At 41.8% G+C, this 245000-nt stretch overlaps 10 protein-coding genes, 1 long non-coding RNA gene and 1 other non-coding gene across 24 annotated transcripts in view; 8 read left to right on the forward strand and 4 right to left on the reverse strand.

Moving 5' to 3' along the window:
• The window catches only part of pkn1a (protein kinase N1a), a 40068-nt gene extending 33548 nt beyond the window's left edge, over positions 1 to 6520 (forward strand). For 2 of the 3 annotated variants that reach the window (XM_035636004.2, XM_035636003.1), the window contains exons 13-23: positions 99 to 225; positions 739 to 818; positions 1248 to 1323; positions 1838 to 1929; positions 2299 to 2475; positions 3058 to 3120; positions 3430 to 3506; positions 3593 to 3735; positions 4174 to 4281; positions 4422 to 4502; positions 4683 to 6520. In XM_035636004.2, the coding sequence (XP_035491897.1) occupies positions 99 to 225; positions 739 to 818; positions 1248 to 1323; positions 1838 to 1929; positions 2299 to 2475; positions 3058 to 3120; positions 3430 to 3506; positions 3593 to 3735; positions 4174 to 4281; positions 4422 to 4502; positions 4683 to 4886 (1228 nt within the window). In that variant the 3' untranslated portion in view covers positions 4887 to 6520. The remainder of the gene's footprint in view (positions 1 to 98; positions 226 to 738; positions 819 to 1247; positions 1324 to 1837; positions 1930 to 2298; positions 2476 to 3057; positions 3121 to 3429; positions 3507 to 3592; positions 3736 to 4173; positions 4282 to 4421; positions 4503 to 4682) is intronic. The other variant, XM_035636005.1, reaches the window with a different exon arrangement.
• A 1419-nt stretch (positions 6521 to 7939) lies between these two features.
• Positions 7940 to 26031, forward strand: map2k7 (mitogen-activated protein kinase kinase 7). 2 transcript variants are annotated; one of them, XM_035636113.2, is made up of 12 exons: positions 7940 to 8135; positions 9903 to 9950; positions 12967 to 13111; positions 13813 to 13879; positions 15357 to 15470; positions 16542 to 16661; positions 16877 to 16984; positions 17359 to 17538; positions 17735 to 17815; positions 18959 to 19101; positions 19184 to 19229; positions 19329 to 26031. In XM_035636113.2, exons 1-12 carry the CDS (start codon positions 8012 to 8014, stop codon positions 19470 to 19472), a joined length of 1320 nt encoding a protein of 439 aa, XP_035492006.1. In that variant the 5' UTR covers positions 7940 to 8011; the 3' UTR covers positions 19473 to 26031. The 2 variants fall into 2 exon arrangements, with proteins under 2 accessions (XP_035492006.1, XP_035492007.1); XM_035636114.2 differs by lacking the exon at positions 9903 to 9950 and having other exon boundaries at positions 7941 to 8135.
• A 3531-nt stretch (positions 26032 to 29562) lies between these two features.
• myh9a (myosin, heavy chain 9a, non-muscle) lies at positions 29563 to 52881 on the forward strand. 2 transcript variants are annotated; one of them, XM_047334043.1, is made up of 43 exons: positions 29563 to 29764; positions 33657 to 33847; positions 34039 to 34179; positions 34308 to 34464; positions 34930 to 34957; positions 35418 to 35511; positions 35852 to 35872; positions 36953 to 37045; positions 37291 to 37354; positions 37577 to 37675; positions 38001 to 38144; positions 38474 to 38569; positions 38718 to 38794; positions 39006 to 39200; positions 39658 to 39831; positions 40077 to 40250; positions 40989 to 41103; positions 41266 to 41456; positions 41683 to 41804; positions 41941 to 42010; positions 42120 to 42280; positions 42458 to 42566; positions 42765 to 42896; positions 43117 to 43323; positions 43436 to 43573; positions 43722 to 43845; positions 43982 to 44153; positions 44398 to 44610; positions 44954 to 45098; positions 45184 to 45390; positions 45527 to 45631; positions 46096 to 46248; positions 46371 to 46619; positions 46887 to 47099; positions 47193 to 47405; positions 47531 to 47692; positions 48507 to 48635; positions 49578 to 49666; positions 50362 to 50485; positions 50689 to 50897; positions 51036 to 51144; positions 51240 to 51412; positions 51855 to 52881. In XM_047334043.1, the coding sequence occupies exons 2-43, from the start codon at positions 33662 to 33664 to the stop codon at positions 51961 to 51963; spliced, it is 5886 nt and encodes a 1961-aa protein (XP_047189999.1). In that variant the 5' UTR covers positions 29563 to 29764; positions 33657 to 33661; the 3' UTR covers positions 51964 to 52881. The 2 variants fall into 2 exon arrangements, with proteins under 2 accessions (XP_047189999.1, XP_047190000.1); XM_047334044.1 differs by lacking the exon at positions 29563 to 29764 and adding an exon at positions 31183 to 31200.
• Positions 52882 to 54092: 1211 nt separating this feature from the next.
• Positions 54093 to 62558, forward strand: LOC118312758 (mitochondrial glycine transporter B-like). 4 transcript variants are annotated; one of them, XM_035637617.2, is made up of 8 exons: positions 54093 to 54235; positions 54976 to 55070; positions 57267 to 57391; positions 57985 to 58069; positions 58491 to 58670; positions 59474 to 59642; positions 59832 to 59995; positions 60138 to 62558. In XM_035637617.2, exons 2-8 carry the CDS (start codon positions 55056 to 55058, stop codon positions 60258 to 60260), a joined length of 861 nt encoding a protein of 286 aa, XP_035493510.2. In that variant the 5' UTR covers positions 54093 to 54235; positions 54976 to 55055; the 3' UTR covers positions 60261 to 62558. The 4 variants fall into 4 exon arrangements, with proteins under 4 accessions (XP_035493510.2, XP_035493509.2, XP_035493508.2 ...); XM_035637616.2 differs by lacking the exon at positions 54093 to 54235 and adding an exon at positions 54281 to 54664; XM_035637615.2 differs by lacking the exon at positions 54093 to 54235 and adding an exon at positions 54281 to 54619.
• Positions 62559 to 63304: 746 nt separating this feature from the next.
• trnar-ccu lies at positions 63305 to 63377 on the reverse strand. Its single transcript has one exon. It is a non-coding gene; the product is annotated as a tRNA-Arg (tRNA).
• Positions 63378 to 63803: 426 nt separating this feature from the next.
• Positions 63804 to 73815, forward strand: ttc26 (tetratricopeptide repeat domain 26). Of its 2 annotated transcripts, none has more exons than XM_035636956.2 (18): positions 63804 to 64153; positions 64296 to 64436; positions 64920 to 65012; positions 65177 to 65291; positions 66052 to 66101; positions 67048 to 67190; positions 67993 to 68164; positions 68596 to 68670; positions 68785 to 68887; positions 69270 to 69325; positions 69743 to 69796; positions 69882 to 69945; positions 70033 to 70121; positions 70335 to 70418; positions 70526 to 70595; positions 71432 to 71538; positions 71878 to 72011; positions 73418 to 73815. In XM_035636956.2, exons 1-18 carry the CDS (start codon positions 64151 to 64153, stop codon positions 73542 to 73544), a joined length of 1680 nt encoding a protein of 559 aa, XP_035492849.1. In that variant the 5' UTR covers positions 63804 to 64150; the 3' UTR covers positions 73545 to 73815. The 2 variants fall into 2 exon arrangements, with proteins under 2 accessions (XP_035492849.1, XP_035492850.1); XM_035636957.2 differs by lacking the exon at positions 73418 to 73815 and adding an exon at positions 72244 to 72856 and having other exon boundaries at positions 63811 to 64153.
• On the reverse strand, positions 72394 to 73595 carry LOC118312396. Its single transcript, XR_004794218.1, has 2 exons — positions 73462 to 73595; positions 72394 to 72498 (listed from the first exon to the last, which is right to left on the reverse strand). It is a non-coding gene; the product is annotated as an uncharacterized LOC118312396 (long non-coding RNA).
• A 1018-nt stretch (positions 73816 to 74833) lies between the features above and the next one.
• On the forward strand, positions 74834 to 93509 carry ubn2a (ubinuclein 2a). Of its 3 annotated transcripts, none has more exons than XM_035636953.2 (17): positions 74835 to 75402; positions 76334 to 76450; positions 77052 to 77153; positions 77959 to 78069; positions 79241 to 79344; positions 80089 to 80668; positions 82134 to 82204; positions 82530 to 82686; positions 83233 to 83339; positions 83849 to 83959; positions 84619 to 84762; positions 85575 to 85625; positions 85744 to 85786; positions 86606 to 88123; positions 88219 to 88423; positions 89407 to 89475; positions 90789 to 93509. In XM_035636953.2, the coding sequence occupies exons 1-17, from the start codon at positions 75109 to 75111 to the stop codon at positions 90833 to 90835; spliced, it is 3831 nt and encodes a 1276-aa protein (XP_035492846.2). In that variant the 5' UTR covers positions 74835 to 75108; the 3' UTR covers positions 90836 to 93509. The 3 variants fall into 3 exon arrangements, with proteins under 3 accessions (XP_035492848.2, XP_035492846.2, XP_035492847.2); XM_035636954.2 differs by having other exon boundaries at positions 82530 to 82659; XM_035636955.2 differs by lacking the exon at positions 89407 to 89475 and having other exon boundaries at positions 74834 to 75402.
• Positions 93510 to 94685: 1176 nt separating this feature from the next.
• Positions 94686 to 145632, reverse strand: LOC118312579 (myosin-10-like). Of its 2 annotated transcripts, XM_035637295.2 has the most exons (45): positions 145436 to 145632; positions 141941 to 142322; positions 137449 to 137605; positions 126967 to 126994; positions 124985 to 125087; positions 124558 to 124587; positions 123257 to 123274; positions 120491 to 120583; positions 119357 to 119420; positions 118997 to 119095; positions 118699 to 118842; positions 118269 to 118364; positions 117191 to 117309; positions 116042 to 116194; positions 115688 to 115861; positions 115281 to 115454; positions 113972 to 114086; positions 111454 to 111647; positions 110995 to 111116; positions 110837 to 110906; positions 110304 to 110464; positions 109776 to 109884; positions 109200 to 109331; positions 108902 to 109108; positions 108291 to 108428; positions 107549 to 107672; positions 106918 to 107089; positions 104748 to 104960; positions 104423 to 104567; positions 103857 to 104063; positions 103520 to 103624; positions 102915 to 103067; positions 102048 to 102296; positions 101751 to 101963; positions 101387 to 101599; positions 101096 to 101257; positions 100768 to 100896; positions 100426 to 100514; positions 100162 to 100285; positions 99442 to 99531; positions 98890 to 99008; positions 98603 to 98711; positions 98341 to 98513; positions 97679 to 97822; positions 94686 to 97070 (listed from the first exon to the last, which is right to left on the reverse strand). In XM_035637295.2, the coding sequence occupies exons 2-45, from the start codon at positions 142283 to 142285 to the stop codon at positions 96995 to 96997; spliced, it is 6054 nt and encodes a 2017-aa protein (XP_035493188.1). In that variant the 5' UTR covers positions 142286 to 142322; positions 145436 to 145632; the 3' UTR covers positions 94686 to 96994. The 2 variants fall into 2 exon arrangements, with proteins under 2 accessions (XP_035493188.1, XP_035493189.1); XM_035637296.2 differs by lacking the exon at positions 123257 to 123274.
• A 5223-nt stretch (positions 145633 to 150855) lies between these two features.
• cygb2 (cytoglobin 2) lies at positions 150856 to 166802 on the forward strand. The gene is made up of 3 exons (XM_035637297.2): positions 150856 to 151515; positions 159324 to 159555; positions 161892 to 166802. Exons 1-3 carry the CDS (start codon positions 151346 to 151348, stop codon positions 162054 to 162056), a joined length of 567 nt encoding a protein of 188 aa, XP_035493190.1. The 5' UTR covers positions 150856 to 151345; the 3' UTR covers positions 162057 to 166802.
• Positions 166803 to 187862: 21060 nt separating this feature from the next.
• Positions 187863 to 217193, forward strand: LOC118312185 (sphingosine kinase 1-like). The gene is made up of 5 exons (XM_035636574.2): positions 187863 to 188697; positions 201023 to 201172; positions 208867 to 208961; positions 209624 to 209739; positions 213576 to 217193. Exons 1-5 carry the CDS (start codon positions 188274 to 188276, stop codon positions 214462 to 214464), a joined length of 1674 nt encoding a protein of 557 aa, XP_035492467.2. The 5' UTR covers positions 187863 to 188273; the 3' UTR covers positions 214465 to 217193.
• A 2545-nt stretch (positions 217194 to 219738) lies between these two features.
• Positions 219739 to 245000, reverse strand: part of ube2o (ubiquitin-conjugating enzyme E2O) — a 26607-nt gene continuing 1345 nt past the window's right edge. The window contains exons 2-23 of one of the 2 annotated variants that reach the window (XM_035636573.2): positions 234003 to 234062; positions 233459 to 233569; positions 232129 to 232226; positions 231933 to 231996; positions 231197 to 231340; positions 230669 to 230778; positions 230226 to 230376; positions 229934 to 229991; positions 229324 to 229480; positions 228357 to 228512; positions 227412 to 227566; positions 226944 to 227056; positions 226655 to 226783; positions 226177 to 226266; positions 225656 to 225980; positions 224716 to 225083; positions 224389 to 224569; positions 223842 to 223978; positions 223107 to 223310; positions 222401 to 222458; positions 220955 to 221780; positions 219739 to 220571 (exon numbers count right to left, since the gene is read on the reverse strand). In XM_035636573.2, coding sequence (XP_035492466.2) covers positions 220544 to 220571; positions 220955 to 221780; positions 222401 to 222458; positions 223107 to 223310; positions 223842 to 223978; positions 224389 to 224569; positions 224716 to 225083; positions 225656 to 225980; positions 226177 to 226266; positions 226655 to 226783; positions 226944 to 227056; positions 227412 to 227566; positions 228357 to 228512; positions 229324 to 229480; positions 229934 to 229991; positions 230226 to 230376; positions 230669 to 230778; positions 231197 to 231340; positions 231933 to 231996; positions 232129 to 232226; positions 233459 to 233569; positions 234003 to 234062 — 3723 coding nt within the window. In that variant the 3' untranslated portion in view covers positions 219739 to 220543. Of the gene's footprint in view, positions 221781 to 222400; positions 222459 to 223106; positions 223311 to 223841; positions 223979 to 224388; positions 224570 to 224715; positions 225084 to 225655; positions 225981 to 226176; positions 226267 to 226654; positions 226784 to 226943; positions 227057 to 227411; positions 227567 to 228356; positions 228513 to 229323; positions 229481 to 229933; positions 229992 to 230225; positions 230377 to 230668; positions 230779 to 231196; positions 231341 to 231932; positions 231997 to 232128; positions 232227 to 233458; positions 233570 to 234002; positions 234063 to 245000 lie in introns of both variants that reach the window. The other variant, XM_047333822.1, reaches the window with a different exon arrangement.

A 245000-nucleotide genomic window follows, 5' to 3' on the forward strand; every position in this document is an offset into this window, starting at 1 on the left:
AACAGCCCTTCTGTGCTCTGTTTGTGTCTGTTCATTGGTCTGTCTGCATCACTGTGTTCGTCTGTCCTTTGTGTGTCTGTGTGAAAAAAAATTTCCAGGGAGATCTCAGTGGAGAAGTTGAGTCTGGACAGCGACTCTCCGATAAGAGGCGATTACAAGAGAGACACGGACACACACACTCCGGTGAGACAGACAGAGACAGAGGAGGCCCAGGAGATGGGGGAGGTGTGTGTGAAGGGGGTTGGGTCTTGTAGTAAATCTACTCCGTTTGCTATGGTACAACGAAAATACTTCTTTTGAAATGAAATGAAAGGCCCAAGCCTTGACCAACAAGCAAAGAAACAAGTAACTATTTGTTTTTAACTTATTGATCAGTGATGAACATAATAATCTATAATCCAGGCCATAATATTAACAACTGTTAAGTATAGGCAGCAGACGTGTTGTGGATTGTTACACTCAATTTCCTCTGTGAGACGCTTGTATAACAGAGCAGGTGTGGTCGTCTGTGACCAGTGCACTTGACCACAGTGTCCTCAGACACTGTGCTGCACTTGGGTCCAAACAGTCAGGTTATAAATGCAGAGCGGTGACAAAGAGTGAAACGGTGAATGTGCTGTCTGTCTGTCACATCCGAGCTTTTGTCGTAAAAACCGTGTCCCTCTTCTTCCATCTTGTGTCCTTTCATCTCTCTGTGTCCTTTCCTTTATGTCTCTTTCCTGGCATGTCCCCCACCAGGACCGACTGCCAGTCATTGAGCCCTTCTCCCCACCAGACCTCACCCCTGAGTGCCCTGTCCGAACCCCGCCTGCTGGCAGGTACACACTCACACACAGTCACAATGTGCCCACATGATGTGTATGTACTATGTGTATTCTATTTTTCTTACATGGCACATGTAAGAAAAATAAACAATGTCTGACCTCCTTGCAGTAGATGCTCCAGTTTCAGGGTCCTGGTATTGTTCATATTCAAACGGTCCCACTGACATGGTTTTACTAAGACACTTAATAGAACAGAGCCATTCTTGATGTTATTAGCAACACCTCTGCTTTTCATACACATAAATTGTTCTTCTCTCTATCCTTTTGCATGAGATTGTTAGATTTAAACACTTCAGTATTTATTCTGGAGTACTCCATCCACACTCAGTTCCCATTCCTCCCATGACAAATGGGTCAGTCAATATGATTTGATTTTAATAATCGTAAAAAAAAATCCTGTTTACTATTATTGTCTGTCCCCAGTAAGCAGAGGAAAGGTCCTCTGTCTCTACAGGACTTCAGGCTGATCGCAGTGTTGGGCAGAGGACATTTTGGGAAGGTAAGGTTACATAATAGGGCTTTAAAAAAAAAAAAATTCTGAGTCGGTATAGAGGCAAAGAAAAAAGCAAGAGAGTTGTTCAATTTAAGATCCTAAGTATGTGCACAAATGTATTTACCTAATGTCACAAAACACAAAAAGATTTTAACTGGCAGCTGAGATATATCTAAAACATGAGGAAATATCAGAAAGTGACCTGTTAATTGGGTCATAATTAAAAAAGAATGCTCATAAGAAAGTGTGTAAGAAGCTTTTGTTCTTCATGCCATTGTGCCTTAATTGAGCATATTTTCCTGCATTTAATGGCTTCCTTCCTTTTTGGTGTGAAACTTTAACTTCACATGGAAAGTGACACGACTGCAGGTGCTTGAAAATCTGAATATACTGAAAGAAAGTTAGGGTGTAAATTATGTAATTCAGACCTTTTTGAAACATCTTGATATATTTAAAAAGCCTTATCATTAAACCCGTAATCAATTTTGTTTTTGCTGCTTGTGTATGTGTGTTTCTCTAGGTGTTGTTGTCAGAGTACAAGAAGACAGGCACGATGTACGCCATCAAAGCCCTGAAGAAAGGCGATATCGTAGCCCGGGATGAGGTGGAAAGGTTTGTGTTGCTACGTTTATTACTCTGCGTGTTCCTGTTCCTCTACTGTATTTCACTGTAATAAATCTGTGTTGCCGTGTCTTGAATCACCATGATTACAGTTAATCTGTGGGCTGAGTGTGGGTGTCATTGACCAGTTAACAATTTCTGAATATATGTAAATGTGTCTCATTTTTACCTCTGCTCCTTTTCCTCTCCTCTCTTCATTCTCTCTGCTCCCATTTCATTCTACTTTCCTCCCTGCACCTCCTGTTTCTATCTCTGCCCTCCATCTCTACTCCCCTCCTTCTCTTGTTCACTCTCTTTTGCCTCTTCATCCCCCTCCTCCCCCTTTCCCCCTTTCCGTCTTTCTTCTCCTCAACCCTCCAGTCTGATGTGCGAGAAGCGCATCTTCGAGGTCGTGAACTTGTCGCACCACCCCTTCCTGGTCAACCTGTTTGCGTGTTTCCAGACCTCAGAGCATGTGTGTTTTGTAATGGAGTACACAGCAGGAGGCGACCTAATGATGCACATCCACACTGACGTCTTCACGGAGCCACGAGCCGTGTACGTAACTGACTTGATCATCGGAGGTTTTTTAGATTTATTTGTAAGTTACTGTTTGTTTGCATATTCCAAAAATAAAGGCTCCTACTCACGTCTCATATTAGGAAAAATAGTACACAAACTCACACCCTGAAAATGACTCACAGTAAAAATTGATTGTTGGTGAAATGGTTGTTTTGAATAAATACATATTTTATATACAGTCCCAAAATATCTACTTTTTCCTTCACTTTGAGGGTCATATTTAAAAGTTATGTTGTCTTGGACTGCAGAACATCACACTGCAAACCTTTGCATTTTTATAATTTGTCTGTTGTATCTTGTACATTCAATACATTTAATAAGCTCTTGACTATAGCAGCAGTTCTAGTAGTGTGTCGGTTATTGTTCTACAACCAGGGAGGCAGTGCCCCTCAGCTGTGGAGCAGCTGGCACGCAGCTGTTTGTCCGCCCTCACACAGTAGTTCTGCTTGTGGTCGCCAGTGGTCTGGAAGCAGAGTTATTGTTATTTGTTATGTGGCTCGAATTTTTTCCTCTCCTTTAGAGCAGCTGTATGATAATGTTTCTTTGGTTTGATCTCAGGTTTTATGCAGCCTGCGTGGTTCTCGGACTTCAGTTCCTTCATGACCATAAGATTGTGTACAGGTGAGTAGTATACACACAACTACATCTACAAGAAGGAGACACCGACCCACTCAAATGTTAAATTGTGTCCAGCTCCATCAAGCTCCGCATTTCTTTTCATTTTAAAAGTCTAAAAAAAATCAAAAGAGTTCATCTGAAAAGGAAGTTTCCATTAATAATCTGTGAAAGAAAAGTATGCCTTGAGCAACATTTGCATTCTCACATTCAGCCCCTCTGTCAAAGTGTAGGAACATGTCAGGACTTCAGTGTGTGTGTGTCTGAAAGCAGCTTGATTCTCACCCACATCTTTTCTCCTTCTGTCTCTTCCAGAGACCTCAAGCTTGACAACCTGCTGCTTGACACAGATGGCTATGTGAAGATCGCAGACTTCGGACTGTGTAAAGAAGGTGGATATGGGTGACACTGATGGACAAACTGTCTGAGTTCAGTTTGTGTCTGCCACAATTTCACCTTTATCTGCCTCTGTCTGCAGGAATGGGTTACGGGGACCGAACCAGCACCTTCTGTGGGACTCCAGAGTTTTTGGCCCCAGAGGTCCTAACGGATACGTCCTACACCAGAGCAGTAGACTGGTGGGGCCTGGGGGTCCTCATCTATGAAATGTTGGTTGGGGAGGTGAGAACTAATTCACAAACAGTGACCATTCGGCCAATTGCTAACCAAATGTTCACAAACTTGTGAGGATGACATCACCTTTATCTGATATTGCGCTGTGCTTTCATAGCAGAGACTGTAGCTGAGACAGTGAAGGATGTGTTAGATCATGTATAGATTTTTCCTATAACTGTAAATTTATGTTGACCCAGTGATCTAAGAGTTAGGTCATCAGTAGTAATCAAACGTGCTGAATTTCTTTGTATTCCCACACACCAAAGAGTACAAAGAAGATCGGAATTGTTTTCCATGCTGGAGTGTATCTAAGAATGGTCGAGTCTCTAAACGCCACGAGATGTTCACTGTGGTTTACACACTGGTTTGTGACTTTAAAAACTCTACAGTGGATTTGATTGAGTTAAGTGTACTTTTTGTGCATCCTCTTGCACGCGTGTGTAGTCTCCGTTCCCAGGAGATGATGAGGAGGAGGTGTTTGACAGCATTGTGAATGATGAAGTCCGTTACCCGCGCTTCCTCTCCACTGAGGCTATCGGCATCATGAGGAGGGTGAGAATACACACATAACTACACAGCACAGTCGTGGCAAAACACTTACTCACTAGTTGTAGTTGACAAACAGACAAATCTGTAACATCCCTCAATCATTTTTTTATTATTTATTCTTACACTTGTGATTTCATGAGCAGCTGTTAAGGAGGAACCCAGAGAGAAGACTGGGCTCTGGTGAGAAGGATGCAGAGGAGGTGAAGAAGCAACCATTTTTCAGAGTAAGTACAGTTATATTGCTGTTTTTTATATAGATGAGGAAGAGCAATTGTGAACATTCAAACTGTGCAAGAAATACCTTTTAAAAAGCACTTATATATGGAAATATATGCAGAACTAAGAAAGATCAGTAGATTCTGAATCCAGCATCTCCCGTCTGGTTTTTCTCCATCTCCCTCCAGAATGTGGATTGGGAGGCATTGCTGCAAAGAAAGGCGCCCCCTCCCTTCGTCCCCTCCATCGGCGGCAAAGAAGACGTCAGTAACTTTGATGAGGAGTTCACCGCTGAACCTCCGACCCTCACGCCTCCACGCGAGCCCCGCGTGCTCTCCCGCAAAGACCAGGACAGCTTCCGGGACTTCGACTATGTCTCCGACCTCTGCTAGTGGACTGTCGACTCACAGACCTTGAGGAATGTTCGATTTTTGGGGGGGTGGAGGGTGGTGGGGGTGGTCAGTCGGAGCGGAGCGACGGTCACCAGTGACTGTCCATTGACTGTTTGGCTGCCATTAATTACACTGTGAATGAATGTGGCGTAGACCGAAAGAATTCGGTCTGTGTTTTGTGAATCTGAAGGGTTTTAATGCTGGGACCGATAGTTGATGGGGTTAAATGTTCTGTCACAAACGAAGGAAGAACAAAGACCCCCCTCTACAATCATTGTACAACACACCAGTGACTTGTGTATCTTGCAAATATTATCCTAAAACCTGCCTCCTCCCACCCTCGTGCGTGTCAGTGTCGTCACCTGTGCAGCTGCGAGAGGACGAGCTCTTTGTACTGTTGACTGTTTGGAGGTCGCCCGGTGGCCTCTCATTACAATGCCTTACATTTGTACTTGTGTTTTATCCACAGAGAAGCGTTTCGTTTTAATTTGTGGAAGAGTGATAACGACGTGCTGAAGAAAAATACGCTCAACTAAAAGAGGATTCACTTGTCATAGTGGAATTAGAGACTTTTAGAATAAATTTTTACTTGAGCTTTTCCAGCAGTCGTATGATGATGATCGTCAGTCGTGCTGACTGATACTTGCCGTATTATGAGTTAATTATGGGGTAAAGAACCACTCACTGTGTTACAGTGGACTCATCATGGGGCATCATATATGATGACTGTCAATGCATTGTTCAATACCCTGCATTTACTCAATGTGTGTTTTTCTTTTTGGATATTTGGGTATTATACATAATTTGATATAAACATGTGTAGCAAACACAAACACACACACGACCATCAGCATAAAAGCTAAGTGGCAAGCATGTTGTTTAATGTTTTTTAATTGAAAAAAAATAACTGAACACTAAGATTTGATGAAAAAGTGAGAGATTGTCCATTTATGGGTTTGAGACATGTTCATCCTGTCATCTAGATGCTTTACGAGTTTTATGAATATGAAGTAATTTCCTTCCAAGACATTAACATCAGACTTTAAGCTCATGTAACACTGGCTTTTGATTTTAATGTCTGTTTTTAAGAATTCAAGCCAGCCACAGGTTGAAATCTACCCACTGTGGTGACTGCAGGGTTTGGTTTTCATCATGGTGATTAAATCATCTTTCTTTTAACCGAAAAGGATTTAGATGTTAGCACTGTTTGAAAATCTGGGAGGTGTCACAAGCAAAAGAAACCTCACCAGCCACTTTTCCACAGCAGAATGAATGAGAGGGCTCGCTGCTCGGCAATACATTTCTCAATGAACTCTATCATTAGATGGAAACGGGCTGATAAGTGTTGGAAACATATGAGCCAGTGGTATATACACATTTTACCATTTCTGAGTACAGGAGATGTTTGTTACCAAGCTGGTATAGTGGTGTAGATGCTACCAATCGTGTGTATGACAATACAAAAACATGTGAGAGTATGAGAGGACTTATTTTATAAAGAAAACATGGAGTGAAACCTGTTAATTGTTGTTCTGTCCATGCAAGTGTGCATTCAAGTACAGAAACTGGAAACAGAAGTAAAGAAGATTGCAATAACACCTCGAATGCATTTCAGTAAATCATAAAAAAAACTACATAAAGTGTCCATTTGTGTGTCTTTACAAATACATTTTACTGCATCATTTTGAATGAATGGATCTGGATCCAGTTTGGTAACTGACCTGCTTTTGTTTTCAATTGTGGATTTTCAAAAAATTGCTTGGTGCATAAAATAATGAAAAATGTTCATCAAAACTTGCTGGAGCCAGCCGAGGGTGGCATCTATTCTAAGTGCTTTGGTCCAGATTTATAATTTATAATTATAGATTTATAATTATATAAAACAGCAAAAATATAGAAACATTGAAGGTCAAATCATCAAGTATCTGGCAATCATGTTTATTGAACAATTATTAAAACTGACACTTACTAATTTTCTACCGATTGACTAAAAGTTTCATTTCTGTGATCATGAAAAATCATAACAGCTATAGCTTTCAAACCTGCGTGACACCAGGGGATACTGTGTTGGATACACACTCAATGTCATACTTATGTGTGTGACATTTGTACACAGTCAAATGACACAGTGCTTCAGTAATCATCTAAATCTCCTATTTCCTCTTAATACATTTCATTTGTATTGAAGCTGTGTTTTATTAGTGAACAGATCAAATGTCCCTCTTGTTCAGGTTTAATATAATAAATGTGTCTTGCATCTTTTTAATTGGAGCCTGAGAACATGTTAAATGCAAGTACTTTTGTTCAAGAAGAAGACTTTTTTTTTCACAGCTGATTTTCAGAAAACACCATCGTAAATCTAAAAAACATTTGCAAATTTGAAAACACAACAACAAATCACAAAAAAGAGTTTTGTGGTGGTGTTTTCTTTGATTTCTTGTTTTGCAGTTCAGGCCCACTGTATAAATCAATGGGTTTAGGTCCACATTTCCTGCAGCCATTTTCCATTGTTGGGGTCTTTCTGATGAATTGAAGAGCAAAATAAAGTGTTGTGCTGGAGGGGGATTCTTCTCAACATGGCAACCCAAAAGTTAGTCCTATGAATGCTTTATACATTTTATCAGTAATACAGCTTATAAAGCTTTATTAATGGCGCCTTACCAGAAAGTGGACCCACTCTTAGGATGAGGACACTGAGATTATTTAGTGACGGTCAAGAATAGCTTTTTTTTTTCAATTTCCCCTTTCCCAATTTCTTCCTCGACCGGTCAAATGACTGTTGGCTGTTATGAGGGGATGATTCTGTACTGTGGTGTAATATAGGTGCATGAGGACGGAGGTGTGACATGAGTGGTCACATTACTGCAGTGTGTGTGTGTGTGTGTGTTGTATTTATATATATATATATATATATATATATATATATATATATATATATGTATATGTATGTATATGTGTATATGTGTATATGTGTATATGTGTGTATATATATATATATATGTGCGCGCGTGTGCGCGTATGCGCGTGCGTGTGCGCGTGTGCGCGTATGTGTGTGTGTCTGCCTGCCTGCCAGAGAGGGGAGTCGAGAGCTCTGCTGGGAGCTACATGGTGCTCAATTTTTCAAGATGTCGTCGCTGGAGCAGAGGCTGTCGCGAATCGAGGAGAAGCTAAAGCAGGAGAACGAGGAAGCCCGCCGGAGAATCGACCTCAGCATCGACATGAGTCCGCAGCGATCACGCCCGAGGCCCAGTGAGTGTCCACCGGGGAGCACCGGGGAGTCGGTAACGGCCAGAATCGCCGGGGGAAAGATCGCGGAGAGGCGGAGGGAGGGAGGGAAGGAGTGGGGGAGTCAGCGCTGCGCCTAGCTACCACCTGCTAACAGGCTAGCTACATAAACAAACACCGACTCGGCTTCGGTCGGCGGCTTTTGTGTGAGTCCATCGACGTCGCTGGCCGGCGGGACACTTCCTGCAGTGGCTGAAACAGAATTCGACCGAGCCGACGCGCTGTCATGACACATGTCGCGGGCGGTCGCGTCCCGAAATCCGGTGTGATTCGGTGCTGTCAAACATGCTAGGCTAACGGGCTAGCTCCGTGAGTGATGGTCGGCGGCAGGGCCCCGCGTCAGTCCGATCGTTTGACGTGGTCCCCGGACAGTTCGTGCTGGTGTCACAGACGCGCCACGACACCAGGCGGCTGTGCAGCTTCGCAGGATCATGAAACCGTGTTATTTGCTCACGACCCTCGCGTCGGAGGCAGTTTTACCTGCCGTTATTTTGACCCTTGACGAACCAACCAGACGCTAATTTGAGCCAGCTACCGGGTCTGACGATAAGCTAACGTCCGACATGCGTGAAGTGTCCTCGGCCGGTGTGTGTCGCACACACGCGGTTGGTTTGTTTTTACCTCTCAAAGAGAAGTGAAGTCATGTCGATCAGGTGCAGAGCCGCTGAATAAAACAATAAAAAAAAAAGCCCCACACAGTTTTCGGTGAGTGTGTAGAGAAGTGGCGAGGCAGCAACCGGGGCCCCTGAACGTCTCTCGGGAGGAAACTGGAGAGAAGGTGGTTCCTCGGGGAAACACTGCGATGAACGCAACATCTTCAACGTTTCATCAGACCTGCACATGAACCGATGCACCTCAGATTCCCTCCTGCAGATCACCTCTCACCCAAACCTCAGTCATGTGAGGTTTGAGAGACGTTCAAAGAGACAATGCTTCATTTCCCCCCTTTATGTTCTTTCAAAGAGCCGTATGGTGAGGTCTCATTCACTGTGCGTGAGGATGGAAGTGGAATGGAAGGCTGGTGTTACTCTCTCTTTCCACGAATGCCATGAAAAGACCGACACCCACAATGATCTGACCCTGAGAAGAAGAACCAACTGTCTGTGTATCCACAGCCTGACTAGACCCCTCGAGTGTTTGTGGATATAAGTTAAGATCTTACATCACTTATACGATATAAGTGATGTAAGATCGCAGTCGCCACTGTCACACTCCACAGTAAATGCAATTTCTATCCTGTCATACAAAAAAGTTTTGCCGTGAACACTCAACCACAGCACCAAAGGTGTATCAACCTGCAGTCCTCAAGAAATATTCTCCACTGTTTCAGTAAAAAACAACAACACAGTGCCCAGCTGTGTACAGGACTTTACTGAGGCTTGTAAGATTGGTGGCTTCAGTAGGAACCAGTGAGTTCGGGGCTGAGTGCGACAGGCAGGTAGCAGAGTTGGAGAAGCACTGAGAGACCCACTGAAGGCTTTGTCGCTTTTGGTCTTTCCAAAGGATTTGCAAACAATAAGAAAAAGAGAGTAACGCCAGAATTATACTTTATGTACTGCTCCGATTTGTGTGTCTTGTTTTATGTGACCAGTGGACAAGTGATTTGTAGAAGTCTGGAAGCCTGTTATTTGTTATATGATGGAGTGTGTGTGTGTGCGCGCGCATGTGATCGTCTGTGTAGTACAGTGCAGTAATGTGCGTGTGTGTGTATATTTTCTTTCCTCCGTCTAGTCATCGTGATCCAGCTCAGTCCTGCTCCAGCCCCTTCCCAGCGCGCAGGTATCATTCAATCCATCGCTCTCTCTGCCACTGCACCCCCCCCCCAACACCTGTGTTCCCCTTTTCACCTCTGATACCCTCCTCCCTCATCTTCCCTCCTGATTTTTTTTCTCATTAATTTAGTTTCAGTTGTCTTTCCCCAATATAGTCTACTAGGCTCTATATTCTACCACTCCAGTCACTGTGATTATAACAACATTGTGAACATTTCTTACATTCAGTTTGTAATTTTACAAACTATTAATAACATTTCATAATTAAGGTCAGTTTCCTCTCTTCACCAAACAAAAATGCATACTGAGTTTCACCCAGACCAACTAGATGGTATTTTAGTAACATACAAGATGCAAGTAGCCACAACTTTAAAGCATGTTGACTTTGTGTTTCAGACCACGTCACATTCTGCCACACTCACACACTTAATTTCCTACTGTGCACCTCACACCAGTGCCCGGGAGTTTTGTGTCTGAAAGGGAATCTCTGCTGAGGTGAACAAGTTTAATCCGTGTTTGTGAAACCAGTACCCGACTTGAGCAGTTATTTACACCTCCTCCCAAATCACATCCTCTCTCCATCTTTCCATCCCTACTCCTCCTTCCGACTGTGTGTCTGTGCCAGTGGCAGGGCAGTGTTGGTGTGTGTGTGTGTGTGTGTGTGTGTGTGTGTGTGTGTGTGTGTGTGTGTGTGTGTGTGTGTGTGTGTGTGTGTGTGTGTGTGTGTGTGTGTGTGTGTGTGTGTGTGTGTGTGTGTGTGTGTGTGTGTGTGTGTGTGTGTGTGTGTCAGATGATTAACCTTTGTTTTGCTGGAGGCGGACAATCACAGTGCATGTGGCTTTTCTGCACGGCACAATGTTTTGGGTTGTGTTTTGTTTGACACAGTCTCTAATTCAGCATCCCCACTGGTCTGTCTGCAGGACTGCCGTGAACGCTCTGGCTCTTCTTTTCTCTCCATTTTCTCTTGTGTGGCCAGTGAAGGTTTTCCTTCCTGTCCGAGTCTTGACTGTCTGAGTCTGACTTCCAACTTAGTCTGTGCTCTGTAGTTTTGACTGATTTTTTTCTCTCTCACATCAGACGTTTTGATGTTATTTGTCTGCTATTCATCTTCTGGCATCCCCTCCTTCCTTTTTGCAGCAGCACTCTGTGAGCAGGAGGCGGTGCAACATTGCCTGCGAATATCTGTGTTTATTCTTCCCCTCTCCCCACGTTTCCCCCTCTGTCTGCCCGTCTATTCTCCCATCCTTCCATCTGGAGCCAGCTGAACTGTGGAGATGTGCTCTTTGCCAAAGACTGCCTGAGTCCTCATTCCTCTCCTCACTAACCCCTCCTCCCCTTCACTAACTGATTCTCCATTTACAGGCTGGCCCGTCCACAGGTGACTCATGGATCCAAACACCCGCTGGCAGTCTTAGTGAAGTCGCCAACCCGCTACTACAAAAACAATCATAATTGTGATATTGAATACAAATACCTTGGTTCTAGAAAACACTTTTCAAGCTGTGTTTGAGCAATTTTTTTTTTAATTGCCGGTGTGACATTAACAAAACGTAGGGAGTTAAACTCTTCAGGTCAGGAAGTAAGTCTGAAGCCTTATTTACGTAGCGTTAGTAGTCAGTCATCATAGCTGCTAACTTTCTGTGTGAGTATTCTAGTATCTAGTATCGGCTGTGCTGATACTACTCTGGATTTCTCTCTTTAACATTTTCATTTGAAAATGAGGCGGGGCTTACACGCACACCTGATATCACAAGGCTGTCAGAGTTTCAACATGTCCGCTCAGGCATGTGTTTACAAGGGGCCAGAAGCATGTTGCATGGATTTCAGTGCCAGTCAGTTGTGAACTGTCAATTTGGCATACAGCGTTATACAGTCCTTCATGTGTAAGGTTTGGCTTTGTGTGGAATATATTGGCTTCATGGCCAAGTACAGGTTAAGTTTGGGTTGGGTTTTATTTATTTTTTTGAGTTGTTCTGATAACATTGTTTTGACCAAAATAATCACTGAGATATGAGGATATTGTCACATCATTAAAAAAAAAGTCCATTGGGGCAACGAAGGCGAGCGGTTACAGGTTGTTAAAACAACAAAAACTAAATATTCGGAAGATAAAACAAAGATGAACAGTGAAATTATTGACTAAACTGTCAACCCTAAGGAATGGACTTCTTGATTCAACTCTTATCCACTGTACTTGCCATAGTTGTGTTCACTCACAGTTTTCTTGTGCACTGAGGGATTACAACATCATGTTAGCTCACATTTTGTTTTAATTCCAAATAAATTATGTTTTTTCCCTGTTGGTCACATTTTTAGTAATGCTGCCATTCCCTGAGATCCCCCAGTCTCTTTCAATGTGATCATAACTTAAAATAACCAAGGCAGGATTTGGCAAAAAATAAAAGAAAGAAGCCACATAAACTGTAGTTTGTCTATATAAACAACCTGTGGACGTCCAGGTCCCAAAACTATACCCCACCCTCCCACCCCCAACTTGCCTGTGCTGTCTGAGAATGGTGTCGCTTTTGCTCTGAGATAACCTCCTATTTGTTTTAACGTTGGGTTGGGACATCAGCGAAACAAAACAAAGCTTTAACTTTGAGTGGGGAAGAACAAAACGTTCATGTGCTGCTTAACTATAGTACGCAGGGCCTAAATAGCAGTGGTGCAGTGAAAGAACTCTTTGACCTCGCCAAGGCCAGTTTCTCTTGAGCCCATGGGAAATCATTTTGAGTCGATATGACGTAGGATATAATAGATCGAGTTCATTCTCTCTTGTGCGAAGGGTTGAAGCTGAATCGAAGAAAAAACAAATGTGTTAAAGCAGATAATTGTCAAGTAATAACACATTATCACCTCTATTTGTGCACAACAGCACAGAGTCACTAAAATAATGGCATGAACGAACATGGCCGACTTACACCCTCTGGCATGCCGGCCTCTGGTGTAAAACACACCTCTCTGCCCTCTGGTCTCCTTTCTGTGACTAATGTGTCTCATTTCCCCCCCTGCCCCCCACCCAGCGCTCCAGCTGCCCCTGGCCAACGATGGAGGCAGTCGTTCGTCATCTTCAGAGAGCTCGCCCCAGCACCACCCCTACCCCAGCCGCCCGCGACACATGCTCACCCTGCCCACACCTCCGTATGGCCTACAGAAGAGTCTAGAGAAGTATGTCAACTTTTAGGACACGTCAGCAACATTTACTGAGAAACTGCATTTTCTGTAATGAAGGAACAGCCTTAAGGATCTTAGCTGTTTGAAATCAGTACAGTAGCATAGAATTGAATGACTTCTTACTATTCTAAGAGGCTGGTGAAAGATTTTTGATATATAAATATATATATATATATATCTCTAATTGAAATTAATGAATAAGCTTTCTGGGAACATCAGCTAAATGACAAGTACCATTAAGGCTTTTAGTTTTAAAACGCATCACTGCTTCTACGTTTACGCCTGCAGTCCATGCTACTCTGAAGTTTTCAAGCACCTAAAACTTGAGAACTCCAGGGCTGTGTTTGGAGTCTTGGACGGGCAAGGATGTAGATGTTTGGAAAAGATGAGTCAGTCACCTGCACCCGGGTACTGATCCGGTATTATCAATCACGACTCGACTCAAAGGTAAAACATTGTAGACACTGACTGTCGGTAACAGTTCCTCCTCAACGTCTGTCCAAGAAAAGAAACCAATCGTCATACCTTTCACCATTCTTTTGTTGTATTTTCTGAAAACAAGCAACCAACTGCATAGAAGACAATCTGCTTCCTGTTTACACTGGCATGCGTTCGCCCAGTGTGTCTCTCACTGAAACATACTTTTCATGAAGCATTTGCGCCCCGTGACATTGTGCATCCTTGTGTCCTCACAGTGCAGAGATTGACCAGAAATTGCAGGAGATCATGAAACAGACGGGATATCTGAAGATTGACGGTCAGGTGAGATGTGCACACAGAAACACGTTCACTTTCTCTTGTTTGGAATTATGAATCCCACTACATATCCTAAATGTCCTCATACATATGATGATGTTCTTTATTTTCCTTATTGTCAAATCGCATGAAAAGACTAAAACCAACAATTCACTCATCATACTAAGTGTTGTCTGTCAAACCCTGAAAAAACAACTATAAATATGTTTTATATATAACAATAAAGGAGTTTTTAACTCTTGTTTGATCTCCTCAATACAGAAGTGTTAGGGCCAGACATGAGAAAAACAGAGAAAAGGAAGATGTTTTTTATTTTGCATATCGAGAATAAAGTAGAAATGTTGAGGATAAACTTGAAATTTCTAGATTTAAGTTGGAGAATCAAACTACCAAGATCAGTGCATATAACTGCCTCCACAAAATATATGAATAGGTGAAATTGTTCTCCAGAATCAGTTTTAGTAACAAGAAAATTCTCTTTAAGCCCATAAACAGTGTGATAGTCAGTGTTGGGTTCGAAGAGATTGTGCCATAAACATCTTTTCAGAAGGAGAAACCTCACAAGCTTAGAAAGATGGAACATCATTTCAACTTAATTCTCGACATTTCTTCTTTATTCATGAAATACCCCCCTGAAAACATACAACTTTATTCTCGTACGTAGGAAATGAAAATAAATCTTTCTCCTCATTTTTTTCCCCTCATGCCTGACCCTGATATTCTTCCGTACCCCAGTTTTCTGAAAGAGAAAAGATACAAAAAAAAGAAAAGCAGTTTTAGGTTTGAGAGGACGTGACCGCTTGTCAGCTGCTGGTGTTTCTGGCAAGTGTATTTATGCTGTGCTAGAGAATTTATGGTGTAGCACAGAGACCATCATTAAACAAGGCCACGGTCAAAACACAGCAAACAAACAGTTTGTTGTGTCTGTGAGCAAAGCACAGAATCTGTCAGAAAAACAGCAGCTCATCCTGGCATTTTCATTTTCACCAAGATAAAATTAAGGAGACTGACCTTGTGATGGCCTCATTTAAGTAGTTTTGTTTTTTCTCCCGTTCTTTCAGCCGGCAGGTCCAGGATCATAGTCAGAGCCAGTCAGGGTTTCAAGAAGCCTGACAAAATGAACTGACTCATCGCTGCACTGCAGATTGTTTTTACTTCCTCTCATTAGCCCTGCGGGCGTTCTGCATCGTGTACGCAATGAGATGTCACTCACAGAATCTGACTCACCAGTGATTTAATATTCGTAAAGCATGTAAATTATGCTTCTTCCCACTGTGTGCTGGTATTATTAGTCATGGCCCATAAGGGAGCAGCTTAATTAAACATCAAAACATTTGTCACGAAGTTCCCCAGAGGGGCTTACTGAGAGTCAGAACTGGTCTCTCTCTTGTTGACGAGACAATATTCAGTCAACTCTGTTACCTGTTAAAGATATATTGAGGAGGTTCTTTAATCTCGTTTTGTCGTGTTTGTGTCTTCACAGCGGTATCCAGCAGAGGTGACAGACCTGATCAGTGAGGGCGAGATCGGCAGTGGCACCTGTGGACAGGTCTTCAAAGTACGATTCAAGAAGACGGGCCATGTCATCGCTGTCAAAGTAAGACCCTCCTGCACTCACATGTTTTCCCTGTTCACGAGCCACCTTCATCTTGTCAAATATTACCCCCCGTGTCCACAGGATCCAGCTTCACACCTTCATAAACTCATGACAGCCAATAGATGCAATGCGCTGTTACAAATCCACATAAAGATGTTGCTAAATTTGAGTCAACCTCCTTTCTGTTAAATTAAGTCTCCACACTCCAGGGAAATGTTTTAGTGTCCCTCGATGTACATGTATAACGACCACCATGTTTTAACCCCAATGCCAAAAGATTATTATTAATTTTCTACAGAATCCCCATCAGCTTCAGGTGAAGCCAGAAGAAATAATAAATACACACAAATGGGACAAAATGTCGACATTGACATTTACTGACATTGTATTATAACCCTGAGGTTTGTGAAATGCAGCAACAATTCAATTTTTCATAACATAACCAAAAAATTATGAAATTGTATATCACTTGCATTTGGAAACTCTTTCTCATAGTAATATGTTTGGTAACGGGTTTTGATCAGAACTGTGTCTGTGCAGAAACGTGCAGATCATTTGTTTAGGTTTGGGAGATTTTTCCTTGTCAGCTGCTGGTGTTTCCGCCTAGTGCGTTAAAGCTGTGCTCGAGAGTGTTGAAGAAGATGGGTTTCCTGTTGAACAACAGCATACTACACTGATGTGAAGCCTGGTTTTTAAAGGGAGCCAGGAGCATTTCGAATGCCATCAGAATTAGTTTTGTGTGTGCTGTTAATATCTGGTCGGCTTATTTTTCCAGAAAAAATTCAAACAAAACTATTACGATAAAGACACAATCTGAACATGATCAGAGCACAGCAGGTGCTTGATGCTCACTCTGGCTTAGTCACACACTCTCACTTCCTGTTGTGCTCTAATTGTGACTGGTTTACCAACACAGTGGCATTAATAACCCCACACACCAACCCTCCTATTAAAGAGTCGACTTAATTGTTACCATCCAGGCTGTTCAAAAATGAGGCAGTCAGCCAGCTCAGTGGAGGGGTCCTTGTTTTGTGGTTTTACTAATGTGTACATGTATGTATGTGTCACCAGCAAATGCGTCGTACAGGAAACAAGGATGAGAACAAGAGGATTCTGATGGACCTGGACGTGGTGCTAAAAAGTCACGACTGCCCTTACATCATCCAGTGCTACGGCGCCATAGTTACCAGCGTGGGTGTCGCCAAATACATCACTGTCTGTATTCCTAACAACAAAACAGTCGACAGGAGACATCAGAGTATTCTCACAGCTAAAGAGAAATAAACTGCAACTTATTTTGTATCTGCACCCAACGTGACAGCTTTTACACATACATCTCATTTAACTCCGCTCCTGAACTGGTAAAAGCTGACTATTTGTCTGTGTCTTTGTGTGAATATGTACAGACGGATGTATTCATCGCCATGGAGCTAATGGGAACTTGTGCAGAGAAGCTGAAGAAGAGAATCCAGGGCCCCATCCCAGAGCGAATCCTCGGAAAGATGACAGTTGCAGTAAGTGGAGGGAACACGCACAGAGATGGAGAAAGTGTCACACTGCTGACTCGATTGTTTCACTCGATTGTCCTTCTGTTCAGTAGACGAGATCCAGTTTGAAGGAGGCAGGGGGAGGAGAGGAGTTGAAGTATTATATGGGATGAGGAAAAAGAGGAGGGCAGTGTCTTGACCTGTGATCTCCAAGCTACGATGTTGTGAAACAGATGTAAAGTGTGTGTGTGTGTGTGTGTGTGTGTGTGTGTGTGTGTGTGTGTGTGTGTGTGTGTGTGTGTGTGTGTGTGTGTGTGTGTGTGTGTGTGTGTGTGTGTGTGTGTGTGTGTGTGTGTGTGTGTGTGTGTGTGTGTGTGTGTGTGTGTGTGTTTTCGCTGCAGATAGTGAAAGCGTTGCTGTACTTAAAAGAGAAACACGGTGTCATCCACCGCGACGTCAAACCTTCTAACATCCTTCTGGATGCCAAAGGTCAGATCAAACTGTGTGATTTCGGCATCAGTGGGCGCCTCGTCGACTCCAAGGCCAAGACCCGCAGTGCTGGCTGTGCCGCCTACATGGCAGTGAGTGAAAACACAAAACACACTGTACAGTCAAATAAAACACTCCTACAAGGTAGTCACACAGGGTGACACAGGAAGTCACTTCCCATCAGTCCTCTAAAGACATGCAATCAATCTTACATATGTATCTTTATATTTATAGTTTGATACGTACACTGAATTATTCCTGTATGTCATTTTGTTTTAATTCCTGCAGCCTGAGAGAATAGACCCTCCAGATCCCACCAAACCTGACTATGACATCCGAGCAGATGTGTGGAGCCTTGGCATCTCTCTGGTAAATCTGGCATAATTTTTTAACAAAACAAGTTTCAGCCTGAGGTGTCATCATAAGGAGTCATAGTTTCCACAAGATTTGTGGAGTTTTTTTGGGAGGGGGGTTTGTGACTGTACTAAAATATTATTATGTATTATTTCAAATAAAACTAGATTTTGACATGTTTATTAAATGAGCTGGATTGTGAGATGCATTTACTATCTCATTAAATTATCAGATCTGATCTCTCCTCAGTATGCTGGTCCTCTCTCCATTAAAAAAATAATATATGTTGTTTGTAATGAATCCATGCGCAGTTTTTTTTCTCTAACAAGACTCTCTTGTATTAGCATAATTATGGTGTCCGCGTTCACCAGAGCATTGCAGAAACTACCCTGCGATCTGATCAATTCCTCTGATAATCAGATCATATGCCAAATTAAGATCGATTTTGATATAAGATCATCGACCCATCCCTAATTTAATATACTGCCCTCAGACCAGTGTTTACAACTGGGCCCTCCCTCTTGCTTAGCCCTGTCTGAAAGTCTTTCTGCCAGTTTTATTTATGTGAGACCAGAGACGTTTCCCCTCTGTAGCCCCATCCATTATGCTACAGCAGGTTACCTGATATGATGCTTGAGAGTTGACAACAATTATTTTCATTGCTGGTTAATCTAAAAATCACCTTTTCTTTCTGGCTATCAAAAATAAGAAAATAGTCAAAAATGCAATAATTATCCATAAACCAAGGTGGTGTTTTTATCCCAAAAGATATTTAGTTAACTATAAGTTAAACAATGAATTGTTCAAATGCATTTTGGTTGTGTATATAGACTACATTACAAAAATTGTGTCACTGTCCAATTACTTTTGGACCTGACTGTAGGATATGGTGCTGCAGCATAAGAGCTGGCAAGAGCTTGAATGTGAAAATTGATTATTGACCTTGGGAATTTTGAGAACATTTTTGAATAAATAGTTTTAGGAACTATAGGACCTCAGGAACTAAACTTGAATATATCATTACCTTCACACGTCAAGTTGTAGACAACTTTTAAGTATCTATTTTGTGTTCATTCCTTAAAACTTTACAAAGAAGCCAAGCTCTTTTCTTTTTTTTGTCAGCGACAGTGTTTGTTAATGGTTCCTTGTGTCCTGTAGGTGGAGCTTGCAACGGGACAGTTTCCATACAAGAACTGCAAGACAGACTTTGAGGTTCTGACCAAAGTGCTGCAAGAAGATCCTCCTCTGCTGCCTCTCGGCATGGGCTTCTCCCTCGACTTCCAGTCCTTCGTCAAAGACTGGTGAGTTCAAAACTCTCGTTAAAACTGATTGTTATGAAATGAATTTATTGCTGCTTCGCTTCATGTGCCTGTCCTTCCACAGCCTCACAAAGGATCACAGAAAAAGGCCAAAATATGACCGGCTGCTGGTAAGTCTTAATGAGCAACTGCCAGAATAACCAGAATAGCCCAAAGCTCAAATGTAACTAAACTGTCCGTGTGTCTCTTTGTCCGTCTCCCTCATCCAGGAGCATAATTTCATCCGGCGTTACGAGGTGCTGGAGGTGGACGTTGCCGGTTGGTTTCAGACGGTGATGGATCGCACCGAGTCGCCTCGCAGCAGCCAGTGTTACAGCCATCAACACCAGCTCCACTCGCTCTTCAGTAGGTAGCCTAGCCCAGCCCGACGTTAGCTTAGCTATACGCTAGTCTAGCCTAGTTTAGCTAGGCTAGACCCAGACTGGGTCTGTCCTAGTCTAGTTCAGCGTCAGCAGCTAAGCCTAGCGTTAGACCCAGCCCACCTGTCCATGTGTCCACCGGAGAAACCCGAAGAGGGGGAGGAAGCAACGGAGCCTCGAGGGAGGACCGATGGATGGACAGATGGAATGATGGACGGAGAGATGGACTGATGGATGGATGGACGGCACAGGTGGTTCTCTTCATAATAACATCCTATCTGGACAGGCAGACGTGGGGGAGGAAGGAGCAGAAAAGGGTTGACACTGTAGTTAGCTTCTTTTGTTTACCCACCGTTACATCTTGTTACACTATCATCGCCTCACATCAGTGTGTGTACACACACACACACACACACTTCAATACAAACACACACTTCAATACAAACACGTGTGTCTTCCTTGCGTTAACACGTTTCCTCCACTTGTCATTAGTTTTTCACCTACACGTCTGTGTCCCGCATTGATCCAAGCCATTGGATTAGTCAACAGAGTAGTCACTACACACTGGAACAAAGCATGTGCTACATTAGCAGTCATGAGTCGCTCTTGTACATAAACGTTATGGAAGAGTGTGCGTGTGCGCGTCTCTTTTAGTCATTTATTCATGTTCACACTACAGCTTTAACACAAACGAGAACAAATTAATGTAAAAACAGTTAACTCTCACTAACACTTCTGTGAAATATGTTTAGAATCATCATCATTGTATTCAGCTGCATAATTGGAAAAACCTAATGAAAAATGAATTACAAAAAAATTAGTGTTGCATCCTAGTTATGTAGAGTAGGAGTCGATTTTGCTTTGAGTTTGTGTTGGAAGATTGTGGAGGGTTACGGAGGGAGACTAAAAAGACGGAAGATGAGTTAGAGAAGAGTCAAGGAGAAGAAGAAGAGGGTGGGAGTTGTGCGGTCGTTGACCATTTGGAAAGACTGAATTGCTGTTACTGGTGCGAGAAAGCAACGAGAGATTGGAGGTAGAAATGGGAGCTGAGGAGGCTGAGAATGAGAGCTCGTCTTGTAGAAAGGATAAACATGGAGTAAATCTTATTACCTGTGGAGTATTTCTTTACTTCACTCTCTGTTTGTCTACCTCTTCTTCTTCTTTGTCCAGCTCTGTCTGCCTATGCTGTGTAGTGCGATGTCCGACTCCACAGTGTTTCCAGACCAAAGGATGCGCGTAGGTTGTTGCTGGTGGAGGCCAAGAGACGTAGACCTGCTCCTGGGAAATTTTAGACATTACACAGACACACTTGAAAAAGCATATCTTGGTGTTTTAAGAGCTGAGAGCAGGAGTTTCAGTTAACTAGCCCAGGGCCCACCCACCTTAAATATTGATTGTTAAAAAAAAGATTGTGTCAAGGACAAGCCATCCAAAACCTAATTATCGAAATTGTTGTGGTTATCTTTTCTATCGATCAGCTTATTCCATTGATCAAGAAATGGTTATAGGCCTACTATTAGCTGCTTTGGCTAGTGTTCAGATTTCATGTAGCCTACCAGACTCTAGTGCGGACGGAGTGTGTCACACCTGAACTGGTCAGCAAACTTTATGAGCACAGGTCTACAGAGGCTGACTGACTAGAGTCCTACTGCCTCCCCTGTTACAGCCAAAGCCTGCTAGATGTGCAGACTCAAACCTCCCACACCCCCATCACGCATCCAAACCAAATCACTGCTAGACACAGGGACCCGAGGAGTGGCGTCGACCAAGACAGGAAACCGTAAAGTGTCAAGAGAGAGTGGGTGAGAGATCCAGGAATGTTGCCAAGATGGCAGGAAAGAGGATTTGAAAGGAAATGACGGGAGAGAGAAAAAAAAAGAGCGGAGAGGACAGAGTGAGGTGAGAAGGAAGACGGGGAGTGTTGAGAAAGTGGGATGGGAAGTTAAAGAAAAGTCGGAGACAGACTGGAGTTGGACGACAGGAAGTAAGAGTTTGAAAAGGGAGACGGGGAAACAGAGAAGTGAAAACACCAGGCAGAGTTTCACAGGACTGCCGAGCTCTGAGGCCAGCTGGTTACTGTAAAAAGCTTTCATGGTGGTATACCAACCCACCAGTTATTGATTTTAGCTTGTTAGTTACAGTGTTGTGTTTATGATGTTGATGTTCTGTTCAAACACTTTTATTTATTACATTGCTACTGCTGCTAAGTTTTTATTGCTTTAGACACTGCTGTCACTTCTTCTCCCCAAAGGATAAATACTTTATTCATTTTCTTTTTAAAGCCAAATAAATGAAATAATGCAAAGTACTACACGTTTTACCAAATACCGAAGAGCAAGTGTGAAGAGAGCAGAAGCAAGTGAGAGGTGGGCGAGATGGATTAGAGGAGAAGGTGCAGGGAGGTTAGGTTCACAAAAAGCACTAACTCACACAATATGAACACACGCCACGCCTCAAAAGTAGCTGTATGTAATAGAAGTAGTTAATCATGTGTATCCCATTGTCTCACTACATCTCTGTACAGCATACTGTAAATACGATGAGAGGGGGATGTCTGTCTGTCCAGATGCTCCGTGACACGTCCGCCCTCCCCTCCGTCCGTCCGTCCGTCCACGGGTCGCCTGCGAGCTTGACAACCTTGACAGTTCACACCAAAGGTGTCCACAACTCAACAAAAGAATACGAGAGCGTTGTTGTTGTTGTTATCGTTATGACTATTGTTATTGACATTATAATTGATTACTCTCAGCTATGATATATATGAAATCTCTCTAGAGCTAGTGGGAGAGGGGGGGAGTGCTGTAGTATAGCAGTGCCGTGTGTGTGTCATGTACTGTGCAGGGGGAGACTGGTGATCTAACACATGACGAGGGCCGAAGCAATAACGCCAGCTATCATCTTTCTGCTCAGTTGAACTCGCCACTGGCCTGTATCAGGAAGTTACTTCAACTCAGTCCGACTCTCTCTGTGTGTTTACTCTGGGTTCACTAACCCAGCTAATACACAGAGAGGCAGATGCTTAATTACAAGCTACGTGAATGTCGTCGAAGATGCAATGTCATCACAACTTGAATAAGGTTGATAATAACTACAGACAGTAGGTCATTATAGAGGGTAACTCCAGTAATTTAATACTGCATGTGAAAACATTTGGGGTAAGACAGGTTTTTTTAAGCATTAGAAGCTTTAGAGGCAGAGATATCCCGACTGTAGATCCTACATTTGCCATATTTTTAAATTGGAGTGATGTTAACCAGCTCAGATGGCTCTCTATGTTACCAAGGAGATTTATCCCATGAAAAAATGTGCCCACAGATAGCTCACGTCGCTTCACGATACAGGCCCCTGAGCAGACGATAGCGAGAGTCGGCACAACTCTGTTAGCTCGGCCCTTGTGACCTGGACCTGATTTAAAGCCACGGTTTACCTTCAACCATGAGCGGGGGGGTTTGTCCTGCTCAGCCTCCCTGCTCAAACTTGTTGTATATAAACCTGGATCTGGTGCTTAGCATCCATCAGCTGTACTGCGCTGCCAGCACAGCCTGAGGTGCATCATTGGTGCAGTTTCTAGGAGACGGTGCAACTGCAGCGTCACTACAGCGCTCACTGTTCAAACTCTATGTTTGTGTGTCTTGGCTAACTCGTGTCCAAACACAAACGTGGACCCAGTCTCCCACTGTTCCTGTTCTCTGTTATAAAGCTGATGTTGTATTTTACAAATGCACACGCGTGCACGCACACAAACACACACGTGTGCTCGACTGCGCGGTTGCCGTGCATTTCCATCCAAACACCTGACTGGGAGACGGTGCCATGCTGCACGTCTGTGAAACCAATCAGTCCGTTCAGGCTACGTGTGCGTCTGACTGTGTGCGTGTGTGTGAGGAAACAAACTGTCTGTTTACCAGTTTGCACACACACACCAAATGTATAAAGTTGTCCCGTTCTACACAGCAATGCTGGCTACTGCCAACAGTGGCTTTATGTGTATATTAGCTCACTGGGTGGGAGGCCAGCGGTTTGTAAATACAGCTAGTTCATAGCGCGTATACCTACGCTATGCCTTGGCACCAAGTGAGAGTGTGCGTGCGTGCGTGCGTGCGTGCGTGCGTGCGTGCGTGTGTCGTCACCCCATCTGTAAGTAAACCAAATATCATTTTCACTATGCAGTCGTTCAAACCATGTCAGCTTGCTTGGATGGGAAAAATACAAGCCTCCTGTAGATACACAGATAAAGTGGAGTTAGCGACGGTGTGTTTTTGTTTCGGAGTCCCTCCGCCCACAGCTAGTTCACAGAGAAGAGAGCGAGAGCAAGACATATGTTTTGAATGAGCTGACAAATTATTTATGGATTGTATTTGGGTCGGGGAGGGACGTGGGTTAGATTTGGGCTTTGTAGTACGGGGGGAGATGCAGATCAATGCTGTAAAGTATATCAATTGCATGTTATTGTCACCGCTGTAACTGCCATTGTTTTTGTTTGTTATTGTTGTTGTTTTTGTTTGTTTGTTTTTTCTTCCAAGACACAAACAGTCGGTTGGGGCGGGGATGCACAAAAACGTTATCCTTATTTATGATTTTTACACATAGTCTGTTTTTTTGTTGTTGTTGTTTTTTTCTGGGGCGAAAATGTTGAATTTATTGTGTTCTTAGGAAAAGACACACTTTATTTGCCTTTTTTTTTTTTTTTTAGTTCTCTGTCAAATTTGCAATATATGGACCCATAACTAGATGACGAGGAGGAGGAGCAGGAGGAAGAGGAGGTGCTGTATCTTTATTTGCAGACAGTGTTTGTTTGACAAATGTCCTGTTTCCCCTCATTCACGTGCCGTGTGTCTCTTTTTCATTTAGCTGTGAGGGAGCGAGCCGAGAGAGTGTGATGTTTATTCGTCTACCAAAAGTCTTTATCAATGGTGATTATTATTATTATTAGCTTTTATTTTTGTTAATTGTTTTGTTTTATTACTATTATTACTGTTATTATTATTATTATTTGTGTTGTTGTTATTATTATTATTATTCAGGGCAAAGACGACACCAAATTGAACAAAGAAATAAATGGGTGATCCCAGACAGACAGAGCTGAGAGCGTCTCTCTCAGGGTTTCTTTTTCTGGCGAGGTGGAAGAATCCTTATCTCACCACTACGCTGTAGTGTCTGTCCACCTTATGTAAACCGCCACATAAAGATGACCTCTGAACTGAAAGACAAATAGTATTTTTTTATTATCATTATTATTATTATTATTATTATTATTATTATATATTGTTTTCCTTTGATCAGATATCATGATCGATTTATTTCTTGTTACCCCGGTTAGGGTCATAAATTGTTTGCTGTTATTTTATGCATCCCACTCCGTTTGTCCCTGCCCACAGCTTTTGGATTTTTTTTATTTTATTTTATGATTATTATTTGTTTCATTCTTTCTGGTTTGTCTGATGCTGTAGTATTGAGCTGATTGGTCCCATACCAGAGCTTTTATTTTTTCCGTAATGCTGAGACTGTCGTGACTGATGTTGCACTTGTGATGGGTTTTTATTTTGTTTTGTTACGTTTTGTGTTGCAGATTTTGGATTGTTGTGCGGAGAGGAGAATATTGGGTGTTTTCCTTATTTTCTTAGTCACAGCAGTTATTCTATCAATCATATAGATCTGTGACACAGAACAAGAAAATGATTCTACAGTGTATTTTTTTCACTGATATTTATTTATTGGTCATTTGTATGTTTATTTTTTGTTTGTTTGTTTATTTTTATGCGTATTGCTATTTTTTAATGTGGAGGGCAAACAGGACTCATGTGGAGGAGTAGTCTCTCGTTGTCATTTTACCATTGTGTACAGAAAACAAAATGTTGTATTCAACCATCACACTAACATAAAGTAACACATTGACAGGTGAAACTAGAAACCGTGTCATTCATCACACTGAGACGCTCTGACAGAAACACATGGTGGATTTTAACTTGTGCTCTGCGAATAACTCACAATTAAAACTTGTTTTTGAAACTTGGATGGTTTAATCGGTAAAAGTACTGAACGCCGTCTACAAAGCAGACAACATTTTTGTTTTTAAGATATTTGAGCTGATGATAACTACTATGATAGTGGACTGATTGGCTTGTTATTAATCTGCTCTCCCTGTTGGCCATATTGGGAAACACCTGCTTTGAAGTGTCATTGAGGATTGTTGCTTGGATTTGGCTGTAGATTGCATGAGTTTGCTAGTTTGCAGGGGGGGAGGGGGGAGTAGCGGATTGACTTCATTCACCGCCCTTCGCAGTTCAAAGGCTCCATGTACCGAACGTCACCACAGATATGTTGTCCTGACAGTCGTATCCGTGGACACAGCTTTACTTCCTGTTTCTTTGAATTTTTGTTTTTGTTTGCTTGTTTTATTTTATTTTTGGCTGTATTTTATCCCCCCCCGTGTCATTTCAAACAGATTAAATGCCATTATATTGTGAATACCTCAGGATTTTTTGGAGAAAAAAAATCAATAAAACACTTAAAAATAAATAAATAAATAAACAAAAACTCATAAAAATAAAAAGTTGGTCATGGTCTTCTTTTCCAGCAACGTAGCCCTAACCCTTCAGAGAACTGATATTTCACAATATATCGTTTCATTTTTATCACAGATAGCAGTATTATATTTATTCACTCTGATAGTAAATAATAGTATATATATATTTTTTTTTTTTACCCACAACATGCAACACTTATTTATTTTAACAGCCCTGGGTAATGCTGTCCTCCACCAATCTGAGAGCGCTGTAAAATAAAATCATGTAAAACCTGAATGACTAAAAACCTCTGAAAAGTGAAGTTGACAGTGGCCTAGATGAGTGTGCTGTCTAAATCAGATCCTCCAGGAATATTAAAGTGAAAAGTGTGGAAATTGCACTTGAAGAAATGTCTTTCATTCATATCAAGTATGTAATTAAGGCTTTTTTTAAAGTCTCACGCCCAAACTGAGGTAAACCTGAGGACATCATCGTGGTTACTTGAGGAAGGCTCTTTCAAACCTCCTGCGGAGCCACAGACGACACTACACAACAGTTTTTACTCTTTGAAACAAGTGACCTGCGCTTCATGTGTAAAAATCGGAGACTGTTGTCAATATTTTGAACTCGGTCCCATCATTTTTTTTGTTTTCCACAGGTTTACATACAGTAAAATGGTTGACAAAACTAAAAATGGAAAATTGCAATTCAGAAGTGGGCGCACTTCAGCTTGAAATTCCCAGCGCTGTCCGCGGCAGGGAGCACGACTCTCTCACTGTTCGTCTTTGTTGCCCCGAGGTCAATGACTTCAGGTTCACGTTTTACATCTGACATTTCCAAACTGATTTTTTCTTCATGACGGATAATAAAATGAAGTCTCTTCCAGTGTGGGCAACATTTGTTTGTTAGAGTAAGTCACTGAGCTTCTACCTGCATCATTCGTCTGAAACAACGCTGAGGCTTAAAAATGTACAAATCTGCCCTCTGTCTGTTCAACACGGGCAGGTGATGTGCTCAAACACGTCTGCACTGACAACAGTCCCCTCACTCTTCTTCTGCTGTGGCCTCTGCACTTTCCCCCTCAGTGAAATTTACCACAATTACCTGCATGTGGTGACTTGACATGACTCTGCTTTAGCTCCTCCAGATTTTAACTAACGTGAAAAAACACGGTTGGTCTATGCAGATGAAATAGACTGATCGGCTTTCACTCAGGCCATTATGAGCGGGGTGTGTGTCCTGAAGTGTGCTGCAGGAAGCTGCTTCATACGCGAAGTGGTGTAATAACAGACTCGTGCCCTGTGGCTGCAAAAATGAACCAACAGGATGTCAGAACCAAGGAGTGAGCGCTGGATAGTAACTGATGATGTTTATTATTATTCACTTTTTAATGATTTTGAAATTTAGAAAGAAAGAGGGAGCAGGTGTAAACCTGTAAAGGTTTGAAGAATTTTCAACTTGAGCTTTCTGTATTTCTTCATATATACACACTGATCAGAAATAAGAGAAGTGGGCGGCTTGAAGGAGGATTTGTTTCAAGTTCACTGAGCTGTTGAAAGAACTTTTAAGGAAATTCAAACTTTAACTTTATTTATGTTGCACCTTTCAAGAACCAGTTACAAAGTACTTTGCAAAGACATATCATACCAGATCAAAGTGTAATTATATTATCAGATAAGATGGTAACAAATGAGGTTAAATGCAGACCCAAAACTGAAAACATTCTGCTGTTTCTTGAAACAGCAATTCAAGAAATGACAAATAATACAATAATGCATTTTATTTGAAAATTTGTCTAAAATGTTGTACTTAATGTGTATACTGACTGAGATACAGAGAAGCAGTTGGATCAAAAGTGGTAAACAAGTTTAGTGAGGCCGTGTTTCAGGGCAGCGATGGCAGAGGCTGAATCAAGGTTTTTACATATTAGGCTTTTGTGTCTGGAGAAATTAAACACGAGCTGCTAAGTGTCATCAACATAAAACCTAGTGTATTTATGCACTCTTTAATGCTTACTGTATGTGTGTGTCTGTGTGTGTGTGTGTGTGTCCATGTTCTATTTCATTCATGCTGCAACATGCCGCCCCTACATTTCTATTAGCCAATGTTTTGGTGTGTAACAGACCAACAGGAGAACCTGGGCTCGGGGTAATGACAGGGTTTGAAAAGAAACTTTACACCGCGGCAACAAAAAAAAAAAATCAATAGTCCACGCCTCCTCCACCTCTCCGTTTTCTCTGTAGTGGAGATCTTTCTTTCTGCTCTCTGACCATATATGGTAGGAAATTAAACTCAAGGCTCATTGGTGGATAGGTGCAGGTATTCATGTCTCCTTGTTTGGGATATGATGTTGTTTTAACACTCTTACTTCATGTCTCCTTTGCTCCTGTAAATATAAGTTCGTATTTGGTTTGTTTGTACATGGTGAATACAACACAAGAGTCCAAGAAGAACTGTGGGAGGCTTTACTGAACTGTACTTTAGCAGTAATTGAACTCATCGACTAGTAACATTGCACAATTAAAACCTGACCATAAACACACATTTTCCAGACAGCAGTCTTACATGTTGATTTATCCTCTTTACATTTGGTTCCCGGCTCCCCCACACAGTTTTTCCTCAGATTTCCACTGTGGGCACATCAGCAGTGCCATACCTCTGCTACTGTTGCAGCAACAATGAACATATCTCAACATTTTCCTTCCGTATATAGCAGGCGAAGCTGTTGATCACAAGTTTACATTTGATTAGGTTTTAGCAGGTTTTTCAATGTGGGATTCTCTTTAAACAGAGTGAAGAATGTTAAGGGACTGTACACGAGGCTTCAAGGTGTTCCTAAGAGTAAAATATGTAATTTACCACCACTGTGAACTATGTGTAGATATTAAAAGTATCACTGCCACAGATGACTATTAAAATGATCTCAATTAGCTTATCATTTTTATTAATCCTTTGTGTTTAGGCTGTGAAATGTCCGAACCTGACCAAAAGTTCAGTGAGTGCACCTTCATTAGGACACATTTTGCTTGATAAGTGACTCAAGTGACTGATTGATAATCAATATGGTTGCTGACTGTTGATTGATTTAATCAACGAGTCCACACAGAGTAAAGTCACATCACCATCAGTGATTACAGTGACTGGAACGCTGCCTTCGCTACACAACACGACACAGACACAGACACGACACAGACACAGACACAGACACGACACAGAAAAGTGGTGAGAACGTTTTCTGAACGATTACTCGATATAAAATGTGCATTTGTCATCAGCTGATTATTGACGTTTTGTACCCACATTAATGAACTGAAATCGGTGATAATGGCAGAATGCACCGCCCTCGACTTGGTTCTACGTGTATTAGTGCCATTTGAATTGTTTAACGACACCGGACCAACACAATAAATAAAGCTACTGATATTTGAAAGACGCGGCTGCAGCGACGAGTTCTTAAATCCATTTATTTTTTTTCGTGGTGCGCCTGAACGCAGCACGCGTTGCGCCGCGCCACGGGGGGGCGGGGCGGGCGGCGAGGGGGGGCGGGGCGTTCAACTTACCTGCGAAAAAAATAAAACAGGGCGGATCAAAGGCGCCGGCTCGTCCATCCTGACAGAGCCGCGACGGAGCAGCTGGGCCGCAGAACGGAGCCGAGACGCCGCAGAAACCCCCCAGAACTCTGAGCCGCCTCTCGTCCAGTGAAGCCGAGCGGCGCCGAGCAGGACGCGGACACAGGAAGTCGACCCGCCTCACCTCCAAGTGCCTGCAGCTGAAAACCAGGTGAACGTGGCTCCCTCTCCTCTCCTCTCCTCTCCCTCTCTCTCGGGCCGGTGTCGTCTGTGTGTTTCATCCAGATGGGAAGTGATGATCCGTCGAGTCGAACCAGCTTTAGTTGAAGAGAATATTGGTGGAAATCATCTGATGTGTCGCACCTGACCAGATGTTCTCATCAGACTGGGGGGGGGGGGGGGCTTTAAACCTGCGCATGCCCAATCATCCCCGGGGTGTCTGGGAATATTCCATATCCTACATTATATAAGTTGATTAACCTTTCACCCCGCCTGTTTGACAGAGACAAGTGCAGCTGATGGCACATTCATCCCTGATGCTCACAAGACTAAACACCCTCCAGTGTAACCTTAGAAAGAATCTAGGATACATTGAGGCTGAAGAGCCTGATTAAAAATCTGTTCTCTACATTAAACCTTGACTTAATCCCGTGACTGTTTAGTTATCCTGCAGGGACTCAGTGTGTACTGTATTGACGAGGACGTACAGTAACAACATGCTCGGGGGTACAACAGCTGAGCAGGACAGGAAAAACAGGCCCGTCCTGTGCTATGAAAATTCAGGTTTTCCTCTCAAGTATTCGCTATTTAGACTTAAGCTTATGTCTGTTTGACTAGTTTGGCTCCTGCTGTGCACATTGTGGTATTGTTTGTGAGGTGGTTTGTGTGACATGAGTTTTTTTTTTTTTTTTTAAACTAACTGGACACACCCTGCCGCTGGCCTGTGTGTATGTACCCTTAGGATACAGAATTGTTGTGCATTCACTGAAGAGGATTTGTCTCTGCGGTTTTGATGAGGGTTTGCGTTTGACGTGAATTCACAAAGACACCGTTCTGCTCATGACTTGTGAAAATAGTTTGCCTATATGATCAAAGTCAGCTCGGAAATCCGAACAGCCCCGCTGCTACACAATGACACATGGTAAAGTAACACGCCCTCGTCACTTCTGATACATGGAGTGAAAGGAATCTTATTGCACGAAAGATGTCGACTTTTCTCCCATTTTTTCCTACTCATTTCCAATATTCCGCTAACTGTATCAACCTGCCCCACCCTGAAACCTCAACGTTTCAGAAAGCCAACATCTTCTCACTCGCTGCTCAGTTTGGCTAATCCCCGATTGCCGGTGGCACAACAATGTCCATCTCTTTATCAGTCCCTCACCCCAGCGGCCCCCCGTATCAGCAGCACACAGCCCGCAGATGGCACAGCTTGTGCTCCCTGCGTTAGGTAAGAGCTAAGGAAGCCCGGATAAAGCTGGGATTGACTTGCAGCCAAGAAGAGGAGAAGATAGGAGAGGAGGGCACGTGCTGCTGAAAACGTGCACGATAAGACAGAAGACGAAGGACTAGATAGGTGCAGTCGGGAGGAACGGATCTGCAGCGATAACTAAATCTAGGAGGTGGAAGGTGGATGAGGTTAACAAGGTAAGGAGATCTGGGATGATTCTGTCTCCAGACGTGGTTATACTAGTCTTCACATGTTGGTTGGAATCCGCATGGAAAACCCAGTCGAGTCAGACGCTAAAGATTTTATTCTCCAGGGAGTTCACTGGAGGTGATGGATATTCTACTGTTCATTGTTGGTGTGTTTGGTCTGGACTCAAACGACATGAAGAGTGGACGGGAAGGTTGAAGTAGTCTCTGTGTCATTGTGAACCGCAGTGTGAAAATGTGCCGAGGTCCAGTTTTGTGTAACTTCCTGAGGAAGTTAGCACATGGATAGCGTTTAACAGTGAAGCTCCATACATGTGAATGTCACAAGTTGTCTGTGTAGGCTGAGTGTGTAATTGTTGTTGTTTAAGCTCATGGATGTTGCGTTCAGGCCCCTCGTATTTTTACTGGAAAAGCACGATGCTCTTAGTCTTCCGTGACGTGTGGAGATGCAGCAGTTTTGCAAACTTTGCAGGATTTCAGTGCCACATGATAAAACCAGAAGAGGCGTCGGCGCGTTCGTCCTCCTCCCCCACTGATCTCCAAGAGTCTGAGCACATAATGAACTTAGGAGAGACCCAGATGACACCTTGTGCACGGATCCCTTTTATCCCTCGCTCTATAAACACAACACTCTTATGTGTCTTTTATCTCCCTCTCCATGTACACACACAACACACACACACACACACACACAGGTACACGTACACTTACATATGCTCTACTGTTTTTCATCATCCATCCTCCACCTGATAGGAGGAAGCTGCTGAGTAAAATCTACTGTACAAACACTCGTACAAATTATTATATGTAATATATTATTATATATTCCCCCTCTGTAAAAAAAAGAAAAAAAAATTACAAAAAAAGCATCTGGGAGTTTTTCCTTATCTGAACAGCAAATGTAAGGATAATAACTTCCTGGTCACACATTTAATCCATAACCTCTAAGATATTATTCGTAACGAGCCTTCTAACTGTTGTGTAATGGTTTGCCAGATTATCCTGTAAGTAGTATATTTTTTAAGATGCTGTTGAAAGAAGAAACTGGCTGGCGGATTTTATCTATTTAAGGGTATTTTATTTTTTTTCCTTATGTGGCATTCGGTGAGTCTTTCTCCAGGGTGTGGTTGGGGAATAATGACATTTCTCTCTCTGCCCAGACTTGCCCCCAACATTCCTCCCTGCCTCTCTGACTGCAAGGAATCCCTCCACCGAGCTTTACCAGGACACTCGCCTAACTTAAAACAACTAGAGGCTCTAATTGCACAGAGCACGCCTCCTTTTATCCTAAAGTAGAATATGTAATGGCTGCACATTTATTAACTTTGCCGGAAATTGCGGATGTTACAGGAAGATTGTGGATAATGAGCAGTGGGAGAAGGAGTCTGGAATTTGTGGAATTCTGTGTAATGAGTTTGTGAGGAAGGAATGTGGCCCGCACGGGGAATAAAGGATGGACAGGTAGAAGAGGAGAGGGGAGTCGTACTGTAGAGCTCAGGTGAAAAGACACTTAATTGTTTCGTCTGCCTGTGTCGAGCCTCAGGTAATAAGGGCACAGGCGAGGACTGAAATTGAAAATGTGTGCTGTTACAGGTTTTATTCAGCAATCAGGAAGTAACACACTTACATGTTGCTGCTGCAGTGAGTTTGAAGAGCTTTGGTGCACAGTTAGATTTATAGGTCATCGGAAAAGAATTTGCATGAAGCTCCTTATAATACGGTGGAACATGAAGCGACATCTGTTGCAGAGGTAATGTGCCCAAACTTGTGCTTTTCCTCCCGTTAACTCCTGACTGTACAGTGCATTTTATTGCCACGACATTTCCTTGTTGGACTGTGTGGTAGTGTGAGTCAACGCACACACCAGTCAAATATCAACGTGAAATTGCTCTTCAGTTGCACGTCAGGCCTGAAACAAGCTCACTGTTGCACGAGCAGTGTAGAGTTTGTCGTCTCTTCTGTTTGTAAATGGAGGTTGGACAAAATCTCCTTAATATAATGCAGAGCAAAGCACTATAGATAATCGTGCAGTCGAAGTAACAGCTCAAAAACTGGAGTTAATGCTGATAAGTCCACCAAGGCCACACAGTCCTTTACATAGTACTGCACACATTTGTGTGTTTTTGCCTCCTAAATTTTTGTTATCAGCATTGGTGAATTGGGATGGGAGAACTGAAATTTTCATGTTTTCATGGACTAATACCTATTAGTCCATGAAAACAAATAAAGGAATTTATTTATTTATTTATTTATTTATTTATCATCAAATAAACAATGGTGAAAATGTTAATTAGAAATGGGCATGGCATATACTGATGGCCTGTAATGAAACATGTTTCTCCCGTTCACACCAATATATAGAGTGATTTTTCAAAACATTTTTGAAATCCTGCCAGATAGTTGAGATTTCTCTGTCGGACTCATATTTGTTTTAAATTGTCCTATAGCTACCATGACGGACGCAGACAAATTCCTGTACGGGGACCGCGGCGGGGTAAACAACCCGCTGGCCCAGGCCGACTGGTCCTCCAAGAAGCTGGTGTGGGTCCCCTCTGAGAAGCTGGGCTTCGAGGCCGGCTCCGTTAAAGAGGAGAATGGAGACGAGTGTGTGGTGGAGCTCACGGACTCTGGCAAGAAGGTGAAAAAGAAGAATTTGTCTTTAATCTGTTTAATGTGTTTAACGTTACGAATTGACATATTGATTTTGGTTGGAACAGCCCACCTAACAGCCAACCAACCAGCATTTTAATTTGATGCATCAATAATTATCTGAGAATAACATTGGTAAGTGGAATGTTAACATTCTGCTCTTGTCTCTGTAAATCTCAGGTGAAGGTAAACAAGGATGACATCCAGAAGATGAACCCCCCCAAGTTCAACAAGGTGGAGGACATGGCGGAGCTCACCTGCCTAAACGAGGCGTCTGTGTTGCACAACCTCAAGGAGAGATACTACTCTGGACTCATCTACGTGAGTTTGGGTGGATGCAAGTGTTTGTGTAGCCGAACATTGAACATGTATCTGCACACAACATAAAAATTATGCCACGAAAAGACACCTGTCACACTCCCACCGTAACTGTCCTCTGTCGTACGCAGACGTACTCTGGTCTCTTCTGTGTGGTGGTCAACCCATACAAGTACCTGCCCATCTACACCGAGGACATAGTGAACATGTACAAGGGCAAGAAGAGACACGAAATGCCCCCTCACATCTACGCCATCACAGACAATGCTTACCGGAGCATGATGCAGGGTAAGACAGTCTTTAGAATATGTTTGACAGTGTTACAGTAGCAAGCTACTGCACATACAATTTACATACTCATACAGTCGACTTGGAGGATTTGTACATCAAAATGTACATGATTTTAGGGCCGCAACTGATTATTTACACTGTTAATTAATAAATGTATAATCAAGTTGACTTTTCAAATGGAATTATTTTTGTCTGACCAACAGTCCACAATGTTGGAAACAAATGAAAACAACATGAGTTATTGTTTAAGCAACTGCATCCAGAGAGTGTTTAGCATTTCCTCGTTGACTTTATTGATTGTCCCAATACTTTCTGCCACAGAACCTGCAGTCAGTCACTTGTCATATTACTCTACTAATTATTGAGCTTCACATGAGCTGCCATAGTTGTTGTTTTTGAACATTCTGTCGAGCTTTGTTCTTGATCAAGACTTTTCTTGTTTTCTTTCTCTTCCTCCAACAGATCGTGAGGATCAATCGATCCTTTGCACGTAGGTCTTTTTTATTTATGTATTTATTTTTCCAAATTCATATATTCCTTTACAATAAGTCATCTATTGGTTGTCAAGCCTGGATTATTTTTATCCTATAAACATAATTCAAATTTAATTGTGCAACTGAGACCCATTTTTCTTCCCAAAATAATCCAACTTTGCTTTCTTGCATTTTTTTCATCACCTGGTCTTTATGGGCACATAAAATGTGCCCAGTGTTTGTTGAATTCTAGATTATTTTAAAGGGCCTTTTGTTTTCTGAAAACTTGCAGGATTTTTAATCAATTTAACATTGACCATGTAAACCTTGTATTTTGTGCTGAATTAAAAGTTCCTTTTATGCCCAATTAGGATCAATTTTGCCCCTGCCCCAACATTAAACATCATGTCTTTTTTGATCAAATTTGTATATAAATACTGTTAAAATCATTTGTATGTATTATCTTTTTCCACACAGTGGGGAGTCTGGAGCAGGGAAAACAGAAAACACAAAGAAGGTCATTCAGTATCTTGCCCATGTTGCCTCTTCTGTCAAATCCAAGAAAGACCAGGTGAGTGTGCTGTTTTTCATTCCCTTCTTACTTCCTGAGTCTTCGTCCACAGATGCCCATTCCTGCCTCCCCATTTTCCCCCCGTTAGGCAGTTACTGAACATTCCTCTTTCAGGCCTCGACGTGCCTCCCTCACCTCCTAACTTGTGACATGAAGTGAAGCAGAGCGTGTTTTTATTCTTTCTTTACATGTTGTTTCACAAGAAGGTAGATTAAGAGTTTCATTATTATGTTCTGATTAATCAGGGGACACCATGTTTCCTCTGCAGTTGTGTAAAATTGTGGCCTGAAGTTTGTATCAAATGTGTTGACAATTTTTCCTTTTTTCACCTCTTCTCCAGGGTAACGCAGTGTTGTCACACGTGAGTTCATCTCTCTGACTCCATAAGCATGGTGTCTCGACTCTACTAACAGAAAACCTTTGATTGTCTTTGTCTGGGCATCGGAGGAAATGCATCAAATTTCTTACATATTCCTTTCCTTCAAACAAACTATTAATCTTGCTTATTCTCTATGTTGCTGGGATTTGGATGAGAAGATTGAAACCACCCTTATGTTTGCACAGTACATGACACTACCGCTAGCTGGCGGCTGACTTCAGCTTCAAATTTACTGTAAAAATGTGAGAGTGGTATCGATCGTGTTGCCTCTTGGCCAGAGAGTGAATAAGTAAATTTCCACGAATGTCAAATCTCTCTTTAAAAACCAAGAGGAAAAAAAACACAGTAGGAAGATTTTTCTTTTCTTTTAGATAAGAGTTGGATACAATATTTTCAAAATGCAATACATGAATGATAAAGAATCTCAAGTGGCTTTAAAGACTAAAGAGATGCATTTGCTTAATAAATATTTTCTTTGTGGCAGTGATCTGCTCCGCAAAACAGTATAGTGCAAATCAGCAGTAACCTTACCTGAGGCTTGACTTGTGAAGGCAATCCATTCAGCCAGCAGCTATGTGGCATGCTTGATTTTTGACACTGTTATGTTGGAGTATCATTTGTTTGGAGTGTTAAAGTGCTCTCCTGTGCTTCCTCTGGGGAACTTGGCTAACCTTCCTGTGTGCTTATTGTGTCTTCTTGTTTGTGCGTGCACGGACAGGGATGGTCTTTCAGGGTTTTGTGCCTGATTAGGCATGCTGTGCTGCGGGAATGTGTTGGAATGTGCAGGATGCTTTCAAAGTGTGTTTGTGTATGTGTGGCTGATTGGGAAACGATAGCATCTCCCGAGGTGGTTCTTTTGAATCCACAGCCGGAATTGCTTTTAATAAGCTCAAACAGTCACTGCTCTAAGCGTATGTTTGTATTCGCCATTGAAAGATGTGCAGCACTGCAAGAAAGTGCATGATTTGAAAGTTGTGCTTGCTTGGCAATATCCAGCATAAAGTCGTGAAAGAGGATTATTGGAGTCTGTGCTTTGCTCATATACCGTCTCCTCTCCATCAGGGTGAACTGGAGAAACAGCTGCTGCAAGCAAACCCCATCCTGGAGGCCTTCGGCAACGCAAAGACCGTGAAGAACGACAACTCCTCAAGATTTGTAAGACAGACTTAAAGCCCCTGATAGCTTTGTTGCAAGTCTTGCATTTTTTTACCTAACTCTTTTTAAATATGAGTTTAACGAACCTACCCACTTCAAATTAGTGATGTGAGCGAACACAAATACATTTGTCTTTAATATTCAATTATAAAAGTTATCTGACTTCAAAATTTTTTTTTATCATTTAGGATTTCAGGGCCTTTTTAAATGTGTGCTGAAATGTTTTGATGTATTTTCTGTTTTAGGGAAAATTTGTCAGGATCAACTTTGATGTCAATGGGTACATCGTTGGAGCCAACATTGAAACTTGTATCCTTAAAAAGTTTCCTCTTTACTTTTTCATCTCTTCTGAAGGTTTACTGTCAGTCAGTTTGTGATAATTTGACTCTTTGAATACAAAAAACTAACGTATTAAAATAGTGTCTGACACAAGGCTGTTCTCTGAGCGGTGGGCTGCAGGCAGGTGTAAGTTTGTGGGCCTCAGATGCCGTTGCAGTTGTGTGTGTGTGTCCTTGACTAAAATGTTGTCAGACCTACTGGAGAAGTCTCGAGCCATCAGACAAGCTAAAGAGGAGAGGAGCTTCCATGTCTTCTACTACATGCTGTCAGGAGCTGGGGACAAGCTGCGCTGTGAGCACTGAAACCATTTCTATTACAACGAAAATGTATTTACAATAGGCTTTGTGAAAGAGAGCTGTATTGGTGGCTCAGTTCAAGAGCCAAGACTCTTATGAAACAGGAATCCTTGAGAAACTTGTATAAGCCCATGTGAAATAGCTGATTTGGGCCAATATGACTGAGGTTCCCATTTTCTCAGTTCAGTCATTATAGCAGAGCACTGCCACACTTCACTGTTTAACCTCATGTGAATACAAGACCAAAGTGTCCTTCCCTTTGCAGAAATATTGTTAAAATTCTCAATAGATAATAATCAAATCTCTTTTTCACCATCTAGCCGAGTTGTGTCTGGAGGATTACAGCAAGTACCGTTTCATGTCCAATGGAAATGTGACGATTCCCGGCCAGCAGGACAAGGACATGTACACTGAGACCATGGATGCCTTTCAGATCATGGGCGTCCCAGAGGAGGAAAGAATTGGTATAACTGTCATCTTATTTTTTTTTAAACTTGTTTATGAGACTGGAAGTAGCAGTTTATTTTCATGAAATATCCCTGTGGAGTTTCAGACCTAGTCGCACAGAAGCACTTTTGACTTCTTTTTTTCTGTGATTTAGTCCCTGTTTTGTTAATCTCCTGTATGTGCATGAGGATAGATGCACACCCATGTATGACACGATAGACTTTTCTGCCACTCGGTAGAGTAGTTTCACACTACTCCACTCCATTGATCAACATGTAAAGATGCATCGTCTTGGGTCCACAAAAATCAGGGAAGACCACATTGACCTATTCTGTTTGCTGGTCAGGTCTGTTGAAGGTGGTGTCTGCTGTGCTGCAGTTGGGGAACATGTCCTTCAAGAAGGAGCGTCACTCTGACCAGGCCTCAATGCCTGACGACACTGGTAAACTCATTTACACAGACAAACGCTCATCATCATCATCATTATCATTATCACTTCCTCTCTATATGCTCTACGTCTCCCTCCATTTGCTTAAACCTTCCTAATTCATCCTCCATCCACCTTTACATCCCCATGTTTCACCCCTCAGCTGCCCAGAAAGTGTGTCACCTGCTGGGCGTCAATGTGACCGACTTTACACGAGCGATCCTCTCCCCCAGAATCAAGGTCTGCATAGCAATCAATACATGAAGGTTCAACAAGGTCTTGTCCTGACATCGAAAGATATTTTTAAATATTCTTTTTTTCAACCTGGTGATTGTTGTTTTATTTTTTTGTTTTATCCAAAATAAATGATGTGCATTTAGTCAGTTAAACAGTTTCCATATTATGATAAATTTAGTATCACAGTTTGACATTGGCACATTTCTTTTTCCAGGTTGGCAGGGACTTTGTCCAGAAGGCCCAGACTCAGGAGCAGGCTGAGTTTGCAGTCGAGGCTCTGGCCAAAGCCTCTTATGAGAGGATGTTCCGCTGGTTGGTGTTAAGAATCAATAAAGCTCTGGACAAGACAAAGAGACAGGGAGCCTCCTTCATTGGCATCCTAGACATCGCTGGGTTTGAGATCTTTGAGGTAGAGTGTTCACGGTGTGACACTGACGGTTATGAATCGTAACAGTTGTTGTATGATCACTGATAGACCTGGCTGGAGTCTGTTTAATTCTACTGTCACAATCTCCCACATTTATTTTCCAGCCATGTTGATCCTCTGTTTCCCTTCGGCATTCCATTGTTGTGGAATAGTGTCCATCAATAATATGCTCTGCATTAGTTCTTCTTTAGTTTGTTTTGTCACTTTCATGTGTATGCATGCTGTATACAAAAACCCCTGATTATAATTAACTGTGCTATTTTATACATTGTCAAATTCAGCAACTCTATTATTATCATGCTTACTTGTTTGGTCTATACACACTAATCAGAAATAGTCAAAAATGCCCATCGCATAAAACGTTGGCACATTGACATTCCTTGTTCGATTTGACCGTCAGTCCAAAACTTAATTTGTATCTTCTCATTCTCTCCTACAGTTGAACTCGTTCGAGCAGCTGTGCATCAACTACACCAATGAGAAGCTGCAGCAGCTCTTCAACCACACCATGTTCATCCTGGAGCAGGAGGAGTACCAGAGGGAGGGCATCGAGTGGAGCTTCATTGACTTCGGCCTGGACCTGCAGCCCTGCATCGACCTCATTGAAAAACATGTAAGATGTCTTATTATTCCTCCTCAAGCCTGATGGAGATAACATATCTGTCTCGACCTGTCGATACTCTTCAGACCAAGTAGGTTTTCAGTTACAAGCTTTCTGCAGAACTTGCCTCTTGTATTTTCTACAGAAAACAGTTGCGGGATTAAAGCTGATGCATGAAACTGCACATGGACTATTTAACCATTCATGGTTTAACTACAAGCTGACGTGTGTCCTCCTGTTTGGGTTTTTTTCAAAAGGCCGGTCCACCAGGCATCCTGGCTCTGCTAGATGAAGAGTGCTGGTTTCCCAAAGCCACAGACAAGACCTTTGTAGAGAAGGTGGTTCAGGAGCAGGGCACGCACCCCAAGTTCCAGAAACCCAAGAAACTCAAGAACGATGTGGATTTCTGCATCATGCACTATGCTGGAAAGGTAATTTTTTTGTTTAAATCTTAACACGTTGAACATGTACATTTACTGTTAAAAGGCAAACATCCCTTTACCCAAAGGAAAACAAAAAAAGTCATTGATCAATGAGTGACGGTCCCTGTGATGATGTAAGTAGTTGTCAGATTTTTTTACTGAAGTAAAAGTAGTTATGAAAAAATGTAAATAATACACCGGTTAAGCCAGTACAAAAAAATTAGAAAGTACAAAAGTGCTATCAGCAAGGTGCACTTTAAGTATTTAGTGGATTACTGTTATTGACCCATTAATATCAATATAGTGTTTTGATTTTGTAGCTGGTGAAGGGTAGCTTTTTTAGCAGCGTCCTATACTTCTAGGTAGTTTGATCTGTAAGAATCAATTTCTTAGCTGATTATTTGAACTTATTCACTTTAACTAGTATCAATGTCATAAATTAAGGGTATTTTCTCTCAAATCCTTTGGAGTAGAAGTATAAATTACATTAATTTTATCATTAATAATGCACATTACCTAAGTGAATGTACTGTGTTACTTTCCACTCCTGGATGACTGCAAAGTAATGACATACTCTTCTATTTAAACAAGTGAACATGAAGGGGAACTTCTTTACCAACTACATGGCTCATACATTGACTCTGAAGCACATTGTGTGTCAGTGTCTGAAAATCAAATGTGACACAATAATGGTTTGGTGGAAAACTTGCAGTTCTTCTTTATAAATGTTGCTCTCCTCTGGTGCAGGTGGACTACAAAGCAGATGAGTGGCTGATGAAAAACATGGATCCTCTGAATGAATGTGTTGCCACGTTGCTCAACCAGTCGACAGACAAATTCACTGCTGATCTGTGGAGAGACAGTAAGTGGTTTAGCTGACTTTATCAACACTACAGTTAACATACTCTTTGTATGTTCTACATATGATACACGCAAATATATTTTTATTTTGAGTAATTAAGATAGATTTTGCCATGAAACACAATTAGATGATTGTTTTTCTTCCTTCTTCGCGTCGTCACAGTGGACCGTATTGTGGGCCTGGATAAAGTGGCAGGAATGTCTGACTCCTTGCACGGTGCGTTCAAAACCCGTAAGGGCATGTTCCGCACCGTGGGCCAACTGTACAAGGAGCAGCTGAGTAACCTCATGACCACCCTCAGAAACACCAACCCGAACTTTGTCCGCTGCATCATCCCAAACCATGAGAAGAAGGTACTGAACATTGGACGACACTCTGCATAGCAGCTGTTTCAGAAATTGATAGTAGTGTTTTTATTGCTAATAATGTGCCTAAATGAACTGTATAAAAGAAGATACGTGAAGCCTTAAGTGGTGAAACAACAACCCATTTTATACTTATCGCTGAATGTATGTTATAAAAGAGAGAGTGCATTAACACATTTTAAATTGTAGTTTTTGTATTTGTTTCTTCCTTTAGGCTGGTAAACTGGAGTCTCACCTTGTTCTGGACCAGCTCAGGTGTAATGGAGTTCTGGAGGGGATCCGCATCTGCAGACAGGGCTTCCCTAATCGCATTGTCTTCCAGGAGTTCAGACAGAGGTAACAAGTGGTAGATGCTGCCTGCAAACTTGTGCTTAAAGTTTTTCAATATTTTATTTAATTTTTTTTTCAATATAAGAAAACAACATTACTCCTTACTCCTTCAGTAATTTACTTCTGCTTGTCTGTCTCTTAGGTACGAGATTCTCACTCCAAACTCTATTCCAAAGGGCTTCATGGACGGCAAGCAAGCCTGTGAGCTAATGGTAATAACAATGACTAATTTTTAGAAGTAAGCAGTTCATCATATGAAGGAGAAATGGCTCTTCTTTACCTTGGTTCTGGACACTGAGTCACTTCTCTTCTCCGTGTCAGATCAAAGCTTTGGAGCTGGACCCCAATCTGTACCGCATCGGTCAAAGCAAAGTGTTCTTCAGAGCCGGAGTCCTGGCTCACCTGGAGGAGGAGCGAGACATGAAGATTACTGATGTGATCATCAGCTTCCAGGCCTGGTGCAGAGGATATTTGGCCCGCAAGTATGAAGAATCAAGTCATTTAACTCATAACACTTAAGATATTTTGGATCAGCCAACATCTGTACATATTGGCAACACATTTTTCATGCTGCATTTTTTCCCCTTAGCTCTTATGATGTTACAAATCTTGACAAAATTTTATGTTGTTTCTTTTTCTTTTCTTTTATTTCACTGCAGAGCCTTTGCTAAGAGACAGCAGCAGCTGACAGCAATGAAAGTTATCCAGAGAAACTGTGTAGCTTACCTCAAACTCAGGAACTGGCAGTGGTGGAGACTTTTCACCAAGGTAACACATTAACAAAGGCAGTGAAAGTTGATTTTTATCGTTTACACAACCCAATAACGGGAAAGCAGTAGAATTACCCATGTTGTTGTCATCTTCCCAGCTATTACAATTAAAATATTGTAATTAATTAATGAGATTTTTTTAAATCAACAGATTTTTGGCCCTAAACCTTTGGGAACTTTTATTTTTTTCCTGTAGGTGAAGCCGCTGCTGCAAGTGACTCGGCAGGAGGAGGAGATGGTGGCCAAAGAAGAGGAGCTGGTCAAGGTGAAGGAGAGACAACTGCAGACCGAGGAGCAGCTCAAAGATTTTGAAACCAAGCAGCAACAGGTACGAGTGTCTGTAACAAAGAGTGAGCTTAATCCAGCCTTGTCATCTAGTTTTTGTGGTACATCTGTGAAAGAAGACCCGTTTATTTGTAGATTTTCTTTTGAGTTCTCCTGTGGGATCGTGGCAGCATTCAAGTCTGTCAATAGCTCATGCGTCATTATGACAAGTTAAGCAGATGTATTCATCCAGTCTCTCTCTGACATTGACTCCCGTCTGCTAGCTGAATGCTGAGAAGTTAGCTCTTCAAGAGCAGCTCCAGGCAGAGACAGAGCTGTGTGCGGAGGCCGAAGAGATGAGAGCCCGTCTGGCCACCAGGAAGCAGGAGCTGGAGGAGATCCTGCACGACCTGGAGTCTCGCCTGGAGGAGGAGGAGGAGAGGGTCACCCAGATGCACACCGAGAGAAAAAAGATGCAGCAGAATATCACGGTCAGTTAAATCCTGTGGGATGCAGAATGTAAGAATGTAAAAAATGAATATCAGTGTTGCTTTTTGTTTTCTCTTAAATGCATTACAAATGCAAATTGTGTTGTTCATCCAGGATCTGGAGCAGCAGCTGGACGAGGAGGAGGCAGCCAGGCAGAAGCTTCAGATCGAGAAGGTTACCATGGACGCCAAGATGAAGAAGATTGAGGAGGACGTCATGGTGCTGGACGACCAGAACTTCAAGCTCAACAAGGTCTCATACAATATGTTGAACTACAGTACTGATCCATTCAGAATCCAAAGAATATTTGTGTAACTCCAAAATGGTCAGTGAAGCATAAACAAAATATTTGCACCATAGAAAACAAGTAAAATTTTTGCTTGATTTTATTTAACCTCAGGAGAAGAAACTGCTGGAGGACAGGATCTCAGAGTTCACCAGCAACTTGGCTGAGGAGGAGGAGAAGTCTAAAAGTTTGCAGAAACTCAAAAATAAACATGAAGCCATGATTACCGATTTGGAAGGCAAGTATCTGTTTTTTATACTGTTTGTTTGATTGTCTTTTTGGAAACACTGAATACATGTCTTTGTAAGTCTTGTCTTACCATTTTTAAGCATTTTAATGTATTCTCTGTATTGTATGTGTCTTCTCTCATACAGATCGTCTCAGGAAAGAGGAGAAAGTACGTCAGGAGTTGGAGAAGAACCGTCGTAAACTTGAGGGAGACTCCACAGAGCTCCATGACCAGATTGCAGACCTGCAGGCCCAGATCGCCGAACTCAGAGCTCAACTGGCCAAGAAGGAGGAGGAACTCCATGCTGCACTGGCCAGGTTAGGGTTATATAGTTTTAATTGTAGGACAACATTTCAATGGAAAAATCAACTCTCCATTGCAGAATGCAAAGGTTGTATTTAGAACCGGCAAAAATGACAAAAAGCACTGATCACTGACAACTTTTCCCCTTTTCCCCACTGTGATGACAAATTCCCCTTTTGATTATTTTCACTTCCAAGAACATTCACGCACAGATTTACCCGTTGGTCTCATTCCTCCTCTCCCCCTCCTATCCTGCAGGATAGAAGAGGAGGCTGCTGCCAAGAACATGGCCCAGAAGCAGATCAGAGAGCTTGAGGCCCAGATCTCTGAGTTACAGGAGGATCTGGAGCTTGAGAGGCAGGCACGTGCCAAGGCCGAGAAACAGCGCCGGGACCTGGGAGAGGAGCTGGAGGCCCTCAAGACCGAGCTGGAGGACACTTTGGACTCCACTGCAGCACAACAGGAGCTGAGGTTACAGTCAAGCTTGTGTTGACTATTGCAAGAAATGTGAATCATACAACAACTATTGGAAAAACCTGCAAATTAAGCTCAATAATCATTTGACAGTCTATAAATCAGTTCTAAATCTCAAAGCATTTGATGGCTTTTTATCAGCTGGACATACTGTATGGCAATATACTAATACACAAAGTGTTAGATGGACAAACTGATTGTAATAGTGCAATTATGTAGCAGAATTTCTTTTAAATATAATATTAAAATAATATAAAAGAAAATATATAGACTGGGGGCAACATGCCACATAGATTGAGTTGCTCTCCTGTCCTTGCATTCATTTACGTTATCTTTCCAGGTCAAAGCGTGAGACGGAGGTCACCCAGCTGAAGAAGACGCTGGAGGAAGAGGCCAAGATCCACGAGCAGCAGATGGCTGACATGAGACAAAAACACAATCAGGCATTTGACGAGCTCAACGAACAGCTGGAACAGGCCAAAAGGGTAACTGGTGTTGTGGTCAGAACAGAAAGATGTTTGTGCTTCCAATCTGAACAACAGCAGTGACATGTCTCATGTGTCCCTGCAGAACAAGGTGTCGGTGGAGAAAGCCAAGCAGGCGCTGGAGAGCGAGTGGAACGAGCTGCAGATCGAGCTACAGACTCTGACACAAGGCAAAGGAGACTCTGAGCACCGTCGCAAGAAGGCCGAGGCCCAGGTTCAAGAACTGCAGGTCAAATATGGAGAAAGTGAGCGACAGAGGCAGGAAGTCGCCACTAAGATGACAAAGATGCAGGTATGGACGGGCTGGTCTCTGAGGCTGTGTGAGCACTTATACAGTGTTGAGGAATTCATGCTGTTTGAAATGATATTTCTGTTAGGCAGCATGGAGTGGCTGATTGTGTCTGTGCTTCCTTCTGTCTGGTGTCTAGTCCGAGCTTGACAATGTGAACAGCCTCCTGAGTGAAGCAGAGGGCAAGAACAGCAAATACAGCAAAGACCTTTCTTCTACAGAGTCTCACCTGCAGGATGCACAGGTACAGACACTACTTACTACTATTGCTTCTTGTTTCTTTTGATATCCAACATATTCTTGTATATATTAAAATATCAAATAGAGTCCATGAGACCAACAGTGTTAAAGATTCACTTGTTCCAGCTTCTCCAATGTCCAATGTTGTTGTTTCTCTCAGTAACATTGGAAATGAGCAGCACAATATCTGTGACACAGCTTGGCGACCACGTTAAAATCGAATACTCAAAATCGTCAATTCTGTGTTGATTCAAATATGAATACATAGACATACAATGCATTTCTAACAATGTTATCTTCAATATATTCAATTTCCATTACAGAGAAAGCCCTAAGAGGCTCCTTATAACTTTAGATGTTGCCTGATGAAGATCACTTTGAACATTTTCTGCAGCATTAAAGTAACCCAGTGATAGTCTCTGTGCAGCCATGTCGTGACTCTTGTTTTTTCCCCTCTCTAAACTCCAGGAGTTGCTCCAAGAGGAGACCCGGCAGAAGCTCTCCCTCTCCACCCAACTGAGGCAGCTGGAGAAGGAGCAGACCAGCCTGCGGGACATGCTGGAGGAAGAGGAGGAGAGCAAGAGGAACGTGGAGAAGCAGGTTTCCACGCTGCAGGCCCAGGTCGGTCCACAGTGGTCATCCTTTTGAAGTCTTTTGTCTTTGGATATGTGTAGAACTCCTCCCTATTGCACTGTAACATTTGACTTTCACATGTTTCATGTTTGCCTCTTTCATGTGTTTAGCTGGCAGAGATGAAGAAGAAGCTGGAGCAGGAGGTCTTGTCCCTGGAGGGGGCAGAGGAGGGCCGCAAGCGAGTCCAGAGGGAAGTGGACACTACCATGCAACAGCTGGAGGAGAAGACGGCAGCGTACGACAAACTGGACAAGACAAAAACCCGTTTGCAGCAGGAGCTGGATGACCTCTTGGTGGACCAGGACCACCTGAGGCAGATTGTCTCCAACTTGGAGAAGAAGCAAAAGAAGTTTGACCAGGTATTGTGTCAACAGTGTATTTTGGAGTTGATGTCACTGTATTTTCTTTATTTATTTTTTTCTCTATTTTTTTCTCTATTTCTTTATTTCTTATGGTGAGCACCATATGAGGTTATGAACAACAGGGGGGTCTTGATCCACAGAAGCAATTTTTAAGGATTCATTTTAAAGATCGGTTGTTGATTATTTATTTATTTATTTGGTCAGAAATGTAAAAATAATCAATTCTTTACTCCCCTTCCCAATCTGATCCTCTCCTTTCCTTAGATGCTAGCAGACGAGAAAAACATTTCTACTCAGTACGCTGAGGAGCGCGACAAAGCCGAGGCTGAGGCCAGGGAGAAGGAAACACGAGCACTGACGCTGTCCAGTGAGCTGGAGACCATGACGGACCTGAAGAGTGAGTTGGACCGGGCCAATAAGATGCTCAAAGCTGAGATGGAAGATTTGGTCTCCTCCAAGGATGATGTCGGCAAGAGCGTAAGAAAAAACACTGGCATTTTGTGGTGCATGCAGAGCTGCGATGAGGTGAATCATGTCTGAATATGAACAATGCAACCTTCGTGTCCACAGGTTCATGAGCTTGAGAGGTCAAAGCGTGCCATGGATCAGCAGCTGGAGGAGATGAGAGTTCAGCTGGAGGAGCTGGAGGATGAGCTGCAGACCACAGAAGATGCCAAACTGCGTCTGGAGGTCAACATGCAGGCAATGAAGGCCCAGTTTGACCGAGACCTGCAGGCCAGAGATGAGCAGGGAGAAGAGAAGAGGAAACAGCTGGTCAAACAGGTACGAGAGGGGGAACTAAAATGTCTAGTATACACAATTAGTTATACATAATTCTTTTTTATTTACCACAAACATTTACAGAGTTGCAAATCAAATTTTGCGTTGTTTGCTGAACTCTCCTTCAGGTGCGCGAGATGGAGGTGGAGCTGGAAGAAGAACGTAGGCAGCGTTCTCAGGCCCTCTCATCCAAGAAGAAACTGGAGCTGGACTTGTCAGAACTTGAATTCCAGATCGATGCTGCCAACAAGGGCCGCGACGAGGCCCTCAAACAGCTGAAGAAACTCCAGGTAAAATAAACATGCATGCACATACGTACGCAAAGTAAGTCCGAGATGGATCATCCAGAAGTGAAGCACAAGTGTCCTGGGAACGCGATAGGAGTGGAAACTACAATGGCACATAGTAGAGCGCAGACCTCTGCCAAGGCCAAGCTTTTTCCTACACCAGATCTGAATTATTGGATGACCATGTAGATTTGCACCAAATTATACAAACCCTGATATCAGCACCACAAATGTCAGATTATTTTTGACATCAAGATTCATACAAAACATCCTGACAAAATGATGAGAATGTCAAAAAATATTGTAATGTAAAGGAATGGGATTTAAACATTTAGATCTGCTCCTTTTTAGCGGATCTATACCGAAATTGAATGGGTTTTCTTTTGCCCGTTTCCCATCCGTCTGCCGAGTTTGATGCAAGTGGGTTCCGTACTGTTTGCATAATGCTGCTGACAAATAGGCAAAAAAAACAAACCCCTGACAAACAAGATTGAAAATGTGACCTCCTTGGCGGAAGTAACAAAGCTTCTTATCACTTCTAAGTTAGTTGACAATTCTTATAATACACAGACTAACACTGGTAACCACACAATACAAATTAGTAATGTTTTCTGATGCTTTTGACGTATTTATAAAAACAGGAGCTGGCGTGTATCTTAAGGTATGAGACACAAAATAAATTGGTTGTATATGGTAACATGCCGGTAATTAAATGACCAGATTACTAAACTTGTCACAGTGCGTGGTTGGACACGTTGGCCATCACTTACATTGATTGAAACATGTCAGTGCTGCTGTGTGCACGTCCTCTCTCCAGGCCCTGTTGAAAGAGAACATGAGAGAGGTGGAGGAACTCCGATTGTCCCGAGACGAAGCCATCAATGGGGCCAAAGAGACTGAGAAGAAGCTCAAGGCCATGGAGGCAGACTCCCTGCACTTCCAGGAGGTATGAAAGTGACAATGGAAAAAAGTGACTGTATAACAGGATTTGTACTGGGTCTGGACAATTTCATTTTGTTATAGAGGTATATAACATGAAATATTATGGGACTAATCTATTTAATTATCTATCTTATAAAACAAGTGCTATGGTGCTGTAGCCCCACAACGTAATGTTTATGGGTAATTATTATTTAGTTATAATGTATGTTTTCAATATAAGGGGTAGTAACGATAGATAGCTCTCCATTAGGTTAAATATGCACCTTTTCAATGGTAGTGAAATACCTTCCTGTAAGTATTTGTGACGTCACACACCACAACACTCTGTAGAGCATTCCCCACCAGTGTGAGTGTGGAAGATAATTATTCACGGCATCATGACCAGTTACAATCTGCAACATTAGCCTGATTTACCTTTTGGCTGTCTAACGTGACGATCCTCCCGGTCCTCCTTTAGATGGTCATTCTTCTTCATTCACTTTCCTCAGACTTGGAGAGTCATCGAAGAAGGTGTCCTATCACAATCAGTCATAAATCCTTAACTGACCAGTGAACATGCATTAGCAGAATGGAACCTTGATTAAGGCAAAACCCCTTCCCTGTAAGAAAAGCTTTAAAAATATTGTATCATTCAATGCCATGTGCCACAAACATGCACTCCCATCTGGGGTCAAGCTTCAAGATTGCTTTCATTGTCTTGGATTGAATGAAGTGGTGCATTAAAATCAGACATGTGACAAACAAACATAACTAGATAAATCATTGGTTACATATTTAAAGATATTAGTGTATGTAATGGCATTGGAACAGGGCTCCATTTGAAAATTGTTGTTCAACTTTGCCCGAATGCCACTTTTTTTTTTTTTTTTTTCTTTTTTTTTTTTACAGGTAAATGTCCCAACAACCTCCTTTATCTTAAAATACTTGTTCCCTTTGCTTCTTCCAGGAACTGGCCACTGCAGAGAGACTCAAAAGACAGGTCCAGACCGAAAGGGACGAGCTCCAGGAGGAGGTTAATGGCAGCACTGCCAAAAAGTATGAGCCCGACAATAATGACATCCATAGATGTAATTTAACAAACAATCTAAAGATGCAATCACACAGTGAATTCATGCTGCTAAATGGGATGGATATAGCCTGGGACCCAGACGAATTCTCGGAGCTCATTTAAATTTGCTCTGCCAGAATACCTTCTGGATCTCCTCCATTGGGAAGTGATTTCCTCTGGCAGAAAACTTGTTGGTCCAAACACAACCGATTATCTGATAATTGGCGGGGTATATACCATGACGATGACCATGAGGGAAGCTACTTTTTTTTTACCAACCAAGGTTGCCGCTGATGAACCAGCATTTGACTAAAAGTACCAGATATTTTCAAATTTCTCCCACAAAAAAACGGCAACACTCGTTCACAGACATTGTGGAATCATCATCACAGGCATCTCCTCTCTGCTCTCGTCTGTTGACATTTTCACGTCGGTCAACGGACATCACATGATTCGTCTGCGTCCGTTGGTAACGCCTCTTGGAAATCGAAAATTAACTGAGAGGTCCAGGCTAGTATGGATACTCTCATTTTGGCAACAAAATTGTAATTACAAAATTAGGAAATCTTTACTTAATCTTACATGCATGGTCATTTAATGCACTTAAAAGAAAACTACAGGTTTGTCTTCATACATAAACCATAACCTCTCCTCTTCCTCGTTTCCTCCTTGTTGTTGCCAGTTCTGTGCTGGCTGACGAGAAGAGGAGGCTGGAGGCTCGTATCACCCAGCTGGAGGAGGAGATGGAGGAAGAGCAGCTCAACACAGAGATGGTCAACGACCGTTACAAGAGAACCGCACTCCAGGTAAGGGCGCATAATATTTTGATATGTCGTAAAACTTCATACAGTTGGGTATCTCTATCTTTTTTCTTTATCTGTTGAAGACAACACCCTAAGAAAACAGACTTTTGAGATTTGCAGTGGAGAAACAACACCACAATGAGCTGAAATCACTACTTGAGCTGACACTTAAACAGCACCTCTGTCCTGTGTGTCTGTGGTATTAGACTGAGCAGTTGACCACAGAACTGGCTGGGGAGCGCAGCAGCTCTCAGCGGCTGGAGGGGGCTCGCTCCCAGCTGGACCGCCAGAATAAGGAGCTGAAGCTGAAGCTGCAGGAGCTTGAGGGAACCATCAAGTCCAAGTATAAATCCTCCATCACCGTCCTGGAGGCCAAGATCGCTCATCTGGAAGATCAGCTCGACACAGAGTCTAAGTGAGTGTCCAAGGAAATACATGTGGAACTTTTATTTTCTGTTTGCCATGACTGCTCCATTTTTGAATTAAGCTCTTTAATTTTTTCTAAATTCTAGAGATCCTAACAGGAATTTGGTTTTTTTTCCTCTAATTTCAGGGAGCGTCAGCAGGCCTCCCGGCTGGCCAGGCGGACGGAGAAGAAGCTGAAAGAGGTCTTGCTCCAGGTGGACGATGAGAGGCGCAACACAGACCAGTACAAAGACCAGGTAAGCCTCAACATAAATTCCTCTCAAACTTCTTAATTTAGAGACTGCTGAAAGAAGAAGAGGAGTCTGATTGTCTGTGAACCCTCTCTCTGCAGGCGGAGAAGACTAACAGCCGGATGCGTCAACTGAAGCGTCAGCTGGAGGAGGCCGAGGAGGAGGTGACACGGACCAACGCCTACCGCAGGAAGCTGCAGAGGGAGCTGGACGATGCCACGGAGTCAGCTGACGTTATGAATCGTGAAGTCAGCACTTTAAAGAGCAAGCTCAGGTAGCGTCTTTATACCCACTATCTAAAAAGATATACACTGTTTTTACCAGTCCAAAATTTGCCTGTTGGTGAGTGGCATTGTTACCAAAGAATAGCCTGATAGGAATAATGGGTCCTATTTACAAACTCGTAAAGCAAAATTCTAAAAACTTGAGTCAACGCTGCACTTCCTCAATTCCTCAGCAACACACCTGTCAAGTTTGATGCTGCTCTGATGAGCTGTTGATGAGAAAATCCAACAGGCAGACAGAGAGATTTCTTGAATCATCCATTGGATATTGATTAATATATTTGAATGTATAATTAAAATCTTGCTGTGAGTTTGTAAATAGAACACATTTAGCCCACAGTGACTCTTTGTCATTCACACTGAATGTCTCCTTGTTTCTACTCGGTATTTGTGCAGCACCTGATTGTGTTTACACCATTCTGTATTTTAAAGACGTGGCGACGGGACCTTCAATGTGCGGCGTCTCCTGAATCGCTCCGGCCTGGAAAGTGACGAGGAAGTGGACGTGCAGCCTGAGACATCTGAGACTGCAGCTGAGTGAGCAGAGGAGCACAAAGAGGGAAATATTACAATGACCACAGTCAACATGCAGATCTAGTACACATTAGCCATGCCAGTTATCAAGCAAGACTTTTTTCTGAAAGGTTCTAGCCTTTTATTCCCTTTGACAATCTTCTTTTAGCCTTACTCTCACTTCCCATATAATGCATTTATATTTGGCCAAATAATCGTGTTCCTCTCAATAAATATGAGCAATGTTTTTCTACACAGGTTTTATAAATCATTTTCTAGGTCTATTTTTCTACTTAACGGGTATATTATAAAATAGTTCTATACGACAAGCCATTGTAATTTCATGAGGTTAATTTGATGTTACTTGACTGTTTTGGGGAGAAACACTGGCAATTTTATGCTTATTTTGCACACGAATATGGGTCTTTTTAAAAATACAAAAAGTTTAATGCTGTTTCCAACTGTGGGTCACGTTTGCTAGCGTCGGTATCAATCTGTATCTGTACTGTATGCTCTTACTCTCACTCTCACTGTTGTTACCTCAACCAAAACTGCACAATGCCAACACAGACAAACCAGACATGAGATTGTAAAGGTATTGTTGAATTTTAACAATGTTGGTACGTGTTTTTTTTTCTACCAGAATCTATCATAGCTTGGTTGATGTATCCATTGTCACTGTTTTTTACACTTAATTGATTATTGGTGGTGGGTCATCATACAGTAGATCTCACTGTACTATTTTCTGTGCTGTGCTTCACACAGTAGAGGGATCGGCACATTCGCCTGTGAATGTTGAATTCTGCAAAGTTTTGGTAAAAAAAAAATGATATCCTAATACTGTATTATCAAAGAAATTACATGACATATTGATGCCAATATTTTAAGGCTATTCTGTATTTTATCAAATGCCTTAATGCAATAAATTGACAAATTACCAGATGCATTTAATCTCATCTCTTTTGTGAATAATCTCAATTTCAAAAGTTCTAGGCTTGAATTATAGTTGAGTTTTTTTCCAAGTCTGTCTTAAATCAATACTCACATGTCCATTTATTCATTTAAATCGTTACTGTGGTAACTTGCCATTTTTATTGGTATAAAAAATAAATCTGAGGATGGTACAGCCTTGGAGAATGTGAGTTTTCCTGTTCTGGCATTTTAATCAAATAGTAAATATATCTTTAATATAAATAAATGTTACATTTTTATCATTTAGATTGTGTGCCAAACACCGCCTGGAATAAAAGTATAAACTTGGATGAAATCTCTAATCTTCACCAAAGGTCTGAGTCAAATCTATATTTCTTCAAGAAGATTTCATCTTATGGAAAAATCTGGTGATGCAGTACTAACGTTTTACCACTGGAGGGTGGTATTTCTCTGATATGTGACAGGTCAAAGCTGCAGTAAAACAAACTGTACTCACCAACTGATATTACTTGAGCGCCCGCCTACGCCTGCAACCATGCACCGATTGGACGGTACCAGCTGTCAATCACACTGTAGCCGCGCGTCAATGCATACGTGCTTTATCGTCTTAATTTACTCTAAATGTGGCCATAATTTACAAAATGAACATGTTGTATTGAAGAACACTTAAAACTAGTCAGGAAAATGTTTATTGACTTTAGAAATCTTGTACAGTCTCCTGGGCTTTTATCGAAACCGACATCTTTTTTGCAACCAGTGGTGTCGCCCTCTGCCGGTCATTTTAGAGAATAAAGGCTTCAGGCACTTCTGCATTGGTTTGGGACTATACGTTCATTCTTATACACAGACTGTCTATGGGTGAGAGTAAATATCCCACCCAATTTCATCAACATCAAAGGATCTGTATCCCAACATGACCATGGTGTACCTGTCAGGTCTGAAATGTTATGCTTAAAAGAAGCAAAGGTGGCAAGAACGAAAGTCGAAGGCTCGAATGTGTCCAGAGTCATTTTTATTACTCCATTATTCAGAAAATATTATCAACAGTATTAAAAAAAAAATATATATCATCCAACTCACCTCTCTGTTAAAACCTCCAGAATAAAATGAGAGTAGATGAGTGCTACTGATGAGAAGGTGTCTGGCTCAGAATCAAGGTTTCCATTTTCAGTAGCTCACTCATTTATGAATGTATTGACATCAAACCACCTCTCGTGTGTCTGGGACATCCTCTCACAACTTTCACAGCTGTTAGTTTGTGAAAAAGAAATCCCTTAGCATCCTTATCAGTTGGCATTTTGCTATAATATGCATCATTTCAAGGTGATCATCCACAGGGATGGGGAGAGAGGACTTGGAAAATTAAGGTAAAAGAGGAATAAAGGAACAAGATACATGTATAAGTGTGTGCGCGCGCGCGTGACCACTGCTGGAGGTGAACTCTTGCTAGGCAGATGCTAACAGCAGCAGCGTCAGTCACACTTATTTAACATAGTGTTTTACGACTTTACTGCGGTAGGAAAGAGAACATGACCACGTCACGTCGCTGTTTGTCCTCGCGTGTTTCTGTAGAACAGAGTCTGACTGAAGTTGTCACGTAACTGCCGCTGACGGTATATAGCTAGCTAGCTTTAGCTGAAGGAGTAGTGTGCTCCGCCGGGCGGGGGAAGTGTTGACTGGCGCTCGACTGATACGAGACGTTCGCAGATGGTCACAGTGGATATACAACATGGTGTCTCTGGAGACAGCAGGTGTGTCCGTCTCCTCCATCGGTCCGTGACACGCTTCGCTGGCGGGTAAGAGGAGCGAACATGCTAAGTTAGCTTGCTAGCTTGAAAAGTGAAGTGGGTCTGACGCCTCAGACCTCAGCTTCCTTTCCTGAAACAGACCACCGGAGCAGAGACTGGCTTCACATCGGTCGTGTTTGTTTCAGCCGGACAAGGGGCTGCTGGTGTGTCAGTCCGTCCCGAGGAGCTGGTGTCCTGCTGCCTTCACCTCATATATTTTGACAGCTAGCCACAACTAGCATGCTGCTGCTACCGGCTTCCGCGGGACTGACTCTGTTAAACGTGACTCGCGTGTGACTCGTGACTTTCTCCTCTTTAAGCAACGGAATCAACCGACTCCAAGACGGCAGCAGCAGCGGGGGAGAACCTGGACCCACCCGGGTCCACAGCCAGGACGAAGATGGAGTTAGCAGCGGTTAGTACATCTGCTGGCATTCGTTTTGTGTGTGTGTGTGTGTGTGTGTTTGTGTGTGTGTGTGTGTCGTGTCCCCACAACTTGGGGTTGGGGTTTAGAGTAAGGGTTAAGGGAATGCATTATGTCGATGAGTGTCCTCACAAATATAGAAATACCTGTGTGTGTGCCTGTGTGTGCGTGTGTGTGTGTGTGCGCCTGTGTGTGTGTGTCCTCATAATAGAGCCATGTAGCACTTCTCCTCATTGCCCACATTAACCTGATGCACTCAGATATATTTAAATTTTAGCCGACATGGTATAAGCAGTAATATAAAAGTTACATTGGTTGAGACTTGCCAATCCAGAGCAGCACTGAAGGACAAAAGTGCCTCATGCATCACAAACGTTGTCCATGACCCGCTGTCAGTGGAAATGAAAGAGCTGATCCTGTGAAAGTGTCTGGAAACGCTGATAAACAATATGAAAACGTTTCAGCCTCACGGCCGTTTGATCTTTATCACAGATGAGACAGAAAAGATGCAGAGGCCACGGTGGAAGCGTGGGATAGATTTTTCTGAATTGTTGACCCAGCCATATTTGCTTGAAGCCAGTGTCTACAATGACCACGACAATCACTTTTCAGATTTTGATTTTGGTTGTTTTCATAGGATATTTCCAAATTTGGATGATGATGTTAGATTGTGAGGGAATTGATCCCTCTGGTCACCTGACAGAGATACACGATTGCAAGCAGATTTGTACATAGCTCGTTAATACCTTTTGCAAATAGACTACGACATACATTTTCAGTTACCCAGATTTAAAGCACCCCACTCAACACACACACACACACACACACACACACACACGTGCACTCACACACACACATGCACTTTATGACTCATGCCATTTGACAAAGATGTAGTTTAGCAGTGAGCTCTGCGGGGGGGGCGGACTGAAATACAGATGTGTGTGTGTGTGTGTATGTCTGCAAGATAAAGATAGAAGTCCACAGAAAAAAGCAGGCTGGATTAAGCTTCTGCTTTGACTGCAAACGAGGGGGGAGCAGGAGAAAGCCATTGTGGGTTGGCAAGAGAGAGAGAGAGAGAGAGTGAGAGACAGAGAGAGGAGAAGGAAGGTTTGTGAGAAACGGATGGAGGTTTGTGTCAGCATCACAGAGAGAGGGAGGTGAAAGTGGGCAAAATGCAGGAAAAACAGGATTCAAACAGCCGAGCCCCGGGCAGCCTGGGAAAGGTAGGTGTGTGTGTGTGTGTGTGTGTGTGTGTGTGTGTGTGTGTGTGTGTGTGTGTGTGTGTGTGTGTGTGTGTGTGTGTGTGTGTGTGTGTGTGTGTGTGTGTGTGTGTGTGTGTGTGTGTGTGTGTGTGTGTGTGTGTGTGTGTGTGTGTGTGTGTGTGTGTGTGTGTGTGAGCTGCTTATAGTACGTATCAAATGTTGTGTGTCTTGGAGACATTTTATCTATGGCACAGACGTTTTTTTAAATTCAGTTTGTTACTGTTGCTGTAATTATTGTTATTGTCTTCACCTTCAAATACAGCTACATTAAGCCTCCTGTCTGTCCGTGTCTGTGTCATGCCTTTTGCTGTGTGTGTGTGTGTGTGTGTGTGTGTGTGTGTGTGTGTGTGTGTGTGTGTGTGTGTGTGTGTGTGTGTGTGTGTGTGTGTGTGTGTGTGTGTGTGTGTGTGTGTGTGTGTGTGTGTGTGTGTGTGTGTGTGTGTGGGGGGGGGGGGGGGGGGGGGGGGTTGTCTCTGCACATCTCCATCATCTCCACTGAGCCTCTCCTCTGTTTACAGCTATATTTTTTTGTGATGATTTAAATGTCACACAAGCCTTTTATATGCAAATTAAAGTCCAGTATGTGAACAAGGTAATTATTTTGGGGCACATCTCTGCTGTGGCCAGATATTTGGTTCCGATATTTTATTGGATAATGTTTCCCTGGAGTTCAACAAAAGGTGACCACAACTGAGATTGATGTTGAATGATTAATTCATTGTGACTAATCCTCCCCCCCCTTCGCCTTATCCCCTTCCTTTTCTTCTGTCTCTCATCTCTGTCTGTAATTCACACCTCTTTACTGTAAACCTCCTCTCCTTCTCCTTGTCCACCATTTATATCTTTTGTTACTTCTCTCCTTTATGCCCTCTTTCTTTCACCCCCCCCCCAATTTCTCCCCCTGTCTGTCTGACACGGTGCTCAGGCTCACCCAGCTCTTAAAGCCTTTATGTGTGGCTCCCTCAGCGGCACCTGCTCTACGCTGCTCTTCCAGCCTTTGGATCTGGTGAAGACACGGCTTCAGACTCTGCAGAACAAGGCCAAGCCAGGGTCGGTGCACACATAACGTGTGTGTGTGTGTGTGTGTGTGTGTGTGTGTGTGTGTGTGTGTGTGTGTGTGTGTGTGTGTGTGTGTGTGTGTGTGTGTGTGTGTGTGTGTGTGTGTGTGTGTGTGTGTGTGTGTGTGTGTGTGTGTGTGTGTGTGTGTGTGTGTGTGAATATGAAAACACAAACTGCATGTCATAAGAAATATGTACATCAGCATGCCTCCAGTCTTATCTTTGTTTTTATTCGATGATCAACAACTTTTTCAGACACACATGCTGCAGGACAACATATGAAGGCAGTACCAGCTGTAATCTGTGTCTATGACCCATATAGAACAATGAGTCACACCAGCACCATGTTGTCATACTGTCAGGCTGCTAGGTTACAATTATCTACACCAAGGAGAGAAACAGGAAATGTTTGTGTCTGAAAATGGATAGCTATTTCAAACAGTGATCCACAGGTAGAAGACACAATTTGCTTCCAATTTCCAGAGGATAAACTGCTTATCCTTTGTCCATCTTTGAGGGTCTCTATTGTTTTACGTTTGCGACTTTTGAATGTGTTTGTGACCGTTCCTAAACCTCCTCCTGCAGTGCACCAAAGGTGGGGATGTTTGCTGTTTTCGTCAATGTCATTAAGACAGAGAATTTCTTCAGTCTGTGGAAGGGCGTCTCACCTGTGAGTATCTGAGCTTGTTGAAAATTTACAATAATTTCTGCAGTTATGAATTCTACATAGGCAGGGACGTGAGAGTTTTTGTTCGTCAGGAAGGATCTGCCAACACTGTCTTTCAGCTTACATTCACATAAACTCTCTATCTCTTGCTCAAGGAACCACGGACGCTCTTCTTTTCATTTCATACACATAGCTGCGTTTCTGTCAGAAAGACAAATAAACAAAAACAGCAACAAAAACCTACATTTAATTCTGTTTAGCATGTTTGACACAAACATTGTAGATCTCTTATTATGACAATTTAAAACATTGTAGAGTGACAGGAAAATATTTAAATGTTTTCAGATTACCATAATGTATTTGCTAAACTCTTGTCTATTATGTTTTAGATAAAATGTTAAACACTTGTATTTCCCCCTGGCAGTCATTTGTGCGCTGCATCCCCGGAGTTGGCATCTATTTCAGTACCTTCTACTCCCTGAAGCAGCATTTCTTCCTGGACCGGGCACCCAGCGCTGGCGGGGCTGTTCTCCTCGGAGCGGGTGCCAGAGCTGTGGCTGGCGTCTCTATGCTGCCATTCACCGTCATCAAGACACGCTTTGAGGTGATTGTAATTCATAATATGAATGATGAATATACATATTAATAATCTATTTTGATATTATGAAGAGATCTCAGAGCCCCTCACTGCTGAACTAAAACACATTTGCTGTTCATGTATGATTGATGGCCTTTAGTCAGTTGTGCAGTTTAAGGCATTGATTATTGATTTTTCCTAGTCATTTATTTTTGAATCGGCTTCCTCTGTTATAAATCTGTGAATAATTGGCCTTCATCAGACATGATTTTAAATAGGTGAAAATAATAACAAATGCATTGATCCAACAAACGCATTTTTATAAAACACTCAAGCCATTATTATTGGTTTATTCGGTCTTCAGGCACTCCTCATACACTTTTGTCAGTTTGGCAACGACAAAATAACTAGCAATTTATAATTTTTAAACTATACAAAACACAAATTGATATTGCCAGTTTTTTTGGGCTCTGGCACAGGAAGATAATGCTTCTCTCTGTAATCCAGCCTGTAGGGTAACTTCCTGGAGAAGGAGGAAATGGAAGGGGGATATTTTAATCTGTTGCAGCTGCATTGCACCTATTGTACATACTCAGCAAAGTGTGCTCATTGGCTGACATGACACTGTGTAACTGACGATAACAAAGATGGAGACTAATCTATTAAACATTTATCACAAGTAAGGGACCATTACACCTAGCTTCCATAAATGACTGACTGCAATTTACAGAAAAATCGGTATCCAGATCGGTGCTTCATGGTGATTCTAGCCATAAAAGCAGTGATGTACCTGAATCCCTTTGATTGGAGATGTTACTATTATGTTTCAGAGTGGCTGCTACAACTATGTGAGTGTGGTCGGCGCTCTGAGGAGTGTGTATGAGACCGAGGGGATCCGGACTCTGTTCTCAGGGCTGACGGCCACGCTGCTCCGAGACGCTCCGTTCTCCGGCATTTACGTCATGTTCTACAGCCAGGCAAAGAGGGCGCTGCCGCCAGGTGAGAGCCACACTGCCTACCTTAGAATGAGTGCTTTGAATCGGTCCTCTTCCGTGAAGTCCTTCATGTTGGACCACCGTGTTTCTACAGGAGCCTACAACGGTGAAACCAAACGCTGGCTCTGGAGAGGGCCTGTCACACTTTACTCGTGCCCTTTCTCCTAATAACTGGTTTCTCTTCTACTCTTAGAGGTGTCATCATCGGCCTACGCTCCGCTGATGAACTTCGGCTGTGGAATGGTGGCGGGTGTCTTGGCGTCGCTGTTCACACAGCCTGCAGATGTGGTGAAGACCCACATTCAAGTTAGCCCGTCCCACTGGAGCACTGCGGATGCTGTTCGCTACATTTACAGGGTTTGTGCTGCTCTTACCACTGTTCATGGGCACGTCATTTTCACTCAGACACAGAGCTGGCAACACTCGTTGACATGAAGTGTATGACATTGCCACTAACCCAGTATCACACTGAACTCTCCTGCTCTGTCTTCCCCCTTAGGAGAACGGCATGGGCGGGTTTTTTCGTGGAGCTGTACCCAGGTCTCTTCGGCGCACGCTCATGGCTGCTATGGCTTGGACTGTTTACGAACAACTGATGGCTCGAATGGGCCTCAAATCCTGAATAGCAGTGGTGCTGAGCCATAAAAAGAAATTAAATATGAGGGGATAACGATCTATTTTCTGAGCAAGAAGAAAAGATGAGCTTACAGGGAGTGAGTCAACACTACCAGGATTTTAGGCAGAGGAACCAGGTGGATAGTGAGTGTGCGTCTGGGTGTGTTTATTTAAATGTTTGTGGAAATGTCTGAAGGTGTGTAAGTTTGAGATGTTACACATGAGACGCACTAATGTCAGTCTTGGACTGAAGTGACACTCCCTGCTGTGAACTGAACTCATTCCTTGTCTTACTATTTATGTGTGGACGCCCTGAGGTACGGCTACTACTCAAGAAATGCCCTTGACAGAGAGCCTGTGTCCTCGCGGGGCAGCTCAGTTGCCTTTGACATGGTGTTTTTGGAAAGACTGCCAAGAGAAACGGGACATTCAGCAGGCTGGTGTACCCAAGCTATGCTGAGGTAACCAAAAACAAAAGCACTTCAGAGAAGGAGATGGGAGCTCTGGCTTCTGCAATATTTATGAAACTTAAGATTGGGCGGTGCTTCTCACTTGCCAATTGATATTGATTGAAAGGCAGACTTGGAGGACATTCATTTGTTTCACGCTCAGACAATCACAAGTATTTACACAGCTACAATATGTGAGGAAAAACGGGATTAACTTCAATAATCACAATAAAGCCTTTGTTGCCGTATTTTGCTCAAAACTATGCTAATTAAAACTTAAAACTGTGGGGCATTTTGAAATAATAAAAGTCACATCTGTAGCTAACATATATTGATATCTGTGGTGGCATCTCAGTCAGATCAGGATTTTGTGGGGTGTTTTTGTTATTATGAGTTTTGTGACTTAAAGGTGCCCTGTGGAGTTTCTGACCACTAGTGGCGCTGTGGAGCAACGCTTGAGGAGTGCGTCCCAATTTTGTTTGTGTTGTGCACAAAGGAGCAAAAAACATAGTAATGCTGCCATGTTCACACTATTCTACTTTGCTGCAGTAACATTCTGTATAGCTTCACAGATTTACAGTAAAAAAGGCATTTTTAAAACCATTCTTCACGGTGGTGAAGTCTATAAACAGTCATATTAATGAGTAGTAGTAGCAGTGTAGCAAAGGAAAGAGAGAGGACGACAAACATGGATGTAATCAATGCACAATTAAAAATTTCATAAAGTTGGATCCTCAAATTCGGAGGGAAATGCATTCAACAGGTTCGTTAGACATCGAGGATACACAAAAATCACTTTAGTCACTCAAACTGATTGTAAACATAACGTTTGTTTACGAGATAAATCCAGAGGGCACCTTTAACAGCAATGTGATTTACATTTTCCCTGAGTTTAAGTTAGCACTTTTGACTTTTTGTATTTGTTCTACAAATTAAGTAAACCGTTTGACAGGGTTAAATTGAGCTCTTTCAGATGTTTTGAGTCATTAACTGTCTGTGATTAAATGTGAAACCTCTTTGCATTTTCCCAGAACCTCAAGCTTGCAAGTAAAGCACTGCTTAATCATTTTTGCGATTGCGTTTATAAGAATTATACAGAATCCATATCAGTGCTGGAGACACGTGGATACTGACGGTGTCCACCTCCTGCCTGGCTCCTTATAAATACATACGACTTCAACAGAATTATTAGTGGTAGAGTACGAAGACCATATTTTATGTTGCTTGTACAGTGTACACTTTCTAAGATACTCATTTGTGTTGATATAAAAGAAGTTATTTACTGAAAAAGAAAATATAATATATAAGTGTTTTATAGAAACTGCCAAATGGTAGATGTCATTGGTGGAGGAGATTGAAAGATTTAAGTGTGAGTCACCCAACACGTATTCTCCTGTTAGGTGTGTTACCGCTAGAGAAAGGTCAGTCCCGTGTGATCTGTTGATAACCTGCAGCAAAAAATAAATCAAATCAAATCTGGAATTACTTAACTGAGCATTGAGGTGAAAAAGTGAGAGGGGAAGGGAGGGATATGTGAGGCGATGCACTTTTAAAGAAACATGATTTTTTGGGTTTGTTATTTATTTAAAAGTGGAAGTTCTTGCCGTGGTACGGGATTGATTTCTAAATGCCTCAGTGTTTCTTGTGTAACATAATCTCTGTATCTCACTGTGCCCCACGTGTGCCATAATTCACCAGGATTGTCTTCCTCGTTGATTATCTTCATCATCACACCACTCCTGTTGTGACTGTTTTGTATAAGGTCATTGTTATTGTAGAGACGTAGAGATTTGTTTGCTCAGACTGACACTGAGCCTGCCTGGATTTTAACCTCAATAAATTTTACTTTGGTTTCATTTGTAATTTTTACTTTGTTATTAGAAATCAAGAGGAGGTTGACTTTGCTATGTACCTGTCAGTGTGTGGCATTGTTCCAAATAATTGCCTGATAGGACTAATGGGTTGTTTTGACACACTCACAGAGCAAAAGTCTGTGATGTCAACAGTGCATCTTCAAGGGGTACAGTGCCCATGTATTGATATTTAAAATTTATAAACCTTTTCACTGTGCTTCGCTCCATAGCGGCACACCCGGCAAGTTTGAAGGCGATCAGATGAGCATTTGCTCCTTTGCCTACTTTCAGGTCACAAAATATTTTGGCATTTAATTTTTGATTTATCTTTAATATACAGGTATTAAAAAGAAGTGTGCCATGCAGACCTATTCTGTCAGCTCTTTCAGTAAAACAAAAATCAGGTTTACGCTTGTAGTAGTAGTAATAGTTGAAATGAATGATAATATCTTTATTAAATTGTGTCTTTCATGGCCCTCAAGGTCACTTTACATTACATAGAAAAAAACATGCAATATGCAAGAGTAGTAAAACAAATGAAATCAATAATGCATAATCACATAATAATGATACAGCAGTATTTAATATGCATTGTGTGCAGCAACATAGATAGAAGTACTTTATTGACTCCAGAACTAGGAAAGGTATGAGTGAATAAACGACAATCAGTGATCTTTCTGTATATTGAGCAATCACTTTGAGATTTGATCGGACAGTTAAGAAAGATTATGTTTAAGATTAAAATGGTTCACCCCAGATGGGACTCGAACCCACAATCCCTGGCTTAGGAGGCCAGTGCCTTATCCATTAGGCCACTGGGGCTAGTTCGTCGTCATATGAAAATAAAATATAGTTATTTAAGGATACACATGTGAATGAGAGTGGCGTCTGTTGTCAAATGTTAACGACTGGTGTACAGACACGTTCCGGTTCTCTCTTGTATGCGATTACACTCAGTCAAAATTTTAAAAACGCAGCCGTGTATCTTCTTCGTTGCTAGGCAACGCAGACGGAAATACATCAAGTACACAATAGAAGAATCAAGCTACTTCCTGTCTATCTATTTTACTCCAAAATAATTGTAACCTAAGAACAATATCCTAGACGGTTATGTTCTCTTACGACTGCCGTCTCAAACTCGGAGTGCAGCCTATTCGAAGGGGGCCGACTGTGGCTTATATCGAGCACTTCACCGCGAATACGAGTTTGACTGATTCGCTTGTGCTTTTAGTTTGAAAATACAAGAGCGGGAAACGCGATCTATGCTGCCAGTGAAATAACGCTGTCAGCCGGAGCTAGCTTAACACAAACCGAGAGCCTGCTTCGCAACACTCCTCACAGAATACTGGAACACGTGTTGATGCTACTATTGTATCACAGCCATGTCGGTTGTGAGATAGTTTGATCTAAAGTAGCATGGGGTTTTTCTATCTGGTTTCAAAGTAAGATGGAACCTGGGGGTTAAGACCTAACGGTGGCTAGCGGAGGTAACGGATGGCGTTCGTGCTTTCACAGTGAGGAACCCCCGACGTTACCTTGGTTAGCGACAAACAAGCGTCACCCAGGCGACAGTCTCCTCTTCTGAACTCGTCGACATGGTGAGTCAACAGCTACATTTCACGACCAGTATAATGCTGCAGCAGTCACAGTCGTGGACGTTGGACCACTGGAGCCCCCCGCCAGCTAAAGAGTGAAAGAGTTCAGTGGTCACCACATCTTGTCGTTGTACCCTGGTTCTAGATCCTGTCGCGAGTGAAACCAGCTGTGGGAGGAGAGAGCCAGGTGAGCTGCAGCGAGAAGAAGAAAAACAAAACAAAGGTTCCCCCCTTGGAGGAATACCTGCAACAGAGAGACTACCTTGGGGCCCTGACCCTGTTGGAGGTACGCACACACACACACACGCACACACACACACACACACACACACACACACACACACACAGGCCACTGTGATAGTAGACGTGGAGGTTAAGTTCCCCCTCTCAAGAACAATACATGATCTGTTGGTTCCTGTCTTTCACATGCCCTATATTATATTTTTCAAATATTCAAGAATGAAGCAACCACTTTCCTCAGTAAAAAACATATCCAAATGTGATGGTTCTTTTTCACAACAATGTGACACTTGCTGATGAGTTGTATAAAGTATGCGTTTAAAGAGAAGGTCATTATTTGAGAATTGTATGATGGATATTGGAGTGGGTCAGTGAGATATTCATGATAATCAGTAAGTTCTTTTTTTTTGTTGTTGAAGAAAATGGGTTGAACCAGACAAGTATTTTACATCTTCCATAAATGTACAATATACAAATAACACTCTGTTACTCGGGTGCTGCTGCTGCTGATGTGATGTGTCATCTCCAGTTTCAGAGGAGCATTGGAGAGAAAGAGGAGCATGCTGACCTCTGGATCGGCTACTGCGCCTTTCACTTGGGTGATTACAAGAGAGCTATGGAGGTATGTTTTCATGTTTGTCTGATTGAGTGTGTGCAGCTAGGTGCACACATACACAACGTGCCCAAAATTCAGTATTTAAATTCTGATTGCTTGTCGAGGATGTGACTGGCAGTTTTTATACGGTTGGATCACATTTGTAATATTTTCGTGTAACGTTTTGACAGGAGTACAAGTCTCTGACCGAACAGCCTGAATGTCCTGCTGATGTGTGGGTCCATCTCGCCTGTGCCCTGTTTTTCCTGGGGCTCTATAAAGAGGCCGAGGAGGCTGCGTCTAAGGGTAGGCGAGTACACTTGTAAATTCCTGCTTTGGACCTTATGCCTGCCACTTGACTTTAACCAAAACTTTTTACAATGTTATTTGGAGAAAATCTCATCATTAAAGTTACATTGTGTAATAATTGGAAGAACTCACTCACAGAAATTGAACATATTGTCCATAACTATGAGTTCATATATGTATAATCCACCTGCAACAAAGAACGATGTTTTTCGTCAACTTTGAATGAGTTATATGTAGTTACATGAAGTGGACTCGACCTCCGTGTAAGTCGCCATGTTTGCTATGTCGTGTGAATACGGTTGACCAAAACACTCCAGAATACGTTGCATTCACTTTGAATTTTACGCACTGCCGGAAATGGAATCAGCGGTGCGCTGTCGGGTGCTCAGTTGGTTGCGGTTTGCAACTTTACAACGAAATGCCCCCAGAAAATCAAAAAAATGACACACTGGGGCTTTAAGTTTATATATATATATAAATGTGAACTACTTTCAGTCTTGGCAGTGTGATAAACTTAAGATGAAAAAACCTCCCATTGAATCTGAGGGGTTTTCACTTAATTATTAAGTTTAGCAAATTATGCTGAAAGGGTTTGCTGTACATTTTTTTGAGCAAATTAAACCACTCCCCAATCATTGTGAAATTTCTGCAGTCAACTTACAGTGCTCTTTCGTCAGTTATTGCATCAATGGATTTAGTATCCTATTCTCCAGTGGTTTGCTGTCTTACTAAGTTTGTTATCTCTTGTCCTCCTCAGCGCCGGTCTCCCCCCTCCAAAACAGGCTCCTCTTCCACTTGGCCCACAAGGTTGGAAAATAAATGATATTTTTCTGTTATGTGTTTATTCGCCCTCTCTGCCATCACTCGCTCACCAACAACTCACTGCTGACCAACGCTGCAGTGTGGATACAAGATTATATCTGTACTTGGAAAACTCTGAGCTCAAAACAGTACATTCTGAGTTGTGTTTCCAGTGTTTGTGTTATAGAGATTCTTTGCTCCCTAACTTTTTTCTGTGCATATCACTTTCTGAAAAAAAGCAGAGGGGGGGGGGTGGGACTCAATCATGGGTCACAAGAGGATACCCTTGAACTCCCGACCTCTGTGCATAGCACAGCACTCGACTGGCAGACCAGCGTTACACATGCAAAACAAAACATAAAGAAGGAAATCCCCCTTCCAAATATTTGTGCTTGGTGACATTCTGAAAAGCCGACATTCATCAAGGCTAATGGAACCAGGATCATTAGGTAAATTAGCCGCAGTGTCATCTATTGTCTCACGAACAGGGCGCTGACATGTGGGTGGTCCATGTAGGATTTTATCGTTCTATCGCACCATTGACCGTTCACGTTGCAGCGCTTTATTTAGTTTAAAATTTCACGGAATTTTGTATGGTCCATTGGGGACTTAGCATTGATCACTTTGAGGAACAAAGTGCAATGACATTTTGTCCCAGCAGAGGCAGGGATATGTAGACCGGAAAGGGGGAACTCCCACGCATCTCCCCCAGATAATCGCACCCTGCATATCACCTCAACTGTCATCTCAACCCTCTTCTTAATGACCCTTTTCTTCCTTGTTTTGTCTTGAGAAACTTGTCTATTTCCACTGTTCATGACCAGTTGCTGTTTCTCCCAAAGTTCAACTCACTGTCTGTGTCGTCCTGCTTTCCATCCAGCCTCGTACCATTTTGTCACCCTGATCAGATCACTGTTTGAAATGTTCCTCTTGTCCTCATATCGTGTCGCAGTTCAACGATGAGAAGAAGCTGATGGGTTTCCACCAGAACCTGGAGGATGTGACCCAGGACCAGCTGAGCCTGGCATCCATTCACTACATGCGTTCCCACTACCAGGAGGCTATAGACATCTATAAACGGCTTCTGCAGAACAGGTCTTTGCTTCCCCTGCCTCTTTCTCTCTTGAATTAGTCTACCAATCCGGCTGCACTTGGGCACATGTACCATCCAAGCACCACCGTGACGGGTGTTTGTTGTCTCTGTGCAGGAATATTAGATTTTAGGTGCTTCACACTGTGTCGAACCATAAAGATAATTCAGCTTCGTTGCTGCAGACCTGCTGAGCTGGCTCCCCTTAACACTGATCTACCGTATGTGCAGTAGCAAGGGTAAAAAAAAAAGGAAAGACTTTGATTTCACAGGATCTCCTGTGCCACTTCTCTCAGAGATCTATTCGTGGCTTGTGGAATCTGTGGGCCAACGTGCATCAAGTTTTTTTTAAAACTAGCGAGACAGCAGATGTGACAGCTGTAGCTGCAGAGCTCTGCAGCAGCTCTGAGCACACTTGTTGTTGAAATCCGAATTAGCTTTACCACTTATATAACTTTTTCAGACTGCTACAAAGAAATGCAAAAATATCTAAATTGGGATATGCAAAAATATTTTCTATCTTGTCCTCACGCCACATTTTCAAAATTGTAGTCCATCGCGTCAAATCTTCACTTTCGTCAGGTCTTGAATTTGAATTAATGTCAAATCAAGCAATATATAATAATAGTGATCAAATTTGTGACTTCTTTTTACATTAGCAATTTTCCCCCCGACACAACTATGTAAGTTTTTTTTGTAAAATGTATATGCAATAGAAATGTAGAAAAATGCTCACTCTGGTAAAGTCACATGCACTCTACTTAAAGAAATAAGACTGAAATGTAATATTTCATCCTGTCCATTCAGAGATTTGCTGGCCCTGAAAGTGTACGTGGCTCTGTGTTACTACAAGCTGGACTACTACGACGTGTCCCAGGAGGTGCTGGCCGTCTACCTGCAGAGCATCCCTGACTCCACTATTGCCCTGAACCTCAAGGCCTGTAACCACTTCAGGCTCTACAATGGCAAAGCAGCAGAGGTAAACAGTAAAACAGTGACTGACGCAGCTGGTGGTTTTTACAGGTTCATGCACACATTTTTATGTTTCGGCTGAAATTGGTTGCAAAGATAACGGCGCAAGATCTGGTTATTTTGATGTCAAACCTGAAAAGCCACAACTCCCATTGTTTTAACAATGAAATAGTCATCTATATGTCATCGCATTTTTCTCATAGAATGTATCCATGTTTGTTCCTTTGCCACCATGCACAATTAGGTAAACATAAAGACTCATATCATATCTGTTTTCCATATAATATACAATTAATGTGCTTTTACTGGAAATATCTCCTTAATACTTTATTGATTAATTCATTTATTGTTTATGTCAGTAGCTGCTTGGCATTTTCATTTCTTTGGGGAGAGTAACGTAATGGGTTTGACTTAATGTTTGCGTTCTCTCCCTCTCAGGCTGAGCTGAAGAACCTAATCGACATATCCTCCTGCTCCTTTGAGTTTGCTAAGGAGCTTATCCGACACAACCTGGTAAGCTTTGGTTCTGTCCGTGAGGGACGAGCTGTGTGTGTGTGTCTGTGTGCACACACCAGTGGCTTACATGCCGGATTCCCACACACTGAATCTCTCCCCCTTGTGCTGCAGGTGGTGTTTCGTGGTGGGGAAGGGGCTTTGCAGGTGCTGCCTCCTTTGATCGATGTGATCCCCGAGGCCAGACTCAACCTGGTAATCTACTATCTCAGACAAGGTGTGTGAGTGGGGCATTGCAGTTTTCTGGAACAAGCTAAACTAGGAAAATATTTGTTTTTAAATGTTTCACTGTAAAATGATGTGTGAAGAATATTTTTAGAACTTTATTTACAAATGCAGTCGCCTATTAGAATAAATACAAATACAACTCTATAAGATATTTCTATTAGTTACTTAGTATGATATCTGTTTTGAGTGACCTGGAAATAATAAGGAAATTTACAACAGAATCAAATCCCACTCTTATGTGATGATGCTGTGTTCAAAAAAGATAGATCATTTCATCATCCTTGTTTTCTTGTTGCAGTAAATTGAATGTATAGTTGTGTTAAGTGTCAGATTGTATTATAAACTTCTCATGCTCCGTCCTACACTTCCAGATGATGTGCAAGAAGCTTACAACCTCATCCAAGATCTGGCGCCATCCACACCTCAGGTGACAATTCTCTCAGTGATACTGAGTTTTAGTTTGATCTTTCGCTTGTTGTTTCAAGCTTGTTGTAACCACTTGGCCTAAATACTACACTCCAGAGTACCAGAGTGTCTAACTATTACCAGGACTCATACTGAATATTTTGATTTGAATAGTTAGAGGTTTTTTATGGGAAAGAATGTCACTGTACAATGAAAACCATAATAATGCAAAATTAAAAGACGCCTATCAAAAAAACTCTCCTCCCTGTTCCACCTGAGAATTCCTGAATAGCTTTTCCTTTCTTCTGACAAGCTTTTCATAAACTGAGTATTTGGCTTTTCTGTTTCATTAATGTTTTGCCTGTTGAAGTGGATTGAAGTTGTTTGGGAAAAAAGAGCAGATCAAATGATTTTCTCTGATCATTTCGTCTTTTCTCAGGAGTATATTTTGAAAGGAGTGGTAAATGCCGCACTGGGACAGGAAATTGTATCAGTGAGTATTTGTGTTAAACTGGAAGAGTTTCATGCAAGTGAATGTGGCAAAAGCATGGAACAAATGTGTTTATCTATCTTTTCAGAGGGATCATTTGAAAATTGCGCAGCAGTTCTTTCAGTTGGTCGGATGCTCGGCGAGTGAATGCGGTACGGTGAATAGAAGTTTAACTGATGTGACCTTTTTAAAGAAGCACAGGGTGAGCATGTGTAAATAAAAATGTTTTGTCCTTTCAGACACTATTCCTGGCAGACAGTGCATGGCCTCCTGCTTCTTCCTCTTGCGGCAGTTTGAAGATGTTCTCATATATCTGAACTCAGTCAAGGTTAGTGGTACTTCACTGTTCCGTCAGTGTGTAGCATGGAGCTGAACAAAAGACACAATGGGTGAAGTGACACTAGCGATCACAAGTAGTGCTTCACAGATACAAGTGTGTGTGTGTGTGTGTTTTCCCCATGATATGTACTCCCAACAAAAAGCTGATTTTCTTTTTGTACGCTTTATTTCTGGATACATGGCATTTCGTCCTTTTTTGCAGGGTTACTTCTACAATGATGATACGTTCAACTTCAACTTTGCTCAGGCGAAAGCAGCCCTTGGCCACTACAAAGAAGCTGAAGAGGTACCTCACTTCAGCAAGAATCTACAGAACTGCTCTTTAGACGTTCATTCATTCTGTTACTGAAGTAACTGACTATTGTGTTGCACTAATCTCCATGTTTCTTTCAGGTTTTTCTGCTCATTCAGAGTGAAAAGATGAAGAATGACTATGTTTACCTCAGCTGGCTGGCACGATGCTGTATGTATAGTTGCAGTGATAACAATAACAACAATCTGTCTGAAGGGAAATTCATTTATGTTGCGCAATTCATACTCAAGAATTAACTAATAACACATTTTAAGAGATTTACTTAGTAAAAATGTGAACATATGTACTAATTCTAATCTTAACATGAAAATGAGGAAATAAATTAAGACGTAAAAACAAAATAGATCAACGTTGAAAGGCAGAAAAAATTGCTGTAGTTCACTAAAATTATCAACAAAGTGAAGCAAAAAAAAAGCCCCTTTCATTCTGAACAGAGTCTAAAAAAAATACAGTAATACAAATAATAAATGGTTGTTTAAAAACCCAGATCTGAGCCTAAGCTTTGGCACAGGGATTAAACCGCCTTAAAATGTTTGGATGATTGTTGATGTAAAAATAGCGAAGTCTAAAAATTAATCCAACAACTAAAGGTGGTGAGGTTTTTATTTGGTTAGAATGTTTTCGGAGTTGACATTTTTTAAGGGGATTATAAGTAGAGTGAAAACAGGAGGAACATGATTGAGTCCATCGGTAAAGGTGAGGCCTCTTTAGGCAGACGTGAAAAAAGCTCCAGTTTTCTACAGCTGCTGGCATGAAAGCAAGAGGAATCACTCTGAGACCTCGAGCTGGTAAAAATAAAACTGAGGAACCTTTTTCTTTCACCGAGGATGAGATCTGAGTTTATATAGTATTTTGTATTCCTGTCTTAATCTACATCAATAAAGCTTGCCCAGGGGCATTTAATATTTTCCAAATTGGAATCTATTAAAGTTGCCGACACTGGCTGCGAATGATGTATGATTGAACTCTGGTCTTGTTCTTGTCAGACATAATGAACCAGAGGGGTCATCTGGCCTGGGAGCTCTATCTGAAGATGGGCACTTCCTCCGACTCCTTCAGTCTGCTGCAGCTCATTGCCAACGACTGCTACAAGGTGACTTCATGCTCTTGTCTCCTGCTTCTCGTATCATCTGAGGTCATTATCATTATTAAACTGCAGATGATCATCAATTTAATTTCTCTGGGCCCAAGGCAGCCATCTTTTTTTGTTTGACTAACAGTCCAAAACCAAAAGATATTCATTTGACAAAAATATGAAACTGAGAAAAGCCAAAAATGCCACTAAATTTTTAGAGGAGCTGTCCCTCAAAATGTGCTCAGTTTCCTCACCATACTTCTCAAATGCTACCAAAAGTGTGAGCAGGCCTAACAGATGTGTGCAGTTTAATCTGTTCCTCCTAAATCACTCAGATTACAACCTGTTGTTTTTCAGATGGGCCAGTTCTATTATGCAGCCAAAGCGTTTGATGCTCTGGAGAAGCTGGACCCAGAATCTAACTACTGGGAGGGCAAGCGAGGGGCGTGTGTTGGTATCTTCCAGCTCATACTGGCAAACAAGGAGTCCAAGTATGTTTTATTTTTTTCTTTCTTGTGCAATAGTTTAGGCCTTGATTACACATTTTGAAACCTTTTTCCTCCATAATCCCTGTTATTACCCATTACAAATGAACAACATCTGGACCCACAAGTCAAACCCCTGTGGTCTGGTTGCGTGGGTGTGGTGTCTCGGTAAAAGACACGAGAGATGGTGCGTTCTTCATCTAATCTGGTTTCTTCACATATCCTGTGTTCGTTCTAGGGAGACACTTAAAGAGGTGGTCTCCTTGCTGCGAAATTCAGGAAACCCCCAGGTTGAATACATCATCCAATCTCTGAGGAAGTGGGCCAAAGACAACCGAGTCCTCCTCTCGTGACGACCGTCAGCACTTCTCAGAGCTTCAAGAGAAACTTCATTATTATCACGTTTTATTTTATTGATTTTGAACATGTTACATCACATTTCAAAATGGGTTGAACATCTTCCCACCCTCGAACTCTGAGCCGTCATTGTTCACTGTAGATGAAGACAACGACGAAAGTTTACAAAGTCATATTAATAATGAAACAAAATACTTGTATATGCACATAAATCCACATGTCTATCAAATTGAAATATATGTATGTATATATATAGTGTGCATATATCGAAACATGCATCCAAATATAACATGGTAATTAGAATAATAAGAGAAGTTACATTATGCAGAAATCATTGGAGCATTTGTTTATTTTCAGCAAATGTTGTGAATGATATATCTGAGACACATTTTGAACTTCTCTCTCTGATACAATGTTGTGTTTTGTTTTTTGAAAATCTTTAGTTGCAATTCTCTCTGTACTTGTATCTTTTGTATTAAAAATGACTAAACGTTTTTCTAAGTGAATAATTTGTATGAATTTCAGTCTAGTAACTGACTTTAAAAACATGTTCTCAAGTCATATTGAGCAATGCAAATATGCATTAACAATTTGCAGAATAACAAGGTACATATATCAGGCCCAATATGTGTGTATACTGTAGGGGGAGGGAAAAAAAGAGTCCAACTTGACCTAATGACATTAGACTTGATAAAGCCACAGAGGACATTATACAACTATTTCCATATGCTGAGTTGAACCTAATGATGATTAGATTGAACCTAATGTGTAAAGTTGGCAAAAATAGCAACAGCAAACCAGGTAACTAGACAGGACATGCCACATTGTGTCAGAGGCAGGTGGGGCATTAGAACAGGCCTCAACAGCAATTTTTTTTGGCCCATGGGCTTTAGCAACAGGTTAATCCAGCCATGGTTTCTGCCACAGAAGAAAGGGCAATAAAAGGATCAATGTCAAATTGAAATTTGCATTCACACAATTTATAGTAAACATGAGCATGTCTTTCTCTACTGGTCATTGTTACTTCTCTTCTGTGTTTGACAATCACTGTGCAGAAGGATGCGTGAGCCGAGTTCGACCCCGATGGGCTACATCTCACCTTCATCTGCTGGAGGAGGAGATTTTAACGTGATTTGGCACATCGCGTTCAGTCCGTGGCGCTGTCCTTCACATGTGATTTAGGTAATCTGCCTAATATTGCTGTTATCAGGTTAAATGTTTTTCATGCAGGTAATTTGGTTATTTGAACACAGTCTGAGTGTTGATTTTCCTCATCCAACATGAAGTCATCTTAAAGTTCTCTCTAATCTTGAAATGAAGGCAAAAATGTCTAGAGAGTTGAATGGCTGAGTGCTGATGATCCCAGCATGCACTGGGGCAACAGTTTCCTGTGATGTTTACAAAGTATTACCACTGTTCCCACATGTTCATCACTATTAAACTTTAGATATTACCACTCTGTGTGTTCACTGATTCTGGTGCATGACAGATGTCCTCCCTTAGAGATTGTTAAGTTACAAGCCTGCTATGAAAATGAAACCTCACTTAAACCCTTTTAATTGCATGAATAAAATTCATTGTTTTGTACTTTATTAAGTATTGGAAAGTAAGTTTTGATATGTACAGATCGATACGATTTCTCAATAATCTGCATGTTCTCATCTAAAACCATACCTATATTAACATTATTTTAAAATATTTCTAAGAAAGCCAACCTCTTTGATCTGAGAAAGTAATGTGTGGGATTTGCATTAAAACCTCCTGAAACCTGTCTTGTTGTTCTGACGACAGTACTAGATAAATTATGAACTAGTTTTGAAGAACCAAAAGAAAATCCAGAGGCCCTGGTCCAGTATGCAACTTACACAAGTGTGATATGGAAATCAGGTCATGTGCAGTGGGAGAGAGCTTTTATCCAGTGATAACACTTTGAAAGAATAAAAAAAATATTTGCATAGTCATAGATTCTGGGGTTTTCAGAGAGGGAGGGTGGAGAGCCCCACTTCATTCTAACCAAATTATAATTCAAAGTAGAGAATTGTTTTATTATATCTGCTGGGGGATCCTGATACATATATCAGCAGATGGAGGTCAGTGTGAGTCCGTCAGCTGTGTTAGGCTTGGGACTGTCACCTGGCTTCCGTTTAGGGTTTCATGTGTGAGCTGGTGCCATTGTAGGAAAAAAATGCACACTTCAGCATTTTCTCAAAAGGACATAAAGAAGAAAGGCACCAAATGAAAGCTGTAGACTAAATTGATCTTCGTCTCTGTGTGTCTGTGTGTGTGTGCGTGGACACTTAGAGGTCATTATAGTACTAATAGTGTTGTTATTATCGCCTGTTGTGACAGAGGCGGGTGTAAGATCGGGGCACACGCTGATTGGTCGGGATGACACCCACCTCGTGTCACGACGGTTCCGTTCCCTGAGTATGCGCATGCGCAGCGACCCCTCTCCTCTGATATTTTATTTACTCCCGAAACCCAAGATGGCTCCTGTGAATGTCTCGGTCCCATAGCAGATTGAGGATGCACGAAGCTGCCGTAGAAACAACTTTTCCCCGACCGTCGCATCGCCTGGATTTCAAGTCGTATGGTGCGGAGGAGGCCCTGACTTCCGTCTAGGCACCGAGCAGCCGTCGGAGCTCCGCGGAACCTTCGTCGATCCACCAATTTGGAGTAGTTTCGCGAAGTAGCGCTTCTCCTCGCTGTCTGTCCGGAGCGAGGTTCAGGCAGGCAGCTCATCCAAATGGCCGAACCGAGAAAAGTGCAGTTTGTCACCCTCTCGGCCTTCGCAGCTGGAGCGGCCGCGGAGTCCAGGAAGCGCCGGCTGGAGGATGAGGCCGACTTCAGCGTCGGTGGAGCCGCGGAGGTCGAGGCAGCGACCGGGGCAGGAGGCGCCGCCGGCAACGGCAAAACCGGCGACGGGGACACGGCGGCAGCCGAGAACAGGGCGACGATGCGGCTCAACCTGCCTCTGGCCGAGCCCGACGACCGCTCCTCCGCCGAGTTCAATTACGGCGAACTCGTCCAGAACCTGCAGGTAGGAGACACCGAGAGCACCAGGCCGGCGGACCCCGGAGCCCGAGTTCATTTTATTGCTCTTTGAAGTGATTGTGTGGACTTGTCATAGCTAAGTGAAGGAGGGGGGGGGACGTCGTCCTTCCGTGGTCGAAACTGACCATTAGTGCGACTCGACACAAAAGACAAGCGACAGTTGGGTTTCCTTCCCCGGCCACTCATCCAGCCGGTCGACCCCGTGTGAGCGCCCCAACTTCAGCGTCTCTCTGACAGATCGCAGCCCTTTTACCGAGCGACCTCCTCTGTTTTTTTTTCCGTTGCACGTGTCGAGATCAGGCTTATCTCGAGCCGCTACCTGTGTCCTGTTCACCGGGACTTGCCCAGCAACAGCCCGGTCACACCAGCCATTTCGGCACTCGGGAATGCCACACGCGGTCCGGCCCTCTGGCTGCGGGTGATAGCGAGATGAGAGGCGCCGACGGAAGTACCAGGATGTAGCGAATGTCAGCGCCGAGGGTTCAGGCCGAAGCTCGCCTCATGTTGGGTCCTGCGCACTTCGGGCTCTCGTGTGGTTTCACACACAAGTGGGAGGGAAGGAAAAGGTTTTGGGAAAGAGAAAAAAAAAAGTTTGCAAACATCACAATAATTCAATATTTCTCATTTGAAATGAAAACATGCTCGTGCCAGCACCGTGTTTGGTACGTTTTGAGGATTTTGGATTTAGTTATTCAAGGTTCAATGGCAAAAACAACAACAACAATGATAATAACAATATTATTAATAATAATGATAATAGTAATAATAACTATGTATAAAGGTTTATTTACTGGGCGTTTGTTTTTCTTGCAGATTTTGAAAACTGGGTCCGTGATGAGCTGGTAGTGACTTATAAAACTGTTTAACTCTATATCTGCTCGTTCCTGTACACAAATCAATTTCTTCATTTTTTCCAGGCAAAGAATAAACCCCCGAGTGTGACCTCAGCCCACAATCCCAACGACCCCTTCGACGATGACGAGAAAGAGCGGCTCCACGTTGAGGCCTTGGCAAAAAAGTTTGAAAATAAATATGTGAGTTATTTAAATTTTATTGCTCCTGTTTGCAAGTTTTATGTTAAAATTGTACACTGCCTGATACTGGATATACCAATTTCAAAATCTAAATAAAAAAAAATCTATTTATTACAGTATATATTGGCCAATTAACACAATAACTTAAAAGAAAAAACACGATTGGGACATTTTACACTTGTAAAATTAACTTGTCAGTGCTCTCTGGGAGACAAACAATGTCATGATGACGCTGTTATACTTTCAGTTCTTCAGTATTAGACTAATAGTGGCTGACACTTTTAGTAACTTGTTATAGTCATTGGCTAGTGGTTTTTGAACATTTTACATATCTGGTAACAATAAGTTGTTTTTGCATCAATGCATACCATAAACATAACAATATCTCTCACCAATATTTACAAACCTATTGTCCTGGCCAATTTATCAGTCGGGCTAATCAGTTCTAGTTGTGTGTGCGTGCGTGCATGTTTTTAAGATGACCAAATCCAACAGACACCTTGTCAATCCTTGGTAGTAGAAAAGTGGAAAAAATATAGTAGTAATTTTTCATGTGAATCAAAACTTATTATCTGTGGGGGGGTTTTGAATTATGTTTCAGGGTAATTCAGGGAAGAAGAAGAGAAAGGACAGAATGCAAGATTTAATCGATATCGGCTTTGGCTACGACGAGACAGACCCCTTCATCGACAACTCAGAGGCTGTAATTATCCTTCGCTTTATGATTTTTCACTTTTCTGTCTATTTTATTTTCCAGGATGTAACTTTTTTTTGGTCAGATATGAATGAATATCTGTCTTTGGTCTCATTACCTGCTGATCTTTTTGCTGTCGGCACATTTCTGATCAGTTTTTGTCTGCCGTTAAGGTAGAGATTACTCTACTCTGGTTAAATATGTATTTCCTGGCTTCAATGCAGTACATTCAAAGGTTCTTCTAAAGATAGACACATGTCCCTTGTTACCAATCTGAGACTACAGTTCTAAAATCGTCCTCATGACTCATGAATAAGTACGTGGTCCCTATGTCCACACAGGGATATGTCATTGTTTTTGTTTCACAGTGTCTGTCGCTCTGTATTCAGAGGATATCTCTCTGTTTGACTGGAATAGCTAAAATTATGCTCTTTCCATTTATTCTCTGCCATTATACAATATTTGTCGTTTTGTTTTGATAGCTGCTGTCTCTGCAGTATCATATCGGCAGCGACGGTTTGATCCATTTTTTGTTTTGATATGCTCCATGATGGAGAATGTTTTCATCTGTGGCCTGCGGGACTGTGATTCTTTTCATTGATTTTATTTATTTTGGCGCATCATCATTTTCCCCTGACCAACAGAAGAGCCCGGGCTGCTTTGTGCAATGTTAACAAAAAATATTATCAGTTGCTCAACATGTTTTGAAATGTGGAGACGATATCCGCATTTTTTTCCGTCTAAGAGGATTTATTATCTCCCAGTTTCCAGTGATCTTATACCACAAACTGTCTTCTGTTGTTCTTTTTCTCAGTATGATGAGCTGGTGCCGGCCTCTCTGACCACAAAGCTGGGGGGATTTTACATCAACACTGGCACACTTCAGTTCAGAGCGGCCTCTGACTCAGAGGGAGAGCAAGACAAGGTGAGACTACTTTGATCTATGAATGTTGTTTTAATCTTGTTTATGTAATTTGACGTTTGTGAGAAAGGGTTCATAAATCACTTTTTGCTACAAAAAACAAGAACCCATGGTCCCAGAATTTGTCTTATTCTACTGCATCAGTCAGAGAGGTGTTTCTGTTTTGTTTGTTTTTTTGCCAACCTCTCACTGTTATAAATAGGTTGGACAAAAACACATACACCATTCAGTGAAACGCAATACAATTCATCCGCACCACGAGCTGCAGCCTCCACACTAAACCTTACAGTTGAATCAAAAACATTATAACCTTCAAGACAAGAATTCTTGCAGGACTGTTTTATTAGACTGCAATAGTTTCAGAAAGTGAACATAATCTGGCAACTGACTTTTGATCATTTAACCTAAACTCACCATTCACTCCAAGCAAACATAAAAAAATTAAATTATGGTAAAGTTACTGTTACGCCAACACCTCCATGTTTAGGGTTAGTTTTTAGTCACCAGTTGCCTATCTTGATACAAAAAGTAACTTATTTCAATTATAAGTATATATGTTGTTTTCCACAATTCATAAAGTTTTAGGCATGTTAGCCCCCGTGTTGGTCCAGACTGAAATATCTCAACAACTACGGAGTGCACAGACATTCATGGTTTCCAGAGGATGATTCATGCTTCGTGCTTGACAAGTTAGCATTGTCCTTGAGAGCATGTTAGCATGCTGACAGTAGCATTTTGCTCAAAACACCAGTGTCCAAGTATAATAATAATCTTAATCTATCTAAAAAAAAATATATATATATTTACTACCTCCCATTTAAGAAATCCTCATATGCATGTGCCAAGTGCAGGAAATTCTAATGTGTCACAGGCGTTATAAATATTAAGTGTAAGGTTCAGTGCCAAACCAAGCTTTGGATGTCAACTGTCCTGCTGAGACATCATGTCCTCCCAACAAGGGCTGGATTTCCATTGGCTTAAGTGAGATGTGAGGTAGACGTTATCTTTCACCACATCAAGAGGAATCTCTGAAGGATCCACTGCTGTCCGCTTTCTCACTCACACACACACACACACACACACACACAGAGCACTATGCGGATTGATCGTTTGCCGTTGTGCACTGTCGTCATCTGTTTATTAGACTGAAGGAGTGTATGTGCTCGTTTTTCAGAAACCAAATGACGACAAGGAGCAGGTGATCAAGAAGAGGAAGAAGAAAGAAGTGAACAACCTGGAGGAGAAGAACCCGAAAAAGAACCGAGTACCTAAACAAGGGTGAGAACCGTGGCAGTATTTGTACTGGCTTTCTCTTTTGTGGTTGTCTCCTGCCATTTTGAAGCTATGCTCTTGCATGCAAGGGATTTTTGGGTTTGTATCAATTTAAAAGTGGAAGCATTGGCTCATTAGTAGCTGAGCAAGCTAAAACTCCTGCCCTGTCAGTACATTCTTGTCATGAGGCCATCTCTTTCCATGCATCCCACTTAATCAAATGATTCATTTCCATCAACCAAAGCTACTGACAACAGTCACTTTAAAAATGTCAAAAAAAGCACAGATGCTGTTATATATAAATGACAGAGTTTTTCCTCCTGTGCTTGTAGTTTTGACCCTTTGGACACACATGGATTTGTGGGCCACTGTGAATATGTGATGATGCATTTGTCCACTCTCAACTCTACTAATAATCCACCACCCTTGTGTGACATTATACTCCTCCGCTTTTGTGCAAACCCACTCATACATCTATCACGTGGCAGCGATGCTGACTGGCGACTTGCTCTTCTCTGCCGTGACGAGCCGGAGCGACCTTTGAGAAAGCGTTCCATTATCCACGCTCAAATAGGCCGAATACTCCAACATGCCACCATTATGAAAACAACTTCAAAAAATAGCAGCAGCTATTGTCATTGTGCTGTTATGAAACTCGGATGATGTTTTATATATCATTGCAATCTGAAGTTAAAACATGTATGAAACATTAATCTAAAAACAAGACATTGCTGTGTCTTACTCCATCAGAGTGAGCGCTCACACCCTCCATCGGCCGGAGAAGAAGAAGAGGAAGAAGCTGATGAAGGACTCGCTGTATCTGGCAGCCATGCTCCGCCGCTTCACACGGGAGAAGGAAGACATGAGGAAAAGAAACCCCAACATGGCTCACATGGCACTGGCAGCGGGTGTTGCTAACAAGCCGCATTCTGCCAACTCTACAAACCACCTGTTAGCCTCAAACTCCGCCCACACGCAGGGCAACGCAGCCACCAACGACCTCTCACTGGCAGACCTCACCTCTGACCCCGCTGTGATGTCACTGCTGGGCTCGGCCAACGAGAAGGAGCTGCAGGATCTCCTGGGGGACTTGGACTTCAGCTTGTCAGACGCTGACCCGCAGCACGCCATGGTGGCGGCCAGAGAGAACGGCATTCTGGGAGTTGGCCTTCCGAGCTCTAAAGCAGCAGCAGCAGCAGCAGCAGCAGCAGGAGGAGGAGGAGGGGGGCAAGGGCGAGGCCCAGGCCCTTCCAGTGGACTTTTTTCTCCGCCTCCGCTGCCTAATGGACTGCCCGCCCCTCTTATCAAACGCATCGAGGACCTGCGGGTGGTGAGTTAACTGTAGCCTGTATGTGGGCTCCTGCAATTACCAGTGAAGCCTCTTTACTGAGATTGAACACAAACGGCAGTCAGTGGAGGAAGTGGCACACAATGTTATTGTTATTGTTCAATCCAATGAGAATATTCTCCTATGAATTATTGGCTCCAAGCTGAATCCTGAGGGGTTTTATATAACTAACAGGGTTGGCATCACTACTTTCTGCAGAAGTTCTCATTTTCTTGTCGCTCTTATATTTCAGAGTTGAACTGTAGCGGAGAAATCTTTTTCTAGATATTGGTGAAAAATGTAAGGAGCGATAGAGGGAATTAAAAAGGAGGATTCAAGTGAAGGATACACAGGTGAAGAAAACAAGAGGGAGGAAGAGAAATAAATAAAGAACACTGCAGAGTTTTCTGTTGCTTCCAAAGGCAACATGGAGGAAGCCTGGGAGAGCCAACATTTTCTACATCTCTTAGAGAGAATCACTTCACTTGACGTGTAGTTTGGTTCATTTGCTCAAAATGTTGCCTTTGAGATCTGGACTGATTTATCTTACGTAATATGTTATCAGAAAGTTATTTGTACCCTAATATCACACAGAGATAGTTACTGTGTGGCCGCTAACCTCCACTCACTTTTTATTGATGAACTGTTGAAACTAGGGCTGCAACTAATGATTATTTTCATAATCGATTAATCTGTTGATTATTCTTATTTTCTCGATGAATCGATTAGTTGTTAGTAGTCCATAAAATGTCATAATATGGTGAAAAATTATGATTTTGTTTGCCAAATCCCAACATCGTGTTTTGTTTTGTCCACACACCAAAGATATTAAGTTGACTGTCATAGGAGCAAAGAAACCAAAAATTATACACATTTAAGAAGCTGAAATCAGAGAATTTTGACTTTTTTTCCATAAAAACTACTTGAACCGATTAATCGATTATCAAAATCGTCGGCGATTAATTAAGTAACCGATTTCTAATCGATGAATTGATTAACTGTTGCAGCTCTAGTTGAAACGCAGAGCAGGACAAAAGCACAATGTTGCTGCAATTCCTTTACTCTTTTCAGACTAATCAGGAAACCTCCCTACACACACATTTCTGATGGTTGTGTGTTACAACGACTTTTTCATAAACACAAACGCTTATACAAATCAGGAGACCGTTGACAGTTCCTGTGATACGCAGGCGGGTTTAACAATAGAGTAAGTTTGAGTTTGAGCCCAGAATGGACAAACGCACCGCAGGTTATTTTAACTGAGCCGGATAGGTTGGGTGTCGAAGCGTCCAAAAGGTGTAGAGTTAGAATTAGAGTGAGGTAAGTAAGGCCAGTGTCAGGCTGGTAGAGAATAAGTATCTGTGTCTGCCAGAAGAGTCCTCAGAGGCTCAGCCTCACAGATATATGTATATTTATATGTGCTGTATGGAACAGTGCTGAATGCTGACTCAAACCTTTTCTCCCTCAGGCCTCGCGGCAGTTTGATCAGGAGGGCAGGAAGAAATTTTTCACCCTGGACATGAATAACATTCTCCTGGAGTGAGTAGGACAGCTTTTAAATCACCGTCGGCTCAACCTCCTCCACCTCCCTTCTCAGTCATTCTCACTTGTTTTCTGCAGATTTCCTTCATCACCTCTCCTGCCGTCTCTTAAGTGTTTCTCTCACTGACTGTGTCGATGACACGTTCCTCGTTTCCATTCCTCTCCCGTCTTTTTCCAACTTTATTTTTGTTCATCCTCCTCTCACTCCTCCATCACTGTCTTCTGTTTCTCTTTTATTCTTCACATCCTCTCCTTTTAATTTGTCTAAGGCCTGTGTATCCCAAAATGCTGACTCTTTCCCCAACCCTCTTCTTCCTCTCAGTATTGAGCTGCAAGTCCAGGAGCAGCCTCCTGAGGCGCGCTCAGGCATCTACTCGCACATGGAGGCGTTTGTGCCGTGCAACAAAGAGGCCCTCCTCAAACGCCTGAAGAAGCTCAGCCTCAACATCCAGGTGAGTGAGGCTCGGCCTGTGGAGGAGGTGAGAAATTCTTGCATGTTTCATTGATTTAGAATGTGTACTGTCCTCTGTATGTGTCCACAAAGAAGATATGATAAGTGCGGCCTCCAAATAGATTTATATATGTACAATGACAATTGTTTAGATGATTAGAAGAAAAGCTTTGCATTTTTAGCCATCACAGAGGGAGTAAAATGTTTCCCTCAATCTCTCTGTCATCTGATTTACATTTCATATTTCTTAGAGTTTGAGTTGCTTCCTTCAGCTCCTGCTCTCTAACCCCAAAATCTGATCCTCTAGTCTCTTTTTTGCCTTTTTCATTGCCGCTTTTAATCTCCAGACACCTTCGCTGCCTCACTTGTTAACGTGCAGGGTGTAGGCGGAGCATTGCAACAAGACTGCCACTGAAAACAAGCTTCCAAATGTCTTTTTGTCTTTTGTCAGAAGCATTGTTGACAAATAAATCAATATACTCCCCCCCCCCCCACTGTTGTTCGACCTTTTTCCTTTTCCCATCCTCTTCGCTCTGACTTCACATTCTTCCCTCTCCCTCGCTGCCTCCATCAGGATGACCGACTACGGGCGCCCCTGTTGCAGCTGAAGCTGGCGGTGTGCAGCGTGATGCCCGAGCAGATAGCAAGATACAACATGGACTGCATGGCCAAGGTCGCAAAGTGAGTAACTTTCTTTTTTTATTTCAGAAAGCACGTGAGTACGAATCTTAAATCAAATTGCACTAAAATCTTTGCCTTAATTTTCATCGCCCACTCCTGCTTCCTTCCTTTTTACCAGTTGGGGGAAAACTAAATTTAAGATATTTTTTTTTATTTTTTATTTGTTGTTTAAAGAATTCCTACACAGCTTACTTTTTTGTGGAATTTTAATTTGGTAGCTCCTTTTTTCATCGACTGTCGGTTTGTTTGCTTTAATTAGACACCCAGACGACACACACACAAGAATGTAGTAATTACGTTTTTTCAATAAAGGTCAGGCTATTGGTTTGTGAATGTATGCATGCATGTGTTTCTATATTACTGACTGTGTGTGTGTGTGTGTGTGTGTGTGTGTGTGTGTGTGTGTGTGTGTGTGTGTGTGTGTGTGTGTGTGTGTGTGTGTGTGTGTGTGTGTGTGTGTGTGTGTGTGTGTGTGTGTGTGTGTGTGTGTGTGTGTGTGTGTCTTGTAGGCAGCAGTCAGAGGAGGGAGATAAGAACGGCTCCGAGGAGGAGGATGAAGAGAAACCTGGGAAAAGGGTGATGGGCCCGCGGAAGAAGTTTGTCTGGGATGACAAGCTCAGGTGATGATCTATCTAACTTGGTGGTGTCGCTGGTTTAGCTGCATGGTGTTTTGTGCTGCTCTAAAACCTATGCTGTATTATGAAGTGTTTCTTTGAACCGAGACACTTTTGTATTTCCCGTTGCTCTCCACTGGTGGAGTTTAAACTTAGTTAACAGAGATTACACAGACCTCTAAGCTTCCTCACAGTTTTTGGGAAATGAATGAGGGGAGAAATGGTGTAAAGCTGTCAATGTACATCAACTGGTGGCGTCTCAGGATGAACACATCATGAGGAAAACCTGTGACGGCTAGAATTATTTTTTAAGATTTCACCAGCATTGCTTCACTACAGTTTATTTCTTGTGCAATTTTTAGTCTCTGAAATTCATCAAACAAGATCTTTAATGTCACAAAAGGAAAGTCCTGAATTTTATCCCAACATGAAAGTGGAAATACCAAATACAGAATGAAGTGTCCTGATGAAATGACGAAAGCGGTTACAATCACTCGCAGCTGATTTTAAGTCATTGTTCATATTCTCAACAGTTACTGTTGAAGGTACAATACATTCATTGTAACTTCAGACTCCCTCTGTCCTTATGTCCATTGCACCTGCAGCCTTATTTAGATGTTAATATTGAATGATTTGTGTTTAATTGGACGTTTGTGTTTGTGCAGGAACCTGCTGTGCAGCTTGGTGCGAGTAAAGCTGAGCTGCTATGACATGGAAAACCAGTGCTCTCTGTCTGTGGAGGACTACCTCAAGGCCTTCTTAGAGAATGAGGTCAAACCACTATGGCCCAAGGGTTGGATGCAGACCAGGTTTGTGTGTGTGTGTGCACGTGTGAGTGTGTAAGTGTGTGAGTGTGTGTATGAACACATTTACTGGCTCTACTGCTCCTACTTGTTTCTTATCAGTGAAAGATTATTTTTTTTTCAAGCATCTTACACTTGATGTACAATAGTGGTACATTACAAAGACACATAGTCATCAAGTGTTATATAACTTCAAACTTAAAGGAAGAAAACAGTTCCAGCTAAACTCATGTTGATAATAGCTGGCTCTTTAACAGAGGAAACAGTGATGTGGTGTTTAAGCAGAAAACCTTGTTGTGATTCACCACTGACCTAAATCAGTCAGTAAGACTGTGAAATGACAACAAAAGCAACAAAATTAGTGTGCACGAGACAGAAATCATACTATCATACAAACAGGAAGAAGCAAATGCAGCCAGGCAGAGCAGTACAAGGCAACAGAACATACATGAGCAGTGCTATGTTATGTTTTATCATTGGATAAAGTAAAATGCTGACAACAAAAAGTATTGATCTCAGTTAATGTTAGTAGTTTAAAAGCTGGTAAATATCACACATAAAGCAAAACTACTTCCTCGTCAATCCAACACACTCCTCACTTCACTGTGGCCTGGAAACATGTATCCGGTTGTTAGCAAATTGGATTCCCCTGCTCTACTTGGAAAAATGAAATGAGCCAAAGTTGGACGTTGAGATGTCAGAGTACATTTCTTCTAAATCCTGCTCCTCAGTGTGATGTCAGAAAAGACAACACTGTGGTCTGTTGTGTGGGTCAACGTAACTCTTGTTTCTCATCCCTTTGTGCTTCCTTTGCTCAGGATTTTATTTAAGGAGAGTCTGGCCATTCACAGTCATCTCACTGGAAACCTGTAAGTATTTACTTGTGTGTCCTCAGTAAGACTGACCGCTCAGGGTTTTTCTCGGAGACTGAATACAAAATGTAAAAAGAAAAATCTGAGCTTTTCCTGGTATGTTTCTTTCTTACAGAGTCAAGAGGAGAATGGTGCCTGGGCCCAAGGCCAAAGCCAAGGTGAGTGACAACTCAGACTATGTCCTGTATATTACCTAAAAAATATTTTTTATTTATTTAACATTTAGCATATTTGCTCAATTGTGGAGACAGAATTTCTAGCATTCATTTGATATTATATCATTGATAAAACTGAAATTGATCTCCAGTAATTGATAACTCAAAGAGACCTATATTATTGTTGCCATGCTGGAGGGCTGTTGCTTTCTTAGTAACTCCAAAGTGAAAGCCAGTAGTCAAATAAGAGTCTGAGAAGCACAAACAAATAAAATCTGAGTCAAAACACACTGAGGGAGATGGAAATGACCTGGAGCCTACGACAACAGCTCTCGTGGTACGTTTTTGATTTGTGCTCCTTTCATCAGCAGTACAGCAGAGTCATGTTATACTCACCATTTTGCTGCTCAGAGTTTCTCTTGATATAAATAAATGTCCTCATACTTCAAATTAGTCCAACCATTTATTCTTTGCTGTTCTCCTAATTGATATTGATATTTGCTGCCGGCAACAAAATGCAACACTTTGCGATGTTGTTTTAAACACATAAAAGCTCATCTGTAAAAAAAAATTTAAAAAATAAAGGCTGCAAGACTGTTAGTGTGAATCTTCTGGAGGAAGATTAAGACATCTGATATGACTCTTGTGGTACTGATGGTATCAGTGTTCAGAAGGAAAACGTCAAGGTAACCTGTTGTTTTGAGTTTTGTTCAGCGATGAGCAGGTTAAATTAAAAATAAAAGCCTAATTTTCTATGTAACTGAGAATCAACTGGTAAGTTTACTGTAACTGACGCTCATCAAACATCTCTTGTTTCTTCAGGAGCCTCTGTGGATCCACAAACCACATCTCACCATGACCTCCACTCCATCTCTGCCCACTTCCACATCCGCTGTGACCTCCAACCGCCAGCCCCTCTCCTCCTCGCCCTCGGAGCCCATCTGTCTGTCGGACTCTCTGGATGAGGACCTGACGGCTCCCTCTCTGGACTCCATCTCCCATGCTCTGGCCCTCCTCAGCAATGCGTCAAGGGGCCTTGGGCCTTCTGACAGCCCTTTGTCACCCCCACCCCTGCAAATGCCCACCTCCTCTCCCCCTCCTGTCACCCCTCACTACCCTGCAGCGTCTCAGCTCTCTTCCTCAATCACATCCACAACGCAACATCATTCCCTGTCCAAGGTGGAGACCACTCCGCTGGCAGTTTTGTCTGCTGGGAATTTGCCAACAACGATAACAATACTACCTACCTCCTCTTCCTCGTCTGCGGCTGTCTCCTCCATGGCTCGTGTGCAGGCCTCAGGCCTGTCAGTGGCCTCCAGGACTGCAAACGGCCCCTACGGCCCGATCAAAGTATCCACCATTGTGGGCCAAACCCAGAATCAGAGACATATTACCATGGCAACACCCAATCACAGGCCAAGCTTGATGATTGGCGGGAGTGGCAAAATGCACCCACACCCCTCCCCGTCGCCGCCGAAGCAACGGCCTCCCCCCACAGCTTCCCCTCTGCTGCCCCCCCATCAGAAGGGCTTTGTTAGCCCCCTGGGGATACTAGGAAATATGGGAGCTCTTCCAGGACTGGCCAAGAGCAGTGCCAAAGCCAGTGGCATCAGCAGCAACGGAAGCGCCGTGAGCAGCAGCATCACGCCGTGTTCCTCCCCATCATCCCAGTCCCGCTCCAACTCTACCTCCCACCCCAGTCTGCAGACCTTCTGCCCTCCCTCCCTAGTCACTTCCTCTCCGTCCCACACCTCCCACACCTCACACTCCTCTCAGAGTAAAGCCCACACACACCACCACCACCACCACCAGTCCAACTTCATCACGCCCATGCAGGCCACCCTCACCAAGTCCTCGCACAGCAGCAACTCCTCTCCCATCATTAAGCTCACCCCTCGGCCTCCTGCACCCACTCCACCCCCCTCCTCCTCCTCCTCCCCCTCCCCCTCATCCTCGCCTTCACACCCTCTCTCCCATCAGATGATCCCCAGTCAACAGCAACAACACCAGTACTCCCCCAAAACCTTCAGGCCCCCCTTCAGTGTCTCGAGCAGCGGGCAGTTGAAGCAGACGCAGGGCATTTGCAGCTTCGCCGGAGGCCAGAAACATCAGTCCACCACGATCAACAGTAGCATCATCAACTCCAACCACAAGGGGCTGGTGTCAGTTGTCCGCAGTCACTCAGTCAAAACTACCCCGTCTTCTTCACCTTCAGTCTCAGCCAATAACGGGCAGAGGCAGAGGGTGATGGGCGGGGCCAACCCGGGCTCAAAGGCAGGAAACGGTTGGGCGGCTTCAGGAACGTTGGCCTCCTCCTCAACAACATCACGCCTCTCACAGGTTAGTGATCGCACCACTCAGAAGAATAGGTACCGAAGCACAAGACTCATGGTTCTGAATGAATTGAGAGAAAAACCTGCATGTTGTTTCTGCAGGTAACAGCAGGCTCCGCCCTCCTGGGCAGCCCCTCCACTCTGCCCCTGGGCTTTGGCATGTTAGGAGGCCTGGTGCCCGTCTCGCTGCCCTTCCAGTTTCCCTCTTTGCTCAACTTCAGCCCTCCCGGAGCCACAGGGGTCGCTGGCATGGGCTCAGCCCCCAGCTCCAACTCAGGATACCCACTAGCACAGAGCGACCTAATTGGTGAGTGGGCACACAGATTGTGTGTGTTTGTCATTTACGTTAAATTTATTGCCTTTCAATAATTGTTTTTATGGCTATAATGTAATTTGGAATAATTTCTAGTTAATATTAATTAACCTCACTTCAATGTTGGTTGAATATACCCTATCTATCAGCTGCAGCGGAGCAAGTTTTCTTTTTAGCAATAAGTTTGACTGTTTCAAACTTTTTTTCTTCCAATACTTAATTTGTTAAAATGTGCAGTTTATATCACAACTGCAGCAGCTAGGAGATTTCCTCAAACCATTAAGCCCGACTGATATGTATTTTTTAGGTCAGAGGCGAATATTCATAATGTGGATTTGAAAAAAATTCTGACATCAGCGATAGATATATTTTAAAAATAAATTTGGCAATGATTCCTAAGATGTCGTCATCAAAACCCTTATAATGAAGAAATGTAAATTGAGGCTTCATATTTAACAGTTTAACTATAAATGTAAATGATTATGAATATAAATAAAACACCATATCTGCCATCAGATCAATCAGTCGGGCTCTACAGTGTATATGAAGCACGGCAGTTTAAACTCAGTGACTGAGGAGACTAAAAGTGATTAATACGAAACATTAACATTTTCATAATTTCTTGTTAAATCAGTTCAAGCTTCTGTATGTGTGTGTGCACCTTGTGTTATCAGTAGCACCTCCACTGTCTGCTGTGCTCCACATCACTCACTCTGACCCTTTCTCTTCATTATTATATTTTTTTTTATAATCCACTGTCTCCAACCTTTGTTCTCTCCATCTTTGTGTCCGTCTCCTGTCATCTCAACCTTTTGTCCTTGTGCGTCACTTCACTTTGATCCGCTCCTCTCTTTGTTGCTGGTCGTCCATTATAAAATTTTTCCCTCCTCCTTTGCCATATTCCCCATTATTGTTGTTGTTGTTGTTGCCGCCTTCTTCCCTCTCATCTGTCCATCCTTCCCTCCATCTCTCCTCAGAGCTGTATAAGAGTCTCCAGTCAGGGTCGCAGGCTGCCTTACCTCCTCACTTGCAGCTTGCTTTCTCAGGTAATCTACACTACTCCTCTTCCTCCTCCTCCTCCTCTTGCCCTCCATCAGTCTGTGTCAAGTCGTCCTGTTGTCCCCTGCTCAGCTGCTGTGTTGGTTGTTTTGTATCTTTCTGCTTGCTTCAGTATATTTGGTGTGGGCATGCCTCTGACTCGTCCTCGTGTTTTAAAGCTGCTGAAGTTCTGTTTTCAGTCTTAAGGATTCAGTCGTATCCTGGGTCGCACAGATGGTTCTTTCATTTGAGAGCAACCCCTGATTAACAAGTGAGACAGCAGCGTATCATTTTGGCTGAATTATGAAAATGAAATCTGCATCTGCTCATGCTAGCTAATGTCTGAGGGAAGTTTATATTTGAAATCCTGTCCCCCATGAATCAAAAAGCCTTCATTTCATTCTCTTTACCGAACAATATTATTCACGCTGTTTCAGCTTCTTTGCGCAGTCCCTGTATTCAGCTTCTGAAGCTGAATTCAGTCGAGGCTGTAGGTGTTAACAGAGACACAAAGCTCACAGCTCAGTCTCTCCTGGATCTTTCAGAGCACTCGGGTCAAAGAACCATCTGAACATCTGAACCACAGCTCGTCCTGTCTGATCAGCAGCAGCAGCCTGTAAAACTTCTCCTTCAGCCTGTTGCACCCGCTCAACATGTGACGAACCTCATGTTGAATTTTATAATGAAGTTGGTTTGACACTAAAGCCACAGAATGTTGTCTCACTGCAACAAACCTAAATGTTCCTACCCTCTGTTTATACAGAATGATCAAAATCAGTTCTTGCATTAAATATCATACATATCAATTAAACCCTTCACCTGCTCCAGCTAACAAAGGCCAAGTTGATCCACAGGCAACTCAAGTTGTAGCACAGTCCAGTGCAAGGTAAACACACTTGTTCCTCTATGTTATCCTGCACGACCACAAAGAGACGTTAGAAATTGTAGTAACAATGCAAAATGCCCATAAAAGCCACTCCACCAAACAAAAAGGACCACAAATACAAATCACCACATAATAAACGTAAATATATCAGAGACACAACACAAGTAAAGATGGGAGTGTCACTCAAAATGACCACAAGGACACTAGAAACAACCACTAAGATGCAAAAAGAGACTCAATTGACCGCAGAGACTCAAAAGGTCCAAGTTAATTGTGGAGAACATCCTTAAATGACGTGTGTGATGATATTTTTTGGAGTGTGGTGCAGCGTGTGAACTCAATAAGCAGAGGATCAGGTCCAGGTTAATTTGCTGCTCCTGTTGGATCTCTGACTGATGTCTGAGTTATTAAAACATTTGCATCCTCACCACCCAGATGCGAACCAAAGCCAGGGAGGAGACGTGAAGAGGAAATCCCACTGACCAATAACAGCTCAGAAGACAGACACTATCGGGGTGACATCACAGCTCCCCGGACACATCCGCCAATAGGAGTCTTCACTCTGAGTGGCACGACGAAGTGGTATGAGGGGGGCGGGGCTCCACTGCCTCTTTTAAAACGGACCTAAAGGAGAATCGGTTTGTCCTCTCTACAAGTGGCAATGATGAAATAATTTAACTGTATTTTCTAATGAACCGGGTATGAGAACAAGATGGAGTGAATGACGAGAACACTTGCTTTTGTTCAGCTTTTTTTATTATTTTTTTCGTCAACATGTTTACATATGACCGACCTTGATCACTGTGGAATGAGTGTGAGCAAGAAGGTGGTGGTACAGATGAGAGTAGTAGTACGCTACGTAATATAATTTGTATTTAAGCTTATGTGGAATAACAGGACTCTTGTTCTTGCAGTACAAAAAGAAAAAAAGAAAAATAGTGAGTGAGTGATGAATTTTTATTTTTCTGTCTTTTGTCTCAGATGTGGGACTTGTCGTGTCCGTAGAAATTTTGTTGGTCACCTCTGCTCCCACAAATGACTGTTAAGTAGTAGCTTAAATTAATATTGATAAATTATTTGTAATTTACACAGGGACAACATGTTAAAGTGTGTTTGTGTGTGTTTGTCTGTGTTTGCGCTTGAAAAGAGATGGAGAGCTTGACCAGTGAAGTTGTTTTGAATGTGTGTATGTTCATAAAAATACACAATGGATATACTGTTAATTTCTTTCCAGATTATTCAGTATGAATGGACAAGGACGTGTATCCCCCTTCTCACAATAACGAGCGAGTGTATTTGATTCCCCTCTCTTGCTCAGTGTGTTTTTGGTGCTGTTTAATCACACTGGACCTTTTCTGGATAAACGACTTGAATTGAAAAAGTTTTGGGCTCCTCTTCTGGAGAGAGGAGCCGCCTGTGAGAGAGGGGGAAGCGTCAAGATTGTAGCCTACTTGAATTGTTTTATTTTTTCTACTTCTTTATTTGTAAATCAAGATTTTTCATTTACCTTCTCTGCTTATAGACTCAAACCAACTTAATAAAACACAACGCCTTAGTTTGTATTTAAAAAGTATGAAAAAGATCTATGCAGGACTGTAAAACGCTCAATGCAAAAGTGCAGGTTGTCGCTTGGCTTTCAACCTTTACTCGACTTGTCAGTGCGTTTCAGTGTTTTGAAGTTGTGAATGTCTGTCGATGTTTGTACGTCACTTGAGACTCCTTCATTTCAGAGCGTGCTCAGACCGACGGTGAAGTGAATTTGAGAAGTTTGCACGCAAGGTCGTGGGAACGATGCGATTTAAATGCCTGGTTGCAAATTGACGTGAACATGCGTCCGCGTGGGTTGAAAATGTTCCAGCGGCAGCGAAAAATGTCGTCTTATGCGACTTTGACAAGACAATGCCGTCTTACACAATGTAGCAAAAAAAAAAACCAACACATGGCCTTTGCCAACTTGGAAATGTTCACACATTATTCCAAGATACCCGAGTCGTCGATTTGACAAGTGAACAACTCACGATGCTGTGTCATTACAGAAGTGTCTGTTAGAGAGTCAAAATACTGCACTTTGACAGTATAGATCCATTAAATGTCTCTGGATGAGGTTAAATGTCAAGAGCCAACCAAGTTGGATGTATCAGAGCTCACAAAAGAAATCAGTTTTCCGGTTGTGATGTACCGAACGCTGTTTACAAGTCAGAAACTTGTATTAACTGAAACTCAATGTCATGTATGCAGTTAGCCCGACTGCCAGCCTTGTATCAAATTAGCATCTTTATTGTTACTGTCGCAGTTGTTGCCAAGTGTAACGATCGACTGTCTTAGAGTTTATACGGGATTGTAGCCGTCATGACAACGTTTTTCCAACATGACGTTATTTTCACCAAGTAGGAGATATCGTCATCGTCAGAAACTCACGATATTTCCAAGTTGGAGATGTTCGCAAATTTCTGATGCCTACGATTCAGCAATTGTAATCGAACCTACACACTTTTTGTTTGAATGTGGTTATACCTGTGAGCGGGGTAACGGACGGTTGAGTAGCTTAAGGTACATTTTTTGCCTATTACTGGAATAATGTGCAAACGCGTCCGCGTCAAGAAGTAACACATACAGTCGCGTTCTCTGTTTTTTGAATGAACGAAGCCTTTATCCGTGGTTTGTGCGGCGGAAAAAAAAGGCCAAAGGTGAAAATTCCCCTCACTGTCGGTCGGAACACCGTGATAGAGACACCTTCCTTCCTTCCTTGATTACCTCTGTTAACAAAACTGTTCTTCCTGAGTCTCGGTGACCCCCCCCCCCCCCCCCCCCGTATGTTGGACTGACCCACGACACCGAGAACGACGCCAAAGATTGCTCCTGTTGTCCTTTTTTAGATGGGGTGTTGCTGGTCAGTGTGTGTGTGTGTGTGTGAGTGAGAGTGTGTGTGTGTAATTTATCTGACATTTCCCTCACAACTATAAAACCCGTGAGTGTCATTGTGTGAAGTCATGTGACCGGAGCAGCGGGTGACATCTTATAAATTGTGTTTTCTTTGGGGGGGGGGGGCGGGGTTAAAAATGACATTTGTGGTTAACTGGTTACCATAATTTGGTCTTTTGTAGATTATTTTTGTGTGTCAGTTATGAAATTAAACAAAGCAGATGGTTTTCATGATGACTGTTCTCGACTAGTTTCTTCACATCACCTGCTATTCATTCATTGGCTGGACCGGATGAGGGGGAGGGGCCACGTGAAATGAACACACCTGTGTCAGTTTCCTCTGGTGTCTTTTTCTTCTCCCATGCTGGCGTTTAGGTTTTATTTGTTTGTTTCATTTGCTGAAGAGAAGGCTCACGAAAAGGTGATGTTCACGGAGCAGCAGCAGTCCGTGACCCCAGAGCTCATCGGTATCATCATCATCATTGATATTCAGGTAAGGCCATATTGGCCCCCCCCCTCAATTTTCTGTCCAGATAAAAACTGCACTCGACCTGTTCACAGCCACCAGGTGCAGCCTGTGGGTGAGGCCTGTCCTCGGGGACAACCTGATCGAGACGCATGGGGCCTTTACTACAAAGCAGGATTTGCGGTTATCGAGGTCAGTCAAGGTTTAGCTCTGGATTTTTTTGGTCCTACGAAGCTGGTTCACTTGTTGCCAAGATAAATCTCCATGGTAGTTGGTGCAGATCTTCTCACCTGCTCCGGAGCAGATCAAGTCATTTCCTGAGTCCTCATTCTACAGGATCCTGGCAGGGACAAAATAGTTTACAGTAAAGTGACGACATATTTTTTTTTCCATAGATGGGTGGAATGTTGCCGTTCTTTTCAGTTGATCAAAGATTCTGATTCCTGACGGTTGACAAAGAGATACAAAAACTGAACCCCCTGTCTTTCATTGGAAATGCTGGCAGCACACTGTTAAATATTCCCTGTGACTATAAATAAACATTAGTCAGATTGACCTCATCAGGAGTTAACTTCTTCTCTCTGCTTTGAGAAGAAACAGACCAACATGGGTTTGTCCATCATCAGACAAAAAGGCAAAAACCCTCACTCAGTAATAAACTTTATTACATCCCTGTACTTATCTACAGTATATCTTGGCTGACTTTAAATACTGAAAATGATTTCCTTTATATTCTAGCCATGTGATCATATTGTTGACTAACTTTTGTTTGTAACTGAATTTAGTTGCATGTAACACTGTTGCACATTGAGTACTTTAATTAACCATTGATGTATAAATCCCCCCAAAAAACTGTGAAGTCACGTTGTTGACCACAAATCCTGCTTCGTATCGCGGCCTCCTGTGTTCAGCTCTAGAAACCGACCAAAAACCACAGGCACGGCGACAATGAATATGCTTTATTTTCCTTTTACAAAAACAAAATGGGGGGGGGAGAAAATCACCATGTTGAAATACAGGTATACAAGAAATAATACGATGGAAGTATTTGCAATTGAAGGCCTGGTTGTGGACAGACAACTGGATAATGACTAGTGAGTTAACCCCTCGTGGGTGTTAAAGCTTCCAACCAAACGAATTCCTGTGCAGCGCATCGTTTCCCAAAATAACTTCAACACCTGCCTGCGAGTGGTTACAGGGAAAAGAATAAAGTTGGGACCTGCAGCTGCGGAAGCTCTGCTTCTCCTGTAGTTAATCCTAAGACTGAAATACTGATTTAACCCATACTCTCTAGCTACGATGTCATGATGAACACAGAGGAGCACAGCGGATATGATATGAAGCACAGCAACGATACAAAAGAAATAAACCCCAAAAGATTAAGTGTTGAATATATATTTTGATGTGCCAGTTTCATCTCATGGGAGTTTTGTTTCACATCCTTTCCCCTTTATGTTCTTAGTTAGTGTCTAAGGCACTTTTAAAGAAACATGCTGATTTGAGTAACGGGGCAAGGGGCAAAGGGCTCGGCCACGGACACTAGTCAGCGTGTCCAGAATAAAGGAGCTGGTGGATGTGGCATGTGTTCTTTCTCCCCACATTATAGTGAGGAAACTGCGGTTGTGGCTCAGGAGGTAGAGAGGGGCGTCCACTACCCAGAAGGTAGGGGGGTTCGATCCCTGCGTCCCCCCAGTCCACATGCCGAAGTGTCCTTGTGCAAGACAACCCCCCCACATTGCCTCTGACGGCGTGTGTGAATGTGACTTGTAGTGTAAAAGCGCTTTGAATGGTCAATAAGACCAGAAAAGCGCAACATACCCGAAATACGGTCAACTAACAGTCCAGTTAGTGGTTCGACTGGTTGACATGGCTGCTGTATTTCAAGAAGAACCAGCCTTCACCTGACTAGCAACTCCATTAAGATTGCGAGGAAAGATAAGAGAAAGTAAATTTTTCAACTATTTGTCACTTCCTGTCTGTCTGTAGTCTGAGGAGTCAGGCTTCAACTCAAAATCATGGCACTGACCCGCCCTAAGCTTGTTCATCATTATGTTTAACCACTACAAACGTGTCACAGAGCTAAAAGTCTTTTTAAAATTTTCTTTTCTAAGTAAATATCCAGGTGAATTTGAAAAACCTAAAACGCTGTTAAACACTGTTTGGAAGGTATTCCTGAAACCTTAAAGATTTAAACCTAACCATCTAGATGAAGAATGTATTCCGTCTTCTGCACAATAAAAAAGTCATGATGGATGTAACGGTGTCATTGGAGAAACAAAAGGGTCAAAATTGCCGCAGCAGAAAATGGAAATTTGAGCATCTACATTTCCCAGACGAGTCAACCTGCCGAGGATCAAAGTGTCAAATCATCAATCAATCAAGAAATGACACGTCAAAGCTCGTTTTGTACAAGAAATATTTTTCTAAAATTTGACAAAAGCATTAATCCAGACCAATAATTAGATGCTACTTTCGACTTAGTTCTGTGTTGCACAAATCAAGAAAATACAATTGTGATTTGAGCGTCAACGTTTGGTTTAATTAAATAGTCACAACTTTTGAAAAGTTGTCATTGCATTGCAAATACTGATTTTTAAAAAAACTGTTTGGAGCACTTTAGGACATCTTGTCCGCGCTGACTTCAATGTTATGATGCGACAGATCAATTTAATTTTTTTTTAAAATAGATTCAAAAAAGAAAAACCTTCAGAACAGTGGTAAGTGCTGAACAAGCGTTTCAGTATATTGTTCATAAGAACTGATTCTTAGCTCTGTGACACGGATGTAATGACACAAACTGAGACTAGGCACAAACACTTTGATGTAGCGAGAAGACAATTATTTTAAATCCGTCTTTATTTCTAATCAAACTACACATTTGACCTAAGCTGTCACCATTTAGTGTCACAACACTTTAGTGTTTCCAGTAGGAGCTTTTCTCCCCCTGTTGGTTTCCAGTTAAAACAATTCAAACATGGTTCTGTGCAGTTTCCGACATCTCTGCGTCGTTCGCTGCTCCGGTCGGTCGGTCCACACTGGAGGACGATGGGTTCCCGGTGGTCACAAAACAGTTAACCACCAGGCATTCTGAGTTAAAACCTCAGCTAGACATTCCTTCGTTAATTGTTGAGATGAAGCAATAGAGAAAACAAAACACTTTGTTTTTCACAGTAATACATTTTCAATTTAGTCCATTTTGTTGTATTGCGTGTCCCGAGATGTTAGTTGTTCCTGTAGCGTTGTCGTCTGTACATCAGAGCGAGACTCGTGCAGCAGGCTCTGCCGACCGATGCCCACTGTGACCTCGGTTTTCTGTTTTCTTCTTCTCTCTTTAGAAAAAAAAAAAGGACCAGGTCCGTTTGAAAGGAGGAGGGAGTGTGTCGGGTGTGAGATGGCTTTTTACAACCCTGTGCAGAACAACTACAACAACACCAGAGTGAAATACGTTTCCTGGTAGTCCTGCATTCCCAGTATGGCGTGTGTTCACAAACGTTACATAACTGATGTGTGCTCGCCTCACAGCCTCCTCCTACATCACACTCACAGACTCTTATTTGTAAAAAGCACTTTGTACCTATGTATACTTTCTCAATAAGCTGTGCTGGGGTGGGGGGGGGGTTATGTTATGATGCTGACATGATACATGGCTGACAGACGAACCAGGACTAGCAGCGTGCCAGATGAGAGCAGAGTAAGGCAGAATTGTCCGTTTGCCCCAGTGACACTCCAGGCGTGGAGGCTTTTCTTCAGGGGAGGGCGGTGGATTTTCCCTGCAGTGTTAACTGATACAAAAAGGCCAGAGGCGCGCTGCCACGAAAAACTTCCACCGAGGACCTCTGGAGGAAAAAGAACTGGTCGCAGGTGGATGAGGTGAAGGGGAGGCGGGAGTGAAGAGGAGAAGGGCAAAAGCGAGGAATGAGAGTGTTGCTGTAATTACTCGGCGTTGGAGGTCTGTGTCTCGTTGAAGTCGCCGGCGCGGCTGTCGGCGTCGTCGTCTGACATGTCGACGGAGGCGCCGTCCAGATTGAGGTTGCGGCGGCCCGAGCGGCTGGAGGAGAAGCTGCTGACGGGACCCCCACGCCTGCTCAAAACAAATGGATCAAACAGCTTATAAACTTTGTCGTATAAAGGAATAGTTCAACATTTGGAGAAATGGGATTATTTGCTAAAGTCTGTATGCTGAGTGTGGAGCCAGGCGGCGGTTATCGTAGCTTAGCATTAAGAGTGGAATTGGGATCAACGCTAGCTGGGCTCTGTCTAAAGGTTAAAACCATGCTGACCAGAACTTGTGGAGCAAACTAATTGGAAATGAAAAACAGGAAGTTGAGTTTTTACACAGATGTGGTGGAACTATTCATTGGCAAACAGCTAGTGTACGCAGTTCAAAAGATCCCGCAACTCTAAAGCACAACTTGTTGTTTATACGTTCACATTTGTCAACAGATTAATCAAACTATATGTCTGTAAAGTTTAGAACACTAAAGGAGATGGGTCACATTTTTGAACCTTGCACCGAACTAAGCAACATGTTTCCCCATTTGTCTTTTGTGGAAGTGAGCGGGGGAGTCTAGCGCAGGGCTAGCAGAGTCCTCCTCGTACCTGAGGCGGTTCTTGAGTGAGTTGACCTCCCGGGTGAGACCCTCGCTGGCCTCTGTGGCGTCGTCCAGCTCCCTCTGCAGCTTCCTGCGGGAGGCGTTGGCCCTGGTGGCTTCCTCCTCCGCCTCCTCCAGCTGACGCTTCAGCTGCTTCATGCGAGAGTTGGCTTTCTCCATCTGAAGGGGGAGGTGAGAGCGAGAGGTCGTGGATCGTTGGCAGAAGGAACGGTCCAACGTGGATAAAAATGCTCATCGTGAGTCAATACCTGCTCCTTGTACTGGTCGGCATGGCGACGCTCATCCTCCACCTGCATCATCACCTCCTTCAGTTTCTTCTCTGTGCGACGGACAATTTTGTTGGCCGCCGCTCTCTCTCTGAAATTTTAAACCAGACTTTACCATGCTTGCGAAATGTGTGGAATCTTTCCCACAGGATCCAGTGGGCGTCACCTACCATCACTAATGTCAGTGTGATTTACTGGTCATTTATCCCACTACCTGAACAAGAAAATGACTTTGACTTGTCCTAAATGATTCACTCTGTGACACATACTTGACTTCCTGCTCCAGCTGCTCCTCCAGCTGCAGGATCTTGGCTTCCTGGGCAGCGAGGGACGCTTTAAACTTTGACTTGACCGCTCCTTCCAGCTCGGCCAGCTTGGCTTTTAAATCCTGCGTTTAGGCGATGCAACTGTTAGAATCACGAGCATTGAATATGACAAAACAATAACTTCATTTAAAAGGTATCCCTCCATGTTTAAGTGCTAAAGAGTAAACTGGAGGACATGACACGGATACATGTACAGAGCAGAATCAGTTAAGACAGATATTGAACTGCATAAGTAAATATGACAACCTTTGTTAAATGGACCATCTGCCCTGACGGAGGTGTGAAGACAAAGCTCACGGATGCAGATGGAAACCATGGAAACATTGGACACACTGTTTCTCTAAAGTTTCCTAACACTCGATTATTTATACTTTCAAAGATAAATTTTTAGATAAAAAAAAAAGACCCAACTGGACACAAGCCTGTAGTTTAATCCAACCCTGTATGTACATGAGCTCAAGTTCACATATGCAAATTCAACAAACTATACAAGACCTTGTTCTGCCTTTCCATCTGTTGCCGAGCGTTCTCACTCTTCTGCGCAGCGCTACGCTCTCCGGACAACTCGGTGCTCAGGGTCTCCACCTGAGAAGGAGAGGGAGTTGAGAGAGGAGGGCATGTCGATGTAAATCCATGCATCTAATACGCTGTTTGCAGAGTACTGACTGGCCTCTGACAGCAGTCGTACTCCGGCTCAATCCCTCACTAATACGTTTTAGTTTGAAAATGTTTACACCTACTCTGGAGTTTTCGATCCCCTCAACTGAGACATTTGGAAACAACGACACATTCATCCCCTGATTGGTTCTTATCCATCATGACTCGACTATCAGCGGTGAAGGGAAATCTTTGTAAACACTTACTGTCAGCAACACTTCCACCGTGTTGTTGATCTAAGAAAAATAAATCTTGCTTACTATTACTCTTCTCCCATTGCTGTACCTCGTTCACAGTATTTTCTGCAACTAAGCAACCAACAGCAGAGTAGACGATCTGCACTTGTACTTGAATGGTCATGTGATATTCGTTCTCAGGTGTCACGGATGGAGATTTGACTATTTCTTTAATGGAGTATTAAAATGAAAGCATAGTGTTGACGTAGCCTCATATGCTTTCTGTTTGTCTGACTGTGTTCATTGGCTTTTAGTCTTTGTTAACGTTCGCAAAAACAAAATGATGCTTACTGCTGCTCTCTGAGAGAGAGAGAATGTCTACCTGGATGGTCGTTTTCCTGAAGCGGTCGTTAAGCATCTCCATGTTGCCCTGCTCCTCCTCCAGCTCCTCCTCCAGCTGAGTGATCCGAGCCTCCAGCCGCCTCTTTTCCTCCAGCAGTGACGACCTGGCACAGACCTCTATTACATTTCTCATCCTGACTCCAGTCTACTGACTGCTGAATTCATAATTTACGTTTAAATTTACAAAAACAGTTGGTCAAATATTAATGTGAAGATTGTATAAAAACAAACAACTGGTACAAACTTTCCAGAGACGCTGTTGGAGATCTCATCAGCCAGCTCATCCCTCTCCTGTTCAGCATGTCGCCGGGCTCTCTCTGAGGCTGCGTGGTCCTACACACACACACACACACACACACACACACACACACACACACACACACACACACACACACACACACACACACACACACACACACACACACACACACACACACACACACACACACACACACACACACACACACACACACACACAAACGCACGACATGCATGTCACTTTGTTTGTCATGAACAAAGGCCAGAACATCAGATAGCTGATCTCTATTTAACAATAATAGTAAAGAAAAAAAATCCGGATCTCGACCTCCTGCAGCTGTAAGATTTCAGCTTCTAGGCTCTTGAGTTTCTTCTCGTTCTCCTTGGACTGGGTGAAGATCTCGTCCCTAGAGGCTCTGGCATCCTCCAGCTCCCTCTGATAGTCCTTCATCTGAGCCTGCAGGGAAACAACGTGGATCAGGGTCAGAGGCTGACACAGCACAACGGTTAGCACTCGGGGTGTTCTGTGCTATCAAGAAAAACATTTGCCAAACGGAGCTGTTGAAGGTAGTGAGTTGTCAACTCAAGCATCGGAGACACATCTTACTTTTTTGATTCAACCTATGAGGCTTCATCCAGGGAACACACGTGTGTACCTGTAGTTTTCGGAGCTGTTTGACGGCCTCGTCCCTCCCTTTGTTGGCGGCTTCGATCTGCCCCTCCAGCTCGTTCAGGTCCATCTCCAGCTTCTTCTTGGCGGTGACGGACAGATTTCTCTGCTTCCTCTCGTCTTCCAACTCTGCCTCCATCTCACGCACCTGGAAGAACACAACAACACAGCGCATCAGGTTGAATCCAGGGTGTCAGCACAATAACTCTATATATTGCATTTGTAGTGTAGAGGGATTTCATTATTCCTCAGTTTTGTAATTTGAGGCCCTCTGTACCTGTTTGACCAGCGCCCTCTTCTTCTCCTCTCCCTGCTCCTCTCTGGACTGCACGTCTCGGTCAAACTGGGCCTTCATTGCCTGCATGTTGACCTCCAGACGCAGCTTGGCGTCTTCTGTGGCCTGCAGCTCGTCCTCCAGCTCCTCCAGCTGAGTTCTCATCTCGTCCACCTGTTGCTCCAGCATACGCTTGGACTTCTCCAGTTCGTGGACCTGTTCAGTGTGAGGGAACACAAGGCAAGCAAATACAGCAGCAGTACAAAATGGATGCAGTCTAAAGGTCCTTCGACAACCCTCATGGGATCTTCAGAAAGAAAAAGAAAAAAAGTGAAGTGCAAGTGTAAAATGGTCAAAGATCACTCACATTCTTTCCTACGTCATCCTTGGAGCTCATCAGGTCCTCCATTTCAGCACGGAGCTGCTTATTAAACCGCTCCAATTCCTCTTTAGCCTCCAAGGCCTCCTCCAGAGCTCGGGCCATAGCCAGAGCCTTGGTGTCCTTCTCTCTGGCCTCAGCCTCGGCACGGTCACGCTCCTCAGCGTAACGCGCGGAGATGGTCTTCTCCTCTGCCAGCAACTAGTGTTGGACAGAGAAGCAGTGGCCTTTAATTAACTGACCTCAGTCTATCACCTCTGAAACACTTAGAACGATCCCACTTACCTGGTCAAACTTCTTCTGCTTCTTCTCCAGGTTGGAGACAATCTGTCTCTGGTGGTCCAGGTCCACCATCAGGTCATCCAGCTCCTGCTGAAGTCTGTTCTTGGTCTTCTCCATCTTGTCCATGGCCATGGTCTTCTCCTCCAGACGCTGGCTGGTCAGCTCCATGTCCTTCTGGAGCTTCTTCTTCACATCCTCCAGGCCCTCCATTGCTCCCACGTCTTCCTCCAGCTTCTTCTTTGTCTCAAACAGCTATGGGAAGTTTTTTTGTAATATTTTAAATCAAGGATTTCATGTAAAGGAGACATCCCTCTAGTGTTATATAGGTTTTTGTGTATGGGTCTGCAAAGTGAAAAAGCCAGAGGTCCATGCTAGAGGGAGCTCCTCTCCTTGAGCTGAAACGGCTCGTCATTGGTCAGGCCGATTAAATTCAGTAAAAGAGCACAACAAGCCCTTTATCTCTGAGGGTTGACAGTATGAACGGTGACACAATCTGCTTCAGTGCTTTTAATTTCACTAACACTCACTGCTGGTTGGCAAACGGCCAGCAACGCGCGCTCCCAACGTTCAACTTGTGAACAACAAGTCTCAAACTGACAGAGATGTTCTCATCATGGGGTCTTTAACTTGCTACACGGCCACACTGCTTCACAGCTGCCTTCATGCGGCTCTGCACGTCAGCGACAGATGTTCACAGCTTGAAACTTTTGCCTGGTCTTTCTCTCAGCAATCAGCTGAGTATCAATGGAAAGGGAAAGCCGAGCCTGCCTCGTACATATGTGTACATATGTACTGTATGTTTGTGTCAGAGCTGCAGCTGTATCTATGCGTGTTCATGGGTCTAATGTTTGTGAATGTGAATAACTGTACCTGAGCTTGCGCCAACAGCAGCTGTTTCTCCAGGTTGCGTCGTGCCTCCTCCTCCTCCTCCTGCTGCTCCATCAAGGTGTTCTTCTCCACCTCCAGCTGGCGGATTTGGCCACTCAGGTTCAGCTTCTGACGTGTCTCCTCCTGCCTCAACTCCTACACACCAGGCCACATATAGAAATTATGATCACACAGAAGAAAAGAGGGGAGAGGTATTTGTGTAAGTTGCATATTTCACACATGCTTAATTCTAATCTTTCTAGTTATGAACAGGTGAATAAGACACATTTTCTCACAGCTGCTAGGTGGATTTATTAAGTAGTTGGGAGCTTTTAACTGTGCGTGGATGACCATATCTTTTGTGTGACGTCTTCATGTTCACATTATTCTAATGTCCTTGATTTCATTGTGTTAATTTAAAGCACCCACAATATCGTGGTGTTTTGACTTCAGACTACATTATGACAGGTATTTCATTGCTTTGTAACTTTTGCAGTTTATCTCCATAGACTGTTGAAAAGGGGAAAAAAGGCTATTCTAGATCATGTTTCCTTTTCGCTCGACACTTCTTTTGACAGAAAGGCTGATGTCGACGTCATCTTTCCCACCTCTGAGTCTTGAAGTTTGCTGTTCAGGGTGTCCACTTCCTTGGCCAGTTTTACGCCCTTTTTTTCCGCCTCCTCCAGCAAAGCGGAAACATTGTCCAGCTCAGACTAATAAAAGACAAATAATAGGGTTTTAACAAAAGCACAATCAAGTAATCCACAGCATTCCATGCAACTGAGCAAATATTGACGCAAAGTCAGAGAAGCACAGTTGTTGTTCTTGGAAGTCTGATTCATCTAAAATAACAAATACCCGAGGCCATATTCCTTCATTTTACAACAAAACTGCTCCAGATCTTTTGCTTCTCTGGCATCTGTAACTGCCTGTGAAGGTATTAACCTGGAGTTTGTGTGAGCGTTCAGCCAGCTCTCCCTTGGCCCTCTCCACCTCGGTGGCCCTGGTCATGAACTCTTGCAGCTGGGCCTCCAGTTTCTTCCTCTTGTTTTCTGACTCCGTCTTTGTGTGTTGCAGACTCTTCACCTCACAGGCCAATTCTCTGTTGTCAGTCTCCAGACCCTGTTTGTTCTTTTCCAGGTTGGACTTGAACTGCACAGAACAAAAAAAAAGCCTTTATTGTTTTATATTTGTAGTTATAAAAGGGTTCTGCGTAATGGTCTGGATTTAGACTGGAATAGATCTAACTATAAAGCAAAGAATCTGTATGTGGCTCACAAATCTCAAGAACTCTTCATCATATCAGCTTCACACTTGTATGTGTGTTGTTAAGGGCCCAAGGAAGTGCAGTGTTAACAAGTGAACAGCAACAAGCCACGATCTGAATTGTGTGATATCATTTAGCCGAACAGCATGGATCCATGTTTGCAACTGTACGATTCTCTTTGAAAAACAGAAGTTGCAATACAAACCCCACCACCTTCACGTGTAGTCAGGTGTGACCCACTCACCCTCTTTGCTTGATCCAGCTGCTCGGACAGCTCTTCCAGCGCTGTGCCGTGCCTCAGTCTCATTTCTTGGATCTGAGCGTCGTGGTTTTTGGTCTCCTCATCTATGGCCTTCTTCAGCTCGGCCACTTCTTGCTCTCGCTTGGTCCTATAAGTTCAAACACAAGGAGAGGGTTAAGAGGAGAGTACGACTACTAGGACACAATAAAAAAAAACAACCTTCAATCCCAATAATCTGTCGACTGAGAAGTGAGTAATGACCACATGTGTCTCAGGCAGAGATGAGGAGCAGGGTACAGTTCTGCTAAGCTCATTGATAAACGAGCACCTGAGTTCCTGCTGGGCAGCGGTGGTATCCAGCGTGTCCTCAAGCTCCGTCTTCAGAGCCTCAAGCTCCTCACTCAGGTCCCTCTTGAGTTTCTCAGCTTTAGTTCGACACATCTTCTCCGACTCCAGATCCTCCTGAAGCTCAACGAGTTGTGCCTGTAGCTCCCGGACTTGCTTCAAGGCGTTGTTCTTCTGGACGACCTCCTCGTCACCCCTGTTGGGTCACACACAAATTAGTTTTCCATTAGAATGGACCCTCATCACATAGTTATTACAACGGTGTAAAATCTCCTTTGCTGAGATATTCATCTGAGGATCTACATGTCCAAAGATTTCTTCTACACATAATTAATACGTTAAATTAAATAAAATGTTCTTTGAGGCTATTTTGGTCCTCTGAACAGCAAGACAAGCCCAAGAGCATAGAGTATGTTCATGCACATTTTCACTGACACTTTAAAACATTTCAGGACTTAGCCATAAAACTGCCTCCAGTGCTGACACTCAAAAGACAAGTACATTGAATGAAAAGGCAGGTCAGTGATATTTTTTATGTTTTCAGCTGAAATGAGACCACCGGTGCACACAGGGTGGCAGTGTGGTGAACTGATCACTGCTGAAGCTGTCCAAACAAAAAGTGTGTGTGTGCGTGCGTGCGTGTGCGCGCATCTAGAAAAACAATATGGCAGCGAGCCTCAGGGAAATTCCTACTGGCTGCGACACTCCTATAACATTCCTCACTTCCACAGAAACCCACTGTTTGAACACACCGGACGTAATAATGATTTCATTATAAAATTAACACAAAGCCACCACTTTGTTAAAAGCACTGATGACTCCCATATAAGAGCCGTCCCCCACTCTCCAAAAAAGATGAGGCAACTGCTCTCGGAATAACTGCTGACTTCAGAATGAGGCGTGATCGAGTGTGATGAAGGAAAACACAGAAGCCACATTAAAGTGGTTAGAGATGACCTTCAGAGCAACGACCTCCACATCTGACGGCTATTCACAGCTAAATACTAATTCAATCTGATGAAATGGAGGAGTGAGATAAATGAAGAAAAATATTTGGATGTTGAGATTAGCGGGAAGACTTTTAATAAAAACACCCAAATGAGAAATAAAAAGGCTTATTAACAGTTTCTCTACCACTGTGAAATTACACTGTGCCGGATTTAGTCCAGCTCTTCATTGCGTCTTGTGGAAAAACTAGACCAGGACAGAGAGCATCAATCCACATCAATTTTCCTGTAATCAGACACGGCTGCTCCTGAGATGAACGCTCTCAGCCGGCGTCGCTGAAGCAAAACATTGGATGTGGGAGCAGTGAGCAGAGGAAGACTAGAGAGAATGAGTATAATTGCTGAAACACTAGATCCAGCTGCTGAAGAGGACGTTAGTCGCAGTTCGGGGTCGACATGTTCGTCTGTGTATTCTTCATTTCAGTGTCTATTTCAGGGGTGCAGTTGTCATGGAAATGGGATGAACTGCAGTGGCGAGAGGATGTGTGTGAAGTTAAGCTACACACTGAAATGAGCAACACCACTAATAGTAGAATTTTATGTTTAGGGTTGTAGCGATACGAGTTTAGACCACTGCATCTGTCTGGTAGTAGCTTTCAAAAGATACTTGATCTTATATGTACGTTGTATGAAATCGGCTTATACGATTATTATATTTTTGCACTGACAATAATGCCAATAATACCCCGTGGCTTGAACAGCTATCTGTGAGCTTCCAGCTAATAAAAGATATTACAGCATCTGCCTCACTGTTTTTCAGAAGTAAGATTTTTCTTAATTTTTTTAAAGAGGAATTCACCAACCCTCCCAAATCAGCTTTTTCTGAGCTTTATTGTTTAGAGTACTGTGGTAATATGACAATACTAAAAAAAAGTCTAAAAAAAATCTCTCAGGCAGCAAGTGAAGGCTTTTTTTCTTGATTTATTTCTCAATTATCTTTCATAGATTTGCTTCCTTTCTCAGTATTTGTACCATGTTATCATGTTTAGAACTGAGTTTGTTAGTGTAGTTCACTATCACTGCTCGTTTTGGCTAATTTTAGGATTTAATTTATCTGTGATTTATCTTTTGCAGAAGATGTTTAGTAGAAGATGCTTCAGTTCTGTTTTGACGCTTGTGTGTTCTTTTTTCATTTCTATGACTGACCTAGCCAGAGCAGCCATCAGCTCCTCCTCCTTCTTGGTCAGTTGGATCTTCAGCTCCTCTATCTGGACCTGAAGCTCAACGATCTGGTCCTGCAGGTCAGTCATCTCAGCGTCCAGTTTGCGTTTGGCCTTCTCCAGCTCCTGACGGGTTTTCTCCTCTTTCTTTAAACGCCCTGAGTGGAGGCACGAATCAATCAAATCTATATATACACAGGTTTCCTAAACAAAACAGTAAATAAAATGTGATAACTGAAAGGTCACTTGAGGTAGTCTGAGGAGTCACATGGTACAGAGAGGTCATATGAAGCTCAACAGACATTTCAAACACCTAATTGCTAACAGCCTGACACAACTAAGAGAAATCAGATTCACTGCTTTGCAGCTCATTAAGTTAATGTACAGCTGTAAACAGCCATTTTACCCACTTAAAGCTCATAGACAGTCATACTGTATGTCCTATATTTGACCTTTGTGCTGTTCTTCTCAAACATAAAATCCTTCCTCTTGCTGCGAGGACACTTTTTTTAAGGATAGGCTCAACCCTCTCTTTTTGTGTCTAATCTAGTCCCAGTGTTCCATATTCTCAGACACAAAATAGAGCCAGACACAATAACAAGCTGTAGGTATCTTACCCTCCAGGTCGGTCATCATCATCTCTTGCTTGTTCTTGACCTTGCTGAGGTTCTTCGCCTTTTCCTCCTCCTCAGTCAGCTGAGTGGTCATCTCGCCGATCCTGTCCTCCAACAACTTCTTCTCCTGTTAGTAAAATCAAAGTGTGAATTAGAATGGAGACTATAATTCTGGTTCCATTTTCAACACCAACCATTTGGGAAAACAATGTTTTATTATGATACCACAACTGAAAGTCAACACATTCAATGTCTAAAATGTGTAAGTAACATAAATAAAAATACACTATTTCATTTTTAATTACTCAAACATCTATCCTATCATGTGCCTCAGCCGTCACTTTACTTGAACTCGCTTAGGTTCTTCTTCATGACCATAGGTGAGGGTAGGAACCTTATGGCTCAGTTCCCTATTCACCAGGGCCACATTACTGCTTACGCCGCCCCAATCCACTTGTCGATCTCCCACTCCCTTTGCCCCTCACTTGTGAACAAGACCCCGAGATACTTAAACTCCTTCACTTGGAGCAGCAACTCATCCTCAACCCGGAGACCACAATCCTCCATGGCCTCGGACTTGGAGGTGCTGATCATCATCCCAGTCGCTTCACATTCCGCTGCAAACCGACCCAGTGCGCAATGCAGGTCACAGTCCGATGGTGCCAACAGAACCACATCAGCGGCAAAAAGCTGGGACACAATTCTGAGCCCCCCTCCCCCATCTTTCCAAATAAAATCTCCTCACCTTGAGGAACTTGGAGTTGTGGTCCTCCAGCAGCAGAATATCCTCCTCCATCTTCTTCATCTTTGCCTCAGCAGTCACTTTGTCCAGCTGCAGTTTCTGTCTTGCCGCTTCTTCCTCATCAAGCTGCTCCTCCAGGTCCTGTGTTAATGGAAAACACAAACATACATTTCCATTATCTTTCTTATGCGATATGGTCAAAGTCTAAATGGTGAAGTTCATAAACTGAACAAACTTTGACACAGAAAAAGCTTTAACCACCAGATTAATTAATCATTATTTATTGACAACATTAAATAAGCAAAAAAGTATTTGTCTTTCAAAAAAACATTGGTGGACACTTCAGTAATGCAAAAAATAAACAACTTGACATATTTAGGGATTAAAATAACATTAGGAAAAAAAATATTTTGAAATAATTATAGTAAAAGGGCAAAAGAGCATTTTACACCATGAAATAATCAGTGCAAATATACACAGGGCAGAATGAGGTCTCACTCTGAAGAATATTGATGAAAAAAGTTTCCTCTCATCCTCACTCTTTAACATTTTAAAAAGCCAAAAGCCAGTACGAACACATAGAAAGGGAAAAAAATAAAAAATAAGATAGAAACCTGGATGTGTGACTGCATCTTCTTCTTTTCATTCTGCAGGCTTTGGTTCCTCTCTTCCTCCTCCTCCACCCTAGACTCCAGATCATGAAGGATCTCCTCCAACTCTTGCTTCCGGGAGAGAAGGCGAACTCTCATCTCCTCTGCCTCTGCAAACAGCTCCGTCTCTGCATGGAGTTGCTCGGCAAGAATATTCTTCTCCTCTACAAGCTGGAGAGAGACAGAACAGTTTGAAAAGATGCACCCAGCCCTCTTAATGAGGTGAACTCATTTACTTTCCATTACAGAGGGACATGTTTACCTGTTGGTGTTTCCTCTCCATCTCCACAAGCTCATTCTCCACCTTGAGCTGTCTCTCCTTCACTTTAATCAGCTCCTCATCTTTGGCCTGCATTTCCTCCTCCTGCCTAGTGACCTGCAGCAGAGGCTTCACCTGAGAGAGACAGAGACAGAGAAAATAACAACAACTTTCATTCTGTTTTCACAATCAGGAATGGCAGAGAACAAGTGGGGACAATTAGGCCTACAATTGTTAATCAAGCTGAAGGTTTTTACTGTCAGCTTATTTTACTGAATTTGCTCATGTAGCTGTTCAAACTAAGTTTCAAGTCAACTTGTAAAGTTTGAATATCTAAATTTCCACAGCAAACTCCATCTGTTGATGATGACCTTGTGAGAGATTCTAGTATTCTAAGTTCTGTTTACTCTATTCAATAAAATCAGGAAAAGAAAAAAAAATCCATAAATGCTTTTGAAAAAAGTTTCTAAATTAGAAATAAATTAGAGCCATCTAATCACTTATTTCTTGAAAGGCTAGGGATGTAGAGCTGTGTGTCATCTGCGTAGCAGATATGATAGTCTTTGGTGTAAATCTCACCTTGGTGAAAAGCCTCCACCACTGCCAGTGTCGTAGCTTCAAGTAAGCAGCACAGTTCCTCTGAAGGACCTTCAGGGCACTCAGCTGCTGCTGCTTCTTAGCAAAGGCTCTAAGGGAAGAAAAAAGACGAAGACAAATCAGTGTATACCAGTATTTTTGAAGTCAGCAGTGATTTTTGTGCCACTTGGGGGCAGTGGGAACAAGTTTTGAACTCAACACTGTTGGAGTGATATGGTGAACTTTTACAGTTACTCAATCACACATTTGGAGGGTTAGAGTGCAATATTTTAACTTATTAGGAGTTGGGCCACCTGATGAGTGTAAGTCCAACCCTCACTCCATTAGCTTATGTTTTGCTCTCTTCAACTCCCGTGAGACACAGTTGGCTCTTAAGCTTCTAAATGGTTCCCTGTGTTCACCAGCTGTTCCCTTGTGTGCCGGCCATCTTATGCTGAGCAGGTAGTTTGCAGTCAGTTTTAGAGCTTTTTCACTCAAACAGATTGTGATTTAAAATGAAGGGACACTCACTTGCGTGCCAAGTATCCACGGGACACAGACTGGAAGTAGATGATGATGTCTGTGATCTTCAGGTCTCTCTCCTCCTCCAGGTGAGCCAGGACACCTGTTCTGAAGAAGATCTTGCTCTGACCAATACGGAAAAGGTTGGGGTCCAGCTCCAGAGCTTGGATCTGTAAAGTGATTCACAGAGATGTGTTGAAAAATAACCACAGTGGACAGGGTAACAATATCATTACCATTTTGTTTCCCTTCATTCAGCTCAACACTGTTCATGTTTGCTGTACAAGAGACAAAGTTACTTTTATCAAATATGATGTGAAGATATATTCTGTTAAATAGATATAAAGATACTTAGGTTAAACTTATTTGTTGGATGTAGTGTAATTACATTTTTGTCTGTTCTGTCCACTTGTTTTGTGTAATATATGGTTGTGGGTTTTTGTTTTGTTGATGTGGGTAGTATATATTAAAAACTAAGTGAAATATATTGGTTTGCAAATAAGTAGTTGTGTATAAACCAAAATACACAAAAAGATCAGTACCATTCTTTCACAGGCTTGTTTTCCATCCATAAATCCCTTGGGGATTGCATTTGGTGTCAGAATCTCATATCTGTGAACAAAAGGGAACAGAAATGTAAACTGAAAATGAAGCCAATCTTTCTTCTGTTTATAATTGAATTACAGAGTCACAGTGTTACCTCTGTCTGAACTCCTGGAAGACGATGCGATTGGGGAAGCCCTGTCTGCAGATGCGGATCCCCTCCAGAACTCCATTACACCTCAGCTGGTCCAGAACCAGGTGAGGCTCCAGTTTACCAGCCTTAAAGAAGAAACAAATACACCATTTGTGAACGTTTGGATTTCTATTGAACAAATGCTGCTATTAAAAAAACTCTACAGAGGGTTTAAAGATAAGGTAATATTGTATGTCAGGGATGTACAGTACAGGGCAAACGTCAGAGACTTTTCTTTTGTCTCTTGGGTTGACAGGACAGTATTACTGGGTTTCCTTGGAAAAAGGCAAATAAATCTATATACTATAAATATAATATACGCCACAGACATATTGGTCTAAAACAATTTTAAAAATGACAGGTCCTTTATTTTCCACAGGTTGACTCTCAGCTTCTCACAAAAAGGTTTAAGTGTGTAATTACTCTTTTTTCATGGTTGGGGATGATGCAGCGGACAAAGTTGGGGTTGGTGTTCCTCAGTGTGGCCATGAGCTTGGTCAGTGACTCCTTGTAGAGCTGTCCCACTGTACGAAACATGCCCTTTTTCGTTTTATAGGTAGCACCAAATGCTGTCTCGTTCATTCCTGCCACCTGGTCCAGGCCTACGATTCGGTCGACTGGTGGGGAGATGGGGGGAAAAATGGTTAGAGAGGGAAACACTTCACAGAGGAGCAGTGGTAGCAACACGGTGACATAATTTAGCTACATGACCAAGTGCAGATGGATGAAAGAGACATTGCATACTATTGTCAAACAGCAGCAGTCTGAGAGAAGCATTCATAGTGTAGAACTACCACTAGCTTCTGAAGCTATCAGCGATGGAGATGGAGCACAGAGCCTATCTACTTATACAAACACAGCTCTATGTTTTTTTACCTAGAGGGAAGCACATTTTTCATGTGACTTAGTGAAAATTAATAAGGTTCAAGTGCTAAAGCTCTTCTCTGCTCCTAATGAATGAGAGACCTGCTTGATAGCAGCTATGTGAAATCTTTTTAACATTTTACTGACTATGACACACAATACTGTATCAACATATTACTGGGAAAATAATCTTACCCTCAGTATGTAATAACTAAATTTGTCAACATTTAAGGAACTGCAAACACTGGACACAAATACGTTCCAGGAACACTTTTAATAATTTATATCAAACTAGGTTCTATACATGAAGATCAGTTCATTCCTCATGGTTATCTCTATGCAAAGACAGAAGTTTCATTTCAGCTTGGGCTTGGAGACGACAAATTTAACACAGAAACCCTGCACTGCAAAACGGGGAGTTCAAGTTTGAAGATGCAAATGAGTAAGATTTTGGGAAATGTAGGATTCGGCATTTTATGGAATTTGATCCAAACTAGAAGTCTGAATATCTCAACCTCTGCTGCATTAATGTATGTTTCTTTTCATTAAAATCTATTTCTTGTAAGTCACCTGTATGGAGGGCAATACTAATCTGAAGGAACTGTAAATTAATCTTAATTAGTAATCTCAATGTTCAATTACAAGGTTTCTCCTGATCTTTAGCCACAACCACCCCTGAATGAAGTCAGCAATGGTGCATTTATTGCTTATGAATTAAACATTTGTAAGATGAGGATATTTGTGGTTACTTAGGTCAAAAGTTGCTCGACGAGATAAGTGTTATTTAAATGTTGGTAATTGTTGACAAAAATCCACAATGTACTAGTCTGTTTCTCAAATAATTTGACTTTCCTCCCATGTCTGTAGCTCTCACAACACTTGTTTCTAGGATCGGTTGATTGTTGGTTCTGGACTTTTCATTGATTCTTTTGAAAATAAGAAAAATACAGAATATCACCAGAATTATCCAATAAATATTACATCTTCATCGATCTGGCAGTAATGTCAGCAACATTATTCTAAAACATCTCCACACAATGTCCCAGCAGCTAAAGTAAACGTACAAATACTTGATGAGTCAGACAGCTGGAGTTTGAGCTAAAGTGATGCACGGCCGGCTCTCTGGAGCTTCAGCACTGACGTCTGAGCTCAGAGCCAAAGTAAATACCAAGAACAACATCTGGTTTAAGTCCCTGCTACTGTGATCCTATCTGGGAAGGAGGAAGACGGGAAATTTTGGCATTAAATATCCTTCAGTCGAGCTTCAAATCATCAATTTGCATATGGATGTATCACAAAAACAGAAATAAGCAGTGAAGACTCCAAAACACCTGCACTAGCGCTCAAACACTTGCCTTGTGGCTATCGAACATACAAAGAACACAAGTCCAATGTCAGCCAACAAGAATACTGAGAGAAATCAAAGCACACGGGTTCAACTGGAGGGAGCAAATTACTATATTCTACTTGAACTTATTTAGGAATTTAGCACTACTGCATTTGGCGGAGACGAGGGAGCCATGCAGCCTCGAAGCAATTTGGAACCATTGTAGCTATGACAGACACAACATCGGCTGAAGCATGAACCATACAGACAGATCTGGGCGAAAATATACACAATACACTTGAACGAAATGAACCTGCTTGGGGAGCGTGTATATTTAGACACCCAAGCCTTTGAGCAGCATGTGTCCACAACCCAGATCTGTTGATTTTCGGCTATTCTTATTATTTTGGCCCAGGTCTGCTACAGCACAACCCAGTGATTCACCTTCTGGCTCATCCAGACTAGTGACATTTTCATAGAATGAAGCTCTTTGAATGGTCTGAATCTCTACAACACACAGAGACAGGGAGGGGAGGCGATGTTACATTCATTCTTGGGAACCATTAGAGTAAGTATAGGCCTGAGACAACAAGGCAGACAGCTGTTGTGAGTATGCTTGAGTGACAGATAAGTCAATGTGTTAGTAACTAAATGAGCAAACAGGTACATACAAAGTGAATCTATAACCGATACCTTCTAGTACCTTGTGCTGTTTTTAAGTGTTTGGAGTTAAATAAGGTAGCAGCCTACCATCTTTCCATAGTTCAGCTACAAATTTGTCAGTTGACTGATGCAGGAGAGTGGCCACATTGTCGTTCAGAGGGTCCATGTTCTTCATCAACCACTCATCTGCCTTGTAGTCCACCTGTAAAAATGAAGTGGTACAACTCCGTGATATGGATAAAAAAAATAATAATACAACAGCTGAAGTCTGACTGATACAGAATTTTTGCCTTAGATGTTGATATTAGAGATTCTGAAAGATCTGATAACAATAAAGCAGCTGATATTTGATTTTTATTAGAGCCCGACCGATATGAGCCTTTCACAGCTGTATTGGCATCAGCATTTATGTTTGCCGATATGTGCTAATATAAAAACTTTTCTTTTACAGAATAAATAATGCTCTATAGAATATAATGTTCCACATATTTGGTTGTATTTGTTTTCTTTCTATTGTTAGTTATTTATAATAAAGTTTATGGTTAAACTGTAAAATATCAATCCTCAATTACATTTCTTTGTCATAAGAAAATGGAATTTTTCATCAATATATGTTATCTGTTAATGCAACCACCAACTTAATATAAAGGCCACACTTCTTTCTCGTAGTGGTCTACACTGCAGACATGATTTAATTTTTGTTTTGCTGCATATCAATGTTGACAACGTTTGGGTTTTGCGGCACTGCAGATTTTTCTCCACAGCGACGTTCTTGGAGCTAAAATCTCAGAGTTCCCGACTGACTGTGGTGTAAAACGACACAGTCCTCATAATGGTAAGCAGATGTGGTCTCCCAGCAGGAGACAAACGCTGTGTTCACCTATTGCATAACACCACTGACAACGTCCAAATACACTCCCATACAATGTCATGTAAATCTAACCTGAATTCAGGATTTTTCTTGAAATCCCACCTCAAGAGAACCATGCATCATTATTTTATCTGAGCCCTGACAGGCATAAACTTTTAATTAAGTTATTTCTGCAGGAGAAGATCCGGCGGAAAAAGAGATGCCTTGGAAAATATGGAATGGTCCAACAGAGAACTTGCATACAAAGAAGTGGGTACCATGAGCATGTGCAACAAGCCTGGGAAGAACTGACTAAGTGCTTTATCTGTTGAGCATGTGTTGACATATATTGGAAGTTTATGGAAAATTAAAATAACAGAGTTTAAGTGCATACAGTAACAGTTAAAAAAAATAGGGTTAGGGACCTATGCTACACAAACAAGCTTTATTAATACAAAAGCTTTTAGGGTCAATGAACAGTATTTTCAGCTAAGCTGTTGAAAAAAGCTTCAAAGTGTGATATTTAAAGAGATAGAATCAGCGTACCTTGCCAGCATAGTGGAGGATGCAGAAGTCGGCCTTGTCTTTGAGCTGACGGGGCTTCTGGAACTTGGGGTGTGTGCCCTGCTCCTGGATCAGCTTCTCTACGAAGGTCTTGTCTGTGGCCTTGGGGAACCAGCACTCTTCATCCAGCAGAGCCAACACACCTGGAGGGTTCGCCTGAAGCAACAACAAAATGGGTGAGTACTAGACTTCAGAGAGAATTAACAATGTGGCACATCATATTCCAAGAATTAAACAAACAATAGGTTTTCTAGATGCAAATGTAACTTTTCCTTTACATTTAAATTAGAATGTTAAGTGAGTATTTTTGCTCAGAATTTGATCGTCAGCATAGAAACTCGTGAGTAAGTACTCCTTGATTCAGTTACTACGTAATGCTTCCGACTGACCGGCCTTTCAATGAGGTCGATGCAGGGCTGCAGGTCCAGGCCGAAGTCGATGAAGCTCCACTCGATGCCCTCCCTCTGGTACTCCTCCTGCTCCAGGATGAACATGGTGTGGTTGAAGAGCTGCTGCAGCTTCTCATTGGTGTAGTTGATGCACATCTGCTCGAACGAGTTCAACTGTAACAGTGGAGAAATACAAGGAAGAACAACATTTTACTGGAGATGTCCTTGAATGACAAGACATCAAATGTAGATAACTTGACCCATTTACAACAACAAGCGTAACATTTCCTCTGGCCACAACTGGACATATTGTCATCTTTGAAGTTTAATAAAAGAAAGGATTTTAATACAAACCTGGAAAATCTCAAAACCGGCAATGTCCAAGATGCCGATGAAGGAGGCACCCTGACGTTTTGTTCTGTCCAGAGCTTTGTTGATGCGATGGACCAGCCAGCGGAACAGACGCTCATATGTTGCTTTAGCCAAGGCCTCGACAGCAAAGTCAGCCTGGAGGGATACAGAGAGGACAGGAGAGGAAGAGTGGGAAAAGAATGGTGAGACAATATATGTTGAGAGACATTATACATACATTTTTTAATAAAAAGATGCGTGTTTAACTGGTGGAGAGTGGGTGCAAGCAGGTGGAGGCATATGTCACTATAATTCAGACTCGTACGTCTTGGCAAGTCGGCACAGTATAGCTTTAATGTCCCAAAACTCTCTGAGTCAGACTTTCATTAATATCTCAGTCAACAGTTGAGACAAAAGCCAAGCCCAGTGAGCTTTAGCCATTATGAACAAGTTCTGTAAGAGTACTGCACTTACAGAACTTACAGCAAAGAATGATTCATAAACATGTGATGTACTTCGGAGTGGTTTCACCAAAGATACAGTGACAATGCCCTGTGCCCAGTGCGATATATAAGACGGCATGCTATCAGTTTTTTACAGCACAGCTTCACTGTTTTGGTTTTAATTATTTCAACTTTATTTCTTTGAAGTTTTTTTTCCCAATCAGGTTGATGGATGGCTCGTAATATAATAGTACCCATGAAGCAGAGTTATTGATTCAATATTGTTGCAATTTGGAAGAAAACACAATGACCTAGTTGCAGGATTCATATAACATACAGATTACATTACCAGTTTTCCAAGAAAAACACAATCTTTAGCTTCATCTCCCTGTTAGTGGGATCATTACGCTTGATGTATTAACTTTATGCAAATTTATGGGTGATGAGTGGATGTTTGATTAAAAATTCACCTTGGGAGTCAGAGACTTTTGACACCTGAACCCTGGACACACCAAAAATAATTCCTCTAATTACGCAACTCTCCCCAAAAAATGACTTTAATTCATTTCAGTTGCATTTCAAAATGATAAATTATTATTAGTGTAACAGAGGATCTCGGCAAGAAACAAAAGTTGGTACAAGTTCTGTTAGTCAGAAAAAAAACAACACAAATAAATAAATAAATAAATAAATAAAGTAGCCAACTGACCTGCTCTTTAGTCTGTGCTTTCTGGACGTAGTCTCTGCCCACTTTGATCCTTGGTGACAGGATGGCTCTGGTAAACTCCATTACATTCAAACCAAGCAAGTGACACAGCTTTTGAGCAGCTGGGAATCCATGGTGGAAAAACAGAAAAAAGTACATTCAAATTAGAATAATAGGTGACCTTCGCTCACACCAGTACGTTCAAATCATTTGTCGTCACAAGAAACCCATTTGATAGAGATGACGATCGTGTTACTTTGACAGTACTGTCCGTTGATTACATCATTTAACAGATATTCTTAAAGACCTCCCTAAAAGCCAAAGAAACAGAAATATAATGAGTCTGTCAAAGATGGTAGGTCAACACTGCTGTTTGCTTCTTACTGAATTTACCACAAATCTTTCAAAGATGTCAAGTTTTCAATTGAAATGTAACAGGGGAAAATGCCATTATTTTACATGGCTGAAGGTTGTGGAAAAGCAGGATTTAGTCTAATCCACCAAGTCTCAATTCTAAAAAAACCCACATGTGCTTTAGCCCCTGGTTCTGCTTGTTTCATTTGGGGATATCTGGCCGTGCTTTATCGTTGGCATTAGATTCACTCTTTCCTTTAAGAGCCAAATATGCAGTGCCACATGTGGAGGAACTGGAAGGCTTTGCCCCATTTCCTTCAGGAGTAAATCCTCATAATGATGCGGCCTAATGGCAGGTTGACAACACTCGGGGAGAGAAAAGACATAAATCACCGGTCCTTCTGTTCAGTAGACGAGATCCAGTTTGAGGGAGGCAGGGGGAGGAGAGGAGTTGAAGTATTATATGGGATGAGGAAAAAGAGCAGTGTCTTGACCTGTGATCTCCAAGCTACGATGTTGTGAAACAGATGTAAAGTGTGTGTGTGTGTGTGTGTGTGTGTGTGTGTGTGTGTGTGTGTGTGTGTGTGTGTGTGTGTGTGTGTGTGTGTGTGTGTGTGTGTGTGTGTGTGTGTGTGTGTGTGTGTGTGTGTGTGTGTGTGTGTGTGTGTGTGTGTGTGTGTGTGTGTGTGTGTGTGTGTGTGTGTGAGAGAGAGAGAGAGATATCTACCAGTATTATCCGGCATTGAGGCTTGGTCAGTGTTCCTCTCCTTCTTGAAGACAATGTTACCAAACTGAAGCACCGAGGACACGACCTTCAACATTGCTACAAGTTTAAGAATCCAGAGAAAATTAAATGACTATAGTAAGACATCACCTATTGCATCACATGACTGCATTTACAGTAAGTAGGCAAACGGACAAACACTTTTGGTATTTCATACATTTTAGTATATACAATAAAATAGTTCCTTTAACACCAAGTGAAATAACTAAATATCCTTCCCAAATTCTAATCGTATGTCCCTGTGTTAAGAAGAATTTGGACATTGTTAAATAATCTATACCAATGGCTGTGGTCCTTCCTTAAACAAGTGAAATCTCCTTGAGAAACGTGTTACATTTATGTGTGTTTCGAGCTGGTGATTTAGAAAACGTACCTAGAATCTCCTCATGGCCGAAGCTCATGATGTGCATGGCTTCCATCGACTCATGGAAGTTGTCTTTGTCCTGCTGTCCTGGGATAGTGACGTTACCGTTGGACAGGAAACGGTAGTTGTTGAATCCTTCCAAAAGCAGGTCCGCTGTGGACAGACAAATGGAAAAACCTTTTGCTACGGTTTTTACATACAGTGATTACACTGCCAAGATGAGCTGCGGTCTGAAGTTATGAGAGACACAGCAGAATAAAAAAGGACTAATATGGAAGAACAATCTTTAAAGCTCTAGTCTACTCACATCTGAGGTGCTCTCCAGCTCCAGCCAGCAGTTGGTAGAAGATGTGGAAGGTTCGCTCATCTTTGGCTTGACGAATAGCTCTGGATTTCTCCAGTAAGTCTGACACAGATTGGTCAAGGACAACAATCTATTTGAGTCGGATCAAAACTTTAAAATGCCATATATTTCATACATCATACATATTCCCTTGGTAGAGTTGAATTTAGTAAAGATTAGAATTCCATAGCATGCTTGGATGAAAATTCCCTATAATTGGATAAATTTTTTGTGAGCTTTCAATAAACACTTTCCATGTTTATAATTATATTATCTACATGATGACAATGAAATTTTGTAGTTAATCATTTTAAAACAGGATACAAGTTTCAATATTGGCTCCAACAATGTATCCAGTGACATCAAAGTTGATCCGGATGAATTTCCCCTGTAGAGATTAACACAAGATAAATGCTTTAGAATGCACGCGATGACCAGAAATCAATATGCAACTTGATGACTCTCTTGTAAGACAAACACATTGAGGCCTCTCCTGCACTAAAGGGATAGTTCAGGGATTTTGAAGTCGGGTTGTATGAGTTACTTATGCATAATATGTTAATATATTACCTTATGGAGGTGGTGATCAGCGATGTGATTTAACAGAGTTTGGAGGGGAAATGGGAGTAGTGTAAGTCTGAGTCGCACTGCTGAGGAGGGGACCACCGAAAAACGTATTTTTCGCCACATTTTTAAATGCTTACCTAAAAAGAATATATCCGTTCAATTATACGCTAACTCATTCAACTCCACTTCAAAATCACTGAACTATCCATTTAATATGAACTGATACAGATCATTTACAGGAATGATGATTATATTTCATACAGTACAAAGTGATATTAACAATATCCGTCAAATTAAATTATTTTTAAAATGTTTTTTACATATTTACAAATGTACATTATGTTTACAACACAACTCATTTTGACAAACTGGGCTTAAACCAGAACCAGTAAATGTTCCTTTATTTTTTGGTTACAGGTCTGGAGTCACATATGACACAACATGACAGGGTAGCTTCTTACTGATGAGAAATACTGGTAATTTTTACTGTCCAAGCTCATAGAGATCAACTTGGTTAACAGGTCCTGAAGCAACACAGTTACGTAATAATTATGGAATAACCTTCATTTAACTTCCCAGATTAATTTACCATAGGAGCCCTTGAAGCCGAGAGTTTACTCATGTCCCTCTTGCCCGTAGTCACTACTTCCAAGTCTGCTGAGTGCAGTTGGTCTGAAAAGGTCCAGTATATCAAAGGTATCGATATGACAGTTTCTTGCTACATGGCATGTGTAGTTGCTGACAGGAAAAGTAAGATGGAATTACTTTCAACCAGTTTAAGCTCTGCTTATTCTGATGAGTGATGAGACTGGAGGAGGCTATCACAAGCACCACAGGAGACATTTTGAGATCTCTCTTGAGAATAGAGCCCTTGTTCCTGAATGTACTCACAAATCGTGACGAGTTGTCATTTTTCACGGTCTTAGCATTTCCAAAAGATTCCAGGATGGGGTTGGCTTGTAAAAGCTGCCGTTCTAATTCACCCTGAAAAAAAACAGAGGGATGTTACAGCAGCCCTTTGTAATCATATGGAAGATAAAATCAACACCAAAAAATGTTGAGGAATTAATTGTGATTTTTATTATATTTTACTAACAACAAAAAAACAAACACCATTTACATGCACACAAAGACAGAAGACGTTAAGACCTGTCATGTGTTTTATAAACAAAACCCTTAAAAAAATCAATAAATCAGGCACACAGATAAAGACAGTATATGGAAATGATAAGAGTAATATAATTCAGGTAAATTAAGTCCTTTGGTGTTTTGCTCTGTTTTATGACATTGGAAATAAAACTTAGTTGGGTTTGGGGCTGTTGTTTGGATGAAACCAACAATTTAAGAACTTTACCTGAGGCTTATTTCTTTGGCATCTTATAGACTAAACAATTGAGCAAAATTAACATGTTGCAGCCTTTGATCTGATCATGTATAATAAATCAAAATGCAGCAGAAACTGTTGGATTTTTGTATTTGCTCAAGCACATGAATACGAACTCTTGGAAGAATTTTTTTCTTCTGAAGTTGAGTCTCCAAAGAAAATCTGATCGGAGCCCTGCTCTGGCTGACTGAAGATTAATGGTTTGTCAAAGAGCTTGATAGTGAAAGGCAGAACATTTCTCAGGCACTTTATCATGTCAGGACGGATGTGTCCACAACACAGGACAGAAACCCTCTTTTTGTCCGACTGGAGGCTTTGAGAGGCTGAATAAACAAATAAGCAACTTTTACAGATGTTTGAACAGGTGGCCCACTATTTTTCCATCACCGCCCCATTGTGGGCTTTGCCATGTCCAGAGAATCCAAAATGACAGAGAGAGAAAACAATTTATTCAGCGCCGTTATTTCTCTTCTTGTGGGTGAGTGAAATATGCTCCCATTACGTCAAAAATAGCTGCACCCACTGGAGTTTAGAGGAGGCCATTTTCCACAAAAGGGAACTGAGGAATCAGCATTGCGCTTAGTATGTGAGACATGGAATGTGATCTGTGGCTGGAGAGCATGATGGGCTGCTTTTAATTGAGTTTCTGAGCAGCTGGAATGAAGCAGGGCTGAACTGGATAAACCTGGACCTTTTCCAGCTATCAGAGCAGCGGCAAAGCGCACAGAGGCCAGAGGATTTAAACCAAAAGCCTTTGTTTCTACATAAACACAGTCCTGTGGTGCAACTTGGTAGTTAAAATGGTTCACTGGCAACCTCTACCCAGCTGTGTGGTCTGCTGTGCATACAATGAGCAGATTACACACCCCGGGGGGGTGCTTCTAGCAGCATTAGAAGTTTGACCCACATCTCTGTGAATCCATCTGACAGCCAACAGAGCCTGCTCCTCCACCTGAGACGGCCAATTGTTGTGTTACTGTGATAAAATGTAAGCAATCTGACTCATTATCAATCACCACTACAAATATCCCAAAGCTTTTGCAGCTAAAGGCGAATCCTAATGATCAAACTTTTACTTTTGTGTCCCAGATACTTTTAACTTCTTGGGAAAAGGCACAGGGTATTCAGATCCAAACAGGAACGAGTCAATGTGGGGAACTCATTTAGGCTCTTTAGGCCGACTCCGACTTAAAGCAAGAAAGGTCCAAATCTTCCACTAGATCAAGTGATTAAGTTGAGCTTGCTTTAAAACCAGTGAACCACTTCAATCATATTTAGCATAAAATGTAGGCTAAATGGCTTATGAGGCAACTATTTTCTAGCTTCTTTCACCAGAGGATTATTGTTAAATAAAAAGCATTGATAATGCTTTTTTTATGCTTTTCACAATTTTGTGAGTTGCCAGAAAGATAAAAGATGTTTAGGCTGTAGCCTGGTTAATAACATCTCTGTATTCCAGTGTCTGCAGTATTTAATCTCTGCCAAAGGATGGTTCCAACAAAGAAGAAACACCATCTGTAGATCTGTTTGAACTGTTCACTTTAAAAAGCTCTGAATTCAGACCCATGTTAATCTGTGTCTTTTATTCAGACACTGTGAAGCAGATGTTTGCTGAGGCAGCAACTGTGCACACCTCTTCACAGTATTACACAGGGTCAACTACTATCAAATATTGTCAGTAATTTCAATTTTTACAATAAATTGCCAGCTATGTATGTACTTTTGAATGTCATGATTATATCTGAACATGCAGCTAAATAAGCAATCAAAATCTCAACCACAAAATTCAATATTATGTATATATTCCTCATATTGTTAATCCCTTGACAGGCCATTATTTAGTCGTTTGATTTATACATACACTTTTTAACAATTCAAGTGACAAGTTATGTTTGAGCCCACCTGGAACTAAACTGTAAATCCAATGCCAAAAGGAGCACTTACATAATGGAAAATACTGTACACATAAATGCAAAGTTAACAATCTGCTTAATTTTACACATTGGATCTATCAGCTTCCTCGGGATGCCCATTAGTTTATTAGATGGAAATTCAAGCAATTATGCAATAATTCACCCAATGCAAACGTTAAAGCAAAAACTACAGCATGTGGGTTAAAGTTGATGGAAAGCATCTAACCCAACATCAGTTGATCTAAAAGAGTTATTAGTCAGTTATTTTGAGGTGAAAGAGTAGGTGGCAACAGAGTGGGTACAGTACCCCCTTCATATTGTAAGTGAGGTGAGATAAGTGAGAAACTACATACTACTCACATAAAACAGGGGTCCACTCTGTAGGACATGGGGAGATCCAATTGTTATTATGGAAAATAATAAACTGCATTAATGTCATGGATAAAAGCGAACCTGTAGAGTACTCTGAACATTTCTGAAATGATGCATGAGGGTCAGAATCTAAACACAACCTACAGCAGTCTGTAAATGGCGTTAGCAACAGGTGTTATTAAAATATAATATAATATCTCAGTGGTCTATTATCCCGGTCCTCAAGACCCAGTTTATTGCTGGTGTCCGAGGTTAACACAGTTAACACTGCATCTTGGGTACAATTCATGCCTCGTCCACACATACACAGGTATCTATTAAAACAGGGGTTTTCCTCCCCTGTATTTAAAATAAAAAAATCTCCATCCACATAAAAATGCAAAAACTGCTGTCAAGTGCTATCAAGAGCATGGCAAAGCAACAGCCAGCAATATATCCTCGACCATAAAGCCATGACAGACAATCAGGTTCCTGAAAAAAAGTTATTGGTAGTTTCGCTAGGCCGACAACAATGATGTTACAAATCCCAAATGTTTCTACAAAAGCTAATGATTTTTAGTGACCTTAGATGCAGATTGCTTGTGGACAAAAAACCAAAACGCACAGAAAATGCAATGTTTAAAAAGAAATACCTGTGTACTTGTTACCTGTGGATAAGAACTACCTGCAGGGGTTTGGGTTTAAGTACTGCAGGTAAAGTTGAACATAATTTAGAATCATATTGTTTTTTTCAGCTTTTAAGCTTTTAAGCCAGACAGGGGTGGCTGCTAGCTCTATCTTAACAGTGCAAAACACAGATCAGCTGACACTTTACACTGTACTGAATACAAATAGCATTTAAGCGATATTTTGCAGAAATGATTGTGCTTCATTCCGGTCAAGATAACAGCCAAGACTTAACAACAGCAAATTCTAATCATGCATGTAATTATGTTCCATCGGTGTAAATCACAATAACAGCAAACAAATTCACAGTATGGTACAAAAACATAAAATACAATGGAGTCTTTATAATCATGCCAGTTTTAAATATGACTTACAACAGCATTTTGAGCCTGATGGACAGAGACAAAGTAAATGCTAAATAGCATTTTTAAATGAAGTGTCAGGTATAATTAGTCACATCGTTGGATCACTGACACCATCTGATGATCCCTTAGTAGAGTCATGTTCAACAGATATATTATGAGTCCAGGTTTTTAGATAAACTACATTCATTTGAGATGAAAATGTTAGTGTACCATGCACATTAATATATTGTGTATTTAAAAAAAAGCATAAACACTTGCCTGCAGTTTCACTGGTTTAGGAGATTCTGGCTGTTTGTAACAAATAAAAATGCAAATAGTTAGATAGTGTGCACACAGATCTGGTGAACAAAGTCATGTTGCCCAATACAGGTATTGGTATCTATACCTATACGACAAAGCCCACAACAAATCCACCCCTGCCAAACAATACTTATGTCTAATTATAGTAACTCCACTTGCAGGATTTTGATGATGCACTGGTCCGTTTTTATTTGTATATTGTCAAAAGGATAAGCTGGTCTTAAGGAGTTGTAGGGACAAACAAACTTATGAAAGGGCATAGTGATAGTTAAATATTTTTCAGACAAATCCACCATTGATATTAGTATTTTAACATATGGATGTTTAGGTTACGAAATAAAGCACATCTAGCCTAAATTAGATAATGAATATGGGGAATACTCACAGGAATATTGTGGTCTTTTCTTCCTTTGTGGGAGGAGGCAACATGTGCCAGGTACTGAATTACCTTTTTCGTGTTTTCAGTCTTGCCAGCTCCTGACTCACCTCTTTGAGACAAAAGAGAACAATACACACAAAAGGCAGACATCTTCAGAATAGTAAGACATTAAACTCTTTAGAATGAGCCCTTATCATCTATACCTGAGCCACCAGGTGAGGCGGCTGTGATACAAGAGCTTTCAGTGGGTCGTCCACTAACCAGAGCAGAGTGATTTATATTACCTATTGTCTTTCATACATTTAAAGATGTGACAATGTCAGCTTGTTTAAGCGCATTTTCACAACTGAAACTCTGAATCTTTGTTACATTGTTTACATTTGATTTGATAGATTTGTTTTTGCAATTTAGGGAGCAAGGTAAAGAACTTTGTAGCACAAATGTATGTCATGCTGTCATCACCTACGTGAGCTGCATCTACGTATACTTGACTTTGATTGGTTTGTAGACGGACGTGTCTGACATCCCCGTGTTTCAATTCGGCGGTTAATAGTCTTTCCACCTGAATGGAGAAAACAAGTGGACCGGATCATTTCGTAAGGTGATCTTGGATCGGACATGTACTGCCCTTCTTTAGCTTTACAGATCAGCGTGCTCGTGAGTGAGGTCAAAACACTATCCCTACCCTTTGCACAAAAGAAAGAAAATAATTAATTAATTGTACATAAACTCAAACTGGTTATGTGCGTGTGGATGTTCAGCCTACTTTTTCCTGCTCTGTCATACAGTGGCTGTGGCACATCAAACAAGGAATGAAGCAATCTGAAATCCTACCAGCCATGTAAAACCTCTTGGGGAGCAGTTTAGATTTAGCGCATACTTGAGGTTTTACAGTAAGTGCATATTCGCATTCACCAAGTATGCACAAAATATTGTTTTGCTTTCAGTTTGAGGGAGTGTGAAGTGGCTAAAAGTGAGGACAGAGATAGCAGAGTGTAAGTTCTGTCAGTCTCATTGTGCACTGAGGGTATTCGTGGAGGGATTGCGTCAATGGCCTTGGACTGTTGAGTGTAACATTCCTCAGCTCCTCCATTTCAGAAGGCAAGTCATTTGAAACAGGGAGTGCTGACTTAATCATGTCTTGTGACACTTCTACATTTTGTCCATATTAAGTGTTTCCATACTAGTGGACAATCAGTTTGTGTATCTCAGTGCCAAATCCCTTGTTAAAGTGCATAATCCTTCTTTGGTTCAACACGATTCAATCCAACATTAACTGTTTCACAAATGCTAATGAATGAACCTAATTCTATATTTTTACTGATTATGAGATGTGTTGATTCAGCTCTAGAGGCACAATGGGGTTTTAAATCGACAATAAAACTACAAGATGTATTAGGCTTTTGATTGTGGTGGTGTCGGATCAAAGTAAAATATTCTTTGCAACAAAAGATTAAAATACCGCTAACACCTGGCTATTTACACAGAATGAGTAACAAAGCTTTTGCATGGCTTATGTCTTAACACAATCTCTGGCATTTTCCATGATGACATTCCTGTCATCTGAACACACTTGTCACTGAAAACATGCCATAGGGTCTGGTATCACAAATGTCAGACGTTTCTCAGACCCCACATTTCTGAATTTTCTCTCAAGTAGCAGCTGTCTGGTCAGTGTCACTGAGATACACCTTCTAGTATAACTGGCAAGGCCCCAATGTTGTAATTACTCGTTAGTAAATGTATTATTGTCACTTAATTCAGATAAAACATTTTCTGGAGGCTTAGAATTATTTCCAGGACTATTGAGCGAAAGGAAACATGCATGAGAAATTAATGAACCATGAACCTTGTGTGGGGCCTGGGTATCTAAAATAGTTTTATTCAAATCGTTGTTTGAATTTAACAGGAGTTTCAATTAAGAATGTTAAATGTTGGGCTATTGATTTATAAAGTTTTGCAGTAATGGACTAAGACTTAATACTCACGTGCAAAGAATAGATTGGTCCTCTCGATCTGTGGAGACAAGAAGAAGAGAGAAGGGGGATGAGGGGGAAAAGTCGACCTTAGCAGCCTGTCTTATATTCTATCACTGCTCTGCTCTCAAAGGGTTTGAGTGACAACACAATCACCAAAAAACAGTGCCACAAGTTTTGAAAGTCTTATCAGCAGGTTGGGTGCTTAAAGGTCAAAATCAAGCTTAGTGTGTACATGTGAGCTTGCCATCAAATGTTTTGTTTTTCACAGCCTGAGGCACGTTTTTTATCAGACTGACAAAATTACTTTTAAAAGGGCAAAAATCTTTTCAGAAGGCTCAGGTTTTTCCTAGGATGCCATTTCAGACACGCAGAAAAGCAGCACTGTGAAGTACAATCACTGAATGGGAGAGATAAGGCAACTGTAATGTCAGCTTTGTACGGGCAAATAGAAGGTGCTGACTTTGAGTATACGTTTGAGACTTGGTCACCAGCCGATAATCCCTGATTTAATTAAAAGATTGAGTACATATTACTTAATAACAAAAAAAAACACCATGAAGCTTATAGTTTCATGGAACAAAGTAAAACTGAATACACCAGCACACCCACTCTCCAAGAACTATAAATGTATTTATTGCGTATGAAGTTATACATCTTATACGAGTAAATGAATGGCAGGTAAATTATTGTTTTATTTCTATGGTTTATTTTGACCAGGAATGGCACATCGAGTTTAATAATCTTTTTTCAAGAGTGTCCCAGATTAGATTGTTCACTTTGTGATCATATAGACATTAGTGGTCAAACAGACTGGGAAAGGATCAACCTTGCATCAAGCCCCATTAAACAGACCAACAGTGCCCATTTGAAAACTACAAAAATAGGAAGATTCAAATGTCTTCTAAGTCCAACATCGAACATCCCTGATTTAAACGAAACCTAAACTGTGCTTTTGTCGTTTTACTATTATAATGGAGCATTTATAAAAATGTGAACATGGCATCAACCTCTAACAATATAATGACACAAACAGTGATCTAATTTTTATGTCTGAAAATGTTAACAAGTGCTGTGTTGAGGGCAATTTGCACCCCGGTCATGTGGCAATATAATAAGACATCAAATTCGTCTCCAGAAAGCTCTGGGCTACTGAAGTGGTGCATCTTGTGAGCTTGCAGTGAGGGAGGCGACTCTTTATTTATCAGAAGTCTGAGGAAGAGCCTTGTGCTCAAAACGTCACAATGGCAAATAAAAGAGAGCGGATCATCTCTTTCCAAACTTTCTGTGATATGTTCTTTTCCCATATTTATAGGCTTGTAGTGAGGGCGCTGATTGATACCTAGACGCCCTGTAGGGGGAAAAAGTCTTCAATTAAAATGAAGCCACCACGAAATGTAATAAAATCCTACGGATTTATCACCAAATACAAAATGCAGCTACTCTGTTAACATGCTAGGTAAGCAGAAAGTAGTAAAGGAACATACATGATTTGTGCATCTACCCCATTTCAATCCAGCTAAGACAGTTTCTCTATTTGATGAGCAAGTGGCTGATCATCGAAGGGGCTGAGCTCACAGGCCATTAATACTGGAACTGAATTGCAAAGCCTGCATGTTAGATAATTGAAGGAGTTACCAGTGACTGGTGATTGGCAAGCTGCTACATTAGCAGATTGACTTAGGAAAAGTAAGCCATCAATAACTCAGACACATATTCACTTAAATGAATCATAGCTGTGTCACTGATGCCGTCCCAACCTGCTGCAGTCATCAAAAAGACCAGCATGAAAATACATTTATTCTAAAGACATGAGGGTTTTTTGAGAAACTGCTAGATGAGAAAAGACTAAATCCAGTGCGGATGGAATTTTCAGCAACAAGCTAACAAGACATACATGACTAAAAAACAAGAGCAGAGACCTGATGGTTTAACCATGTGGCGCAGCAGAGCACTCTTGCAGAAGGCTAATGGTCTAATCCATGACTGTACTAGTTCAGTTATGCATGGATGGCTCCCTGATTTACTCTTCACATATATTTTGTTTTCAAACTTCCAGATTACTTCACAGTATGCAAAAACATATAAATGTATATACTCTACCCGATGAGTCAGGAACCCCCAGGGACTCCTGATATGAAGTGAGAATCTGTTTTTCTTCAAATCTTTGGCTTTTTGTTGTAAAGTACTGGATACTTTCAATGTTTCAGGCTTCTTCAAAACTATAAATCAACTCAATAAAAGAAAGAAAAATCACTCTCTGGTTGAACAACTCACAAGTCAAGTTGGTACTGATGCCATAACCTGTAATAAAGGGTTACGTCTTCATTGCAGGGGTTCACATGTGAAAAAAGGTCGCAAACCACTACTCTAAGCCATGCTGTTAATATTTCAGCATATTGCGTAAATGTTATGTCCTGGGCTGGACAGTTCTGCCAGAGGTGAAGTTTTCCTGGACTGAAGTGCTGACTGTGTTCCTTTGGGGTGAATTGATGGAAGGCTATCGTACTGACGACACATCTGGACGACACATTAGGAACAACCTGGGTTTCCTGGCTTCGACCAGACACTTCCTGCAGCGAAGTGTTGTAACAAGGGGGATTGACCTTGCACACAAGCACACACACACACACACACACACTAAGGCTAACTCAGATCCTTCAGGATTTCTTCAGCAATGATGTCAGCTGCTGCTATATGCATGACAGCACACATGCAAACACACAATCCGCCATAAGCCCCTATCTCTTTCACTTACGGTGCATCCCTATCTGAATCACACATAAACACCGCTCAGAAAGCGAGTGTCTTCTTTATCAGACTCGCTGCAGACTAGGTGAAAAGGAATGATCCCCTCTTTGTGAAACTGCTCAATTCCATTCACCAACTTGCGAGCACTGGTGCAACCTTAACAGCGTCTCCAGACTGTGAAATGCTGATTACTGACAGAGGTCTCTGGTCTGTGCAGATCTGAACGACCCAAACAGGGGCTATTATTTCTTTAACCTTCCTTGATGTCATAAGGACTCTTTTGTGGGTTTCGCATGATCGGTAATGCTTTTTCCAGCGTCACATGACTCCATCATGCTGGAAGGCACTAAAGATTCATCCAAGAAATATAATATTATTGTATTAGTAGCAGAGAAGATCTAATATTATATTCAATTCCTGATTTAGACATTTTAAAGCACAAAAACCCAGCTAATAAAAACAGTAAGATGCAATAGAAGTTCAAAATTGGCAAGTTATTCAGATGTACAGACTGAAAATAAAGTTCCTAAATTAATCAAATAGAAAACGTCTGTGAGTGGTAGTGAAAGCTTTGAGGATGTCTGGCAGATTTGACATTAATACAGCAGCTCCGCATGTGGTGTGTATCCATGTAAGGAGAAAGGGTGGGGGGCTGATCTCAGCTCACGACAGTGAGCTCATTGTGAGGCTGAAGCCCGCTGTGGCGGCTAGTGTCCGCCACCGATGGCTAAAGCCTGTGTTTAGGAGTTGCAATTAAGTGCAAACACTCATCTCAGAAATGAGTCCTGCACACTAATGCAGCTGTTGCTTACGAATCACAGCAGGACAAAAAGCTCCACAGAATAACTGTGATTTAAACAAAAGAACACATCGGCTAAATGTTTTTGGTAATAATGACAAATCAATGACGTTAACAGCAGGAAACACATCTTTGGCTTTGAGCCGTCTATGAAGATATTGTATGTTAGAAGTTATCAACCAACAGTTCAAAATGGTTTTTTTTAGTCCATGAGATCCCATTTCCTCTTCAGCATCATTTATGTGTGGAGTTTGCTTGTTCTCCCCGTGTCTGCGTGGGTTCTCTCTGGCTTCCTCACACAGTCCAAAGACATGCAGATTGGGGTTATGTTAATTGGAGACTCAAAATTGACCGTAGTTGTGAATGTGAGAGTGAATGGTTGTTTGTCTCTGTATGTTGGCCCTGCGATACGTTGGCGACCTGTCTAGGGTCCTGAGCTGTGGAATGTCACAAAATTGGACGTGCTACAAAGAACGGTAGCGGTGAAAGTTGCCCTGTCCTGACCGGTGCAACAAAACCAGCAAAGGGTGAGACACACATCAGTTTGTACACACCCACATACTCATTGGTATAAGCCTAATTTAGGCAACATATCTGAAAACAATATCAGCCCCCGACTCTGAATTACTGCAGTTAGTTACCAAACTTATTTCTAAGATCCACAAGTCCACAATTCACAACAGTGTAGAAATGTTGTCATCGCAATTCCAATAAAACCCACCGATACCGACGTTACTGATTATACCTGACATTTTACAAGAATATATATATATATATATACAGTATATATATACTGTATATATAATATAAGATATCTGTATAGTTCTTACTTTGAACTCTAATGTTAGATCTTCGTTTTCTGAAGAGACTTGAAGGTGTATGTGTAGATTAGGAGTGTTAGCTCCAGGTGATGCCACCTTCATCAGACACAATTTGTAGAGTTCTTCATAAATATTATCAAGTTCCCCTTTGAAATTCAGATTAAATTTGAAAATATTGTCAAACAGATGATTTTGCGTTGACACCAAATCCTCCACTTCAGTCTAGTCGCCGGTCAACTCTCCTCTTAGACTCTTGCTCTGCTGCTACACTGTGCAGACGCTTCACATTAAGAATGAGGGCACTACAGCTGATTCACGAAAAAGAACCAAATGGGTTTTATGTCTATAAAAACTTTAAGAAGACAGTCCCTCTAGGGGCTGGGCTGTAAAGTTATGTAATCAGTGGGATCCTTAGCACTGTGTAACACGGGGAACACCGACTACCATTGCAGCCCTAAATTCTCCCACCATCGTTCTCCACCTGGGTGGTGACTATTAACCTTCTGGTCACAGTTCATCTTTTCAAACCCTTTAGGCCAACCAACCCAGTTGTGGTTTAAAGAAAGTGAAAATGGTCACATTGTTCATCAGTTTAACACCTCCGAGCAGTGATACTCCTGACACAGTGCCAAAAGGGCTTCACAGAATATTAAAAAAGGCTTAAGCCACAGTGTGTTTTCAGTGGCACAAACTAATACTTACTTTACCTTCTAAATATATGAAGGCCATGCAGTATTGGTCATAAAAGAATGTACAATCCCTTGTCACAGAGGTATCTGTCAGTAAGGCTATAAATCAAACTAGTCCATAATTTTATACGAGTCATTTTAGGCCTCTAAAGGCAAACCGCTCTGGTGTGGCCACAACTGGGGCTGATAGTTCAGCCAAGGACTCACAGATGGAAACAAATGCAGTGGAGATCCAGAGAGTTTGGTTTTGTGGAGCATTTTCTTAAGAGGGAAAAGTAATGAAATCTGATAGGGAGATTAACTGTGTTTGAGTAACCCTGACAGCAGGGTTTAGATTTTTATTCAAGGCATTTGTGCAAAATGAAATGATGGAAATTGTTAAGGCAGTCTGCAGTTAATGTCTACATCAGGTGCGCAATAAATCAGTAAATACAGCTTGTGTGGCAGCCAAAGAAAAGTGACAGGAGGGAAGAAGGCAGGGATTGAGTGGGAAAGGGAAAATAAGGGAAAATAAGACATAGTGCAGGTTATTAATCTAATATACATGAGAGGAACAAGAAGACGAAGAAAGGGAGAAATAAATCTACTTCAGTTCATAATATTGTATCATAAAATACTGGTCTGATATGCGGTCAGGGGCTGATGTAAAACAGACACCACCAAGTGAAGTCTGTCTACCAGAAATCATTTCACAGCAGCCAACATGACACATCATCTAAAATCTGTAGACTAATTTGTTTGTGTTCGGATGCTCCGTCAAATGTTGGAAAAGAAAAAAAAGTACAATAGTTTGAGTGACAGTAAATCTGTACCTCTTCCACAGCTCCTTGTGGTATCTTAAGTGGATTAGCAAAAATGTCCAGTGTGATTCATGTGCCCAGGAGGAGGTTTGAGGCTGAAAGAGCCCGTGTGAAGCCTGAGCTCAAAAGGCCATGCTTGTTTGCTCTCGACCTGATTGAAACCAGGTGGGCAAGCGTCTGCTGAGAGTGCATGCCACGGTGCCATTATAAACATTCCCCAGCTTGTTTTATCACACGTTCCTGACAGTATAGGTTACACTGGACAGTTCACTGAGAACTTTATGGAACATACTTCACATTCTTCCAACAATTCATTTTAGTGGTTGACCCGAATGGGGGTTTTCAATACCGATATTTAAAGAGCATGGAGGCTGATATAATGCAGTTATGATGTTGTAAGTGTTTCCCCCATTAACTACCTAGATCCTCCCAGAGTTGTATATTGATCAAAACAATTTTAATCTTCTCATAATAACATAAAATACCACTAACTTTGTGTTTTGCGCTGTGTGCAGTGCTCTTTTCTCCGCTGTTGCCATCTCTTTCTCTGTCTCTTACCCTTTCTCACAAACACAAACAGTCTTTCATACTTGGACTGGCCATCAGCAGCACCAGGAGAAATCCTGCCTCATATGTGATTTGATGAGCAAGTGCCTGATCATCGAAGTGGCTGAGCTCACAGGCCATTGGCTCATCGGTGAACCGGTAGACCATCAAAACATCCATTAAGTTTTTACTGTCCTTGGCAGGCAGGCAGGCAGAAGTCGATGTGTAACAGCGGTACGTATATTCTGCTTTAGCTGTGCACATTCTCGCAAGAGGCATACAGTTTTCAGCAGGCAGGCAGAACCCAGCATAACACCTGCCCTCACTGCGTACCTGTCTTACAGAGGTGCAATCACCATAACCAAGTCTCAGTGGCATGAATCTAATGGCACAAAAAATTGCTTAACTTAAAAAGAACATTTACTTAATACTTCATTCAATCGAAAAATATTTGAAAATACAAAATGTGCACTGGCCGGTTTGTTGAAATTGATCTGCACTTTGAACATGACTCTTGCAGATTATCTCAACATGCTAGATATATCTCTATATGGGGTTCTATCACAAATTCATTTGATCTTTTACTACTATCAGTAATGGTGCCGACAAATAAGAAGAGGAGTTCTGTTCATTGCTATAATGGCAATTTAAGAGCTGTGCTTTGGGGAAAACTTCACTGTGCCGAGATGATGGGTCCAGCTGGACTTGACCTTATGCCCCGATTAAACACCAGGGAGAGACTCAAGAAGAGAGTCTCTCTCCATTTCCACTGAAACAAAGACCCCCTGTTTCACACCCACACCTAGGGACAGTTGCAGTGCTGTTGATGCATGTCCACTCTTTGAAACCCTTACAACTTCTGACATGACCAGTTCCTTTCACACGTGTTCATTCAAGTAAACATCAGCCATTTCTTATTCCACATTTCCAGATATGATAAAATTAGCTTGTTGTACGTCAGTGAGTTCACGTCGGCAGAGCAGCAAGGGCAATCATGTAAAGTATCTTGACTTCTAATCAATGAGAGATGTGCAGCAAGTTCTAGAGGTCTATACACGCAATGTAGCAGTAATTAACAGACCCCTGCAAGGTTTCGACACCCTTCAGCCGCATGTATGATTTGCCATCTGTACAGATCCAAAGGTCGTAAATTAGAGGCAGCAAATTATTCGGCCCAAATGTTCTTTCTGGTGTAGATGGCAACTGACACCGCAAAGTCTAAACATGGCCTGTGAAAAGTCTGGTATTAATCAGTGAAAACAAATGAATCATTCTGACACAATATTGGTTGTGACATACAATATAAGTTGACATATGTTCGTCAACAGTCAGACAGTTTATACCCTGGTATTTGTCCATTTAATATTTCAGTTTTTACAATTTAACAAGGAAATGTGTTTTCCATAAGAAATGCACGTGTTGAAATGGTCATTACAATTCACAAGTAGTTTGTAGACATATCAAAATGATCGTACATTTTCAGGCAATTGACTAATGGAATCTAGTGTCTTGATTTTTTTAATGTTTTTAATTTGCTCAGTGAGCCAAAAACAGACATTCCTGTTGATTCTATCCACAAAGTGTTAATTAATGTTCCAGAAAATTTACTACATCACAGTATACTTCAATACGTGAACATAAAATCACATACAGTATACCTTGACAGAGAATTGTATCCATATTACCAACTCCAAACAGAGACAACAAAGAAATGTGAATTTATCTGCACAAGTATTTGGCTTTCCAATGACTTTAGTGTCTACAAAAGTGCTTACAGTATATATACCAGGTTGCTGAAATGCTCAGGGCCACAGCTGAGCAGCAGCTGGCCACCACTAATCTCCAACCTACAAACCTCCTTTTCAGCCACAACTCTTGATTCTGATAGGACCTCAAATGGATTGGAGTAGCAGTGCATTAAAAATGACTGGTCAGTCCACCTCTTCTCAGCATGCATCACTTTGAAATGCTGGAGGCCATAGGTCATTGCTTCATTCAAATTAAGACAAGAAAGTGCACAAATATGTTGACATGAAAACATCCCTAACTGACACCTAGGCCAACCCAAGCCCCTAAAATGAGCATCATGAATCACAAACAAGTCAAGATGGTGTGGAGACGAGAGGAGGGGACAACAAGAACAAAATGACAATCTAGCAGAGTTACAATGAGGCTACTGCTAAAACTGTGCTCTTGTGCTTTTTACATCAACATCAAAGAGATAACACCATTCAATCAACATCACAACAATCATCTGTACACTTAGAATTTAGTATGAAAAAAAGAAAGCTCTGCCATTCAATTTTGTGTTGTAAAAAGTTTTTTTGTTTTAAACATGAATTGTTGACAGTAGTTTTTATTTTAAGAGGACCAAGGTATCATCAGACTGCTTGTTGACAACTTCCTTCCTTCTGTGTACCAACATGGGAAAAGCAAAGCCTGAAAGAACTGACAGGACTGTCCAGTTTGTCACCACCCCCACTGGTTGGCCCTTGCAATCACACAAAGGATCTATTGTGAAGTGCAATGGGGTCACCCTCTCTGTTCTCGCTGGTCTGATCCCAGTCAGTCACTGCTCATAGAGCCTGGATGCTTGCCAACTACCAGCCAAGGATCTTTGAAGACATCATCCAGTGTGGACTGCCCTTACTTACAAGATTTTTCATTTCTCCAAAATTAATTATTTTGGAAAAACTGGGGCAGAATGGACATCACAGATGACAGCAGCTGTTAATGGATAACAGAAATATGTAAATGGGAAAGATCTATAAAAACATCAGAACGTGTAGCTTTTCTCAACATGTTTTGGGCCTCTGTTCCGTGCATTCCTCAGATTACTGGCTAAATCAAAATCTTGTAGCCTGGGACCCAGGCGAATTCTGGGAGCTCATTGAAATTTGCTCTGCCAGAATACGGTCTGGATCCCCTCCATTAGGAAGTGATTTCCCTGGCAGAAAACTTATAAATCGATTATCTGATAATGGACGGGGTTTATACCATGATACGGACGAAAACAACTTTTGTAAACAACCAAGGCTGCCCGCTGATGAACGAGCATTTGACTAAAAGTACCCGATATTTTCACATTTTTTCCCACAAAATGGCAATGCTCGTTCACAGACATCTCCTCTCTGTATGCTCTAGTCTGTTGACATTTCCGCATCGCTAAACAGACGTCACATGATTCGTCTGTAAAACGCCAGACTAAAAATCTTGATGTGGAAGACAGAAATGTGGTGGAGCCATTAGGTTTTTGGTAATCTTAGAGACCAGTCTACATTTGTACATGAGTGTATTAAACACCATTAAATGTTTGTAGACTTTCCAAAAAAATGGTCAGTGCAAACAATGGCATGGCAAAGAAAGCACACACACTAACACAAATAATCCAAGATTTAACAGTTCATAGCCTCAATATAGTCACGAGGAGATAGAGACCTACTAGTAAGTCGATTGTAACATCCATTGGTTTTAACATTACCCTAGTCAAGAGTGATAATCATGCCTAATTCCGAACATATGGTGAGTAGCAGTAACCTTTTAAAAAGAGACACAGCAGAGCAGAGTGTAATGCTGCATACACACCAAATGCGAAGCAATTTTTCTCGCGATGAGATTACTTAAAGTAAATGCAATGAGTAGACGTGTGAATGGCGCAAAAGGGGAAAACACTGAATTTGTGTCATTCGCTTCATATGATCGTGAAATATTTGAACTCGAGCAAAATGGCGCGATGTCGTGAAAGCCAATTAACATTTAGATACTCCCAACGTCAATGAAGTCTGCGTCCGACGGAGAACGGGCACATATTCTCGGGTTGTATATACTCACGTTAGTAACTCGCTCGAGGAAACACAAATGATCTTGAGGCCAAACTCCTGAAAGTACTGCAACGTGAAAATTTGCTTCGCATTTGGTCTGAATTCCTTAATTCTAACAATAGAGCTGTAATCAAACACAAAATCTTTGAACCCACTACAATGATATTCAATGACATTTTAATGTCAGGTTAAGAGCTAATTCCTCAAAGTGTGGTGGACGGAAGTAGATAAGAACCTCCGATAAAGAACAGTGACAATCAGACTTACCTTGTAGCATGCACCTGTATGCAGACTCTGAGATGGCGTAGATGTGTGGGGGCATTTCATGCCTCTTTTTGCCCCTGTACATCTCAATGATGTTCTCTGAGTAGATGGGCAGGTTTTTGTAGGGATTTATGACCACACAGAAGAGACCAGAGTATGTCTATAAAAAGAAAAGGAAACATGGCGTTAATTAATCACAAAGTATCGCTAATGTGACCGTTATGTCAGAGTTAATAATTTGATCATTTATGTGCATTGATTACACTATATGGACAGTGAATAAGATCCTTTTAGTGCACTGTCATGGGAACAGTGCACTTAACTGGATGCAGATATTACTACCTCTAAAGATTAAAATACAATTTTTATAGTCATTATTGTTACAATGGTTGGCGTAGTTAGCGCAGTGCATCTGGACCCAAATATACATGTCCAACTTCATGGTTTGTTTTTCTGTTTTTCATCCACTTAAATTCATGGATCATGCCAGAAAACGGCACATGACAGCAGGCGGCTGGGTACACTGCCAAGTGTCCTACAGTATTTAAGATTCTTACTCCAATCACACATTGTCCTCATACAGTATGTGACAACAACCCCCCCCCCCCCCCCTTTTTTTATCCACATTAAGCTGGTGCAAATTTTACCAGACATCCTTTGATTGATATCAAAAATCTGATTGAAGGGGTGGAAATTTTAATTCACAAACTGTATATTAGTGCCTCAGCTATATAATACAGACAGACATGTAGACGGAAAGCAGAGGACAAGGTTAATCCCTGACATGTCTGCTGCTTCTGCAGGGGGTTACACAGTAAACAGCAGATGTTGTCGGATTAAGGATTTTTGGATCGCACATCAACGACTGAGATCAAAAGTCTTGATTCATCTACCAATAAAAACTTATAATAAATAATAGAATATAAATAACAGCTGTCTATCCACTCATGATGATCAAGCTTCAAATTAAGATATATAGAAGATGTCCAAGGCTTTATTCCCCTCTCTTCCTTTTTCCCTTTACTGACACAGTCCTGCCAGACATTTTACTGCCCTGATCCTCTTTTCTCATCCATATATACTGTTAGTACATGGTGTGGTCTCAACTTCTTCTGCTGCTCTTTAGTCTTTACCCCTTTTCACTGCATCCCCAGCTCTTTTGACACCTTTCTAATTTTTGAGCATGGCTGGGCTTCAAGCCACATTCTTTTAATTATGTTGTCTGTGGCCGGTCAGTGGGCAGCTGGGGGCCCAAGGCCTGCTAACCCAGTTGTTCAACTGGAACAATGGCAACAGGACCAAAGCCTGGTGTGGGAGCAGTGGTGGATTGTGTATGTGACTACAGTCTAAAAATACATCATAACTGTCACGTGGCTAAAGGTTCACTCTACACTTTATCTTGCATGCACGCACGTGTTCAAGCACTGCTAGTAGCAAGTAGTGTTTGATGTTAAGTTTCTAAAAAGGGGTTACCTTTTTAACCCCCAGAAATGTATATGTAAGACTGACACAGTTTAAGGCCGTCACTGGTGGAGGTTGTGTGATGCTGTAGCTCATGTGTGGAAGGTGGAGGCCAGATGGTCATCAAACCCCCTCCCAATCTTTTCAATGTGCACAGATGCTTTAGACACAGCTCTGTACAGATACTGCAGAAATGTGTTACTGTGGAATCACCAGTGGCATTTGCCCGTCCAACTCCTAACATTGCTTTGCATTCATGCGTGGTACTGACATTACTAAAACCAATACTCAATATTCTCTAACTGGCATTGACTGTAAACATCAACTTGAGTTTGCAGGATGTACCGTAGGGCTGCTGCCATAATAACCCCCGTCCCAGCCCCCTAAGGTGGGCACAGTGCCAGGCAGACAGATCAGTGATCCTGACCCAGCATGGGCCACAGGCAGAGGGGGAGAGGGATGACTCAGCTGGCCGCCCTTGACGGTGGACCCCAGAAGGTATTTGGGGGATTAATGGTGCTCTGAGGGTAAGGGGCTGGAGGCTTGGAAAACCACGCATAACAAGACAGCCAGCCAGCGTGTTGTGGTTCATTCCCTTGTTAAAATGCAGAGTTTGCACAAAGGAAAGTCAACATCTGAAATACATAGGAATCTTTGAGTACTTAATGCGGGTTACTTTAAGCTGATGAAAGGGTTTGAGCTGGTCAACACAGCCCTGAGCCCACTACCCAAAGAAACTCTGGTCAACAGATGAGATCTCTGACACAGTTGAAAGTCAGCCCAGCTGTCTGGAAAAGGCCAAATAAGTGGTTTGCTTAGCAACAGGGCCTCTCTCAATGGGGAAGAGGAAAGAAATTCTTGGGTTTCTCCTACTGAATGAATCAGTGCCCTCCACTCTGATGTAACTGGGCTTACTAGGCTTTGCAATGTCTTTCAAACCCTAAAAACCATGCAAGTGTTTTTGCCAATTTCCCAAGCAAATGAAGAAATGCAATTTGCCTTACAAAAAACACATTTTAGTCATTTTCAATAATGTGAAGATTCTCATGGCTCTGTATTTGCTTTAAATCTTAGTGATTCAATATCACTCAACAGCACATGATTCAAATGACAAACCTGTCATCACTGCGTTTATTATTACTTACCAGAGGGAGCTAACCCAAATTCAAACAGCTCAATAATCATGATAAAGGACTGTATATATTTATAATATAAGCATTTGACTGAAACAAGTATAAGGTCCAAAAGTTTCTCATCCCTCCAGTCCATAAACATGTTTATTTCCTTATATGTTCTAATGCAAATGAGTTATGTTCCAATGTAATTACTTTACTTCTTAAATATTACCACAATTTCCGTTGTCCAGGGCACTCTGTGTGGAGGAGAGTCATACAGCAGGTTATCTCAGGGCTCGGCTATGTTGCTCTGACTTAAAAGGTCACATAATCCTCAAAAGCAGAACAAGAAAACCTGCAGAGTCAGGAACGCAAAGGCAGCTGACCAGCAGAGTTTTTCATGCATGCAACTCAAATCTCTCAAAAGTCCTGCTTCCTTTGCTTCACACTTGGGGATTTGGCTTTGAGTAAAAATAAAAAACATGGTAATATAGCAACACAAAAATTGAATATGCACGCAAAACAGATCAGAATAAAAACATTTATGTGACCCTGAAGGACAGGAAAACAGTTTCAAAAGCTGACTTGAATTAGCTGTTAATTAGACAGGACAAAACTGAAAAAAACAACCCATTTCAGTTATTCCAGTAGACAGCTGCTGCTTATCAGCAAACACAAAGAACTCTTTTAAGGCGGTTGGGGTCATTGCTTTCTCTTTTATAGGCCCCTTGAAAATACTCACAAATTTTTTGTAAAAAATAAATAAAATAAATAAAAAGACATTTGATAACAACACTGTTGTAGCTCATGTGGGGAAAAGGCTGGAGAGCTCACACTGTACCCAGAGTGAGAATCTGGAACCGATTATTAACTTGTGTCTACAAAGAGATAAGCTATGAATTTAAGTCAAACGTTCCTTTAAAAATTCTTGCCAGGGTCACGAGAAGATCATCATTGTTTTAAATATTATTGCAAACAACTTTTGCTATCAGGAGATATGAGCAGACCAATCGGTCTCCTGGCAGGGAGCCAAGAGTTGACAGTGACCACATGGCAGAGCTCACACTGCTACACCTTGTCTGTTTCAAACATCCCCCCCATGCTGATGTCAAGGAGAGAAGCTCTTCATTTACTAAAATTGAACTTCTGATCATCTTGTGTCATCAATATTTATTTTAAGGGCTAGAGGCAAACACTTAGATTTTAATACCACATAACATAACATTTTATCAATGTAATGTAGTGTCTACATTCTAATCATTCACCATGTACATAATCGTGCAACATGACCAGATAAGCGGCCATCCATCCATCCTCACACTCTGCCGAGTAAAACCTAGTTTGGCCAAGTTCATTTCTGTGTTTGTGACCGGGCCTCTAAGTGTGATCCCATCAGCCCCCGTCTCCTTGCCGGGTCTCAAGTGTCCCACAAGCTCCATGTCGGGGCTATTCCAGGAATGCATATCACTAAGTGAGGCATAATCACAGGGGAAATCGGCAGCTTATGAAGGGCACGATGGCTTATTCATCAATGGAAATTTGTTTCTTAGCCTCTTTAGAAGCTGTGTAAATGTTAGGAATATGATAGAGTATGTAGAGAATTTAGTTAGAATGGATAAGATTTGATTAAAAGGCATGCCACATATGTCACGAGTAAGTTATTCTTGCTGACCACAGAGCTCTCAATTATTACTAGGGCAGTGGTGTTTGTAATTTTTTTGTGACTCTAGTTATAATACTTGATCTCTCTGTTTGCTATTAACAATTCAATGGCAGTGACTTCTTTAACTCATAGGCTGATTAAGTGATTATATTACTATAATCAAACTATTGAATTATCTTTTTTTCATACTGTTTCTAAAATATGAAAGAAGTGTGTAATTACTTAGAAATGACAGCACTTCTTATGAAATACTCACATAAATGAGGCCAGAATAGTAGCGGTCTTTGAGGTTGTGAAGCACCGATGCCTCATTCAGGCAGGTGAGTTCGGCCATGTCCTCTACTTTGCTGAACTTTGGTGGGTTCATCTTCTGGATGTCATCCTTGTTGACCACTGCCTTTTTCCCATTCTCCGCCAGCTCCACCACAACCTCATCCCCACGCTCCTCGCGAACGCTGGCAGCCTCAAAGCCATGGCGTTCTGACGGGATCCATACGAGCCTCTTGGCAGTCCAGTCGGCCTGGGCAGCCGGGTTGTAGACCACGGCACGGTCAACAAAGAGGTACCGCTCCGGGTCCTCCTGCCCACTCCTCTGTGACATCGCTGCCGGGAACCAGGTGCAGAATAGACTTGGCCACCTGTAGTAAGGAGAAAAGTAATTAATCTAACTGACAAAAAAAGAGAGTAGAGCTGCAACAGTTAATCGATTACTCAATTAGTAATTGACTTCCTATTTCTGCTTTATATAAACTATTTATTCCATTTTTACAGAAAATGTGCTACATTGTGATATGTATCATTATCTGCATATGAAATAACTCTCACAGCCTTAGAAGATGCTGAAGGAAGGGAGGATAGCAACACGATGGGTGAAGTCAAGGGTTGGGTGGTAGCAGCATAACTAACTTTAGTTATGCTTAGTTATGTTACAACAAAGTTAAAGCTAATACAGTTTAAGTGCTTTAATGATGATGCACCTTCTCTAGTGGCCTTTAAATGCTGGAGACAGTGTTCAGAGAGTGGAATCTGTCATACATCAAAAACCTGCATTTCTTCCACAAGTCGTTATGGTCTCAATAGGTAATGCCATTGTTTCTAGTGGCTGCGTTGGTGACTGACAATGATTATTGTTTCACTGAGGAAATATCAAGGTTTAATAAGAGTTGTACTTCAGGGCATGTCTGACTGGGTGACAGCTAGCTCAGTCTATTACAGTCATCTATTGCGGCTGCTGCTTGGCTTTCATAACTCAGCAGGGGCTCGTAAAATACTACTAGTAGAAAAACGTTGGTCATCTGAAAACACTTAACCATCTCAGTGTTCCTGTGCATATATACAGTAAATATAGATTTGAACACAATACAATGAGTGAGCATGAAGTAAAACAATGCTATGCATAAACATGAGCGCTGGTGCCTCTTATCTTAGCAAAGTATTTCAAATGATCAATTAGGGACATGTAAATCCAATAGTTATTTAGTGTGAATTCTGTTCGTGCTGTCTTATAGTTTATTTGCCATCTTTCCTTTGTCTACTTAGGGCTGTGACTGGCCCACACTTAACTGACTCATGAGATTGTGTGTACAAGCCTGATATTGGGCAATTCTCCTCCCCTTCCACTTCAAGCCTGCTAGTTTACAATATCTACTTTGCTACAGAAACAACAAAAGCAACCTCCTAGCAAGAAACCTGCAAGCTAAAAATAGCAAGTTTGGTCAAAGATTTGGATTGTGTAATGTAATCACAATCCACCAAAACAAACGTCTTTTACTGTTTTAGTGGTGTTTTCTTTTCCAGGAATTAGCCCCACCGCCGCCACCACCACCGCTGCCACCACCACCACTAGTTTGCAGCAGCACTCCTTACATTATCTTGGGCTTCGTACTGCCCAAGATGAGTGTGATGTGTGGTTTAAGAAATATAAACTCTCAGGTCCACGTGAGACGAGGCCCACGCAGACTGGTGTGCGAGTGTCGAGCCTTAACACCTCCATCCCTGTGCATAACCAGCCCACGTAAACAATAACGTCACCATCTGAGCCTCTTCAAAAACTGTGTTGTGTGGTTAAATTGAGGGAGAAATCTATTTCTTATCCTAAAACTAAAACAATTTTCTGGACATGACGAATAACCTTAGAATAAATAATCAATACCCGACTGACATAATATTAATAAGCAACTATTTTTTAATAATAGATAATTTTTTCCTTCTTTCAATCAAAATCCCAACTAAAATTTTTCAGGTAAACACCTAGTCAGACTGATGGGAAATTAAAATAACTGTTACATGCAGCCCTAAATTGAAGATGTTGAAGTTGCATTTTCTGACATGTTAGTAGGGCTGCAACTAATGATTATTTTAATAATCGATTAATCTGTCCATTATTTTCTCGATTAATCAATTCGTTGTTTGGTCCATAAAATGTCGATCGTGATTCCCAAAACCCCAGGATAATGTTTTGTTTTGTCCGCACACCAAAGATATTCAGTTTACTGTCATAGAGGAGCAAAGAAACCAGAAAATGTTCACATTTCAGAAGCTGAAATCAGAGAATCTTGACTTATTTTTCATAAAAACTAATTGAACCAATTAATCAATTATCAAAAAAGTTGGCGATTAATTAAGTTAGTGATTACTAATAGATGTAAGAGACACACACTCTAATAATAAAGAATCAGCAGATAAGATTAATTGATAATGAAGGTAATAATTTGCTGCAGACCTACGTGTAGAACAAGATGGATGGTGCATGTGAGTGCTTAATATGTTGACAATGAAAGATACAATTGCACCATCAACAATCAACACAACAGGACAACTTTGTAAAACTTGTCACTCGATGCCCTCAACATGCACGTCTGAGTGACACGTCTGAATGTTCTTCAATTCTTACTATTTAAGAGGCAACCTCGGATATTGAACCTTCGATCAAGTGCCACGCTTAAACCAGTCGCTGGGTCGACGTGAATCTGGGTCAGGTCACGGGACGGGATGGGGGGGGGGGGGGGGATCAGTGAGGCTGCCGTGTCACTGCATCACCTCACTCTGAGCTGGGAAACACACACTTCCATCCTCCACCCGGCCCCACACGACCCCTCCTGTCGGGTCCTTACAACATCAGCTATCAAAGCGTGGCTGCTGGTGGACCGGTGAAACCCTCGCCAGGCCAAATAGCCGCAGCGGCTACAGAACGTTAGCTTGCTAACGTTAGCTCAAAGTTGGCGTGCTGCGCCTGCACATCCCCGACCGCTCGACAGTGTGATCCGAGGAGCCAGCACCGAGCAGCCCACTGAGCAGTGTCTGCACAGACACTGGTACATGATATCCTGGGGGGGGGGGGGGGGGGGGGGGGGGGGACAAACAACCTTAGAATAATGAACAATCTCTCTGCAGATGGGAGTTTTATTGATGAGCCGAGCAGCCTCCTCAGGCAACAGCCCGTCATGGGTGTGGGAGGCTCACAGACGTCTGGTGGGGATAAAGGCAGGCGGACAATGACCGCTCCGTTTCACAGCAGCTCCTTCAGCAATACAACTTCTAACACGCTGCCACGCGAATATTAATTCGACACTGTTGGAAGTATCACACTAACAGGAGCAGTACAGCGGCTCTGCGGCGCCGGCCAACCTTAGCAACGCGGACGGTCCTCCATCGTTGGGAAGTCTCGGCACGGTAATCCGCTAGCTAACGTCAATGGCTAGCGACGGTTGCTAACGGCCGCATCCTTTTACCGCCTCTCCGCCGAACTCACCGCGCACAGTGGATGAAGAAACTCTGGCCGGGTGTTCAACCGCGTCCAGCAGAGATCAATGTTAACAGTGTTGAATTAGTCCCCTTCCTTCGCCCGCTCTCTCTCTCTCTCTCTCATCAGTGGTACTCCCCCACCACCCGGCACGCTCTCAACCGAACTCCTGCCGGCCAGGGAAGATGCACCGCCGCACTCTGATTTCTTTTTTGTTTTTTTTGTTGGCGGCTCAGGGGAGGCACGCCCACAACCAATATGTCGAATTTCATTGGCTTTCAACGGTGATGCCTCATCGTGATTGGTGCAAAACAATTTCCATCCCAAAACTTTGACAGAGGAGAGCCGCCCTAGTTACCGACACCTGCAGCCGGTGGATGCTGCTCATGCTGCGGCTGCACACGATGTAGCAGAAGCACCTTCAGTTTGTTCATCTTTTACTGTATAACGGGGACATTAGTTGTGTTTATCAAATCTTACAGACACATCATGTGATTATAGAAATGAATGAAACCGAGAACTTACCTCACTTCACTGCAATACGTCATGACCTATTAACCTACACTACTGCTCACTATTATTTGATCCTGTATCCTAAAATAGCTTGTGTAGTTTTTTTTATTTACCGTTAACTCTGTTCTTCTTATTTATTAATTTATTTATTTAACTGTATCTTTAATCCCGCCCCCTGGGATTAATAAAGTCTAAACTCAACTCTTAATGTTATTTGTCATTTCTCTTTTATTGTATCTAAAATATATCTTAATCTAAATAATATTTTGTACTTTATTTTATTACATAAAAAACTTGTATATTTGTATTGCATTTGTCTGAGGTTTTCAAAGTTGAAAGAGAAAAGAATAACATGAATATGAGATCATAATGATTAACCAAGAGATCAGCAGGCACAGAAGGTTTAACCAGCTGAGTCCAAGGAATCTAACATATATCCTGTTAACATAGTTAAATTAAATGCTGTATGTCTTTGCTGATTGTTTATGTTTTCCATTGGGACTAGCAAAACATCTTACTGTGTTTAAATGGTGCCCTCTGTTGCATAAAGACAGACATTACTATCGTACTCCACATGCCTCCATGTAATTACAGTAGACTAAGAGCTGCAAAAGAGCAACTACGAATACACACAGTAATGCTACATCCACACTGCAGTCTTAAATATTCAATATCTGTACACATTGTCGAAATGTTTAAGTATCAAAGTTTTTAACTTTTAAGCACAGGGGAATTGTATTGATTGACAAATGATGAAATTCTTATAGCTTGCCAATTGAAAGAGCATTGCCAGCCCCAAAAAATGATAAAACATTGATAAAGCCACTTCAAAATGAGATACCTGTGACCTGATGAGTATAATAAATCTATGTTTTGGGCATATGTGTAGTGTAGCTGTTTGTATCAATGCTGTCTGATCACTGGCCTTTTTATGAGAAACTGAGAGGAGCTTCAACATTGACCTAAGGAGACCACTGAACCTTGAGGAAGTTCACAGGGTTTACTGAATGTTAAATGTATTTAATATATTTAGTTTTTTTATATTCAATACAGTATTTTACTGTACATTTGTGTATATTTAGCTTATGTCCTGAACAGTGAAGTATTTATCAATATAAGACAAAGTCATATGATAATTGTTAATATTATAAACAATATAATATTCTTTCACATTCAAAAAATACCAAACAGCTCCTCTCTATAAAGTGCACTAGTTCTAACTGGTCACAAGATGGAACCAGAGATCCACTGTTCATTGATCCTTAGGTGCAGCTGTGAAGAAAGTACAGTATTCAGATCCTTTAAAAGTACTAATACTGTACCACACAGTAAAGTATACTCAGTGGTGGAAATGTAACATAAGTTGATAATGCAAGTATAACAATAGAATAATTTACTTCAATTATTAAAGGAGTAAAACTAAATGCAGGAATATGTTTACTTTGACAACTGAACTATAAAGTATTATATCATTAGATTGTTTTTACTGATACATCAATGTAAAATAAGGATGTAACTGTAGTAGCTGGTTAAGTTTGAGCTATTTCTCCAATCTCTGCTCTTCATTATGGATAAATCTGCTGATTATTTACTTGATTAATTGATTGATTGCTTTGTAAAACTTAAGAAAATAGTGAGAAATACTCAATTGCCCAAAGCCCAACGTGCACCGCTCCATGGTGCCTGCTGTGTCTAATCAATAGTTTAAACATCCAAGTTATTAAGAATTCATGAATAGATAGACAAAAGGACAATCTACCTCTGAACTGTAGTGGAGTAGAAATAGACAGGAGAGGGCAGCAACAGCAAAACTTTGCAGACCTTCAGCTTGACAGAGATTCAGCCGGGGTACCAGACATCTGTTTTATTCACATATACTGTATGATGATACACTACTGTTTATGGTACACACTAAAACTTTAATTCCTTTTGTTAATGAGAGACACAGAGGTAACACTAATTGATCGTACTATTCTTCCCCCCCTTGTATAATAATAATAATAATAAATTGCATTTATAGAGCACTCCTTCCCTACAGTCACTTCCAGCATCAATTCATATGGGCACCAGTCATGCACTGCCACATATTTGTCACAAAACAGTGGACTGAGACCATATTTCTATTTAAATTTCATGTCACATACTGCGCTCCGGCAGAGCTTGAGTGACAGCTGCAAGATGTCTGGGTGAGTTATTTCATCTTGCCTTGATTAGTGACAGAGTGACACTCTTTGGTGAGGCTCAGAAATGTGCCATTTTGCAAAATGCTGTGACAGCTCCATCTCTCAATTGTTGGCTTCTCCAGTCGCCTCTGTGGCATAATAGGCCTGTCATCAGCATCGTCCTCCACAATCTCTCTGCTGCTTTTGTCTAGACAGCAGTTTATCAAACATCTCCATCCTTTTTTCCTTTTTTTTTTGAAACACAGATAAGGAATGTCAAATGTGACGTTTTCAATACCGCTGTGCCAGATTAGATAGAGATACATGTTTGACCTCCCTAGTCTTCTCTGCATAAGTATAGATTGTGCACTTGCTCACTGCAAAAAAAAATCGCCATCACAATAAGTAATATTGGCTATTGTTGAGTATAAAAGTATTTTCTTCGCTGGGTTGAGATTAAATTTCCAGTTTTCAATACAAACCATTTTACCTGAAATATCAATATCATTTGTCATGATATTATTCGTTATTATATCCCAATTTTGCATAATTCTTGGTTCTCAAAAACAACAAATCTTCTGCTGCAAACAGATGAAATAGCCTTAGATGCTATCATTCCCTAATGACCAAACACACTTAGCAGGAATGTAGTTACCAATGAGATGATGTCCAATATATTTTTTTAGGGATGTTGGCATTTTAGCAGTCTGCTGAGACTTAATATTTGTAATTGTGATTATGTTATTGTTTGATTCTTATGTTTTTAAATTCTAATAATGCTTGGCAGTGTGGAGCAGGTGTTGCTGCATCATGTAAATCCAATCCTATAAAATGTTGAACAAATGAAATAGGACAAATCCCAAGTTTAGTTATTTATTCAGCCTTTTTTTTTTATACAGGGGAGGCTGAGCAGCATACATGCTTTTTTTAAGGTACCACCGTGTTAACAGTTTAATAGAGCAAATTAAAATAATATGAATTGACAGAGTCATAAATAAAACTGATAACTTACAACAAGGTACAGGCTTAGAGAAAGCAATAACAGACAGGCAGAGCTCCAGTATGTTCCTGAAGTTACAGAGAAGTATGAATCTTTTGACTTTGGGGGACACGGTTGATTATTCCAGCAGTCTCTCCTAGATCAGTTCTGGTTCACGGAAGGTTAGACATGGGCCAGAGGGCCAAAAAGATGAGATATGAGATGAGAATTTTCCAACAATGTTGTATCAGCACCTGTGGTTATTACAGCTCTCAGACAGGGAAGGCCGGCCAACCTTATCATTGAGAAAGTGATGTGGTGACTGTTGTAATCATCAGCGGTGATGAACCTGAGGGCAGACTGACACATGTCGATGTATGAAATCCCTAAGCACAGATGGTTCAGTTTGTGTACGTAGTTCACCAACAAGTATGGATGTCCACATGATATTTAAATGCAAACTTCTCATCAAGCCAGACAAAGATAGATGGAGAGTGGAAATATCTGTGGGTCTGTAGACTAGCAAGACATTTGCTTCATTTTCATTATACCTCATCTAAAATGAATACAAGGATCTTTCAGAGCATTTCAACCTGCAGTCATTCAGTTTTTGGCCACTTTGTGGTAGCAGAATGCTGAACATTGACATCAATTGTAAAGTTAAAGCAGCCAAAATCAATATTTCTAATGAAGGATAAAATGACTTGTATGATGTGATTTGGGTTGCTTGTAGGGACAAACCAGCTCTGCAGGTCCCCTCAGCTCCAATGAGCTGTATGGCCTGCTAGTGGATGAAGACTTCCATTCATCAGATGGTCAGAATCAAGACCGCAAACCACAGCACCACATACTTTTGCTCCATATCCGTGTGTCAATAGGCAACTACTTTGCTATGAGGCTGGCCGTATCAACTTAAAGTGAGACTGGGGATGGAATGATTGGCGACATGTCAATGCTGTTGGAGCTGCCCACACATCCATTTCACAAGCAGTAACATTAGAGGAATTTCCAATATTCACCCTCTTTTAAGCTCTGCTTTGGTTCCATCCAGGAAAAACACCTGGATGTTTCTTTGCTAAATTACTCTTCTATGTTCGCCAGAGAGATATCCTCTGACTGTGTCCGCCTGCTGTTTGGTTCTGAGCAAGTCTTCCACACTGTGGTGCGTTTATCAGACATCTTCTGTTGACAACAGCTGCCTGCTGCTGGAAACTGTTGAGACTGACGAGAGCAGAGAGGGTGAACGAGGAGAGTCAAACCATGGGCTTCAAAAACCAACAGAATGAGCTGCAGGATGATGAAGCGCTCTGTGGAGAACATTTCATATTGTACATCACCATATGAGCCGTTTTTATTAAAACATTAATTAACCTTGCTTTAATTGGATAGAAGCCGCAATACAAAATACAGTATTTTATGCAGAAAAATGGTTTAGACACATGCAGAGTCCATGTATTTTAATGTCAGTCCGTAGCTTTAAAAAAATAATTTCACTTTGAATGTGTCAATGTGTGCTCAGACATGTACATAAAGGCAATGTGTGTGTGTGTGTGTGTGTGTGTGTGTGTGTGTGTGTGTGTGTGTGTGTGTGTGTTTGTATGTCTGTGAGTTGGGGGGTGTTTTCAGAGACCCTTCACGCTCTGCTCCTATTTATCTCTAGATTTCTCCACCTCTCTCTCTCTCTCTCTCTCTCTCTCTCTCTCTCTCTCTCTCTCAACCCCGATCTCATTCCATCAGGTCCTCACAACAGACACACACACACACACACACCGCCGCCTCCAAACGCCTCATCTCCTCCACCAGAGAGAGAGAGAGGATCAGACAGAGGCAGAGTGGAAGTGACAGAGGAGCAACATCAGCACCACTGACGAGCATCTCCCTCACTGGGGGACAGAGGGAGAGGCTGGAAGAGTGAGGAGGAAGGAAAGGAGAGGGAGCAACACAGTGAGAGAAATAAGTTTGTTCGGTGGAGGAAGGACAAGTGAGGGAGAGCTTGGTGGGTGGCAGTGGGGGACTGCGCTCTCCATTTTCGGTTTTTCTTTTTCTTTCTGACTGTGAGCGCTGCCTGCCGCTGCTCTCCTCCTCCTCCTCCTCCTCTCCTCCTCCTCCTCCTCTCCTCCTCCTCTCTGCTCCTCTTCTCACCCCGACTCTCCTCTCCCAGCTCCCGCCGTGGGGTCTCAGCTCTCCGTCTCCCTCCCCCCCTCCCTCGCTCCCTACCTCCCCCGAGCCCTGCTGGGAGCCTCCGGGCTGCTGCGCCGCGGGAGGATGTCTCGCCGGGAGTCGCCGCCTCCAGCCCCGCAGAGGGGCGAGGTGGAGCGCGAGGAGCGACCGGAGCGCGCGGAGCCGCTGTCGGACGCCGAGCGGGAGATCATCCAGGACACGTGGGGGCTGGTCTACAAGAACTGCGAGGACGTGGGGGTGTCCGTGCTCATCAGGTGAGTGTCGCCAAGAGGTGGAAGCCGAGGGGTTTGTCCATTGTCTCTGTGATAAAAAAAAAAAGAAGCAACAACTAATTTGTGAGTAAACTCACGAGCAAGCGATGAGTGAGCACATCTTCACAATGAAACACACTCAAGTGTAAGGCTGCATGTGTTGATGGTCAGTTCAGTTCCCGCGCTGCTCGGACTCTCTCTGCCGGTGGGTCTGCTTGGATGTGGATGCCACACTCTCACGGTGAAACCTGGCACTTTCTATTCATTCTGCGCCCTCCAATCCACCATCCAGTGCATCCTTCAGAATGAGTGGTTGAAGAGTAAAGCGCCAGGATCTCCCTCGTCGGTCCATGGCAATGTTAGAGTTGGGATTTTCATTTTTATTTGCATCAATCACATAATGAAGCTGAGGTGTCACCGAATCCGAGAAAATCTTGAACGTAACCTAACAGTAGAAGGTTTATAGAAAAAACATGAGATCATGTTTTGAAATTGATCACATTTTTCAAATCACCATTTTCAAATCACTAGTCATTGTACGCTGAAAAAACGTTTTGGTGGGTTTTCTGCTGTGCCATGATGACAGCTTATGATGACTGATTGCTGCTGATGTGAATGGAGAATAACCTTCCTCAACAGCTTCCCTTTTTCTGTTTGTGAATAGCCAAGATGTACAGTGCTCAAATGTGTATAATACAAACATGGTGAAAGGTAACCAGAAGGGTTTCACACATTGTTGGAAATAAAAAATAAAGTATAGGCGCAGATCTGAATAGTGTATCAGAAGTGAAGGTATCAGTTGGACCAGTCATGGGAATCACAGTGGTTTCATTTAAATGGATGTTATTGTATTAGATATCAGATTTCTTAAGTCTGAGAAACTAATAAGTACCCTACTAACAAACTAAATTAATTTGAATTTGTAGAGTAAAATAGTTTGAAATGTTCCATCACATGACCTTTAATGTGTAAAAATTGAAGCTGGTGAAATCTGGAACGTGATTAATGAGACTAATTATCTGGCTCTGATAAGAAATCTGCCGTGCACAGTGTAACGGTTACTGTGCTGCTGCCAGTGCCCTGTGTCTTCCCTGTGGGGTCGAGGCACAGGTACTTTAAATCAGAGACGACAGTGAAACACATTTTGAGTCTGATATTATAATGTATATTATATTCCCAATTCAGGGTGCTCTGGTTGTCCCTGAGCTTAGGCTGATTATGACTGATTATAATGAAGTAATTAACCATGTTTAGAAGAAATTATCCTTTTTTTGTTCAGTGACAGGGAGTTTGCACACACACACACACACACACACACGCACACACACACACACACACTCTCAGAGAAAGACAGAGAAGTTCATGACCTGCATTCGTCTGTGGAGTAATTTGTATGTCTAAGTATCAAGATGGCTCAGCAACAGATACTGACACAAGATTTAGGAAAAACAGTGGTATCGGTTAATGGCGGCTGCATTTTGAAAAAGACACGCACACACACACACACACGCACGCACGCACGCACGCACACATGCACGCACGCACGCACATCACATTCCTCTCTCATTAGGATGCTGAAGAAATACTCCAAGTCCACAAGGTCTCTGAGATGGTTAATATGCTGGATTTGTCCCTATAGTTCCTTAATTCACATTGAAGACTGTTTAAGATTCATTAATTTTCATCTTTGGATAAACTGTAAGCACCTTGTTCTGATATTATTCACCACTCTTGCCCATCCGGAATTTCCCAGCTTGGGATAAATAAAGTATCTATCTATCATCATTGCTGCTCTCTTCTTCAATAATCATATAAACCATATTAAGAAACAGAATCTTCAACAGGCAGTGATGTTCTGTGCTTCACTGCACAGTATTGTCGACAAACTGGATGTAACACACACACACACACACACACACACACACACGCACACATTTTTTTTTCCATCACAGAGGAAAGGCTTGATTTGTTTGAATGTCCCCAGCTTAACTGGCAGTGTTACACTAATAAATCCTTTAAGGGCTTGTTAAAATGGACAGCAGGTCACAGCAAAGGAGAGCGATGTGAGCGACGCAAGCTGATTTTCAGTTCGGGGCGAGGGGAATCCCTGAGGGCAGAGAGTGAAAGGGGCAGAGAGCATCTTTAGTGTGTGTGTGTGTGTGTGTGTGTGTCTTGTGTTGTTATCTGTGGATGACAGCTTTGGCACTGAAATATCTCCCTCCATGCCTCACTATCTGTCTTCTCTGTCTTCTTTCCTGTCGCTCTTTTCAATTCTTCACTTCTCAACACGAACAAACAATATTTAATATTTATTTTGTAAAATGTCAGATCACAATGTCCATCACAATATCCCAGAGTCCAAGGTGGTGCTTTCAGATCGCTTTTGTCTAACCAGAAGTTTAAACCAAAAGATATTTTGCTTTCGATGATATAAAACAGAAAAGTTGCTAATCATTTTGTAATGTAATGTAAATGCTAAATCACTTATCAAAGGGTGTTCAGTCGAGTAATTTCCCGTCAGTCTACTAATTGATTTGGCCCATTGTTTCAGCCCTTTCCACAACATTTGAATCCTTCTATCTCTGTGTGATTCACAAAGAGTGTCATTATCAACAGTTGGCTGGCAGTTCCTCAGTTACCTAACATAACCTGAGGCTGACTCTGGGTCAGGGTCTTTGCACGGCTGAGATCATATTTTTGAGATCAGTGCACAACATCCCCCACGTGAACACGAATTCGCATTTTCATCTCGATCCATCTGCCTGGATGCATGGAGAGAATAGACAGTGACATTAGCCTCGGCTGATCTCACCAATGCGTCCAAATGCAATTGCACCAAAGAGTGAGCGCACCCCGGGCACTGGCGGTACAGTGCATATGGCAGCTCTGTGAATTCAATCACACCCTGTGTACTTTGACTCCAAAAGTCAAGGGCTGATAGGAGGAATAAGGCACATTCCCATCAAGCGGAAGACATTTGAGTGTCAGAATGAGAATGAAGTCGTGAGAAAATCATACTCGAATAATTTGAGTTATTTTCTTGCTGATCTGGTTTGTTTTACGGTAAATGCTTATAGCATCATCACCCAAGCACTTGTGGAGGAAACGTTTTTTTTACTAAACTATTACAGATACAACGCTCAAAACCGAACATGTTAAGACGCTGGTGGCACTAGAGGAAAAGTCAGGAAATCACAAAAGTCAGCTGGATTCATCCTCTGAGGAACATGAATTCATGCATGGATTTTTGGCAGCCAATCTAATAGTTGTTTCAGACATTTCAGTCTGAAACAAAGCAGTTGACTGACAGACGGACAAATATCACTGCCCACAGAGCCCAATATGTTCAGAATGTTTCCCAAGCAAGTACGACATCCTTTCCATCCCCGTGTCTGTTAACCCCCCCACCACACACACACACACACACACACACACACACACTACCTGTAAAGACTGTTTTGTTAACGATTCATCCTTTTCCTTGAAAGAGAGCAGCTCAGAAAGCTCCAAGTCTGTTCCACTGAAGACAGCAGAAGTTTTGTTATTTCAATACAAAATGGGTTCAGTAATACAAAACATTTATTGTCAACTGACTGATTATTTATTTTCTAAAATCATGTCTATGTGGGTTGTGTTTTTTTAATTCCTCAATATTTAAGGCGGCGGTCGGTAGTCATAGAGTTGTCCCTGGAACAAAGACATCCTTGAAGTTTGAGGCTCAAGGTTGTTCACGGTACTCCAGAAAATTATCACCAAAAAAACAACAACCTTCCAGTCTAATCAAAGTGTGATTAACAAGCTCCACTAATGGCTTTGATGACTTCATTTAAATGCAGCGACAGGTGCAGGAATATGCTCAGAGCTTTCCAAATGTCTTAACACCTGTACTCCTCTCACACAGGGACAAAACATTTCCGACATTGCCTCCGTATACGTGTAATATTACAACTCTGAAATATTTTGAGGATCAGGTTGTCACTGTGATCCCCCTGTTTTTATCTGTGCTACTAGCACGGATAAAAATTATGTATTCAAGTCAAAATCGATAACGGATTGATTTCAGTTTGATATCAGTACGTTGTTCAGTCAGTCTGTCCACCATGTAGGTGCAGACTGAAAGGACTAGTTCTGCAGACATGCATGTTTCTATTCATTCTGGCTTGACTGACTCTTCAGCAGGTGTAAGTTTCCTCGTATCCTGGGAAACATCTCAACATCTACCGAAAGGATTGGCACAACATTTGGTACAGATATTCATGGTTCCCAGTCGATGCTAACGACTCTGGTGATCCTCTGACTTTTCTTCCAGTGTCAGCATGACTTTGACATATGTGGCTCTCCAAATAAGATTTCTCAACAACTATTGCTTGAAAAAATTTAATTTTTGGTTTACCTATAACCTGTGTGGAAAATGTGCAATATGAAACTACAGTATCAAAGGAAACCACCTAAATGATTTTTGCACCATTCTTTTGGTTATACAATGAATAAGGTGACGTGACCAGATCCGAGATAAAAACCCACACGAGTCAGTGTAGAACTTCACTTACTTTAACAAAACATACACTTTCATAGCATTCAATTTTAAGACGCCAGATCAAAAAGAGGTTTCCTGTTCTTTGTGATGTTCCTGTTGCATATTTTCTGTCTATGCACTGTAAAACCATGCCCCGGCAGCAGGAGATTAAACGTGTGTCATTCTAACACAAGAGGACGGGCACAAAAAGAGGAACTGTGTTTCTTCAAAGAACGCATCAGAGTGGCACCCTGTTTTCTTAAAGCTGTGCAGTTAACTTTCATGTTTGTCTAAGGAGAACAAGAGCTACTAGACAGTCTGTATTATTCCTGTCACCAAGGAAAAAAGTGTGTGTACGTATCGTGACAGCTGTTAAAGCCAATTTATAGAAGTGCCACAGGCGAGTCGAGCCTTTGTAGGCCTAGCATGACATAGGATCTGGGGGGATGTGAATGTGGTGTAGCAGTGCCGCCGACGGCCAAACTCCAACTGGGAAATGACTGCACTAGCAATTCAAGTCAGCTGGAGGACTGACAAGATTTAAAGTGGGTCAGAGCACAAGTGTGTGTGTGTGTGTGTGTGTGTGATGTGTACATGTAAATCCATCAGTCAGTGGTTGTCTGTGAAGTTCTAAGGCTCTGTGATATATCTTCTCCACATTGTTGTCATTGTACTGAATCTGTCGCATTTCTCACAAACCCTCCGTCTACAGTAAGCTTGTGGAAATGTTCTTATTTCTTCGGCATTACACTCTTTCCTCTCTCACACTGAGCTTCTATGGGCTCACAGTCGGATGTGATGAAAACTCCTCAAACCCCTGAACCAGTTCAAGTCCTAGAATCCCATGGGACAATTTACATTTTCTCTGTTTACTTCTCGGCTAATGTCTACCAGGGAGGTTTGAGGAATGGAATTCACTACATCTGCACCTAAAATAACTCCTCAAACACACTCCGACACATCAGAGATGAGTGTCATTTCCTTCCCCATCACCAGTCTGGGATTGCGGAGCAGAGTTTTGAAAGTGGAGCTCGGCAAGGACCAGTTATTTTCTCTGTTCGGCGACAGTTGAAACTCAAGTTTGTAAGAACATGTCAGGACAGGCTACACTACCTTTTTTAATCATAAGCAAACTATTTTTGTGTCCACCTCTTTGGTCCACACCACAACATCTCAACAACTATTAGACGGACTTCAGTGTAATTTGGTTCAGACATTCATAGCACCCAGAGGAGGAATTCTCTTGACTTTGGTAATCATCTGACTTTAGATATTCATTCTGAGATATTCATTGTCGAGGCTGAAGTAATATTGAACATATATAATATGTCAATCGTAAGCCTTTCAAAGCTTTTTAATCGGAGCCATTCAGGTGTCTTTCAGGTTGATCCGCATAAACAGCGGCGGACGTGCTTGAAGATTAAACACGTCTTCAGGACACCTGCATCAAATCAGACTTAACCATCCGAGTCTCACCGGTGCTGCTGCGCTGCCAAGGCTTCTGCCAGCCTCCACCTGTCAGTTCGATGGTGCAGAGGTGGGGTGCACACTCCACAGACATGAAAAAAGCACATGCGAGTGTGTAGACTGCAGTGCAAAAACGACTTACTGAGGAAGAAAATCGCTGAGAGACTAATTCAAATTTTATGTCACGCTGTGCATTTAAAGGCGTCAGGATATCGTTTGCATAATTTTACTCTTTTTGATATATGAAAAAGAGCGACTTTGTATCCCTGGGTGATTAATATGTTGGTTAAAATCTAATTTTTCAAGCATGACTCTCCAGATTTGCTCAAATGTTGTGATACAGTACATGCATGGTTTCAATTACAGTAGATTTCCTCTGGATTTACTGTGGGACTCTAAAGGGATTTGTCTCAGTTAAGCCTGATAAATGTCATAGCTGCCATGTTTACTGCCAACAACAACAGTTTAGGGATACATAGAAACGACAATATAGAGTGACAATGTCTTTCTTGTCCATGTAATGTGCTTGTCGATTTAATGCTCTCTGTATTCAGAATTTTAAAGTGTGTCTTTCCTCTAAAACTCACTGTGAAATTAAATTTTTTTTAAATGCTGTACACCACCAGAAAATTATACACAGCAGGAGCATTTTCCCTCTGCTCTTTTTAAATTCCTCTTCTTGCTTTTCTTCACGTACAAAACAGTCAGGAAAAAAGCAGCCACAACAGTAAAGAAAGTAAGGAATATACAAACCATCATTTGGTTCCTAGTGTGCCACATCACCAGACACATACAGTATATTAGATTCTGCTCATATTACCCAGCCAGCTCCTCTCTATGCTGACAAGGGACTGGGTTTGGGAGGTTTACCAATATGTATTGCAGCTCCTTTTTGTTTGACTTACTTAATTATTGAATGCCTCTTTTTAAAAATGTATTTATGTTTGGAATATTGCCTTAGTTATAGTTTTCACTCTCGACACTGATAAGAAATATGGTTGTGTTCACTTAGGTGAGAGATGTCCACCATCTCACACGCGTCCTGTGTGGTGTTACCTTTTACTTTAAAACTAGAGGATTCATCACTTCATATTTTATTCAAAATTCTAAAGATTTCCTGTCCTCACTTTCTTTGTTCCTGATTATTCCTCCTTTCTTTTCTTATTACATGCTGAAGCACGTAGGACTACTTTGTTTGTGACATTTCAGACCAAATGAAATGGCATGTCTTGATTCCATCATAGTGATGTTCTGTTGCGACAGATAACATATGGGGTGGCACTGTTATACAGCAGACGTGCTATTCCACAGTGCCAGTCCATCATCTCTATTTCCTATCTATTACAAGGGTGGGCAAGGAGATGGAAAACTGTCTGTCCAACGCTGCCACTTATGTTGGCTTTAAAGTTCAACATTTTAGGAAATATGTTTTCTGGATTCTTGATGGATGTCAAGATCAGTATCACACCAGTTTCTGGTGAAGTCAGAGGGAAAGTCAAGTTCACCAAAGTCGTCGATGCTAATCACTGAACCTGTCTGTTTGAATGTTTTCCCCAGTTTATTCACAGATGGAGAGAAATTTCACCGTCATCATTATCTAACATTTTACACACTGGTGACTCAGGGGTTCGTTATAGTCATTAGGATTAATTGACGTTAATGAAAAATAATTTCATGGCTTCTGAAGCTGAGATATTCAGTCTGTCTGGACTAAAGTAGTTGACCGACCAAAACTGCCAAGCTACAGCAACTACACTGCTACTGTAGGCAAATTGATTTTTACGTTTCTAAGTCTAACATGATTGGGACATTTTTGTTGCCTCCTTAGGTTCTTTGTGAACTTCCCATCAGCCAAACAGTACTTTAGCCAGTTCCAGGACATGGAGGATCCAGAAGAGATGGAGCGAAGCAGCCAACTACGGCACCATGCCCGCAGGGTGATGAACGCCATCAATACTGTGGTGGAAAACCTGCACGACCCGGAGAAAGTGTCATCAGTGCTGGCCCTGGTGGGAAAGGCCCATGCCATCAAATACAAGGTGGAGCCCATGTATTTCAAGGTAACTTCAGGAAATAATCCACGCTATGATACTACTAACTATGTCAGCCTGCCACATTCTGCTTTCATTTCTCAGTGATGTTCTATATCTCCAAAAATTACTGCTGGCAACAATCCCGTGAATTACACTGGCACAGGGGCATTGTTTTCTTTTCTTGTTTGACCACTTGATTAGATTGCCAGTGAAATAAAGTAGATTGCTCTTTGAAAGAGTACCCAAAAGAAATGTTCTCATTAATAGTCTAATATCACCAGGGGATTCTTCTGCCTATTTGAAACTACTCAGCCCATCCTCATCCTCTACTGTTCTTATCACTATTATGTTTGAAATGTAGCTACTATCTGTTTTCACTTGTAGGGCATTGTCTGACACACATGAACAAACAAAACATATGACACACAAAACCAAATGTTTTGTGAGGGTCACATTAATGTTTAAGCCAAAGCTGAAGAAATCCCATTTATGGTGTTATTGAAATATCGCATTCACGAGAATGAGATGGATGAATGTACAACGTACAACCCAAAAACATATTGCCTCCGGTTACGACTGTCGCCTGCATGGAGCCATAAGTTCAAAATACATTTGATCCAATGTTACAGAACAGCGCAACAGCAATTATCATTTAAGACGACATATGAGAATCAAAGGAAAAAGTACCACATAGCAGCTAATTACATAAAAAAAATTAAAACTAATTAAAACAGTTATCAAACTTATAAACGTTAATACATATTGAATTCATTTCAGGCTTTTACTGTGACTAGAGATAACAGTAGTGATTACCTGTGGAAGCAGAAAAAGACCCAATCTTTAATTTAGAGCTATTAAATTTTAAATCCAAAATGCTTCCGTCTCCATCTAATTGAAGAGGGGAAGCATCTTCAAGTCTTTTGAATGTCAACGGCAGTTGGTTCATAAATGCAGCTTTGAAGAGAACACGCTGCCACCATTCGAGCACCACCGGCTTCCGATTGCCATTAGAATATGTTTTAAGATTCCACTGATCATTTTGTGAATAAGTCGTTAAATGGATAAGTGCCCCTGTGAACTCTTCAAGGTCATTTTTGAGTGCCTATGTCACTACCTGTCTTATCATGATGGTGTTCCTTTTGGCAGTGAACATACTGTGTGAATCAACTCAATTTATGTCATTATTAGGTATCAATTAAAGAAAAAATTACATATTCTTTAATATATGTATCTTTAATTATTTTAAATGGTTTCTATTATTTATTTAAGACTTTTGCTGGTTGAATCACCTCCAGTGTAAGGCTTTCCCCCCTTTCATTTATGTCACACTGAAATGTAAGGGTTTCTGGATGTAATGAACTCAGCATTAAAAAAGAAAAAAATAATAAGATACATTGTGAATGACTAGTTGCATTCCTTGTTTTTGGCCACTTAGGAGCAGTGTGAACAACAAAGACATACCATCACGGTTAGAGCTCCTGTCAATAAGTGCGTTAATTACATCCTGAACGCTTCTTTTTACTCTTAAGCGGTTAATGTTCACCAGCTTGTCACTTAAATAAATCTGTCTACGGTTTGGTTGCTGAATGGATGGGTTGTGTGTAATTTTTGAATTGAACACTGCTGAAAACAGAAAATGACACAATGAGAGCCGTGAGAGTGAACCACAAGAGTAAAGTGGGCCAGACAGCCAAACAACGAGCCAAAACATCGCTATAAACTCGCATTTGCAATAAAGGAATATCTTATCTAATCTTATTTTATCTTATCATTCAAGCAGAGGAAAGCTGCTGATTTGTGCCATAATTCTGAGTGAACCCTCACTCAAAGGTACAAAAAATACAGTTTATTCTTTTGAATATGTTTGTAAAGATTTTATTGAAACTTGAGGAGTTTGTAAATGTCCCTATACATCAGAGATAGTGTTTAAATGCTTTATCTCTAACAGCGCTGCCCATCCACTACATTTAAATTCCCCTTTCTCCTCGTTTTTGCTTCCCCATTATATCTACAACTTTTTCACTGCCCACCTGTATTGTCCTTTTCTCTCTTCTTTTTTCATTTTATTCCCTCTGTATTGCCTGCCTACCCACTGCTTTCATGTTTTACCGTTATCATTTTCAATTCTCACCTGTCTCGCCCACCTTTCTGTAACAGAAAATTGGATTCTTTTTCCCCTACCACTTTGCTCTCGCTGTACTTACAGAATATAATTTCTCTGCATTACTCTCTTCTATAACTCCACCTGCCATTATCGCAATGGTGGCATATTCTCACTCTTTCTAGCCATGTTTATTTCTCCTACCATTTCCCTGATTGTTTCTTTGTTGATCAAGTTTCTCCCTGACCCTCTGTCTTTCCAGATCCTGAGTGGCGTGATGCTGGAGGTGTTGTCAGAAGAGTTCCCAGAATTCTTTCCGGCAGAAGTGCAGATGGTGTGGGCCAAACTGATGGGGGCCGTGTACTGGCACGTGACCGGGGCCTACACAGAGGTGGGCTGGCTCCAGGTCTCCAGCTCAGCGGTGTAGATGGTTGGGAAGAAGTGGGGGTAAAGGAGTTTCCAGTGGACTTAATGAAATCAAAAAAGGAAAATTAGGTATTTGTGATCATATAAACTGCGGAAGTAGTCGAGTGGGTTTGCAAGGGGTCATGTGAGGATGGTTTCATAGACATGGATGAGATTAACGTGGTAATCCGTGCAACTCCGTACTTTCTTTTTGGTGACATTTTGGTGCTAAGCCTTCATTTCTGTGCTGTCTCTGCATTACACTTCCCAGAGATCACTTGGATGCCAAACAATGTAGCCAGCAGGTTCACGTCATGTTACTCTCCTATTAAGGATTATGTGAGTGTTGCTTTGGTGTTTGCTTATAGCCAAGGAGGTGATCAGTGCTGATGTTAACTATCCAGCTCTTCTTCTGTTTATTCCAGACAAACTGCTACCAAAAACATATACATCACTTCCTCTGTAGCATGGGATCTTCCCCATTTAAGATCTACCAAGTGCTTAGACGAAGCCAAAGGCTTTAATGTATTTTTTAACTAGTCTATGACAGTCATTGACCATTGACCTTTCATCAAGCTATGCCTGGCCAGTTACTCGGCCTGTGAAGCTTTCCAGTTCAGCAAGGCACATTAAGTTTACGCTGGTAACAGAGGTAGGTTGTAGAGAGAGGTTATAAATTGAAATTCTTAGTAATGTTTGAAACAATTGACTAGATACAGAGATTGACGAAAGCAGGTGCATCAGTTCTGGCTCACTATGCCATTTGCAGTACAATTGTGGCGAGCAGATTTCATCAGTTAATGCTATCATGCTTATTAATGTCAGATGAAAGTTAAAAATAGGAATTTCTATCTCAGACTGACTTTTAAAAGGTTTAAAAACTGGTGAAATGGTCGTACTCCATCATGCTAAAAGACTAAGGCTAAAACTAAACGTCCATGATCCAAGAGGAAGAAATTAAGATAAATGAATTTTGTATCACATTGTAGCTGGTGAACCCTAATATTATGGTTAAGTATGAAAGGCACGGATCAGAGGAGAACTATTGTATTATAGTAAAGTATTTTTAAGGTAAATGAAATTGATCAAATCAACTGGACCTTGCTCCCATACTGGGGGAATACAACACAATGTCTCCAACATCGAACCCCAAAAAATAATGGTTATTTTGACACTGGCCTACAACAAAGACACCCTTCTCTCCAAACTCTGTAATGCTGAAATCATCACATGTGCAGACATCCAAAGCTTGAGAAGCCATGGCTAGTTACCTAAGGCCCGACTGGACAATCACTGTTCAGTGTAGGGATTTGGTGATCAGTCAGTTGGGGATGTCAGAAACAGACATTAATTCATCCAACGATGTTGCGGATTATTACTTTATAGATTTCATTTCTGTGGAAACCTGCGATGAGAGAAGCATCTTTATCCGGCTGAGCCGTACATATGAATACACCTCATGATATTTTGAATTAACAAATGATAACACAAGGAATGATTTTTAAGATGTGGGAGGGGGCAGTTAGTTGTTGAAGCCCCGGCTATGGGACCATGGAGCTGCTGACTGTTAATAGATTCTCTTTGTGTCCTACTACAATATATCCTCATGTTTAGGGGACCTGTGCCCCTTTCTCTCTTAATGTCTTGTTTAACTTTACTGAGGTGTTGTTTGTATTAGTGTACAGTGGGCAAGTGCGCATACTCTTCTGCCTTTGTTTACATCTCATTGGGACGTTGACCTGTTGCTTTGTTAAAGGGGGCTTTTTTTTTCTCAGCCAAAAGTTCTGGACTAGCGGAAAAAATGCTTTAAGTTGCTTGTTTTTTGCGGCAGAAAATATTAGCAGGTGGACACAGAGGGTAACCATACATTTATAGTTTACACACAGACATGCTATAAGACCACCTCTGTGCTAATATTTACAGGACTGTCAGTTAGTTTACCTCTTCAAAACCCCATCAGAGAGATGTGCCGCATTAGAGGCTCCATTAAGGGCTTTGGAATCTCACTCTGGAGCTCTGTGAAGAACATGTTGGCTTTAGAAGCGCCCTCAGGCTGTTTCTTGAGACTTCTTACCAGTCCATCCCAAGAAGTGATATCCAAATACATCCAAATACAGATCCAAATACCAAATTCATAATCATAATTGTAATGCCAATGCTTTAACCAATTACTGTACATACTGACGGACAACGCGTCTCTATTTCCTCCCTCAAAAATGAAAGCCAAAGTATCCCAATCACAAGTCAATCGGATGACATCTCCAGCCTGTTTTTACAGCATCAAGTAACAAATTAAAATCAACTTCAAACGAACACTTGAACACACATCAGTGCGCGGCTCATGATATACACTGCAGCCAGGGGGGGTCATTGAGATGTTTTGGCTTCACTTTTGAGGAGCTGTCGTGTCGCCCATCTTAATATACTGTACAGCCATTGGCTCTAACACAATGGATGGATGTTTTTTTTTTTCATATTTGACAAGGTGAATGGTACAAAATAATTCCCCCCCCTCATATTGATTCCATAAACTCTGCAGACATCATATACTGTCAAACTACATTTCCTTACCTTAGTTAACCTCGCCTTCCTGTCACCGGGGCTTCACTAAGCAGAGTCTTTGGACTGGGTGCGCTGCTGTTTGCAGTCCCCATCTGCGAGTCTCTGTCCAGTCAATTCCCAAACATACGCAGCAAATCTGTTTAGGATGGACATTTGATCCAATCTTGAGTTTGCATCTGCTCCGGTGACGTCCTGTATCTCCCATATGAACCCCTCTTGGCATCAGCATCTGGCATTAATGAGGAAGTAATGAGTCTCCTCTTCTCCTCATCTGCTCATTCATCTACTGTAACTTCCCACTGCCTCCTTTAGGGCCGCGTCACTGACAACAATTATGATTGGACAGATGGTTTTAAAGCCACTACACCATGGCAGCCATTCACAACAATTTTTATCGACCAGAAAGAATATTGGGGAAACTAGTAAGAAGAAAACCGTGCATTGTAATAACGTTATCAAAAATGGTAACTGTATGTTTCATATTAGTTGTCTAAGTAGTTTCTATTGTGTTAGTTAAAATTTACACAGGAAGATACTCTTGTATTGACAGTGAACTCGAGAGAAAGATTTCATTTTTCTCCATCACTGTCGAACATCTTTTCATTGTGTGTTTGACCTTTTCACAGCAGACAGTTTTTCACTCTTCAAGCACTGGTGGAACTAAAATAGCGAAGGATCTGATCCGGCAATCATTACAACGCAGCAATTAAAATCTGGATATCAAAGGAGTGAAGTATTAGATACAGGAGTTTGTCAAGTAAAAATGTCTGCTGGTCTGTTCAACTTTGCCTTCACTCGGTGTCTTTACCCTTGGTCGTGCGTACGTGCTCTCGCTGTAATGACTCTGTGTCTCTGTATGAGAGCCACTGCCTTAGACCAGTGCAAAGTCATCAGTAAGTATGTTTCCATCTCCCTGGTCTCATGCAGACACTTTGTTCATAAAAAGACCCAAGAGGGGAAAAAAAGGTGGAAATAATCTTCTATATAATAATAATAATAATCTAATTCAAACATTTTACATTTGGCTGAGATGGAAAACGTGTGTATTTTATCGATAACCTTATTTACCCAATCCCTAATATTTGCATAAATGCCATGAATTTTCTTTTGCTGATTTTTGCTCTACATTTGAACGGAGACAAAAAGATTTATTGAAATGGTGACATTAAAAATCTCCTGTCGAATATCATTATAGTTGAAGGCACAATGTTGGACAAGAACAGCTATCATGTGTTTTTAAATCTCATTATCACATGTTGAGTTTAGTTCCCTTGAGATAACAAGATAATTAACCTGAATTAATTATCATGAGATAACAAGATAACTTATGATCCTTAAATGGCATGATAAAAAAAAGAATAATAGCCACTTACATCCAACTCTTGCAGAAGTTTATGAAAAGCTCCCATTAAACAAGTTCTCTCAACTTGAACTGGAGGGTCGTAAGCATGTGTTACTCAATGAAAAGACATACAAGTGGAAAGAAATACACACAGGATTCAAACAAACCTCAAGCTGAACTATTTCCACTTTGGATCAAATAGATCTGGAGGCAGTAAAGCTGTTGTCAGTCAAGGATCCGTTTAAAAATACACATCAGTCCTGTTCTTTGCCCGTCTCTTGACGTCCCCATCTCTCTGAGGTCAAAAACAACCTAATTTTCCCAAAACACCATCACTCTGTAAGGTCTACAACTCAAACATTTTGTACCTGTATGCAAACAAGTACACATAAATGCACAGACACATACAATTATGTGAAGATACTGAACATCCCAATCACTTTCACTAAATTTATCACTTTTCTCAAACATTTGGTCTGGCACACCATCTGACGAGTTGGGAATGTCCTTACTACTCTCTCGCATACTACAGCTTTCCTTTGCTCATTCATTTAATTTCACACTCATTCTCTTCCAGCAAATAAGGGCGTCACAGCATATGGGGAACTATGTTTTTGTTGTGAAACGTTTCTGTCTATCAGTTGAAAATTTAGGACTTTATATTTTTCTAAATATATCTATGAGAATCTATGTATTTGAATACTGTATATGAATATGTCATTGTATACCGCGTTGTTGGTGGGAGCGAGTGCAGTGGCTTTGTAGTGTTTTGAGCATGTTTGCACAGCCTAGCACAAACTTGTATCTTTGCAGACCTGGTGAAAAGGAATCATGACCCATCAATAAAATATACTTGCAAATTTGTCTCTCTGTCCAATCATGACTGATGGTTTTAAAGAATACATTAGATCTGATACAAGGATAGATGTTCCAAATGAAAATGTGACTACCAGCTTTGTCAGAAGCGAATGGTCACTGCATAACATGGACAAGCACAATATGACCTTATGTCCGCATCCAGGATTAAATTCATCAAATATATCAATGGCGATATGAGTTTCCAGTCAAGGGGAGAAGACAGACAGTAATCAAGATGTGTCGCACAGAAAATGTTACAATCTGGTACATTACTTGAAAAAACCCAGCCCGAAAACATCCAGAATGATGTTCAGTGTGAGCAACTCAACTCAGAGCTAAGAAGAGTCACTTAAACTGCTGAACTATTAAGTTCAATCCTAATGACTCACTTCACCCACTTTCTGTCTCTGAGAACAGACATAAAGCACGGGATTAAAACGAAGATAAAGTCGAACTGAAAGTGGAATTCTCTTCACTTTTTTTGTAAATGGAATAAAAACTAAAAACTATATAAAACATTTTCGTAAACTAACTGATATTTGGGAGTTATCAGTTAGTTTTGGGAGACTGGAGCCCAATCAATTTTTACCAATTTTTATGAAGCATACATTTTAAGCATTTGATATTCAGTGGGGTTTGAACCCAGCTGTATCTGTCTGTTCAAGGGCATATATGGCTTATTGTGCTCCTAGGTTCGTACAGATTTTGGGAATATAAAGGCTAGGCTATGGAACACCTGCCGAGTCACCGGCACTGTGGAAAGGTGGCGGGGTAGCTGGTGTCAGCTGTCACTCTTCAAAAGGATCCAGCTGTGGCCGCAGCAAATGACCTGTGACAACATTTACAGCGCCAGGTTGTCCTGTTACCTCACCACGTGCAGAGCAACAGACGTTGCCGCAGAGCGCTCAAGTCACAGATAGTGCGGTGCAAAGAGGCAGCTGGCAAGTTTGCAGGGTAACTGCCTGTGTATCTGTTGTAACTAAAGTAATATTACAAAATACAAGCATGCCACACAGAAGCATTTTCTGTTCGAACACTGGCAGCACAAAATAATCTGTCTGTGATTTCTAAAACTGATACAAATCACTATTGATAACAAAAAGTTTTAATGAGGACAACACCATAGGTTAGGTGTGGTTAGGTTTAGGCACAGAAATGACTTTAAATGTAATAACTACTCAGCTATGGTGTATACTCGTTTTCATGGAAACCATAATGGGGGGGGGGGGGGCACAAAACATAACATAACATTATGTGGTTAGACCTTAAAAATCAGTTGGCACAATACACACATTTCATAAGGCTAAATTTGGATAGAGATAAGATTCATTAAATCATGACCCTAACCCTAAATCATGAAGATAAGTCAAGTGCAAATTAGGCTTTGGTGCCCTAATAAGTGTGTAAGGTACAAAAGACTAAAAAATATCATTGGATGACAAAACAATGTTAATAGAACAACATAAGAAGGGTTTTCAAGGAAAAGAAAAAAAAAACAAGATCGAAAGATGAGATTGAATAAATCACAATGATAAAATGTTATTGTTCAATTGCGACACAGGGATTAAAAGTTGCAAACAGAAAGTTTGATTTAAAAGAGCTGAGAGCTATAAGGTGTTGCAGATATGAGATCAGAAATTGAATGCCGTTTCTTCATGGGAGGTTTGGTTGGCACTTAGTGAAGCAGCAGTGTAGAAATGTATTTTGGCTCTGAAGAATTCAGTGCTTTATAAACCAGTGGTATTGTAAAATCAATTTTTTTTGACAGAGAACTAGTTTGACCTCTTCCAATTTCTTGTGTTTGTGAAGACTGAAGCAGCAGAAAGTAAGGAGAATGGATTCTTTTCCTATATTCCTTTGGATGAATAACAAGTATTTTGTTCTTCAAGGCCATGGTCTGTTTATTTTCTGCCTTTCCAATCCAATCATGGTTTTTAAATGTCTTTTTTTTTTTTTTTCCAGATCTCCTCAACAAAAGGGAACTTGACCCAGATAACCCAGCATCACACGTGCCTCCTGCCTGTATGTAGTCAGTGCAAATATACTCTGCTTGGCAGTCCCACTGTTTCAGGAACAAGAGATAATTAAAATGAATGAAATGTAAATGTTTTTAATCAATGATTAATGGTTGCCAGTTCACTGCTTGATGCTCCAGGCGAGACTCTATCTAACGCTCCAGTGGGAGGTTCATGCAGGGAGGAAGACTCTGATTTTTCAAATCCATACAATAATTTATGCAGACCGTACATCTTATCACCAAAGGGAAAGGAAGACTTTGTTACATCTGCTCTCTGAATGTAGGGAGGTGATTTGGAGTTTTTATTATTATTATTTTATTTTCATATAAAAGCCTCCATACGTGCTGAAGCAATTGCAGTTAATTCATCAGGATTTTTCATGCTGCGTTATTGCGTAAGGGTCTGTTTGAAAATGTAGCCCACACTTTGCCTACGGGAATCAATAAGATATTCAAGGAATCCTTTTTACCGTCTTACTGCCTGGCTTAAATAACAGGAAGCAGGTAAACAGCAGCATGAGAATCAGAAAATATAAGTCATTCTCCCAGCGTGCACAGCGAGGGCATTCATCGTGCACACAGTGTGGTCGAAAGGACACTGACTTGTAACCATGGCGACACATTTTCCAGCTGCCAGATATTGTCATTTCTGTAGAGTGCTGTTAACAGGGACTCACTGGGACTGATGTGCAAACCCACCTGGACAACTTCTTACTTTCACACCAGCACGAAAACGCAGAGGGAAGGAACTGCAGGCATCCATTTGTCACTAAAAAGTCAGAAATATTAGGCAGTAACACCTTGATATACTACGTAGACTTCAGCGACATAAGCTTGAAGATGCATTAACAGTCATCATTTAATCATGAGTGCAGACAGTCTTACACATCTCAGCAGGCAATGAGATATTCAGATTAACCAGTTATTCTGAGTGGCAACTGGGGAAAGATCTCTTCAGGGGATTCACCAGAGTTGTATTATTGGTGGCAGGTGGTACACTGGTAAGAAAGCTGCACTAGTATAGTATAGTGTATAGTGACCCATGTAATTTAGACTGTAATCAAGGCCCAAATGACAATGTGTTGCGTAAAAGAGCTTGGTCGTCATGGCAAACCCACAAATAGCCTTTAGCATCTTTCAGCTCATTGTTTGGTTCACTCTCATCAGTTGTTTTGGTCACATGATTCGTTGCTCTCACTGGTTGTAGGTCTATCCAATTGCAGCTGGAGGCATTTTGGTCTGCGTCCGTTGACAACGCCTCATGGAAATCGAAAATGAACTGAGAGGCCGCAGACTAATACGCATTTGAGTATTAGTCTGGCTACACCAGGCTATCGATCCTGAGCAGCTGCAGGTAAATCCCCCCCATGGAGTCCAGACACTGGTGGTGATGGTGGTTGATGACTTGCTGAGGTGATGTATTGAAGAATCCTATGAGTCTGCACAGACTGGGCGGTGACGGGGAGGCGGAGGGTACGCAGGACAGCAGCACGAGAGGACTAAGGCCGGGAGAGAAATCATATTTAAACAGGCAGCAGCAAGATGATAGGCAAACAAGGCAAGTGTGTTGTAATGCCATTGGATAGATGAGACCAGCTGATTAACTGCTGATCGCTGAAATGACATGCCCGGATAATGACAGCAAGAAACAGAGTGCGCATGCGTGAGTGGATGACAGGCAGGATGAATGAGAATTAATGTATGACTGTAGTGAGCATGAGAGTAGTCTTCTCGACTGAACGTACGATAGATCTACATTTAACACTAAACATGGAGGAAATGTTGTTAAAACACCTTCTCCGGGCACAATACATTTATGTACAAAGTTTCATGGCAATCGATTCGATAGTTGTTGATGTATTTCAGTCTGGACCAAAGTGGTGCACAGAAATGACAACATTAACATCTGTGAATGAGAACAGGGGATGAATCTAACCAGCATAGAGAACATATAGCAGCAGGTCTGTAACAGCAGGAACCTGGTAGCTAAAGGACAAAATGACAAAATTTCTCCAATAAATCCCTTAATTCTTTGAATCAGCAACCCAGAGCACGTCTAAGCCAGCCAGCACATGCAGGTCAACACAAATTACAGCTCTGTGACACTTAAACGTGCTGTTTTGCAATTAGACGGCACAAGCTTGTCTCAAAGCTGCAGATGAGATGCGCAGCCACATCGCTGCAACTTGACATTCCTGACAGCCACTTGTGTGAACACCCATCTGTCCTTGCACCACAGGTTTCCTGACAGAGCGGGGACAGCAGAGTTACGGATCGCTTTTGCGTGGAATGTCATCACTGGCCTGAGAATATCCACGTTCCTGCTGTCTGCAGAGAAATACAACTTTGGCCTAATGAGACGGAGAATGCAGACTTGGGGTTTGATGTGTGTGTGTGTGTGTGTGTGTGTGTGTGTGTGTGTGTGTGTTTGTATGTGTGTATTTACAGCCACTCTGTCTTAGAGCCATCCTCACTATGTTGCCTTGTTGTTGGTGTGTTTCCCTTAATATTGCTCATTGGGCAATAGTACCTGAGTGGGGTACAGCTTTTACTGTGGCTTCAAATGCTACCGCAGGTGATTCTCAACCATTTTAAAGTTTCCCATGGAAATTTCTTGTCATATGAACAGCAAATGAACAGTAAAAAGTCATGTCTAGCACTGTGGGTCACTGTTTTTTTAAATTTTTTTAAATCAGAATCAATCTAAGCAACAGAAAAGCAGACAACAAAGGTAAACTAAATTCAAAAGAGAAGAGGACAGGCTGGCAAAGCCCCACAAACAAGCTGGGAATATCAGCAGGCATGCAGGCCTCAAATTTTGGGAAAGATAACTGTGAAAGTCAAGACAGTGTTACGATTTCAGAGCTGATCATGTAAGAGTTGAAATACTAAGTAACTACTGCCCAGGCGGAAATATTCCAGCTTTCCAAAGGTCCATGTGTTCTGTCACAACTTTACCAGTGTAGACCTTGAATTGACAACAACAATGTGATATGAGCAGGACGGGATGGGTGAGGAGGACATCAAACAGTTCATTTAAGAGCTGCAGATGAACTGGTACATATATATATTGTATACTGTGGGTGGTCGACCAGGATGGTGACAAACAGGTGACTGGAGAACCGCTCAGGAAGAGTGCACCTCCTGGTCTGTTAGGGAACAAGCAGGACATCTTACAGATAGCAGAAGAAGATGCAATTTTAGTTGTGTAGTAGTGCTGTGCCTCAATAATGCGCCGTGTCATCTTTTCTAATCTGGGTGGACTAATCCTTTAATGTCCCTGATCCAGACAGGCAGAGAGAGAGAGAGACAAACACCTGGTGGCTGGAAAAGGTTTCGTCTGCTGTGGTAGTTGGATTCACTATGAACAGTTCAATTGAATCCTGCTGCTAGCTGCAGGGTGCTGGACTCACGGGACGATGTGCACCACCATCATGTTTCTCTCCACTCTGGCTCTCGTACTACGCCAGCACTTCAGCCACGCCAAGACGTATGTCGTTTGTTGTTCAGAATCCAACGCAATTCAGTGTTATTATCTAATTTTAAGAAAACAAATTTTTGTGAAAAACGCAATAACAGGCAAACAAAATCCATACACATGTCCTTTATGGGCTTTGTCAGTATGGTGGTATTGTGTGTAGTGATGTTAAAAACTTCTGTTTGCTCCGGTTTGAACCCTGATGACCCGGAGGTTCCGGTTGAAAGCTCTACTTCGTATGTATTTTTTTGGAATACAGTGAAATGAATTTTTCAGATTCTCTCGCATGGGTCTTCATATTTGAGAATACAATGTTTTAGATGTCATCATCTTCAGAATGTCAGATATGGATCTCTCCACATACAGTATTCATGTGTTATGAGGTACTGCGCCTCAGTTGGAGATGCGTGTGTTATGTCAGGGCATGACCAGTAAAGACACAAGCCCCTTTTTGCCTTCAGATGCTCAACCCCCAGGCAGAGTCCGTCCTTGGATCTTTGCCTCATTACAACGTTGAACAACTACGGAGAAACAAAGCAATAATGTGGTGTGAAAAACACCCCTGTTTGGGACTTGAATTGATTCCAAGGTGACTGTGTGCAGGGAAACGAATGCTGATTACTGTGAAATGTTTTTTGTCTGTCTCGGTTAATCAGCCTCATAGTGACTGTTTTGTCACTGAAGGGAATCTCCGAGAACTGGATGTTATTCTCTGCTGAGCAGAAACTGGTAAATACCGATGACAAATGCCAAGATTAATCTGTTGATAACAGCAGCAACATATGGCCGAGTTTTAGGTTGGCTTGTCACTATTATGGTTATAAATACAATGACACACTGTTAGTATAATTAAATAAGACATATAAATATGAAATTTCAGCAAGACTTTTTCTTCTAATAAAATACAGCAGATTCAAACCTCTATATATATATTTTTAAACTCTACATGTTAAATTACCTTAAACATATGTTAAATATTAACATTGATAAACCCTTATCATCATAAAAAGTTCAGTGGCACATGCACAATGAACTTTCTTGATAGGATTAAAAGACACCCTCAAGGAATCCAGTTGGCTTTGTCCAGTATGCACTCACTGAGTAATGGTATTCATCGGCTACATCCTGCTATAAACTGCAATAACGACATGGCTGGAAAGTGAAAATGCAGAATAAATTGCTTTCAAACAGGCAAAATGAAGCGACATCAAAATAAAAATCACTCACATGCACGCACGCACGCACACACACACACACACACACACACACACGCACACACACACACACACACACACACACACACACGCACACACACACAAAACCTATTCTCTCTATTCAGCAGCAGATAACCATCCTTGACTCGCTGTGATAATCGCTATCCAGCCATCATCACTTCACTCATCCCCCTAACCCTCACAATTGTTCCTCATCCTTGGCTCACTCACTCAATTCATCATAATCTCAGTAATGTGCAGTTCTACCCACTGACCTCTCCCTCACCTCCATCACTTTCTCCTCTCAGCTTTCCAAAAGACTCGGGGGAGAAGGAGGCGTCCTGGGTGCAGGGCAGCAGAGACGGCGAGAAATGAGGCTGAAGCGTGTGAGCAGGCATCCATCACAGGTATAGAATAGATAAACAGTTTTCTTGTGTTTCTGTTTTCTATTTTTGTGATGAGAGGTTGGGATGTCAGAGACGACACCGTGGTCTGCAGTTTGCCGATTAACAGTGTTTTTTCTTTCAACCAGTTGGACAGAGCGTGTTCCTTTCTCTGAAAGATTTCCTCTTTTGAGCAAATGCGGAACAATTTTGATTATGCATTGTCACCTGAACCTCGCCTCACATCTTATTGTGTACTGATTCTGAAATGTCTTGTGTTGCTTTAAAGCTGACTCTAAAAGGTAATTGCAGTAATGGTCCTTCTTTCTTTCTTCTTCTTTGCCTTAGTGACACCAAATTGTATGATGGACCTTGTTAGATTTATCTGAATGATTTTTCATTCTGGTCTAAATAATAAAATCATCATCTGTATTGTCCATACATTTACTCTATACTGGTTCAATGAGTGGATAGATTGAGTTTATACTTACTCACCAGTTTGTTATTTTCCTCTAGACATTCTAATGCAATTTCATTTATCAGCCCCTGCTTCTATTCATCTGACTTGAATTTGGGAGTGGAAACCATTTCAAGAAAAAACAACACTGCAGAGGTAAAAAGAAAAAAAAGGGACAAAAAGTAAAGTTGGTATTATTTTTGGTCATTTCCTTTGCCATAACTTATATTGTTATTTGATTATTTAGCCCAATCTTTTTGCATTATTTAATTTTTACCTGAATATTTGGGAATCCTATCTCTCTCTCGGGCTGCACGGTGGTGTAGTGGTTAGCACCTTCGCCTCACAGCAAGAAGGTTCTGGGTTCGAATCCCGGTTCAACCAGGGCCCTTCTGTGTGGAGTTTGCATGTTCTCCCCGTGTATGCGTGGGTTCTCTCCGGGTTCTCCGGCTTCTTCCCACACACCAAAGACATGCATGGGGAATGGGGTTGGGTTCATTGGAGACTCTAAATTGACCGTAGGTGTGAAATCCGTCTCTGTATGTGGCCCTGCGATAGGCTGGCGACCTGTCCAGGGTGTACCCCGCCTCTCGCCCAATGTTAGCTAGGATTGTCCCCAGCGACCCCCTGCAACCCTTAAATGGATAAAGCGGTAGACGATGAATGAATGAATATCTCTCTCTCTCTCTCTCTCACTGTCTCTCTAGCTCTCCGATATCTCATTTTCAGGTTGAAGACATAGTTCAAAGTTTTAACGATTAAAGGTTTAGTGTTACACATGTGGTTGTTATGGTTCGTCTCCCTGAAATGAATATGATGGAAACTCTGACAGTTTGTGTGTATTTGTACGTGAAGAGTCTTATAGTTGCGTATGTGTGGATATTTTAGCCTGTAAAGTGTGCAGAGTCTCAGTTTGACTATAACTACATTCAAGTGTCTCTGACATTTTCTGGATTAACATTTTTAATATAATTGGACTGTAGTGTGGCCACATCATCCACAGTACTCTCCCTGCTACCCAATATCTTACTAGCAGATCAAGTTTTGTTCCTGCACACCTCTACCCCCCACGGTTCAGCTTTGTATCTGTATCTGTATCAGTTACTAGAGTTGAGTAACATTGTAGGAAACTGAGTTGGACACTTGAGTGGGTGGACTTGTCAGGGTAGTGACCCGGCACACTGGCTCGGTGGAGGGGACATCATGGCTGGGAGGGGAGACAGGCGGGCAGCTGATGCACGTTTGCCAGAGCACTGGAGGGATGTGCGAGAGTGGAGCATAGAGAAGAGACAAAACCACAGAGTAAGACTGCAGGCGTGCACACACACACACACACACACACACACACACACACACACACACTCACACTCACACACACGCACACACACACACACACACACACTCACATGCACACGGACACACAAACACACACACACACACACACTCACACACACACACACACACACACACACACACACACACACACACACACACTCACACACTCACACATACACACGCACACGCACACGCACACGCACACGGTGGCCTGAACCTTTTGTGGTCTTGTTTTCTAGGAACAGTGTTTCTTATAGCTCTTGCACATTCAAGTGTGACCAGACTGAGCTGCTGTGTGATGTTCTCTCCGAATGCAGTCAATGCTAAGTGATTTAGAAAGTCTGTTATGCTCTATTCTTTGTACAAAGTCCCTGGGTAATTTCGAGCGGATCAATCCATGTCAGTGCTCCTTTGTTCATCTATAAAACTGAGCAGCATAACTTGTGTTTTTACAAAATGAAAATCATACGTGACTCGCATATAAAAAACAAACAAAAGAGGTGCTGCAGTCTTTTTAATTAAACAGTCATATGAATATGGAATTAATTTATGTATTAATTAGCTAGCCTAAGGATCTCATCAACACAAATGATTGCATTTATTATACCACAGTGATTATGAAGCGACAGTGCACCATGCTGTGCTCACAGTAAATATTACAAAAAGGAGGACAAATCTGCCCGTCGGCACAGACTCGTCTCCAACTGGGGGTGAATATTTTATCTTCCTGGAAAGTAAATCCCCAAAATAGAAAAATAAAAAATAACATACATTGTATCCATCTGAGAACCTGATGAACACACCATGTTATTCATTAACTTGCATGGCCAATTCAAATTGGTAAAATATCACTGCTTTTTTAAAGATTTATAAGACTTTAGTAACATAATGAAGTAATGGTCCTGTAGCACAACGTCACATAGTGGCAGACTCTCTGTTGCAGTGAGGTTGAGCACTTCCTGGGGGCTTGATTGATATTATATCAACCAAAATGTGAAACCCGTTCTGTTCACTCAGAACCGAGGTCTGCTGTGATCAAAAGGAGCATGAGCCAACATGTCTCTCTAAATGATGAAATACTTCATGTGTCACTTTCCTCTTACCCCCTCTGCTCCCTGCTTCCCCCTCTCCTCTACACAGATGTGGGTCTTAGATGTGGAGGCTGTCCTCAGGTCCATGGCCAGACAGCTGGTGAGTGCACTGTGGATCTTTAAACCTTTATTGACAACCTAACTAACCTATATTGACTGTTGTCATAAATTCAGATATCTAATTCTAAAGTATTTTAATATCAGTGTCTCCATTCAGTTCATACAAGTGATGACCTCGTTCTCCCTGCGATATATGTGGTGCAGAGATAGTGAGCTTCAAAAGAAGTTTTCACATCACACACAAGAAAACTGTGTTTACCTGTGATCGCAGGCTGTAGACTTGTAAAGTTGTATATTATTTTATCCAATCTTTTATATTATACCCAAATCTGGTGTGGGTTTTTTTGTTTTAGAAGAGGTGCAGAAGAAGGAACTGCAGAATATAACATTCAAATACAGATAATTTGTGCATGGATTATGTTAAATCTGTCTTTGTTAAAACACACAAAATGAATGTATTAATTATTAAATGAAGATATAATACGAGAAATTTGGGACAGCTTATGATAAACTGCATCTGTATAACAGTGTCATTTACAGTGTCTGCTGTTTGTTTCAAAGGATCAGATTTCCATTAACTTGTGTCTGTGTTATGTGGAAAGACAATTTTTTGGCAAAATAAAAATTCAGATAGAACCTTATATAACTTTAAATATAATGTTTTTGGTTGTGGTCGTTTATATATCTTATCATGGGCAGTAATGTCTCAAAATTGCTTTCCTTCTCTTGTCCCCAGAATGCTTCTCTGGCCAAATATCCTAGAAGTGGAAACAGTCCAGTGTGTTCTCCAACTCTAAACCACAGGTCGCTCTCGACTGATCCACAGAGGCGCTGTTAGATGTTCTTCGGTTATTTAAAGGAAGAACTCAAGACAAAGTACACAATCCCAAAACAGACAGAGATTTGTGATTCTGTGATTTTGTCCCGGTAATTTTTTTAAATGTTTGCAGAAAATGAGGGTGTCACGAATATTTTGGCACCTATGGCAGCGAAAGGCTTTGTGTCATCAACGCCAAAACTTAAACACGCATTGTAGGCAACTTTGTTTGAACCCAGTACTCATGTAATGATGTCTTCTCCGAATGCAGCTGTTGTTTGACCTTCAGGAGAGGAAAGTACTTCTCAAAGTGCATCATCACTCAACTGTCCCATGAAATTTGATGTTCTCTAGACTGACTGCTAAACTTTTTGTCATTACTCTGCTGCCAGACCAGAAATAAACAAGTGTTTTCTTGGCTGTACACCGGCTGGTATGTCTTTATTTGGAGGGAAATCCACACCCACACTGTCAGCAGCACCACACACAAAAACAAGCTGCCAGGGTTATTCTTTTGTATCATTTGGGATTTTACTCTGTGCATGTCTATAACACCTTCACTCCTTTAATCACCTTTATTTTCAAGCATGTCAACTGATGAAATGACCAACACAGTCATATTAAGTAACTATTTAGACCCCGTGTGCAGGATTTTCTCAATCAGTGCTGTTTATTATTTATTTTTATGAGTTGGATCATTTCCTTTGCCGACAAAAGAGATCTTGTTATTTCCTCTCTGATTACATAAATGATTGGATCCTTGTTGATATTAAGGTTGTTTTCCTGTTTGTTGTCCCGGGGACACCGGTGTGCATTCAATTTACGTTCCACTGGGACCACCAGGCCAAAGAGTTATTTCTGAAAAGGGACCGAAAGCACCTCTGTGACAGGAATATGGCTGAGTATCATGCATACTCTATTAAGGACCCTATTATCATAAATGTCTCTGTTTGTCATCATGACAACTGTGTACCAAAACCTCCAGCCATAGTAGACGACTGGCAGAAGCCGGGGGAACTAATGTGCCTAATATGTCCCTGGGAACATCGCCTGTGCCAAGTTTGCTCTCTGGATCCGCCTGTGTAATCAAGGCAGTATAGGGCACGAATATATGCCAATAGTGGTGGCGGCACGTCCATATCTCGCTGTTGCCTCCTGCCCTGATGAGCCTATCTGACTCAAATTACAAGGTGAAAGCGGGGCTTTTGTGTGCTCGCTAAAGTAGAGCAGCATGGGTAATGAGTATGCTCTTCCTGCACATTCTGGGACATGGGAGTTAATCTAATGATGGGGGAGAGAAGGAGCTATGATCCCTAATAGCCTCAGACAGAGAGAGGAGCAGGGATGTAGGGACTGATGGAGACTCTTAATACAGAGTCCACTTTCTTCCCCAGTCATTGAGGCAGCACTCGTGTATTGCGGACTTCTCTCCACCAGACTGCAAGATATAGAGAAACCCCTCAGCCAGGACTGGCAGGACTCAAAGAAACAGAAGAAACCTTGAGAAGCTGATTATAGTCGGGCAGTTGTATGTTGGCAGGAGAAGGTTGCAGGGCATTTAGACATCAAGTCAATATTGTGACCTGATATTAAAGTTGTCTGTTATGAATCATAGTAGCCAACAGGCATTTTTTAATGAATGCGTTTAAGTTTCTATACCATGAAGCAAGGGTCAGCAATTAGGTTCAGCAATGGGCCAGTTTCATGCCATGCATGCATGGTGGAAGCACAGACCTATGTATTTTTACACCAATATGTTCTGTTACACTGTAGAGATGTAATTAATGTAATTTGACACATTATGAAAAATGCCTTGCTTTAGTTATGGCTGAACAAAGAAGCAGCTGTTGTTATCAGAGGGAAAAAACAAGACTAGACATCCAAACCAGCAACACTGTGAGGCTATACTAAGGCTCGGCAGTGCTTTGAGCTAAATGTTTATGTAAGCATGCTAACATGCCCACAATGACAATGCTAACATATGAGGATATGCTAACATAGGTTAATTGCATTGTTAACATGCTATGCAATTATAAGCAGAATAATGTTTGCTATAATGAACACTTTATTTTAACATGTTAGCATGCTAATATTTGCTTTTTAATTGGCATTAAACACAAAGTGTCACTGGTGGGAATGTCATTAGTTTTGCAGCCATTTGTTCATAAACCAAAGTATTGTACAAACCACAATTTTGCCCTGATGATGACACGACATGAAAAGTCACCACAATTTTCACTATTTTTCCTGAGGAGGACGTGAATGTCTGCACCAAGTATTTTTGGGGATATTTCACTCATAACTGCAAATGTGACCCTCATGGTGGATCTCAAGAAGAGCTTAGGGGACATTTTGATTCATCGTCTTGGGACCATGAATGTCTGCATTGAATTTTGAGCCAATCCATCAGGTGGTTGTAGAGATATTACAGCTTAGACCAAAGTGGTGGACAGACGGACCGTCTAAACATTGTGATCCCCAAAATACTTTGCGATATGCATAAACTGTAGTTAAACTGCTGTCAGGAAGATGCTTCCAATGCACGGGTCTAATTTCTGCCTCTGGTGTAACAACTAATTTGGCGATGTTAAAATGAATGAATGAAATGATTGAAATAATATACGTTAATTGATTATCCATTAAGCATTAACTCATCACATCAACGCATAGTGACTTGATCATACTGGCAAGCAACAGGAATTAATGACAGACCCAGAAGTAATTAAATCATCGTAACTAATGCATCAGTTATGCTTTACTTAAGGACACTTAAGGACACAGTAACACCAGCATGTGTTTTGTAAATCAAAGTAGCGTGTGTTCATTTAATGCTGGACTTTGATGTGATGTTGATGTGATATCCAGATGGGTGCTGTGTAATCATTCCCGATAATTGAAGGATTGGACATATTTTTTTTTTTTAAATGTCGAAGCTGGAGCCAGATGGCAATATCTGGGCACTTGTTTTTACCATCTTTCTTTTCGAAGTAACATCTCTGTTTCTTGCAATGCCTGCTGCAAATAAATGCGCAACTAAAGGTAATGCACACAGTGATGGCAGTGTCTCACAATCAGCAGCAGGTTGATACAGCGACCTCCTGCAGTGAGAGCAAAGGTCTGACAAGATTCCACTCAGAGGCAATTAGCACACACCAGCAACAATGAAGGTTTTCCCAGCTCTCAACCAGCCCCCTCAAACAGTCAACCAGCCCCCCACACCCACACACACACACACAAACACATTCACTCCGTCTCTTTTTCTCTCTTTTTTTTAATAGGCTGTGGTTTTGTCGGGGGGCTAGTGTGGGTTGGCGAGGTTGTGAGGATAACAAGGTGTCCTCTCATGATACAGTATGTTTGTTCTCTTCCCTCGGCACCACCAGGGCACCACTTCAGGAAATGAGAGGTGATATACAGAGGAGCTACTTCTGAAAGGTCACATAGAAGCATCCCGAGAGCTGACCCTGTGGTTGACACTGTGATGGAGGAAACGAGGTGATGGCGAGCCACAGCGGTGAGCAGCCTGATGCATGTCCTGTGATAGTTGTAGCCATAAATACCTGATACAGCGGATTGAAGATTTTGAGCAGGGAAGGAAACTCAGCAGACTTGTTGAACATCAGATGGAGCTCTTTCTCTTCAACTGCTTCCCGTTGCCATGAAATGTGATACACACATAGTTGAATTTTACTTTGGTGAGACCCTGAGTCTTCATTAAGCACCACTGTCAGGTCATTTATATATCATATAGCCTTATCATTATGTTGCAGAAACACATGGATTTTGGTCAAATATGTCGGACATTTTACATATAAAGATTGGAGTGCTGCATACCAACAGATTACACCATCTGCTGCACACGACTACATCTCAGCAGACGCACCCCTCGGACATGTCAGTAATGCCCCCTGGCTGCGATATTCAGTGTATCTCTGCATTTCAAGAGTTACATGGACTCCCTCTAATCGAGTCTGGCAAGTCGGTTCAGTCATTTTGCGAGAGTGCATATCACTCCCTGTAACACATATGAGTGCTCATATCATCGTACTAATCAAGTGGGCTCTTTTTCAAATACCCCGCAACCATGCTCCAACAGCCAGGCCATGAGAATGGAGGTGACCTAATAAACCACGTCCACGTATAATGAGGAGCGATTTCCCCCCCAACTGCAGAGGGAGAGGCCTGGGCTTTCCCCCTGTCTGATCCTCTTGGCATGTCTTCAGTTCAGCGAGTGACTCAGCCCTCTGGATGGCCCGTGGCTGCCTTGCGACAGCTGAGAATGAGTTGAATCAGCGATGGCCTGGTGGGCCCCACAAGCTGCTACTCTTCTCTCCGTGTTTTCAGGATGTTGAAATGTTGCTGCTGGTTGTGTCGCAGGTCAAACAAACCCGTAACAAGTGAGTTGTCCACTTAAAAACACCAATGAGTCACATATCATGAATAAATGGAATTAAAGATATGCTAAAAGGGGCATGTGTATTCAATAGTCAGTGTATCAATGGAGAGAAAATGAGTCCGTCACAACTTTTAAGCCAAAACAACAACATTCACTTAAAATATTAAAATCTTTGGGTTTTGGACAGTTGTTTTTGTGTTAGTGTTTGTATAATGACCAAGTGTTTAGACGATTAATTGAGAAAATAACTGTCAAGTTAATGGACAATGACAATATTCGTCAGTTGCAGCCAAAATAATAAAGTGTTTCCACAGATTAAACATGGAATTATTTTTTCAGAACTGCTCAACAGGAAGAAATGAAACATGGACAGAGTGGTCGGGACACAAAGCTTGAGAGAGCCTCAACATATTTTAAACAGAAAGAGTTTGTATGCAGGCCAAACATTTATAAAATTCCGAGATTTATCCATGTCACCATCTGTTTAGTTCTTTTTAGCCTTGCTAAGGCTCTAGGGTTTGTACCGGTTTTCTATTTAGTCAGCGAGTGGATTAAATATCTCAATAACTGTTGCCATTAAAAATTTAGTACAGACATTCATGATACCCAGAGGATGAATCCCACTTCAGTAATTTCATTAATCCCCTGACTATTCTTCTACCATGAGGCTGCCTGACATTTGTGGTTTTTGAAGGAAATCTCTCAACATCTGCCTCTTGGATGGATTGCTATGAATTTGCTACAGACATTTAAGTCTCCCCAGGATGAATTTTCATGACTTCTCACCCAGTCCCGACTCAACAGGTCAAAAATGTAGATTGTCCAATGCCTGCAAAACTACTGACATTTGAATTTCGTGCCAAAAGCGAATGTATGCTATATTATAATGGTGAACATGATTAATGATTATACCTGCTAATCATCAGTATATCATTATTGTGATTCCATGGGTTAGACTCGTAGTCTAGTTTAGAATCACATTTTCAGTTTTGACAGCAGCTTTTTGACAGAAGATTGACTGATTCTGCATGGAATTACACAAAATGATTCTCCATGAAGCGCCCTGGCAGCGACAACTTTATTAGTTTTAAAAGACAAATGACACAATATGTGGCTGTATAGTCATCGTGGTTGTCACCATTAGACCTCTCGTCTCAGAGCTTGAAATGTCTTACTGTTTGCCAGCAAGAGATTTTTTTTGGTTTGCATAACTCTTATATAATTATTACAGCGCCTTGACAAAGTGGGTGGGCATCTGAAGAAACAGAGCAGAATTAAGGGGCAACTGAAGGAGAGCCAGGCAGACAGGCGAAAACCTTTCTGCGCGCCATCAGTGCTAAGCGACCCAGATGGGGAATCTGTCATGTTGGGTGCCAATGCTAACTAAATGCTGAGGAATATGACATTCCTTCCTCCCACTCAGTTATCTGTCAGTGTACATGTGTCGAGGGTGTAGGGTGGTAAAATGGCAAATATAGGCTCAGAAAGTTCTCTGTTAGGCTACATAAGCAAAACACAAGGTTAATGTATTGACTGTATTGATATGCACTGCGTTGACATCTGCGCTGCATCTTGAAAATGGCTGCTCATCAGGTATTAAGCTTGTGTCAATGGTCTCATGTGCAGGAGATGGACCCAGATGGTGAGGAATGCCAGTGATGGCAATTAGTGCAAACTGGGGCACGTGTGCAGAAAGTGTGCAGTGTGAACTCGGTTTCTTTCATTGCCCTTCTGAGATGAAACCTCTCAGAGCTGTAAACTCAAGCGTGCTCGGGGAGTGACAGCAATGTCTCTGAAATCCCATGAAAAACACCATATACAGGGACGTCCCACTTTCCCCCTTCATGGCCAGGCAGCAATAGAGCTCACAGCTGGAGAAGGCTGGAAGTGAGACTCTACTGTCTCCATTCATGGCTCCTCTCCCACTCCTCAGCTGTGCCACTTGCAATCAATAGCTTTTAGGTAATCAGCTTCTACCCTGCAGTTTGAAATGAAAGGCCTCTTTTGTTGCGGAGCAGATAGTCTGTATAATGATCTCACGCTGAAGAGACATGCATGTTTTTCATAGGCATTTTTTCGTCCATTGCGGCAAATTACATAATATGTTCATGTTCAGAGTGAAGCCTGAATGCCTGGAGAAAAGCTGCATTCACGGCAAAAGTAGGAATGGAGGTAATGCCTACCTATCTTCTGGTGTGACTTGGATGTCAGTGCACTTCAGAAGCACAAGACTTGCATGTGAATAAGATCATCTTGTTTCCCCTCTGGCTCCAGGTGTTTACTGGGACCACTAATTCCCATCTGCATATATGCCCACCTCCTCCTCCTCCTCCTCCTCCTCCTCCTCCCACTCCCATTCTCCTCTCTGTGGATTACGTGCCAGTGCCTGAAGGAGAAGAAGAATGCAAGAATGACTTTTATTTGACCAAGAAGAAGTCAGACAACTTCTGAATTATTCCCTCAAGGCAATCTACTGCTCTGATACATCACCGCTGCGGTGCCAGCCGTTGATTTCATAGTGGCACTGTTGACAAAACACAGACGTATGGTCGTAGTGCACATTGTACCAGTATTGGAAACGTAATCAAATCCTTGTCTAAAAATAGAATTATAAATAGAATTGCAGCGTTATTGGTGGCCACTGAACAAAAATGCATCATATTGTATGTAACTGTATGTATGTAACTGCCTACTAAGTGTAAGGCATCACATGTTGTGGTTAAAGAAAGAATGTGCAGAAATACATGTAGCTATAATAAAAGACAACAATCTGGTAAAGGACCAGTGACTTAAAATTGTACATACATTTTACTGACTTAATTTGTTTGGCTTTTTAAAGGATACTGTAGTAATTATATTAATTAATGCTGCACAGCTTCAGTTGTAAGATTATGTTTTGTTGTTGTTGTTGTTGTTGTTTGCTTTTCTGTTCGGTTAGAGTAATTGAGAAAATATCTGAGTTTCGAACCAAATGTATTGTGACATGAGATAATGAGTCCAACATCACCATCTGTTGGTTGACTGAAGCACCTGCTCCGTGTACACATGACTAGGACTAACATTTTACAACAGATATGTAGGTTGACCATCTATCTATCAATCTATCTTTCTATCTATCGGCATGAAAATAGCCCCTGTGAGTGGTATTGTTTATTTCCTCTGAACTCTTGTGGAGAAGATATGTAAAATAGGATCTAGTAGAAATTGTCAAGTCAAGTTCTTTCTTGTTTGTGTGTGTGTGTGTGTGTGTGTGTGTGTGTGTGAGCATAATGCGAGGGTGAGTAGGCACAGCGTTTCCTGCCTGATAACTATAGTGGTCACTATGTATAGAGTTGGGATTTATTGAAATGCGTTTGTGCTGTGGAGATGATGTTTCTCTCTGTGCTGCTGTATTTATTATTCTTGTGGATTGAGTGCAGCTGCCCACCACACAGTTATCATCATGCCCATCTGAGGGGATGAAGCTGAATTCAACTGTTAATCCTTTAAACCAAGTAGGCCAAAAGTCTTCTTGACAAATTAATGATTTCCATTCATTTTCATCTTGCAATTTTCTCCACTTTCAATGGATTATTTAAGGACAATAACATAATGAAATGCACTATCACACTTTTTTCTCTCATCCCGGTTATGACTAATCACAGTGCATTTGTATTCATGTGGAAAACCAAATTAAACACAGAGGTGCCAAACGCGCTCTTTTTAATCATCTTCTGTAGTTTTTGATAAGATTTGCATTGATATTCAACAATCACCCACTGTAGAAGAGGAGGACACACCACTTTCTTACTTGTGACATTAATTAAATTTTTTAAATTAGATTGTATTACTGACATAATATATAATATGTTAAATTTCAAACATATTTTTGAAATTGAGAGTAATATTTGAACATATGGAAATTATGTGATTTTGGCTTCATGCCAATCTGTATATTATAGTGTCAGAATATAATAGGCTGATGATGCACTTTTTTTCTCATAATGCACAATTTTTCTGATGGATGTCTGGGCAACATCTCCCATGTGTGTCAACTTCCTCATATGGATCAATACAGAGAAAAAATCAATAAAGCAACATAATAACAAAGTTTAATCCAGTGTACAATTAAATAGCAACACTGGCTAAACTGTTTTGTCGTGGCAGATTACCGTTGTGGTTTTGTAGACCACATTGCAACAGTTTAATGGATGGAATTTCACAAAAGGCTTCATTTGACAGAAGACCTTTTGACAAAAAGTAAGAAAAGCACCAGAGTAGATATTGAAATAAATACTGCTGCAACAGTTTTAAGGTCTCTTTATTGTGCAAGTCCACGAGGGTGTTGAATCAGGAGCAACTGGTCTTGGTTTTAGTTTCACCTCTCATCCAAGAGAACTTCTTCAGTTGTGTTGAAACGCAGGTATTTAACCTCTGTGGGTGTGGGCAGTTTGTTAATGCTCCAGATTGTTTGAACGACTGTTGGTGAAATGAGAGTCGTGATTTGCAGCATTGGACTGCATAAGTTGCCGTTCTGTGTGTGTGGTGTGCACATACAGTCTCTGGGTTGAACCAGTCTTTGTATTAATGTGTTACAGGGTTTGAAAAACACAGATATGATGCCTGTTAAAGATCTTCCAAGCGCATATGGGATCACTATGCTGTTACATATTAAACTGTTTCTTAGCAGTAAAAAGGTTAGTCATGGGGTTAACAGTGGTAAGTAGCCCAACATTCTTTCATTTTACAATGGTGATTAAATGTATAACCTGTGATATTACCTTGGCACCACAAGGGGGCAGCATACCGCCTCTTTGCGACCGGTAAAACTATTGAACCAAAGAAAAAGTTCAACGTGATCTGCAGGCCAGTGGAAACGCGTCAATCCACAGAGACACTTACATCCACTCAGCGAAATTTGGCGCCCTTACATATAAAAGCATGCATTTATTAATTATTTTTTTTGACAGTGCATGTAAACTATGAGTGAAAATTACAGGTGGGAAATGTACTTTTGCTATATCAGAATATTATTTCTTCTTGTACAATAACAATACGAGTTTCCTGTTTCTGAATAAAGTGTGCGTTGTAGTGAATCATCACAATATTCACCTGCGCTCCTCGGCTCCTCTATGAACAGGGCACTTCAAGTATCTACTGAAAGTGTCCGAAGGAGACTGGATCCAGACCCAGTGAGCGACCGGCAACAGGCCCCGGGACTCAAGGGCTGTAAATGTGTCAGGGTCACTGTGCATCAGCTAATTTCAGCTAATTTAAATGAAATTTGGTTGTTGTCAGGAACATCCACCACAAAATCAAAATATCCTCTCATAAAACCTTACATATAGATAGTGGGAGGAATGAAGGGCACTGCAGCACAAATACCAAAGTCTAAGCATATTTTGTCACTAAAGGTGAAAATAAGACATCAAAGACATCATAGTTCTGTAAAATAAAAATAAATAAATAAATTAAGTAATACTAAACAACGAAACATTTGTATGTTTTTTGCTATTCATCTTGTCAATTTTTCCATTTTAATCTGTTTGAATATGAACTCTTTCAGCATTATTTCCAAATGTCTGCTGTTTCAAATAATCACGTTTCTCCACATGTACCTTTGCCTTTTTTTCTGTTATCCAATTTTAAAAAAAATCTTTTGCCTTAACAATTTGTCTTGTAGTTGATTGGCTTGGATCCAGGTTTAAAACTCTTCATATATCGATTTTAAGAAACGTCAGTGGGGTGAGAGAATTGGAAATTCACTTCCGGAACCGGAGTCGTTCTGAAAGTGGGCGGTCACTGCTGCGTTGTAGTACTTGTCACGTTCCTTCAAACTCTTCGTCTCAGTCAGGATCCCGTAGAAGGATGACGCAGGTTCTCCAGTGATCTGATGGACTGGTGACTGGCTTTAATCTTTTATCAGAACTCATTTATGCCACGGTGATTAACTCCGGCAGGAAGGACCGAAAATCCAGGTTTAAACCTGAAGCTACCTCGATAACCGCAAATCCTGTTTCGTAGTCCAGGCTGTCTGGCCACCCGAATAGTTCAAACTAGTTTGTATCGCTCTTATTTTGAAAAGTAGCCGGGTGTAGTGTCCTTGATTTCCTCACCTTGACACCCGTCCGGGCAGCAGCAGCAGGTTGTCAGTCGCAGTCTGCCCCACTCCACTCGGCTCGGGACCTCCGGGCGGTGTGATAAAGTGTACGGCTGCGTCCCGGTCCCTGCAGTCCGGCGTCCGCTCAGGATGGACCAGAGGCGAGCTGAACCGGACAGCGGCACCGACGGCAGCCCGGTGACGCTGTACGGGGAATTCACGGCCACCGGCAACCGAAAAGTGCGGTGCGCCGTGAGCCTGACCGAGCGGGACCTCATCGTCCAGCGGCTCACGTCGGCACCTATCGGGCGGAGCAAGGCGGTGCTCAGCCTGAGGGACTGCGTCGGCTGCCGGGCGTACCGGCCGCACGACAACGAGGACCGGGCGGCGCACCTGTCCGCCTACTTCTACCCGCTCAAGCGGCGCCGGATGAGCTCCGGGGCGTCGCGGCAGAGGGTGGAGCAGTGCTTTCGGCTCGCCGCGCTCCAGGACCCGCGCGCCAACCTGGACGAGGCGGAGAAGTGGGCTCGCGCCGTGCGGGAGCGCTGCGGCCGGAACCGGCTCCTCGCCGACGGTGAGTGTCCCTGGCCGCCGACGGTGGCAGGTGTGTGGGGGGATCAGGGAGAAGACGACTCACCTGAGCTGCGTTCAACTCGTAATGCGTGATGATAAAACCAAAAACGGTCATTTCTGACAGTACCAACACCTTCTTCAATCTCCCTCCGGTGATTCAAACTCGGAGTAACTGTCATTTCAACGGTACATGGCAGCATGATTTACTTTCCTGCTTTATTCTCATATCTGTTTTTTCAACTCATATTTATTTACTGCAGTTTATTTACCTAGTGGGATGCTTGGCCTTTTCCCCCCCGTATAGATTTAGTTATTGTGACTGTATCAGCTGAGCCTCTTTTGGAGGCTATTATTCCATTTCCTTTAATCAACCATCAGGACCGGTCCTGGTGCTGAGTCACCTTTCAGGAGCTCCAGAATTTGAGCAAATTACTGATTTACCAACCTTTATTCAACCAGGATCCCTCGATGCACCTTGCCAGAATGGCAATTCAAGACAAAGTGTCACACAGTAACATGAGAACACACATATTTAATTTACATATCACGGGCAATGCTACAGAATCTTAAACTTGTGTTTGAGAGTTAAACTTGACGACTGGAAAACAATTACATTCCTCCTGTGACCTTCTTTGCCTGAAGGCGTTGTTTTCCAGATGAAGGTCATTGTTGAAATGTTTCCATGCCCAGGGTGCGTAACGACAAAATGCCGTTTTGCCAGTTTTCGGCGAAGACTCTGGGGACTCTGTTAGACTTATGATTATAGCAATGAGTTCTTCTCTCAACATTCATGGACAGGGTCTAGTCAACAACGTAAAAACTCTATAACCACAATGTAAAACAATTTTTGTGGACTGGACTGAACAAGTTTTTTGGTCTTGCTGCAAAGGAAAATCATTTCTTTAACTGACAACTAGAATTGCCATTTAGTAGTTGTGCTACTCCACCAACCAATCAGGTTGCAGGAAAAAGTGATCATAATGTCCCCTTCTGTTCCTGAGTTCCGGAGTTGAGTAATGGCCAGAAAAATGATTTTTTTGCAGAATATGGTGAGCTTTGACCTTTTGATATATATTGTCACTTCATCATTTTGACCAATTAGACATTTGTCTGAAATGTAGTTAAAATGAGTGTGTTATAACTGCGAGAAGTGGCCAAGGTTGTATTTTGTACCTCTGACTCTTGACCACCAAAATCTGTGTAGTCCCTCGTGGCATTCCTGTTACACTCACGAGAATGTGATGCACCCACACACGTCCAGACGTACGGATGGTCAACCTGAAAACATAAAGCCTCCGGCCATGTCTGTTATTAATAAGAGTTTTGAAACATACTATAATTTGTCATCCAGCCAGATACGGAGATGTTTATGTGCAGAGAGTTCTGTTCCTGCTAAAGTTTTAAGATTGACATTATCTACCTTTTGGTCAGAATGTGCATAGTTTCTGGAGAAATCATAAATTATAATTTTGTCTTATGTTTACGGTTGATTGTATGGTTAAAGTGATGACTGTAGCATGGAAATGCAGTTTGGAGGGAAGTTATAGTCTGATTTTAAACAAAGAGCGACTTTATACAAAAGGTCAACATTGGAGACATGAGAAACACAATACAGTGTTGCTGCTATTGAGATCATGTCATGTCAAGAAACTATATAGAACTACGTTTGACCTAGTGTTTGGTTTAATAAAGCAGTAGGACTGTTGTGGAGTCACGTTACAGTAACTCCAGTCTGCAAACAAACCATCTCAACAATAAAGACACCTGAGAATCTCGAAGTAGTATTACTACTATTGAGTTCATGTAATGCCAAGAGGTAGAATCACTCCTCTAGGGAACGTTCTGTAATTGGAGATTTCTAAAGATACGTTCTCTCATTATTTGTCGTCCCCACCAAGCTGTCCTAGCTGAACGAAAGTCTAAAAAAAACGATCAAAATTGAATTATTTGCCTCACTCAAACGTTCTCCTCCACACAGCCATGGTATCACTGGCATAGTCTGACCCAGATAGCATTTCCTCATTTGCACAGATTCTTTTTAAGGAGACAAAACTATGCATCAATTCTGTGCTGACTGTCATTAACGGAAGAAGAAACATAAGACTTTCAGTAAGCCTAGACAGTATTGTTTCCTTTGAAACATATTGTTATTCAACCTCTTGGGGCTTAACCTGAGACAGTGACTCATCAAGTTTTCTTCAGGAACCAAGCTGTTAATGGCTTCACCTGCTCTGCACTCATGAGTGTAATCCACCTCTAGCTCCACCCAGTTTCCTCAGACTGAAACAAGGTAGTTTCTTTGGAACACCCAGAGACACAATTTTATTCTTGTATTTCTTGCTTGTTAACCGGCGCGCAAACAACATATAGTTTACATGTTTACTTGTTGGGAATATTAATTGGGAGGGTAATAGATTCCAGATTATAATCGTTTGGAGCTGATCTTTAAAAGGTCAAAGTCAAAAAAATATGGGCCAAAAAAAGAAAGATATATCCAGAAATAATAGATCTAGAGAGGCAATCTGCAGTTTACATTGATCAGAAAATGATTCCCCATCATATGACATCATATGATAAGTGACATCGTAAAAAAGTCCGAAAATTATGTGTATATACAGTGTGCAGGGGATGCATCGCCCCACCGATGCTTTTCATTAGAATTTTTGACTCAATTAATTTAAATTATTTCGGTTGTTTTTACATTGGCTCCCCAATTTGACGCGGAAAAAATGTAGACGTCTCATTTCCTGCTGACAATTGACTGTTTTGTCAAAATCATGTTCAGGAGCTCTGCATTCAAACCATTAGTCTAATTGAGGTCAGTGCTGCCTATCTGACCTCTCCATCAACACTCATGTGTGCGCCTCTGGCCTGACTTCTGGTGTATTCACAGAATGACTCTGTGAGAAGTTGTTTGCTTTGTTTGTCTTGCTGAAATGATTTTGCAGAATGTATTGCATGTAATTGTCAGCTGCCTGTTAGCTCAAGTGTCAGCGGCATATTCAAGTGCGACCTTTAACAGAAGGCGGTGACATGAGGCCGCATGACATATCCAGTCTCTTCCTCTGGCTCCATATATCTGTGCGATTCGCCCTCAGTGTCACGGCCCTGACTCATGTTCCACGTACATTTCCTCCCTGCTCAGACAATAACAACTGACAGTTGAGATTCATGGCCTAGTATTTCCTAAACAGCATTGATCCAAGCTTGTCAATGAATGGATCCGGTTCAGCTGTGGGCAGCGTTATCATGCGTCAGGTGACGGCGCCAGGCAGAGGGATCACTACTGATTAAATCCGTCGCCCTGGGTTGTCATCTGGTGCGAGCACTTGTCCAGTGACAATGAATTACAGCACATGACCAGCTGATGAGCATGAGTTCATTTGGGTTCATATCTTATTAGTCAGAAAACACCTGGCAGACACAGGCTCACTCATAAGCGCTGTGGTCCTATTGAACAATATGAACGTGATTTGAATCACTTTAGAAAAATACTTAGAAACCTATATTTTCGAACAATTTTATAGACAAACCAGTAATTGATTCATCATACGACGAGAACAGATGAGTGGATAGAAGCAACGAGACTTAATGAACTGTAATTGAAATTCATTCTTATGTCAACAAACACACATGTATGTAGACCACTGTTATTGAGGTTATTTAAAATGAGAGAGAGGGAAAGAGTTCATATTCATGTATCGTGCGATAAGTCGATAATTATGGTGACAGGCCTATGTGGTCCAGCATTTTTTCATTTAGTAGGAATCTGCATTGGTGTCAAACACAGCAACATATCAATGTGACGCCACATTACCATCATGATGTATAGCCCCGGTGACATTTTTAGTAATTTCTTCTAACTGGTTGATGAATTCAGTCGCAGTACAAGCATTATTATAATCATGAATTTGAATGTTCAGGCCCCCTTTGTAAACTGTTCTGTAACTGGTGTTATCCAGAGAGATTAGGATGGACACTTAAGGAGGAAACTGTGATAAATACATTGGTGGTTTTGACAGTGTTGGAAACTGTTGGTCCACTTTTAAGCTCTAAGGCAAGGTCTTAAAAATAGGGATGTAGTTGCACGGGAGCCGTGCCCGAATCAAGAAACACAAAGGTCAAACAATCAACCCAAATTCTTCCCGGTCACCACATCACGGATTAATAAAATCTTGTTTTCCTCTGGGGAACTGGTGTTGCTCCTTTTGTCAGTGAAATCCAAGCCTCTCTCAGCCAGTCAATGCTATTACTAAAACATTACCTCTGGCCAAGACATGGATGAACCTGGGACAATGGTTGGTACGCTCACTTTCAGAAGTGCAAGCAGAAAGAAGTTGATTATTTGATCACGTGATGCTTTTAAAAAAACAAAAAACCAGCGACACTAAAGGCATATTTCAGCCAGATTTGAGGTTTTTCCACGTTGTGAGGTGAAAAAGAGGGTGGGATGTGACTTTTGTTTGGTTCCAGTAAAAAAAATACGAGGGCAGTGTCACGTATCACCCATCAAAGTGTTTTTCTGCACATCACTGGGGTTTGCTGCAGAGGAGCTGGGAGCACGTTGTGGGTGAAGCCTTGGGGGATGTTTTTTAACGGAGAACCTTGTGGTTGTGTTGCTATTGACATGACTGCGTGACAAAGGGTGACTGAACGGAAAACGGAAACTGTGGGTGTGTGAAGGAAATGAAAGAGACCCATGAGTTGTTAGTGATGCAGCAGATCCCATCAAGGATCACACACTTGTGATTTCATCATTCATGTTTTAAACAGACGAGTGATGAAACTTCCTGATTCTCTTACAACAGAAATGGCATATTTCATTTATAATATGTCGTCTGTCTATCTACAATAATAGTAAAGTTGCAATAAGAATATCAGTACCGTCCCCTCGGCGTTTTTCGCCCGGGAACAACTGGAGGCTGTTGTGTGTTTGGTCAGACGGCAGTGGTACTGTAGCAGCAGTGCTCTCCCTGAGGACTCCTCCTCACTGGACAAAGAGTGATGGAGCCTGACGTACTGTCGAGACCTCGGATTCAGCCTCTCTGGAGCTTTCTCTGGCTCTCGGGGGGCTCACAGTAGCTCTGTGTCTAAAATGACGGCGTCGTGCCCTGTCTGTCTGACCATTAAAGACACAAATGATGGAGGATGCAGAGGAAATTTTACACAAAACACTCAAAGCAATATTCTTTCAGAGTTTGTTTAGATCCAGCCTTTAGAGCTGCTGGTTCAGAGAGAGTCAATCCTTGCCTGGTAAAAGAACATGTGGTTGTGTTTTTTTTTATGGTTGGAAGTCCATTTCCTCCACACGCTGGCACTTATTGCATGTGTAACTGTTTTTTTTGTTTTTTTTCAACCGTCCGCAGCATCTTATATTTTGCTCTCACGTCTTATGTTTTACTAAAAACTGACTTATAGTTGCAGTAATTAAACATACAGTGCAACATGGTGCCAATTGACCTGATGAAAATTAAGAATTTACAGCTGCGGTTCCTCTTTAAAGAAAGCTACTTAACATTACAGTAATGTAAATGGCTGACTTTAGGAAAGTTTTTCTTTTCATGCAGCAGTCGAACCCTACGCTCCCCGATCTGCCCCTGCAGTTTAAAATAACCATATGGGACGCACATCGTTCCACAGACGGCGGTTACATCCTCTCCTGTCTCACAGCACCAAGCTTAAGATATAGAGACAGCTACAGGACAGTGCAGTGCAGGGTGATTTTAATAAAAACCTCAATGTCGCAAACTCTCCGCCTTTCTCAATATAGATCTACAGCAGGCTAACCACCAGCACCTCCTCCTCCTCTCCTCCTTCCACACCCTTTGTGGTTCTGGCGCAGCAAAAAATCTGCTTGTGTGTTTGAGCGGCTTCGTCTCTCTGATTTACATACAACAATTCGAACAGGAGTTTTCACCTGAGGAAATACAACTCCTGTAATATATTTGAATAAACCTGCAAAATAACTGGTACAACCAATTACTGAGTGTTGCCTTAAGTTGCAGACGTTTATACCATGATGGTAATGGACTGTATTTATAATCTGTTTTCAGTTCTTATGCTTTAGTTGCTTTACAGTACAAGTCAAATTCACACACACACATACTTTTTATATGCAGCGCTTTTCCTATCACACGTCATTCACACACTGCTTGCACCGCCGTCAGCCACCAATTTAAGGTTTAAGCTACTTTTATAGTGTGTTATGTGCAATTTATTATGCCATATGTCTTTGCCACTTATTGTATGTAAAATCAACTTCTCAGACTGATTGATAAAAGTGAAAGCCGAACAGGAACTATTCAAAGGTGCCGTGGCTTCCACTTTTTCTCAAAATGCCCATGCCAGACATTGTTTGCACTGGCCCTCGGAAATACTGTGAAATACTTTGATCGGAAAATACTGTGACAAATCAGCACGGGTTTGCTTAATGCGTGTTAACATTGTAGACTAATGTAAAAGTTGTACACGGCAGTGTAATCAACGTGTTATTAACCCGCACTGACTGACTCGAGCACTTCCCTCCCATCCCCCGTCAGGCAGATTTTTAAATTTTTTTTGCCTTAATCCCTGATAATCTGTGCTTGTTTAACCACACTTTCAACAGCCCAACACAAGAAAAGATGCCTAACAAACAGTGGAAGATACACTGATATGCAGTTTGTTTTTTATCTGATCTTTGCAAAGCACAAAATAAAACATGTTTCTTTGAATAAAATGACTTTCAAGTATAAAGTCATCCAGAACTGAACCTCTGATCATGACGGATAAACCTTTGACATTTTGCTTTATCGCTAAATTGCTGTCACGAGGTCACAGCTGGTATGAAGTTAACTAGAGTGTCCTCATGAAGCTCGGGTTTAGCAGCGAAAAAAATAGTGCTGCCATCAAATGACAATCTCATATGTGCCAAAAGGGACGTTTTCAGGAATTCAGCACAGCTCGCTGGATGCAGACGCTCAGAGTTAAAAGATGACATGAACACCTTGTAGAAAAACTCCCAATAGTTTAAGTCCTTCTAAATATCCCCCGCATCCGTCTGCATGAGATACAGTCCACTGTATATTAGCTGAGTAGATTGCGATGGGACGTATCTGTCATATTACACAAAACCAAGTACCAGGTCAAAAACATGTTAATCCACTAATCCCTTTAATGTGGAAACTGGATTCCCTCCTAATGGGTGTTTGTCAAGGCTTAGAGCTCACATCTCCACTGAGCAACAGGCAGAAATGTAAGCGCAGTCTTCAGTGGGGCACAAACCGGTGGGTGGGTATGTGGCGGGGGGCGTGGGTTCGTTTACGACACATCAAAAAAAAAGTGTCCTGTTTACTTGCTGGCAATCACCTACTTCTCTAACTTTGTGAGCAGAGTGCTGCATTTACTTGGCATTTTAGGCAACGTATAGATGGATTGGATGGACTGGAACAAACAAAATGAGAATTCACTCACAAAAGCATTTCTCCATGTCCCTGCTAGTGGTCACAAGTTACACAGAGTACCTTTACCAAATACAGTCAGATAAATGAGCTGAATTACTGAATTTTGACACCACTGAGGGTCATTTCATTGACAGACATTATAGCTGTATATCTTTATATCTATAATGTAGATATAAAATGTTTGTTTTTTTTCGCAGAAGGAATTTGAGTTCATAGTCAAACCTTGACATCCTGCTGAATGAACTAGAGAACTGTCACACAAAGCTAAGAAAGTTGTCTGCTCTTTATGCACGGAGATTGCTATTATAAGCCGGAAAATGAATTACTATTACATAGTCAAAACGTGTCCTGATGTCTGTTCTCTGACTTTAAATCTCCAATAGCACCAGATCTCCGTAGAGTTGGACCGGTCCCATCTGTATTGCAATGCCGGCGGAGTGGTGTGGTGGGGGGCTCAGCCAGGCATCAGGAAAGCCTGGCGATAGGAAAAGGGAGTTGGTTTCAAGATCACTGATTTGTTCCTTAATCGCGGGCGGTTAATGCTTCGTCATGCTGTACTGCTGATGTGGACCGTATTTGAAGGAAGTTGAGTGACACACAAGTATGACTGACGGTTTTATGCACAGGTCATCACAATGAGCCAGTGTGAGTCGTCAAGCAACAATGATGCTTCAGACAGAAAGAGTGGCCCATGTAAGGTCATGGCTGATGTGTAAAGGGGGGAGAATTATCTGGAGTGATAATCCTGTCAGCTTGCTCCAGTGGTGAGCAGGCAGTGAGGCGACAGCAGGCACCTACCTACGGTAAAGGCATTCGGACCGGAGTCACTAGCAACTAGCGCCCGGCGACGGAGGTGTCCGCTCCCGTCTGAGGACAGCGAGTTAGTGTAGCGTTGTAGACACAGGTTAGAGAGTAGCTTGCTTCTGAAGCGAGAAGAGGTGATTGAATGACGAGTGACTCTGGGTCATGACTGCCAGCCAATCAGGGCTGGCGAAATGGTTCAAATGCTTCTTTGAATACGCGAGGGGGCATATCCCATGGTGAGAAATCGAAACAAATTCTACTCACCCCAAGTTTTATTCTTTCACTTAAAAGGTAGATATCATAGCAAGTTTGTATAGAAATAGAAATAGAAATTTACCCTGTTCGGTGGTGTTGAGAATTGAACAAACGCTTTTTTCGCAGGAGGAATTTGAGTTCATAGTCAAACCTTGACATCCTGCTGAATGTACTAGAGAGTTGTCACACAAAGCTAAGAAAGTTGCCTGCTCTATATGCACGGAGATTGCTATTATAAGCCGGAAAATGTGTTTTTTCCGGCTCCTGGGTTTTCCCCCTTTCATTTAGGTTGTCATTTCCCATGGCAAATACCTCAGTAGTGTTTATTCCATTAAGATCTGGGACAGTTCCCTTGGTCTTGGTTTGAAGCGAGCAGATGAAACATCTTGTCACAGATCAAGTGAATGTAGCTGGAGTGCGGAGCAGAGCTTTGTTGCTGTAGGTGTTTTTTTTTGTCTTGGCTGCTGTTTGACAGGATGATGATTCAGTTAGCTGCTTCTTCATCCACTATAGCACTTCATCCAAGAGAGTTATTGAATTTTTTCCACAATGGTTTTGTCTAGGATGTAATTAGGCCTCTCATCATTGGTCATTATATTTGGTTCACTTCAAATAACTAACCACAAAGGGACTGAACTAAAATCAGTGTCTGTGACCTTATATGTTCATCAGCAACAACGTATATGATCACTTACCAGTTAGGACTAAACCCTTCCTTATACAAACAACCCAGACACATTATCTGCAGTCATAACTCACCAAACCTCATATTAACAACACAAATCTTCATCTAATTTCAAATCTAATGTCTAGTTATAGACCAGGGAGTGTTGTAAAATAGATTTTCTCTCAGCTTCTGTTGATTTTAGCATCCTATATTGGCTGTATGTCATACTTTGGCTCTGTGCCATGACGCCGCTGCACTGGAGCTAATGATAGAGGAGGAAATCCAGAGTGAGGAGAGACGGAGACGAGTAGAAAGATAGTGGCCTCTGGAATGTTTGGAGAAGGGCAGGGTGGCACACAGGAAGTGGCGTGGAGTTGTATTTGGCCAACAGGGACTGTTGTGTGGGTGGCGGGGCACACAGACAGCAAGGTCAGGGCCTTCAGTGCCTGCTGTCATGCCAGCTGATTAATGAGGGCACTTGTTTGGCTTTCCCTCGGAAGTCTAGTCATTACGGTTTTGAGACAACTCCACAGAAATAGCCAGATTACAGAGAAAGGAAATGTGAATCGGTTGTGTAGTGTTAAAAAGTGTACATAGCACAAACATATAGTATATTAGAGCTTTATTTGAATTTACTTACATGTATTGCATGTCTGTGAAGATTCATTCCCAGTCATGGTGTGTCTGTTTGCTATGAAGACGACTGGACGTGCTTGAGGTTCTTGAAGATGTTCACCTCTCATTACAAAGACCAGAGCAGCATATTCACACATATTCAGCAAAATTTCAGTCAGTTATCGCACATCAACAGTGGTCTCAGTTTTCTAGTCAAACTTGAAAGATGTTTTATTTCGCAATTCATTTTGCAATAATTTGCCTAAAACGTCATTCATATGGGAGTAGGAGAGCATTTCTTTATTGTGTTCTAATACTACTAGTTGGTGATGTCAGAGAAATAAAAATGTGATATGTGAATGTAATATTACAGAAGAATAAAAATAGATATTTTCAAAAAATCGTGAATTAACATTACACAGAATCAAAATGTTGTTACAAGATGATAAACCTAGTAGAGATATTAAATTGAAAGATTCTTACATTCAGCAACAACTTTTTACATGAATATATTTGTCAAATTATTATATTATTATATTATATTATTATAATAATTATTCTGAGGGTTTCTTGGATGTTCATTACAAATTTACAATTCCCAATCTAGTGTAAAATAAGAAATTGATAAGAATTAGAATTCTGAAATTTAGCTCTAAGGGGCAAACTTCAATACTTGAAGTAAAGCTATAGAATTTTGCAAGATCCCATGAATTTAATTGAGGTTTTCACGTGAGCATTTTCGAGAAGCTTCATGACACGAACTGGTAAAATTTGTGAATTCTGTGTAAGCTGGCAGCGAATGACCCAGTTACATTCATGAATTATCATCGAGGAGAGAAGAGTTTACCTCAGGTGGAACTCCAGTGAAGTTCGAGAACCTATTTTAAGGTGTGTTAATGTGTGTGAACATTTTCCTGACCTGACTGACTGCATTCCAGCTGTATCACTGTACCACCATTCAATAAAAACCTGCCAATTGGGTTTTGAACCAGTTAGAAGTGATTATCCCGGGAGCGTCAGTTGCTCCCGCTCACAGTTACTCATTTATCAGCTGTCAGACTGGATTGTTCACCGCCCTCAACCCTCACTGTGTTTTTTATTGTTACAAAGATCCAGCAGACTGCGATACAAATGAGTTCGCTCTGCAAGAGGAATCTCTCCGCTGGTGTTTGCCTATGGGGCTGAAATAGTTCGTTTTTGCATGTGTGTTGGCAAGGCATGACCTACTGTTTCCACAACAGAGAGGACTTTGTGTACCTATCTGTAAAATGATCCCTTTGCTGCTTCTTGTCACACTTCTCTCTCCTTTTATTTGACTTTTCTCTCGGCTGAGTTGCTCACAAAAACACATTGTTAAAGGAAGGAGGAAAAGAGAGAATATTGATAAGAAGGAATCCAACGTTCTTAATTTCCTGCTCACCTTCTCAACATTTGCACAGATTTATCATCGTCCTCTCACTTTCCATCGTATATATATTTCTATTTAGTGTTGCTTATCGTGTCTCAGATAACTAATAATTTTGCTTGCAGTCCTTAATTGTCCTCCTCTGATGCTGTGGGACAGACAGCCTAACCCAGCTTCTTCCACCTCTCTTCTTTAGCCCCCCGCTGCGTCGCAGAGCATGTTTTTAAAAGATTTGGGGATCAGTGTTTGTAAGATCTGTGTAACCCTCTGAAATCTGTTTGATCCCCAAGAGATTGTGAAAACTAATTTGCATCAACCCTACTACCTCTGTGCTCATCTATCTTTAGATTCAATTTCAGTATAGTGTGTGTTGGATGGTGTGTAACCAAAGTTTTTGCTTGTTTCCACAAATCACCTGTCAATTCTATGCACACTGTTGTTGAACAGCAAATATGTGTGTAGATGATAATAACAGATGATTGTGCAACATATGATTTAATACATGTAACAGGCTTACAGATTAAAAAGACAATCAGCTATGGGAGAGCAAATGTACGAAAATGTGTCAAGACATGCAGAGATCTGCTAATGTGTAATTCACTCTGTAATGTACAGAATGTGTGCTGCATGACAGTATGTATGGATTGACATTACCATAGACATTTTATCATTAACCTTTTCTCCTTTTGTGTCTTTGACTTTGCTTGAGGAACTTGATTTCTTAATATCAATTTAAAAAAGAATCTAACTGTTTTAAAGTGAGTGCACATTCATGTCAAAGTCTTTGTTTCCTCAATGAACTAAAATGTACGACTGAATATAAAACCTAACAGTTTTAGTTAATGAATATATATATATAATAGGAAATGATTTGTAATATTCAAACTGGAGGAAAACAATTTTTCTACCATGAGATCCAATTGTCTCATACCTCTTTTTTTTTTCCTTTTTTCCCCCTTGACTTATTTTCACATGTTCTCCTTAAACTAGTTCTGTTATACAGAAATATTAACAAGTCCACTCTTCTGCTTGCAACACAAGACTGGTCTATAACATTTTATATTATAACTACATTTCAGTGACTTTGTCCCTGACTTTGCAGCAGTAGGTAATCTTTTTCCTTTTTTTTCCTCTGAAGGGATGTTGACGAGCCAGTTTTCTCGTCCCTGCCGTATGATGCTGCTGGTGAATCCACAGAGCGGGCAAGGTCAGGCGCTCACCCTGTACAACAACCACATCCAGCGCATGCTCAACGAGGCCGGTGTTCCACACACTCTGGTCATCACTGGTGAGCTAAAGGCACAAGTACATACCACACGCAAATACAGAAAATAAGAATATACATATTATTGCACATCTTTATTGGAGAGTTGTGTACATCATGCAAAGCAAATATTCACATTTTATGTGTATTAAAGAAAAGATCAGCTAAACCACTTTCATTCAGCATGCACAAATCACAACTTGTGACTATAACACAAACAACCTCACACACAGTCATGCACACAGCTCAGCAAAGGCCAAAATAACAACAACAACAACAACAACAACAGTAACACCTCCCGTCATGTCCCACAGATTTTCTCTGTCATTATCCCTCCTCTAGCGTAATTCCCCTTCGTGCTCTCCTGCTGTCACCATAATTATGCTTCTGATCCATATGCATGCAGACCTGTTATGTAATGAATATTTGTACACACAGTCAGACACACATATGGATAAAATCTCAGCCAACAGTAAACACACGCACACGCACACTCACAGAAAATCCCCATTCCAGGATTTGTTCTGATATAATCTTGTGATGTGTTCATAGTCATTACTTTAATCTACATACACTGGGCGGTAATGATTACACAGTGCAGCACTGGTCATTCTCACTCCTCCCATGATGCATCAGGACAGATAGAGAAACTCATCAGCAGATGCAATGCCAGTACTCTCAGCCTGATCATGTCACTGACAGTATTCTATGAATTTTTCTTTTTTCCTCATCTTTTATTTTTGAGTTTAACCCCCTGCCTGGGTTTGTTCATAAATCAGCACGGTGTCAGATAACAGACAGAAAATACGACTTTCATCGTAGTGGGACAGACACAGAAAAGAGGGCAAAAAGACGGAGATAGAGAGAAAGAATCACAGTGTGGAAGACATGAAATCCTCTCACTGGTACTGTGAAGAAAAAACACACAAACCCTGAGCTTTTTGTGATTTCTGAAATGTGCTTTTTGACAAGTTAATCCTGGAGAATACATAAGAACAGATCTAATCCCCAAATCAACATCTAGAGAAGCTCTTTGATCTCCATTATTTATTCTTAAATAAATCTTTCTCTTTAATCTCTTCAGAATGTTTCAATCCCTGAATTATGCCTCGCTTTAAGAAAATTCAACTTTTTTGGTTTACATAAACTTTAACAGCTCCTTAAAAATCCTAACTGATCTCCACTGTAGAATAAATAAAAACATTTACTCAGGTCAGTTGGAATCGCACACTCTGCCTGAGAGTAACTGTGTTGAATCTGAAATCTGTATTGTGTATTATTATTATTAAGTCCTCTTTATTGGTGTGATCAGACACTGGAGTCATCTGTTGTTTGTTGGGTCACACTTGGTCCGTTTCATGTATCGTCCAACCAACAGTCAGTTACAAGAAAGGTGACACAGTTCATTGCAAATCTTTTGAAGGGTTTGAACCTCATTGTGATACAGGTTTATATTGTACTTAGGGTTGGCAATTACACTTCCAAAGCAGCATGTCTATCTGCTGTTGTGTATCACTGGCGTCTGTGCGAGCCGTATGACTGGAGGATGCTAACAGAAATACACAGACTCACTATTGGATCCTGGGCTGTGTGGCAGCTCCGGGCACTGCCAAGGGGTGGAGGAGAGATGAAGGATGACTGTTCTGCTGAGAGAGATAAGAGTGTTTCTGTTTGTTAGTGAGCTTCTTCGTGTGTATTTGTGTTGGTAAAGATGACACACTGCCTCCTCCCAGGGAGTCTCCTCCTCATATTGTCTTCTGCTCATGCTCTGACCCATCAATGGGGAGATATCCCCCTCAAACAGCCTCCCTATGCTGCGCCTTTTTCTTTCTTTTTCTGTCTTTTATTATTCCTGTCATGGCAACAGACCACATGCTACCTTCAAAAAAATCTCACTGCCTTTTTAACAAGGTTCATATTGTGTTGGAGCTCGTTTCTGTGGAGCTCCATGACGCGCGTTAGGATTTTAAGTGTGTGACTCCAGCAAAGAGGGCAAGAAGAGAACAAGGATCCTGGAAAACATCCGGGATCCTACAAAGAGGGGCTGATCCCTGAAACTCGATCATTTGAATCCACATACTCGGACTTGGATTCTCTAAGGCCAAAATAATTTTAGTTTTTTTGGGGGGCATTTGGGGAGCATTATGCTACATATGACATTTTGGTCCCTAGAAGTAGCTGCAGAGTGAGCGCTCCTCACTTTCACTCTGCTCCCCAGGCAAAACATCGTCAAGTCAACCTGCCTTCTGAGTCCCACTCACCTTGATTCTACTGACAAAACACAGCCCTACTACAAACTGATAGATTCATTATAGTATCCTGTTGGAAGAGTTTCAGGAATACTGAGTGGAGCAAGTAATAAAAGACATCTGACACAGCACACTTGTGTACGGTTCTGGCTGCTCCGTGAGAAAGATTTTACATCGTTTCTAGGTTTCTCAGGATGAAGCAGTGTCTCACTGTAATGTTTTGTTTTTGCTGTTGAAGTCATGGTTTTTACTTTGCATGGATGTATAGACAATAAAAAGTTGAATCTACTGCAGTCACACCAAACTGCTGACCCAGCAGATCTAACAACACATTGAATGCAAAACATTGCATTCAATGTGTTGTTAGATCTGGCCCATATATTATATATATATATATATATATATATATATATATATATATATATATATATAATATAATATAATATTATGTATTTATTTTTTGATGTTGAGAGTCACTTAATTTTCTGGTGAGGCTGCAGCATTGGTGCATGAACACTGCCTCCTTCATATTTAGCATCTCACTGCTGTGCCAAAATGAGCACTTCAGCTGTGACCAACAGCAGCGCCGTCTGATTTCCCATGATACACCTTGCAGCAAAATGTCTTATTCTTACCTAAAAAAATGACCTGGAGCACAGACAGAGAGATGGATAAGTGATTTCTTTGTAGTAATGTGACCGTCATGTCTCACCTGCAAGGAGAAAAACTTTTTACTTGTTAATTTTCCCAATAAAATTTGTTCCACCCTTTAAAAAGCAAGTCACTTATTAGAGCACAACTCTGTTTATAGACAGGTTTTTTTTGAGAACAGTGACAAAACAGGACGTGTCTATCAGCTTCTGCAGTTAAGAAATATATATATGTGTATATATATATATATATGTGTATATATATATATATATATATATATATAGATGTGTATATATATATGTGTGTGTGTATATATATATATATGTATATATATATATATATATATTAGTTGAGTTGGATGAAAGTAGATCTCCATGTGGCAATTTTTCTGCATGCAGACCAAATTTCTGTGTTGTGGGGTGGAGACAGTGGGATCGTGTGTAAATTTAACTGAGCAGCTGGCGCACTGGGGCGATGAACGCCACATGATGAATGACACATTGGGCAACACAGTCTTGTCAGAGAACTATTCTGGGCAAAGACCCAAACAAAAAAATCATTAGGATTTTCTGTGTGTGTATGTGTGTTTGAGTTTGCATGTACACATTTGAGTGTTGTCTGTGTGCGGCTCTGTCCTCAGGGACCTCCCAGACAGCTGAGTAAGCTGTCAGTGTTTATAGTATATCAGAAAACACACACAGATACACACACACACACACACACACACACACTGCTGACATGCTGTTGGACAAGCACTGCAGCGATCAGACCTATGCTGCTTGAAGAGAGCTACTGCTGTGATTCATGCTTGAGCTGCTCGTAGTTACCTTTTTATGCACCTAACCTGTCGTAATGTAAATATTCGAAAGCTACAAACTGTAATGTTACTCAACCCGACTGGCCGAGGTAGATGGCCTCACACCCAGAGCCCGGTTCTGCTTGAGGGAGTTTTCCTTCTCCACAATTACCAAGTGCTTACTTATCAGGAAATGTTGGTGAATAATATTACAAGGCTCAAACAAGATAAAAAGTTAAAAAAAATCACCCAAACAGTTCAATAAACCAAACAACAAGACAAGCTTCATTAAAAAGTAGCGTCTATTTGGCCTTGTTTAAAGTGCATGTTGCACAGGGTTTGGTCAGCTCCTCAACTCACTTTCTGTAGTGGGTCCAAGCTCTCGTCCACCATGGTGTCAAGCTCCTCAGCGACCACCCTCTCCATGCATTTGCAGAGGATGGAGGTGAGTGCCACAGGTCTAATGTCGCTCATGAGGCTTTGGCATGAGGCTTTTTGGGGACAGGAATGATAGTTGTCTCCTTCCATAACCTGGGGACGAAGCTGGCACACAGGAACAATTGGAAAAATGACTCAAAATGCCAAATTTGGCCCTCATCTCACAAAAGGGTAAAGAATCCTTCAAAACATTCCTCCCTTACAAAATGTAATCACCTGTTACCACGTCTGAGACCTGACTTTGATGCTTTGATGCACTTTTTGAGTAATCCAAACTGACCATGTTTATTCATGTTCAAAGGTCATGAAAAATCAAAGGTTTTCAAGGAAGATATTCCCTTGTTGTTCAGAGATGATTCAGCCCAGATTCCTCTGATTTATACACAAAGTATGCAGGGAAGTAAGATGTGATCAATGTCGTTTATGTGGCAACCACAAAAACACTGATCTGTAGTTTCACTGATTTCCTCGAAAGAGAAAGGATCAACAACACACCCTGTTTCCTTTCACGTGTTTGTTTATTAATTTATTTGACCCCTGATGACCCCTGGTTCTTTCACTGGTGATGTGTCCAAGTGCATCTCTAGATGTAAGTAGCTACCATTTATTGTCTTGGGAGGGTTGAGTGTTCTGCCAACAGGGAGAAAACCCAGCTGGACTCAAATATTCCTCTCCTCTTCTTCTCTTCTCTCTTCTCTCCTCTCCTTTACCTCTCTTCTCCTCAGCAACAGCATGACTTATTTCCGTCCCTCCATCCCTGATATTTATTTGAACACATTGCTCCATTTTGCCATCTGCAATTTAACTAACGATGGGCGTTGCATACTAAAAATGCTCTTAGCTCTCCTCCCACCACATTGCAGTGTCCCTGCTTTGGTTTCTGACTGGGGCCCTTCAATCCTTTTTAGTGCACAGCCTCTGCATAGATAAGGAAAAGTGATGTGACTGGACTGATAAGGAGGAATCGATTCTTTTATTCTGCAGAGTTTAGGGAAGGAAAGGTAAGAAGAGAGGCTGGGAGATCTGAGCCCTCTCCAGGGGGGTGGGTGTGTGTGTGTGTGTGTGTGTGTGTGTGTGTGTGTGTGTGTGTGTGTGTGTGTGTGTGTGTGTGTGTGTGTGTGTGTGTGTGTGTGTGTGTGTGCGTGCGTGCGTGCGTGCGTGCGTGCGTGCGTGCGTGCGTGCGTGCGTGCGTGCGTGCGTGCGTGCGTGCGTGCGTGCGCGCGCGCGTGTGTGTGTGCGTGTGCGCGTGTGTGTGTCTGTGTGTCTGTGTGTGCGCGTGTGTGTGTGCGCGTGTGTGTGTGTCTGTGTGTGTCTATGTGTGTGTGTGTCTGTGTGTGTGTGATGTAACATTGCTGTTCTTTTCAGTTAAGACATTAACACAATGACAGTGTGAATGAAAGAACAAAGTAGTTATGTAGAAGAAACACATAAGAGGAGTAGTTGATCCTTTGAAAGAAACTTTAGATAGTAATGAAAAACTACCAGTAAGATACATATTTCTGTTGACTTTCTGCCATTTGGTGACTTTAGCAGCTATTGCCAGGTATAAACTAACATGTGGAATATCAGATATTGGACTGACTTTCAGGTTGTATGGAGAAAGAAAAGCATTCAGTAAGAGTCAAAACTCAAAGTCCTCAAACATTTTTGACAAACAACTAATTCTAAATGCTACTTTTTTGTACTGATTAAACAAATGAGATACAGTTGTATATTGTGGATCTTTGGATTTGCTCCTCGGTGGATATTAAATCCTGTGGACGAGTAATTTTTTGTTTCGGCACGAATAAAGACTGTTGCATACAAAATGATATCAAATAGAATGTTTTAAAAAGTAAATTAAAGAGGGAAGGTTTGGACTGAATGGTACGTACATTAGGAATGGTAAGTTTTGTATTAAAATACTTCATAGTATTATACTGAGCATGAGCAGGAGAGAGGTCGGAGAGACACAGAGAAGTGTGATGGATGTTGTGATGGTCTGATGTTTTCTCTTCACACCTCACCACACTGCTACAGACAGAGACAGAGAAAGAGACGCGTCCCTTCATAGGCACACCATAAACACACAGGAATAATCCAGAGATGATCTAGATGTTAAAATATGACAAGTCAGTGACAGTGAGTGACTTTACTTTGACCTTAAAAGGTCAGTAAGTCAGATTAAAGTCCAAGTTATGAACCACTTCAAACTGACCGGACCCCAAGTGCCAAGATATAGAAGAGAAGAGAAACGTAAGTCAGTACAGAGAACTGGGTAGGTAAAGTAATAATGAAAATTACTGTTGAAATGAAATTCTATACTCTCACTGCCAATATCTCCCCACAGTGGTTACATTTGGTAATGTTTTATTCTGCGGGTATATAATTACGAGGAAAAGTTCCTAAAAAGAACTATGATTATAAGTTTCCTAGAAGAAACAACTTGATCTAAACCTTTAGTAAATATTAATGAATAATGCCTTCATAACTATGCTGTCTTAAGGACAGATATTCATCTGACCTGAAGACTGAAGGTTATATTTGCAATTAATTAGAATTAACTAATTGCAGTCTACTAAGTAAAGACTCCAAGTCTCTCTTTGTTATAACTACAACCAAATCACACTGTTCTTTCCAGAAAACCTCTTTACTGAAATTGCAGACCTGTTAAATGAAGCATTTCTCTGCATCTGTTTGGCGTCTGAAGCCGTGGCAGCCAGATATTAAGGGGATATTAATTTGAACAGGTAGCTCGGACAAAATGCAGCACTGGCACTGTGCTCTCTGATACCTCAGAAATCAAAAAGGCACTCCTTCGTCGTCCCACTTCATCAGATTGAAGTGTCCCAGGTTAATTTTGAGAGTGCTTTTGGGTAATTTAGTCCTTCGGATCTAATTGACTGTGTGGCAGAAACTAACCCTAACACCATATATCAGCTTTCTCTCCCACGGTGATACGTTCATTTGGAAACTGAAGGAGAAAAAGAAAGAAGATTAAAAGTGAGGAGGACAAGAACTATTTTTTCACTACAGATCGTATGTCTTCTTATGTGTCATGACTTATTAGATATCCGACATACATATGTGTGTCATGTGTAACTTCACTAGTTTACACACAAAGGCCAGTTTGTACATCTAAAACCTATCTACCTGTTGCTTTGCCCACGTATGTTTTACTTTCTTGTGTATGCCCTTCGCTTTCTTTGGAAATTTCCGCAGCCGTTGGCACCAACCATGTCCTCCTTCCTCTGCTGCAATTTCCACATGTCTGAAAACAATTTGTTGGCCCCTCTCCTTCTGCTGTGTAACAGAGGTGGCGACCATTGAGGTCTTGACCATTTCTAGTGTATTTACGGTCGAATGGAGCCACAGCACTGCAGTTTGTCACATCTCTGAAATCTCTGAGGAGGGAGCACTTACTCACCATTTCTCTCTGTCTGTCTGTCTGTCTGTCTGTCTGTGTGTGTGTGTGTGTGTGTGTGTGTGTGTGTGTGTGTGTGTGTGTGTGTGTGTGTGTGTGTGTGTGTGTGTGTGTGTGTGTGTGTGTGTGTGTGTGTGTGTGTGTGTGTGTGTGTGTGTGTGTGTGTGTGTGTGTGTTGTAGAGCGGCAGAATCACGCGCGAGAGCTGGTGAGAGAGGCCGACCTGTCGCAGTGGGACGCTGTAGTCATCATGTCAGGAGATGGACTTCTGTACGAGGTAAAGAGAAAAAAAACGTTGGTGTCCTACTGTTGTGTCTCAAGATGAACATCATCACTTAGAAAAGGTTGTTGTTGTTTCTGTTCTTGACATCGCTGATTCATTTCAAATCTCTTGTACCCTTAAACTACACATACACAAAACTATATGAAACTCCATGTATTTGGATATTATGACTACTCATTTACTTTACACACATGTGGCACACTTTTTTTTGCACGTGTGGAGCGGAAATATACATTAAGTAAAAATATTACGTTACTGTTAACCTGAAGGGCTAAGGTAATAAAAAGAGCTGAAAAAATTAATAAATCAGACATTTAATTGATTTTTTTATTAATTAATTAATTAATTAATTAATTAATGTAATTAATGTAATTAAAGTGAGTGTCAGATGCAGTCCTGAACACCAATGTAAAATTAATTGAATATTGTAAAAAGGATTCATTCACATAAATGTAAGTAAGCAAGATGATGAATCAGGCCGCCTTTCAGTTCTTGTCCGTCTTTGTTTCTCTCTGTGTACACTTAGTCAATAGCATAAAAGTATTGAGGTTCAATACCCAGCCCTGCATGCTATGTGATGGTTGTACTGGGACTGAGTCTGTTTCGTCCGTCAGTGTTCGCCTGATCGAAGTATCTGTATCTTCTGTGTCTGTCAGGTGGTGAATGGTTTGCTGGAGAGACCAGATTGGGAGGAGGCCATTCGCACCCCGCTGGGTATCCTCCCTGGTGGATCAGGCAACGCCTTGGCCGCATCCATACATCACTACTCAGGGTAATCAACACTTTGTTAGGAATATGTTGATGTACTTATGGTACACACACACACACACACACACACACACCTCAATTGATGTACTGTAGAAGAGCTTCAACGATTAATCGATTAGTCGATGGACAAAAACATTAATTGGCAACTATTTTGATGATCAGTCAATTGAAAAATGTTTTTATTATACAAGACAGTGAATCTGAATATCTTTATTTTTTGACTCTTAGTAGAATAAAACAACATTATTTTTCACAATTTTTGCTGACATTTTATAGATCAAATTATTAATCAGGTAACCAAAAAACGAATTGACGGATTAATCAACAGTGAGAATCGTCTTGAATCAGTGAAGATAAGAACATTGTCTTAGGAAAAAATCTCATCTACATTGTAATATTATTATTAATTAAGACAAACCCTCCACAGAACCAATCTAACCTGTTTGGTGACATACCTCATTTGTACAGTGTGTACACACTGTATGTAGATACACTTAGTCTCTCACAGTGTGTGATCATAGATGTGCTCTCAACATACCAGCTCTCTAGTGCTTTATGAAAGACCGGACCAGACATAAGAAACTAATGCAAATAGTGAAAGTGATCCTGTCCGTATTCAGTCGTATGTGTAGAATGAACATTTGAATCTTTGCTGTGTGTAATGGCCAATGGTGTCGTTCAGCGGACCCAGTAGCACTGATGGTGCACAGAGGCACACTGTCTCATTATAGGTATTGTTGCTGTTGTATAAAATCCTGGGACAAAAATTTCAAAATTTACAAAATTTCTGAATTACAGAGTAATGAATAAAAAAAATAAAAAAATGTTTCTGTACTTAGGGCTTTCATCTCATATGAATTCACTATTAATGCTTTGCTCATTTGAGTGACTGTTTGCTGTTCACAGAGCAGAAAGGAGAAGTTGAAGGACAGAGAGGAAAGAGGAAAGAGCGAATGAATGAACAAAAATGCAGTCATTTTCTGTCATAGACAGTAGGAAAAACACAGGTGACACTAACAGTTGCTCTGCTTAGTTATTAATGTCATACATTTAGATTAATCCTAATTTTTTTTTACTGTTTTATATTTTTAGCTGGGTGTATATAGCAACCTCTCTGTATGCCTTAGTGCAGCTGATTTGTTTCTCTCAGTAGAGTTCCGGATTGAAAATTAAATAAATTAGTGATGAAATTAAGGAAAACACATTCTCACACACACACACACACACACACACACACACACACACACACACACACACACACACACTGTGTCTTCACCAAAGATCCACATTCATTCATCCCCTCGACTGCGTCTGCCAATCAGCTTCTCATCAAACAATGGTCTTCCAGCCAGAGCGGCAGCAACAATGAGAGGAAGAGACCAGACTCTGTATTGTTTACTCTCCTCTCTCACTCCCGGGGCATCCAGAAAACATCTCTCTCTCTCTCTGTGTGTGTGTGTGTGTGTGTGGCTGATGCCGGCTGTCCTGCAGTGGCCCTGGCCAGAGTGTGTTTGGTATTATTCCCAGCTGAATGACGGGTTCACCGAGGCTACGTAGATCAAACAGGTGACAACTAGAATGTATCTGGCGCTTTGCAGGGCAGTGAACAGGTTCGCTGAGCGAGGGTTTGATGCGTTTCCGTACACGGACATAATGAGCAGGAGCTGAAACATGATCTGTGAATGCTGGTGGTTTCTGAAGTGGCAGGTGTATCACACTTTGATGTGAGTGAGTCTCCCTCGCCTGGTGGTTTACAGGTACTCACATGGAAATAGATGAATGGACAGGATCTGGGACAAAACGATGCTTATCTAATTGTTGAGACATAGAAGGAAAACAAGAGTTAACACTGGCGTTGATTTCCACCATGGAGACAGGTTTTTAATGAGTGAAGTTTGATGCTTAACTTCAACTTTTGCTCTCGACTGGGAAGTTAACAGCTGTTAATGCTATGTTAGAGTTTCTGTTGAGTTAACTTCTGTTGTACAAATCTTTTCTTCTCACATTTTTACAATCTTTAAATTTTTGGTGTGGTGGTTAGCGCTGTCGTCTCACAGCTAGAAGGTTCTTGGTTCGAGTCCAGGTTCAGACCATCCAGGGCCTTTCTGTGAGTGTGCGTGGGTTCTCTCTTCCTCTCACAGTCCAAAGACATGCAGATTGGGGTTATGATAATTGGAGACTCTAAATTGACCATAGGTGTGAATCTGAGTGTATGCAAGACGTTGGTGACTTGTCCAGGGTGTTCTCTGCCTCGATTGGCTCCAGCACCACTCCATGGATGGATGACTTTGAACAGTTATGTGCATGAAAAGCATGAATGTAGATGAGATTGTTTGGATATCCAGACGGGCGAATAAATTCAGAATGATGAATATGGAGATATCTGCCGGGCCGCAGCCAGTGAACTCCACTGAGACACCCAGTCATCACTGTAATTGGCTGTGGGCGGCAACAGCAGGCAAGTGTGTGTGTGTGTGTGTGTGTCGTGTGTGTGCGTGTGTGTGAGAGAGAGGGGCGTTATCATGACCTTCCACCCCCGTCTCTATTCTCCCAGATGGGCTTGTCTTTGTTGTCTGACTGGTCTGTCATGCCTGATTTTGTCCAACTGAATTTGTCGTCGAGCCTCCAGGTTTATTGATCCCCCCCCCCCACGGGGCTCCACCCACCTCCTCTCACCCCTCTGTATTCTTATTGTTACACAATAAGGTCACACTTACCACGGTATATGTTGTATAACGCTCCTCTTGTAGCTCACTCCCCAGAACACACACAGGCCTCGACCCACTTCCTAACCCAGAAATATGAAGTGCACCTTCCTGTTTTAAATCTGATCTGCATCTCATTTTTGAATCTTTTTTTTCAACTGTGTCTCCTTCTAGAGCACTGGTATAGGATTAGGAAAATAAATGTTTTTGAAAGAAAAGTGCGAAAATTGTTTCCAACTACCCAAAATGTGAGAGTGCTGTTTGTACCTGTTTTACTAAATCACTGTAATTTACATTTCTTTGGGTTTGGGGCTGTTGGTTGGACAAATGACTTATATCAGGAAATCATCCTGTGAGAAGTTGTGATGGGCATTTTTCACAATTTAATGTGACATTTTTTATCAACCATGAAAACATAAATTATCATTAATGTATTAATAATTAATGGCAGTCTCATGCTGTCCACCTTGGATGTGCTGCATCTCTGCCCACTACATGTGCAGAATATGGCCAATTTAATTAGAGCGGAAGATTACATCTTTCTTTCTTTCTAGAATTTTTGATATAGTACTTGAGTATAAGCACCGAAGCAACAGTCCACGTATGAACTCTAAGGATAGAAAAGAGAAAATTTACAGTTTCATCACAAACAACCCCTTTTCGATGCCTTTACTTAAAACAAAACATTAACTTTTTTGTGTGTAATTGTTAAATAATGGACTGTTTCTAAATGAATTACACTTTAAGGTTAGATGAGTTTTCTCATATAGCTCGAGAAATATGTGATCAAATAATAAACCAGTCGTCAGTGGCAGCTTTTAATTCATTCATTAAATGTGATGCTCCTCAGTCAGTGCTAGTTCGTCCTGAAGCTTAAAGCTCAGTTATGTTTTTCAATTATTTAGCCAATTGAACATCATAGTTACTCTGCTGTTTGACTCAGGTGCTCTATGACTTTTTCACTCAACATAACATCTCAGCATTTTGCCCAGACACTCGTATGAATTAATTAAAAGCATCGCAGGGGCGGTGCGTATCGTATATCTACTATAATAACGCCGTCAAAATGTGTGTGAGCATGACTTCAACATCAAACGAACTCTGTTGTGACTCGCTCTCCTCTCTCCTCCTCCAGAGCCTCTCCGGTGTTCAGTGAGGAGCTCCTGCTCAGCTGCGGTTTCCTGCTCTGTAAAGGTCTGGTGTCCCGTATGGACCTGGTCTCCATCCACCTCTCCTCCAGCCCTCGCCTGTTCTCCTTCCTCTCTCTGGCCTGGGGCTTCGTTGCGGACGTGGACATTGAGAGTGAAAAGTACCGTCACGCCGGCGCTGCCAGATTCACGGTGGGCACGCTGGTGAGGCTGGCTTCTCTCCGCATCTACAAGGGAAAGCTGTCGTACCTGCCCGCCTCCAAGGCCCACAGCAGCGAGGGAGGTTTGAGAAACAACATGACGCTGCATTGCAACAACCAGACGTCCTCCCCGAGTCCAGCCCCTCTGCTGTGCTGCCAGTCGGGAGACTCTCCTTGTCAGAACACCCTCCACAACTCTTGCCACTCCAACAACTCCCTCAAAGTGTGGAGGACAGAGAGCACGCCTTCCAGAAGCGCCACCAAAGCTGTGCCCGGCCCACCCGACTCCCTGCTGGTGCCCCTGGACCAGCCACTGCCCAGCGACTGGGTGGTGGTCCAGGAGGAGGACTTTGTCCTGGTGCTGGCCATGTACCAGTCTCACCTGGCGGAGGACCTGATGGCAGCACCCGAGGCCACCTTGGACGACGGCGTCATCCATCTGTTCTACGTCAGAGCTGGAATATCACGCAGCGCTCTGCTGAGGCTCTTCTTAGCCATGGAGAAGGGCGCACACGTGGCTACTAACTGTCAACATCTGGTGCACACCAAGGTGAAGGCACTCAGGCTGGAGCCACACTCACCCAATGGGATAATAACAGTAGATGGAGAAGTGGTGGAGTACGGGCCGCTGCAGGCAGAAGTGCACAGAGGTCTGGGGAGATTCATCACTGGATGAACTAAACAAACAAAACACCACCAGCTTTCATCTTTGCCATTAAAGGCTGATAGGTTGTTTTTTTAATAAACACATCTTTAGCATTTCAAATCAGAAATGGAAGTGTTACAAGGGCAAAGCAATGGACGTAAGACTGGTTCACTGTTATCTGCAACGTTAACCTCTGAGCGAGACGCAGAAAACCAAGGGTTTTTGAAGATACTGTGACGTTCGATGGGACATTCCAATAAACAAGAAACAAGACATCCACAGAAGTAAATCCAACATCACCTTTTTCCTCCAGCGTCTCATATCGTTTTATCGCTGCATGGACAATATTTCTTCTTTGTCCTGAATCTGACATATCAGCGTGATTTGCAGCATCTTATGCAACAGAAAAGGATTCATGCCTTCACAGCTCCTCTGCACTAATGATGTGTGTGTGTGTGTGTGTGTGTGTGTGTGTGTGTGTGTGTGTGTGTGTGTGTGTGTGTGTGTGTGTGTGTGTGTGTGTGTGTGTGTGTGTGTGTGTGTGTGTGTGTGTGTGTGTGTGTGTGTGTGTGTGTGTGTGTGTGTGTGTGTGTGTGTGTGTGTGTGTGTGTGTGTGCGCGCGTGTAAAATGAATCCCCAAAAAGTAATATTGCATATATTTATTTTTAACTTATTTCTTCATATTAAGGCTGTATGGGATGGTCTTTTTTTTTAACCCATTTATCATTTGTGGATTTGACTCTGAGGTACAGTAGGTTTGTACTGTGAACAGTGAGAGATGAACAGATGCAAAGGGTCAGTTCATTATTTTCATTTTCTTTCAAATCTTTTAACCCTTTAATCCATCTTTGTATTGCACTTTGTGTGATCACATTTCATTTCATTGTTTGTTAGTGTTTTGCCTCTACCTTTGTATCACTGGTTAAATCCGTGACCACGTCATCGGCTACAATGTAGGAATCACTGTGCACACGAGCTGAACGTCACCGACTGACGACGAGTGTGTGACAGTGTTCAGTGGCTGCAGCTCTGGTCCTGCAGGTGACGGATGTGTTTCAGTGCCTCGACGTGCTCCACGGCTGCATCCTCCCTCCTTTCAGACTAACAAACCACTCTTCTTCCCCTTGCCGCTTTTATCCATCCACCATCCGTCTTTCATCTGCTGCTGTAAGTACTGCAGTGCTCTGCAGTGTGCTTCTGGCCCCAGCTGCTTTACACACACGCACACACGCACACACGCACACTCTCCCTGTGGGAGATTTGTTGATGATCATCACCTAGGTGTCCTTAACATACCGACTTGTTATGCTGCATGAGATAGGCGCTGTTGTTTCCCTCAGTCTTCCTCTTCAACACAAGAAACTTAGCAAACTGTCCTGACGCAGGTGAAAAAACACACACACACACACAAACACACACTGTAGCAGTAACTGTAAAATTACATAGTCTGACACTAATATTATAGAACCATTTCCTGGTTGTAATGAATGCCGTGGCTGTTGCTATGAACAACAATAAGAAAGGAGAGGTTTGGAAGCCTTGACGTTCCAACAGTACATGGCTGCAGTAAAAATGCACAGGTTTTCATGTTCCGTGTTTTTATCGATATGCCACGACCACGTTTGACACTGTAAAAGAAGTGAATTTATTTCTTGCTTTTAAATTTTTAAATTTGTTTTTATTCATGTTGTCGCACAATGTACGTTTGTCTCCAGTGCCAACAACACAGAGTTCCTTTAACTGTGTCACAGGTGCAACTTCAGTTTAGTTAGAATTATGTTTACTCATGACGACAGGATTCAGCTCAAGGTCCACAAGCGGACAAGATGGAGACGGTACTTGAAAACAAGCTTGTTGTAGTCTTTCTGTCATGTTTAGGAGACGAACAGAGAATTTTCTCCTGCTGATTGTTGCTACTGACTCAAATCAGAGGCCTAAAGATGTAGAATTATCCAGTAGTTCATGAGAAAAATTTCCAGGTTTGCTCATTTACACCACAGTGTGCTACAGACCACTTTCATCAGCACTTTTTTTTTCTTTTTTTCGTCTATGCAAAGTCAGGTTTGTTGTGTGATGCTGCAGCTCCTTTTAACTGTTTGATGTGCCTTGATGGTGCTGCCTCCTGGTGGTTCGAACACGGTGGTGCTTTCGCTGATTTATCATTTGCTACTGGCTGAGATAGAAAATCAGCTCATCAGTTCTCACCACCATTTTAAAAAAAACTTAAAAACTCTGACACGTAACAGACTAAAGTCGAAGGTTGAGGCAAAAGAAGGATGTCTGTCGCCATGTCAGGAAAAAAACCAAGCAGCACAGAGAAGATGTATAAACTGTTAGATGATAATGCCGCCTCATCTGTAACTACCTTGAAATCTTCATTTCTTTTCACTAAGGAGGAATTGGGCCGAGGGCGTCCAGTTTCTTCGTAGGTCTCTGTGATGGAGTCAGTTTGGATGATGTGTACTCGTGTGTCAGCAACCTGACGACAGATGCAACACACTCACTTCATCCGACTGGTGATTCGCTGTTTGTCTTCACCTGCTGCTTCTGAGCTGCTGTTTTGTGTTTACATTTTTACGGTGAAGGGAAAATGTGTTTTTATTTTCTTGCACACTGAAGATTGAATGATTGATTAACCAAAAAGAGATCTATTTTTTCATTTAGACAAATGTCTGTAATTTTCTATCATCAAATGGAACTTTCTGCTGGAGTGTTCTTGATTGAAAAATAAAATAAATTATGACCAAAAAAACTCAAAACCTGAGAGATTATGTTCATCAGCTTTTTATGCCCAGTTTAAATACAGGTCCAGAAAGGTGTGTTTGCACCTCATGTCCTATATGTAGGCCAAATAAAGGATAATAAATTGAGTAAACTAAAAAGACTATGATACCCAATAAACTTTTGGGAGTGTTTTCTCTGCATTTCATAGGGTTTGTTGACAATAAGAAAATAAATAAAAACCAGCCCTTTAATATCCCTTTGAAGAAAAGCTACCATCCACCAAACTATTAACTGGGATCCTGACAACACACAAAAAAGAGCCCTGGTTATTATGGTACTGCTTGCAAAGTTTAATACATCACTATACAGTTGTCTCAACTCAACAAAGGTAAACCATTAAAAAAAATGAAAAATCATAAGTACAATACACACTCAGCATGTTGTACATATATGCCCCAAGCATCCACGTGACTTGTTAGAACTCAAGTTTGTGTTAAATATATACTGTATGTTATTTATATATTTCAATATAATCATGATGTCTGTACAGAGGGAATCAGGCTACAAATCTTTTTTTTTTTTTCTTCTTCAATATATCAATAACAGGCCACTGTGGAAATGTAGACATCATACAGTCAAGTCTTGTGTGTAGCCCATTCAAAAGGCTTAAAGCAACATGTTACATGCTTTGGCTGTAAAACAAACTTCTCGCAGGAATAATAATATTAATAATAATAATAATAATGGTTTAATTCAGAATAATATACACATACACAGAAAATTATACATAGCATCATGTGCTTGATATCTTGCCGGATTTTTGCTTTCGAGATCTCACGCGATAGCTTCACATTTTCTGTTTCTGTGACCGTCGACAAATGAGAGGGAGACTAAGCAACGACGTCACTCAAATTCTTGGCGGAGTTACTGTGTCTGAACTTTACAGCCAGTAAAATGAATTCCTCCAAGAATTATGAAGGTCACATTTTACAAACAGCAGCGCATGTGTGGATTTGGGGGGGGGGGGGGGCTACATGCTACAGCTACAGTAGCCAGTGGAGAGGACAACACCTCCTCCCTCTGTAGCATTAAAGGCAGTGGAGTAAAGACGACGGTGAAGCAAAATCTAGGAGGACAAAATGTCATGGATGCCCGATTGCCACATCTGATACAGGAAAACCAATTTTAAGAGAGAGGAGAAAAAATAATGTAAGACAAAGCAAAAGCAGTAAACAAACCCTCTTTTTGTGTTTCCTTTGTTAGACGCAGCAACTCTTGGCTTATGGTTTTGATCCACACTCATCACAGTTCAGAAACACTCTTTGTTCAAGTAAAACACCAGACATCTCTCATCCAATTCACAGATTATAGCAAGCACAAGGGGGTTCGTCTGACCCGTTTCATATGAATAAAATTATCATCAGAATCACAATTATCTAAAGAAAAATTATTATGCTAGAGGTGGGATGCAGTTATTTAAATGGATGTAAACAAAGACTGTTCTGATTTCCCCAGGAAGCACGATTGGACCAAAGTCGAGTTTCACTGTTTCACAGTAAATTACCGCTCAGAGTTTCGCCTTGACGTCAATAAAATCCTTTTTTTCCACACGTGTGATACATATAGAGAGAGAAGCGCAGAGCACAGACAACAGTCAGGTCAGTGCATGTTTTGCCTGCGTGTTGTAATTCCTGCTGTCATCTTTGTGTAATGAAAGTTGAAATGTGGAATAACTGGACATAAGCAACAAACAATTCATTGTAATATCAACAAACCTCCAGCGTCACACTTTCTGTGATTTGTATTCTGATGTCATTCAACTCTGCACGTGAAATTTTAGGAGGAAGATCATAATTCGGAGATGGCCATGTTTAAGAACTGACCAAAGGGGAGAATGATCAGAGATCTGCACTTTGAAGGAGGAAAAGACTGGATCAGGGTTTTAGTGGTTTTTAGTGTTTATCTAGGTCAGTGGCGGTTAATGCCTAAAGAATGACACAAGCAGCTCTGTACACAATGGTCTGAGATCAATAAGAACATTTCAAGTAAGGCAACATGTTAACATGAGATGACGGAATGAATGATGAAGGTTTTTTCCCCTCTAGTTATTCTTTAAATTGTGTCATTTGCAGTAACGTGGGTTCACCTCCGTAACGCAGAAGTGGAGCATCATGGGTAAAGCTCCTCTCTGAAACAGTTCAGCCTCTGCAACTGTAAAAGCCTTAAACGTATCGAAACGCCGAAATACAACAAGTTCCATTCGGCCGTTGCTAAATTCTACATGGAGCGAATAGAACCTTTGTAGGTAGCGGCAGCGGCTATGTTCAGCTTCGACTCCAGCACAAACTCCTTCACAAACAGTCACGCCCTGTGCCTGGCTGGCTTCTCTACGCACCAGACAGCGACAGCAGTCCGACCTCCAGAGGCGACTCGGATGTAAACGTTGTCACTCGGATGTTCGCCGCGCGGTTCTGTGCGATTTGATTGGCGAAGGAAAAACACCAGCGAGTAAAGTGGACGAAGTGGTGAAGCTGTTGTGGTTGGCAGTTTTACTGACATTCAGTAGGTTCTACTTGAATGTGTGTGTGTGTGTGTGTGTGTGTGTGTGTGTGTGTGTGTGTGTGTGTGTGTGTGTGTGTGTGTGTGTGTGTGTGTGTGTGTGTGTGTGTGTGTGTGTGTGTACTTGTCTTTCTATAGTTGTGAGGGACAATTTGTGTTCAAAACATCATCGTGAGGACATTTTCTTTGGTCCTCAGAACATCAATGGGCTGTTTTGGGGTTGAGACTTGGTTATGGGGTGGAATTAGGTTTATGTTAGTTGGGGTTAGTTTTCTGTTTGATAGTTTAAGTGAAGGGGTAAGAGTGTCCTCACAACATGAGAAAGACAAAAAATTTGTGTATGTGCATGTGTGTTAGTGAATAGAGAAATTTGGCATAAAGCGAACAAACAGCGACTTCTACTAAAAAAGAAACAAAGGATCCTCCCAGTGTGTTTGTACGTCACCAGATTGTCCTTCTGTTTGTCGTAGTGCAGGATGGTTCAGTGATAGTGTCAGTGGTGCTACAGAGAGCTGCGGGTAGTCCAACAGCCAGGATTCAGACAGAGGAGTGGTTATCCGTCAAGTCCCCACCCATGAGGTGGGGGCTTGGTGAATGAGGGGGGTTGGAAGAGGGTTCATGGCACTGGTTTTTCATCTCATTCCATCAACTTTGCATCACACTACTGCCACTGAAGTCAAAGTCCTGCTGAGGCCCAGAGAAACTTTGTCAGCCTCCAGCAAAAGTGTTTTTACCTGCGTCCATGAAAAGGTGAGAGTTTCTATGTGACAGGGTGACTCCGGCAGGTTTGTGCACGTGGGCGAGCGCATGTGAGCTCCAACCCTCTTTATCCATCACACTCATCTGCAGGAACACTGAAGAAAAACAGAGACATTATCAAGTTATATTCAAACCAGAATTTGCTCACTCTCCTGAACAAAGACGCTCTTCTCCTGCAGTCGTGGTTCGATCGGGAGGGATTATGGGAGAGGAAAAAAAAAGGTTGATCGTTGTGGAGTATGGGGCAGCAGGAGCAGTACAGACTTGGAAATGGAGGTAAAGGACAAAAATGTGGGCAGTGCTGGGGGCACAGTGCAGCTCTGGACAGGAGTACAGAAGATCGAAAATTTAATCCCCCCCAGACTAGAAATGGATCCTCCTTTACAGCTTGAGGCTGATGAAAAGGTAGGAGAGACGGTGGAGGAAAGAGCAGGAAGCAGTGCAGAGGAGTGTCGCGGGATGGCGAGGAGGCACTTACTTGTCCTCTGTGTGGTCAGGGAAGGCGGCAGCGGCCAGCGCAGCTCGGTACTGCAGCAGCACGCCTCGGACACTCTTCACAAAGCCCTTAGAGAGCGGGAAGAGCGGGAAGCCGATGTCTGGGTAGCCGCTGCCTTCTGGGAGGAAACTCCGGTAGCTCTTTCTCCGTTTCTTTGGTCGCACCGCTGGCTGGCTTGCCGTGGAGCCCACCCCTCCTCCGCTGACCGTGGCGGAACCTGATTCTGATGTCCCGCCACGGACAGAGCCAGGGACTGTAGAGGCAGCCTTGTTTTCCCCAACCACAGAGGCGTTCCCCTGGCTGCTTTCACAGTCTGAGTTCTGGCTCAGCTCCTGCTGAGAGGCTGCTGTAGTGGAGGGACTGAGCCCTGAATCCTCCAGCTCCTCCTCCATAATACTGGTAACCGCTGCTCCTGTGACTCCCTCCTCGCCAGGCTTACTGGGGCTGCTGTGGGCCACCGCCACAGGCCCCGATCCCAGGGGCAACTGCTCGTCAAGAGGCTCCACGGATGGCGGTCGGTCTTTGGAGTGCGAAGCCCTGCAGGACACGTGGCTCCTCTCTGCAGCCTCGTTCAACTCGAGCCACGCCTCCAGACGGTGGACGAGACGCCAGCCGTTACAGACAAAGTGCTCCTGGATCTCCTGTTTGAAAACCTCCACAGGATTCTGCAGAAGCTGCGTCATAGACTGGACCATCTTGATCAAGGCCATCTCATTGTAACAGCGGCTGTTCTCATATCCCTCCTGAAGGCCTCGGTCACTGTCGAAGCCAGCCTCGTTATAGTAAGGCTCATTCACGAGGATAAGACCTGCAGGGAAAACACACAGGGACATGCAAAAATGTGAGATCGACACTTGTAGATGAATGATTCAAAAATGGCACAGCAGAACAGATTGAACAGATTATACTGTATAGTTTATGATTAATGTGCCACATTAGATGAATGTTAGTACAATAAGTTAGCCAATTCAAAATAAATCAAACCCGATAAACATCAATAGTGGTTCAGAGTGGTTAGTTCACTGTGTGGTGGAGGATTATTTGACTAAATTCTGGCAAGGAAAGGGAGAAACATCACTTTTAATGAACACTACACTGTAAATCGTGAGTTTTAACTCTGAGACGGTCACGGTAAGTAAATTAAAATCAGGACTCAATTCATCTGGTAGCTGCTGGTTTTATAAGAGTGGTGTAATGTCTGTGTGTGAGGCAGATACTGTACATTTGGTTGAATGACTGTGTGCGACACTGCACTTGGTGCTTCTGAGCAAATGAACATATGAATAAAACATTATGTGCTGCAGATAAGAGAAGACGAACAGAGAAAAGTGTGTGTGTGTGAGTGTGAGTGTGAGTGTGTGTGTGTGTGTGTGTGTGTGTGTGTGTGTGTGTGTGTGTGTGTGTGTGTGTGTGTGTGTGCGTGCTAACCTTGTATGGAGATGAGGACTTGCAGCAGACTGGACTTGCTGGTCCACCTCTCCGTTCCCTGTGGATCACATCACCACAAACGTTCAAAACAAGTCAGCACAAATTATTAACAAAAACACGTAAGAGTTTTTTGATTAATAAAATGTGACAGACAAGACACCGTCTGTATGTTTTGTTTAAGATGCAGTTGAAACATCAACCTATGAAAATTCTAGATTGCAAAAGCAAAGTTTCTAATGCATTCAACCTGACATTAAGTATGGTCGAAGGAGTTTTTTTCCTATCTTTATTCAAGAGCTTGGTCTTTTATTTTGAGCATTATTTCTTAATTTCATGTTCAGATTTGTGATTGTTGCTGTCTCTCTCAAATAGCCCTTTTTTTGTTTTTTCTGTGGCCATTGATCACTATGTCTCCTCTCCTGCTCTGCTGACATGTGGTGTAACTCAGGGTTCAATCCTTGGTCCCATTCTTTTCTCCCTGTACATGCCCCCCCCTGCCTAACAGCTGTTGTTGACTGGATGTCGGATAATTTCCTCCAATTTAGCCATGACAAAATGGTCCTGAGGTTCTCATCATAAGCTCTGAGGACATTTTTGCGAAAAATAAAAACAGTGTATTGGTACTTTATGTGCAGATGTTAAGCGGTTTTGTTTTTTTTCCTACAACAAATGAACCTTTAGTTCAATCACCTAAGTCAGCACTCACCTTTCCAATCCAGGTGCCGAGTAGACTGACACAGACTTTGCCGTTGTCATAGAGGTTGGGATTGAGGCGACCGCTGCACTGCGACAGGTAACGGAACAGCGGCGGCACAGCTGGGTAGATGTTGGGCAGTTGGATGTCAAACAGGAACATACCGTCCTCGTAGGGCGTTCGAGTCGGCCCTTTTATCAGAGCAGAAAACAGGTCCTGTGTAGGAGAAAGCAAAAAAATGTAAAGGAGACCATCTAATGAACAACACTGAGGTTAATGTCAGGAAATATGTGAGATAATAACATTATACTTCATAGTAAAGTAACTCACCTTTAACCTTTAACTTTGCATGTATATATCATTGTAAAATACTAATCTCTGGTTGTAACTCGTCAACAAATAAGATACGATGAGGACTTACAGCCTCCAACTTAAACTTCTTGTTTTTAAAATAAAAATTAAAATATCCATAATATTCAATATAATTCCTTCTGCTTTCTTACACTGAGGATCCTATTACTTTGTCCTTCTGCCTGTTGCTGTTTTTGACCAACAAAGCTCACGTGTGATAAAACTTAAATTATGTTTAGTAATCATTTCAAAGAGTGAGGCTATGCATCACCCTTAACTATGGAAAACTGCCACGTGTGTGTGTGTGTGTGCGCGCATTGCAGTTTAAATTCTGGTTCTTTATTTGTGTGCCTTTAAATTAATTTACATCCATGATATGTATGAGCAGAAACCCACCATGCGATCTTCAAATACTTTGACCATGATGCCGTCAGGCAGTGATGTTGCCAGAAGAGCCATTTCCTTCCTCACTGTGCTGAAGAACTTCTTTGCCTCGGCTGGCTGAAACTCCATTTTCTTGAATGAATGAGTATCTGTGACAAAGAGAGAAGACAAATGTGCTTGCATATTAATAAGAATTGGAGGGTACAAATACAACGGCTTGTGTCGGCAGGGAATTCATCATGCTAAAAGATGTGTGTTTGTGATGGACGAGGATGATTACAGAATGGAAATGGGAGGCAGTTGCTGTCACTCATAGTAATGTAGAAATGTGGGAAAGACCTGTTATGTGTAAATGGAGATAGAGTTTAACAGAAACCACAATGAGATATGAACTTTCAATTAAAAATGGATTTTAATGTTACATTATCTCATCATCTTAAGTTTGAAGTTTGTGCTCACAGCTGATATGAATATATCAGCTCGAGACAAAGGTTGGGTTCAAAGACGGAAAAAGGATGGAAGGAAGAAGGAAGAAGAGAAAAAAAAAAGAAAATCTCACCTGGTGCCCACTCCAGCACAGAGAACACTTCTCCCTTGGCACTGGTGAAGGTGACGCCGGGCTTCCCACCACTCTGTTGGCACAGCACTGGTGTGTCACTGAGAAACTCACTGGGCCAATCTTGTCCACCAACCGGTGTCTGGGGGTCTTGTTGGGGCTTTTCCTCTCCAGCTCTCTCCACCTGAACAGTAACACACCAGCAGATTAAAACACAATCAATCAGCAGGAAATGACACAACGCTGCACTTATTTACTTGCTCATTTATTTGGATTGACTGAAAAACCTGTGCACAAAATTAATAAACTCTGCCATGTTGTAACACAAACCTCTGCCCCTGCTCCTCCACTCCCCCCTGCCTCCACCACAGCCTCCATCTTCTCCTCCTCCACGATGGCCACATTATCCAGCGTCTTCCTCAGGTTCTCCTGCAGCTTCTTGATGTCATCCAGGAAGCGTTTCTCCTTGGTGGGTTTCTCGGGGGCTGTGGGTGTCACTGAACTCGCTACATTAGTCGCAGAGGCTGGTTCAGCGGAGGTCGGCGACGTTGGAGAGCCGCCGGTCCACAGCTGCTCCACAGTCATGTTCTTCAAGCTCTCCAGGATCTTCAGGGCTTCTTTCAACTCCCTGAAGCCCCGAGAGGCCCCATCTTTACTGGGCTTCTCCGCTCCATTGACTGCACCTCCTGGAGTGGTTCCTATACAGGCGGAAATAATGATTGTTAACCAAATTACTGCAGGTATAAGTAGAGACCTGTTAAACAGGAAAGGTAGAACATTTTCCATGATGGGAAATCATCAACTGATGTTAAATCCCCAAGAGAACCATTTTCCCCTACAAAATGCCAAGACGAAACATCCCATAAAAAGACTAAAATCAAGATCAGTTATTCCAAAGGCCTCGGTCATTTCTTTTTTGTTTTAAGCAAATATTAATCAAAAAGGAAACTATGCTCAAATTGCTCATGAGGACTATTTTGGCAGGTTAGTGGGCTTACAAGACATTTGTTCATCTACTGAATATTTTGGGCAGCAGGTCGGTTCATGTGGTACTGGCTCAAAATGAACACGGTGTAATGAATGATTTGGACCCCGAGATCTATCAGAGCTACACCTGGTCTGCAACCCAAACCAAAATGAAAGTTGTTCCGTTTTTTCTCTAGCTAATGTTACTTGCATGTTTCTCTGTTATTTAGGTTTTAGCTGTGCAGTTGACACTACTCCCTTGTAAATGAACAACGTAATAGATACTAAAAGAAACGATCCCCACCTCCTACAGAAGACGGACTGGCCACAGCCCCAGATGCTTCTCCCTCCTCTCCAGAGACCGCTTTAGTGGGGCTGGTGACCCCGGCTTTGCTGCCCTCCTGTGGGGGGATGATGAAGGCCGTGGAGCCAGTGGGCGTGGGGGTCGGGGTCGCCGTGTCGTTGACATCGGGATTGTTGACATGGCTATCGTCCTCAGTGGTGAGGCCGTTGTCCGTCTCCCAGCTGTCACTCTCGTCCTCCCACTCCTCAGTGGATAGGACGCTGCTGGTCTCCTCCACAGAGTCGTAGTCCGTCTCCTCGATCTCAGACTCCACATTGTAGAGGTGCTGTGTGTGTGTGTGTGTGTGTGTGTGTGTGTGTGTGTGTGTGTGTGTGTGTGTGTGTGTGTGTGTGTGTGTGTGTGTGTGTGTGTGTGTGTGTGTGTGTGTGTGTGTGTGTGTGTGAATATCAGACTTTTAGCAACAGACATCTAACTTCTAATGGCAAAAATCACATGGAATTTCATGTCAGATTAACACATACCTGTGGCAGGACAATGGTCAAGGAGTTGTCTGCCCACACCACCTCCACTTTGCTGCTCACATCCACCCTGGACACCTGGCCTACTGATGTCTGAGGGAAGGCAGAAGAAGAAGAAACAACAGAAAAAAAAACAATCAGCAACCAAGAAAACACAATATAATGTTACATACTGATGATTATGATCATCACAAAGTCTAACCATGGGTAGAGCTTAAACAATTAAATGCATTCAATAAAATCAGTCAATCCTGACCTCGACATTTTTGGTCTCCTAATGTAATATACTATTGTGATCCCAATATCAATCATCAAGTATTTGACATCTAAAAATTCATATACAGGTTATTCGTTTCACCAAGCAAAAATGGATGCACTTTAGTACAGCAGTACGAAAATAAATTTAAACCTTCCTGAGGTTATAATGTTCAGTTAGTGTTGAAACAGACAAATAAGAGTTTTTTGTTGTTGTTGTTCTCACCTCATTTTCACAGTCGTTCTGTCCGTTCTCAGAGTTCCATATTCTGATGACAATGTCAGTGGTGCGGAAGTGAAAATCTGGGTGATCTGCAATGTCGTACACACTGACATCTTCTTCCACACCGATAACCTGGATTATAACAAACAGCCACGTATCAAGACAAAGACCAACTGCTAATACTAGTACATGTGTTGAAGTTACTATGGATACCACTAACAATTCCCCCTTTTTCCTAAGTCTAACACTCTCAAAAATACTTAAACATTGTTGTTGTGTGCCGCTGACTCACCTCCACGTCGTCACTCGTGGAGTTGAGTTTGATCCACTTGACGACACATGTTCTTCCCCTATGATCACCTGACTGGATCACACCATAGACCCCTGGGTCCTGGAGGGCTTGGGCTGAGGGGAGCAGCCAAACACATTTAAACAGTGTAGAAAGCAACTGTTGTTTAGAAAACAAAAGTAGACAAAATGCACCAGATACCTCCAAATACAAGTATTCATCAAAACAAAAAAGATTTTTCTGGAAGAAAATGGAAACATTATCTCACTAACATTACAGCCTATAAGTAGATCCCTGTATTTCAGCAAATGACCTAGATACTGAAGGTGGTAAAGCGGCTTATATAAAAACACCTCATCACAACTCACAGGCACAGAAATACTTCATTAAAATCTGAAAGTTTAAGTGAATACAAATCTCGGAAACAAAATTCATTATCATAAAAAAAATCATTTTAGAAATTTTCCTCACGTCGTTTGTCGACTACGAAGTCCCCGGGACAAAACTCGTGGCTGTCGAGGTGCTGGATCGGGATGAGGTCGTTTGATCGGATCCCCTGCTCCACCCTCCCGTCCTTCCACATCACATCAGCCGTGGTCTTTGTGGATACAACTTCCACTGCCACCCTGCACAAAAACATAATGCGTATTGCTAAAGCAGATAGGTCCCAATTTACAGAGTTCATAAACTTTGCCTCGCCTTTTATTATATCAAGGACGTTTCTTGCTTGTCCTCTCCTACAGTTCAATCATCAAAAGGTTATAACAGGACAATCCTGCAGCTGTTCTTCTCCTCTACTTCTCTACACTTATCTTCTTCACCATTTATCTTCACTCAACCACTACATTTATCTCCCACTTCTTGGCATGTTGGTCACAAAATCTTTGCTTTGATTGTTCCTTTCTTCTATATTTATGCCAATGTCAGCATCATCTCTATGAAAAATCTGTGATTTGCATGAAAATCACCAAGCACAAAGGAGTCAAACAGTGCAGGTGTGAAAATGTCTTCAAATATCTTTTAATTCAATGTGAAATACAGAATCGCGTGATCATGAGCCAAGACTAGAGGCTCACACCTGAAACATTTCCTTTGGAAAACTTAAACAGAAAATCTTCTGTGGTGCATTTGAAAAAAGAGAAACAAAGTCACCACATTAATCTGATGAGTCGCTACCAACAGAAAAGTTGCCAACCAATATAAATACAGTTGGCCACAAGAGAATTATTGTATGAAAAAGCTTTTGAGTGTGTGAGTTAATACAGAAAACATCATATAGTAAAACAATAATAATGGATTGAAGCACATGGAGATGAAAATAGACAAAAAGATGCAGAAGAGAAAGAGTAGAAGGAATGAATAAGGAAAAAGAGGGGAAATATTTTGTGCTGGTGTGGCCTGCTGCTCTTAACCCACCGGTCTCCGGGCTTGAACTCCCGGGAGAACTTGGTCCTCTTCTTCTTGTGCTTCCTCTTCAGGTTGCGAATGGAGAGTGGGATGCTCTTCTTTCGGTTTGTTCCCAGCCCACCGCTCTGAGAGGACGCTGTGGAGCTCGCAGATGATGTCAGGGAGCTGCAACCAGAGTCACAGTCACAGTCGCAGGTCAATTATTAAATACTACATTTGTGAAGGTTTAGTATTTTGAGAGATGCTGTTTCAAAACTGTGGTCATGTTTTTATGCTGAACAAGCTCATGACTGTAACTTTAAGAAATGTCTGTGAGGCTCTCAGCCAAGCGTCAGCCTTTGGTTGCCAGGGTGACAAAAGATATTGTTACCAATATACATTATATACTATAACCCATATTTCATAAAAATGATACAAATAAAAATAATTACACTGTTTCTATCTGTTCCTCTCTTCATATCACACAAAACAATTTCATTAACAAGTAACTCAACTTCATAAATAAAACAAATTAAAGCATAAGATATAATTAGAGACTAATGTGATTAGATTTACACTACACATCTGTGAGGTAACTCAACTGGGTAAATCACAACAGGTAGAATAATTAGCCACAAATGCTGCCTTCATAAAGGAGTGACTTTTTTTCCTAAAAGCTAAAAAAAACACTCAAACTAGTTTTAGTCTATGAAGCTCTGCCACAGCAAGTGGTCGTGCTGCGTTTTAACTAGTCCAATTACATACTGTGTGTTACTCTCTGACACAGCACATTAAAATATTACCAGGCTTAAATAAACACCCCTCAGACTAAAATCTGCACATTTAATCTACACAAAAAAAAGGTTTCATTTCGAGGGTTATTGCAACAGATCACATTATACTTTACAAACGCTCCTGGAATTGTCCACACACGTCCACACATTCACAACGACGACATTTTTAAACAAGGAACAAACAAACAAAAACAACAACACACCTGGTGTCGTCGGTGTCCTCCGCAGCCTCGTCGTCAGCGTCCTGCTCGCCGTGCTCAGCTGACGCGTCGTTGGTGTTCTCAGAGTCCAGGACAGACGCCACAGGGCCGTTGTTGTTGTTGGGGTGAGACGAGTCTGTCTGCTCTGATTTGTGTTCACCTTGTCAGAGACAGAAACAAAAGAATATGGATGGATGAATTAATGTCAAAATCGGAAAAGGAAATGGTACCATGTACAATAAATACAAGAGCACTCAAGAGACTGCTGACCTCCACCTAAGGCTGAGGAAATTATCCTCCTCTTCTATTTTCACCCCAAACTTGCATTCCCATCTCCATCAGACCTACATAAATCTTAAAATGTGATGTGAAGATATGACCCAAAATGTCAAATTGGATCCAGATCCAGATCTGGTTTTATAGCTCTACTAAAAACATTTTCATTTGTGTGACTATTTTTGGTTGAGTGAAAATCTGGAACAGCAGAGTCTTGCTGAATTCATGACAGAGGCAGCAGAGAGACAGTGACTAGATTAAGAGTGTGTGTGTGTCTGTATGCGTGTGTGAACTGTGTGTTCCCCTGGTGTTTTCTCTGCAGTGTGTCGTTTGGTACCTTGTGTGTCGGCGTTATCAGTCTTCTTCCCCAAATCCTTCTTGAACATCCTTTTCAACTGCAGGAAACAAACACAAAGAGATTGACAATTTGAAGATGATCACGAAAAACCTTTCTTCAAACATACCCCGCAACGTAAATATCTACTGTTCATTGACTAAAACAGGCCATTCACAGTGTTGATATGCCTCTGAGGCGTTAATAAGTCAACTCAAGTTTTTTTTAAGACAGGTAACAACAACCTCTTCATATATAAAGAGCATCATTAAATCTATACTCATTTCATCCACACCTTTCTGGCCACAGGGTCTTCAGGTAGGACAGTTGCTCCCTCGGGTCCCTCACAGGTGATGCGTGTGGCGTCCCCCTTAGCGGGAAAGATGTAGAGGGCCCTCTCTCCCAGCTGCCTCTGGGTGTGGTCGTAGTAGCCCAGACGTCTCACCCTAAACCCAACCAGGAGAGCAACATCACGCCATGAGCAACAAAAAACAGAAACAATAGGTTTCATTTCTTCAATTATTAGACATCCATCAGCTAAAAACCAAAAAATCCCAGCACTGAAAATATTGTGAAATATCACATCCACAAGCACAAATTTCTAGTAATTTACTTGAATTCTAAAATCTGGGAGAGAATAAAACTTAAATCAATGGTTCAAAAAAAGAGGATGACTATTAGAAGCTGGTATAGCTTTGTGGGTTACACCTCTGACTTTGGACAGAGATTTCTACAGACCTGCAGAGATTTTCCTGTGCGATGGTGGATGGAGGTGGATAGACGCTGTCAGAGCCTTTTGGGGAGTAGCTCTTTGTGATCCACGTCACCTTGAGTTCGACCACCTTTACCTGAGGAAAGCACAATGACACCGCAGAGACCATTCAAGATAGAGAAGTAAATGTTATCCCCAATTTATTCAAGGTTATTATGACTCTACTTCATTTGCCAATAAAAAGGAGAGAGACAAGCTTTGCACACAGCAGCAAATAAAATATACAAAGACTTTTACTAGCAGTTTGTTGATTACATTTCCTTGCATCTAACCCACACAGATCATGGCCTGTGTGTCCATGCATAGCTTTACATGAAGGTACAGGAATAACAAATGTTTAATGATGATACCTGGTTATAATGACTAGATGCCCTGAAATGTGTCATTCTCTCTCACACAAACAAATGAAGAGAGGCTGCATGAAAAGACTACTGGTGTTAAGTGTGATATGCGAAAAATAAAAAAGACTATCATCATTGCCATCATTGTCTTACCTCTTCCACCACCACCCTAAACTTGCACTTCCTGCTGAGGACAGGTTTGACCCCTGACAGCCACTGTACATTAGAGAAAACTTTGGCTGGACCAATGAGGACCTGGCCTGGGTAGAAACCATACGCCTCGTCAAAGAACAGACCCTTTAAAACAACACATAGAACAGTAAACATAATGTCAACAAGTATAACTGAAAGAATTCACTAGATAAAAATGGCAGAAGGTTTCACAAATACAGTTGTTTGCAATGACATCTTCTGCATGTTATTGCTTAAAAAGTTAAAACATTCCAAAAACCTTTGGGAGAAAAGTTTTAAACACAAAACCGATTTCTAGGTCTAAACGGAGCACTTTAGTTGTTTTTCTTTCTTCAACGATTTCTGATAGCTAGTTAGGAATGCAGTACAGGGATTTAATGAAAGTGTCTAAAATGCCATTAATAAGCATCAGAGTGTACATGGTGCACCACCAAGAGAACGAACGATCTCTAAACAATCTCTAATTAAAAACAGTCGAACTACAGTCTGAAATGTCAGACTTGTAATCCCTAAATCCCGGGTTGCAATAATCCTCTACAGCTACAATCAGTCAACTCATTTTAACTGTCTACAGGATCTAATTCCTGATTAACAACTGTTCTGTTCAACTTGTGGCAGCAGAGAATTCAATTCTTTTAAAAAAAGAGAGAATTTACACCTGAAGTGACTGGCACAGTAAGAGCTTGTGGCTACGTACCGAATCACTGACATGTGGACAGACGTCGTAAAGTTTGGCACCGTCCTCCACACTCATGGAGCACCTGGAAGGAGGCGAAGAGAAAGAGACAGCTGGTTGACATCCACTGGATTTGGCATTGATAAATCACAGTCACAGTACATGTTAAATAATCACAGACTGTACACACGCACAAACGCACGCACGCACGCTCTACCTGGCTCCATTGGAGAGCTTGAGGATGATGTGATTAGTCAGGTCGTACACTTTCCCCAGCCAGAAGTCGTAGGCAATGTAGTCGCTGTACATGAAAGACTTGGGGAAAACAATCACAAGAGGACAATGATCAGTTTTTAATTTTCATCATGAATTTTGATGTTGGACACAATCATCAGGACATTAACATTCACCTGGTACCCCCAAAAAAATTGCAGCACTAGAAATATACCTTGTGATTAACTAATTACATGGATGTGATTGTACTGATTACTATTAATTATCAAAACCTTTTTTTATTGTAAACTTTAAAAACAAGAACTATGTAATTAATTTTTAGGGACAAAAATAATAGCTACTTTTCAAACCTTTCGTAAGGCAACAGTTGCTATGCCAAAAGGTTGCACTTCAATTATTTTACTTTGTTCACGCATCAGAATATAGCCAGGTTTTTGTGGTAATGCTTTATTTTATGGTTCCATATTTTCCAGCTAATTTCCTGAAGGCGTCAGCATCATTTTCCACAGCAGATGTTTTGACTGGTCACAGCAGGACGGGCACAGCTGTGTATTATCTTCACCTGTGCTCTCCCTGCTGTGCCATGTCAGACAGTTGGCTGAGGCCTTCAATTCTGGTTGTTTTTGAAGAAAAATGGAGAAAGTACAATTATTTAAGTTTTTTATAAAATAACTAAGAAATGATGTTGTGAAAAGTTTACTGATGTTGATATCCACCTGACTATCCCAAAAAGGACTAAGAGTTTCAGGTGTAGTTTGTGCAGTAACACAGAATTCTTTTTTTTGTAACTGCTGAGTCATTGATATTTTATAGCACCTAGTGGATTTTATTTGTTGATCAGCTTCAGTTTGAAACAAAACTTAATTGAATTTTAAACTTATAGTATCTGTAAGTTTAAAATTCAACCACTAAGCATAATTAAATTAAATCAATACTTAATAATTAAGTGGATCTATAATGTATGGCAGTTCAAGTCATGAATCCAATTTGACAATTTTTGTTTTAAGAAGTTTTCCTTCTTCAACATCTGTTTCTAAACAATTTTTCACTGATCTAGAACATCATTTGCAATTTTTATCAACAAAAAAAATATAATGAGAAGATACACTGGTAGCAGCTTACAATATATCTCCGCTTTCCTAATTATTAGAGATCAGAATATATTAATTAATTAATTAATTAATTAATTAACAGCTAATACCAGCTAATTTGGGGAACATTTCCAGGAGTTTAGCTGGAAGTTGCAGGATCTGTAAAACAAAAACTGCCACATTGTTAGTGGTTTGTTGTTACGTGAAGTGTTCCTCTCTTACCCAGATGTGCTGCAGGTCTTTGCTGTTAACTGGATACAGAACACAGTTTGTTCCCACTAGCTTCACTGCACACTCAATGTCAATGTTGGTCACAATACCACACTGGTTGTCCTGTAATGCAACAAACACAGCATGTCATCAATCCATCATCACATTATCTACATTATCAACAGAAGCCCTTAGTTATTGCTTGTAAGATTTTAAATTGTGTCCAGCAGTATCACTGGTTTTATGGTTTTATGAACAAGATGTTTGAATTTTAGCCAAAAGAATAATCATATCAAAGTTTAATGTTGTATCTATATTCAGATTGATCTGTTGCACTGTTAATACAAAAAAACTATTTTCAGTCCTGTGTCGACCTGCAACAATATTCCGGTCATGTCTGATGCAGCATATGGAACAGAGCGGTGAGCGCTGATATGACTGACAATGGCAGAGATGATTGAAAAGGACTCGAAGTAACAAGACAAAACGAAACAGGTGAAGTGAAAAAGGAGAGTTGGAGACAATGAAAAAAATGCAGACGGAGGACTCCACTTACATTCGAATTGTTCCGTCGCACAATGTCTCTGATGACAATAGATCGATCTACGAGTTTCAGCTGTAAGAGAAAGAGCGAACGAGATTAGAAAATGGTGGCTAACAACTGTTCGCCATCAAGACATCTCACGCCAACAGACACTGCTGTCACTGAAACTGCATCGTCGTTTTCTTATAATAACCCTTACAGCAGATCAGTGACCCTGTGGTGAACTATTCCCACCGAGATCGTGACAACATAACTGATATGATCAGTCACACCCTTGTCCTGCCCCCGGCTCACTGCCATGAAGACGGCGACATGCACAGTCAGCAGAGGCTGAACGCCCCCGGAGAGGAGACTGTCTAAACAGACACAGATCACAGAGGTGGCCGGCATCAGACCCCAGCAGTGTGATGACCACTGATGTCAAGAAATACAGTTTCACAATAAATAATTCATCAACATGAAATGCACATGAAACGGCTAAAACACCATAAATTAAAGCTCAGCTAGGTGTAAGTTTCATCACATAGTGAAAGACTTGATGGTTCTCAGCAGCACTGTCCTTTACCGAAATGAAAGTAAAGATAATAAATTACATTGATAGCACGTTAAACATTTCAACCATGGATTTAAAAAACAGAAAACCGTGGTTGATGGTGCACATGTGATTTCACTGTAGAAAAATGTGACTAAATCCTTTAATAGATTTTATAGATAAGTTATGTAGAATTGAATGTCTGCTGTTGTAAAACTCTATTCGTGTATGTATGATGAATATTAACACATTTGGAAAACTTTTGTCTTCATCAGCAGATTGGTTGATATTTAGTTTTAGTGGAAGTTATTTCTGGGCCTTAGAGAGTTAAACTGAAAATGTGCCAGTAATAATAAGCACGAGTTATCAGGAGATGATATTCGATGTATAAAGTGTCCACACAAGTGAACGCTAGTTAAAAAAAGAAACAGGAAATTGTTGAGAGAAAGCTACCTGTCGGAGGCCCAGCAGCTTCGACACGGCACAAGCTGCTCTTTTGGCAGGTGGTGCACAGTGGCAGGCAGAGGAGTTAGGCAGAGACAGATGGAGGACGAGGAGGAGAATGTAATTGGGGAGTAAAGAGCGTGAAGAAATTAAAAACACAGGGCCTGCTGCATATAAAGTAATGATGGGGAAGAGGGGAGGAGCTTTTTATTGAAATTTCACCAAACTAGGGAGAAGTGGATGCGCCCATGTGGGCAGACTGCACGCTGACTGATGATTGACAAAGATGAGAGGAAGAATGAGTTTTCAATTATAGTCTGTAGCTATTATAGACTTAAACTGTGATGTCACATCCACTTTTGAACCCATAAGTCATATCACCTCTTAAACTGAAAGCAGTCAATATGTTCCTTTATTTTTTTATGACTGTGAGGAGGACATCCTAACATCCGACTAAGGGCGTAAATACAAGCAAGTGTACACATTCTCACACTCCCTTTCACACCCAGACACACACAGGGACTTGGCCGTGTTTCTGCTTTGCCTCAATGTAACCCTACTCCACTGAATTCTGGGAGAGGAAGATGTGTGCGATCAATGGGTCGCCATGTTCCCTTGTAATCTATTAAACATCAGCCTGTCTGCTCTGCATGTCTCTACTGCTGGAGCAAAAAAAACAATGACCAGTATGTGATTCTGCTGGTCAACCAGCTGTTAGGACATGGATGGTTGCCAGTGGTATAACCCTCTTATTATGTGCAATTTTTATTTCTAAATTAATGATGGATATCTTGCAACTGTATTATGTAAATTATACTCTGCAGTGAGAGTGATTCCTCTTCAGTTAGAGACGTCGAAGAGATGTCTGTCTGGGGAGACTGGTTTCAACCTTGTATGGTATAGCCTAAATTTGTGAGTTCCTTGTGCGGCATGTAAATTTTTGTGTTGGTCTGTTCATTGTGAAATGCGAAACCATCTGATCCAAGTGTCTGAATTCAATCTTTCTCCTGAGGACGAAACTCGTCTATCATCTCAAGAATCCACTCTGACCATCACCCTCCTTATCTGCTATGCATCCTGATTCACCGCATTACTGTAAACACACACTGCAAAATGATCAGAGAACTAGACTGCTAGGTTACAACAAAGCAGCTGACTGTTGCTATGGCTCATGCAGTGATGATGAGAAGAGAGGTGGTGGCCACAGAGTCAGACAACAAAAGAAAAGCACAAACGGATAGGAGTGTGTCTGCGTGTATTTGGAGATGGAAGACAACAGTGGCTGCCTCTCCGTCCAGGCTGAAGAGGCTGGACTGATGACATGAATCGATGGAGGACAGCATTTGCTCGGACTTCCCGGCCTAATTAACAGAAGTCATTATTCAGGTGCTGTACAAGGGAGAGGAAGAGGGGGAGAAAGAGACACTGCAGAGGACTGCAGCCCCGGGCCACGCCTGTTCTCCACTCTGACAGACTGTTTACCACACCAGGCTTTCGCATTCTGACTTCTGTCTCATTTCTATACTGACAATTCATCCGAACAGAACCCCAAGGGCAAGTCAAATGGATTCAGAATTAACAGGCAACACACACATACTCTATGTATGATCCTATAAGTGAAATTCCATGCACACATGCTGTTCAATATCTACCGGTGATAACAAAGGTGCAGTCAACATGCAGCGCTACACCACCTCAGATATCAGCCTCTGACAAATCATTGGGGGAATTAAATTTACAATTTTCCAAGAGGATGAGAACAGATATTGATGAGAGGCCCTCTGGATCATCACTATCAACTCCGTTGAGCCCTATCAATTCTTAGAAAACTCTACCTATTTTTTATGGCAATATCCCCAAATCCACAAGCTATTACTGTAGTGCCTTTTAAAAAATGCATTCAACCCAGATTTTGCTCCCCATTTTTTTCTACGAGGACTGGGGAGATCTGGATTTGTTCAGACATTTCCCCGGACTATTTCAGAGGGGCTGAATGTGCGAACGCAAATGTTGCTCCGGACCTTTACCAGAAATTTTTCCTGCCAGCACCCTAGTGAAATTTCTAGAAAATGTTCGAGTGAGCCCATGTGAGAATACAACAGGACAATTTCTGGATTACAGAAAGTGGGCGTGTCGATGACTGTAAACAGAATCACTGCTTTCCACAGGAGAATTATCATCAAATCCTGACTATCACAGTCTGAATCAGACAATCTACTGCTGCATTTATCATATGTAGATGGAGTTAACTTCCCGAACATTTTCCAGAGTTCTTGTATTAAAAACAGCTACAGATTTAAATCTGATTTCATTTAGAAATACAAAATCCTAAGAATCTTTAATGTCCAGCCAGTTTGAAAGGGGGGGTTGATCACTCGTAACATACTGGTTGTTCATATCTTTCTTTTGTAACTGTATAGTGAAAAAATATATATTATATAACATCAAAGAAGAATTTGTGTTATGTAGAATTTGCTTTTGTTAGGCTGCTAGACTAAGCAAGGTCAGTGGTCTTTAGAAGTATTTTAATTAGTAATAAATTAAGACATGTCTGATATCCTGGGTACATTTTTTTTCTTTTTTTTTAAGATATAGGTGTGTTTCCTTAAACATGGGGAACGCAAAAAATAAAATCCAAATCAATGACAATTCCTTGCAGCCTTGGTTGACATGGCGATAAACAACTGAATCGTCCATCAATCCTCACACCCCGATTCCTTCTTCTCGCTGCTGCAGGACAGAGCTGTCTGACCGAAGGCTATTGATTGTGATGCACAGGCAGGGTGCACAGCTCTATTAAAAAGACAGCAGGCACAAGGCCTTTAACCCACCAACACCACAAGGGGAACGAAAACAGAACAGCACAAAATATCCACTTTAGACCAGTTTCCCTACCATGTACTAGTTTGAGAAATGAATGAAAAAAAAGAAAAGGGAAGAAGGCGACAAAGGTTGCAAGACACAGAGAGGTGTACACAAGGAGGAGGGAACAGAATGTGAAATCAGAGAGGAAAAGATGCAGTCGGGAAGTGGCTGAGAATATAATACAAAAGAAAGAGTAGGAGAGGGGATGAAGGATACTCGAGAGGGTCAATCTTGAAGATGGAAAAAGTGAGGGGGGAAGATGGCGAAGGGGAAGGGGGTGCCATGAGGGGTAGACAGGGTGTAACAGGAAGAAAATGAAGATGAGTAGTGAACGCGGCACAGAGGAGACAGCAGCCAGACACTCGGAAAGTGGGAGATCGAGACGGATCCAGTGTGAGAGAGGAAACAAGCAAAAGCAAAAGACAGAAATATACAAGAGTGCAGAAAAAAACGCAGATAGAGAGAAAAAGGAGGGGAAGTTACAAGGGGTAGAGAGAGAGCAGACAGTCTCCCCACTGGGCAGGGCCGACACTGCAGAGGAAAAATAGGGAGGATGAAGAGATGAGGAGAGAGAGAGGAGATGCAGGGAAAGATGACTGGCGGGGTGGATGCAGGCTCCAGGAGCCAAGTCATTTCAGAGTCTATCTATTCCCCTGTGTGTGTGTGTGTGTGTGTGTGTGTGTGTGTGTGTGTGTGTGTGTGTGTGTGTGTGTGTGTGTGTGTGTGTGTGTGTGTGTGTGTGTGTGTGTGTGTGTGTGTGTGCGTGCGTGCGTGCGTGCGTGCGTGCGTGCGTGCGTGCGTGCGTGCGTGCGCATGGTCTATACAGGGAGGAGTGAGAGGATGAAATAAGATCCATTATCTCATGGCAGGAACAGGACGACCATCTAGTCATGAGTAAGAGGTTTACGGGATGGGTTCGGAGAAGAGGAGAGAGTGGGGGAGGGTGAAAAAAAGAGGAAGGAGGGTGAGAGGGGAACACAAGACGGTTTGAGGAGAAAACAGTGTGAGAAGATAGGATTGAGGAAAAAGGTGGAGCTGGCGGTAGAGGATGGAAAGGGAGCAGGGAGGCAGAGGGAGGAGAGAGATGGAGCAGGAGGATAGGAAAGGAGCACTTTCGAGCATAAGATGAGGGTTAAAAAGGAGGAGAGAAAAGTAGTCATGTGTCCCTGTCATATCAGATTTACGGGAAATACAAGCTGCTGACATTATCCTCCAAGTGGTGCAAGTGGGATTTCACTGGCAGGGTTGGATTTGCCAGACGTGTAGTCGCAGATGTGCATTGATCAACACAGGTAGACAGGAAACAACCAACAAGTGATGATCAGCTGTAATGACTGATTAACTTATAACAACAGTATCACCCCATAACATCTTAGTGATGAACAGTTACTTTAATGAAGTATTAAGACATATAAATTTTCAGCTACAGATTGCTGTACCGTTAGTCTGTTGTTGTAGTCAAAGCATGAAAAATGGATATGAGGGAGAGGGAAAGAAAGAAGAAATGTTAAAGGAAGTAAGAGTAATGTGACAGAAGAGGAGGAGCGATAGGGGAAGACTGCATCAGAATCACATGAAGGAAGGAAGAGAACGGAAAAAGAGGATCAACGAGGTGAAAAGTACACAGAGAGCACGGCGGTTTCACAGCGTGTCCCATTTCACACTTGGACAACAAGTCAGTTTCTCTCTAAAAGCCCAGAGAGCGGAGGCTAAAAGGGTAAAAACGTGTTTTTCATCCCGCCTCTTCCCGCTACCGCGCCTCTTCCTTCACCCGCTGAGCAGGCTCATCACCTCATCACAGGCTCATCACCTCATCACAGGCCAACATCCTTCCGTCACCCTGGCTCATCGTATGATGACAATGACACAATCTCAGCTGCCCGAGAGGAGCAGCGTGAGCAACAATACGGCGAGGGATCAAGCGACATAGATGCAACAGTGTCGCCATCACGGTAGTATCTCCAGATACTATGATAAAGCAGCAAAGGTGGAAAAACTGAGGGCAAACTTAAACTGTATGCAACAAACATAGCTTTGTTTAATTTCACATATCAAAAGTTATGCACAAATAAAGCAACCAGTGCATTAGACTGTTTGAATCAGCAGTGCCATTGCGATCATGCAACCAACGCGTGACGCGGTTTGTATTTGTGTGGCTGCGTTTTCCATTTCAGTGAGTAGAACAATCAGCAGAGACAAGTCCCTCCTCATTTTTCTCTTTCCTCACACAATCTAGACAGCGAGTCAGTTCAATAACATGATTATAAGTACCTTTTTTTTTAATGCATCATTACTTCTAATGCAAAAAAACCCACAGTGCTTCCAGTGTGAATGAATTCTGTACAGCAGATGCAGCCATCCAGAGTGTGCAGGCAGACGGTAGTAACACAGGTGAAGGGACTTTACAAAGTAAGGAGAAACTAAAATTAGACCCGAGTATCTTGCTGAAAATGCATGTTAATTGTCATTTATATTAGCCATAGCTTCTTTTTTTGGCAATACAGCAAGTCGTGGAGGACACTAGAAATCAACATGTTGACAATGTCTGACCGCGAGGACTGTTCTTGCTTTTAGTGTGTGTGTGAGTGTCTGTGTGTGTGTGTGTGTGTGTGTGTGTGTGTGTGTGTGTGTGTGTGTGCGTGTGTGTGTGTGTGTGTGTGTGTGTGTGTGTGTGTGTGTGTGTGTGTGTGTGTGTGTGTGTGTGTGTGTGTGTGTGTGTGTGTGTGTGGTGTGGGGTGTGTGGTGTGTGTGTGTGTGTGTGTGTGTGTGTGTGTGTGTTCACTCCTGGGCCTGCCTGCCACCTGCTCTAAACCATAACTAAGGCTCTGCGTACCAAAGCGCAGCTTTGGCAACGGCCTCATGTCCCAGATTACACCGTCGTCTACCAGCCAACCTTAAGCACCTGCAGACGGCTCCTAAACAAACATGTTGAAGGAGGCAATCCATCAATCAACCTCATCTGAGGGCGTTGATGCTGCAGATTTGGAGAAGAATGTATAGTTTGAAATATTTACCGGGGACCGTTTTCACCGTTAGGCACTTCATCAGCCTAAAAAGTCATATACCCACAAATTTCCACAGATTTTCCCAGCCAATAGCATTTTAGTAAAGCAACGTAGTATATCGTAATTACCTTCGCCAATGAGGATCTGTTTTAGCGCCTGTCCATTTTGAAGGATAACACAATAACTACAGAATGGATTTCCACGAAACTTGGAGGAGGGGACATGGGCCAAGAAAGATCCCATTTAATTTGGGGGCGGATCCAGGATCCCCCCCACGCATACACACTTTCTTTAACACTGCAGAATAGGGTGTTTTTGGACATTTTCCCAGATTTCCCAGGGAAGAATTCATGGATCTAGATGACAAAAATGAGGCATATTTAGGGGACTGCTATCTATGGGTGTTTGCAATTTGGTGTGCATCCAAATAAAATCCAGATCCAGCAGATCGAATCAATTGCTGTGTGCAGTGTGGTAGGTTAACACAAGCACGCACAAGATCCGTGTGAATATTTGAAAGACAAAAGTGTGCAGTTTGACCCTGACATAATAGCGGCTAAGTTAATTAGCATGTGTAGACTAAATAAACAGACATCACTAATGTGATCACTCTAGACTGCTCAGTGGGAGACTAATGTGTCCACTGCACACTGCTGACAACCACTTCAAACCACACACACAACAAACGCTCATTTATAGTATCGGAGGGTTGAAGATACAGGAAAATGATACATATTGTTTTCCATTTTACTGAAAGATGCTTTAGTTCCCATCTGTTTACTCTTTGAAATATTGTTTTTAAGATGGTTCTTTTGGTCAAACTGTGTTGTTCCTCCTACTGTTTGGCTGAAGAACCTTTAATTCTTCACAAGTGATTTGGCCTTGTGTATCAACACCATTTTAGGTGCTTAAAATTGTAGCAGCTAAAATGCTTTTGGAGATCCAGATATGAATGAAAAACCATTTCTGTGACCATAAGCAGAGGACGCATTGGTAGCAGAGGATGCTGAAAGAAATCTGTGTGGTGAAGTGACTTGAATGACTTGAGTGACTATTTCTTTTAGGAAGGAGGTGGTTGTATTCTGAAGGTCAGCAGGGGTGTGACCAGACTTCTGGAGTTGGGTGGATGGGGGTCGGGGGCAGGCAGGGCCAGGCCAACAGATGGGAGTGATCCTGCTGTCGGACTATCCAACACCTGCAGCATTCGCCTTCTTCCTACCACTTATACTTCATGTTTAATATAGAATTCATTTTCTTTTTAACATATATGACTAGTCAGCAACTGTAAAGTCAGACAAACAAACTAACCAGATAGAAAATGTGTAAATTTTGAATTACCATTTTCACTTTCATGTTGAACTGACTTCACACAAAGCTTTTCCCCCAGTTTGAATAAAATCAATAGCCAAAGAGATTGATTGTCAATGTATGACATCATGCTTTTCCATGTTAAGGTGACGGGACAAAGGGTGGGGGAGTCACACTACAATGCATAACATCACTGCTACTGCCGCTGTTAAGAAACAAACCACAGCTCTTTCTTTGGCAGTGATATGTGCGATATTGTTCCACTTCAGAATGTTCTATTCACCTGTACAGGTTTATCTAACTGACAGAGATTGATTTTTTTTTCTTCTTTTTTATATAAATCGGACTGGTTGACCAGCTTGTGTCTCTGAAACAAAATCAAAGACTACCAGCACAAGGTAAGGCAAAGATAAAAGGAGTAAAACCACAAAAATCAATGCTACTTTACTCTAATTTTGTGTGAATTGCAACTGTAACCATGGGGTCAAGAGCCTGCTAGATGTTGAGTGAAATGTACTAAAAATAAATGAAATCCGTCTGATGGTGGCAGTTTTCAGGAAAGTGGCGCTTTAGGACTGCAAAGCTGAGGGAACTGTCACAGGGCAGAGCAGCAAAACTAAGATTTCACCCCACGATGGGCTGGGAATTTAAAACGGATCAGAGAGCAGAAGGTGGGACCTTCTCATTTCTAGGACTGAAAGCCTGCACATTACCATAACAGCCATCTGGTACCTAACCGTCTCATTACATCCACCAGTCAAAATTTTGGTTTTGTCTCATTTTACATTCTCCTCATGATTTTGACTAGCCCGGGCCGGCGTAGCCAGACTAATACTCAAATGCGTATTAGTCTGGAACCTCTCGGTTCATTTTTGATTTCCAAGATGCGTTACCAACGGACGCAGAGCAAAATGCTGCCGTACGCAATTGGATAGACGTACAACCATTGAGAGTAACGAATCATGTGAGGTCTGTTGACTTCCCGATGAAGGGGATCCACACCGAGTCTGGCAGAGAAAATTAAATGAGCTCCAAGGCTAGGTTTTTACATCCAAAATGACATTTTTAATTTACCGATTAGGGGTGGGAGTAACTTAACATCCTGGAGCTTCAGACTGTATGGCGGACTTCTGCAAGCAATCAAGGCACATAACGTAGTGCTGACTTGATCATCACAATTTAAAAAAATAACTGAAAACCAAAAAATGAACTTAATCAAAATCACAAGTTGGGGGGGAGGAAATCCAACCGGGTGCCATGGCAACCAAAGCACTGCTATGCACAGGAGTACAGAAAATCCTGTGCTACACAGACAGAGCAGTTCTTCAACACCCTCAGCAAATCTAATGTCATCTTTGGCCCACTGATCGGATGTATACGCTATTGACTTTTACATATTCCTCCATATGATCCGGAAGGAACTAGGGGATCCCACCTGACTAAGATAACAGAAAAAATTTAATGCACGACAGTTATTTAACTCGTCTCCCAATTATTTCGCAGTTGTTTTCGCAGTGCCAGGTAGATTTTGGGTCAGTGTGGAAAATGATTGTCTTGTTCTGCAATCATAGACAAAGAAGAGGCAGCGTCCTTGTTCTTAAAAAATTATGTATCTATTATCTTCCCATTAAAGACACACAGGAGGCTGAGATGCATTGAGCATCTGGCCATACGTACTTATGGCGCAAAATAGTATCACTTAACACGGTGGCCAAAAATAGAACAAACATCCAATAGAAAAAAGAAAATAGATTACCTTTTTTTGTAATCTTCACTATAAACTGCAAGCTGCTAAAATCAGGGGTTTACATGTATGCAGATCAACATGATCAGTTTATACTCAATCAATACTGGTATTGGTAAACAAGTCAAGAACATTTTTGTCGATAAATATTTTTATTGCGAGAAAATGTGTCAAGTGTTGCTGTTTTCCCTCCAGTTATCACTGCTGGAAAAAATGTTTGTCAAATGTTTTAACTGAGAATAAATGAGTTAAAGGTTTTTGAAAATATCATCTTCAAGATATGCAATTTACTGCAGGAAGCAATCCTGAATTATTGATTGGAATCATCACCATGCTCTCAGGATACACGTAACTAAGAGGAAGCCTGCTGAGACGGGACGTGTGGTGCACGAAGATAAGCAAATGAGAACTGACATTGTTGCACGCGCACGCGCACACGCGCACGCGCACACGCACACACACACAACAATAAAAACAAAATACACGTGCGGACTAGCACACACTAGATCATTTGTGGACACAAACTAGTACAGTAATGACACAGCATTAACACACCATGTGGTGTGTAAACATCAGTCTCATTGTCAAAGTGTATTTGTTGGGACAATGGTTGAATGATGCTCGGGCCAGAACTTTACTCATTGAACCCAGAGGACAAAGCAGGTCAACAGAAGGGCCCGGCAACAGGCTTCTTCTTCTGGTCCCATCCTGCGTCTCTAAAATGAGCTGGTACATGAGCTTATTCCAAACTCTGTGACCCTGTTCCACAAAGCCCAGGAGAAATCTAGAGGAGCACTGGAGAATCTACCCCACTGTGGGTTTCCCCCAATTCTTTACCAATTAGTTATATTTATCATTTGTCTGTAAGACAAGAATGATGCTCAAACAAACACCGGACAATAGATGTACAACTGATTTATCCGGGTCAAAAAAAGGACTTACACACGTATATATACCTTTTCTACTGTACACACAATGCCTTTAATGTTTCAATCTAAAAAAAAAAAGTTTGCCAAACTTAAATTGGCAATGAAATTTAGTGCTGCACCTGGGGCCGGAAGAGGGACGTTGACCAAGTTGGTGTATCGACATCATTTTGTAAAAATAAAATT

The sequence above is a fragment of the Scophthalmus maximus genome, chromosome 8, assembly GCF_022379125.1.
Source record: "Scophthalmus maximus strain ysfricsl-2021 chromosome 8, ASM2237912v1, whole genome shotgun sequence".
Lineage (NCBI taxonomy): Eukaryota > Metazoa > Chordata > Actinopteri > Pleuronectiformes > Scophthalmidae > Scophthalmus > Scophthalmus maximus.

What these genes read in the sequence shown, in the direction of transcription:
- map2k7 (XM_035636113.2), top strand. Translation starts at nt 8,012, where the DNA reads ATGTCGTCGCTGGAGCAGAGGCTGTCGCGAATCGAGGAGAAGCTAAAG. An exon ending in ATCTGAAGATTGACGGTCAG is followed by an intron (nt 13,880 to 15,356) that starts GTGAGATGTGCA and finishes GTGTCTTCACAG; the next exon opens with CGGTATCCAGCAGAGGTGAC. An exon ending in CAGTCCTTCGTCAAAGACTG is followed by an intron (nt 19,102 to 19,183) that starts GTGAGTTCAAAA and finishes GTCCTTCCACAG; the next exon opens with CCTCACAAAGGATCACAGAA.
- myh9a (XM_047334043.1), top strand. Translation starts at nt 33,662, where the DNA reads ATGACGGACGCAGACAAATTCCTGTACGGGGACCGCGGCGGGGTAAAC. An exon ending in CATGATTACCGATTTGGAAG is followed by an intron (nt 43,846 to 43,981) that starts GCAAGTATCTGT and finishes TCTCTCATACAG; the next exon opens with ATCGTCTCAGGAAAGAGGAG. An exon ending in CTAAGATGACAAAGATGCAG is followed by an intron (nt 45,391 to 45,526) that starts GTATGGACGGGC and finishes TCTGGTGTCTAG; the next exon opens with TCCGAGCTTGACAATGTGAA.
- LOC118312758 (XM_035637615.2), top strand. Translation starts at nt 54,598, where the DNA reads ATGGTGTCTCTGGAGACAGCAG. An exon ending in CAGAACAAGGCCAAGCCAGG is followed by an intron (nt 57,392 to 57,984) that starts GTCGGTGCACAC and finishes CTCCTCCTGCAG; the next exon opens with TGCACCAAAGGTGGGGATGT. An exon ending in TGTGGAAGGGCGTCTCACCT is followed by an intron (nt 58,070 to 58,490) that starts GTGAGTATCTGA and finishes TCCCCCTGGCAG; the next exon opens with TCATTTGTGCGCTGCATCCC.
- ttc26 (XM_035636956.2), top strand. An exon ending in TGGGACAGGAAATTGTATCA is followed by an intron (nt 69,797 to 69,881) that starts GTGAGTATTTGT and finishes CTATCTTTTCAG; the next exon opens with AGGGATCATTTGAAAATTGC. An exon ending in CAGCTGGCTGGCACGATGCT is followed by an intron (nt 70,596 to 71,431) that starts GTATGTATAGTT and finishes TGTTCTTGTCAG; the next exon opens with ACATAATGAACCAGAGGGGT.
- ubn2a (XM_035636953.2), top strand. Translation starts at nt 75,109, where the DNA reads ATGGCCGAACCGAGAAAAGTGCAGTTTGTCACCCTCTCGGCCTTCGCA. An exon ending in ATGAATAACATTCTCCTGGA is followed by an intron (nt 82,205 to 82,529) that starts GTGAGTAGGACA and finishes TCTTCCTCTCAG; the next exon opens with TATTGAGCTGCAAGTCCAGG. An exon ending in CTTGCAGCTTGCTTTCTCAG is followed by an intron (nt 89,476 to 90,788) that starts GTAATCTACACT and finishes CTCACCACCCAG; the next exon opens with ATGCGAACCAAAGCCAGGGA.
- LOC118312579 (XM_035637295.2), bottom strand. Translation starts at nt 142,285, where the DNA reads ATGTCACAGAGGAGTGGGCAGGAGGACCCGGAGCGGTACCTCTTTGTT. An exon ending in TGGAGCCAATATTGAAACTT is followed by an intron (nt 119,096 to 119,356) that starts GTATCCTGTTTT and finishes AATCTGTGTCAG; the next exon opens with ACTTACTGGAGAAATCCAGA. An exon ending in TCAGGAAAACGACCATCCAG is followed by an intron (nt 99,532 to 100,161) that starts GTAGACATTCTC and finishes TCTCCTTCTCAG; the next exon opens with GTGGAGACCCTGAGCACCGA.
- cygb2 (XM_035637297.2), top strand. Translation starts at nt 151,346, where the DNA reads ATGTCTCGCCGGGAGTCGCCGCCTCCAGCCCCGCAGAGGGGCGAGGTG. An exon ending in GGGGTGTCCGTGCTCATCAG is followed by an intron (nt 151,516 to 159,323) that starts GTGAGTGTCGCC and finishes TTGCCTCCTTAG; the next exon opens with GTTCTTTGTGAACTTCCCAT. An exon ending in TGGAGCCCATGTATTTCAAG is followed by an intron (nt 159,556 to 161,891) that starts GTAACTTCAGGA and finishes CTGTCTTTCCAG; the next exon opens with ATCCTGAGTGGCGTGATGCT.
- LOC118312185 (XM_035636574.2), top strand. Translation starts at nt 188,274, where the DNA reads ATGGACCAGAGGCGAGCTGAACCGGACAGCGGCACCGACGGCAGCCCG. An exon ending in GAACCGGCTCCTCGCCGACG is followed by an intron (nt 188,698 to 201,022) that starts GTGAGTGTCCCT and finishes TTTCCTCTGAAG; the next exon opens with GGATGTTGACGAGCCAGTTT. An exon ending in TCCATACATCACTACTCAGG is followed by an intron (nt 209,740 to 213,575) that starts GTAATCAACACT and finishes CTCCTCCTCCAG; the next exon opens with AGCCTCTCCGGTGTTCAGTG.